Source organism: Oncorhynchus gorbuscha, linkage group LG20 (genome assembly GCF_021184085.1).
Source record: "Oncorhynchus gorbuscha isolate QuinsamMale2020 ecotype Even-year linkage group LG20, OgorEven_v1.0, whole genome shotgun sequence".
In the NCBI taxonomy this organism is placed as follows: Eukaryota; Metazoa; Chordata; class Actinopteri; order Salmoniformes; family Salmonidae; genus Oncorhynchus; species Oncorhynchus gorbuscha.
In genome coordinates, this window is record NC_060192.1 from 13,609,229 (window position 1) to 13,897,586 (window position 288,358).

General features: G+C 44.6%; 1 pseudogene; it reads right to left on the reverse strand.

The window, feature by feature from the left end:
* Positions 1-26,851: 26,851 nt before the first annotated feature.
* On the reverse strand, positions 26,852-176,045 carry LOC124006627 (annotated as a pseudogene).
* Positions 176,046-288,358: the final 112,313 nt, after the last annotated feature.

Genomic DNA, 288,358 nt, shown 5'->3' on the forward strand with positions numbered 1-288,358 from the left:
CACCTCTCCCGCACCTGTGCCTTCCTGAATAATGATATTAGGTTCTCTCCAGCATTTGAACCTGATGCTCGGTAGGGAAAAGGGAACAAATATAAAATCTAGGAGAAGGATCTATGGTAGCCAGCTGGGTCCATCTCTGCCACAATGCACCCCAGTGCCTATGAACCCTGACTCTTGTTGCCCCATGTGATACCTGTGCAGAGTTGGCCTCTGTAATAGCCCAATTCTATCCCCACATGCTATCTCCGCTCTCTCCACTTTCACTCTCAGACTGACTGACAGGCATTTGTTGCATTGTGAGACAGATGGTTTGAAGCAGATGTCTGTGGATAGAGGGAGAGAGGGAGGGATAGAGGAAGTGAGAATGAGTGAAAGGGGGAGAGAGAAGACGGATTTAGAGAGAGAGAGGGAGAGAGGGAGAGAGTGTGAGAGAGAGAGATTAAATCCCCAGATCTAGAGCTCAATTTTTAAATCCTCTGATTTAAAAACAACAGTTTGTTGTGGTGAGGGTAAGGCTGGTACTTTCACTGGGTGATGAGCTAGCAGGAATCCCAGCCTTTGTCTGTGAAAATTATGTCTGCACGGTATTTCTTTATGAAGGTACGATTGGTCTGGCCTTTACGATTTGACCTTATCTAGCGTTCATAAAATGAACTTTTTGGCCGACCTGTAAATGTAGTTTTAACTGAAAATTCTCTAATTGGAAATGGGGCAATAGCCGGGCATTAAGGTGAGGAATGGAGGCTCCTGATTGGCTGTAAAGAGCAGACTAGACTGTGCTGTGTTATAGGCTCCTGAGTCACCACAGCTCATTAGCCACATTAGGAAAATATATTGCTCCACTGTCTGCTTTCCCCCAGGCACCTCCGCAAATGGCATCAGAAATGATCTTCCCATTTTATGCTTTATGCTTTTATGCAAGACAGCACCAACAGATATGGCAGCTCTGCATCTAGCTCCTAAGCAACTATGCAGTAGTTTGTTTTTTTCCGGTGTTATTTCTTACATTATTAGACCAGAATTTTATTTTGTGTTATTACAATACAGCCGGAAATAACCTTTGGATATCAGAGACAGGGGCGGTAGGGTAGCCTAGTGGTTAGAGCATTGGACTAGTAACCGAAAGGTTGCAAGTTCAAATCCCCGAGCTGACAAGGTACAAAATCTGTCCTTCTGCTCTGAACAGGCAGTAAACCCACTGTTCCTAGGCCGTCATTGAAAATTAGAATTTGTTCTTAATTGACTTGCCTAGTAAAATAAAAAAATAAAAAGAGTGGCGGTAACTCACCAGGAATATGACTTTTCCGAATTGCAACCTCTGTCGGTACCCCCCAGGGCAATTTAACTTATTCCAGAGGCTGATCCAAAACACCGCCGGTGGAGAAGAGGTATTCGGAGTGGACTTTATGCATTTTGGTCCGCCTCTCCTTCAGATGAAGAAAACCGTTACAGTACACATCACTGACTATTTTAAATGGTCCACCCACACAAACAGACAGGCTGAAGAAATTTGTCTTGGCCCCTAAAACCCTCACAAACTTTTACTGATGCACAATTGAGAGCATCCTGTCGGACTGTATCACCACCTGGTATGGCAACTGCACCGCCCACAAGCAGAGGGCTCTCCAGAGGGTGGTGCAGTCTGCCCAACGGTCTGCAGTCTGCAGTCTGCCCATAGGTGCATCAAAGCTGGGACTGAGAGACTGAAAAACAGCTTCTATATCAAGGCAATCAGACAGTTAAATATCCGTCACTTGCTGCTTCCACCCGGTTACGCAACCCTGCACCTTAGAGGCGGCTGCCCTATATATATAGACTTGGAATCACTGGCCACTTTAATAATGGAGCACTAGTTACTTTAATCATGTTTAAATAATGTTTACATTCAGCTTTACTCATCTCAAATATATATACTGTATTCTATTCTACTGTATTTTAGTCAATGCCACACCGACATTGCTCAATCTAATATTTATATATTTCTTAATTCCATTATTTTACTTTTAGATTTGTGTATTGTTGTGAATCTTTTTTAGATACTACTGCACTGTTAGATACTACTGTGCTGTTGGAGCTAGGAACACAAGCATTTCGCTACACAAGCAATAACATATGTTTATGTAACCAATAAAATTTTATTTTATTTTTAAATTATCATCTGTTCTTACTGGTGGTCTAGATCCAGCATCCACCCAGCTGAGTGTGAATCTATCTGGGTTTGAATGGAAAGGGTAAGGTGGAGAGTCAGGACTCTTTGCTTCCCCAAAAAGCAGATTTTGCCCCCCCTTTTAGTGGTTTGGGGTTAATTAAATCAGCAAGCCATTTGCACACCAACTATTGACTCCATTGAGTGCTGAGTTATTGTGAGGCCCAGAGAGTCACTCTACCTCCTGTACAATTGCCACCCTTACCCAGCCAACAGGATGCTAATGCCAACACATGGGATGTGTCCCAAATGTCACCCCTATTCCCCATATAGTGCAATACCTTTGACCAGAGCACTACAGGCCCTGGTCAAAATAATGCACTATATAGGGCATACTGTACAGTAAGGCAACATTTGGGACTCAACCAGTAAGTAGGATACTGTGGAGCTAGCGGTGTTAGCATAACTGTATCTGTCAACTGACAGACAGAGAGGGGGTGTTTGACAGGCGACGTCAGGTCAGGGCAGCAAATAAATGTTTACATGTGAGAGAGAGCACACGTAAAGAGCAAAGACAGACAGGCAGACAGGCTGACACCACCAGGGTAATGGACCTGCCAGAGGCTCTCCTCTGTTCTTCTCTCACAACATGCCACATACACACACAGGCACGGCCAGACAGACAGACACACACACACATGGACAAACATGCATGAAAGAACACATGCACAAACACACACACACAGGCGCACAAACACACCTAGGCATTTACACAATTTGTATGTCGCTCTGGATAAGAGCGTCTGCTAAATGACTTAAATGTAAATGTAAATGTACACATTATTAGCGATTCGTAACGATCTGCAGTCATTTGAAAACAGATACCTGAGAGAGTGTGAGAGAGAGAGAAGAGTGAAAAAAGATAGCTGGAGAGAAGGAGACGGAAGCTGTGGCGAGGACTGAGTCTACTGGAACTCTGAGATGGTGCTCTGAGATGCACCTCTGCTTTTAGAGCGGGCTGGTAATCTCCCCTGTCAGCCCTCAGCTACAGGCTGTAATTTGACAAATCGCAGGTCTAAGATGAAGTGAAATTAGGCTTGGCAGCGCAGGGGCCTCCTGTCCTCTGACACAGATCATCTGATCCTTTTTTTTACAGCACATTAAATATTGAGAGACCTGTTCTGCTGCGGCGGCTCAAATTAGGAGATGCCTCACTAACGATTTGTGCTGCCACAAGAAAGAGTGCCCTGTTGTCAGCGAGCGACAGGGAACGTGTGGGACCTTAGGTGGAGAGGGTAATAAAATGCTTGTCATTTTGAACATAACATAACATATCTCCAGAGCACCAGACATATTCGTCACTCTGTATTGACGTCAGTGTCAATGCATTGGCAGACCAGGTAATGTACAGTTCGGACGCCAAATATATGGCGATTCGAAATGAATACAAATGAATAGCGGGTTGGCACGACTAGAGCTTTGCTTGACGTACAGATGTATAATCTTCATTTGAGCCAGTTTGCTACAGCAGGAAAATAATCTTGCAGTAACATAAAATTTGAATTATTATGTGGATTGTCAAAGACTTCAGTCAAGTCATAGACTGTTCTCTCTGCTACTCACGGCAGGCGAGTACCAAGTCTCTGGTCCAAAAGGCTCCTTAAAAGCTTCTACCCCCAAGCCATAAGACTGCTGACCAATTAATCAAATGGCCATCTGGACTTTTTACACTGCTGCTAGTCAATGTTTATTATCTATGCATAGTCGCTTTACCCCTACCTACATGTAAAAACCTGTACCCACACACATTAACTCGGGTACGGGTAGCCCTGTACAGTGCCTTGCGAAAGTATTCCGCCAATTGCACGCCCAATTTTTCAGTTTTTGATTTGTTAAAAAGGTTTGAAATATCCAATAAATGTTGTTCCACTTCATGATTGTGTCCCACTTGTTGTTGATTCTTCACAAAAAAATACAGTTTTATATCTTTATGTTTGAAGCCTGAAATGTGGCAAAAGGTCACAAAGTTCAAGGGGGCCGAATACTTTCGCAAGGCACTGTATATAGCCTTCTATTGTTATGTGATCAAATTGTGTTACTTGTTATTGTAGCTTTTACTGTAGTGCTTTTTAGCAAATATTTTATTAACTGTATTTCTTGAAATGCATTGTTGGTTAAGGGCTTGTAAGTAAGCATTTCATGGTAAGATTTACACCTGTTGTAGTCGGCGCATGTGACAAATAAAATTTGATTTGATTATAACTAATACCATTTTTATGTTGAGTTTGATACATTTTTCATTAGTGCAAAACCTTTTCAAGTGTAAATTCCAAACTTCAGAAGCCTTTTTAAACATTGAATCCACAACAACTTTGCATTTCCTGCTGTCCAGGAAAATACTCAGCATCAAATTAATATCCCACATCTGGCAAATTTGTTTCACACAACAGCTCACTGCAGCAGACTTCTTCGTTGGATTTGTATCAAATTCAGGCATAACAGCGACCTGTCACAGAAGTCCTCCACCTGGAAATCGATACCATGATTGTGCTTCCGTTGTGGTTGAGAGATAGACAACAAACTTTGGGAACTTGTACATATGTAAGATCTTAATTTACACCAGTTTGGTACAGCAGGAAAAGAATCCTACAGCAACAAGAAATGTGAATTATTGTGTGGATTATAATTAATGTAAAAAATGTTGTAGGGGTTGATACATTTTTTGTTACGCGAAATCAAGTCTGACCTTTTTAAGTGGAAATTGAAACTTTAGAAGCCTCACATATACTACAAGTTTACATTTCCTGCTGTACAGGAACATTCTCAGCAACAAAGAGTGATCAAATTAAGATCCTACATCTAACAAATCAGCCTTTATTTGGATGCAATTAACATATGTTAATATGCATGACCATTTCTCCTGACGGTGGAAGAACTGCTCTGGCGCAACGCATGAAACAGAGGCTTCACCCGCACCACCCACAAAGAGTAGTGGTTTCAGATGGTACTATCCCCTCTCTTCACGAGAGAAAGTGACATATTTTTTTTCCGGTGTGGCGATAAAGCAGTGATAGAACTAGAGCTAAGTATTGCAGCTGTGTGGTTTCTGTGGACATTCTTATAGCTTTGGAAGTATTAGACTCTCTCTCTCAATTCAATTTCAAGGGCTTTATGTGCATGGGAAACATATGTTTACATTGCCCAAGAAAGTGAAATAGATAATAAACAAAGTGAAATAAACAATACAAAATGCACAGTAAACATTACACGTTCCAAATGAATAATGACATTTCAATGTCATTTTATGTCTATATACAGTATTGTAATGGCGTGCAAATAGTTAACGTACAGAAGGGAAAATAAATACACAATAATATTGGTTGTATTTACAATGGTGTTTGTTCTTCACTGGTTGCCCTTTTCTTGTGGCAACAGGTCACAAATCTTGCTGATGTGATTGCACACTGTGGTATTTCACCCAATAGATAATGGAGTTCATCAAAATGTGATTTGTTTTCGAATTCTTTGTGGGTCTGTGTAATCTGAGGGAAATATATGTCTCTAATATGGTCAGACATTTGCCAGGAGGTTAGGAAATGCAACTAATTTTTCACCTCATTTTGTGGGCAATGTGCATGGTGGCCTTTCTCAATAGCAAGTCTATGCTCACCGAGTCTCTAGATTTCCTTAATTTTGGGTCAGTCAGTGTTCGGGTATTCTGTCACTGTGTATTCTCTGTTTAGTGCCAAATAGCATTCTAGTTTCACATTCTTTCCAATTATCTTTTTTTATTCTCATGATTTGGTTGGGTATAATTGTGTTGCTGACCTGGGGCTCTGTGGGGTTTGTTTGTGATTGTGAACAGAGCCCCAGGACCACCTTGCTTGGGGGCTCTTCTCCAGGTTAATTTCTCTGTAGGTGATGGCTTTGTTATGGAAGGTTTGGCAATTGTTTCCTTTTAGGTGGTTGAAGAATTGAACGGCTCTTTTCTGAATTTTGATAATTTGCGGGCTTCGGTCTAATTCTGCTCTGCTGTTTTACGTTGTACAAAGAGGATATTTTGGAAGAATTCTGAATGCAGAGTCTCAATTTGGTGTTTTCAGATTCTCTGAAATCTTGTTTGGTGACCGGATCCCTTACCTCACAACCATAAAGGGCCATGGGTTCTATAACTGATTCAAGTATTTTTGACCAGATCCTAATTTGTATGTCGAATTTTATGTTCCTTTTGATTACATAGAAGGCCCTTCTTGCCTTGTCTCTCAGATCGTTCACAACTTTGTGGAAGTTACCTGTGGCACTAATGTTTAGGCTGAGGTGTGTATAGTTTTTTGTGTGCTCTAGGGCAACGGTGTCTAGATGAAATGTGTATTTGTGGTCCTGGCAACTGGACGCGTTTTGGAACACCATTATTTTTGTCTTACTGAGATTTACCGACAGGATTGAATGCATATCACCCATTATCAGCAACCATCACTCCTGTGTTCCAATGGCACATTTTGTTAACTAATCCAAGTTTATCATTTTAAAAGGCTAATTGATCATTAGAAAACTATTTTGCAATTATGTTAATACAGCTGAAAACTGTTGTTTCTGATTAAAGAAGCAATTAAACTGGCCTTCTTTAGACTAGTTGAGTATCTGGAGCATCAGCATTTGTGGGTTTGATTACAGGCTCAGAATTTATTCTGAAACTCGTCAGTCTATTCTTGTTCTGGGAAATGAAGGCTATTCCTTGCGATAAATTGCCAAGAAACTGAAGATCTCGTACAACGCTCTGTACCACTCCCTTCACAGAACAGGGCCAACTGTCTCTAACCAGAATAGAAAGAGGAGTGGGAGGCCCCGGTGTTGCAAAGAAAAAGCCATATCTTTAGACTGGCCAATAAAAATAAAATATTAAGATGGGCAAAAGAACAAAGACACTGGACACAGGAAGATTGGAAAAAAGTGTTATGGACAGACGAACCTAAGTTTGAGGTGTTCGGATCACAAAGAATAACATTCGTGAGCCACAGAAAAAAATGAAAGTATGCTGGAGGATTGCTTGACGTCATCTGTCAAGCATGGTGGAGGCAATGTGATGGTCTGGGGGTTTGGTGGTTGTAAAGTGGGATATTTGTACATGGTAAAAGGTATCTTGAAGAAGGAAGGCTATCACTCCATTTTGCAACGCCATACATACCCTGTGGATGGTGCTTAATTGGAGCCAATTTCCTGACCCAAAGCACAGCTCCAAACTATGCAAACTATGTCTATAATAGAGTGGCCAGCACAGTCACCGACTGGCTGAGTCGGCCACCGAGTGGCAGATCTGGCAGATCTTGGCCGACTGGCAGATCCGGGCAGACTGGCGGCGCTGGGCAGAGGGGCTCTGGCGCTGGGCAGAGGGGCTCTGGCGCTGGGCAGAGGGGCTCTGGCGCCTCTGGGCTGAGGGGCTCTGGCGCCGGGCAGGCGGGAGACTCCGGCAGCGGCGCCGGGCAGGCGGGAGACTCCGGCAGCGGCGCCGGGCAGGCGGGAGACTCCGGCAGCGGCGCCGGGCAGGCGGGAGACTCCGGCAGCGGCGCCGGGCAGGCGGGAGACGCCGGCAGCGGCGCCGGGCAGGCGGGAGACGCCGGCAGCGGCGCCGGGCAGGCGGGAGACGCCGGCAGCGGCGCCGGGCAGGCGGGAGAGGAGAAAGGCGAGGCGCACTGTAGGCCTGATGCGTGGTGCTGGCACTGGTGGTACTGGGCCGAGGACACGCACAGGAAGCCTGGTGCGGGGAGCTGCTATACCAGAGGGCTGGGGTGTGGAGGTGGTACTGGATAGACCGGACCGTGCAGGCGCACTGGAGCTCTTGAGCACCGAGCCTGCCCAACGATACGCGGAGCAGGAATATACCGCACCGGGCTATGCACCCGCACTGGGGACACCGTGCGCACCACTGCATAACACGGTGCCTGCCCGGACTGTCTAGCCCCCCGGTAAGCACAGGGAGTTTGAGCAGGTCTCCTACCTGGCGTTGCCATACCCCCTGTAAGCCCCCCCCCCCAATAAATTTTTGGGGCTGATTCCCGGGCTTCCGTCCGCACCGTCGTGCTTGCTTCGCTAACCTCATTCTCCTGTAACCTTCCGCGCACTGCTCCATCGAATCCCAAGTGCGGGCTCCGGCACTCTCCCTAGATCGACCGCCCACCTGTCTATCTCCTACCAAGAAGTATAGTCCATACTGTACTCCTCTTTGGGCTGCTCCTGTTTCCTCTTCTCCTGCTGCACCTTTGGGTGGCTACACTCCCATGGTTTAGCCCAGGGTCCTCTCCCGTCAAGGATTTCCTCCCATGTCCAGAAAGCCTTAATACGCAGCTCCTCTTTGGGCTGCTCCTGCCTGTTGACACGCTGCTTGGTCCATTTACGGTGGGTGATTCTGTCACTGTTTTCATGTGGTGAAGGAGAGTCGGACCAAACTGCAGCGTGTATATTGCGATCCATGTTTAATCACACAGCGTAACACGAATCCAAAACACAAACTCTACAAAACAATAAACGTAATGAAAACCGAAACAGCCTAAACTGGTGCAAACTAACACAGATTAAGGACGTCAAAACACTCAGGACAATCACCCACGACAAACTCAAAGAATATGGCTGCCTAAATATGATTCCCAATCAGAGACAACAATAAGCACCTGCCTCTGATTGAGAACCACTCCAGACAGCCATAGACTTTGCTAGATAACCCCACTAGCTACAATCCCAAATACATACACACCAAAACCCCAAGACAAAACACACCACAATACAAAAACTCCATGCCACACCCTGGCCTGACCCAATACATGAAGAAAAACACAAAATACTTAGACCAGGGCGTGACAATAGCTCTGTTATTTCGCTGTGATCTGATAGGGGTGGCAGTGGACTGATTGTGAAAGCTCTAAGAGACTCTGGGTTGTGGTCAGTGATAAAGTAGTCTACATTACTACTGCCAAGAGATGAGCTATAGGCGTGCCTACCATTGACTATGTACATACCCAGTTTGCGACAGAGCTGCAGGTGTTGTGACCCATTTTTGTTGGTTATTTTGTTGTAGTTGTTTCTAGGGGGGCATATGAGGGAGATAATTCTGTCACCTCCTGTCATGTTTTGTCATTTATTATCTTGTCTTGTCCCTGTGCTTCCCATTCTATTCGTTTCCCTCTGCTGGTCTTATTAGGTTCTTTCCCTCTTTCTATCCCTCTCTCTCCCCCTCCCTCTCTCACTCTCTCGCTCTCTCTTCTCTCTATCGTTCCGTTCCTGCTCCCAGCTGTTCCTATTCCCCTAATCAATCATTTAGTCTTCCCACACCTGTTCCCGATCCTTTCCCCTGATTAGAGTCCCTATTTCTTCCTTTGTGTTCCGTTCCTGTCCTGTCGGTTCCTTGTCTAGAGTTCACCGTGCTGTGTTTGTGTATCGCCCTGTCGTGTCGTGTTTTCCTCAGATGCTGCGTGGTGAGCAGGTGTCTGAGTCTGTCTGGTTCAAGTGCCTTCCCGAGGCAACCTGCTGTTCACCTGCTGTTCAAGATCGAGTCTCCAGTTTGTCCTCGTCATTTCGAGTGAAAGTTGTGTTTTTTGTTTGTATTTACTTTACTGGATTAAAGACTCTGTTTTCGCCAAGTCGCTTTTGGGTCCTCTTTCACCTGCATGACAGAAGGAACCGACAAGGAATGGACCCAGCGACTTCAGACGCTCGTTACACTGCCGTCGAGATCCAAGGAGCCATGCTCGGCAGACACGAGCAGGAATTGTCTGCTGCTCGCCATGCCGTGGAGAACCTGGCCGCTCAGGTTTCCGACCTCTCTGGACAGTTCCAGAGTCTACGTCTCGTGCCACCTGTTACTTCCTGGCCTGCCGAGCCTCCAGAACCTAGGGTTAATAACCCACCTTGCTACTCCGGGCAGCCCACTGAGTGCCGCTCCTTTCTCACGCAGTGTGAGATTGTGTTCTCTCTCCAACCCAACACATACTCTAGAGAGAGAGCTCGGGTTGCTTACGTCATTTCACTCCTTACTGGCCGGGCTCGAGAATGGGGCACAGCTATCTGGGAGGCAAGGGCTGATTGCTCTAACAAGTTCCAGAACTTTAAAGAGGAGATGATTCGGGTTTTTGACCGTTCAGTTTTTGGTAGGGAGGCTTCTAGGGCCCTGGCTTCCTTATGCCAAGGTGAACGGTCCATAACGGATTATTCTATTGAGTTTCGCACTCTTGCTGCCTCTAGTGAGTGGAACGAGCCGGCGCTGCTCGCTCGTTTTCTGGAGGGACTCCACGCAGTGGTTAAGGATGAGATTCTCTCCCGGGAGGTTCCTTCAGATGTGGACTCTTTGATTGCTCTCGCCATCCGCATAGAACGACGGGTAGATCTTCGTCACCGGGCTCGTGGAAGAGAGCTCGCATCAACGGTGTTTCCCTGCTCCGCATCGCAACCATCTCACTCCTCTGGCTCAGAGTCTGAGCCCATGCAGCTGGGAGGGATTCGCATCTCGACTAAGGAGAGGGAACGGAGGATCACCAACCGCCTGTGCCTCTATTGCGGAGTTGCTGGACATTTTGTTAATTCATGTCCAGTAAAAGCCAGAGCTCATCTGTAAGCGGAGGGCTACAGGTGAGCGCAACTACTCAAGTCTCTCCATCAAGATCCTGTACTACTTTGTCGGTCCATCTACGCTGGACCGGTTCGGGTGCTACATGTAGTGCCTTGATAGACTCTGGGGCTGAGGGTTGTTTCATGGACGAAGCATGGGTTCGGAAACATGACATTCCTTTCAGAGAGTTAGAGAAGCCTACGCCCATGTTCGCCTTAGATGGTAGTCATCTTCCCAGTATCAGATTTGAGACACTACCTTTAACCCTCACAGTATCTGGTAACCACAGTGAGACTATTTCTTTTTTGATTTTTCGTTCACCGTTTACACCTGTTGTTTTGGGTCATCCCTGGCTAGTATGTCATAATCCTTCTATTAATTGGTCTAGTAATTCTATCCTATCCTGGAACGTTTCTTGTCATGTGAAGTGTTTAATGTCTGCCATCCCTCCCGTTTCTTCTGTCCCTACTTCTCAGTAGGAACCTGGCGATTTGACAGGAGTGCCGGAGGAATATCATGATCTGCGCACGGTCTTCAGTCGGTCCCGAGCCAACTCCCTTCCTCCTCACCGGTCGTATGATTGTAGTATTGATCTCCTTCCGGGGACCACTCCTCCTCGGGGTAGACTATACTCTCTGTCGGCTCCCGAACGTAAGGCTCTCGAGGATTATTTGTCTGTGTCTCTTGACGCCGGTACCATAGTGCCTTCTTCCTCTCCGGCCGGGGCGGGGTTCTTTTTGTTAAGAAGAAGGACGGTACTCTGCGCCCCTGCGTGGATTATCGAGGGCTGAATGACATAACGGTTAAGAATCGTTATCCGCTTCCCCTTATGTCATCAGCCTTCGAGATTCTGCAGGGAGCCAGGTGCTTTACTAAGTTGGACCTTCGTAACGCTTACCATCTCGTGCGCATCAGAGAGGGGGACGAGTGGAAAACGGCGTTTAACACTCCGTTAGGGCATTTTGAGTACCGGGTTCTGCCGTTTGGTCTCGCCAATGCGCCAGCTGTTTTTCAGGCATTAGTTAATGATGTTCTGAGAGACATGCTGAACATCTTTGTTTTTGTCTATCTTGACGATATCCTGATTTTTTCTCCGTCACTCGAGATTCATGTTCAGCACGTTCGACGTGTTCTACAGCGCCTTTTAGAGAATTGTCTCTACGTAAAGTCTGAGAAGTGCTCTTTTCATGTCTCCTCCGTTACTTTTCTCGGTTCCGTTATTTCCGCTGAAGGCATTCAGATGGATTCCGCTAAGGTCCAAGCTGTCAGTGATTGGCCCGTTCCAAGGTCACGTGTCGAGTTGCAGCGCTTTTTAGGTTTCGCTAATTTCTATCGGCGTTTCATTCGTAATTTCGGTCAAGTTGCTGCCCCTCTCACAGCTCTTACTTCTGTCAAGACGTGTTTTAAGTGGTCCGGTTCCGCCCAGGGAGCTTTTGATCTTCTAAAAGAACGTTTTACGTCCGCTCCTATCCTCGTTACTCCTGACGTCACTAGACAATTCATTGTCGAGGTTGACGCTTCAGAGGTAGGCGTGGGAGCCATTCTATCCCAGCGCTTCCAGTCTGACGATAAGGTTCATCCTTGCGCTTATTTTTCTCATCGCCTGTCGCCATCTGAGCGCAACTATGATGTGGGTAACCGTGAACTGCTCGCCATCCGCTTAGCCCTAGGCGAATGGCGACAGTGGTTGGAGGGGGCGACCGTTCCTTTTGTCGTTTGGACAGACCATAAGAACCTTGAGTACATCCGTTCTGCCAAACGACTTAATGCCCGTCAAGCTCGTTGGGCGTTGTTTTTCGCTCGTTTCGAGTTTGTGATTTCTTACCGTCCGGGTAGCAAGAACACCAAGCCTGATGCCTTATCCCGTCTGTTTAGTTCTTCTGTGGCTTCTACTGATCCCGAGGGGATTCTTCCTTATGGGCGTGTTGTCGGGTTAACAGTCTGGGGAATTGAAAGACAGGTTAAGCAAGCACTCACGCACACTGCGTCGCCGCGCGCTTGTCCTAGTAACCTCCTTTTCGTTCCTGTTTCCACTCGTCTGGCTGTTCTTCAGTGGGCTCACTCTGCCAAGTTAGCTGGTCATCCCGGTGTTCGAGGCACTCTTGCGTCTATTCGCCAGCGCTTTTGGTGGCCGACTCAGGAGCGTGACACGCGCCGTTTCGTGGCTGCTTGTTCGGACTGCGCGCAGACTAAGTCGGGTAACTCTCCTCCTGCCGGTCGTCTCAGACCGCTCCCCATTCCTTCTCGACCATGGTCTCACATCGCCCTAGACTTCATTACCGGTCTGCCTTTGTCTGCGGGGAAGACTGTGATTCTTACGGTTGTCGATAGGTTCTCTAAGGCGGCACATTTCATTCCCCTCGCTAAACTTCCTTCCGCTAAGGAGACGGCACAAATCATTATCGAGAATGTATTCAGAATTCATGGCCTCCCGTTAGACGCCGTTTCAGACAGAGGCCCGCAATTCACGTCACAGTTTTGGAGGGAGTTCTGTCGTTTGATTGGTGCGTCCGTCAGTCTCTCTTCCGGGTTTCATCCCCAGTCTAACGGGCAAGCAGAGAGGGCCAATCAGACGATTGGTCGCATACTACGCAGCCTTTCTTTCAGAAACCCTGCGTCTTGGGCAGAACAGCTCCCCTGGGCAGAATACGCTCACAATTCGCTTCCTTCGTCTGCTACCGGGTTATCTCCGTTTCAGAGTAGTCTGGGTTACCAGCCTCCTCTGTTCTCATCCCAGCTTGCCGAGTCCAGCGTTCCCTCCGCTCAAGCGTTTGTCCAACGTTGTGAGCGCACCTGGAGGAGGGTGAGGTCTGCACTTTGCCGTTACAGGGCACAGACTGTGAGAGCCGCCAATAAACGCAGGATTAAGAGTCCAAGGTATTGTTGCGGCCAGAGAGTGTGGCTTTCCACTCGCAACCTTCCTCTTACGACAGCTTCTCGTAAGTTGACTCCGCGGTTCATTGGTCCGTTCCGTGTCTCCCAGGTCGTCAATCCTGTCGCTGTGCGACTGCTTCTTCCGCGACATCTTCGTCGCGTCCATCCTGTCTTCCATGTCTCCTGTGTTAAGCCCTTTCTTCGCACCCCCGTTCGTCTTCCCTCCCCCTCCCGTCCTTGTCGAGAGCGCACCTATTTACAAGGTACATAAGATCATGGACATGCGTTCTCGGGGACGGGGTCACCAATACTTAGTGGATTGGGAGGGTTACGGTCCTGAGGAGAGGAGTTGGGTTCCGTCTCGGGACGTGCTGGACCGTTCACTCATTGATGATTTCCTCCGTTGCCGCCAGGATTCCTCCTCGAGTGCGCCAGGAGGCGCTCGGTGAGTGGGGGGTACTGTCATGTTTTGTCATTTATTATCTTGTCTTGTCCCTGTGCTTCCCATTCTATTCGTTTCCCTCTGCTGGTCTTATTAGGTTCTTTCCCTCTTTCTATCCCTCTCTCTCCCCCTCCCTCTCTCACTCTCTCGCTCTCTCTTCTCTCTATCGTTCCGTTCCTGCTCCCAGCTGTTCCTATTCCCCTAATCAATCATTTAGTCTTCCCACACCTGTTCCCGATCCTTTCCCCTGATTAGAGTCCCTATTTCTTCCTTTGTGTTCCGTTCCTGTCCTGTCGGTTCCTTGTCTAGAGTTCACCGTGCTGTGTTTGTGTATCGCCCTGTCGTGTCGTGTTTTCCTCAGATGCTGCGTGGTGAGCAGGTGTCTGAGTCTGTCTGGTTCAAGTGCCTTCCCGAGGCAACCTGCTGTTCACCTGCTGTTCAAGATCGAGTCTCCAGTTTGTCCTCGTCATTTCGAGTGAAAGTTGTGTTTTTTGTTTGTATTTACTTTACTGGATTAAAGACTCTGTTTTCGCCAAGTCGCTTTTGGGTCCTCTTTCACCTGCATGACACCTCCAGGCATGTGTTTGTCTCCATTTGTGCTGAGGGTGTCAGGTTCTTGTCCAGTTCTGGCATTTAGGTTGCCACACACTAGTATATGTCCTTTGGCCTGGAAATTGTTGATCTCCCCCTATAGGATGAAGAAGGTGTCATCGTATGGGGCTTCTACTGGGGGGGGATGCAGTTTGCACACACAAGGCCATTTTTGTCTGTTGAGATCATTTCCTTGTTCATTTCTAGCCAGGTGCACAATGTTCCTATTTTGACTAATTTAATAGAGTGGCTAAGGTCTGCTCTATATCAAATTATCATACCCCCCTGAGTCCCTTACCTGTTTCACACCTGGTAGTTTGGTGGATGGGACTACCAGCTCAGTGGGTCAATCTCCTTTATACCATGTTTCTTGTAGGATGTCAATGTCTGTACTTCCCATTTCTTTGAAGTCTGGGTTCCTTATCTTTAGGCCAAAGGCAGGTGACCTCAGACCTTGTATATTCCAGGATGAGATAGTAAAAGCTTTGTGTTTCATAGTGTCGAGAGTTGTTTTTGTGTGGCTTAGGCCTGGACCATCACAGTAGGTGTGAGCAGAGCATGTTGAGCATCTGATACATACCTCTCAGGTCGAAGGATGGGGCTTGGGCGGGTGAAAATGAGGGGTTTGGACCTGTTGCTCTGTTCACGGCCTGGGCATGTCCTGCTGTCATGTTAAGGTCCTTGCTGCAGGGGCGAGGGGCATGGGGTGGGAAGAAGGGGCATATGTTTGATATGGGGGGGCCTATATAGGGTGTGGCCGGTGTTTGCTTGGGGTGGTCTTAGCTGGTTGGGGTGTGGCTGGTGATGCTGTGGTCTGGGTGTAGGTCCACTTGGCGTGGGTTCTCTCGGGGCAGGTCATTCAGGAGGGGTTTTTGGAGGTCTGGGAGGGTGTCTCTCTGGTCTGTGCGGGGTGTCCGTTGCTCTGTTGTTCATGTGTGAGGTGCTGGGGCTACGTTTGAGGGTAACGTCCTTCAGGGTCCTGGCAAAAGTTGGGATTGCTGCTTTGTAGAGGTGGACCTGTTCGTAAAGACTGTTCAAGTAAAGGGTGGAGTGATGTGCTGAGTGCTGTGGCCACCCTTTCTTGCTGGGCCCTGAGGTCATTTGTGCCCGTGTGAATTATGATGTGGCTGGGGGACCCTAGGACATGCCTAGTGTTCGGGCACCAGAGTTTAGCCACTTTGTGGTTGGGAAAAAGTTTATCCTCTTGAATGTATTTGACATTTGAGTCAATGAGGATTACAATCTCTGGCTTTTGTGTCCTCAATGGATGTGCGGGGGTTGTCAAGAGAGCTGTCAGGGAAGCTGACAGGGAGGCTGTTAGAAGGGGGTGGGGTCTGTTGGGTTGGTGGGTCATGAGTTCTTTCCAATTGTGGTGTTTAGGTGTTGGTCCGGGTATGAGGTTGGCTGTTCTTCTGGCTTCGCTGGGGGACTGTCCTGCTCTCTGTCACACCTCAGCTTTGTCACCTCCTCTTTCAATGCCATTTGTGCCTCTTTAAATTCTCTCACCTCAGTCCGCAGAGCAGCCAGCCCTGTCAGACAGCCGTCCATTTCCACCTTCTGCCCTCCGGGTGTCGTTGTGCTGGTCTGTTTTGTGGGTTTGTTCTGTCTGGATTGTGTGGACTAGTGAATTTATCCCTCTCAATGATGGACGAGCAGTCAGTTGTGGGACCTGGGTGTGTTCAGTCCTGGGCGGGGACGGGGGACTATCCTTGTTTGCAGGACAGTTTGAAGAGGTGTGGTAAGACTCACTCGGGATGGGGAAGTCATCACAGAGAGAGAGCTGCGTCTGCTGTGCTCTCTCTTTGATCATGTACAAGTCCTGCTGGAACTGCTTGAGGATGCCCTGCACCATTACTGTCCCAGACTTGTACACGTTGACAGAGGTTGTTTCCATTTCCTCAATGTCTAGTATTCTGAGTTTCCACCCTGGGCCAATACCATCTGCCCTCATATAGGGGTAGTGTGCTCTTATAGCACTGTGCCATGCCAGGAGATGGTCTGTATTACTTACGTTCCCCCCTTTGTAGCAATCAGCAAATTGTGTCTCTGGATTGTCCTCGATGAGCTTTTTTTTTTTTTACGTATTCCGTGCAGTGATATTTTTAATATCCATGGGGTACTGGGGGGGGGGGGGTGAAACTCTCCTGCCATTGTTAGGCTCAAGAATATTCACACCTTTAACTTCATACTTCAGTGCTAATTACAGTTGCAGCCAGGTCTGTCCTGTCCTAGCAGCTTGGTAGCTTAGTAGCCTTATTTATTCAGCTTTATTCAACAAAATTACCTAGAGATTGTCTTTTACTTTTTCAGAAGTAGTTTCAGACAGAACACTACTCACTCAGTTTTTTTGTTGGATGGTTTTTCCAGGTTCCACTGTGTTTCTTCTGCAGGTTTTGGGTTGTTAGAAGTTTTTTCTTGATAGTACTACTTTTTCGTACCTTTTTATGTACCTACAGAGTAGTACACGATCAATGCACTGTCCACGGTCCTGAACTGAAAGTGCATTACCCTTAATACTGCCTGTCTCTCTCTCTCTCTCTCTCTCATCCTCCTCCTCTCTCTCGCACATCCTCCTTCCTTCCTTCCCCCTCTCTCTCTCTCATCCTTTTTCCCGCTCTCTCATCCTCCTACCCTCTCTCTCTCTCACATCCTCCTTCCCTCTCTCTCTCTCATTCTCCTTTCCTCTCTCTCTCACCCTCTCTCTCTCTCTCTCTCTCACCAGGGTAGAGAGACTAAGTTCTGTCACCTCTTAGAACAAGAGATGAAAGCTTCTCAAGGCCCTGTTCTTCTTACATAGAAAAACTGTCCGACACCCGGAGATATCCTATTCTCTCTCTCGCCCTCTTTCTCTCTCACACACACACATGCACGCACGCATACACATGTTGCGTATCACTTATCAGTGTAACAAAAACCATGTCACACCACTGTAGATACACACCGCTCACTTTGCTTTTCTTTCATCTCAACTTTTTCTTCAATTATGCAATTACAATACAAATCCCACGCCTCCCACACACGCCTCCCACACAGCACAACTGTTTGAAAGACTGCCTTATCCATGTCATCACTGTCTGATTTGTCCATATGTGTTATTGCTTGTGTACAGCACAGAAGTAACCTCGTAATCCCTTTTCACATCCATATGTTATGTTCTACAGTATATGTCTGTCTCTGATGTGTCTCTCCAACATACTGGCTTTGAACGATGAAAAGGACACAGTATCATCTGACATACAGATTATCAGTAGAGCACTGAGGTACCAGCAAACAGGAACACCAACATTTCATCAGAAGGACAGGTCTATATCATTTTTGTGGAGCTGCAAAACAGCATGATTATTTTGTATCAGTTGCTGTGATTTTATACCACCCCCAAAAGTGTGTACACAAAACTGTACACCTGAGTGTTGGTGTTTCTCACGGTATAGCAATGAAATAATCTGTTCAGAGACACTAATCACGCCTGCCAAGGCATTCTACAGAACCAGCCAAAGAGAGATGCTGTTCCAATAACAAGCATTGACAAGACTTTTGGCACTGTCTCAGTAGTCAACAAACAACGGCACAGAGGGATAGAGAGAAAAACACATTTCCTCACACACCTGTTAGGTCAAACTGCATGAGAAGATGTCTCTACCATGTCCGAGATCTGAGCTAGACTTTGTATTATGATCATACAGTAAGTACTCACTTAGCACATAACGCTCTGAGAGCAACATGTCTCTTAGAGCTGTTGGTTGTGTTGGTTGTCCTATGATTATTTTGCATTCAATCTTCCCACATAGTTCTGGGAATGGTCCAAGATACCCAGCTAGTCCATAACGTTCTTAGAACCATATGTTTCTTAGGTGGGAATTTCAGTACTTCAGCATAACATTTCCTACTGGGATCCTCATGGTTCTATTAAAGTAATGTTTCGAGAATGTTAATAAGGAACAAAATTCGTCTGGGAATTTCAGTATTCAGTATAAAGTTTTCTGTATGGTTCTATTTAAAGTAATGTTAATTAGGAACATTCAAAGAATATTCTAAGAATATTTTTAAAAAACATACATTCTGTGTGTTCAGGTGTGTTTGCTGTGCCCACTAATTGTCCATTCCGGATCTTAATGTGCTTGTTTCCTATGGTATTTACTTGTTGTTTCCCAAATTCTGTTTGAATAGACACAAATTAGCAGCTTTGTATGAATTTAAAAAACGTGGCCTGCTAGTTCAAACCTGGTGGTGCAGTGGATTGATTCCATTGCTAGAGAACAAAAGATCATAGGTTTGAATGTCCCTGAAACCATGCCAAAATAAAAAATACTTGTTCGTATGATTAATAATTAATAATTAATGCCTTAGCATCTTAAGTTCCATGCGTCCTATCTGAGTTCAGTTAACAGTTAACCTAAGCCAGCAGAGTTATTAAATGTCTTATTGAGACATGTTCTCAGAACATTATTTAGTTACCTTAAAATAACCTATAATTTATATTCTCAGAACATTAATTAAACCTACCAGGAAAACGTTCAGGGAACCATATTAAAGTGTTTGTTTCACCTCCCCATGCAACCTAAAAATGTATGTCCGGTCAGGAAACCACATGGCTTCGTTCCCAGAACCACTTCCAAGGAACAAATGTGCTATCTGGATATCATCTCTCCAGACAGAGACTAATGAAAGACATGATACAGAACTTTGGCGAATAGTAACTTAAGTATTACTTTACTCTTTCACTTTTGGCTGGATGTGCATAATCTATGAGCAGAATTACCTCAATAAGCCTCAAAATTGCTAGTTTGAAAGTGACTGTTTACTAGAAGCTGTGTGCCACCATTTTCCCTACATTTATTTACCCACGCGTGGACCCGCCCCCTAGCAATTCGAGTTCCAGCCAATGAGCTTCAGCCCCTCGGCATTTGAGTGACAGCTAGCAAGATGCACACACAGGAGAGCAAGAGAGAGAGTGCAATGATATGGTGCATATATCTGCACATATGTGACCGACAAGCTCGATTCAGTCTTACGTAGCATCATTTGAATATATATATTTTTTTTACAGTGGATAAAGTAGAGACTCAGAGCTAGAACATTGAATATCATTCACTACAGTTGAGGAACAATGGGAAAGTAATTACGCTTTGAAAGTTGATAAACTTATATCCTCACTTTTGAGAAAATGGCTTTTAGTGTTTTGCAAAACCTACTGGAGAGCTCTTCTTTGTCTATACCCATTCAGCATTGTTCACACCCTCTAAAGCTTTAGCTCCACCCATCTCTTTAAAGGTTGATACGAGAATTCAGTCCTAACAACAGCAGTCAAGCACCCAAGCTAACTGGCTAATGTTGGCTAGCTTTCTAGATACTTCCAGACACAAATGAGGGAACAACTCACTTTGACAATTTTACTTGCCCTTGCAGAGCTGCTTAGGCTGTTTTATGTTATCCAGAGCGTTGAAGACTGCAACTGTTGGCAAAAATGTAATTACGTTTTTTTGCCACCTTTACTGACACCGGCCATATTCAATGGGTGTTGAGCGTTCATAAATTTGTCAGTTATTCTGTGCTCTGGCCCACTCAGACGAGAGTGCACTGAAATCTTAGTAGATAGCCAGAGCGAATTTACCAGCTACGTCTATCAACATTTGTCGCAGTGACGTCATTAACATTCTATTGAAATGGTTACTTGCACAGTGGAGTATTTTGTTCAGACATGTATCTAGCTAGCTAGCTAGCTAAACAATGAACCATAATCCCAACTCATTACTTTACAACCCTGAATGAATCTGCAGGTAGCTAACCAACCAGGTTCAATGTTAGCTAGCTAACATTAGGCTATAACTAGCAAAGCAAATGTCTCTAAGATATGGATAATATCACTACACAGATCATACACGTAAGGTTAGCTAGCTGACCTAACAACAGCAGTCAAGGACCCAAGATAACTGGCTAACGTTGGCTAGCATGCTAGCTACTTCCAGACACAAATGAGAGAACAGCTCACTCTGACCATTTGACTTGCCCTAGCAGAGCTGGTTAGGCTGTTTTTATGTTATCCAGACCAATGGTCACCGCAACTGTGCTGCTGGCAACAATTTAATTATGCTTTTATGCCAACGTTTACTGACAGCAGCCATAATCTGGCCATAACCTGGCCATAACCGACCATAATCCGGCCATAATGTACAGGTAGCTAACCAAACAGGTTCAATGTTTGCTAGCAAACATTAGGCTATAACTAGCAAAGCAAATGGCTCATAGATACAAATAATATATTACACAGATCATACACATAATGTTAGCTAGCGAGCCAGCCAGCTAACTTTAGCTAGCTAGCTAACAGTACACTTTATCTTGAAATGAAAACTGCTTTCTGATTAATTAGAAATGTGTAATATCTGAAAATGTAGCTAGCTAGACGATGGATGGACGCTTCTCCCTCTCTTTCACGGATGCCATGGTTGCCCTTAGTTTGAAGATGTAATCCACAGAGGTGTTTTTTCCATCTCCTTAGCTAGCATACTCTATCTCCAATTATTTAAAAACTCGGTCCTTCAGAAAGTGCAGAGCAGTTCTACTATGCAATATATTTTTTATAAAGCAGCGTTAGACAGGATTACCTATATATACTGACCAGCTCAAATATACAGAAGTGTGCTACATGGCAGACCAATCCGAACTCATTTCTAGGCATGTCCAGCCCACTCATTATCTCTGCCAATCATGGCTAGTGGGAAGGTTGTTGTTTTTTCTGTGGCTAAACTAACTAGGCTCGTAATTTAACACATATTCATATGTACAGATGTTATACAAGTTTGTAACTAAGGCACATGAAAGTTAACACGTTTCAGAAGGCATTTCTGCCAAAAAAGCATTTTGATAAATAAATAAATATGTACATTCAAATGACTCTCCTGTTAAGTAATGAAGGCGCGACATATGCCTAGTTTCCTGAAACGAGTCATATGTGACTTAGTTGCAATTTTCGGTGGAACACTTTTTGCTCGTGTGGGCTACTTTCAGAACTACTGTCTAAAAATGTACAAATGTACCGGAGAATCACTTTAATAGTGTTGGTCTGGGCCTAATTCGATCCTATATCCAGGCAGTATGTACTGCCCTCTTGTCACATGCTCAAGCTTGGACGGGTCTATCACTTCACTGTGAACTACTGTTCTACAGTTCTACAGCTGCACCATCGAGAGCATCACCACCTGGTATGGCAATTGAGCGGCATCAGACCGTAAGGCGCTACAGAGGGTAGTGCATACGGCCCAGGACATCACTGGGGCCAAGCTTCCTGCCATCCTGGACCTAAATAATAGGTGGTGTCAGAGGCAAGCCCATAAAATTGTCAGAGACTCCAGTCACCCAAGTCATAGACTGTTTTCTCTGCTACCACACAGCAAGTGGTACCGGAGCGCCAAGTCTAGGACAAAAAGCTCCTTAACAGCTTCTACCCCCAAGCCATAAGACTGCTGAACAATTAATCAAATGGCCATTGGACAATTTACATTGACCCCCTCCTCCATTGGTTTTGTACACTGCTGCTACTCGCTGTTGCATTGTCACTTCACCCCCACCTACATGTACAAATGACCTCAACTAGCCTGTGACCCCACACACTAAATCGGTACCGGTACCTCCTGTATATAGCCTCGTTATTGTTATTTTATTGTGTTACTTTAGTTTATTTGATAAATACTTCCTTAACTCTTCTTGAACTGGTTAAGGGCTTGTAAAGTAAGCATTTCACTATAAGGTCTACACTTGATGTATTCGGGGCATGTGACAAGTAAAGCTTGATTTACCTCCAGACACTGACAAAGTAGACCTAAGTACAGAAATACCATCTTAGATAAAATGAGAAACAGAAAATAAAACAGACCAACTTCTTCCACAGAGGGGTCCCTCGGAGGGAGGGAAGGGGGGGACTGGTGTTAGCGGCAATACCTCAATTAGGATCTCAATAAAGACGGGACCACAGGGAGTAGAAGTGAACCACAAGCATCTAAAAACGCAGCGATTAATAATTTTCCTTCATGAACTCTACATTGTTTCTACATCTCCCTTGACACTGCAGGGACTTCCTCAGAGGGCTGCTTCATTGTGGTGCATTGTACACAGGACTAGGATAAGGCAGCCTCTTATAGGACACTCCAGTGACTGTCTGCTTAGCTATGCCATGTTGACCCTGGGTAGAGATGCAAAGTTGAGGGAGGAAAGAACAATAGCGCAGTCACAGCTGCATTGATTGCACTCGTCTAACTCATAAACCACCTCTCATACAAACACACACATACACATAGAAATGTCCATTTGTACACACACGTTTGTACACGCATTCTCATCCACACTCTCTCTCAAACACACACCAGCAGACAATGGAAATCCTGAAAGGGCCTGCCAACTTCGATAGCTTTCACATAGTGCCTGTAGGATCCAACATCAATCCTGCCACTGATAGGAATGCAATATAATCAGATTCGAAAGGGGGGACGAAACATTTGTGAAATAACCACTTATCATGATGTATCACACAAGCAAAGCAAGTATAGGGTGGGAAAGTGGGGTGAGTTTAATCTGTTTTGGTGTTTTCATTAAACATAGAGGCCAGGATCAATAGAGAAAGAGCAGTGAGTAGCAGAATGAGAACTTGACTAACAACAGCAAGGTAGGCCTTACTTACACTCACTTCACAAACATGTGCCCTCTGCCACTTACTCGCCCAGGATTTCAAAATGGTCTACAGACTCATTAATCCCCACTCATCTTTCACTCGTCTCTTTCAACTCACTAAGAAACACTATGTTCCAGAAACACTTTACTGCTCTTCAAATGAAACTCAAATATTTTAGTAGAATATCCTCTAGCTTATTGTATCGGTGCAGTCTGTGGCCTCAAACCCTCACAGAATACACACAGTCCAGTGAGTTGGATGGGGACCCCTCCCTCTTCTTCACAGGTGCTGCAAGGGGCTAGTGCTTCATTAGAACATCATTGACATCTGGGTTGTTGATAGAAAATGGCACATTAACATGTAGTAAAACTCGTCCCAGTAATCATTAATTAGCTTGCCCTTTCACAAAGGGGAGCCAGGCCTGTGTTCTAGGGGAGATATACTAATTGTCTAAGAGCGGTAAAAGGGCTTTTTAATATACTAGAGCTGTAGATGGAGCTCTCCTGTCGTAGTGGAATCATAACATACAATATGAGAAGCATAAAAGTACATTATGGAAATAGTTGTGATACTCATCATTAGGGCCAGGAGCTTTTCCTGATTACATGACCTGACCAGAAAAAACTCAAGCTATAACATGTCTCTAGGAAAAAGTGAAAAAATATGGTAATAGATGTCGTAATTGTAATGTTGTAAAACAACTCTAATGATTCAGCCAAGTTTGAAAGTAGTACTTTGGGAAGGCAGGCATCAGAATTACTTATTTTCCCAGCTTACTGTCTGGCAGATGCACTGACAGGAGGCCCATTTGGTATTTGATAGAGGGGCTGTCTGTTTGCACAAACGTGAATGGTCGGATGGGTACCTCATTCTGGCCAGATAGATAGAGGGATGAATTTAACGTCTAGACAAATTAATCACACAGAAACAGGAGAGAGAGGTATCACCTTTAGTTTTAATCAATCCAGAGGCCATTCTGAAAACAGTAAGGGATGGACATCTATGGATCTGACTGATGGGAAAGGAGGGCATGGGGATATGGAGGGGAATATGGATAGGGAGAGGATTGGGATGTTGGAGTCAGGTGTTATGCCATGTAGCCAATTAGTATTCCATCTAGAACTCAGCAGCTCATGTCATTGAAGGGAAGTTTAGTGTATCCGTATACTACTATCCCTATACTACTATTCAAATGGTTTAAATGATGTCATAACAATGTTATTTCAAACAGTTTGTGGTTGTAATGATGTCATTTCAACCTATTTTCTCCACTGGGATACTATACTTATCTACTCCAACCATTAGTTCTGATAATAGACCTGAACTATATTGTGTGTTAAAGTTTTATGGCTCAGTGTTAGTGTAATAATCTGTAGTTATTATGGTCCTTCTGAAAGAGAAATAAATAGATCCAACATGGGGATTAGAACAAGATATCAGAAATTATGCTCACCAACAATTACATGTAATGTAGGTTCAGAATTCAATTAATGACATAAGGAGTGTGAAAACCTGCATGTAGGCTACAGGTTTAAACTAAATATTCAAATCAGTTGAGTGAATCAACAAAATAACAAAATAATGTGACAAACATTAAGGAGGAGACATTGGTGTTGCTTTATATTAATAAAGAGATAACGAAAGAAAATACAAGTAAAAAAGTAAAGGAGAAATACAAATAAAAAGGAAAAAGGAAAGAAAATTATGAAAAAAATAATAATAATACCTGGAGCTCAGCTATAAAATGAATGTCATGTCTTTGACAGGGAGGTGTGTGAGAGATGCTTGTGTCTCATAGGGAAGACTGTGCAGTATGTACACATTTAATTCTGATGGATCAACAGGAACTAAGCCAGGCTTGGGCTTTGTTTTCACTAACATGCATGTTGGTCTCTGGAGAAAAAAATGTAACTCAAAAAGAAGGACAGACTAAAGAAATATGTACAAAAATACAGAATACTTTACAAAATGTTGTCTCACGTACTCCAAACCAGTATTTCTGCTTGACTTATTTACAACTTTGATAGCTTTGAACACTATTCTCATAGAATCTATAATTGCTTAACATCAGAAAATCTGAGAGCTTCATGTGTACGCAAAAGAAATTGAATTTTTTAATGACTATTTTACAGATTTGAAGTATTTTCAGGGCATGACTAGAAAAAAAGCAACCACATCATATACAATAGTATAAGGAAATCATGATTTAAAAAGTTAACAAAGAGACCTGTGCATGATAACAAAATGAAACACAGTGCATTCGGAAAGTATTCAGACCCCTTCACTTTTTCAACATTTTGTTACATTACAGCCTTATTCCAAAATTGATTAAATTGTTTTTTCCATCATAAGTCTACCCACAATACCCCATAATGACAAAGCAAAAACAGGTTTGGCAGCAATTACAGCCTTGAGTCTTCTTGGGCATGACGCTACAAGCTTGGCACACCTGTATTTCGGGTGTTTCTCCCATTTTTCTCTGCAGATCCTCTCAAGTTCTGTCAGGTTGGATGGGGAGCGTTGCTGCACAGCTATTTTCAGGTCTCTACAGAGATGTTAGATCGGGTTCAAGTCCGGACTCTGACTGGGCCACTCAAGGACATTCAGGAACTTGTCCCGAAGCCACTCCTGCTTTGTCTTGGCTGTGTGCTTAGAGTTGTTGTCTTGTTAAAATGTGAACCTTCGCCCCAGTCTGAGGTCCAGGTCCTGGTCTCTGTACTTTGCTCCATTCATCTTTCCCTCAATTCTGACTAGTCTCCCAGACCCTGCTGCTGAAAAACATCTCCACAGCATGACGCTGCCACCAGCATACTTCACCGTAGGGATGGTAATTTGCCAGGTGATGGGTGGTGCTGTCAGGCTTTCAGGTGCCTTTTACTGAGGAGTGGCTTCCGTCTGGCCACTCTAGCATTAAGGCCTGATTGCTGGAGTGCTGCAGAGATGGTTGTCCTTCTGGAAGGTTCTCCCATCTCCACAGAGATATAGCTCTGTCAGAGTGACCATCGGGTATTGGTCACTTCCCCGACCAAGGCCCTTCTCCCCCGATTGCTCATTTTGGCCGGGCAGCCGGCTCTAGGAAGAGTCTTGGTGGTTCCAAACTTCTTCCATTTAAGAATCATTGAAGCCACTGTGTTCTTGGGGACCTTCAATGCTGCAGACATTTTTTGGTACCTTTCCCCAGATCTGTGGCACGACACAATCCTGTCTTGGGGGTCTACGGACAATTCCTTCGACCTCATTGTTTTTTTTTTTCTCTGACATGCAATGTCAACTGTGGGACCTTATATAGACAATTGTGTGCTTTTCCAAATCATGTCCAATCAATTGAATTTACCACAGGTGGACACCATTCAAGTTGTAGAAACATCTCAGTAATGATCAATGGAAACAGGATGTACCTGAGCTCAATTTCGAGTATCAAAGCAAAGGGTCTGAATGCTTATGTAAATAAGGTATTTGTTTTTTATTTGTAATACATTTGCAAAAATGTCTAAAAACCTGTTTTTGCTTTGTCGTTATGGGATATTGTGTTTAGATTGATGAGGAGAAAAATATATATATAAGGATGTAACGTAAAAAATGTGGAAAAAGTGAAGGGGTCTGGATACTTTCTGAATGCACTGTAAGCTTTTCTTTAATTAAAGACAAGGGAACAGACATCTAAACTAATTAAAGTGACATTCAAGTTCACAAATTCCCACATATCCAATGTGGTGTCATGGCAATTCCCACCCCCCACCTCACTTATGATCATCAACTATTACAACAGTTACCATGGAAACAACACTTGCTGGAATGTTCCATCTTGTTGTCATGGCGTGGTACAGTGCCAACCAGTTTCAGTAAAAAGCACCCCTTACTCCCTTCTTACTCTGAAGGCATTCGGGTGAGTTAGAGTTACTCATTTGTCCACAAAAAAATCAAGCCCTCTATACAATGTTTTTTTGTAGCATTCTCGTTCAACCTCTCCATGTAATTCCGGAGCTCTTGCGAGTCCCCCAGCTCGATGTCCGGACATACCCACTTAATGTCGGTGGTCTGTCCGAGTGCCAGCGGGCTTAAAACTGGGCATCCATTACTGGGCTTGATGTTGGCGAAGGTAGTAAATTTGACCCTCTTCCTCTTGGTGGTAGGTGAGTTGAGTGACTCGTTCCTGCCTCCCGGGCAGCCTCCCTGGGCACTGCCCTTCAGAACACCTCCGTTCAGCAACTGGCTGCCCTCTTCCAGGGTGCTGCCCAGCTCGTCCTGCTGCTGCTGCAGACACAGGCCCTCCTCCTGGCCAAGCCACACCCAGTCGTGGGCATGGGGCATGGCCTCGGGGGCCTCCAAGGGCAGCTCTTTATGGCGGTACTTGAGGGTGTAGGAGATGCAGTTGATGAGGAAGACCAGAATGGCCAGGCAGAAGACCCCCAGCAGTGCGTACATACCGATCTCCAGGTCAGTGAGGCTGCGGCGTGATGACAACAGATCCTCGTCCGTGCTGCGGCCCCTTGGCAGCTCCTCCTGGGCAGGGAACTCAGAGAACCCCCCAGGGACTCTTCCGTCGGCCGACAGCCTGTCCCCATTGGGCCTCACCGGAATAGGGGTCTTGACTGTCGTGGCCCCCCGGTTCATGATCCCAGCCTCAATGTCAGAAATGGAGCCTCCGTAGTAGGGCGGGTCTGGTCGTGTTTTGCCTCCAGGGTGGCTGTATGGCTCCTCAGAGCGGCCAAACCTAACGCAGACATTTCCCACCCCGGCTGCCAGAATGGTGCGTCGCTTTGTCTTCTGGCAGATCTCTGATGATGTCATCTCTACACGCACCAGTAACCCCTGACCTTCGCCGTTTGCCACGATGACTGGCCACTTCCACTCCGCGCTGTGCCGTACCGATACCACCTGCTCGTCCAATGAGGTGGCTGTGAGCACAAAGTGGGCAGGGTCGTAGTGGTCCAGAGGAGTCATGGAGCCGTCGCTGAACTGGAGCCAGGCACTGATGAGGGATTCCTGAGGACACACACACACAAACACACATGAATACACATGCACACACAAAGACATTGGAGTTCTTCTATCATAAGGGTAAACTCCAAATAAACCTGTCTTAGTAGTGCTTCAACAAAACCAATCCCCACCCACATGTCTACTCTAAAACACCAACTCCCCATGGGACACATAACTACTGCAGGTATTAAAGGAAAGCATGCTTCCCTGTCATAATATAGAGTGCTACTATGTTACTACACAGTAGAAAATGGTATCAGCAGGAGTCTAATCTTTTCATCTTCATCAAGAGAGAAAAAGAAAGAAAGAGTGAGTGTAGAAGTAAAGAGGGAGAGAGAGAGAGAGAACCCCTGCAGATGTAAAGATATGTTTAAATAGCCCATTTAAAAGCAGAGGAAGAAGAAGGACTCTGCAGCTGTTCCTCTGAAAATATGTCATAGTTTCAGAAGCAGACATCTTCATTGAGATTAGATCAAAACTTTGATGTCATGTTTGTCATTTATTGTCATGTCTTGTCCCTGTGCTCCCCATGCTATTCGTTTCCCTCTGCTGGTCTTGTTTGGTTCTATCCCTCTCTCTCCCCCTCCCTCTCTCACTCTCTCGCTCTCTCTTCTCTCTGTCGTTCCGTTCCTGCTCCCAGCTGTTCCTATTCCCCTAATCATCATTTAGTCTTCCCACACCTGTTCCCGATCCTTTCCCCTGATTAGAGTCCCTATTTATTCCTTTGTGATCCGTTCCTGTTCCGTCGGTTCCTTGTATTGTATTCACCATGCTGTGATTGCGTTTCGCCCTGTCCTGTCGTGTTTTTGCCGTGATTGTGTATCACCCTGTCCTGTCGTGTTTTGTGCCTTCATCAGATGCTGCGTGTGAGCAGGTGTCTCAGTCGACTACGGCCTGCGCCTACCCGGCGACCTGCAGTCTGTGGCCGCTTCTCCAGTTGTTTTCCCTCTACAAATCTAGAGGATTTCTGTTATTCCGTTTTGGACTTTAATAAACTCTGTTTCTGTTAAGTCGCGTTTGGGTCCTCTTTCACCTGCATGACAGAAGGAACCGACCAAGGAATGGACCCAGCGACTTCAGACGCTCGTTACACTGCCGTCGAGATCCAAGGAGCCATGCTCGGCAGACACGAGCAGGAATTGTCTGCTGCTCGCCATGCCGTGGAGAACCTGGCCGCTCAGGTTTCCGACCTCTCTGGACAGTTCCAGAGTCTACGTCTCGTGCCACCTGTTACTCCCTGGCCTGCCGAGCCTCCAGAACCCAGGGTTAATAACCCACCTTGCTACTCCGGGCAGCCCACTGAGTGCCGCTCCTTTCTCACGCAGTGTGAGATTGTGTTCTCTCTCCAACCCCACACATACTCTAGAGAGAGAGCTCGGGTTGCTTACGTCATTTCACTCCTTACTGGCCGGGCTCGAGAATGGGGCACAGCTATCTGGGAGGCAAGGGCTGATTGCTCTAACAGATTCCAGAACTTTAAAGAGGAGATGATTCGGGTTTTTGACCGTTCAGTTTTTGGTGGGGAGGCTTCTAGGGCCCTGGCTTCCTTATGCCAAGGTGAACGGTCCATAACGGATTATTCCATTGAGTTTCGCACTCTTGCTGCCTCTAGTGAGTGGAACGAGCCGGCGCTGCTCGCTCGTTTTCTGGAGGGACTCCACGCAGTGGTTAAGGATGAGATTCTCTCCCGGGAGGTTCCATCAGATGTGGATTCTTTGATTGCTCTCGCCATCCGCATAGAACGACGGGTAGATCTTCGTCACCGGGCTCGTGGAAGAGAGCTCGCATCAACGGTGTTTCCCTGCTCCGCATCGCAACCATCTCCCTCCTCTGGCTTTGAGACTGAGCCCATGCAGCTGGGAGGGATTCGCATCTCGAATAAGGAGAGGGAACGGAGGATCACCAACCGCCTGTGCCTCTATTGCGGAGTTGCTGGACATTTTGTTAATTCATGTCCAGTAAGAGGCCAGAGTCCATCAGTAAGCGGAGGGCTACTGGTGAGCGCTACTACTCAGGTCCCTTCATCTAGATCTTGTACTACTATGTCGGTCCATCTACGCTGGACCGGTTCGGGTGCTACATGCAGTGCTTTGATTGACTCTGGGGCTGAGGGTTGTTTCATGGACGAAGCATGGGTTCGGAAACATAACATTCCTTTCAGACCGTTAGACAGGCCTACGCCCATGTTTGCCTTAGATGGTAGTCATCTTCCCAGTATCAAATTTGAGACACTACCTTTAACTCTCACAGTATCTGGTAACCACAGTGAGACTATTTCTTTTTTGATTTTCCGTTCACCGTTTACACCTGTTGTTTTGGGTCATCCCTGGCTAGTATGTCATAATCCTTCTATTAATTCTATCCTATCCTGGAACGTTTCTTGTCATGTGAAGTGTTTAATGTCTGCCATCCCTCCCGTTTCTTCTGTTCCTACTTCTCAGGAGGAACCTGGCGATTTGACAGGAGTGCCGGAGGAATATCATGATCTGCGCACGGTCTTCAGTCGGTCCCGAGCCAACTCCCTTCCTCCTCACCGGTCGTATGATTGTAGTATTGATCTCCTTCCGGGGACCACTCCTCCTCGAGGTAGACTATACTCTCTGTCGGCTCCCGAACGTAAGGCTCTCGAGGATTATTTGTCTGTGTCTCTTGACGCCGGTACCATAGTGCCTTCTTCTTCTCCGGCCGGGCGGGGTTCTTTTTGTTAAAAAGAAGGACGGTACTCTGCGCCCCTGCGTGGATTATCGAGGGCTGAATGACATAACGGTTAAGAATCGTTATCCGCTTCCCCTTATGTCATCAGCCTTCGAGATTCTGCAGGGAGCCAGGTGCTTTACTAAGTTGGACCTTCGTAACGCTTACCATCTCGTGCGCATCAGAGAGGGGGACGAGTGGAAAACGGCGTTTAACACTCCGTTAGGGCATTTTGAGTACCGGGTTCTGCCGTTCGGTCTCGCCAATGCGCCAGCTGTTTTTCAGGCATTAGTTAATGATGTTCTGAGAGACATGCTGAACATTTTTGTTTTTGTCTATCTTGACGATATCCTGATTTTTTCTCCGTCACTCGAGATTCATGTTCAGCACGTTCGACGTGTTCTACAGCGCCTTTTAGAGAATTGTCTCTACGTAAAGGCTGAGAAGTGCTCTTTTCATGTCTCCTCCGTTACTTTTCTCGGTTCCGTTATTTCCGCTGAAGGCATTCAGATGGATTCCGCTAAGGTCCAAGCTGTCAGTGATTGGCCCGTTCCAAGGTCACGTGTCGAGTTGCAGCGCTTTTTAGGTTTCGCTAATTTCTATCGGCGTTTCATTCGTAATTTCGGTCAAGTTGCTGCCCCTCTCACAGCTCTTACTTCTGTTAAGACGTGTTTTAAGTGGTCCGGTTCCGCCCAGGGAGCTTTTGATCTTCTAAAAGAACGCTTTACGTCCGCTCCTATCCTCGTTACTCCTGACGTCACTAGACAATTCATTGTCGAGGTTGACGCTTCAGAGGTAGGCGTGGGAGCCATCCTATCCCAGCGCTTCCAGTCTGACGATAAGGTTCATCCTTGCGCTTATTTTTCTCATCGCCTGTCGCCATCTGAGCGCAACTATGATGTGGGTAACCGTGAACTGCTCGCCATCCGCTTAGCCCTAGGCGAATGGCGACAGTGGTTGGAGGGGGCGACCGTTCCTTTTGTCGTTTGGACAGACCATAAGAACCTTGAGTACATCCGTTCTGCCAAACGACTTAATGCCCGTCAAGCTCGTTGGGCGTTGTTTTTCGCTCGTTTCGAGTTTGTGATTTCTTACCGTCCGGGTAGCAAGAACACCAAGCCTGATGCCTTATCCCGTCTGTTTAGTTCTTCTGTGGCTTCTACTGATCCCGAGGGGATTCTTCCTTATGGGCGTGTTGTCGGGTTAACAGTCTGGGGAATTGAAAGACAGGTTAAGCAAGCACTCACGCACACTGCGTCGCCGCGCGCTTGTCCTAGTAACCTCCTTTTCGTTCCTGTTTCCACTCGTCTGGCTGTTCTTCAGTGGGCTCACTCTGCCAAGTTAGCTGGTCATCCCGGTGTTCGAGGCACTCTTGCGTCTATTCGCCAGCGCTTTTGGTGGCCGACTCAGGAGCGTGACACGCGCCGTTTCGTGGCTGCTTGTTCGGACTGCGCGCAGACTAAGTCGGGTAACTCTCCTCCTGCCGGTCGTCTCAGACCGCTCCCCATTCCTTCTCGACCATGGTCTCACATTGCCTTAGACTTCATTACCGGTCTGCCTTTGTCTGCGGGGAAGACTGTGATTCTGACGGTTGTCGATAGGTTCTCTAAGGCGGCACATTTCATTCCCCTCGCTAAACTTCCTTCCGCTAAGGAGACGGCACAAATCATTATTGAGAATGTATTCAGAATTCATGGCCTCCCGTTAGACGCCGTTTCAGACAGAGGCCCGCAATTCACGTCACAGTTTTGGAGGGAGTTCTGTCGTTTGATTGGTGCGTCCGTCAGTCTCTCTTCCGGGTTTCATCCCCAGTCTAACGGTCAAGCAGAGAGGGCCAATCAGACGATTGGTCGCATACTACGCAGCCTTTCTTTCAGAAACCCTGCGTCTTGGGCAGAACAGCTCCCCTGGGCAGAATACGCTCACAATTCGCTTCCTTCGTCTGCTACCGGGTTATCTCCGTTTCAGAGTAGTCTGGGTTACCAGCCTCCTCTGTTCTCATCCCAGCTTGCCGAGTCCAGCGTTCCCTCCGCTCAAGCGTTTGTCCAACGTTGTGAGCGCACCTGGAGGAGGGTGAGGTCTGCACTTTGCCGTTACAGGGCACAGACGGTGAGAGCCGCCAATAAACGCAGGATTAAGAGTCCAAGGTATTGTTGCGGCCAGAGAGTGTGGCTTTCCACTCGCAACCTTCCTCTTACGACAGCTTCTCGTAAGTTGACTCCGCGGTTCATTGGTCCGTTCCGTGTCTCCCAGGTCGTCAATCCTGTCGCTGTGCGACTGCTTCTTCCGCGACATCTTCGTCGCGTCCATCCTGTCTTCCATGTCTCCTGTGTTAAGCCCTTTCTTCGCACCCCGTTCGTCTTCCCTCCCCCCTCCCGTCCTTGTCGAGAGCGCACCTATTTACAAGGTACATAAGATTATGGACATGCGTTCTCGGGGACGGGGTCACCAATACCTAGTGGATTGGGAGGGTTACGGTCCTGAGGAGAGGAGTTGGGTTCCGTCTCCTCGGGACGTGCTGGACCGTTCGCTCATCGATGATTTCCTCCGTTGCCGCCAGGATTCCTCCTCGAGTGCGCCAGGAGGCGCTCGGTGAGTGGGGGGTACTGTCATGTTTGTCATTTATTGTCATGTCTTGTCCCTGTGCTCCCCATGCTATTCGTTTCCCTCTGCTGGTCTTGTTTGGTTCTATCCCTCTCTCTCCCCCTCCCTCTCTCACTCTCTCGCTCTCTCTTCTCTCTGTCGTTCCGTTCCTGCTCCCAGCTGTTCCTATTCCCCTAATCATCATTTAGTCTTCCCACACCTGTTCCCGATCCTTTCCCCTGATTAGAGTCCCTATTTATTCCTTTGTGATCCGTTCCTGTTCCGTCGGTTCCTTGTATTGTATTCACCATGCTGTGATTGCGTTTCGCCCTGTCCTGTCGTGTTTTTGCCGTGATTGTGTATCACCCTGTCCTGTCGTGTTTTGTGCCTTCATCAGATGCTGCGTGTGAGCAGGTGTCTCAGTCGACTACGGCCTGCGCCTACCCGAAGCGACCTGCAGTCTGTGGCCGCTTCTCCAGTTGTTTTCCCCCTCTACAAATCTAGAGGATTTCTGTTATTCCGTTTTGGACTTTAATAAACTCTGTTTCTGTTAAGTCGCGTTTGGGTCCTCTTTCACCTGCATGACATTTGACATGAGAAACACATCATATTCACTATATATAGGATCAAATGGCACCAAATGGCAGCAAATGTGACTCCATCGTTTCCAGTTTAGCCTTACAGATGGCTCATATATCTCATATAATTTCCATATATCATTTCTATCTATGGGTGAACATATTATACATTTGGTGCATTAGGTTGCTGAGGCATGTGTGCGTGGTAACCTGTTTGAGTTTCTGCATGACTTCCTGTGTGGTAGCAGTGGCGACGATGGCCCTGTTACTCCCTGGGCTGAGCTGGAGGGACAGAGAGAGAGAGGCCAGACACCAGCTGCACTCCCAGCTCTGTCACGCTCACTTTGTCATCCAGAACCCTGACCATTCGCTCAGCCAGGATCGAGTCAGACAGAGGAGACATCACCTGCAACATCATACACACACATTAGTATACACACAGAGCCCCCTCCCTTTACACACACACGCTTGTATTGGTTCACATCACCTGCACAAGCATTTACATTCAACGCATCATGATCGAAGACGTCAACATGACAAGCTTATATTGGCACTCAAGAAAGAACATAATTGACCTCCTTAGAGGAAACACCATGACCCAAGCTCTTTATTACTGTTCAGTGATTATATGACCCAAAACAAGGTGATGCATGTACTTGTACCCTCAATTGCATCTGCGATCTGCCAGCCACACTCTCAAAGACGCACACATACAAACTCCGCCTGCGTCTGTCTGACTGGCAGTTCCCTGCCTCCCGGGGCTGCTTGAGATATAAGCATGTAAATGTGTGTGATGAGAAGGGAAGCACTCCCATCTGCTCCCATTAGGCATGAGTCTCCTCTCCACCCTTCTCTTCTCCACCACCAGCCCCCACCCAGGCCCACGTCTCCACCCTGCCATAATGAAATGTCAGCACTGATCAGTGCCTCATCTGTACAGCAGTGGTACCCAAACTGTGGAGTGCACCCCCCGGGGAACCCCTGCTGTACAGGACCACAGGCTAGGCCAACACACTTCCCATCCACGGCACCATATTGTTAGAGCTGCACGGTTGCATGCTCACCACATAGACAAACACACTGGGAACACACAGGGCTAGCCGTGTAGATCTGTGTACTGTGACACCTCTAGGGCTGGGTCCATAGGTCAACATATGCTGTCATGATCATATAGGTACAGTTACCTTGTTGTTATCTTGATGTTACCTTGGTGCGTTTAGGTCTATTTAGGACAATTTTATTATCTAAGTGGGTACATTGTGTCACTGGTCAGATTAAGCCAAAAGCTTTATCCTAAAATCCAACAGAACACATACCACCACATTCTCATCCAATGAAGGAATCCAACAGAACACATACCACCACATTCTCTTCCAATGAAGGAAGTTAGAGGTAGTTTCACGAGCCAATGGTAACTTGCGTTAGTGCAATGACTGGAAGTCTATGGGTACCTGCTGGCATGCTATGACTTCCAGTCATTGTGCGAATGTTAGTTAGCATTGTCTCGCAAAACTACCTGTATATCCTCAAGATTATCTCATTATCAAAGAATTTGTGGGTAACGATTAAATTATATACTGTGTGTGAAAAACTGGAAACTAGCTGTTATTGGCAGAGAGGTTTGAAACTCTCTTTCTTTTTGGTTTTACAACTAATTTACCACCTGGGGGTGTCACCAGGCAGGCCAAAACTCCATCCCACCAAAACAGGCTGAAATTTCAGGCGTTCTTTTCACCAGTGGAGGCTCCTCAGAGGAGGAAAGGGAGGACCATCCTCCCTCTTCCTAAATTTCATAAAAATACAAATTGTAAAACATTCTAAAAGTTATCATTTTTAGATAAAACTATACTAAATAAATACAGTACCAGTCAAAAGTTTGGACACATCTACTCACGCAAGGGTTTTTCCTTACTTTTACTATTCCCTACATTGTAGAATAATAGTGAAGACATCATAACAATGAAATAACACATATGGAATCATGTAGCAACCAAAAAATTGTATACCACCCCTACCTTGTCACAACACAACACAAACGCGTTAAGAAGAAAATACATTCTACAAATGAACTTTTAACAAGCCACACCTGTTAATTGAAATGCATTCCAGGTGACTACCTCAATGTAGAAAATAGTAAAAAAATAAAGAAAACCCCTTGAATGAGTAGCTGTGTCCAAACTTTTGACTGGAATTGTAAATGAATTTATTAATACACACTGTTTTGCGATGAAGGTCTACAGTAGCCTCAACAGCACTCTGTTGAGTAGCACCATGGTGTGGCTGGAGGACAGCTTGCTTCCATCCTCCTCTTGATACATTGACTTCAGTACAAAAACCTAGGAGGCTCTTGGTTCTCAACCCCTTCCGTAGACTTAAACAGTAACTATGACAACTTCTGGAAGATGTCCTCCAACCTACCAGAGCTCTTGCACCATGAACTGACATGTTGTCCACCCAGTCAAAGGACCAGAAAATGAATATAGTACTGAAAGCATAAGCTACAGCTAGCTATCACTGCAGTGCATAATATGTGGTGAAATAAAGAGAGATAGAGAGAGTGTATTTTTTTTCAGTTTCACTTACTTAGCTAGCAAATGCAGCTATCTAATTTAGCCTACTCAAGCACCTTGCTCAAACAGAGGGATGCTGTGTTAATTATGACTATCCAACACAATACTGAAACTCTTCCAAGTCAAGGTAAGCTTTTGGTTTTATTAATTTATTGCCACCGGGGCCCGCCAGTGTAACTGCTAAACTGCTAACTGAGTATACACTATAACTTTATTGCATGATTGTAGCAGGTTTACTAACACGCCAGTTCTATTAGCTATGTTGACTATGATGTTACTTTAGCTAATATGGTGACAATGATGTAGGTAGTGTGGAGCACTTGATATGATATGGTTTGGCTTGGAATGTTTTTTTTTGCCTGGTCATATACAGCTGATGAGTCGTATTGAAGTCCACAAACATTAGGGAAAAGGTGAGAGGAGGAGAGCGCATGGATGCGAGAAGGAATATAACGTGGCTGCTATGAATGTGAACTGTATTTAGCGTGACCCGAGGTGTATTCATTCTGCCGATTCTGTTGAAAAACGTTTCTTAAACGGTCTGTCAATGTCTGTCAATGTGTCTCTGTCTGTCACCTCAAAAAAAAATCTCGGCCTGTGTGCACCTGCGGTGTAATCTTTCATTCATAGGCTACGTTGTAGCAACCCCATGAGTGTCATGTAGTAGCCTAAACCTATCGATTGAACTGGGTGAATGGGATATGAATAACAGTCATCCAATTAACTGTAATAGAAATAAAATCATGCTCATTCAAAAAAAAAACAGCATTGACCACCACTGTCTTAAACTAAAAGGGCATTATCTTAATGTTCACAATTTCACAGTATTATTCCAACCTCATAGTGTGCAAATATACAGTATATTAAACACAGGTAAATTATGTTTTACTGCACTGGGCCTTTAATTGCATCTGTTGGTGACATTGTAAAAACATGAATAACAAAACATTGAACCAATCAATGCTGCATTTGAAGCTTTCAGTAAGCTTTTCCCTGCCATCGTTACTAATGGAAGTGTTAGGGCTTGGGAAAAGCAGTGATTGTGCCTTTTAAAGCTAATAACCGGTTTGTCTGAGGTAGAGTGATTTATCAACTTAGCGGCAGGGCGAACCGCACTGCAGGCAGAGATGTATCTGATACATGAAATGGGTTGGATTTTTGGTTACTGTGGAGACCCAGGGCAATCTGCTCCCCTTTCATCAGAATTCCCTTTGATAGTTCGATTCCAAGACCCTCCATGCCAATTGCAGTGATTGCTCTGCTTTTTATCTGAATTTAATTCCAGACAATTGAAGACCCTCTTGTTTGTAGATGGATCTAAAAGCACTCCAATGAACAAAGAGGCAATTTTGCTATCAAATAAAACTTCACAGCTTCTCTAACAGCATTGTCAATACTCCTTTGAGGCTGCTGCATGTGGGTTTCTCTAAGTGCCAGTGTGTGTGCTTCAGGGAGAGAGGAAAATATTGATGAAGAGAGATCGAAAAGCATAGTGTGTTCTGTTTTGTGTGTTTCTATGCATGTGAGTGATCAGCATAAGGAGGAGGAGTATAAAACATTACATTTTTTTACCTGTGTGTGTGTGTGTGTGTGTGTGTGTGTGTGTGTGTGTGTGTGTGTGTGTGTGTGTGTGTGTGTGTGTGTGTGTGTGTGTGTGTGTGTGTGTGTGTGTGTGTGTGTGTGTGTGTGTGTGTGTGTGTGTGTGTGTGTGTGTGTGTGTGTGTGTGGTAAGCCACCTATAATAGCAGGGCAGGACAGGGACAGGATGGCTTCGTAGCAGAGTGAATGATCACAGGGTAAACAACTTTGACATCATAAAGTGCCTCTCCACTGTTATTGAGTCATAGTTATTCTCAAACCATCCTACAGAGCACACACAAATAGAGGGACAATACAGTGCAACCATTGATATAATTTCCATCCATTTCCCAATAGATATCTTTGCTGCGTGTTTCTGTCTGTGGGCCAGGGTCTCCAATGGAAATGAGAAATGGTTCTCAACTGACCAACCTGGGTAATGTAAAGATAATAGGGTATTGTACACTAACAACGACAAGGGGAGGATATGAATGTCCATGGATCAGGCCTTGGAAGAGCTGTTGTGTTGTTGGGGAAAACCTTGATCGATTGTATTTTACACCATAAGTGGGCACCCCTCAACGCTCTCCAGAGGAGCCTGCTGTTAGTAATGATCTACATGGGATGGGGGGAGTGTCTGGTGGTGTGTGTGAGCCTACATGCCCTCTGAGACTTAGCAGCCTTTATTGGGCGTGCCGCAGGCTCACGTTGCTTTGTCAGTCCCTGATAGGCTAAGTGTTTGTGCTGTGCCGAGATCGATTCGGTAACCTTTTGTAAAAGCCCCACTCGCAAAGAGCCTCTGTTTTCTTTGTATTTTTACAAACGTTCCTTTTGCACTGCCCATCCTCTATTATTTTGTCCAAGCAGGCACTCTTTATCTCTCACTCTCGGTTCATCATAAGTTTTCTCTCTGTTCCTAGCTCTCTCACACACACTAATGCTCTCATTACCACTCTTTCACCCCACGATCTCTGTCTCTCCCACTTTCGATCACACTCTTGGCATTTCACTCACACTGCTTCAGACTGCTGTATCACTCTTTAATCACTTCTCTCTCTCTCCCTTCATCTCCCTCTCTCTCACACCTGTAGTTTGGCTGTGCCAGTGTTGAGGCCCATCAGGACCTGTCCCTCCAGCAGATAGGCCACACGTTGGTCCTCCACCCTCAGTAAATCCTGGACCAGGTCAGTCACGTCCACCTGCCAATCACTGCCCAGCAAGAAGTCCTGTTGGCCATTTCCATCAACTCCCAGGGCCACAAAGTGTGTGAGGACCCGCACCGTTGTGCTCTGGTACTGGGGGACACAGCCACTCTCTGTCCTCTCACTGTCACTTTCATCAACATCATCCGCACTCACCCTCTCATACCTGGAGAAAATAAGAAAGAAAAAAAGCTTGGAAAGAAGCAGAATAAATGCAGCATTTAAGATGGAAAATGTAGAGCAAATCAACAGTTTACTGCAGTTAACACAGACATATTTGGATGTGGGTATTCGTTAACTCCGAAGCACAGATAAAACCATCTAAATGCAACCTAATTTCTTGCAAAAAATATGTTCACATGCAAGGTGAAACTGTTTGATATTTGAGAAAGTCTGTATTTTACAGTATATATCAAATAGTTCTCTACTCTGTTCTATTCTATTCCTGTATGGATTGACGCTGGTAGAGACGAGAAGCAGGTGCAGGGAGTGAACATTCAATAGCAACGGACATAGAAAAGGACAGGACAGCGTCTGGACATGAACACATAACTACAATAATGCTGACACAGGGAACAAACGGGGGAGCAGACAGTTATAGATGGGGCAAACAACAAAGGGAAGGAGTCCAGGTGAGTCCAATGAGCGCTGATGCGCGTAATGATGGTGACAGGTGTGCGTAATGAAGGGCAGCCTGGCGCCTTCGAGCGCCAGAGAGGGAGAGCGGGAGCACGCGTGACATTTCCTCCATCACTCTAGCTTCACTGTCTCTATCTTCTCCTCCATTTTATTCCATTGTTTGAATTAAACAAGGGATTGAAACCCTGTTACTTTCCCTACTAGCACTGTCTTTGCTGATAACTACTTTATTGAGGGGAAATATACTAACTACAACTGTATACAGTATGTTGTCTCCCCTAGCTTTCTTAAGAGGAATGCACTAATTGTAATTCACTCATGATAAGAGTGTCTGCTAAATTACTAAAATATAAATGTAAAATCTATAGGGACATCTACTATGATTTAGACCCATTCAGCAGCAGTAGAATGAGGTAAAGTACAGATCAGGGAGAGGTAGCCCTGTTCAGCCCAGTGATAGAGAGCGTGGCCCAGGGAATCTAACCTCCTGTAAATGGCGGAGCACTGTGACAGACAGTCAACAAAGAGGCTATTACCCTGACTCTACTCAACTCTCCATTCTCTCGAAACACTTTATCTCCCATTCTCTCGCTCTACTCCTACATTATGTGTTTTCTCATTCAAGTCTCTCTCGCTTTTCACTGAATTCAGTCTCTTTCACTGAATTCAGTCTCTTTCACTGAATTCAAACACCTTTCTCTCTTTCTCTTTCTCTACTCCCACCCTCCCTTCCTTTATGTGCTCTGGGTTAGGTCAGGTGGCCGGGGGAAGTGTGATACTGACAGCTTCCATTAGGTTAATGAGGTGTGGCCATTCGGGCAGAAAAACAGGCTGACAGGTTAACATGCTGGACCTGCCCGGGCTCTCCATGCCGCCCCCCACCACCCCATTCACCAGCGTGACGACACTTACATGGCAGCCTAAAGCCTAACTCAGGTGACATTAGCGGCAAGCAGCAAAAAGAAGAAAGAAGAAGTGGGCGAGGCATGTTCTCACGGATGGCCGTCAGGTCAGATAAGGTCTGGCCGTGTAATAAGCTCGCTTCCAGAAGCACAATATAACTCGACTGACTCGCTCACCTCTCCTACTCACTGGACAAAATCGCTCAGGGGCAGATGTGTTAGAGTGCCACCTGGTGGCCTGGCTACCGAAAAGTCTATAGAACACATGCCTCAAGCTAAAAAAACATATGCGTCAAGCTAGGATGTCATATTTCCTAGAAAAACGGTTATTTCTATAACAACAAGCGAAAATGAAATGCAGACTCCAACTCTAGTATTTGCTCTCTTTCTTCCTTGATCAAACAGGAACAAGGTTGACTGCCTTTGTAAGGACTTTTACAGAATGTTGTGGAGGTGAGAACAAAATTGTCAGACGTGTTAGTCTTGCGACTGGCTGACAGAAAGTGAGTCACAGAGAATTGACTGAGAGTCACAACAGTAATTGAAAGTCATATTCTTAAACATCTCACAACCACTCGGAGATAGCATCTGAGTCACCGGAGTCACCTGGGTATCCAGAGAACAGCGGTGGCCATAGAGAGGGAGCGTAATACTGGACAGGTGTAGGCATCATGGTTAAGACATTAGCATTATCACAGTTATTCTAAACCTCCAGATGAGGATGGACTTATGTGTGGACAGACTGGTGCATTATAGGTTCCAAGGCTACTTAGAGAATAAGTGGTAAATATATGAGAGGTACAACCACTTTAATTAACATGATGTTTGAAGATGATCCTTGAATCTTAGTTTTTTACTATGCACTGCAATTATTATGAACATCTGTTTCCCAAGCAGCATGAACCAGGTAACCCATCTCACTGTCTGGTAAAACCACACACCTCTTGTTGCCGGTCGCCACCGGGACCCTCCAGCCCTTGATCTGGCTGAGCTCGGGGTCAGCCACGTCGATGACCAGGGGGAGGAGGGGCATCCACACACTCATCTCCAGCTGGGCGCTCAGGTAGCTGTAGGTGAAGTTGAGCACCGTCCTCATCCTCCCCCTCGTCTCCTTCCCGTTCACAAACACATAGTCACAACGATCCGACACCTGTGGGGAAGAAGGAGGAGAAATAGGAAAACACGTTATCAAGAGAAAGAGCAACTAAGAGCAACAAAAACAACTAAGTTTGACATTTAGGCTAATGCTTTATGAAAGAATACGATGCAACATTCCATATTATTTTAAGGGCCAAGAGTTCGAAATTATTTCTATGCAAATATTAGTCATGCAAGTTTATATGGCTAGAGGCAGAAATTGTTTTTATTTTTATATCCTTCAAAAGAAAATATGCCATTTCCAAAGATTTTAAATCTCTCCCTCTGCTCAGTAATGATTTTGATGACAGACTTTGCATTCTTTGACCGTTATGAATGCCTAAACTTTGTTTTAACCCTATCCAAACCGTAACCCTTAACTTGAAAACATTTTGAAGTTTGACGTTTGGATATATGGATCGATGCTGAGCAGGAGGATCAACCCAGGGTGTAAAAAAAATATACAAATGTTACGTGTGGAGAAACGCGGGTGGGAGTAAACATCAGAATCTGAAGTGAAATTGGTAAAAACGGGATATATTGTTGGTGTGTGTGTGTGTGCATACTGACAAGGCAATACTGACAAGGCCAGAGGAGAAACAGGCTTAAAATTATTAACAGATGGAGCAGAGAAAGACACAAATCGCAAGTGCCAATCAAAAAACAAAACCCTAGCCTCAAGCCACTTCACGATTGGCTGAATCGGCCCCGTCTCCTCCAATCAGCTCCAAAGCCACTCACATACAGTGCCTGCAGAAAGTATTCACAACCCTTTTTCCACATTTTGTTGTGTTACAGCCTGAATTTAAAATGTATTAAATTGACATTTTGTGTCACTAACCTACACACAATATCCCATTATGTCAAAGTGGAATTATGTTTTCAAAATGTTTACAAATTAATAAAAAATTAAAACTGAAAAGTCTGGAGCCAATAAGTATTCAACCACATTGTTATGGCACGGCTAAATAAGTTTAGGACAAAAAATGTGGTTAACAAGTCTCATAATAAGTTGCATGAACTCACTCTGTGTGCAATAATAATGTTTAACACCCTATATATCCGCATATAAATCTGTCAGTTTTTATTTTATTTGTATACTACTCAATCCACAGCATCCCCCTGTGTTGCACTTCCACATCTGCTGAAAGGTGACAGAGTAGTGCAGTGTTTGTCAGACCATGAGACATCTTCCCACAAAATCGTCTACAGCATCCAAATCGTTTGGCCTATAAACCTATAACCCCTTTATGGAAAGATCAGACTCTCACAAACACGATGGTGTCCTCCGTTTTGCTATATGACCCTACAAGCTTCTTTGGACTCGTCTGAAGTAGATACAGCCGATCTTCCAATTTCTTTCTGTAGTGTCCAAACGGTGTGGGCTATATACATATGACCCCTCTGTGTAAAGCTGAAACTCCCATGAACACATACATTTTGGTTGTTTAGGACGCCCTCAGGCCTCACAAGACTCACCTGAAGGTCCCCCATTACCAGTTGAAAAAATGGATGGAAGTACAGCGCATTTGGAAAGATTTCAGACCTCTTGACCTTTTCCACATTTTGTTATGTTACAGACTTATTCTAAAATTGATTCAATTGATTTTTTCCCTTATCAATCTACACACAGTACCCCATAATGACAAAGCAAAAACATTTTTTTTATGATTGCAAATTTATTAAAAATAAAAAGAATAAAGTATACATTTACATAAGTATCCAGACGCGACGCTTGGCATTTAGGCCAAAGAGTTCAATCTTGGTTCCATCAGACCAGATTCTTGTTTCACATCGTCTGAGAGGCCTTTAGGTGCCTTTTGGAAAACTTAAAATGGGCTGTCATGTGCCTTTTACTTCCGTCTGGCCACTCTACCTTAAAGGCCTGATTGGTGGAGTGCTGCATAGATGGTTGTCCTATTGTGTTATTCAATATGTTTATATGGGCTAATAGCAGTAAGGCCAAATATACAGTAGGGCAGAAAAAGTATTGAGTCTCCCACTTAAAAAGATGAGAGGCCTGTAATTTTCATCATAGGTACACTTCAACAATGACAGACAAAATGAGAAAAGAAAATCCAGAAAATCACATTGTAGGATTTTTAATGAATTTATTTGCAAATTATGGTGGAAAATATGTATTTGGTCACCTACAAACAAGCAAGATTTCTGGCTCTCACAGAGCCTCTTTAGGAGGCTCCTCTGTCCTCCTCTCGTTACCTGTATTAATGGCACCTGTTTGAACTTGTTATCAGTATAAAAGACACCTGTCCACAACCTCAAAAAGTCACGCTCCAAACTCCACTATGGCCAAGACCAAAGAGCTGTCAAAGGACACCAGAAACAAAATTGTAGACCTGCACCAGTCTGGGAAGACTGAATCTGCAATAGGTAAGCAGCTTGGTTTGAAGAAATAAACTGTGGGAGCAATTATTAGGATATGGAAGACATACAAGACCACTGATAATCTCCCTCAATCTGGGGCTCCATGCAAGATCTCACCCCATGGGGCCAAAATGATCATAACAACGGTGAGCAAAAATCCCAGAACCACACGGGTGGACCTAGTGAATGACCTGCAGAGAGCTCGGACCAAAGTAACAAAGCCTACCATCAGTAACACACTACGCTGCCAGGGACTCAAATCCTGCAGTGCCAGACTTGTCCCCCTGCTTAAGACAGTACATGTCCACGCCCGTCTGAAGTTTGCTAGAGAGCATTTAGATGATCCAGAAGAAGATTGGGAGAATGTCATATGTTCAGATTAAACCAAAATATAACTTTTTGGTAAAAACTCAACTTGTCGTGTTTGAAGGACAAAGAATGCTGAGTTGCATCCAAAGAACACCATACCTACCGTGAAGCATTGGGGTGGAAACATCATGCTTTGGGGCTGTTTTTCTGCAAAGGGACCAGGACAACTGATCCGTGTAAAGGAAAGAATGAATGGGGCCATGTATTGTGAGATTTTGAGTGAAAACCTCCTTCCATCAGCAAGAGCATTGAAGATGAAACGTGGCTGGGTCTTTCAGCATGACAATGATCCCAAACACACCGCCCGGGCAACGAAGGAGTGGCTTCGTAAGAAGCATTTCAAGGTCCTGGAGTGGCCTAGCAAGTCTCCAGATCTCAACCCCATAGAAAATCTTTTGGAGGGAGTTGAAAGTCCATGTTGCCCAGCAACAGCCCCAAAACATCACTGCTCTAGAGGAGATCTGCATGGAGGAATGGGCCAAAATACCAGCAACAGTGTGTGAAAACCTTGTGAAGACTTACAGAAAACGTTTGACCTCTGTCATTGCCAACAAAGGGTATATAACAAAGTATTGAGATAAACTTTTGTTATTGACCAAATACTTATTTTCATAGCTCCTCAATGAAATAGGGTACAGGAAAATAACAACAATCCAAAATTCCTTTTTGATACTTTCACAAAGCTAACTAAAAAGCTGCATTCCCCAAGAGAGGATGGCATTCAATTTGGCAGTGATAAATTCATGAACTTCTTTAAATCTGCGTATTCCTTCAAAGCCCAGTTGTCCTAAATCTGCACAACTCTGCCAGGACCTAGGATCAAGAGAGACACTCAAGTGTTTTAGTACTATATCTCTTGACACAATGATGAAAATAATCATGGCCTCTAAACCTTCAAGCTGCATACTGGACCCTATTCCAACTAAACTACTGAAAGAGCTGCTTCCTGTGCTTGGCCCTCCTATGTTGAACATAATAAACTGCTCTCTATCCACCGGATGTGTACCAAACTCACTAAAAGTGGCAGTAATAAAGCCTCTCTTGAAAAAGCCAAACCTTGACCCAGAAAATATAAAAAACTATCGGCCTACATCGAATCTTCCATTCCTCTCAACATTTTTCAGAAAAGTCTGTTGCGCAGCAACTCACTGCCTTCCTGAAGACAAACAATGTATACGAAATGCTTCAGTCTGGTTTTAGACCCCATCATAGCACTGAGACTGCACTTGTGAAGGTGGTAAATTACCTTTTAATGGCATCAGACCGAGGCTCTGCATCTGTCCTCGTGCTCATAGACCTTAGTGCTGCTTTTGATATCATCGATCACCACATTCTTTTGGAGAGATTGGAAACCCAAATTGGTCTACACGGACAAGTTCTGGCCTGGTTTAGATCTTATCTGTCGGAACGATATCAGTTTGTCTCTGTGAATGGTTTGTCCTCTGACAAATCAACTGTAAATTTCGGTGTTCCTCAAGGTTCCGTTTTAGGACCACTATTGTTTTCACTATATATTTTACCTCTTGGGGATGTCATTCGAAAGCATAATGTTAACTTTCACTGCTATGCGGATGACACACAGCTGTACATTTCAATGAAAGATGGTGAAGCCCCAAAATTGCCTCAAAATTGCCCTCGCTAGAAGCATGTGTTTCAGGCATAAGGAAGTGGATGGCTGCAAACGTTCTACTTTTAAACTTGGACAAAACAGAGATGCTTGTTCTAGGTCCCAAGAAACAAAGAGATCTTCTGTTGAATCTGACAATTAATCTTAATGGTTCTACAGTTACAGCGTTACAGCTGGAGGCAGGGCTTTCTCCTATAGAGCTCCATTTTAATGGAATGGTCTGCCTACCCATGTGAGAGACGCAAACTCGGTCTCAACCTTTAAGTCTTTACTAGAGACTCATCTCTTCAGTGGGTCATATGATTGAGTGTAGTCTGGCCCAGGAGTGTGAAGGTGAACAGAAAGGCTCTGGAGCAACGAACCGCCCTTGCTGTCTCTGCCTGGCCTGTTCCCCTCTTTCCACTGGGATTCTCTGCCTCTAACCCTATTACAGGGCTGAGTCACTGGCTTTACTAGGGCTCTTTCATACCGTCCCTAGGAGGGGTGCGTCACTTGAGTGGGTTGAGTCACTGATGTGATCTTCCTGTCTGGGTTGGCGCCCCTCCGTGGGTTGTGCCGTGGCGGAGATCTTTGTGGGCTATACTCGGCCTTGTCTCAGGATGGTAAGTTTGTGGTTGAAAATATCCCTCTAGTGGTGTGGGGGCTGTGCTTTGGCAAAGTGGGTGGGGTTATATTCTTCCTGTTTGACCCTGTCCGGGGGTGTCATCGGATGGGGCCACAGTGTCTCCTGTCTCAGCCTCCAGTATTTATGCTGCAGTAGTTTATGTGTCGGGGGGCTAGGGTCAGTTTGTTATATCTGGAGTACTTCTCCTGTCCTATCCGGTGTCCTGTGTGAATTTAAGTATGCTCTCTCTCATTCTCTCTTTCTCTCTTTCTCAGGACTACCTGACATGATGACTCCTTGCTGTCCTCAGTCCACCTCCAGTTTCAACTGTTCTGCCTGTGATTATTATTGTTTGACCATGCTGGTCATTTATGACCATTTGAACATCTTGGCCATGTTCTGTTATAATCTCCACCCGGCACAGCCAGAAGAGGACTGGCCACTCCACATAGCCTGGTTCCTCTAGGTTTTGGCCTTTCTAGGGTGTTTTTCCTAGCCACCGTGCTTCTACACCTGCATTGCTTGCTGTTTGGGGTTTTAGGCTGGGTTTCTGTATAGCACTTTGAGATATCAGCTGATGTACGAAGGGCTATATAATTAAATTTGATTTGATATTTTCCACCATAATTTGCAAATAAATTCATTAAAAAATCCTACAATGTGATTTTCCGGATTTTTGTTTCTAATTTTGTTTGTCATAGTTGAAGTGTACCTATGATGAAAATTACAGGCCTCTCTAATCTTTTTAAGTGGGAGAACTTGCACAATTGGTAGCTGACTAAATACTTTTTTTGCCCCACTGTAATTGTTCATCAAATAATTATTTTATACTTCAAAGGGTCTTAAAATTCCAAATCAAATTGCAAAAATGTTCCTTGGTATGACAGCCTTAAAACAACTCCATATGGTTTAGTAGAAGCGCATTCCATACATTCCATAAAGCTTTGTAGACAGTGCTTTGACTGTAACGGGTTAAGAACATTTTTGAATGACAATAAGGACAATAACCTAAAACACAATGCCAAATCTTCACTGGAGTTGCTTACCAAGAAGACGGTGAATGTTCCAGAGTGGCCTTGAAGCATTTTGAAAATAACAATGGGCACAATCCAGGTATGGAAAGCTCTTAGAGACTTACCCAGAAAGACAGCCGTAATCACTGTCAAAGGGGCTTCTACAAAGTACTGACTCATGTGGTGTGAATGGTATTTCATTTTCAATAAATTTGCTAACATTTCAAAAAATATGTTTTCACATTGTCATTGTGGGGGATTGTGTGTAGATGGGTGAGAGAGAAAAAAACAATGAATAAATGTTTAATTTAGGCTGTAACACAAAAACATTTGGAATAAGTCAAGGTGTATGAATTCTTCCTGAAGGCACTGTATGTGGCCACTGAACCACAGATGGACCAATGACATCGTAGGGTTAAATCACTTGATCAGGCATGTCTTCTTTCACAGAATCCTTGGAGGACAGATTTTGTTTTAGTGTCTCCATATTCAACAGCTTGTCAAAGCCTTTCATTTATAATAACAACCATTTTCCATTCATCTGAAGCTTTGTATGGAGTGATAATGAACATGGGCATCACTGTTTATCTCAGCATATGCCCACAGTTTGGATGTGCAATTAGTCTTTTATAAAACTAGTCAAAAGCAGACTATCATCACTCTTCGCTGGACGTGTCTTGGCAGTTTTGTATACAAATTATTTCAGACCACCCACTCCTCATAGCACCAATCTGACAGTTTTAGGCTTCTCTGTCAGCTCAACCTCTCTCTCTTCTCTTGCTCTCCTTTACTCTCTCCTTCTTACTCTGGCTCTCTCTTCTCTATGCTTCTCTTCTCAGTCTGGTATCTTCATTTAACTGTCATAAAAGCAGGCTGTGCCTTAGAACCTACATTAACCTGGGTGAAGCTCGGTCGTCAGGTGAACAGGGTTTCCTCAGACACATTGGTGCAGGTAAGTTAAGCGGACTGGTGTGAAGAAGCGCAGTTTGGAGCGTCATGTTTTGGAGGATGCATGACTCAACCTTTGCCAATCGAGCCTGTTGGGGAGTTGCAGCAATGAGACAATATTGAAATTGGGGAGAAAAAGAGGGTAAAATACAACAACAACGAAAAATTGACGGAACTGCTCTTCCTCCACAGTGTCGCCCTCCCAGAGTGCAAAGAACCTTGGCGTGATCCTGGACAGCACCCCTGCCGTTCTCTGCAAACATCAAAGCAGTGACCCGCTCACGCAGGTTCATGCTCTACAACATCTGTAAAGTACGTCCCTACCTCACACAGAACTGCTCTTCCTCCACAGTGTCGCCCTCCAGAGTGCAAAGAACCTTGGCGTGGTCCTGGACAGCACCCTGCCGTTCTCTGCAAACATCAAAGCAGTGACCCGCTCACGAAGGTTCATGCTCTACAACATCTGTAAAGTACGTCCCTACCTCACACAGGAAGCGCTGCAGATCCTAATCCAGGCACGTGTCCTCTCCCGTCTGGACTACTACAACTCGCTGTTGGCTGGGCTTGTGCCATCAAACCCCTGCAACTTATCCAGAACATGACAGCCTACCTGGTTTTCAGCCTTCCCAAGTTCTCCCATGTCACCCCGTTCCTCCGCACATTCGACTGGCTTCCCCCGAAGCTAGGACAGCAGAGTCCCTGCTGGAAATCATCTGAAACCCTACCTCTTCAAATAGTATCTTAAATAATCCTACCCCCCAAAACAATAAAAAATAACACTTAACCAGAACTTGCACTTGCCACCCCCCCCCCTTCAAACTATTGAAATAACTGATTACTTTTATGACCCACAATCAAATAGTGGATCAAACCTAATCCCTATTGTTGCTCTGTTTACTAATCTGAGACTATTTAATTTTGACTTGCACAGTGTAACTTTCCATTCCATTCACATGAAAGTACGGTACATGAAGTTTGTATAATACAAACAGAAACTACCTTGACACCAGATACGTTTCCCAATGAGAGGAAAGGGGCTCCTTAACACACTGGCATGCCCTTTGACCTTTCTGAGCTGTGAGACAGTCAATAGGGAAGTCACAGTCCTCAGTAACGACACTGGGTGCAATTACGGTTGGCCATGGCTGCTTTCACAATGCTCATCAGGAAAGAATGCCAAAAGTCAGGCAAAAATAGACCGGAGAGAGGGAACAGCCACTCCCCAATCAATTCTGCTGGAGAGCTAATATGAGAAATGCTTAATATATCTTAACTATAATTTGGGTGGGAGGTGAGGAGAGGGGGTACAACGGACTGTTCCTAAAGCCTCTCTAATGGGGGTGCTGTGGGGAGGGCTTCTCTCCATTGATCAACATATCTCAGTGGATATTTAAACCTACTGAGAGCTCTCACTCTCTAATGTTCTATCACACACACAAATAAAAATCTACACACACAAAATACACACATACTGTGCATAATCATACATATACACAAATGCATACCCCCCCCCCCCCCACACACACACACACATGTACAGACATCCCCCTCTCACATTATCATAACCTAAGCAATTATCAGTGTGTGCTGTTTGAGACAAAAACTGGGAGGGAAGTGGAGAGCAGAGTGCTGTCTGTCTATCTGTGTTGAATAGAATCCGCACTATAGATATAACATTATTATTATCAGCATTATCACAATTTTAATTAGCACTGGCACTGGGTCTATATCTAATTAGGGTACCTTAACCAATCTACTTGGAAAAGAGAATTAAGTAAATTACCAAAAACCGTCAGCATATGGTAATTCTGCCTAACAAGGTTAGAGTATGGTGTTCCTCAATATACAGTACATACATACACACCAGATTTGGGTTTAAACAGTATTTACAGGTAGGCCGGGTTGCACTTTTTCCATTTATTATAACAAGCAAGCTTAATCAAGCACAGAAGGTTCAAATACTATATTAAATTATTTCAAATACTCTATGTCGGGTACACACAATCACATGTTGTTTATTCTGTGTTGTACTAAAGGGCACAGCTTTCACTCATCAAAGCCACTCTACAGGTGTCAGATCTTAATATGACCCATTTCATCGCAGGAGGAGAATAATCCTGCAGTGGGAGGATTTGAATAAATATTTCAAATGTATAATTGCCGCCAGGGGGCAGCTGGAAGCGGTGTTTGTAGATTATACAATGCAGTACCTACTTTAGGGGGCTATGGTGTGAGGAAGGCTCTGCAAACCAACCGACCTCATACATCATGTATTCTCATGGCTTGTCAAAGCCTTGTGACCTGCTGTAGGGCAGTGGTCTGAGCAGCACACTTCATCTCTGAGCATGAGTTTGCGCCCAGCGCTATTGTTTTGACACTTTGGATGAATGGAAACTTATGTCGGTGTAGCATACCTTTATTATTTAACCAATGCAAAGGCTGCTCCCTGCCTGCCTCCAAAAAGCACTTACCCTAGTAGGTAGCACCTTTTCCAGTAGGTTACTGCCATTTGAGATGGAATTTGTAGGCAGCATCACATGATAACGCGTTCACATTCCGCCAAAAGCGAGACAATTGTAGCCACATTGTGGCCCCTGTAGTAGAATGAGCAACTATTTCAGTAGACAGCTATCCCCAATATCCCAAATCCACGTGATCGAAGCAATATTGAAGTGTGGAATCAGATTGTTCGGACCAGCGTTGAACAGACCTGAAAGCGGGAGCTTCCTGTTTCATTTCTGTCTATAGGCTGGATGCAACAAAATGGAGTCGTGGTCAGCTTTTCCGAAAGGAGGGTGGGGGAGGTCCTTATATGCGTCGCGGAAGTTTACATAGAGTCAAATAAAGTTTGTTCAGGGCCATCAATGTTTCTGCTTGGGCGGGAATATATGCGGCTGTGATTATAATCGAAGAGAATTCTCTTGGTAGATAATGCGGTTCGACATTTGATTGTGAGGAATTCTAAGTCAGGTGAACAGAGAGACTTGAGTTCCTGTATGTTGTTATGATCACACCACGTCTCGTTAATCATAAGGCATACCCCCTTGCCCTTCTTCTTACCAGAAAGATGATTGTTTGTCGGCGCGATGCGTGAAGAAACCAGCTGGCTGTACCAGCTCCGATAGCGTGTCTCGAGTGAGCCATGTTTCCGTGAAGCAAAGATTGTTACAGTCTCTGATGTCTCTCTGGAATGCTACCTTTGCTCGGATTTCATTTCATTAACCTTGTTGTCAAGAGACTGGACATTGGCGAGTAGTATGCTTGGGAGTTGTGCGCAATGTGCCCGTGCCCGGAGCCTGACCAGAAAAACGCTTCATCTGCCCCTTTTACAGCGTCGTTGTATTGGTTCGCCGGCTGGGATCCGATCCATTGTCCCAGGTGGTGGACAAAACATAGGATCCGCTTCGGGAAAGTCGTATTCCTGGTCGTAATGATAGTGAGTTAACGTTGCTCTTATATCCAGTAGTTCCTCCCGACTGTATGTAATAAAACCTAAGATTACATGGGGTATCAATGTAATAAATAACACGTAAAAAAACAAAATACTGCATAGTTTCCTAGGAACGCGAAGCGAGGCGGCCATCTCTGCCAGAAGTCGTCATCTCTCAAGGTGTTCAAGGTTTCCTCTCAAGGTGTTCAATGTTTCCTCTCAAGGTTACAGCCTGTATAGTGTACACTCACCTTGACCACCTCTTCATCGGTCGACCGACACTCTACCGACTCTGTTACATCCGTAACTGTGCCGTCTGTTCCTACGGTGACCACCTTTACTGGCACGGCAACTGTCCTCCCGGTGAGCACAGCTGTATTCAGAATCTCAGTGTCCTGAGAAGAAGAAGAAAAGAGGAGTTCAGAGTTAGGTTCTACTGAGGAGAGCAACCACGCTGACATGCAGATGCGTTGTTTACTGTGCCTATTGCAATATTAGTTGCTCACATTGTCATCTAATTGGAATTAGCCTACAACTGTCATAAAGTTCGATAAATGAGTCAGTATGTACAGTAAATGCTTACACATCTGCTGTACATCCTCATTTCTCTGTGAATAAAGCACCAACAATCCAGTCAAATCCCTATACAGTAGTTAAGGTTTCATTAACACGCTAGATTGCCAGTCTCTAATGATACAATATATCATGAACATTGTAATCATAGATACTGCAAATTGCTGCTTTCATTAAATGATGTGAACAGTGATGATAAGATAGTGTAATCTTGACGCTGTTACTCAGACGAAGCAGAAGAAAGATAATTAGATGAATGAATCTACTCTTAATCCCCCTGGCTCTGTGTTTGCAACCATCATGTAAAGGCACACACACAGACACACACACACACACCTACAAGCAGGCACACACACACACACACACACACACACACACACACACACACACACACACACACACACACACACACACACACACACACACACACACACACACACACACACACACACACACACACACACACACACACACACACACACACACACCTACATTCAGGAACCCACACAGACACACGTACACACACAGACACACGTACACACACAGACAGACAGGCACACATTGTCACTTTGTTACTTCCATTGGCCCTCTCCTTTTGTGCAAACAGATATTATTTTATGCTCTGCTGTGGATAATGGAATATCAGCCCTCTCTCTTTCTCTCTTTCCCAGTGTCTCAAGATCTCCCTGCTGATTCCTCTTACCAGGATCCAGTCTTTTTCCCCTCTCTATCATTTCACCTCTAACGTTCTTTAATGGGAAGTAAATATATTGGCTCACCTCTCTAAATTCAAACCAATGATTATTAAGATAAAATGTTGTTAGCCTCCAGAGCTCTTCCCATGAAATAACTAAAAAGTGTAGTTTTTCTTTGATTGCATAACTATGCTGAGGTGAGTCAGATGAGCAGCCAGGGCCGGGTGTGCAAACACAGTGATGAGAACTAGTCTGAATTGATCATGTTTTAATTGCACGAAGAGCCATTGACACCTGCAAAATCAGCATGAATTGTGGTAATAATTTGTTATTGGTTAGGATATTGAAGGTTGTGTGTATTATTGCAGTGAAAAGGGGAAGTATAGAAAGTGTCTGTCCAGACATGTACTTGCTTTTCTGGTTATTAATATTTCTAAGGAAGTAGGCAAAGGACAACAGTTGATTCTCAGTTCCTGACAAGCTAGGCTAGTCTCTGTGGAACTAGGGTAAGGAGAGATGTGGAACTCAACATCGAGGTCAAGGTGAGGACAACAGCTGAAGAAGGACGAAACCAACCTAAGAACACTGAAGTCTAATCAGACACACACACACACACACCTCTCTGCCCATGAAAGTTCTGGGCTCAGGCCGGGCCAAGAAAATACCAATAAGAGGAACAGACTCAGTTCTTGCCGAGCAACAGAGAACAATTGTCTATCTTAGACATACAAGGAGATGACTGCTCCTAGTAGGACGCTATAAATATGTGTTTGTGTGACTTGTATGTTGTGTTATGCAGCGGCAACATCCTGTTGGGTGTAATAAATCTAGTTTGAGCTTTCCTTAGAGTCTGTCTGGATGTGTACCAGAACTTAAACCTAACAACAGTGCTGACAGTCTAACACAGAGTTATCCACACTGTTTCATTTACTGTCAAAAATATCAATTTAACAAGACCTGGAAAAAGGCTCTGATTACAGTAATATGGGTGGAGGAACCAATCTCCCTAGTAAATTAAAACCTGGGGAAGACATTTTCAAAAATGTTTAAGGGGTAGAACAGTTTAATATTGCAGATAGATTGTAGATGCAATCAATGTAATTGTCTGCATCATTTCCAATCCCCGAAATATAATTTTTGCAACTATATATATTTATATATACAGTACCGATACAGTACCGATCAAAAGTTTGGATTCACCTACTCATTCAAGGGGTTTTCCTATTTTTTTACTATGTTCTTAATTGTAGAATAATAATAATAATAATAACACATATGAAATCATGTAGTAACCAAAAAGTGTTAACCTCTAGGGGGCAGTATTTTCACCTCCAGATGAAAAGTGTGCCCAAAGTAAACTGCCTGTTACTCAGGCCCAGAAGCTAAAACACTAAGGTTTCCAAAACTGTTACAATAATGTCTTTGAGTATAACAGAAATCATATGGCAGTCGAAAAAAATATTTTCATGTGGTTTTTCAACTCAATGCCTATAGAGAATCCAATGGGTTAGGAATAAGATGGAAGTTCCTATGGCTTCTACGAAATGTCAACAGTCTATATATATGGTTTCAGGCTTTTATTATGAAAAACGACGAGTAAAAAGCCATTTTGGTCAGAGGACAGAGGAAGTATGCAGACCTGATTTGGGCACGCTCCCATGAGCGCACCGTTCATTTCTGTTGAAAACGGATGAATTATAAACATCGTTTGACATGTTTCGACAAACTTTACCGGTACTTTTAGTATGTATTCGTCTGCCTGTTGTGACCGACTTGGAGCCATTGGATTACTGAACAAAACGTGCCAACAAAATAGAGTTTTTGGGACATAAAGAGGGACTTTATCGAACAAAACAAACATTTACTGTGTAACTGGGAGTCTTGTGAGTGCAACCATATGCAGATCATCAAAGGTAAGTGATTAATTTTATCGCTAATTCTGACTTTAGTGACTCCAATACTTGGCTGGTAAATGTTTGTACGCTTTTTTACACGGGGCACTGTCCTCAGATAATCGCATGGTATTCTTTCGCCGTAAAGCCTTTTTGAAATCTTACACAGCGGCTGGATTAACAAGAAGTCCATCTTTAAGCCGATGCATAACACTTGTATATTTTATGAATGCTTATTATGTGTATTTCTGTCTTTTGAATTTAGCGCTCTGCAATTTCACCGGATGTTGGCCAGGTCGGACGCTAGAGAGGTTTTAAACAAATCTAAATATATTTGAGATTTTTCTAAGGTGCCACCCTTTGCCTTGATGACAGCTTTGCACACTCTAGGTAATTCTCTCAACCAGCTTCATGAGGTAGCCACCTTGAATGCTTTTCCAAAAGTCTTGAAGGAGTTCTAACATATGCTGAGCACTTGTTGGCTGCTTTTCCTTCACTCATCCCAAACCATCTCAATTGGGTTGAGGTCGGGTGATTGTGGAGGACAGGTCATATGATGCAGGACTCCATCACTCTCCTTCTTGGTCAAATAGCCCATACACAGCCTGGAGGTGTGTTTTGGGTCATTGTGTCATGTTTTGTCATTGATTATCATGTCTTGTCCCTGTGCTTCCCCTTCTATTCGTTTCCCTCTGCTGGTCTTATTAGGTTCTTTCCCTCTTTCTATCCCTCTCTCTCCCCCTCCCTCTCTCACTCTCTCGCTCTCTCTTCTCTCTATCGTTCCGTTCCTGCTCCCAGCTGTTCCTATTCCCCTAATCAATCATTTAGTCTTCCCACACCTGTTCCCGATCCTTTTCCCTGATTAGAGTCCCTATTTCTCTCCTTGTTTTCCGTTCCTGCCCTGTCGGATCCTTGTCTATAATTCACCGTGCTGTGTCTATGTATTGCCCTGTCGTGTCGTGTTTCCCTCAGATGCTGCGTGGTGAGCAGGTGTCTGAGTCTGCTAGGTTCAAGTGCCTTCCCGAGGCAACCTGCAGTTCTTGATCAAGTCTCCAGTCTGTTCTCGTCTTTACGAGTAGTATTATGCCTTTTGTTTTGTAAAGTATCTTTACTGGATTAAAAACTCTGTTTTCGCCAAGTCGCTTTTGGGTCCTCATTCACCTGCATAACAGAAGGATCCGACCAAGGAATGGACCCAGCGACTACAGATGCTCGTAACACTGCCGTCGAGATCCAAGGAGCCATGCTCGGCAGACACGAGCAGGAATTGTCTGCTGCTCGCCATGCCGTGGAGAACCTGGCCGCTCAGGTTTCCGACCTCTCTGGACAGTTCCAGAGTCTTTGTCTCGTGCCACCTGTTACTTCCTGGCCTGCCGAGCCTCCGGAACCTAGGGTTAATAACCCACCTTGCTACTCCGGGCAGCCCACGGAGTGCCGCTCCTTTCTCACCCAGTGTGATATTGTGTTCTCTCTCCAACCCAACACATACTCTAGCGAGAGAGCTCGGGTTGCTTACGTCATTTCACTCCTTACTGGCCGGGCTCGAGAGTGGGGCACAGCTATCTGGGAGGCAAGGGCTGATTGTTCTAACAATTACCAGAACTTTAAAGAGGAGATGATTCGGGTTTTTGACCGTTCAGTTTTTGGTGGGGAGGCTTCTAGGGCCCTGGCTTCCCTATGCCAAGGTGATCGATCCATAACGGATTACTCTATAGAGTTTCGCACTCTTGCTGCCTCTAGTGACTGGAACGAGCCGGCGCTGCTCGCTCGTTTTCTGGAGGGACTCCACGCAGTGGTCAAAGATGAGATTCTCTCTCGGGAGGTTCCTTCCAGTGTGGACTCTTTGATTGCTCTCGCCATCCGCATAGAACGACGGGTAGATCTTCGTCACCAAGCTCGTGGAGGAGAGCTCGCGTCAACGGTGTTTCCCTGCTCCGCATCGCAACCATCTCCCTCCTCTGGCTCAGAGACTGAGCCCATGCAGCTGGGAGGTATTCGCATCTCTACCAAGGAGAGGGAACGGAGGATCACCAACCGCCTGTGCCTCTATTGCGGATTTGATGGACATTTTGTCAATTCATGTCCAGTAAAGGCCAGAGCTCATCAGTAAGCGGAGGGCTACTGGTGAGCGCTACTACTCAGGTCTCTTCATCTAGATCCTGTACTACTATGTCGGTCCATCTACGCTGGACCGGTTCGGGTGCTACATGCAGTGCCTTGATTGACTCTGGGGCTGAGGGTTGTTTCATGGACGAAGCATGGGCTCGGAAACATGACATTCCTTTCAGACAGTTAGACAAGCCTACGCCCATGTTTGCCTTAGATGGTAGTCATCTTCCCAGTATCAGATTTGAGACACTACCTTTAACTCTCACAGTATCTGGTAACCACAGTGAGACTATTTCTTTTTTGATTTTTCGTTCACCTTTTACACCTGTTGTTTTGGGTCATCCCTGGCTAGTATGTCATAATCCTTCTATTAATTGGTCTAGTAATTCTATCCTATCCTGGAACGTTTCTTGTCATGTGAAGTGTTTAATGTCTGCCATCCCTCCCATTTCTTCTGTCCCCACTTCTCAGGAGGAACCTGGCGATTTGACAGGAGTGCCGGAGGAATATCATGATCTGCGCACGGTCTTCAGTCGGTCCCGAGCCAACTCCCTTCCTCCTCACCGGTCGTATGATTGTAGTATTGATCTCCTTCCGGGGACCACTCCTCCTCGGGGTAGACTATACTCTCTGTCGGCTCCCGAACGTAAGGCTCTCGAGGATTATTTATCTGTGTCTCTTGACGCCGGTACCATAGTGCCTTCTTCCTCTCCGGCCGGGGCGGGGTTCTTTTTGTTAAGAAGAAGGACGGTACTCTGCGCCCCTGCGTGGATTATCGAGGGCTGAATGACATAACGGTTAAGAATCGTTATCCGCTTCCCCTTATGTCATCAGCCTTCGAGATTCTGCAGGGAGCCAGGTGCTTTACTAAGTTGGACCTTCGTAACGCTTACCATCTCGTGCGCATCAGAGAGGGGGACGAGTGGAAAACGGCGTTTAACACTCCGTTAGGGCATTTTGAGTACCGGGTTCTGCCGTTTGGTCTCGCCAATGCGCCAGCTGTTTTTCAGGCATTAGTTAATGATGTTCTGAGAGACATGCTGAACATCTTTGTTTTTGTCTATCTTGACGATATCCTGATTTTTTCACCGTCACTCGAGATTCATGTTCAGCACGTTCGACGTGTTCTACAGCACCTTTTAGAGAATTGTCTCTACGTAAAGGCTGAGAAGTGCTCTTTTCATGTCTCCTCCGTTACTTTTCTCGGTTCCGTTATTTCCGCTGAAGGCATTCAGATGGATTCCGCTAAGGTCCAAGCTGTCAGTGATTGGCCCGTTCCAAGGTCACGTGTCGAGTTGCAGCGCTTTTTAGGTTTCGCTAATTTCTATCGGCGTTTCATTCGTAATTTCGGTCAAGTTGCTGCCCCTCTCACAGCTCTTACTTCTGTCAAGACGTGTTTTAAGTGGTCCGGTTCCGCCCAGGGAGCTTTTGATCTTCTAAAAGAACGTTTTACGTCCGCTCCTATCCTCGTTACTCCTGACGTCACTAGACAATTCATTGTCGAGGTTGACGCTTCAGAGGTAGGCGTGGGAGCCATTCTATCCCAGCGCTTCCAGTCTGACGATAAGGTTCATCCTTGCGCTTATTTTTCTCATCGCCTGTCGCCATCTGAGCGCAACTATGATGTGGGTAACCGTGAACTGCTCGCCATCCGCTTAGCCCTAGGCGAATGGCGACAGTGGTTGGAGGGGGCGACCGTTCCTTTTGTCGTTTGGACAGACCATAAGAACCTTGAGTACATCCGTTCTGCCAAATGACTTAATGCCCGTCAAGCTCGTTGGGCGTTGTTTTTCGCTCGTTTCGAGTTTGTGATTTCTTACCGTCCGGGTAGCAAAAACACCAAGCCTGATGCCTTATCCCGTCTGTTTAGTTCTTATGTGGCTTCTACTGATCCCGAGGGGATTCTTCCTTATGGGCGTGTTGTCGGGTTAACAGTCTGGGGAATTGAAAGACAGGTTAAGCAAGCACTCACGCACACTGCGTCGCCGCGCGCTTGTCCTAGTAACCTCCTTTTCGTTCCTGTTTCCACTCGTCTGGCTGTTCTTCAGTGGGCTCACTCTGCCAAGTTAGCTGGTCATCCCGGTGTTCGAGGCACTCTTGCGTCTATTCGCCAGCGCTTTTGGTGGCCGACTCAGGAGCGTGACACGCGCCGTTTCGTGGCTGCTTGTTCGGACTGCGCGCAGACTAAGTCGGGTAACTCTCCTCCTGCTCGGTCGTCTCAGACCGCTCCCCATTCCTTCTCGACCATGGTCTCACATCGCCCTAGACTTCATTACCGGTCTGCCTTTGTCTGCGGGGAAGACTGTGATTCTTACGGTTGTCGATAGGTTCTCTAAGGCGGCACATTTCATTCCCCTCGCTAAACTTCCTTCCGCTAAGGAGACGGCACAAATCATCATCGAGAATGTGTTCAGAATTCATGGCCTCCCGTTAGACGCCGTTTCAGACAGAGGCCCGCAATTCACGTCACAGTTTTGGAGGGAGTTCTGTCGTTTGATTGGTGCGTCCGTCAGTCTCTCTTCCGGGTTTCATCCCCAGTCTAACGGTCAAGCAGAGAGGGCCAATCAGATGATTGGTCGCATACTACGCAGCCTTTCTTTCAGAAACCCTGCGTCTTGGGCAGAACAGCTCCCCTGGGCAGAATACGCTCACAACTCGCTTCCTTCGTCTGCTACCGGGTTATCTCCGTTTCAGAGTAGTCTGGGTTACCAGCCTCCTCTGTTCTCATCCCAGCTTGCCGAGTCCAGCGTTCCCTCCACTCAAGCGTTTGTCCAACGTTGTGAGCGCACCTGGAGGAGGGTGAGGTCTGCACTTTGCCGTTACAGGGCACAGACTGTGAGAGCCGCCAATAAACGCAGGATTAAGAGTCCAAGGTATTGTTGCGGCCAGAGAGTGTGGCTTTCCACTCGCAACCTTCCTCTTACGACAGCTTCTCGTAAGTTGACTCCGCGGTTCATTGGTCCGTTCCGTGTCTCCCAGGTCGTCAATCCTGTCGCTGTGCGACTGCTTCTTCCGCGACATCTTCGTCGCGTCCATCCTGTCTTCCATGTCTCCTGTGTCAAGCCCTTTCTTCGCACCCCCGTTCGTCTTCCCTCCCCCTCCCGTCCTTGTCGAGAGCGCACCTATTTACAAGGTACGTAAGATCATGGACATGCGTTCTCGGGGACGGGGTCACCAATACTTAGTGGATTGGGAGGGTTACGGTCCTGAGGAGAGGAGTTGGGTTCCGTCTCGGGACGTGCTGGACCGTTCGCTTATTGATGATTTCCTCCGTTGCCGCCAGGGTTCCTCCTCGAGTGCGCCAGGAGGCGCTCGGTGAGTGGGGGGTACTGTCATGTTTTGTCATTGATTATCATGTCTTGTCCCTGTGCTTCCCCTTCTATTCGTTTCCCTCTGCTGGTCTTATTAGGTTCTTTCCCTCTTTCTATCCCTCTCTCTCCCCTCCCTCTCTCACTCTCTCGCTCTCTCTTCTCTCTATCGTTCCGTTCCTGCTCCCAGCTGTTCCTATTCCCCTAATCAATCATTTAGTCTTCCCACACCTGTTCCCGATCCTTTTCCCTGATTAGAGTCCCTATTTCTCTCCTTGTTTTCCGTTCCTGCCCTGTCGGATCCTTGTCTATAATTCACCGTGCTGTGTCTATGTATTGCCCTGTCGTGTCGTGTTTCCCTCAGATGCTGCGTGGTGAGCAGGTGTCTGAGTCTGCTAGGTTCAAGTGCCTTCCCGAGGCAACCTGCAGTTCTTGATCAAGTCTCCAGTCTGTTCTCGTCTTTACGAGTAGTATTATGCCTTTTGTTTTGTAAAGTATCTTTACTGGATTAAAAACTCTGTTTTCGCCAAGTCGCTTTTGGGTCCTCATTCACCTGCATAACACATTGTCTTGTTCAAGAACAAATAATAGTTCCACTAAGCACAAACCAGATGGGATGGCGTATCACTGCAGAATGCTGTTGTACCCATGCTGGTTAAGTGTGCCTTGAACTCTAAATATATCAAAGAGAGTGTCACCAACAAAGCACCCCCACACCATCACACCTCCTTCTCCATGCTTCACGCTGGGAAACACACATGCAGAGATAATCTGTTCACCTACTCTGCGTCTCGGCAGTTGGAACCAAAAATCTCAAGGTCGGGCTCATTTTACCAAAGGACAGATTTCCACCGGTTTACTGTCCATCGCTCGTGTTTCTTGGCCCAAGCAAGTCTCTTCTTATTGGTGTCCTTTAGTAGTGGTTTCTTTGCAGCAATTCGACCATGAAGGCCTGATTCCCGCAGTCTCCTAATTGCCCATTTCTGAGGCTGGTAACTCTAATAAACTTATCCTCTGCAGCAGAGGTAACTCTGGGTCTTCCTTTTCTGTGGCGGTCCACATGAGAGCCAGTTTCATCATAGCACTTGATGGTTTTTGTGACTGCACTGAAAGAAACTTTCAAAGTTCTTCAAATTTTCCGGATTGACTGACCTTCGTGTCTTAAAGTAATGATGGACTGTCGTTCTCTTTACTGATTTGAGCTTTTTTGCCATAATATGGACATGGCCATTTACCAAATAGGGCAATCGTCTGTATACCTCACCTACCTTTTCACAACACAACTGATTGGCTCAAATGCATTAAGAAGGAAAGAAATTCCACATGATAACTTTTAACAAGGCACACCGGTTAAATTAATTTAATTGCATTCCAGGTTACTACCTCATTAAAGCTGGTTGAGAGAATGCCAAGAGTGCACACAGCTGTCATCAAGGCAATGGCTACTTTGAAGAAACTCAAATATAAAATACATTTTTATTTGTTTAACAATTTGTTGGTTACTACATCCTTCCATATGTGTTATTTCATAGTTTTGATGTCTTCACTATTATTCTACAATGTAGAAAATGGTAAAAAATAAAGAAAAACCCCTGAATGAGTAGGTGTGTCCAAACTTTTGACTGGTACTGGTACTGTATACATTCATGCATATACATATATACGTATTATTTTCTGCTAACCCTACCACCCCTCCCCTAATTGGATTAAAATGGAAATTAAATTGGATTAAAAATGAACAACAACACTTAGGCTTCTACTTAAACTAGCTTCCAGCTTCCAGCTTATGCAAACTATATACACTACTATATTGAACATTTTGGAGTTACTTAGAAATGTCCTTGTTTTTGAAAGAAAATCATTTTTTTTGTCCATTAAAATAACATAAAATTGATCAGAAATACAGTGTAGACATTGTTAATGTTGTAAATGACTATTGTCGCTGGAAACAGCAGAAAGCTGTACAGAGGCACATTATCAGCAACCATCCCTCCTATGTTCCAACAGCACTTTTTTTTAGCTAATCCAAGTTTATAATTTTAAAAGACTAATTCATCATTAGAAAACCCTTTAGCAAATATGGTAGCACAGCTGAAAACTGTTGTTTTGATTAAAGAAGCAATAAAACTGGCCTTCTTTAGACTAGTTGAGTATCTGGAGAATCAGCATTTGTGGGTTCGATTACAGACTCAAAATGGCCAGAAACATAGACCTTTCTTCTGAAACTCATCAGTCTATTCTTTTTTCTGAGAAATGAAGGCTATTCTATGTGAGAAATTGCCAGGAAACTGAAGATCTCGAACAACACTGTGTACCACTCCCTTCACAGAACAGCGCAAACTGTCCCTAACCAGAATAGAAAGAGTAGTGGGAGGCCGCTGTGCACAACTGAGCAAGAGGACAAGTACATTAGAGTGTCTAGTTTGAGAAACAGACTCCTCACAAGTCCTCAACTGGCAGCTTCATTAAATAGTACCCACAAAACATCAGTCTTAATGTCAAAACATCAGTCTTAGAGTCAACTCTGGGATGCTGGCCTTTTAGGCAGAGTTCCTCTGTCCAGTGTCTGTGTTCTTTTGTCCTTCTTAATCTTTTATTTTTATTGGCACGTCAGAGATATGGCTTTTCTTTGCAACTCTGTCGAGAAGACCAGCATCCCGGATTCGCCTCTTCACTGTTGACGTTGAGACTGGTGTTTTGCGGGTACAATTTAATGAAGCTGCCAGTTGAGAGTCAATGAAGAAGCAGTTAAGTAAGAAGTAGTTAATCATAAAGCAATGCCCTTATTGACCGCTCCTACGTATACACTGAGTCATCAACATCAGAACAGATTTACTGTGTGACATGAAGGCTTTCTATACACTGACTAAACTATTCTGTTGCACTATTCCATTGCATCTATATCACCTAATCATGTTTTCATTCTCTTTGAACTGTGAAGATAACTGCAATAATGAATTAAGTCTTCAAAGCTCATCTGAGACCAGGTATAATTTACTTGATTGTAACAGCAATATTTCCAAATTAAATGTTATTTGTCACATGCTTGCTAAACAACAGGTGGAGACTAAGAATGGAATGCTTACTTACGGGCCCTTCTCAACAATGCAGAGATAAAAAAAGAAAGTAGAAAAATGTAAAAATAATTACACAAGTTTAGAGTCGATGTGCAGGGGTACAAGGCAATTGAAGTAGATATGTACATAAAGGTAAAGATAAAGTGACTAGGCAACAGGATGATGGTGTTGGAGTCGTGTTTGGCCACGTAGTCATGGGTGAACAGGGAATACAGGAAGAGACTAAGTACACACCCTGAGGGGCCCCAGTGTTAAGGATCAGCATGGCAGACATGTTGTTGCCTACTCTTACCACCTGGGGGCGGTCCGTCAGGAAGTCCAGGATCCAGTTGCAGAGGGAGGTGTTTAGTCCCAGAGTCCTTAGCTTTATAATGAGCTTCGTGGGCATTAGTTTTTGCTTGTAAGCAGGAATCAGGAGGATAGAATTATGGTCAGATAGGCCAAATGGAGGGCGGGGGAGAGCTTTGTATGCATCTCTGTGTACTCAATGCCATCCTGGATTAAATTGGCTGAATGATCAATGGGTGAGTGAATTAGCTTCGCCTTATGCCCTACAATTTGCAAACACCCCGACGAGAACATGTCAATACCACAAGAAACTTGGTCTCTCTCTGCAATTACATTTGTACCACTCTCAAATGCAACTAGGCCTACACTTGATGGCATACTTCCAAAATCTTATACTCTTGAATTACTTTTTTTCTGCTCGAAAGACTCAGCTCGTTTTATTGACAATGGTGCTTGCTGTGCCAAGTCCTCACGCATTGGGCAGATGATATGTATTGTTATGCTTTAATTGATGATCTCGGGAAATGTGAAACCAAACCCTGGTCCGGTAGATACCATGCATCTCTACCAACTCCCTATGATTTTAAAAACAGAGCAGGTTTTGGTCTCATGATTGTTAATCTCAGAAGTCTATTTCCAAAAATAGACATGATTAAAATGTGGGCCAATACAACAAATGCATACATAATGGTTTTATCAGAAACTTGACTAAAGAAATCTGTGTCAAATAACTCTTTCTATTGATGGGTAAACTGTTTTTAGAATGGATCGGATGAGTAAAGGAGGAGTTGCAATTTATGTGAAATCCAAAAGTTTAACACCTCTGAAATTCTCTCGATTACCAAAGCCAAACATTTTGAATTGCTTGCAGTTAAAGTGAATGTATATAAGGACTCCCACGTCACTGTAGTCGGCTACTGTAGACCACCCTCGGCTTCGGGAGACACACTTAACTCTCTTTCTGATGTACTGCACAAGCTAAATGACTCTGAATTCATTATTTTACAAGATTTTAACTGGGACATGCTTACATCTGTATCAGACCCTTCTAAAGAACTGTGTGACTCTGAATCTCTCGCAATTTAATTAACGCGCTTACAAGACCGAATCCCAGAGCACCTAACAAATCAATGCCATTGGACATTCTTCTATAAAAAATACACATCAACTGGGATATTCTGTAATGATGTTAGTGATCACTGTGCAATTGCTTGTGTTCGAAAATACACAAATTACCAAAGCCAAACCTGTTGTTTTAGACAGTTTGATGAGCAAGCGTTCTTAGACGATCTGTACTATAATATTGACAGAGAATATTGTCTGAATATTGTCTGATTCCCGATGTTGACACTGCCCGGGATGATTTTTATATGAAATGTGAAGTCCATTTGTGATAAGCATGCCCCTGTAAAGAAATTTAGAAACAGTGGAAGAAGGGACAATCCCTGGTTTTCAGATACCTTGGCAGAATGAATTAGAAAGAGAAATGTCTCCTGGCCTCAAGCTAGACATACAAATGCTCCTGTTGACTAGGCCTCCATCAGAGCGCTAAGAAACAAATGCACAGGACTGATCAGGAAGTCCAAATAAGATTTCTATCTAAATGTCACAGAGAACCTGAACAACCCTACCAAGTTCTGGAAGCTAATCAAATCAGTGTCAGGTTCTAATGTATCCTCTGGCCTTCCTGACCATTTAATGATGGATTCTAATGAAATGAAGGATAAAGCTGATATTTAGGGTTTTTTAATAAGCACTTCATATCTGCTGGCTTAGTTTTTTGTTAATGGTGGGGCCCAGGCCTCTAATTTAAGCTCTTTTACAGTAAACTATGACATAGCCACTCATGTGAACCATTTAAACTTTGAGCCTTTGTTTCTTATGCTGAGCTATATATGCACTAAAGGCAATAGACACTAAAACGTCTGACAACCCCTACCTCTTAAAGTTAGCAGCTGGTATTATTACTGAACCTGTGGCTCACATTTTCAACTTGAGTCTCTTGACCAATTCCATACCCAGTGTTACCTTTCCCAGTTAATGTGTTGTAGTTTGTGTATTTGCATGTGTTTATTTCAGGAAATGGCTTCCTGAAATCCCTCAAGCAGCTGATTGGTCGACTCCATGGTTAATTGGAGAGCTGACCCCGCCCCCTCGTCAAGACACAGCTGTCTCCAATTACCCATTCCTTCAGAAGCTATATAAAAGCCAGTGTTCTATTCAGGAGGAAGATATTTTTTGCTGGGAGGTCATTGCAGAAATTTTGCTAGAGAGATTTGCTGGGATGTCATTGTAGAGATTTTGCTAGAGATTTTGCTAGAGATTTTGCTAGAGATTTTGCTAGAGATTTTGCTAGAGATTTTGCTAGATTTTGCTAGAGATTGATTTTGCTGGGAGTTCATTGCTGAGTTGGTATGTTTTGTGAGTTTGTTGCTCAGATAGAGCTTATTTGATGTCGTTAGTTTGTTTGTGAAATTGTTTAATATTCTGTTTCATTTGTTCCCAGGGGGAGAAGGGGAAGGCACCTAGGGAGTGCTTAGGCAAGAGGCCCGCGGGCATACATATACCCGTAGCATATTCGCTATCTAGGCACACTAGGAAAGACCTGGGTGGACCACCCCCTGTATTTTGGTTAGGGCACCAGGTGGTGCTAAATTAGGTAAGTAGTGGGTAGGCAGGTAAGATAGGAGAGGGGGGCTTTGAGATTTACTTTCTTTGCTTTGGTTCCGTCCAGCCCCTTTTCCCCATATTACAGTGTAAAGGAATAAAGTCCTTGTAAGCGGTACCACATTCTGCCTGTTGTCGTTCTTTCTTGCACCTACAGTCCATACCTTTTTCACTTCACGGAGAGTTTAGTTGTAGCAGGGTGTTGCGTTCCCTCTTCATAGAGGCGTGCGTAACACCCAGCATTTGGAAATCAGCCTCCCACTGCTAAAGGGTAGAGATCCCTCAGATGCTAATAACTATGATCCTATGATCCTATCTCCAAACTCCCTATCCTGGCCAAAGTCTGTGAATCCCTAGTGAACTCACAGTTTAAGAAAACGTCTTAATTGAAAAGAACATACTGAGCGGGGTTCAGTCTGGCTTTAGATCGGGGCACAGCACCACAACTGCAGCTGTGGCAAATGACATCACTAATGCACTTGATAAAAAGCAACATTGTGCTACTCTGTTTATTTATCAAAGGCATTTGATTCAGTTGACCATGAATCGTTGCTCGCTAGACTCAGTAACATTGGCCTCAGTGAAAGGGCAGTAAATTGGTTTAGGGACTATTTTTCTGACGGAACACAATGTGTATTACCAGCCCTTTCAAGCTTAACATCCTTATCATTTATCGCCCTCCAGGTCCCCTCGGAGAGTTCATCAATGAGCTTGATGCATTGATAAGCTCCTTTCCTGAGGACGGCTCACCTCTCACAGTTCTGGGCGACTTTAACCTCCCCACGTCTACCTTTGACTCATTCCTCTCTGCCTCCTTCTTTCCACTCCTCTCCTCTTTTGACCTCACCCTCTCACCTTCCCCCCCTACTCACAAGGCAGGCAATACGCTCGACCTCATCTTTACTAGATGCTGTTCTTCCACTAACCTCATTGCAACTCCCCTCCAAGTCTCCGACCACTACCTTGTATCCTTTTCCCTCTCGCTCTCATCCAACACTTCCCACACTGCCCCTATTCAGGATGGTATCGCGCCGTCCCAACCTTCGCTCTCTCTCCCCCGCTACTCTCTCCTCTTCCATCCTATCATCTCTTCCCTCTGCTCAAACCTTCTCCAACCTATCTCCTGATTCTGCCTCCTCAACGCTCCTCTCCTCCCTTTCTGCATCCTTTGACTCTCTATGTCCCCTATCTTCCAGGCCGGCTCGGTCCTCCCCTCCCGCTCCGTGGCTTGACGACTCATTGCGAGCTCACAGAACAGGGCTCCGGGCAGCCGAGCGGAAATGGAGGAAAACTCGCCTCCCTGCGGACCTGGCATCCTTTCGCTCCCTCCTCTCTACATTTTCCTCCTCTGTCTCTGCTGCTAAAACCACTTTCTACCACTCTAAATTTCAAGCATCTGCCTCTAACCCTAGGAAGCTCTTTGCCACCTTCTCCTCCCTCCTGAATCCTCCTCCGCCTCCCCCCCCCTCCTCCCTCTCTGCAGATGACTTCGTCAACCATTTTGAAAAGAAGGTCGACGACATCCGATCCTCGTTTGCTAAGTCAAACGACACTGCTGGTTCTGCTCACACTGCCCTACCCTGTGCTCTGACCTCTTTCTCCCATCTCTCTCCAGATTAAATCTCGCGTCTTGTGACGGCCGGCCGCCCAACAACCTGCCCGCTCGACCCTATCCCCTCCTCTCTTCTCCAGACCATTTCCGGAGACCTTCTCCCTTACCTCACCTCGCTCATCAACTTATCCCTGACCGCTGGCTACGTCCCTTCCGTCTTCAAGAGAGCGAGAGTTGCACCCCTTCTGAAAAAACCTACACTCGATCCCTCCGATGTTAACAACTACAGACCAGTATCCCTTCTTTCTTTTCTCTCCAAAACTCTTGAACGTGCCGTCCTTGGTCAGCTCTCCCGCTATCTCTCTCAGAATGACCTTCTTGATCCAAATCAGTCAGGTTTCAAGACTAGTCATTCAACTGAGACTGCTCTTCTCTGTATCACGGAGGCGCTCCGCACCGCTAAAGCTAACTCTCTCTCCTCTGCTCTCATCCTTCTAGACCTATCGGCTGCCTTCGATACTGTGAACCATCAGATCCTCCTCTCCACCCTCTCCGAGTTGGGCATCTCTGGCGCGGCCCACGCTTGGATTGCGTCCTACCTGACAGGTCGCTCCTACCAGGTGGCGTGGCGAGAATCTGTCTCCTCACCACGCGCTCTCACCACTGGTGTCCCCCAGGGCTCTGTTCTAGGCCCTCTCCTATTCTCGCTATACACCAAGTCACTTGGCTCTGTCATAACCTCACATGGTCTCTCCTATCATTGCTATGCAGACGACACACAATTAATCTTCTCCTTTCCCCCTTCTGATGACCAGGTGGCAAATCGCATCTCTGCATGTCTGGCAGACATATCAGTGTGGATGACGGATCACCACCTCAAGCTGAACTTCGGCAAGACGGAGCTGCTCTTCCTCCCGGGGAAGGACTGCCCGTTCCATGATCTCGCCATCACGGTTGACAACTCCATTGTGTCCTCCTCCCAGAGCGCTAAGAACCTTGGCGTGATCCTGGACAACACCCTGTCGTTCTCAACTAACATCAAGGCGGTGGCCCGTTCCTGTAGGTTCATGCTCTACAACATCCGCAGAGTACGACCCTGCCTCACACAGGAAGCGGCGCAGGTCCTAATCCAGGCACTTGTCATCTCCCGTCTGGATTACTGCAACTCGCTGTTGGCTGGGCTCCCTGCCTGTGCCATTAAACCCCTACAACTCATCCAGAACGCCGCAGCCCGTCTAGTGTTCAACCTTCTCAAGTTCTCTCACGTCACCCCGCTCCTCCGCTCTCTCCACTGGCTTCCAGTTGAAGCTCGCATACGCTACAAGACCATGGTGCTTGCCTACGGAGCTGTGAGGGGAACGGCACCTCAGTACCTCCAGGCTCTGATCAGGCCCTACACCCAAATAAGGGCACTGCGTTCATCCACCTCTGGCCTGCTCGTCTCCCTACCACTGAGGAAGTACAGTTCCCGCTCAGCCCAGTCAAAACTGTTCGCTGCTCTGGCTCCCCAATGGTGGAACAAACTCCCTCACGACGCCAGGACAGCGGAGTCAATCACCACCTTCCGGAGACACCTGAAACCCCACCTCTTTAAGGAATACTTAGGATAGGATAAAGTAATCCTTCTCACCCCCCTTAAAATATTTAGATGCACTATTGTAAAGTGGCTGTTCCACTGGATGTCATAAGGTGAATGCACCAATTTGTAAGTCGCTCTGGATAAGAGCGTCTGCTAAATGACTTAAATGTAAATGTAAATGTATATACTGACAATCACAATTCTAGCTTTCTTGAGATGAATATAGGTGTGCCCCAGGGTTGTACTTTAGCTACTGTGTTCTCAATCTTTATTAATGATGTGGGAAATGGGATGCAACCATTAAAGTTGCTACTATATGCAGATAGTCATATATTGATGTGTTTCGTCTCTGGTTCAGGCTGTTGAAGAGATCCAGACTGCTTTTCAGTCACTGCAGGCCTCCCTTTATGTTTTTTTTCAGACTGGTCTTGAATGTACGAAAAACCAAATTCATGACCTTTACCAGAGCTCGCACTCAGCCAGAGAAGGATAGCAATTGTCACATCTGGTGGCTTATCCATTGAAAAGTGTCATCCTACAAATACATACTGTAGGTATATGGTTGGATGACAAGTTGTCCTTTAAAGTTCATATGGATAATCTTGTGGGGAAGCTTAAATTGAAATTGTGTTTTTATTCCGTGATAAGGCTTGCTTATTACAACAGAAGCTTGTTCAGGCCACTTCTCTCTGTAATGTTTTATGTGTTTTATTTTATTGCAACAAGTGACTTGTTGAATATGCATGCAGCCTCCATCTTACAAAGTCTGGACTCTTATCCTTGCACTTTATTACAAATGCCAAGTCACTCACCCACCATTGCACCTTGTACCAAATGGTAGGTTTGACCTCACTTCATATGTGCAGAAAGCTTACATTTGTGTGTGTTCTACAAAGCCCTTTTGGTTAAAATCCCTCTTTACCTCTGTAGCCTGGTCTTCTTCACCACCAGCAGTTACCATAACTGGTCTGCTAGGTGGTTGCTACTTAAAGTCCCGAGAATATTTACAGAATTAGGCAAGACTGCCTTGTCATCTTGTGCACCAGAGGCATGGAATGCAGTCTACAATCCATCTATATATGTTAGTGCCAATGAATGTTGTTGTATGGCATTGTCCTATGTTTTATTTCTGTAATGTATTGATTGTTGCTGCCTTCTTGGCCAGGTGAATTTGTCCCAATACTTTTGGTACCATAAAATGGGACAGTCTGATATGCAACCTCATTGTATCATTTCAAATCCAAAGTGTTGGTGTACAGGGCCAAAACAACAACACAATTGTCAAAGTCCCAATACTTTTGGAGCTCACTGTATTTAACAATCTGATGGCCTGGAGGTAGGAGCTGTTCAGCATTCTTACAAAGGTATTCCTCTTGTCCAGATGGGATAGGGCACTGTGCAGTGCGATGGCGATGGCATCGTCTATGGAACAATTGGGGCGGTAAGAAAATTGAAGTTGGTCTAGGGTGTCAGGTGAGGTAGAGGTGATATGATCCTTTACTAGCCTCTCAAGGCACTTCATGATGAGTGCTACAAGGCGATAGTCATTTAGTTCAGTTTCCTGTGCTTTCTTGGGTACAAGAACAATGGTGGACATCTTGAAGCAAGCGGAGACAGCAGACGTAGATAGGCAGAGATTGAATATGTCCATAAACACTCCAGCCAGCTGGTCTGTGCATGCCCTAAGGACGAGGCTAGGGATGCCGTCTGAGCCGGCAACCTTGAGAGGGTTAACATGTCATCCATGGAGAAGGAGAGCCCACAGTCATTGGTAGTGGGCCTTATTGGTAGCACTGTGTTATCCTCAAAGCGGGCGCAGAAAGTGTTTAGCTTGTCCGGAAGCAAGAAGTCAGTGTCCGTGACTTGGCTGGATTTCCCTTTGTAGTCCGTGATTGACTGTGGACCCTGCCAGATACGTCTCGTGTCTGAGCCGTTGAATTGTGACTCCACTTTGTCTCTGTACTGACATTTTGCCTGTTTGATTGCCTTACGGAGAGAATAACTACACTGTTTGTATTCAGCCATATTCTCAGTCACCTTGCCATGATTAAATGTGGTGGTTCGTGCTTTCAGTTTTGCCCGAATGCTACCATCTATCCACGGTTTCTGGTTTGGGTAGGTTTTAATAGACACAGTGGGTAAAACAACTCCTATACACTTCCTGATGAACTCAGTCACGGTATCTGTATATTCGTTGACTTGGGCTACGCGGAACATATCCCAGGCTGCGTGAATAAAACAATCTTTAAGCATGGATTCCGATTGGTCAGACCAGCGTTAAATAGACCTTAGCACAGGTACTTCCTGTTTGAGTTTCTGCCTATAGGAAGGGAGGAGCAAAATGGAGCAAAATTGAGATTTGCCTTGTAGGCATTAAGAAAAGTTGAGTAACAGTGGTCCAATGTTTTTCCAGCGCGAGTGCTACAGTCAACATGTTGGTAGAACTTCGGTAGCATTTTCCTCAAATTTGCTTGGTTAAAATCCCCAGCTACAATAAATGCGGCGTCAGGATATGTGGTTTCCAATTTGCATGAAGTCCAGTGTAGTTCTTTGTGGGCCATTGTGGTATCGGCTTGAGGGGGAATATACAGGGCTGTGACTATGACCAAAGATAATTCTCTGGGGAGGTAATATGGCTACATTTGATTGTGAGGTATTCTGGGGTGGGTGATCGAAAGGACTTGAGTGTCTGTACGTTATCACAATCCCATCATGAAACATACACCTCCGCCATTCTTCTTCCGGAGAGTTCTTTATTACTGCCTGCGCTGTGTACTGAGAACCCAGCTGGCTGTATGGACGGGACCCGTTTATCCCGAGAGAGCCATGTTACAATACCTGATGTCTCTGGAAGCCGATCCTCACCCAGAGCTCATCGACTATATTATCCACAGAATGAACACTAGCGAGTAATATACTCGGAAGTGGTAGATGGTGTACACGCTTCCTGAGTCAGACTAGAAGTCCATTCAGAATACCTCTTCTATGCCGACAGGTGTTTTGTAGCAGCATCTGGAATAAGTTAAATTGCCCTGGGGGGTACGAACAAAGGATCCAATTCAGAAAAGTCTAATTCCTGGTCGTAGTGAGTTACCGCCTCTCTGATAGCCAAAAGGCTAATAATGTAAGAAATAACACAAAAAAATGCAAAGTTGCTTAGGAGCTAGATGCAGAGCTGCCATATCTGTCGGCGCCATCTTCAAACCTTCCATGCTGTACAGTTGGCTCATGAACATTGTCTCCATGGTGATTTGATATACAGTTGAAGTCGGAAGTTTATATATACTTAAGTTGGAGTCATTAAAACTTGTTTTCAACCACTCCACAAATGTCTTGTTAACTTCTTGGATATAGGGGGCGCTGTTTTAATTTATGGGTTAAAAAAACGTTCCCGTTTTCAACAAGATATTTTGTAACGGAAAGATGCTCGACTATGCATATAATTGACAGCTTTGGAAAGAAAACACTCTGACATTTCCAAAACTGCAAATATATTGTCTGTGAGTGCCACAGAACTAATGCTACAGGCGAAACCAAGATGACATTTCATACAGGAAGTGCCCCAGATTTTGAATGTGCTGTGTTCCAATGTCTCCTTATATGGCTGTGTATGGGTCACGAATGAGCTTAGACTTTCTGTCGCTTCCCCAAGGTGTCGACAGCATTGTGACGTATTTGTAGGCAAATCATTGGAAGATTGACCTTAAAAGACTACATCTACCAGGTGGCCGCTTGGTGTCCTCCGTTGCAATTATTGCGTAATCTCCAGCTGCGTGTATTTTTCGTTTGCTTCGAGGAGAAACACAGATGCCACGAATGATTTATCATCGAATAGATGTGAAAAACACCTTGAGGATCGATTCTAAACAACGTTTGCCATGGAGTTAATTTGGTAAAAAGTTTGGCGTTATAGAGACTGCATTTTCTGATTTTTTTCTTAGCCAAACAAAACGGAGCGATTTCTCCTACACAAGTAATCTTTTTGGAAAACTGAACATTTGCTATCTAACTGAGAGTCTCCTCATTGAAAACATCCGAAGTTCTTCAAAGGTAAATTATTTTATTTGAATGCTTTTCTTGTTTTTGTGAAAATGTTGCCTGCTGAATGCTAGGCTTAATGCTATGCTAGGCTTAATGCTATGCTAGGCTATCAATACTCTTACACAAATGCTTGTGTAGCTATGGTTGAAAAGCATATTTTGAAAATCTGAGATGACAGTGTTGTTCACTGTATCACAATTCCAGTGGGTCAGAAGTTTACATACACTAAGTTGACTGTGCCTTTAAACAGCTGTGACAATTCCAGGAAAATATGTCATTTAGAAGCTTCTGATAGGCTAATTGACATAATTTAAGTCAATTGGAGGTGTACCTGTTATGCAGGTGAATGAGGACCCAAAAGCGACTTGGCGAAAACAGAGTCTTTATTCCAGTTAAAGGAAATAGCAATACTCCTAGACAAATCGGAGCGGTAAATAAAGCATAAAAAACAATTCCACTCGTAATCACGAGAACTGACTGGAGACTCGATAATAAACTGCAGGTTGCCTCGGGAAGGCACTTGACCGTAGCAGACTCAGACACCTGCTCACCACGCAGCATCTGAGGGAAACACGACACGACAGGGCGATACAAAGACACAGCACGGTGAACAATATACAAGGATCCGACAGGGCAGAAACGGAAAACAAGGGGAGAAATAGGGACTCTAATCAGGGGAAAAGATAGGGAACAGGTGTGGGAAGACTAAATGATTGATTAGGGGAATAGGAACAGCTGGGAGCAGGAACGGAACGATAGAGAGAAGAGAGAGAGGGAGGGAGAGAGAAAAAGGGGAACGAACCTAAAAAGACCAGCAGGGGGAAAACGAACAGAAGGAAAAGCAAAATGACAAGACAATATAAGACAAAACATGACAGTACCCCCCACTCACCGAGCGCCTCCTGGCGCACTCGAGGAGGAATCCTGGCGGCAACGGAGGAAATCATCAATCAGTGAACGGTCCAGCACGTCCCGAGACGGAACCCAACTCCTCACCTCAGGACCGTAACCCTCCCAATCCACTAAGTATTGGTGACCCCGTCCCCGAGAACGCATGTCCATGATCCTACGTACCTTGTAAATAGGTGCGCTCTCGACAAGGACGGGAGGGGGAGGGAAGACGAACGGGGGTGCGAAGAAAGGGCTTGACACAGGAGACATGGAAGACAGGATGGACGCGACGAAGATGTCGCGGAAGAAGCAGTCGCACAGCGACAGGATTGACGACCTGGGAGACACGGAACGGACCAATGAACCGCGGAGTCAAATTACGAGAAGCTGTCGTAAGAGGAAGGTTGCGAGTGGAAAGCCACACTCTCTGGCCGCAACAATACCTTGGACTCTTAATCCTACGTTTATTGGCGGCTCTCACAGTCTGTGCCCTGTAACGGCAAAGTGCAGACCTCACCCTCCTCCAGGTGCGCTCACAACGTTGGACAAACGCTTGAGCGGAGGGAACGCTGGACTCGGCAAGCTGGGATGAGAACAGAGGAGGCTGGTAACCCAGACTACTCTGAAACGGAGATAACCCGGTAGCAGACGAAGGAAGCGAGTTGTGAGCGTATTCTGCCCAGGGGAGCTGTTCTGCCCAAGACGCAGGGTTTCTGAAAGGCTGCGTAGTATGCGACCAATCGTCTGATTGGCCCTCTCTGCTTGACCGTTAGACTGGGAATGAAACCCGGAAGAGAGACTGACGGACGCACCAATCAAACGACAGAACTCCCTCCAAAACTGTGACGTGAATTGCGGACCTCTGTCTGAAACGGCGTCTAACGGGAGACCATGAATTCTGAACACATTCTCGATGATGATTTGTGCCGTCTCCTTAGCGGAAGGAAGTTTAGCGAGAGGAATGAAATGTGCCGCCTTAGAGAACCTATCGACAACCGTAAGAATCAGTCTTCCCCGCAGACAAAGGCAGACCGGTAATGAAGTCTAGGGCGATGTGAGACCATGGTCGAGAAGGAATGGGGAGCGGTCTGAGACGACCGGCAGGAGGAGAGTTACCTGACTTAGTCTGCGCGCAGTCCGAACAAGCAGCCACGAAACGGCGCGTGTCACGCTCCTGAGTCGGCCACCAAAAGCGCTGGCGAATAGAAGCAAGAGTGCCTCGAACACCGGGATGACCAGCTAACTTGGCAGAGTGAGCCCACTGAAGAACAGCCAGACGAGTGGAAACAGGAACGAAAAGAAGGTTACTAGGACAAGCGCGCGGCGACGCAGTGTGCGTGAGTGCTTGCTTAACCTGTCTTTCAATTCCCCAGACTGTTAACCCGACAACACGCCCATAAGGATGTACTCAAGGTTCTTATGGTCTGTCCAAACGACAAAAGGAACGGTCGCCCCCTCCAACCACTGTCGCCATTCGCCTAGGGCTAAGCGGATGGCGAGCAGTTCGCGGTTACCCACATCATAGTTGCGTTCAGATGGCGACAGGCGATGAGAAAAATAAGCGCAAGGATGAACCTTATCGTCAGACTGGAAGTGCTGGGATAGAATGGCTCCCACGCCTACCTCTGAAGCGTCAACCTCGACAATGAATTGTCTAGTGACGTCAGGAGTAACGAGGATAGGAGCGGACGTAAAACGTTCTTTTAGAAGATCAAAAGCTCCCTGGGCGGAACCGGACCACTTAAAACACGTCTTGACAGAAGTAAGAGCTGTGAGAGGGGCAGCAACTTGACCGAAATTACGAATGAAACGCCGATAGAAATTAGCGAAACCTAGAAAGCGCTGCAACTCGACACGTGACCTTGGAACGGGCCACTCACTGACAGCTTGGACCTTAGCGGAATCCATCTGAATGCCTTCAGCGGAAATAACGGAACCGAGAAAAGTAACGGAGGAGACATGAAAAGAGCACTTCTCAGCCTTCACGTAGAGACAATTCTCTAAAAGGCGCTGGAGAACACGTCGAACGTGCTGAACATGAATCTCGAGTGACGGTGAAAAAATCAGGATATCGTCAAGGTAGACAAAAACAAAGATGTTCAGCATGTCTCTCAGAACATCATTAACTAATGCCTGAAAAACAGCTGGCGCATTGGCGAGACCAAACGGCAGAACCCGGTACTCAAAATGCCCTAACGGAGTGTTAAACGCCGTTTTCCACTCGTCCCCCTCTCTGATGCGCACGAGATGGTAAGCGTTACGAAGGTCCAACTTAGTAAAGCACCTGGCTCCCTGCAGAATCTCGAAGGCTGATGACATAAGGGGAAGCGGATAACGATTCTTAACCGTTATGTCATTCAGCCCTCGATAATCCACGCAGGGGCGCAGAGTACCGTCCTTTTTCTTAACAAAAAAAAACCCCGCCCCGGCCGGAGAGGAAGAAGGCACTATGGTACCGGCGTCAAGAGACACAGACAAATAATCCTCGAGAGCCTTACGTTCGGGAGCCGACAGAGAGTATAGTCTACCCCGAGGAGGAGTGGTCCCCGGAAGGAGATCAATACTACAACCATACGACCGGTGAGGAGGAAGGGAGTTGGCTCGGGACCGACTGAAGACCGTGCGCAGATCATGATATTCCTCCGGCACTCCTGTCAAATCGCCAGGTTCCTCCTGAGAAGTGGGGACAGAAGAAATGGGAGGGATGGCAGACATTAAACACTTCACATGACAAGAAACGTTCCAGGATAGGATAGAATTACTAGACCAATTAATAGAAGGATTATGACATACTAGCCAGGGATGACCCAAAACAACAGGTGTAAAAGGTGAACGAAAAATCAAAAAAGAAATAGTCTCACTGTGGTTACCAGATACTGTGAGGGTTAAAGGTAATGTCTCAAATCTGATACAGGGAAGATGACTACCATCTAAGGCGAACATGGGCGTAGGCTTGTCTAACTGTCTGAAAGGAATGTCATGTTTCCGAGCCCATGCTTCGTCCATGAAACAACCCTCAGCCCCAGAGTCTATCAAGGCACTGCATGTAGCACCCGAACCGGTCCAGCGTAGATGGACCGACATAGTAGTACAGGATCTAGATGGAGAGACCTGAGTAGTAGCGCTCACCAGTAGCCCTCCGCTTACTGATGAGCTCTGGCTTTTACTGGACATGAATTGACAAAATGTCCATCAAATCCGCAATAGAGGCACAGGCGGTTGGTGATCCTCCGTTCCCTCTCCTTAGTCGAGATGCGAATACCTCCCAGCTGCATGGGCTCAGTCTCTGAGCCAGAGGAGGGAGATGGTTGCGATGCGGAGCAGGGAAACACCGTTGACGCGAGCTCTCTTCCACGAGCTTGGTGACGAAGATCTACCCGTCGTTCTATGCGGATGGCGAGAGCAATCAAAGAGTCCACACTGGAAGGAACCTCCCGGGAGAGAATCTCATCTTTAACCACTGCGTGGAGTCCCTCCAGAAAACGAGCGAGCAGCGCCGGCTCGTTCCAGTCACTAGAGGCAGCAAGAGTGCGAAACTCTATAGAGCACATATGTCAGAGTCAAGGCCCGCGGGCCACATCCGGCCCGCGAGAAGGTTTTTTACGGCCCCTGGGATGATCTTGATTTGTTATTAGAACCGGCCCGCAGACCGCAGCAAGCCGGCAGCCCGCAGATCTTTTACACGCACCAATACTACATTTCCCACAATGCAACGGTGACGCACCGAGCAGTAGGCTGCTTCATTTCAATATTTATTGGCACAGCAGTTGTCAGCATCACAGTAAAATTAACTTTCAGATACCCATCAAAAATGGCAAAACGGAAGGTGGACACTGAGAACCGGGGTTTCAAACAAGGTGGGAGTCGGAGTATTTGTTCACGGAGGTAGCTGGAAAACCTGTGTGTCTTCTGTGTGGAGAAAGTGTGGCGGTACTGAAAGAGTATAATCTGAGACGACATTATGAAACGAAACACGCGGACAAAAACAAGAATATGGACATGGAACAAAGGCTACAAAAGGCAGAGGAATTAAAACGAGGCCTCAAATCTCGACAGGCTCTGTTCAAAAAAGCCAAATCACAAGGCCAGGCTGCTGTCAAGGCCAGTTTTATTTTGGCAGAAGAGATCGCTAAATCAGCCCGGCCATTTACGGAGGGGGATTTCATCAAAAACTGCATGATTAAAGTTTGTGACGAAGTTTGCCCAGAAAAAAGGCAACTCTTTTTAAATGTGAGTCTGAGCAGAAACACCATTGCCGAGAGAGTAGACCAGTTGTCCATCAATCTAAAAGAGCAGCTTGTGAAAAAGGGAAAAGATTTCATTGCATATTCCTTGGCTGTGGATGAGAGCACCGACATTTCTGACATTGCCCAGTTGTCAATTTTCATCCGCGGAGTGGACTCCAGCCTAAGCGTGACAGAGGAGTTTTTGGCTTTACGTCCTATGCATGGCACAACTACGGGGCATGATTTGTATGAAGAGGTGTCAAGATGTGTAAATGAGATGGAGCTGCCTTGGGAAAAACTCGTGGGTTTGACAACCGACGGAGCACCTGCGATGTGTGGACACAGGAGCGGACTGGTGGAGAAGATACGGGAAAAGATGCAAGAGGAAAACGCGACAGGTGAGCTGACAGCTTATCATTGTATCATACACCAGGAAGCGTTGTGCGGTAAAGCCTTGAAAATGGAGCATGTAATGAGCATCATCACGCGCACAGTTAACTTTATCAGAGCCAAAGGTTTGAATCACCGCCAGTTCAAGGCATTTCTGACGGAGTTAGAAACGGAGCATGGTGATTTGCCTTATCACACAGAGGTGCGATGGCTAAGCCAGGGAAAGGTGCTTCAAAGATGTTTCGAGCTTCGTGAGGAGATTTGTCTGTTCTTGGACAGCAAAGGGAAAGACACAACACAACTCCGAGACGAAATGTTTCTGTGTGAAATGGCTTTTCTGTGTGACATTACGAGTCATCTGAATGCAATGAACTTGCAGCTGCAGGGTCGGGATCGTGTCATCTCTGATATGTACAGTACAGTGAAGGCATTTAAAACCAAACTGACTCTGTGGGAGACGCAGATGCGGAAAGAAAATTTGAGCCACTTTCCCAGCTGCCAGACCATGAAAGAGAAGCTCTCTACCAGTGCGTTCCCGAGCGCACCGTTGGCTGATAAAATAGGTATGCTTGCCGCTGACTTTCGACGCCGATTTGCTGACTTTGAAGCACAAAAAAGCAGGTTGGAACTGCTCGGTAACCCATTTGCTGTTGACGTGGAAAGCTCACCACCAAACCTCCAAATGGAGTTGATTGACCTCCAATGCAATGATGCACTGAGGGCAAAATATGCGGCAGTGGGTGCTGCGGAATTCGCCCATTTCCTCCCCGACACAATGCCCCAGCTGCGCATCCAGGCTGCTCAAACGTTATCTATGTTTGGCAGCACATACCTGTGTGAACAACTGTTTTCTTTGATGAACTTGAACAAAACATCACACAGAAGTCGACTTACTGCTGAACACCTCCACTCAATTCTGAGGATTTCCTCAGAAAGATGGGACACCACCAAGTATCACCCTCAACCTCAAACAAGTGAACATTACTGTGCAATCACATATTTAGAGTTTTTACTCAGTTCAAGTTTAAAAGTTAAAGTTTAATATTTGTTTTCACTGCATGTTACTTCTCCTTAAACAAAGTGTTGTTTTTGATTAATAGATTTTTGCACTTTATTTTATTGTATTTCAATCCAATTATATTTTAAAAATATTTCAGTTGAGTGGATGATAGAAAATTGCTATTATTGTTTTTTTCTTTGAAGTAAATTTAGCCCACTTTTGCTAAAATAGAAAATATAGGCTACTGATGGTGCCTTGAATACCGGTTTCTTTCATTTAATGTTCATGTTATGGGGATTTTTATATAAAGGAAATTTGTCTTTTGTGTCTGTTGAAAATTAAAGATTACTGACAGAGCCATAAGAAAATATTGCTTTATTTATCTGATCATATTGGAATATATTTGTTAGGTTTTCAGTAGGTTCAATTAGGTTCACTAGACTATATGCGTCATTTAAAAAAATTTCAATGAACATTCGAACAGTCCGGCCCTCGGCTTGTAGCTAAATTTTTTATTTGGCCCTCCGTCCATTTGACTTTGACACCCCTGCTATAGAGTAATCCGTTATGGATCGATCACCTTGGCATAGGGAAGCCAGGGCCCTAGAAGCCTCCCTACCAAAAACTGAACGGTCAAAAATCCGAATCATCTCCTCTTTAAAGTTCTGGTAATTGTTTGAACAATCAGCCCTTGCCTCCCAGATAGCTGTGCCCCACTCTCGAAGCCCGGCCAGTAAGGAGTGAAATGACGTAAGCAACCCGAGCTCTCTCTCTAGAGTATGTGTTGGGTTGGAGAGAGAACACAATATCACACTGGGTGAGAAAGGAGCGGCACTCCTTGGGCTGCCCGGAGTAGCAAGGTGGGTTATTAACCCTAGGTTCCGGAGGCTCGGCAGACCAGGAAGTAACAGGTGGCACGAGACGAAGACTCTGGAACTGTCCAGAGAGGTCGGAAACCTGAGCGGCCAGGTTCTCCATGGCATGACGAGCAGCAGACAATTCCTGCTCGTGTCTGCCGAGCATGGCTCCTTGGATCTCGACGGCAGTGTTACGAGCGTCTGTAGTCGCTGGGTCCATTCTTTGGTCGGATCCTTCTGTTATGCAGGTGAATGAGGACCCAAAAGCGACTTGGCGAAAACAGAGTCTTTATTCTGGAATTAAAGGAAATAGCAATACTCCTAGACAAATCGGAGCGGTAAATAAAGCATAAAAAACAATTCCACTCGTAATCACGAGAACTGACTGGAGACTCGATAATAAACTGCAGGTTGCCTCGGGAAGGCACTTGACCGTAGCAGACTCAGACACCTGCTCACCACGCAGCATCTGAGGGAAACACGACACGACAGGGCGATACAAAGACACAGCACGGTGAACAATATACAAGGATCCGACAGGGCAGAAACGGAAAACAAGGGGAGAAATAGGGACTCTAATCAGGGGAAAAGATAGGGAACAGGTGTGGGAAGACTAAATGATTGATTAGGGGAATAGGAACAGCTGGGAGCAGGAACGGAACGATAGAGAGAAGAGAGAGAGGGAGGGAGAGAGAAAAAGGGGAACAAACCTAAAAAGACCAGCAGGGGGAAAACGAACAGAAGGAAAAGCAAAATGACAAGACAATATAAGACAAAACATGACAGTACCTGTGGATGTATTTCAAGGCCTACCTTCAAACTCAGTGCCTCTTTGCTTGACATCATGGGAAAATCAAAAGAAATCAGCCAAGACCTAAAAAAAAGCTGGAGCAAACAGGTACAAAAGTATCTATATCCACAGTTAAACAAGTTCTATATCGACATAACCTGAAAGGCCGCTCAGTAAGGAAGAAGCCACTGCCCCAAAACCGCCATCAAAAAGCCAGACTACGGTTTGCAACTGCACATGGGGAGAAAGTTGGTACTTTTTGGAGAAATGTCCTCTGGTCTGATGAAACAGAAATAGAACTGTGGGGCATAATGACCATTGTTATGTCTGGAGAAGAAAGGGGGATGCTTGCAAGCCAAAGAACAACATCCCAACCGTGAAGCACGGGGGTGGCAGCATCATGTTGTGGAGTTGCTTTGCTGCAGGAGGGTCTGGTGCACTTCACAAAATAAATGGCTTCATGAGAAAGGAAAATTACGTGGATAAATTGAAGCAACATCTCAAGACATCAATCAGGAAGTTAAAGCTTGGTTGTAAAATGGGTCTTCCAAATGGACAATGACCCCAAGAAGACTTCCAAAATTGTGGCAAAATGGCATAAGGATAACAAAGTCGATGTATTGGAGTGGCCATCACAAAGCCCTGACCTCAATCCTATAGAAAATTTGTGGGCAGAACTGAAAAAGCATGTGCGAGCAAGGAGGCCTACAAACCTGACTCAGTTACATCAAATCTGTCAGGAGGAATGGGCCACAATTCACCCAACGTATTGTGTGAAGCTTGTGGAAGGCTACCCGAAACATTTGACCCAAGTTAAACAATTTAAAGGCAATGCTACCAAATACTAATTGAGTGTATGTAAACTTCTGACCCACTTCTGGGAATGTGATGAAATAAATAAAAGCTGAAATAAATCACTCTCTCCACTATAATTCTGACATTTCACATTCTTAAAATAAAGTGGTGATCCTAACTGCACTAAGACAGGGACTTTTTCACCAGGATTAAATGTCAGGAATTGTGAAAATCTGAGTTTAAATGTATTTGGATAAATCTTCTTTTGACTCCCAAACCCGTATGTGGGAGCGTAATCATCGCCTGAAACGAATTAGCATAACGCAACGGACATAAATATCCCTAGAAAATATTCCTATTCATAAAAATCACAAATGAAATATGTTGAGACACAGCTTAGCCTTTTGTTAATCACCCTGTCATCTCAGATTTTCAAAATATGCTTTACAGCCAAAGCTAGACAAGCATTTGTGTAAATTTATCGATAGCCTAGCATAGATTTATGCCCTGCTAGCAGCAGGCAACCTTGTCACGAAAATCAGAAAAGCAATCAAATTAAATAATTTGCCTTTGATGAACTTCGGATGTTTTCACTCACGAGACTCCCAGGTAGATAGCCAAAGCCATTTTTCCCAAAATATTATTTTTGTAGGCGAAATTAGCTCCGTTTGTTCTTCACGTTTGGCTGAGCAAACGCCCGGAAATTGCAGTCACGACAATGCCGAAATATATTCCAAATTAGCTCCATAATATCGACAGAAACATGGCAAACGTTGTTTAGAATCAAACCTCAAGGTGTTTTTCTAATATCTATTCCGTCGGGACCATTCGTTTTTCAGTAGGAGCGATTGGAGTAATGGCTACCTCTGTATTTTGGAGAGAGCCGCCCTGGGAGCCATCATGTGACCACTTACGCAATGTAGCCGCATACGGCTATTCTTCAACAAAAATGCGTAAAACATCGTCACAATGCTGTAGACACCTTGGGGAATACGTAGAAAGCGTAAGCTCGTTAATAGGACATTCACAGCTCAATAGGGACTCATTGGAACGAAGCACTTTCAAAATATGGGGCACTTCCGGATTGGATTTTTCTCACGCTTTCGCCTGCAACATCAGTTCTGTTAAACTCACAGACAATATCTTTACAGTTTTGGAAACGTTAGAGTGTTTTCTATCCAAAGCTGTCAATTACATGCATATTCTAGCATCTTGTCTTGACAAAATATCCCGTTTAAAAAATGAAAATACTGCCCCTAGAGTCGCAACAGGATAAGGTGTGTGTAAACTTCCGACTTCAACTGTATCTCTCTGTTATACATGGGAATACTTGGGAACAGATTTCCAAAATTAAAATAACTTGGAAATGATTTCCTGGTGTTTTTCCAGTCTTTTACATACAACAATGAAAAAAATATATAATAATTTCATGTATGTATTTTTACTTAGAGAACTGGGAGGAAGGAGGACGGCACACTGATACTATACCCTGATCCCCCCGGGCCGCCTGTTGTGGAACCCTGCCCTAGACGTAGTGTGTACTGGACGTATTCAAGAGTAGTATCAGTGTGTGTGTTTTTGAGAGAGCTTTAAGGTTGTGCTTATGTCTTCAGAAGATGTGTGTGTGTGTTTTTAAGAACGGCTGTGTGTTTCGACTGCCTTAGCATTCAGCTCTGCCTCCGTGAGGGCTCAATCTCCTTGCCTATCTGGTGGCCTTGGGGGTGTGAAATTAAGTGAGATTTGTTGTGACAGCGGGAGTTATGTGGGTGGCATGTGAACCATCCGGCTAATCCACAACTCTCCCTGTCTCCCCTCTCCTCCCTGGGGCCTGACCCTGCCGCCTGGGCGCTCCTGGGGCTGAGTGGCTGGTGGAAACATGCCTCATTTATGGCCCCTGGTACGACGCTCTGGCCCAGCAGTTGGTAAACACTGATCCCCAGGCTCCTGCCTGATTAGCCTAAGCGATCCACTGCATCCGACCTCCTACTAACCTACAAACAGACACACACTCACACACACACACACACACACACACACACACACACACACACACACACACACACACACACACACACACACACACACACACACACACGCATGGGCTCGCACGCCCTGCTCCTTCCTCCCACACACAAACCACACACAATCCCCAGCAGGGGAGGCTTGCCTCCTCACACACAAGTTTATCTTAACAGCCTGCACACTGAGAGGAGAGGGAGGAGGGAGGGAATCAATAAAAGGCCATTACACCTCTGAGCGGTTGGGGTGTGGGAGGGCTGATAGGGAGGTGGATGATTCGTTTGTAAAGACCAACCACAGCTCTGTTATATGTAGTAGGCCTCAAGGACAGACACAGATAGAAGGGCTTTAAAACACTCATACCCCGGGTGAACCATCCCAGGGTCAACACAGGACTTCTGCCTTGCTAGCACACGCGACCGCCCTCTTGAAGAATTTTACCAGTTGATGCCATGTGAAAAGCTAGCTATTCGCTGGCGCAAGTGGGGACACCTCAGGCTGAGAAGTATGTTTTACACATCCCCATGTGCTACACATGCACAAACATACACACACATCAGGATGAGTAAGAAGGGTATTGATCTGTGCTCATGGCTCCCTGTGTGGTAGCGTGCGTGAAGATGGCAGGCATGCTTTCAATTCACAGCCTCACTGGGTATCGATCTAAGGAGACTTAAGGACAGGGAAAAGACTGCCCAAAGGCTGTTGAACACATTAAGGGGGTCAAAGGTCAACAAAATATCTATCAGTGTCTGGAGGAGTCGGGTAATAACAGGCTTGCATTATTGCTTTGTTATTGTGTTATTGTTAGGCCTCCTATTGTGGAATGACTCTGACCTCCTTGTGGTTAATGTGACATTAGGGATCAGGAGAGCTGATCCTGGATCTGGGATAAGGAGCTAAAGGTATATCTCAGCCTGATACTATTCTCCAGGGCCAATCTCAATGTCTTCAGTTTGCTTTAGAGTCCCTAATGTTAGTCCACTGGGGCTGTCCATATCCAGGCTAACTTTAGAGTTAATCTATGGCCATGACTCATTGACTAGATATCATAATCCACGGAGACTCAAAGCTCTGCATTTCTTCTTGATGAGCCCATTGAGATGGATAGAATGCTAAGGAAAACTTTCCACCACCCAGAGGTCCCATGGTGGTCCACTTGTTCACCTGCATATAATTTTGAATCATTCCTCCAATTCATTTAAAATTGAAAATTATGGTTCATGGTCAGGTCATTGTAGAAAAAATGCAGGGCACTAAATTGACCAATTCAAAACCAAGTGCTTCAGTCAATTCAAATTCACAAAGTTCAAATAAAAAATATTATTCTATTCGGCATACATTCATTCACACTGACATTCTCACATAGCCTACATAATCACACACCTCTAACCTATGGAAATAACGGAAAGCTGAGGAGAGAGGGAAAAGCCTGTTTTCTGTATCTCCACACACACCACAGAAATAAACAGTGTTTCCAACCAGTAAATCCAATACATTCTGAGAATGTTATCTTTTTAATGGTTATGGCCAGGGATGGAGGCGGTGTGCTCTGTTCATTATGTATCAGACACAGCAATGTATGGAGTGGAGCAGGAAGCTGGAAATGACTTGGCTGATAAATGGAATGACAAGAACCATATGTCAGTCAGGGAAAAAGCAGGAAAATGGCATTTCATCAACGACATCACTCACAGAGAAATGTTAGTAATTTACAACCTTTCTAGGGAAGGAAATAGTAGGCTAGTTGAATCATTAGTTTTCATAAGTCTACATCAAATCAAATTTGGTTTGTAAACACCAGGTGTAGACTAACAGTGAAATGCTTACTTACGACACAGAGATAAAATAAAATGTTAATAACACGAGTAAACTAATGGACAACATTACTTCTACTGCTACTTACAGCTATTTCACTGACATCTACGGTTCCTGTAGTTAAATAATTGTACATTCCAAATTGAGAATTTTCCCCCACAGCAGCCAATCCACCATTCATTCTGATCTTAACTCCAACCCTCCAAAGTCCACAGATGAACTAATCTTTCCCAGTATAATGCCATGTTGCTATTCCCTTTTGCAATACATCCCTCCATTTTACTATGTCTTACGAGGGTACTGAACCTCCCTATTTGTAACATTTCTACCGATATTGCACTAAAAAGAAATACTTTACCCAAGAGTATAATGATATTTCCCATGGATTTTTTTTTTTTTTCAGATTCCCTAACAATACAATTTGCAGGTCCATCTGAACCCTGATATCATGACATAAGATCCATTCCTGGACCTGACTCCAAAAGCCAGCCACCGATGGACAGTATCAGAAAATATGTTCTATTGATTCTGTTTCCTCGTGGCAGAGTCTGCACAAGGCTGACTGTTCAATGCCCCATATATTGAACACAATTTTTGTAGCAAGTATTTTATGTAACAGCTTAAATTGAAACAAACGGATTAACATGTCTATTGATGTTTTAGATGTTAGTTCAATGCCAAGGTATTGGGACATAAAAACCTGTTCCCAACTGACTTGAATGTTTTTTTTTTAGGTATTAGGTCACTTTAGGTGAAACTGATACATTTTTCAATGTATACTAATCATTTTTCTATAAGTAATTGTCTCTTCCAATTTTTTGGCAGAGCCGCAATTAGTTATAATTTTGTAATGAACATGCACTTTTATACACTGTTGTTGTTTCCTTGTAAGTTGCTTGTGTGACATAACTTTTTTTTTCTCTATCAGTATTTTGGAGTTTAGCCATATTATTAGCTATTTCATTAGATCTGCCTTTCTGGAGGATGAAATTGAAATTGTAGCCAACTCTATATGACTTAAAAAGGAGGATACTTTAAACATTGTCAACCACCAAATATGTTTAATCTAGAAAAAGGCAAAGAGCCCACTCTTAAAAATTGGATGGGTTTCTTTTAGTAGCTTGCTAGAAAACCAATTTGTTTTTAAATGACATTTCGGTACAATGGAGGCTTTAACTCTTAGGGCTAGGGGCAGTATCTTGAATTTACGGATGACTGACATGCCCAAAGTAAACTACCTGTTACTCAGGTCCAGAAGCTAGGATATGCATATCATTGGTAGCATTGGATAGAGAACACTCTGAAGTTTCTAAAACTGTTCAAATGTCTGTGAGTATAACAGAACTGATCTGACAGGCAAAAACCAGAGGAAAATCTATCCGGAATTATTTTTTGGGGAGGTCACAGGCCTTTTCAATGCTAGCCTATATGGGATATACAATAAAATAGGCCCCAGATTGCAGTTCCTATGGCTTCCACTAGATGTCAACAGTCTTTAGAATGGGTTTCAGGCTTGTTTCTTGAAAAACTAACAAGTAATTGTGGTTTTATTCAAGCCGTGTTGCCAACTTAGCGACTTTGTCGCTATAGTTAGTAAGTATTCAGACCCCTCTAGCGACACATTTTCCAACAATTGACTAGCAACAAATGTATAATTTTTTTCTGGTGTTATTGGAGTTTTTGGAGACTCTGACATGAAAGCACGTATCGTTCTTACTCTTCTCAAAGAGCAGCGGGTGCTGCAGTGGGCCCCACCCCCAACCCAAAGCACTCACAGGTGGCCCAGTCCTCGCGCAGCAGTCCCTCCCAGCTGCAGTCAGAGCAGGAGATGTTCACCCCTCCACGTTCAGACTGCAAATGAATCGCGCATACGGGAAGCCGAAGATGGCTGATCCCGCCATGGCTTACATTCAAGGCGGGATGTAAATGTAAAATGTTCTTTGTCTAAAATAAATCACTGCACAAAAATAAATCACTGCATTTGACTCACGCAGCCTCAGTCACATACTCACCTTGTCCACTGTGTGTGTGCCTCTCTGTGACATAAGCTAAACATCTAGCTGGCTCAGTCTAAACTGTACACTCAAAAATACAGAAAGGAGTGGGAATCAAACCCTGAATTCAAAGGCTGGTTGAAGACGTTTATTGGAGATGATACACAGGCATACTGCCTGTATTGTAAGGCTGATTTCTACGCCAAACTTAGTGATGTAAAAAAATACGACAACTCAAAAACATACTCAAAAGGCAGCTCCACCCAAAACAAGCTGCCATTTATGGTTTAAAAAATTTACTCTGCAAAAAAGTCTGAAGCCACCATGGCATTAGCTAACGCTGAACACTGTTCCATGCTCGCATGTGATCACATTGGAGAAGCATGTAGAGCTGCTTTCTCAGACTCCACTGCTGCTACCCACTTCAAAATGCACAGGACAACGTGCACAGAAATGATTAATGGTGTTCTAGCACCATACTTTCTGAAAAAGTTGGTCGCAGATGTGGGTGACCAGCATTTCAGCCTCCTCCTCGATAAGTCCACGGATGTTAGTGTTTCTAAGTACCTGGGGGTTGTGATAAGGTACTTTAGTGACACCAAGCAGACAATTGAATCAACATTTCTGGGGCTTGTTGAGTTGAAGGGAGGAGATGCCAAATCTATAGCCCGTGCTATTGTGGCTTTCCTCGAGAAGTGTTGTCTTAAAAAAGAAAAACTCCTGGGGATAAGAACTGACAATTCCTCTGTTATGACGAGGATTAACAATGGGGTCCATAAAGTGCTGAAGGAGGAGTATGGCCTTAAATATCTGGTGCTTTTTCGCTGTGTGTGCCACTCTCTGCAGCTTGCTCATTTGTAGTTCTAAACATATTTAGGGTGTTTTTTACTCACGTTTTGTCTCTCCCATGATATTAGGTGACAATGTCATTTAGCGACTTCTAGCGACTTTTAGGACAGGCAATAGCTACTTTCCTTACTGAGGAGTTGGCAACACTGTATCCAAGGTGTTCTCATCAGGACACATAGACTTTTGGCGCGCGTGAACGAGGGGGTGCTCTACGTTATTTTACTTGTCTATTGAACACCTTTCTTTCCGTCTGAAATATTATCGTTTATTTACATATTAGGGTACCTGAGGATTGATTAGAAACATTGTTTGACGTGTTTGGACGAAGTTTACCCGTAGCCTTTTGGATTCCTTTATATGCATGTTGAAAGAGTGGATTACTGAAATCAATGGCGCCAACTAAACTGACGTTTTGGATATAAAGAAGTCCTTTATCTACCAAAATGAACATTTATTGTGTAGCTGGGACCCTTGGGATTGCAAACAGAGGAAGATCTTCAAAGGTAAGTCATTTATTTTATCGCCATTTTGTGATTTTTGTGAAGCCGGTGCTGGTTAAAAAATTATTTTTATGTGGGGCGCTGTCCTCAAATAATCAGATGATATGCTTTCGCTGTAAAGCCTTTTTCTGCCCTGGTACTCAGCACTACTGTTCCTCTAACCACTCTGCTTTCAATGCAAATGTAATCAAAAATCGAATCAAACACTTCATGAGAGCCCATGAACTCATGTTTGCTGCATTTCTAAGATTTGCGTGAGAAAACAGAGTGATGGCCTCTATTAAAAGAGGATCTCATTAGATTTCTATAGACTAGGCCTACTATATTTATTTCTCAACTTTCTTAGTATTAATAAGCACATTTCTTGTCTTTACAACAGCCTACCTGACTGGCATGAAAGTGAATCACGGGAAAAGTGTCCTCCTTTTGCTATTTTCCACCATGCCAGTTTCGAGACAAGTGCATGATAATGGTCCTGTCACGCCTTGGTCATTGTATTTTGTGTTTTTGTTATATGTTTGGGTAGGCCAGGGTGTGACATGGGTTTATATGTTGTGTTTCGTATTGGGGTTTGTATTATTTGGGATCGCGGCTTATTAGGGGTGTGGTATAGGCTTGGCAGCCTGAGGCGATTCTCAATTAGAGTCAGGTGCTTATCGTTGTCTCTGATTGGGAACCGTGTTTAGGTAGCCTGAGTTCGCTTTGTATTTCGTGGGTGTTTGTACCTCTCTCTGTGCTGTAGTCACCAGATAGGCTGTAATTAGTTTCACGTTCCGTTCTGTTGTTTTTGTATTTAGTTTCAGTTATTTCATGTACCGCGATTCTTTCATTAAAGTCATGAGTAACCTACACGCTGCATTTCGGTCCGACTCTCTTCTTTCAACAGACGATCGCCGTTACAGGTCCATTCTAAATCAAAACTAAATTCCCACATATGTTATTTAATATATGTTAACACAAAATTAAATCAAGAATAGTCTGATGGCTATAACTATGACCTTTCTTTTGCATTTCAATAATGATGGTAGAAAAGACTGGTTGTTTTTTTCTTTGTATTTTCTTCTACCAGATCTATTGTGTTATATTCCCCTACGTTTAATTCACATTTCCACAAACTGCAAAGTGTTTCCTTTCAAATGGTACCAATAATATGCATAGCCTTGCTTCAGGGCCTGAGCTACAAGAAGTTAGATTTGGGTATGTCATTTAGGCAAAAATTAAAATAAAGGGGGCTATCCCTAGATTTTAAGTTGTAGTCCTTCTTCTTGATTAAGCCATTAGCTAGCTAGCTAGCTAGCTATATCCTTAAATAATTAGCTAGCTGGAAAGTAGGGCATGTTTTTTTTTTTTTTGTCCCTTGCATCCAGGGGGAATGGTTTCACTAGATAGCACAGCCACAAAGTCTAAATTGGATTTAAAAAAATAATGAAAACAAAAAAATGCTTAATTTAAGATTAGGTTAGGCATAAGGTTATTAGTGAGGTTAGAGTTAGGTTTTAAATAACGTTTTAAGAACAGAAATTGTGGAAATGGGCAGGGTTTAGCCATAATTATTACTTTTTGTCTCTGTTAATTAGTGAAGAACAGGGGAAAGGTTTTTACTATTAAAGGACACTTAATTTATTTATTTATTTAACCTTTATTTAACTCGGCATTTCAGTTAAAAACAAATTCTTATTTGATTTTTCAGAGACCTCAAAAGTGGTCACCTGATGGAGTTTCAGCATTGTTGTGAACACAGAAATCAATTTTTGTTGTTTCTCTATTCACAAAAAAAAGTGAGAAATAAACTGGGAAACCAGAAGAAATTAGGGAAATCTGTAACCTGGAAAAACAAAACATAAAATTGAATTTGGGAGAAAAAACTGAATCAGGCAAAAAATATAATTGTATTTCAAAAGGCCCTACTCACATTTTTGTCTGTGCATGACTGCACTTTAGAGCGTGTGTCATCCTGCATTTTAGGGAATGTTGAGGTCAGGTCCAATATTAGCTATGCAACCAAGAGGGAAATATGTTAGGCCATCCTAGAAATGTTTTAGAGTAGTATAATATGTCATTTAGCTGAAGCTATTTTGCAAAGCGAATTACAGAATGAGTACATACATTTTTATGTATGGGTGGTCCCGGGAAATCGAATCCACTATCCTGGCATTGCAATGCTCTACCAAGATTCATGACAAGGTTATAAATGCTTTGTGAAGCCTCAATTGAATATGATTTATAAAGCATTTATTAAGCAATGCTTATGCCACCCTTATAAAGCACTACTTTATGTCATATTTGACCTAGTGGCATATGTCACATTTGACATTAGTGGTTAGGTCACACAGTTATGACAGATTTATGAACCCTTTATAGAGCATGAGACAAATGGTTATAGATGATTTGTAACACATTTATGTAGTGTTTATGAAGGGTTTATGAAGCTTTTATAAGCAGCATGTCATTTAAAGTGGGACCATAATGGGTTATAATAATATATGCCATTTAGCAGACACTTTTTTATCCAAAAAGACTTAGACATGCTTGTATACATTTTACTTATGGGTGGCCTCGGGAATAGAGCACACAACCCCTGACAATGCAAGCACTATACTCTACCAACTGAGCTACAGAGGAAGGGGTTGATACAGTTTTTATACGGGAAATTCAAGTCTGACATTTCAAATTGGAAATTAAAAACTTCATAAGCCTCAAATACACTACAAGTTCTCCTGCAACAGGGTGATCAAATTAAGATCCTACATCTGTATAATCTAGGGAGGATGGTTTAAAATACATGTACATTTGATTGGAAAAGAAAATTACATACTGTAATAGTAGGAAAGGAGAAACAGTAGAGATGGGTCTAAAAACATTTTGGTCATGACCAAATACCCATACTCATACTCACTTAAACTGCATCCTATGTAGGCCTACCCATTGTCGTATACTATTTGGCACGTGCCATTTAGTAAAAAGTATGCAGTATGCCACAGCCGCAACATAGTAGTGGCTCTTGACTGGCTGAGCAGGTGGGGAGGGGCCAAGTGCGAGTGGATTTTTCCAAATTCAACAGACACGCATCACATTAACCAGCCTGATAATAGCTCATTTCAAATTTCCAAAAGCACTGATCACTGGGAACGAGATCAGAATGACTAATGGGTAACCTATCCTACAAAACTAAAACAATCCATATGTTCAAATCAAAAGGCTTGATTAACATGACATGAATAACGCAGCCATATCCTGAGTCCCTTGTGCCGAAACATTCAGAAATCAAAGATGGTTTAGTATTTAGTTTAAATGCTCTGACGAAGGCCAGGAGAAAAATAAACATTTTCAATGAGATAACAGAAATCCACTGTGGGAAAAATGAAAGAAAGAAAGAAATACTTCTGTTTCAAAAGATGTAACCTACAATGCAGTACTCATGTTAATTTTAAAGAGAACAAAAACTACTTTTGAGCACCACTGCAGAAGCTTTGCTATTCTGCATCTCCTCGGATTATGTAGCCAAGTCTTGTCATTTGGCAGCTTGAAGAGAACACGTTTTCCAATGCGTTGTGGAAAGTGTGCATCAAATTCTGCTAGATGAAGAGCCGGAATGAGTATGACATCCTGGCATTTAAACCAACCTCCATTTTCAATAATTCACATAATAGAATACATTCCATTTTCGCATACTGAGAATGCATCATGTTTCCCACTATTCGTTGATTTCAGTAGCGCATCCCGACATCTACATTACATACTATAAAAAAAATGTGCATACTCAAATGGCCTACTAGTATTTAGGATGCAAGTATGGGTTTTCGGACACACCCCATTGAAGCTTGTCAAGTAGTAGAGGGAGGCAGGTGTGATTCTGTCTGTCTGTTTGTGCCAATGCCCACACACTGAGAGAGACATGGTCAGGCTGAGTTTTTTCTATTCTTATTAACACACTCACACACCATGCTGACAGCACTGGTTCCATTATTACTGTGACACTCATCCCTGGCTTACATCTTACAAGTAGACCCGGTGGATATTACACTCTGCGCAGTCATCAGCACGATTACACTCAGATACCAACAGGAGCTGTCTGCCTTGGCAGGGGAAACATCTAGGTGACAATCATCCCTGCTTCTCTGGATATACAGTGCCACCTGTCTTCCTTCACCCGTCAACCTGTTGGTCCTTTGACTGTGTGCCTCCCAACAATCACCCACTTCTCTCAGAGAGAGAGAGAGAGAGAGAGAGAGAGAGATGCATATTACATGTCTAGTGTTGTGTGTCTCTGTTCGCTCATTAGAAGATACAGCCAGTGTATTATTATTATTATATCAGAAACACTACCATTAGCATTTCACTCTCAAAGCTTGCTTTCTGTCGAACCCTAATATTAGCATTATGCTCACAGTTCCATAGCACTCTAATCACTACCATTTAGTATTGAACTAACATTAGCCTCATGGATGAGGGCTATCATCTGAAATAACTGGGGTTTGCCCAAATGTGAGTGTTCCATGCTGCACCTATATTGGTGACATGACAGGTTGTTACAAAATGATGAGGACAAACATATACTCATCCCAATGTCAAAGCCATGTGTAATGGCGAGGGGAGATGAGAGGAAAAAAGGCAAAAGGGAAAGCTGTCAACTATCAGTCATTTGTACACCCAACTAGCAATCACATCACACCAGCCAAAGATGGCAGCTTCCCATCATTCATGCTCTCTCTGTCAGGAACTGTGTTTAGGTGATGACATAAAAGTCTGTCACTGGTAATAGTAACCTAGCTAGCTAGCAGAGTGGGGCTGACATCCCGCTAGCATGCTAATTATCCTCTAAGAATAATTTAATGAGATGACATAGCAGTCAGTCAGTTGTAATAGTGGCCTAGCTAGCAGAGTGGGGCTGTCCACTAGCATGCAAACTAAGCTGTCCACTAGGAAGCATTAGCTGTCGTCATGTGAATTGAATAGCCCTCATAGCTTAATTAAGTCCTTTTGTGGATTTGTTGCATTTTAATTCACTGCTCTATCGTCCTGGTGTCAACAGCACTAGATCTATCTTTCTGGCTCATCCTCTCTCTCATATTAAAAAGCTCTCTGCCCTTGCTCGCCCTCTCACGACACTGCTAGTCGCTGTGAGAAAAGCAAAGTAGGGAGGGAAAAGTAATCTCCCCTCAAACGCTCTCCAGATTCTGGTGAGGGTTTGTTTTGTTTCTGCTGAGAGGGCTTTACTGCTGCCCTCTATCTCTCTGTGTTTTTCTCTCTCTCTGTCCCTCTCTCTATGTCCCTCTCCGTCTTTCTCGCTCTCTCTTTCTCTGTAAGGATTCTCTTTTAAAAAAGCAACATCTATGTGTGTCAAGATTCATTTCCAAGACTAGCTCTTTCGCTCTGCTTCTGTGTTTGTGTGTTTGTTTTCATGCAAGCTTTTGTTTGCTCTCCCTCTTACTGTCAGACCCCTGCCCTCAGAGCAGCTCAGACAACAGGGCCTGATTACATTACAAGAAAGGACCCAAGTTTATTATATTCAAAAGGCATGCAGAACCGCTAAGGGTCCTCTGCACATAAACAAGCTTGATCACAGATGCCCATTTTACCATATCAACTTTGGCATTTTTTCCAAACAGGAATACTTGGGAAAATACAGTGAAAAGAAAATAGCAGTGCTTTAATATTTAATCCCTAATTGGAATCAGAGACAAGTGGGTAACAAATATAAAATAACCAAAAGCCAACAGATTATCAAGCCAACAACTTGTGTAATAAATCAATATTTAATTAATGAGAAGGGAATAAATTAGTGGGTCCTGATGAAATAATCAATACTGGTATTTATTACTTCTACAAATGGCAGAATGCCCCCCAAATAAATCATTATATCCTGATAACCATGAATGATAAATTAGTAACTAAAATGTATATTTTCAAGCAGTGAACAGTAGAAGGAGTCAGGTACAGTACAGTATGTGAGTCATGTCATTTTTGAGAACCACAATCATTTTATAACAGATGTTTGCTAGAATCATTAAAACATATTTATGTATAGTTCAGTCTGTACTCCAGACTCTAGGCTGTCACCGTCTTCATTAGTAAGTGCATAGACGATGTCGTCTCCACCGGGACCGTACGTACGTATCCCAACCAGAAGCCATGGATTACAGGCAACATCCACATTGAGCTAAAGCTAGAGCTGCCGCTTTCAAGGAGTGGGACACTAATCTGGACGCTTATAAGAAATCCTGCCACGACCTCCGACGAGCCATTAAACATACAAAACATCAATATGGGACTAAGATCGGAAACTTACTACGCCAACTCTGACACTTGTCGGATGTGGCAGGGCTTGCAAACTATCATAGATTAAAAGGGAAACCCAGCCACAAGCTATCCAGTGACGCAAGCCTACCAGAGGAGCTAACTTTATTCTATGCTCACTTCAGAGCAAACAACACTGAACCATACATGAGAAAAACAACTGTTCTGGATAACTGTGTGAGCTCACTCTCCGCAGCCGATGTGAGTAAGACCTTTGAACAGGTTAACATTCACAAGGTCGTGGGGCCAGATGGATTACCATCATGCGTACTCAAAGCATGCGCTGACCAGCTGGCAAGTATCTTCACTGACATTTTCAACCTCTCCCAGACCAACATAGTCTCATAGCACTCACATCTGTAGCTATGAAATGGTTTGAAAGGCTGATCCTGGCTCACCTCAACAACATCATCCCAGACACCCTGGACCCACTCCAATTCTCAAACCACCCCAACAGATCCACAGACAATGCAATCTCAATTGCACTGCACACTGCCCTCTCCCACCTGGCAAGAGGAACACATATGTGAGAATGCTCTTCGTTGACTACAGATCAGCATTCAACACCATAGTGTCTCCCAAGCTCATCACTAAGGCCAGGACCCGGGGACTGAACACTGTCTTCTGCAACTGGATCCTGTACTTCCTGACTGGCTGCCCAGGTGGCCCTCAACACAAGGGCCCCTCAGGGGTGCGTGCTTAGTCTCCTCCTGTACTCCCTGTTCACCCACTACTGTGTGGCTGTGCATGACTCCAACAGCATCATTAAGTTTGCTGACAACACAACGGTGGTAGACCTGATGGTAGAGCTGATCATGGATTACTATAGGGAAGAGGTTAATGACCTGGGAGTGTGGTGCCAGGACAACAACCTCTCCCTCAAAATCAGCAAGACAAAGGAGCTAATCGTGGACAACACGACCACATCCACATCGATTGACTGTAGTGGAGCAGGTCGAGAGCTTCAAGTGTCTCGGTGTCCACATCACTAAGTAATTAACATGGCCCACACACACCAACACAGTCATGAAGAAGGCACGACAACGCCTCTTCCCCTTCACAAGGCTGAAAAGATTTGGCATGGGCCCTCAGATACTCAAAGTTATCCAGCTGCACCATTGAGAGCATCTTTACTTGCGGCATCACCACTTGATATGGCACGTGCTTAGCATCCGACTGCAAGGCGCTACAGAGGGTAGTGGGTACAGCCCAGTACATCACTGGGGCCAAGCAGCCTCCCATCCAGAACCTCTATACCAGGAGGATTCAGAGAAAGGTCCGAAAAAGACCACCACCACCAAGACATAGAATGTTCTCTCTGCTTCCGCATGGCAAGCAGTACCGATGCACCAAGTCTGGAACCAACAAGACCCTAAACAGTTTCTACCCCCAAGCCATAAGACTGCTAAATAATTAACCAGCTACCCAGACAAATACAACCTCTCAAGATGGCGACCATGAGGTAGTCAGGTGAAGGTGATCAATTTGTCATTCCCTCTCTTTACTAAAATATACCCCTAAAATAGGAAAGAACTTGACTCTAAAGTTAAGAATTAACTGAAATGTTATGTTGGCAACTGCATGTTATGACAATCTCAAGAAGACCTTTGCTTAACAAAAATACATAATTATGGGGCTTACTGAAAGATGGGATGGAAGACTAGGGACTAAGGTAAAGTTCTCTGACTGGCTATCAAAGCCAAAAAATCAGGATTCTGTATGAGTATGTCATTAGTATGTCATTTTAGGCAAAAATGGAAAAAAAGGGTCCGATCCTTAAGAGGTTTTAATAGACATTGAACGACTGATGGCGCGGCACACTGGACTATTGAACTGTTTTACTGAAATAAGGTGAAAGATGGACTATAACATCCCAACACATCAGAGATACAAAAGACAAAGGTATGTGTTGTTAATGCCTTCACTTACACACCTATTGAAAAGACAATCACAGTGCGACTCAGGCGATCTGTCTAAATGAATAACACTTGGCTATGCAGTCTGTCTAAATGAATATTGGCTATGCAGCCTAAATGACAACCCATTAATTGGTAGGCAATAGCCATTATCTATTTAAGTAACAAACTGACAAGGGAACAGGACAACATGATGATTGCTATGATCTGGCAAATATTTTTTTTAAATGCTCCCCAGCCGATAGTGTAAGGGTTTTTTCTCCTCTTCGTCTGAAGAGGTGTAAGTGTTCATGGTTCTTTTAATAAGAAATACTTAACATGAACACAATTGAAATACAAAAACAATAAACGTGAAAACGAACGAAAACCAAAACAGTACCGTGTGGTGAAAAACACAGACACGGAAACAAACACCCACAAACAAACAGTGAAACCCAGGCTACCTAAGTATGATTCTCAATCAGAGACAACTAATGACACCTGCCTCTGATTGAGAACCATACTAGGCCTAAACATTGAAATCCCAAAATCATAGAAAAACAAACATAGACTGCCCACCCCAACTCACGCCCTGACCATACTAAATAATGACAAAACAAAGGAAATAAAGGTCAGAACGTGAAAGATAGGCTACAAAAACCAGAGTAAGTGGGAACATCTTAAATGGCCCATATGTGAATAAAGATTGAGAGAGATCAGATGTTATTCAACCTAAGACTCTGAAATTGTAAGCAGACAGTTTTTTAAATGTACTTTTACCTGATTCTTAAGGTAAGACAATGGAGAAATTGATATACAGTACCGGTCAAAGGTTTGGACACACCTACTCATTCGAAGGGTTTTTCTTTATTTTTACTATTTTCCTCATTGTAGAATAATAGTGAAGACATGAAAACTATGAAATAACACATATGGAATCATGCAGTAACCAAAAAAGTGTTAAACAAATCAAAATATATTTTTGAATTGAGATTCTTCAAAGTAGCCACCCTTTGGCTTGATGACAGCTTTGAAAACTCTTGGAATTCTCTCAACCAGCTTCAAGAGAATTACTTCTCCAACAGTCTTGAAGCAGTTCTCACATATGCTGAGCACTTGGTGGCTGCTTTTCCTGCTTTTCCAACTCATCCCAATCCTTCTCAATTGGGTTGTGGTTAATGTGATTGTGGAAGCCAAGTCATCTGATGCAGCACTCATTGCTCTACTTCTTGGAAAAATAGTCCTTACACAGCATGGAGGTGTGTTTTGGGTCATTGTCCTGTTGAAAAACAAATGATAGTCCCACTAAGTGCAAACCAGATAAAATGCACGCAGTATCCTCTGAACAGTTGATGTTGAGATTTGTAAGTCGCTCTGGATAAGAGCGTCTGCTAAATGACTTAAATGTAAATGTAATGTGTCTGTTACTTGAACTCTGTGAAGCATTTATTTGGGCTGCAATCTGAGGCTGGTAACTCTAATGAACTTATCCTCTGCAGCAGAGAGGTCTTCCTTTCCTGTGGTGGTCCTCACGAGAGCGTGTTTCATCACAGTGCTTGATGGTTTTTGCGACTGCACTTGAAGAAATGTTCAAAGATTGTGACATTTTTCGGATTGACTGACGTTCTTGTCTTAAATTAATGGTGTACTGTTGTTTCTCTTTGCTTATTTGAGCTGTTCTTGCCATAATATGGATTTGGTCTTTTACCAAATACGGATATCTTCTTTATACCACCCTTACCTAGTCACAACACAACTGATGGGCTCAAACCCATTAAGAAAAGAAATTCCATAAATGAGCTTCTAACAAGGCACACCTGTTCATTGAAATGGATTCTAGGTGACTACCTTATGAAGCTGGTTGAGAGAATGCCAAGAGTGTGCAAAGCTGTCATCAAGGCATAGATTGCTACTTTAAAGAATCTCAAATATACATTTACATTTAAGTCATTTAGCAGACGCTCTTATCCAGAGCGACTTACAAATTGGTGCATTCACCTTATGACATCCAGTGGAACAACCACTTTACAATAGTGCATCTAAATATTTTAAGGGGGGTGAGAAGGATGACTTTATCCTATCCTAGGTATTCCTTAAAGAGGTGGGGTTTCAGGTGTCTCCGGAAGGTGGTGATTGACTCCGCTGTCCTGGCGTCGTGAGGGGGTTTGTTCCACCATTGGGGAGCCAGAGCAGCGAACAGTTTTGACTGGGCTGAGCGGGAACTGTACTTCCTCAGTGGTAGGGAGGCGAGCAGGCCAGAGGTGGATGAACGCAGTGCCCTTATTTGGGTGTAGGGCCTGATCAGAGCCTGGAGGTACTGAGGTGCCGTTCCCCTCACAGCTCCGTAGGCAAGCACCATGGTCTTGTAGCGGATGCGAGCTTCAACTGGAAGCCAGTGGAGAGAGCGGAGGAGCGGGTGACGTGAGAGAACTTGGGAAGGTTGAACACTAGACGGGCTGCGGCGTTCTGGATGAGTTGTAGGGGTTTAATGGCACAGGCAGGGAGCCCAGCCAACAGCGAGTTGCAGTAATCCAGACGGGAGATGACAAGTGCCTGGATTAGGACCTGCGCCGCTTCCTGTGTGAGGCAGGGTCGTACTCTGCGGATGTTGTAGAGCATGAACCTACAGGAACGGGCCACCGCCTTGATGTTAGTTGAGAACGACAGTTTGTTGTCCAGGATCACGCCAAGGTTCTTAGCGCTCTGGGAGGAGGACACAATGGAGTTGTCAACCGTGATGGCGAGATCATGGAACGGGCAGTCCTTCCCGGGAGGAAGAGCAGCTCCGTCTTGCCGAAGTTCAGCTTGAGGTGGTGATCCGTCATCCACACTGATATGTCTGCCAGACATGCAGAGATGCGATTCTCCACCTGGTCATCAGAAGGGGAAAGGAGAAGATTAATTGTGTGTCGTCTGCATAGCAATGATAGGAGAGACCATGTGAGGTTATGACAGAGCCAAGTGACTTGGTGTATAGCGAGAATAGGAGAGGGCCTAGAACAGAGCCCTGGGGGACACCAGTGGTGAGAGCGCGTGGTGAGGAGACAGATTCTCGCCACGCCACCTGGTAGGAGCGACCTGTCAGGTAGGACGCAATCCAAGCGTGGGCCGCGCCGGAGATGCCCAACTCGGAGAGGGTGGAGAGGAGGATCTGATGGTTCACAGTATCGAAGGCAGCCGATAGGTCTAGAAGGATGAGAGCAGAGGAGAGAGAGTTAGCTTTAGCGGTGCGGAGCGCCTCCGTGATACAGAGAAGAGCAGTCTCAGTTGAATGACTAGTCTTGAAACCTGACTGATTTGGATCAAGAAGGTCATTCTGAGAGAGATAGCGGGAGAGCTGACCAAGGACGGCACGTTCAAGAGTTTTGGAGAGAAAAGAAAGAAGGGATACTGGTCTGTAGTTGTTGACATCGGAGGGATCGAGTGTAGGTTTTTTCAGAAGGGGTGCAACTCTCACTCTCTTGAAGACGGAAGGGACGTAGCCAGCGGTCAGGGATAAGTTGATGAGCGAGGTGAGGTAAGGGAGAAGGTCTACGGAAATGGTCTGGAGAAGAGAGGAGGGGATAGGGTCGAGCGGGCAGGTTGTTGGGCGGCCGGCCGTCACAAGACGCGAGATTTCATCTGGAGAGAGAGGGGAGAAAGAGGTCAGAGCACAGGGTAGGGCAGTGTGAGCAGAACCAGCGGTGTCGTTAGACTTAGCAAACGAGGATCGGATGTCGTTGACCTTCTTTTCAAAATGGTTGACGAAGTCATCTGCAGAGAGGGAGGAGGTGGGGGAGGGGGAGGAGGATTCAGGAGGGAGGAGAAGGTGGCAAAGAGCTTCCTAGGGTTAGAGGCAGATGCTTGAAATTTAGAGTGGTAGAAAGTGGCTTTAGCAGCAGAGACAGAGGAGGAAAATGTAGAGAGGAGGGAGTGAAAGGATGCCAGGTCCGCAGGGAGGCGAGTTTTCCTCCATTTCCACTCGGCTGCCCGGAGCCCTGTTCTGTGAGCTCGCAATGAGTCGTCAAGCCACGGAGCGGGAGGGGAGGACCGAGCCGGCCTGGAAGATAGGGGACGTAGAGAGTCAAAGGATGCAGAAAGGGAGGAGAGGAGGGTTGAGGAGGCAGAATCAGGAGATAGGTTGGAGAAGGTTTGAGCAGAGGGAAGAGATGATAGGATGGAAGAGGAGAGAGTAGCGGGGGAGAGAGAGCAAAGGTTGGGACGGCGCGATACCATCCGAGTAGGGGCAGTGTGGGAAGTGTTGGATGAGAGCGAGAGGGAAAAGGATACAAGGTAGTGGTCGGAGACTTGGAGGGGAGTTGCAATGAGGTTAGTGGAAGAACAGCATCTAGTAAAGATGAGGTCGAGCGTATTGCCTGCCTTGTGAGTAGGGGGGGAAGGTGAGAGGGTGAGGTCAAAAGAGGAGAGGAGTGGAAAGAAGGAGGCAGAGAGGAATGAGTCAAATGTAGACGTGGGGAGGTTAAAGTCGCCCAGAACTCTGAGAGGTGAGCCGTCCTCAGGAAAGGAGCTTATCAAGGCATCAAGCTCATTGATGAACTCTCCGAGGGGACCTGGAGGGCGATAAATGATAAGGATGTTAAGCTTGAAAGGGCTGGTAACTGTGACAGCATGAAATTCAAAGGAGGCGATAGACAGATGGGTAAGGGGAGAAAGAGAGAATGACCACTTGGGAGAGATAAGGATCCCGATGCCACCACCCCGCTGACCAGAAGCTCTCGGGGTGTGCGAGAACACGTGGGCGGATGAAGAGAGAGCAGTAGGAGTAGCAGTGTTATCTGTGGTGATCCATGTTTCTGTCAGTGCCAAGAAGTTGAGGGACTGGAGGGAGGCATAGGCTGAGATGAACTCTGCCTTGTTGGCTGCAGATCGGCAGTTCCAGAGGCTACCGGAGACCTGGAACTCCACGTGGGTCGTGCGCGCTGGGACCACCAGATTAGGGTGTATATAAAATAGTTTTATTTGTTTAAAAATCTGTTGGTTACTGCATGATTCCATATGTGTTATTTCATAGTTTTGATGTCTTCACTATTATTCTACAATTAGTAGGTGTGTCCAAACTTTTCACTGGTACTGTATATATACATTATATTTGTTATTATTTCCAGCTCTTTGTTTGACAATTATATTAAAATGAATTCATTACCTGAATCCCAAGGTGGAATGTACAAAAAATGTAGCTAGGTCAACTGAACATAGTTGATCAATTCTGAAAAAACCTATTGAATAAATGGACACACTCGCTTTGACTCTATTTCTATTTGTTAATGGTGCCCATTAGCTGCTAGCAGCTACTCTTCCTGGGGTCCAGTAAACATTAAGACAGTTCAATACAATTTAAAATATTCCATGACTTCACTTTTCACAGCACAGTATGCCCTCAGGCCACTACTCTACTATCACATATCTACAATACAAAATGCATGTGTACGTGTGTGTAGAGGCATTTCTTATCTTGTATATTTGTGTCTGTTTCTCTTCACAGTCCCCACTGTTCTATAAGGTGTATTTACATCTCTTTTTAAAACCTCTACGGAATCGGTGTCCCCCCCCCCCCCACGGGACGGTTGAGCTAACGTGCACTAATGTAATTAGCATGACATTTTAAGTAACATGAACATTTCCCAGGACATGGACATATCTGATATGGATAGAAAGCTTAAATTATTGTTAATCTACAGTAACTGCACTGTCCAATTTACAGTAGCTATTACGGTGAAAGAATACCATGCTATTGTTTAAGGAAAGTTCACAGGTATGTACTTGAAAATGTATTAAACAGTAAACAGAAATGCTATGGTTCATTGGACCAGTCTAAAACATTGCAAATACACTGCTGCCATCTAGAGGCCAAAATCAAAATTGCGCCTAATCTGGAATAGTACATTGTGACCGTTATCTTGCATTTCAAAGCTGATGAAGAAGAAAAAACAATGCTTTTTTCTTCGTATTATCTTTTACCAGATCTAATGTGTTATATTCTCCTACATTAATTTCACATTTCCACAAACGTCAAAGTGTTTCCTTTCAAATGGTATCAAGAATATGCATATCCTTGATTCAGGTCCTGAGCTATAGGCAGTTAGATTTGGGTATGTCCTTTTAGGCAAAAATGTTTTAAAAAAGGGTCCGATCCTTAATAATTGGATTATACTGCTTGCATCAGTTACAGTACCTGATGTGGAATAGAGTTCCATGTAGCCATGGCTCTATGAAGTGCTGTGCGCCTCCCATAGTCTGTTCTTGACTTGGGGATTGTAAAGAAACCTTTGGTGGCATGTCTTGTGGGGTATGCTGTGTGCTAGTAGTTTAAACAGACACATCGGTGCATTCAGCGTTCAACACTTCTTACAAAAACAAGTAGTGATGAAGTCAATCTCTCCTCCACTTTGAGCCATGAGATATCTACATGCATAGCATGCATTTTAGCTCTCCGTGTACACCCAAGTGCCAGCCGTGCTGCCCTGTTCTGAGCCAATTGCTATTTTCCGAAGTCCCTTATTGTGGCTCCTGACCACACGACTGAACAGTAGTCCAGGTGTGACAAAACTAGCGCCTGTAGGATCTGCCTTGTTGACAGTGTTGTTAAAAAGGCAGAGTAGCGCTTTATTATGGACAGACTTCTCCCAATTTTAGCTACTGTTGTATCAACATGTTTTGACCATGACAGTTTACTATCCTCAACTCCAAGCAGTTCAGTCGCCTCAACTTGCACAAATTCCACATAAATTTTTTACAAGATTTAGTTGAGATTTACGATTGTTAAAAAAACAATGCTTTTTGTTTTAGAAATATTTAGGACCAACTTAGTCCTTGCCAACCAGTCTGAGACGAACTGCAGCTCTTTGGTAAGTGTTGCAGTGACTTCACTCGCTGTAGTAGCTGACAAGTGGTGTGTCATCTGTATGCATAGACACACTTTACTCAAAGCTAGTGGCATGTCATTAGTAAAGATTGAGAAAAGTAAGGGGCCTAGACATCTGATCTAGGGAATTCTCGATTATACTTGGATTATGTTGGAGAGGCTTCCATAGGTAACTCTGTATCCACAAAATAACCAGTGGCAATTTTAGCGTATAAATCTTGGTGGGGGAAAAAAAGAGGAAATGGGATACATGCCAGCAAAGCCATCACACAACATAACACTAAGCAATACATTAATTGCACTATAACGGTGACAAACGCTGCCCACAAACTGTTAGGGCCTAATGCTGTCCTAACAGCAGTCACAACATCTTACCACTGCTACACCTGGCTATCAGCTAAGCTTTGTCTGGCAGCGAAACAGTTAATTCAGCCTCATTTACTGCCTTTTATAAAAGGATAACTGAAACAGCTGACTTGCTTTAACTTCTTTGTGGTAGGGGGCAGTATTTTCACGTCCGGATGAAAAGCATGCCCAGAGTAAACGGCCTGCAACAAAGTCATAAAAGCTGGAATATGCATAGTATTAGTAGATGTGGATAGAAAACACTCTGAGTTTCTAAAACTGTTTGAATGATGTTTGTGAGTATAACAGAACTCATATGGCAGGCAAAAACCTGAGAAAATATCCAACCAGGAAGTAGGAAATCTGAGGTTGGTCGATTTTCAACTCAGCTCCTATTGAAGATACAGTGGGATATTGGTAATTTTGCACTTCCTAAGGCTTCCACTAGATGTCCAACAGTCTTTAGAACCTTGTTTGATGCTTCTACTGTGAAGTGGGGCCAAAGGAGAAGGGAATGAGTAAGGTCTGCCATAAGCTGACCATGCTCTGACCATGTGCATTCACATGAGACTTCTGAAGACAATGGAATTCTCCGGTTGGATCATTATTGAAGATTTATGTTAAAAACATCCTAAAGATTGATTCAATACATCGTTTGACATGTTTCTACTGACTGTTACGGAACTTTTTGACATTTCGTCTGCTTTTAGTGAACGCGCTTTGTGACTTTGGATTTGTTTACCAAACACGCTAACAAAAGTAACTATTTGGACATAAATGATGGACATTACCGAACATTTCTTGTGGAATTGGGAGTCCTGGGAGTGCATTCCAACGAAGATCAGCAAAGGTAAGTGAAGATTTATAATGTTATTTCTTACTTTTGTTGACTGCATAATATGGCGGATATATTTGTGTCTTGATTGGGCTCTGAGCGCCGACTCAGATTATTGCATGGTTTGCTTTTTCCAATAAGCTTTTTTAAAATCTGACACAGCGGTTGCATTAAGGAGAAGTGCATCTGGGATATTTGGGATGGTAGTGTCCCACCTCAACAACAGCCAGTGAAAGTGCAGGGCGCCATATTCAAAACAACAGAAATGCCATAATTAAAATTCCTCAAACATACAAGTATTTCACACCATTTTAAAGATAAATTGGTTGTAAATCCAGCCACTGTGTCCGATTTCAAAAAGGCTGTACGACGACAGCACACCAAACGATTATGTTAGGTCAGTACCTAGTCACAGAAAAACACAGGCATTTTTCCAGCCAAAGAGAGTAGTCACAAAAAGCAGAAATAGAGATACAATTCATCACTAACCTTTGATGATCTTCATCAGATGACACTCATAGGACTTCATGTTACATGTATGTTTTGTTCGATAAAGTTCATATTAATATCCAAAAATCTGATTTTGCAAGGAGCCACATTAATTTACAGAAATACTCATAATAAACAATGCTAAAAGATACAAGTGTTATGCATTGAATTTTAGATCCACTTCTCCATAATGCAACCACAGTGTCAGATTTCAAAAAAGCTTTACCAAAAAAGCACACCATGCAATAATCTGAGGAAGCGCTCAGACAACAAATCCAGCCATACAGATATCCGCCATGTTGTGGAGTCAACAAAGTCAGAAATAACATTATAAATACTCACTTACCTTTGATGATTTTCATCGGCATGCACTCCCAATGTTTTATTTTTCGATAAAGTCCACCATTTGTGTCCAAATACCTCCTTTTTGTTCGCGCGTTTAGCCCAGTAGTCCAAAATGCTCAATGCGCGATTGCTTAGTTCAGACGAAAAGTCTAAAAGTTATATTACAGTTCGTAGAAACATGTCAAACGATGTATAGAATCAATCTTTAGGATGGTTTTACCATAAATCTTCAATAATGTTCCAACCAGACAATTCCGTTGTCTTCAGAAATGCAATGGAACGCAAGCTAACTATCACGTGAATGCGCGTGACCAGCTCATGCCACTCATTCATTCTGACTCATTCAGCTCCCATTCCCCCCTCCTTCACAGTAGAAGCATCAAACAAGGTTCTAAAGAATGTTGACATCTAGTGGAAGCCGTAGGAAGTGCAATTTGACCCCATAGGCACTGTATATTAGATAGGCAATGAGTTGAAAAACTACAAACCTCAGATTTCCCACTTCCTGGTTGGATTTCTTCTCAGGTTTTTGCCTGCCATATGAGTTCTGTTATACTCACAGACTGTCACGAATATTACCGAAGGTGACTCCCCTTCTTGTTCGGGTGGCGCTCGGCGGTCGTCGTCGCCGGTCTACTAGCTATCGCCGATCCGTTGTTCTGTGTTCGTTTAGTTTTGTCTAATTGGTAGCACCTGTTTCTAGTTTGGTTGTTAGGATTGGGTATATATAGTCTGTTTAGCCCGCTTCTGTTTCATGCGGGCTTGTTCGTCTGTTTTGTTGGTTGAGTGTATTTTGTTGCATTTTGGGTTACACGCTGTCCGGTTATATTTCTGTTCATTTGTGTTTTCACTTTGTACATGTTGTGTTTCGGGACATTAAAGCGTGTTGTTTTTCCCACATCTTTTCTCTCTGCGCCTGACTCCACACCTCTTCACTCATAATTGTGACAGAAGCCCGCACCACGATATGGAGTCAGCAGGAGCAGCGACCACTCCTCTTCCCACTATGGAGGAGAGAGTCCAACATCACACATCCATCCTCCATCGCCTAGGATCAGCGATGGAACGGATGATGGAGAGGATGGATCGTTGGGAGAGGAATGGTTTCCCTACTACTCCACCGACCCTCCCACCAGCAACTCTACCATCTTCCCCATCTGGATCCGGTTCCAGCGCTCTGCTCATGACGCCTCCGAGGAAATACGATGGAACAGCGACAGGGTGCCAGGGATTCCTGCTGCAATTAGACCTCTACCTGTCCACCGTTCGACCGGCCCCCTCAGAGGAGGAGAGAGTAGGGGTCCTCATCACCTGCCTGTCTGGTAGAGCCCTGGAGTGGGCTAATGCGGTCTGGAACGGGCCCGACTCGGCAAGAGACAACTACTCAAGAGTTCATCCGCCGTTTCAGGGCCGTGTTCGATCACCCTCCAGAGGGTCGTGCGGCAGGTGAGAGATTGTTCCATCTGAGACAGGGGAAGAGGAGCGCGCAGGACTTCGCGCTGGAGTTCCGGACCTTGGCTGCGGGAGCAGGGTGGAACGACAGGGCCCTGATAGACCATTACAGGTGTAGCGTGAGAGAGGACGTCCGTAGGGAGCTGGCCTGTCGGGATACTACACTTGGCCTGGATGGACTGATAGACCTGTCAATCCGGTTGGACCATCTGCTAGCTGCTCGTGGACGTTCTGAAAGGGTCTTGTCAGTTCTACCTCCTGATCCTCCTGCCCCTATTCCGATGGAGTTAGGAGGTACCGCATCAAGGGAGATCGGAGGAGGAAGCTCCTCCTGTACCAGTTGTGGCCGGAGAGGGCAGACGTCTGGTCGGTGCTGGAGGAATTCATCTGGGAATCATGAGGGCAGGCAGAATACTCATCGGTCACCCCAGGTGAGTAAGCACCACACTCTCCCAGAGTTTCCTGTTGGTCACATGTTTCTATTAATTTGTTTCCTAAATTATTCTCCTTCTCTCCAGCATAAGGCACTGGTAGATTCAGGCGCAGCTGGAAACTTTATAGATCGCGGACTCGCTCAGAGGTTGAGGATTCCGTTAGTTAAAGTAAACCCCCCTTTTCCCATGCACTCTTTAGATAGTCGACCATTAGGGTCAGGGCTGGTGAAGAAAGCCACAATTTCGTTGGAGATGATTACGCAGGGGAATCACAAGGAGCGAATTAGTTTGTTCCTTATCGATTCACCTGCGTTTCCAGTTGTTCTGGGGATTCCCTGGTTGGCTATTCATAATCCTACGATTTCGTGGAAACAGGGAACTCTACAGGGGTGGTCTGATGAGTGTTCAGGCAGGTGTGTAGGGGTTTCCATCGGTGCTACAACGGTGGAGAGTTCAGACCAGGTTTCCACCGTGCGCATTCCAGCTGAGTATGATGATTTGGCTATCGTTTTCAGTAAAAAGAAAGCGACCCAATTACCACCCCATAGGCAGGGGGATTGCGTGATAAATCTCCAGGTTAACGCTGCACTTCCCAGGAGTCATGTGTATCCTTTGTCTCAGGAGGAGAAGGTGGCTATGGAAAATTATATCACAGAGGCTCTGGGACAGGGGTACATTCGGCCCTCCATGTCACCTGTCTCTTCGAGTTTCTTTTTGTGAAGAAAAAGATGGTGGTTTGCGTCCGTGTATTGATTATAGAGGTCTAAATTCCATCACAGTGGGTTTTAGTTACCCACTACCTCTCATTGCTACGGTAGTGGAATCATTTCACGGAGCGCAGTTCTTCACTAAACTGGATCTCAGGAGTGCTTATAATTTGGTGCGTATTCGGAAGGGAGATGAGTGGAAAACTGCATTTAGCACTACGTCGGGCCATTATGAGTATCGCGTCATGCCATACGGTTTAAAGAATGCTCCAGCTATATTTCAATCCTTCGTGGATGAAATACTCAGAGACCTGCACGGACAGGGTGTAGTGGTTTATATTGACGATATTTTGATCTACTCCGCTACACGCACTGCGCATGTATCTCTTGTGCGTAAAGTTCTTAGACGACTGCTGGAGCATGACCTGTATGTGAAGGCGGAGAAATGTGAGTTTTTCAAACAATCAGTTTCCTTCCTGGGTTATCGTATTTCCAGCTCTGGTTTGGTAATGGAGGGTGACCACGTTAAGGCCGTGCGTAATTGGCCGACTCCGACCACGGTAAAGGAGGTGCAGCGGTTCTTGGGATTTGCCAATTACTACCGGAGGTTTATCCGGGGTTTTGGTCAGATAGCTGCCCCTATTACCTCACTGCTGAAGGGGGGACCGGTGCGTTTACAGTGGTCAGCAGAGGCGAACGGAGCTTTTCATAAGTTGAAGGCGATGTTTACTAAGGCGCCGGGGTTGGCACATCCGGACCCTTCTTTGGCGTTTATAGTAGAGGTGGACGCATCCGAGGCTGGGGTTGGAGCTGTGCTCTCACAGCGTTCGGGTGTGCCACAAGCTCCGCCCCTGTGCCTTTTTTTTCTAAGAAACTCGGGCCAGCGGAGCGGAATTATGATGTGGGGGATAGGGAGTTGTTGGCTATGGTTAAGGCCCTGAAGGTGTGGAGACACTGGCTTGAGGGGGCTAAGCACCCTTTCCTTATCTGGACTGACCATCGTAACCTGGAGTATATCCGATCAGCTAGGAGACTGAATCCTCGTCAGGCAAGGTGGGCCATGTTTTTCACCAGATTTCGTTTCACTGTCTCATATAGACCAGGTTCCCTCAACACTAAGGCTGACGCGCTGTCAAGACTATGACACTGAGGACAGGTCCATCGATCCTACTCCCATCATTCCGGCAGCTAAGCTGGTGGCACCGGTAGTATGGGATGTGGACGCGGACATCGAGCGGGCACTAAGGGGGGAACCTACGCCTCCACAGTGTCCGGAGGGTCGTAGGTACGTTCCGCTGGCTGTTCGTGATCAATTGATTCGATGGGCTCATTGTCTACCCTCGTCGGGTCACCCAGGTGTTTATAGGACCGTGAGAGGTCTTGAGAGGAAGTACTGGTGGCCCACTTTGAGGAGGGATGTGCGATTCTATGTTTCCTCCTGTTCGGTGTGCGCCCAGAGTAAGGCTCCTAGACACCTGCCAAGAGGTAAATTACAACCTCTTCCCGTTCCACAACGGCCGTGGACCCATCTTTCGGTGGATTTTCTTACTGACCTTCCCCCCTCTCAGGGTAACACTACTATCCTGGTCGTTGTGGATCGGTTCTCTAAGTCCTGCCGTCTTATCCCATTGCCCGGTCTCCCTACAGCCCTACAGACTGCGGAAGCTCTTTTCACCCATGTCTTCCGGCACTACGGGGTGCCCGAGGATATAGTTTCTGATCGGGGCCCCCAATTTATCTCCCGTGTTTGGAGAGCATTTATGGAACGTCTGGGGGTCTCGGTCAGCCTTAACTCAGGGTATCACCCGGAGAGTAATGGTCAGGTGGAGAGTGTTAACCAGGAGGTGGGTAGGTTTCTGCGGTCATATTGCCAGGACCGGCCAGGCAAGTGGGCGAGATATATTCCCTGGGCAGAAATAGCCCAGAATTCACTAAGCCACTCTTCTACCAACATGTCACCATTTGAGTGCGTGTTGGGGTACCAGCCGGTCTTGGCACCGTGGCATCAGAGCCAGACTGAGGCTCCTGCGGTGGAGGAGTGGGTACAGCGCTCTAAGGAGACCTGGAGGGCAGTCCAGGAGTCATTACGCCAAGCTAGTATAAGGCAGAAGAAGAGCGCTGACCGTCACCGCAGTGAGGCCCCCGTGTTTGCACCTGGGGACAGGGTCTGGCTCTCGACCCGTAACCTGCCTCTCCACTTGCCCTGCCGGAAGCTGGGTCCGCAGTGTATAGGGCCATTTAAAGTCCTGAGGAGAATAAATGAGGTTTGTTATCGATTATCACTTCCTTCGTATTATCGTATTAACCCCTCATTTCATGTGTCTCTTCTCAGGCCGGTGGTAGCTGGTCCCATGCAGGAGAATGAGGTACCGGAGGTTCCTCCACCCCCTCTGGACATCGAGGGGTCCCCGGCGTACAAGATACGAGCTATTCTGGACTCGAGACGCCGGGTGAGAGACTTGCCGTACCTCGTCGACTGGGAGGGGTACGGTCCGGAGGAGAGGTGCTGGGTTCCGGCGAGGGATATTCTAGACCCATCCATGTTGAGTGAATTTCATCGCCTCCGCCCGGATCGCCCAGCGCCTCGGCCTCCGGGTCGTCCCCGAGGCCGACGTCGGCGCGCTGCGGGAGCTGCGCGTCAGGAGGGGGGTACTGTCACGAATATTACCGAAGGTGACTCCCCTTCTTGTTCGGGTGGCGCTCGGCGGTCGTCGTCGCCGGTCTACTAGCTATCGCCGATCCGTTGTTCTGTGTTCGTTTAGTTTTGTCTAATTGGTAGCACCTGTTTCTAGTTTGGTTGTTAGGATTGGGTATATATAGTCTGTTTAGCCCACTTCTGTTTTGTGCGGGCTTGTTCGTCTGTTTTGTTGGTTGAGTGTATTTTGTTGCATTTTGGGTTACACGCTGTCCGGTTATATTTCTGTTCATTTGTGTTTTCACTTTGTACATGTTGTGTTTCGGGACATTAAAGCGTGTTGTTTTTCCCACATCTTTGCTCTCTGCGCCTGACTCCACACCTCTTCACTCATAATTGTGACACAGACATCATTCAAACAGTTTTAGAAACTTAAGAGTGTTTTCTATCCAAACCTACTAAGTATATGCATATTCTAGCTTTTTGGACTGAGTAGCAGTCCAAAAAAAGGGCACCTTTTTATCCATGCTACTCAATACTGCCCCCCTGTCCCAAAGAAGTTTTAAAAGGGCTAAGATAATAAGCTGTTCCAAGGACGTGTGGACTTGAGGTCCCCACGTTTAACCTCTTGCTCCTACCTGACACACAGGCATCCCATCTAGACATCTGGAAATGCAAATGCGCTACGCTAAATGCTAATAGTACTAGTTAAAACTCAAACGTTCATTAAAATACACATGCAGGATATTGAATTAAAGCTACACTCGTTGTGAATCCAGGAAACAAGTCAGATTTTTAAAATGCTTTTCGGCGAAAGCATGAGAAGCTATTATCTGATAGCATGTAACACCCCAAAAGACCCGCAGGGACGTAAACAAAATAATTAGCATAGTCGGTGCTACACAAACCGCACAAATAAAATATAAAACATTCATTACCTTTGACCATCTTCTTTGTTGGCACTCCTAGATGTCCCATAATCACTATTGGGTCTTTTTTTTCCGATTAAATCAGTCCATATATAGCCTAGATATCGATCTATGAAGACTGTGTGATAAACGGAAAAAAATAGGGTCTTATAACGTAACGTCATTTTTTTTAATTAAAAAAGTTGACGATAAACTTTCACAAAACACTTCGAAATACTTTTGTAATGCAACTTTAGGTATTAGTAAATGTTAATAAGCGATCTAATTGATCACGAGGCGATGTGTATTCTATAGGGGTACGTCTGGAAATAATGTCCGGGTAGATCTCAACCAAAATATCCGGTCCGAGACCTGAAGAAATCGGCTGTCTCTTCTTTGTTTGACCAAGAAACAAAGCCTAGGCAAATGACAAGACTGTTGACATCATGTGGAAGCTGTAGGAATTGCAATCTCGGCTCCAGGTAATTTGCTTTCCCATAGACATGCAAGTGGCGCATTGATATATTTTCCCATTTTCAGTGATCAGATTTTCCTGCGCTTTTCGATGAAACGCACGTTCTGTTATAGTCACAGCCGTGATTTAACCAGTTTTATAAACGTCTGAGTGTTTTCAATCCACACATACTAGTCATATGCATATACTATATTCCTGGCATGAGCAGCAGGGCGCTGAAATGTTGCGCGATTTTTAACAGAATGTTCGAAAAAGTAGGGGGTAGGAGTAACAGGTTAAAAGACAAAAATCACCTATAGAACTAAGCCAACCTAAAAGAACCTAACAAAATTAACATTGAATTTCAATGTGAAGGTGACGATCAACACCCCGGAAGGATGAATTTCGATTATCCAGCCAGAATATAGCATGAGCTTAAAATATGGCAACCTGGTAGGAACTTTTAACTTTTATTTACTCCAGAAGTGATACCTCCTAGCCGTTGAGTTAGCAGCAGCCGTCGCTAAACGTGGGCTAGGAGCAAACGGACATAGTATCCATTCTACCATGCTCCAGTTCACCAGTAGACATTCTTCAGAGAACCAGAGATCCATAAAGGACAAACCGGCCTTCCATCGACGACCAATCTACCGAAGCTCAACTCAGAGTAAATATTTATTACATTCTCCTTTTTCAAATGGGCGGTTATTCTGTATTCACGATAACTCTTCTTGAGCTGCACTGTTGGTTAAGGGCTTGTAAGTAAGCATTTCATGGTAAGGTCTGCACTTGTTGTATTTGGCGCATGTGACAAGTAAAGTTTGGTTTGATATGATCATTTATGCAGCAGCATACAATACCTTGTTGTATGCTTGAACAGGAAGATGGCACAGCGGTCATTCGTGGGCAAATGTTGTCATCAAAATCTGGCATTCTCTGGATTTATGGTGCTTTCAAAACAACTGGGAAAAATAAAGGGTGAATCATGATGACACCCTTGATCTTCAGGTTGAAGTTTTAGAAAGAGGCCGGATTAACAATTCTTACTTGGATGACCACTCAAAACGTATTTGCCCGTTTAATCCTAACTTCCCAGTTGTCTTGAACCCACTGAAGTCAAGTTCTCGCAGTTCCGAGTTAACAGTTTTTTTGAGGACAGCACAAATCATACTTTATTGATTGACAGCATGGCCAATGTTGAATGTTCATCATTTTAAACTTAATCCCAGATTTTGGACTACATAGCCACTCCACTGAATAGCAGGCCAGTCATTGCTTTGCAATGCTCGCAGTTAGCCACTGTCATTGTTGAATTTGCGATTTCCAAATTGTTGTGTAATGTTTATGTCCAATGGCCGATGAGCACCGATACGTTTTATCTATTATTTATCTTCATATGACAAGGATTAAAAAGGATTTGCCAGTAGATTGTTGACTTGATTCATGATGATGACTGCTAGCTAAGATTTTGAAAGTACGATGTTGACATGATCAGTCCAATCAAAGCTACTGTACATATAATGTTATCTGACATCATTTTATCTGTGGGCAATGACCTTGAGCTTTCTTGGATGGGCACTTCTAGTGCAACTCTATGGCAGCACCCAAGGGGCTAGAATTTTCTAGCTCTACCCTTAGACTTGGCGATGACATAGTGTCCTGTCCCCATGAGTGAAAGAACACTGAGCCAATCAGAGTACAAAGCTCTGTATTTTCTGCTGGCTTGCCCCACCACAGAAAGCACTGAGCTAGGCTGAAACACCTGCATTTTGGAGATGCCTTACTCAAGAAAACAAATAAGAGACTATGTTTGTATGCAGCTTTATTATATATTAATTTTACATTGTTTGCAAACTGATATGTGACACATATTAATGCCAAAATTAACATGCAAACTGTCAAGCTAAATCGGAGTGAAAATATTGTTCGCTATCATCCTCAGTAACTTTCCATCCAAGTTGTCATACCACAGTGGCTTGTCATTGTTGATAGACAACAATAATTATTTCACCTCTTCCACTCTCACTTTACAGAAATCAAAATGACAATGCTTATCTTTCATAATTTGATCAGTTATACTTGGATGGGTGGTGTCAGCGTTTGTTGCTGGCCTTTCATGCCTAAGTTTGCTAAACTTGCAAATGGAAATATCATTAAAGTAATTGGAAAGATCAGTGGGTTTTGTGATGAATGAGCCATCTGATTCATTGAATTTGTCTTTTTTCATTTAAGGTTCTTCAAAGCTTTTTTTACTATTGTTCTTTATATCATTTATCTTTGTTTTATAGTATAGTTTCTTTTTATTCAGTTTTGTCACACAATTTCTCAATTTGTATTATATTTGCCAATCGTTTGAGCAGCCAGACTTATTTGCCATTCCTTTTGCCTCATTAATCTCAACCATACAATTTTTTACAGTTGTTCCAGTCATTTTCTTAATGGGTACATGCTTATTAGTAACTGGAAAAAGAAATGTCTTAAATGTGTCAAGTGCAGCATCTGGTTGCTCTTCATTACACACCACAGACCAGCAAATATTATTTACATAAACAACATAGGAATCACTACAAAACTTCCTGTATGACCTCTTATTCACCCAGCCTTATAACTTTGGTTTTCCTAGATATGGCTACAATATTGTCACCACTACATCCGATGGATTTGGATACTACTTTAAACACATTTCTGCAGTATTAGTAAAGATGTGATCAATACATGTTGATTATTTAATTCCTGTGCTGATTGTAACTATACCAGTAGGTTGACTGCTAACCTGAGCTAGGTTTTTCTTGAGCTGGCAGCTTGATGAAAGCTAGGAAATATTTAAATCACCCAGAAAATATACCTGTCTACCAGTGCCCAGAGCGAACAATTGTTGAATTGAGGTTAGAGGTCATTATAAACTGGGGTTAGAGGGTATACCACGGGTATGACAAAACATAAGTACATTGGTAGACAGTTTGTAATAGCAATAAGGTACCTCTGGTGCTAAGGGTTGTGTCCAAGCACTCCGCAATGCGTTGTGCATAAGAACAGCCCTTAGCCATTGTATATTGTCCATATACCACCCCCCCCCGTGCCTTATTGCTTAATTATATGGTGGCTCTTTTATTGATCCGCCCACTCTGTCCCCCGATGGGTCAAGACGACTGCACCCCACTCCAGTGGTTCAGGGCCTGCATTTGTTTGCATTTATTTAATTGGATAATTATATGGAGAGTTGAACAAATTATGTTTAATATACTATAATGATGCCTAAATAGACAAATTAATTTTACTTTCAATTAACACAGTGCTTTTATGTTTTTCTCTTGTTATTGACCATGAGCGGGCAAACTTATTCCTTTCCTTTGGCGAAAAAGAAAGAAAAGAAGAGATAAGCATATCACGCTGGCCATGACAAATGATCAATGTATACTTTAGAAGTGTCTCATCTGTCTCAAAAGGCAGAACCAGCCCTAGACAGGATTCTTTAATTATGACTATATTTACTTCCCAAACACTAATTATACTAGTTTACTGCACATAGCATGGACATATAGTATTAATATTCACTCTGCATCAATTGGGAATGGGTATGGCAGGTGAACCCAAACCCCTTTAATGTCGGACATTAAATATACTGACTCAAATACAAATAGATTTCTCACTTAGTCCGGTTGGGCAATATCTATTGGACATAGCAATGGAATCATAAGTAATATTATGATATATATATATATATATATATATATATATACACGGCGTGTACAAAACATTAGGAACACCTTCTGGAAGGTTCTCCCATCTCTATAGAGGAACTATGGAGCTCTGTCAGAGTGGCCATCGGGTTATTGGTCACCTCCCTGACCATTAGCCCTTCTCCCCCGATTGTTCAGTTTGGCCGGGCGGCCAGCTCTAGGAAGAGTCTTGGTGGTTCCAAACTTCTTCCATTTAGGAATGATGAAGGCCACTGTGTTCTTGGGGACCATCAATGCAGCAGACATTTTTTGGTACCCTTCCCCAGATCTGTGCCTCGACACAATCCTGTCTCGGAGCCCTACAGACAATTCCTTCAACCTCATGGCTTGCATTGACATTTATTGTCAACTCTGGGACCTTATACAGACAGGTGTGTTCCTTTCCAAATCATGTTCCAGTCAAGGTGTAAAAACATCTCAAGGATGACCAATGGAAACAGGATGCACCTCAGCTCAATTTCAAGTCTGTTAGCAAAGGGTCTGAATACTTATGTAAGTAAGATATATGTTTTTTTTACATATGATAAATTAGCAAAAACATTTTAAAATGTTGTGTATTGTGTTTAGATTGCGGATTTTTATTTATTTAATCAATTTTAGAGTAAGGCTGTAACAACAAAATGTGGAAAAAGTAAAGGGGTCTGAATACTTTTCGAATGCACTGTATATACATTAATATATAATTCCGGAGCTTTCTTATATATCCCAGATATAGCACAGACACTTCAAAACCTCATTCCTTAAGATACATTTTTTGACTGTATTTTTTGCCATTTATTAATGTGTTATTCAATGCACTTCTATGGGCTATAGTAGTAAAGGCAAATTGTCACGACTTCTACCGGAGTCGTTGCCTCTCCTTGTTCGGGCGGTGCTCGGCGTTCGACGTCACCGGTCTTCTAGCCATCATTTATCCTTTTTTCATTTTCCATTGGTTTTGTCTTGTCTTCCCACACACCTGTTTTCAATCCCATTCATTACCTGTTGTGTATTTAACACTCTGTTTCCCCTCATGTCTTTGTCAGAGATTGTTTTATTGTCAGTGTAGTGTGATTGTTGTATAGGTGCGCGTCGGGTCCTCGTACCCATGTTTGTTTGTTTATGTACATTTAGTGTTATGGAGCATACTCCGTGGACTTTATTAAAAGACTCCATTTTACACTCCATTTGACTCTCCTGCGCCTGACTTCCCTGCCACCTATTACACCTATGCATGACACAAATTCTATATTTTATCAAATCATTTTTACACACTTATTTTGGTATACCAAAAATAGAAATGATCTATGGTATGACAGTCTTAAAACAATTCTATATGTTGGCTTAGTAGAACCCCCCCCCACCCCCACCTACCCTTTAACCCTAATTGCTCCTATAAGTCTCTTTGGATAAGAGCGTCTGCAAAATTACAAAAATAATCTGTAAAAAAAGGTTAATAGTAGAAAAATCTGACCTGGATGTTAGTAGGGCCAGCCAAAGGTTAAAGACACAGTAGAAGTCTACATGTTGCTGTCGTGGCCTGAATGCATAATTGTTTGTGAGGGTGAAGTGCTTTCTCACCAATTACAATAATAAAAGCCAGAGCTTTGAACACAATATGCAATTTGGAAAATTAATCTGACTGCAGCGTACATACTTATTTTTATAGTGGAAAAAAAAAACTAAAATCCACAACCCAAAACAACACTGAAAGCCAAACAGTTGCAAAGATTTTATCATAAATAAATATTAATTATCGTAATACATTTGGCTGTCTAGAGTCCCTTGCCGATGCATCCATCTGTTTTTTAAAAGGATTATCCTAGGACCAAACTCAATTACCTTTCTTAATCATGGAAAGTACAGAAAAGCTCTATTAGCCAAATTACAGCCAATTAAAAAGTGCACGCTTAGTGTTTAACCCTAGCAGAGAGGTCTGGGCTTTCAACATGGGACTTCAGCTTGTTCACCTCACAACTCAAACACACTACTTTTAAAAAGGCATCCAAGCTTGACAACCAACACATAATGATTTTATCATTAAGTTCAAAATTCGTCTTATTCACAATAACAGCAATTTGACTTTCCTCTGCTTTTTCCAAACACAGGCAGTATAAAGAGACAAAGACATCAAAGTGGTAGTGCTGGGGAAAATCGATGATACAAGGGTTCAGAATGGCAAAGAGAGGTAAAACAGTGGGTGTCAGCTTTGGAGAGAAGAGAGACAAAGCCTCCTGCAGAGTGCAGTCAGCCATGGGAGGTAAAGCTGCACACACACACACACACACACACACACACACACACACACACACACACACACACACACACACACACACACACACACACACACACACACACACACACACACACACACACACACACACACACACACACACACACACACACACACACACACACAGAATTGCCCAACCCCCGAAGTGAGTCTTCTTATCAGCTAACTGTATGTAAGGATTTCTCTGTGTTGTCTTAGGGATTCTACATTTTCTCTGTTGATCTTGCCAACCCCCATTGTCACACCTCTGAGAGGCAGAGGTTCTGTTGTGATTACATCATGTACAGTTGAAGTTGGAAGTTTACATACACTAAGGTTGGAGTCATTAAAAATGTTTTTTTCAGCAATCAAATTTCTTGTTAACAAACTATAGTTTTGGCAAGTCGGTTTGGACATCTGCTTTGTGCATTACAATTCACTGTATCACAATTCCAGTGGGTCAGAAATGTACATACACTAAATTGACTGTGCCTTTAAACAGCTTGGAAAATTCCAGAAAATGTCATGGCTTTAGAAGCTTCTGATAGGCTAATTGACATATTAGCCTATCAGAGTCAATTAGAGGTGTACCTGTGGATGTGTTTCAAGGCCTACCTTCAAACTCAGTGCCTCTTTGCTTGACATCATGAGAAAATCAAAATAAATCAGCCAAGACCTCAGAAAAAAAATGGTATACCTCCACTGGTTAATCCTTGGGAGCAATTTCCAAATGCCTGAAGGTACCACGTTCATCTGTACAAATGATAGTATGCAAGTATAAACACCATGGGACCACGCAGCCATCATACCACTCAGGAAGGAGACGCGTTCTGTCTCCTAGAGATGAACGTACTTTGGTGCGAAAAGTGCAAATCAATCCCAGAACAACAGCAAAGGACCTTGTGAAGATGCTGGAGGAAACAGGTACAAAAGTATCTATATCCACAGTAAAACGAGTCCTATATTGACATAACCTGAAAGGCCGCTCAGCAAGGAAGAAGCCACTGCTCCAAAACTGCCATCAAAAAGCCATACTACGGTTTGCAACTGCACATGGGGACAAAGATCATACTTTTTAGAGAAATGTCCTCTGGTCTGATGAAACAAAAATAGAACTGTTTGGCCATAATGACCATCGTTATGTTTGGAGGAAGAAGGGGGATGCTTGCAATTCGAAGAACATCATCCCAACCGTGAAACAAGGGGGTTGCAGCATCATGTTGTGGGTGTGCTTTGCGGCAGGAGGGACTGGTGCACTTCACAAAATAGATGGCATCTTGAGGCAGGAAAACTTTGGATATATTGAAACAACATCTCAAGACATCAGTCAGGAAGTTAAAGCTTGGTCGCAAATGGGTCTTCCAAATGGACAATGACCCAAAGCATACGTCCAAAGTTGTGGCAAAATGGCTTCAGGACAACAAAGTCAAGGTATTGGGGTGGCCATCACAAAGCCCTGACCTCAATCCTATAGAATATTTGTGGGCAGAACTGAAAAGGCCTGTGTGAGCAAGGATGTCTACAAACCTGACTCAGTTACACCAGCTCTGTCTGGAGGAATGGGCCAAAATTCACCCAACTTATTGTGGGAAGCTTGTGGAAGGCTACCCGAAACATTTGACCCCAGTTGTAAAAAATTAAAGGCAATGCTACTAAATACTAATTGAGTGTATGTAAACTTCTGACCCACTGGGAATGTGATGAAATAAATATAAGCTGAAATAATTAATTCTCAACTATTATTCGCATTCTTAAAATAAAATTGTGATCCTCACTGACCTGAGACAGATCATTTTTACTAGGATTAATTGTCAGGCATTGTGAAAAACTGAGTTTCAATGTATTTGGCTCAGGTGTATGTAAACTTCTAACTTCAACTGTAGGTCTGATATCTGATGGGAGGTTAACTTTACAGTAACACTATCGGTCAACAAATTTTGAATCCAAACAACTCAGAAGCTTCTCTTATGTTCCTGACTTGCTGTGGTGAGATACCGAATCTCTTTCTTTCTCTCCACCTCTCCCATGAGCTTTACGTCATAGCACAAGCCTCTCTCTCTCTCTCTCTCTCTGATCATGCTTGGAATAATGCCTTGTAATGCATTTTCATGCTTTGTAACTTAATCTTTATGCCTTGTATGTGAATCCATTACTTTTGCAAAGTAATTAAATTACAGTCCATTCTCAGACATTTCTTCACTGCCTATTACTGTAACTCAACTATATTTTTCTTGCATATTGCTATTTCTCTTATGGATTCGATAATTCATTTAATGGGCTAAATGAATTGTCTTCTTATGAGTCGCATGTGAGGTATATTATATACATGATAAATATTACTACACACACACAGGCACTCTCTTTCTGGTTCCTCACCATTGCCAGTGGCACAATGCCACCCAAGTCCTGTGGTGCCAGGCGGATGACGGTCTGGACCTCATCAGTGATGGAGCGGGTAGGAGGGTACTCCACCTGCCACATCACCACCCGGCTGCCCAGCGGGTCCAGTAGCCCGTTCACCTCCAGATCCACCTGGAGGACCCTCTGGTAACCCGCCTCAAGCCTGGGGGAAGAGGGGAGGGGAGAGGAAAGGAGGGAAAGAAGTGTTTTTTATTTGTATGATCAAGTGACCTTGGGTGTTTAGAAAAGGCATTAAGGGTGTATTAACATTAGTATCATCAATAGCCACGTTTCCATCCACAGTTTTAATCCAAGTAAAGTCATGGCGTTTAAAAAAAATTGTGTGATGGAAACAAAGTGTCGGTAGAACTTTATGAATGTCAACAGACAATTTGATTGTTCGACATGGTGGGTTATTTTTGTGTCGGTAAAATGTATTATGCAACGTATTGCTCTGGAAATAATCTATTGAGCAGTTGTTGATAGAATAACCCTCATGTCGAGGTAAATTTGCAATCACAGGATGTTAGGTTGTGTGGTACTCCCACTGTGACTTGGAAAAGCATGCACAGTTTAGGCTACAAGGTGGTGTCTGCGTGGTGATGAGCTTGATGCTCCTTTCCAATACATTTTGAGCATCTTAACTTGTATGCTAGTGACATGATGATCGGTGTTTAGCTGCCAATAAAAAATGAAAATGATCTTGCTCTTATCCATCTCATCATGTAACGTAACCTTTCCAGTGTCCACTTGTCTAGAGCATGTGCGAAAACCAGATTGGGCAAATCTGTTTTGGTAACACTTTATTTGGATAGTCCATCTATAGATGCTCTACAGACTATATACAGAATATCAGTAACATCTCAACTGCATGTTTGTTGAAATGTTACTGACATGTATGTTGACGATCCAAATAAAGTGTTACCCATGCTACATCTGGTGGGGAAATACATATATACAGTGGGGCAAAAAAGTATTTAGTCAGCCACCAATTGTGCAAGTTCTCCCACTTAAAAAGATGAGAGAGGCCTGTAATTTTCATCATAGGTACACTTCAACTATGACAGACAAAATGAGGGGAAAAAAATCCAGAAAATTACATTGTAGGATTTTTTATGAATTTATTTTCAAATTATGGTGGAAAATAAGTATTTGGTCAATAACAAAAGTTTACCTCAATACTTTGTTATATACCCTTTGTTGGCAATGACAGAGGTCAAACGTTTTCTGTAAGTCTTCACAAGGTTTTCACACACTGTTGCTGGTATTTTGGCCCATTCCTCCATGCAGATCTCCTCTAGAGCAGTGATGTTTTGGGGCTGTTGCTGGGCAACACAGACTTTCAACTCCCTCCAAAGATTTTCTATGGGGTTGAGATCTGGAGACTGGCTAGGCCACTCCAGGACCTTGAAATGCTTCTTACGAAGCCACTCCTTCGTTGCCCGGGCGGTGTGTTTGGGATCATTGTCATGCTGAAAGACCCAGCCACGTTTCATCTTCAATGCCCTTGCTGATGGAAGGAGGTTTTCACTCAAAATCTCACGATACATACATACATACATACATACATACATACATACATACATACATACATACATACATACAAAATCCCCATTCATTCTTTCCTTTACACGGATCAGTCGTCCTTGTAACGGTTTTCTGTATGGGAAAGAGAGTCGGACCAAAATGCGGCGTGTAGATTGCGATCCATGTTTATTCAACTGAAGCAACACGAATCTAAATACAAACACTACAAAACAATAAACGTAACGAAAACCGAAACAGGTGGACATACACACAGAACAAGGACATCAAGACACTAAGGACAATCACCCACAAAACCCAACACCAAACAGGCTACCTAAATATGGTTCCCAATCAGAGACAATGACGAACACCTGCCTCTGATTGAGAACCATATCAGGCCAAACATAGAACTAGACAAACTAGTGGCAGCTCTGGTGCTGGACGTGGCCCCCACTTCACCGTAGTCTTAGTCCCCCACCTTGTCCTCCTCACCATGGCAACTCTTCTCAATGGACAGAGGGGCGGCAGCTCGGGACAGAGGGGTGGCAGCTCGGGACAGAGGGGTGGCAGCTCGGGACAGAGGGGTGGAAGCTCGGGACAGAGGGGCTCTGGCGGCTCCTGGCTGACTGGCGGCACTGGGCAGACGGGCGGCTCAGGGGCGCTGGAGAGGAGGAAGGCTCTGGTAGCGCCGGAGAGGCGGGAGACTACGGCAGCGCTGGAGCCATTTGAGTCCCTGGCGGTGTAGTTTTCTTTATTTTTTATTTATTTAACTATGCAAGTCAGTTAAGAATACATTCTTATTTTCTATGACGGCTTAGGAACAGTGGGCTGTTCAGGGGCAGAACGACAGATTTGTACCTTGTCAGCTCGGGGGTTTGAACTTGCAACCTTCCGGTTACTAGTCCAACGCTCTAACCACTAGGCTACCCTGCCCCCCTGTAGTGTGTTACTGATGGTAGGCTTTGTTACTTTGGTCCCAGCTCTCTGCAGGTCATTCACTAGGTCCCCCCGTGTGGTTCTGGGATTTTTGCTCACAGTTCTTGTGATCATTTTGACCCCACAGGGTGAGATCTTGCGTGGAGCCCCAGATCGAGGGAGATTATCAGTGGTCTTGTATGTCTTCCATTTCCTAATAATTGCTCCCACAGTTGATTTCTTCAAACCAAGCTGCTTACCTATTGCAGATTCAGTCTTCCCAGCCTGGTGCAGGTCTACAATTTTGTTTCTGGTGTTCTTTGACAGCTTTTTGGTCTTTGCCATAGTGGAGTTTAGAGTGTGACTGTTTGAGGTTGTGGACAGGTGTCTTTTATACTGATAACAAGTTCAAACAGGTGCCATTAATACAGGTAACGAGTGGAAGAGCCTTTTAAAGATGAAGTTACAGGTCTGTGAGAGCCAGAAATCTTGCTTGTTTGTAGGTGACCAAATACTTATTTTCCACCATAATTTGCAAATAAATTCATAAAAAATCCTACAATGTGATTTTCTGGATTTTTTTTCTCATTTTGTCTGTCATAGTTGAAGTGTACCTATGATGAAAATTTACAGGCCTCTCTCATCTTTTTAAGTGGGAGAACTTGCACAATTGGTGGCTGACTAAATACTTTTTTGCCCCACTGTATATATTTTTTAGATTTCATGAAATTCACATGAAAATCTGTCTCAGTTTGGATGGAAACCAAGTTAGACAAAAGGAGACGCAGACATAGGGAAAAGTGAGTGCCAAACAGACAAGTTTCCTAAAAAAGAGGAGAGCTGTTAAATAGTATAACATGTATCCACCGCAACCCAAACTCAGTTCAGTTCAGTTCTGTCTCACATTCCCCAGAAGCATGAGGGAGAAAAAAGCAATTTACTTTTGTTCCTCCTCCATGGCACATTTCACAGAGAAAGATCTTATCTGAAAAGAATAACATTGGCTCTCCACTGATTGCGATGCAAACAAAGCAGGAAAAACGATGAATACAAAAATCCTAAACTCTGATTTCCTGAGCCTTCAGTTTGATCAGCCTGCCTGACTGTCTGTCCCCATGGCATTCTTTATCTAACATAAAACTAGATACAAGAGTAAACATCCCGGGGAAACAAACAGTGTACAAGGCATTGTGAAACTATAACTTGCAACTGGGATCTGAAACTTACTGTCAATTCTGTGTAATACATACAAACAAACCCTCTCGTATCACTGTATTTATTGTGTGTATAATCACAATTTAAGTGCATGCTGAGATGCCACCAAGTTTTCAAAGTAAGTGCAAACTCAGACAGGCATTATACAATCCACAGGGGAATAAATTGGATTGTAAACTGATCTCTGTATTGTATTGCACCAACTTCCAAGTAAGGTCCTCATGAGTGTCATATTGTGCAACAGGATCAATAGCCAAAATCCACAAGGCGAGAACACTGATCCATGGTCTTGGAGCTGAACATTCTAGCTGAGCATATATTCCATTTTAGACTCCCAGAACTTTTTCTGGTTTACCTTTTCAGAAAATTACAACCACACTTCAAAGACTGGTGGTCGGTGAGATCAATGCGCAATGAGAGTTTTGGAGGACAGACTGCAATGTATGACGACACCGTACTGCAGAAATTACTCTGTTCAAATCAACTCTGACAAGCTAATCTCACAAACTATGAATAATCTGTATGTGGCCACATTGACAAGCTTATTTAGCCACATTGACAAGCTTATCCACTTCTGCCCCCCCCCACACACACAGTGTGTGTCCAGCAGAGGGCAGTGTGTTATCTGGTGGCTGGTACTGCCACAGCAAGTTTTTGGGATGATAAATGGCTGCAGCCTGCTGGCCAGAGAGGTCAGCCAGCTTTATTATGTGTCTCATTATAAACATAACCATACTGTGCCCTTTCAATGGAGCCAGAGAAAGGGAGCATTAGAAAACTATAGTCGAAGAGTCAGCTACCTGCTTCTTTTTCTGCTGCTTCTGCTGCTGCTTCGAGATGCATGCCTGAGGGACAAAGACTGAACTAAATAGGGTTCTAGCTAAGAATAAGTCCCACAATGCCAAGTGTACAGTAGTTACTGTGAGAGAGTGCTGCGTTAAGAGAGTGGATATTAAGGACTTCCCTGGATCGTCAGGCTGTTTACTGTAGACCTGGGTGTCACAGTAACTGATGTGCTGTTTTGTGCCGTTCCCTCTGACCTAACAGCAGTCAGGAATAAACAGAAGCATCCGTACACACATGTAGAGATACACACGAACTCACTGTTGGGCTTCGTGACATTCCTCTCCAGAGGAGAGCTGTTGTGACAAAGGGCTCCAGGAATGAAAGTATGACAGAAAAAGATAGAATACCAAGATGTCAGCTACCCAACACAGAGGGCCTGTGCAGCAGCTGTGTGCATTCCTTATACCTAACACCTTTATTAATGGGCCTATGCAACCACAGGAAGGAAGGCAACTTTGCTATGGTGACTCCTTTCAGGCGCAGCAACGATTTGGTTAGCAGTGACAACAATGATACATCAAAAGAACAGAATCAATTTCAACACAAAGCCTCCACGTGGAGTGGGCTGCGGTGCCGCAGTGGGCCTGTTTGTGTGTGTGTGTTGGGGAGAAATTAATCGTTTGGGACCATAGAAGTAGAAGCAGATGAAATGTAGCTAGGCAGGAACGCGTGCTAATCGGTGGAGGATTCTCAATTCCTATAGGTCAGAAGTAAGGGCTTGTACTCTGTGGTGGGCTGGAAGTTGCCTGAGGCCCAGATCCAGCGGGACAGTAACCCAGACAGAGTGCTTCCATCTGGGGCAGCTCTGGGAGGTACAGCCCCCCCACTGTGGAAGCGGGGAACACAATCAGGGAGCCAGCATGGGGGCCAAGACCTAGAGCTTTACAGGACGGAAGTGGGCAGTTGAAACACACACAGGCACACACACACACCACCGCAGGACACAGAGAGGGAGAAAAGGAGGAAATATTAGATTACGACGGATAAAAGACAGTGTGAAATATTACCAGATACTGATCACTCTTTAATGAAGAGGATGGGACTGGAACTCATAAATAGAAGCTTTTGAAGGCTAGATCCTCTATGCGATGTGCGCATGAATGAACATACATTGCATGTGTGTGTGTTTATATGCATGCAAGCGTATAGGGGTAGTTACTTTGTGCTCCCCAAAGAAGAGAGCGTAGCTGCGGGGTACAGGATTTGACACTGCGGGGCAAGGCTGTTATTTCCGGTTTTGACTAGAGGGAGTACGCCATTAATTTACAATTTACATTTTAGATATCAACCTGACACCTGGGAGGAAATAATGGTTGTGACTAGAGGGAGTACAACTACGACCGGAAGTGACTTTTCGTAGCTGGTTAGGAGAATTTAAGCAGCAAGTTAGGATCATTAACGTGACAGATTAGGAGACAAAGGTTAAGGTTAGGAAAAGTTAGGTTTAGCTAAAATGCTCTGTTAACCAGCTACGAAAAGTCACTTCGGGTCGTAGCTGTACTCTCTCTAGTCACAACCGTCATTTCCTCCCAGGAGTCAGGCTGATGCCTAAAATGTAAATTAAGGGCATTTTGGCATCATTCACGCTGCTGTCTTTCACACCCCAGCCAGGGGACGGGGACATTGAATTACATAGTGCTCTCCAAGCCAAGGTCACACATGCTGGGAACCATATTATGTGGTTCCCATATTATACTGTAAAGCTCTCTAAAGTACAAAAGGCGCCGGCCCAGAGGCATTTAAATTAGGGGGTATAACCCACCACGACCAAACAGCTTCGGGACAAAGAACATCCACATAGGCATCATTCATATACAATGGTGTAAAGAGGTCTGAATGAGAACGTCACCAAAGAAATAGATTCTGGATTCATCCACAGCACTGGATTCAAAGCGAGCAAGGAATACTGCAGATCGTGACTTCACTACATAAACATATAAACACACTTAAATGGATGGCTTGTGAGATTAATGGCAGTACAATTGTTGAATAGTATAGTTATAAGTTCATCGTTGAGTACAGAGGAGGCTGGTGGGGTAAGCTAAATGAGGACTGGCTCAATGTAATGGCTGGAATGGAATACATAGAAGGATATCAAATATATGGAAATCAAATGTGTAACTCCGTTCCATTGATTCCATTGAAGCCATTTACAATGAGCCCATCCTCCTATAGCTCCCCCCGCCAGCCGCCTCTGGTTGAGCAACACCCAATATCACTACATTTCCGCACTGTCAGAGTGTTTGCTGTGATCTCCCTCCACAAATACTGAGTCATAATAGCAATGCTGTTCAGTGAAAGGACTATGCTATACACTCCTTGTTGTTTTAAGCATGTCATCCAGTATATATACAGTACCAGTCAAAAGTTTGGACACATCTACTCATTCAAGGGTTTTTGTTTTTTGACTTTGTTCTACATTGTCGAATAATAGTGAAGACATCAAAACTATGAAATAACACATGTAGCAACCAAAAAAGTCTTAAACAAATCAAAATATGTTTTAAATTTGAGGTTCTTCAAAGTAGAAAACACAGATTAGGGGTGTGTCTAGTATAGGCTTGGCTGCCTGAGGCGGTTCTCAATCAGAGTCAGGTGATTCTTGTTGTCTCTGATGGGGAACCGTATTTAGGTAGCCTGGGTTTCACTGTGTATTTCGTGGGTGATTGTTCCTGTCTCTGTGTAGTTTCACCAGATAGGCTGTAATTAGATTTCACGTTCCGTTTGTTGTTTTGTATTTTGTATAGTTATTTCATGTGTCACTTTTTTCATTAAAGTCATGAGTAACCACCACACTGCATTTCGGTCCGACTCTCTTTCTACAAACGAAGAACGCCGTTACAGAATCACCCACCACATTCAGACCAAGCAGCGTGTTAAAACCTCTTCCTCCTACCCCCTAATTTTTCGAACATTCTGTTAAAAATCACGCAACATTTCAGCGCCCTGCTACTCATGCCAGGAATATAGTATATGCATATGATTAGTATGTGTGGATAGAAAACACTCAGACATTTATAAAACTGGTTAAATCACGGCTGTGACTATAACATAACGTGCGTTTCATCGAAAAGTGCAGGAAAATCTGATCACTGAAAAATATATCCATCCGCCGCTTCAACCCATTGTTATGGGCGAAAGACATTAAATAGGGCTGAGGTTGCAGTACCTACAGCTTCCACACGATGTCAACAGTCTTGTCATTTGCCAATTCTTTGTTTCTTGGTCAAACGAACAAGAGACAGGCTTTTTCTTCAGGTCTCCGACCGGATATTTTGGTTGAGAAATACACGGACAGTATTTCAAGACGGACCCCTATAGAAAACACTTAGTCTCGTGATTAATTTGATCGCTTATTAACGTTTACTAATACCTAAAGTTGCATTACAAAAGTATTTCGAAGTGTTTTGTGAAAGTTTATCGTCGACTTTTTGAATTTAAAAAAATGACGTTACGTTATGAAACGCTATTTTTTTCTGTTTATCACACAGTCTTCATAGATCGATATCTAGGCTATATATGGACCGATTTAATCGAAAAATAGACCCAATAGTGATTATGGGACATCTAGGAGTGCCAACAAAGAAGATGGTCAAAGGTAATGAATGTTTTATATTTTATTTGTGCGGTTTGTGTAGCGCCGACTATGCTAATTATTTTGTTTACGTCCCCTGCGGGTCTTTTGGGGTGTTACATGCTATCAGATAATAGCTTCTCATGCTTTCGCCGAAAAGCATTTTAAAAATCTGACTTATTGCCTGGATTCACAACGAGTGTAGCTTTAATGCAATACCCTGCATGTGTATTTTAATGAACGTTTTTAACTAATGAACGAGTTTTAACTAATACTATTAGCATTTAGCATAGCGCATTTGCATTTCCAGAGCTCTAGATGGGACACCTGCGTGCCAGGTAGGAGCAAGAGGTTAACAGGCAGCAGCGAAGGGAGGACGTTATGGACAGCAAAAGCTTGGAGTATACGACGTGGGAAGAAATAGACAGGTGGGCGGTCGACCCAGAGAGAGATCCGGAGCCCGCCTGGGATTCGCTGGAGCAGTGTGAAGAGGGCTATAGGAGAATGGAGTCGAAAAGAAAGACATGGCGGCGCAGAGCGAAACCCGAAAGTCACCCCCAAATATTTATTGGGGGAGGGCTCAGGGAGAGAGTAGCAGAGTCAGGAATCAGACCTGAGCCTACTCTCCCTGTTAATTGTGAGGTGCAGCGATATAAGGACTTCTGGACTTGGGAGATGATATTAGACGGAAAAGGACCCTGGGCTCAGCCTGGAGAATATCGCCGTCCCAAGGAAGAAATAGAGGCGGCTAAAGCGGAGAGGCGCTGGTATGAGGAGGCAGCACGGCGACGCGGTTGGAAGCCCGAAAAGCAGCCCCAAAAAAATATTGGGGGCTTAAAGGGAGTATGGCTATGCCAGGTAGGAGACCTGCGCAAACTCCCTGTGCTTACCGGGGGGCTAGAGAGACCGGGCAGACACTGTGTTATGCTATGGAGCGCACAGTGTTTCCAGTGCGGGTGCATAGCCCGGTGCTGTACCAGCCCTTCGTATTGGCCGGGCTAGAGTGGGCATCGAGCCAGGTAAAGTTGGGCAGGCTCAAGAGCTCCAGTGCGTCTGCACGGTCCGGTCTATCCAGAGCCACCTCCACACACCAGTCCTCCGGTAGCAGCTCCCCACACCAGGTTTCCTGTGCGTGTCCTCGCTCCAGTATCACCAGTGCCAGCACCACGCATCAGGCCTACAGTGCGCCTCGCCTCTCCTGTGCTGTCGGAGTCTCCCGCCTCTCCAGCACTATCGGAGCCTTTCTCCTCTCCTGCGCTACCGGAGTCTCCTGTCTGTTCAGCGCTATCAGAACCTTCCTTCCCTCCTGCGCTGTCGGAGTCTCCCGCCTGTTCAGCGCTATCAGAGCCTTCCTCCTCTACAGCGCTGCCGGAGCCTCATGCCTGTTCGCAGCAGCCTGAGCTGCCAGTCTGCAGGGAGCTGTCAGTCTGCAAGGTGCTGTCAGTCTGCATGAAGCAACCAGAGCTGTCAGTCTGCAAAGAGCTGCCATTCTGCAAGGAGCTGTCAGTCTGCAAGGAGCTGTCAGTCTGCAAGGAGCTGCCAGTCTGCAGGGTGCTGTCAGCCTGCATGGAGCAGTCAGAGCTGTCAGTCTGCATGAAGCAGCCAGAGCTGTAAGTCTGCAAAGAGCTGCCAGTCTGCAAGGAGCTGTCAGTCTGCAAGGAGCTGTCAGTCTGCAAGGAGCTGCCAGTCTGCAGGGTGCTGTCAGCCTGCATGGAGCAGTCAGAGCTGTCAGTCTGCAAGGAGCTGTCAGCCAGCATAGAGCAGCTAGATCCGCCAGTCAGCCATGATCTTCTAGATCTGCCAGTTAACCAGATTCTTCCAGATCTGCCAGTCAACCAGATTCTTCCAGATCTGCCAGTCAACCAGTCTCTTCCAGATCTGCCAGTCAACCAGTCTCTTCCAGATCTGCCAGTCAACCAGTCTCTTCCAGATCTGCCAGTCAACCAGGATCTACCGGAGCCTACTACCTGCCTGAGCTTCATCTCAGTACTGGGCTTCCTCTCAGTACTGGGCTTCCTCTCAGTACTGGGCTTCCTCTCAGTACTGGGCTTCCCCTCAGTTCCGGGCTGCCCCTCAGTCCCGGGCTGTCCCTCAGTTCCGGGCTGCCCCTCAGTCCCGAGCTGTCTCTCAGTCCCGAGCTGCCCCTCAGTCACGAGCTGCCCCTCAGTCACGAGCTGCTCCTCAGTTCAGTGGGGTTCTGGGTGAGGACTATTAGGCCATGGTCGGCGGCGAGGGTGGATTATCCCAGGACGCGAAGGGGAGTAACCACCACGCTGCATTTCGGTCTGACTCTCTTTCTACAAACGAAGAACGCCGTTACACAGACACATCTTAACATCAACTGTTCAGAGGAGACTGCGTGAATCAGGCCTTCATGTTCAAAGTGCTGCAAAGGAAACCACTACTAAAGGACACCAATAATAAGAGTCTTGCTTGGGCCAAGAAACATGAGCAATGAACATTAGACATGTGTCCTTTGGTCGGATGAGTCTAAATTTGAGATTTTTGGTTCCAATCGCCATGTCTTTGTGAGACGCAGAGTAGGTGAACGGATGATCTCCGCATGTGTGGTTCCCACCGTGAAGCATGGAGGAGGAGATGGGGTGATTTGCTGGTGGCACAATTCAAAGCACACTTATCCAGCATGGCTACTACAGCATTCTGCAGTGATACGCCATCCCATCTGGTTTGTACTTAGTGGGGCAATCGTTTGTTTTTCTTCAGGACAATGATCCAACACACCTCCAGGCTGTATAAGGGCTATTTAACTAAGAAGGAGAGTGATGGAGTACTGCATCAGATGACCTGGCCTCCACAATCACCCAACCTCAACCCTAAGTGAGATGGTTTGGGTTGAGTTGGACCACAGAGTGAAAGAAAAGCAGCCACCAAGTGCTCAGCATATGTGGGAACTCCTTCAAGACTGTTGGAAAAGCATTCCAGATGAAGCTGGTTGAGGGAATGCCAAGAGTGTGCAAAGCTGCCATAAAGGCAAAGGGTGGCTACTTTTGAAGAATCTAAAATCTAAAATATATAAAACACTTTTATGGTTACTACATGATTCCATATGTGTTATTTCATGGTTTGTGTCTTCACTATTATTCTACAATATAGAAAATAGTAAAAAATAATAAATATGTGCAATATTGACATATTGTAGTATGTACATGTAATATTGTATGGGTTTTCACCCTGGCTGAAGATGAAGCCTGACTATTTTTTATTTTTTATTTTTTTTATTTCACCTTTATTTAACCAGGTAGGCTAGTTGAGAACAAGTTCTCATTTGCAACTGCGACCTGGCCAAGATAAAGCATAGCAGTGTGAACAGACAACACAGAGTTACACATGGAATAAACAATTAACAAGTCAATAACACAGTAGAAAAAAATGGGCAGTCTATATACAATGTGTGCAAAAGGCATGAGGAGGTAGGCGAATAATACAGTTTTGCAGATTAACACTGGAGTGATAAATGATCAGATGGTCATGTACAGGTAGAGATATTGGTGTGCAAAAGAGCAGAAAAATAAATAAATAAAAACAGTATAAAAAACAGTATGGGAATGAGGTAGGTGAAAATGGGTGGGCTATTTTCCTATAGACTATGTACAGCTGCAGCGATCGGTTAGCTGCTCGGATAGCTGATGTTTGAAGTTGGTGAGGGAGATAAAAGTCTCCAACTTCAGCGATTTTTGCAATTCGTTCCAGTCACAGGCAGCAGAGTACTGGAACGAAAGGCGGCCAAATGATGTGTTGGCTTTAGGGATGATCAGTGAGATACACCTGCTGGAGCGCGTGCTACGGATGGGTGTTGCCATCGTGACCAGTGAACTGAGATAAGGCGGAGCTTTACCTAGCATGGACTTGTAGATGACCTGGAGCCAGTGGGTCTGGCGACGAATATGTAGTGAGGGCCAGCCGACTAGAGCATACAAGTCGCAGTGGTGGGTGGTATAAGGTGCTTTAGTGACAAAACGGATGGCACTGTGATAGACTGCATGTCATGCAGGTGAAAGAGGACCCAAAAGCGACTTGGCGAAAACAGAGTCTTTAATTCAGTAAAGTAAATACAATCAAAAAACACAACTTTCACTCGAAATGACGAGGACAAACTGGAGACTCGATCTTGAACAGCAGGTGAACAGCAGGTTGCCTCGGGAAGGCACTTGAACCAAACAGACTCAGACACCTGCTCACCACGCAGCATCTGAGGACAACACGACACGACAGGGCGATACACAAACACAGCACGATGAATTCTAGACAAGGAACCGACAGGGCAGAAACGAATAACAAGGAGAGAAATAGGGACTCTAATCAGGGAAAAGGATCGGGAACAGGTGTGGGAAGACTAAATGATTGATTAGGGGAATAGGAACAGCTGGGAGCAGGAACGGAACGATAGAGAGAAGAGAGAGCGGGAGAGTGAGAGAGGAAGGGGAGAGAGAGGGATAGAAAGAGGGAAAGAACCTAATAAGACCAGCAGAGGGAAACGAATAGAAGGAGAAGAACAGGGACAAGGCATGATAATCAATGACAAAACATGACAGTACCCCCCACTCACCGAGCGCCTCCTGGCGCACTCGAGGAGGAATCCTGGCGGCAACGGAGGAAATCATCAATGAGTGAACGGTCCAGCACGTCCCGAGACGGAACCCAACTCCTCTCCTCAGGACCGTAACCCTCCCAATCCACTAAGTATTGGTGACCCCGTCCCCGAGAACGCATGTCCATGATCTTATGTACCTTGTAAATAGGTGCGCTCTCGACAAGGACGGGAGGGGGAGGGAAGACGAACGGGAGTGCGAAGAAAGGGCTTGACACAGGAGACATGGAAGACAGGATGGACGCGACGAAGATGTCGTGGAAGAAGCAGTCGCACAGCGACAGGATTGACGACCTGGGAGACACGGAACGGACCAATGAACCGCGGAGTCAACTTACGAGAAGCTGTCGTAAGAGGAAGGTTGCGAGTGGAAAGCCACACTCTCTGGCCGCAACAATACCTTGGACTCTTAATCCTGCGTTTATTGGCGGCTCTCACAGTCTGTGCCCTGTAACGGCAAAGTGCAGACCTCACCCTCCTCCAGGTGCGCTCACAACGTTGGACAAACGCTTGAGCGGAGGGAACGCTGGACTCGGCAAGCTGGGATGAGAACAGAGGAGGCTGGTAACCCAGACTACTCTGAAACGGAGATAACCCGGTAGCAGACGAAGGAAGCGAATTGTGAGCGTATTCTGCCCAGGGGAGCTGTTCTGCCCAAGACGCAGGGTTTCTGAAAGAAAGGCTGCGTAGTATGCGACCAATCGTCTGATTGGCCCTCTCTGCTTGACCGTTAGACTGGGGATGAAACCCGGAAGAGAGACTGACGGACGCACCAATCAAACGACAGAACTCCCTCCAAAACTGTGACGTGAATTGCGGGCCTCTGTCTGAAACGGCGTCTAACGGGAGGCCATGAATTCTGAATACATTCTCGATAATGATTTGTGCCGTCTCCTTAGCGGAAGGAAGTTTAGCGAGGGGAATGAAATGTGCCGCCTTAGAGAACCTATCGACAACCGTAAGAATCACAGTCTTCCCCGCAGACAAAGGCAGACCGGTAATGAAGTCTAGGGCGATGTGAGACCATGGTCGAGAAGGAATGGGGAGCGGTCTGAGACGACCGGCAGGAGGAGAGTTACCCGACTTAGTCTGCGCGCAGTCCGAACAAGCAGCCACGAAACGGCGCGTGTCACGCTCCTGAGTCGGCCACCAAAAGCGCTGGCGAATAGACGCAAGAGTGCCTCGAACACCGGGATGACCAGCTAACTTGGCAGAGTGAGCCCACTGAAGAACAGCCAGACGAGTGGAAACAGGAACGAAAAGGAGGTTACTAGGACAAGCGCGCGGCGACGCAGTGTGCGTGAGTGCTTGCTTAACCTGTCTTTCAATTCCCCAGACTGTTAACCCGACAACACGCCCATAAGGAAGAATCCCCTCGGGATCAGTAGAAGCCACAGAAGAACTAAACAGACGGGATAAGGCATCAGGCTTGGTGTTCTTGCTACCCGGACGGTAAGAAATCACAAACTCGAAACGAGCGAAAAACAACGCCCAACGAGCTTGACGGGCATTAAGTCGTTTGGCAGAACGGATGTACTCAAGGTTCTTATGGTCTGTCCAAACGACAAAAGGAACGGTCGCCCCCTCCAACCACTGTCGCCATTCGCCTAGGGCTAAGCGGATGGCGAGCAGTTCACGGTTACCCACATCATAGTTGCGCTCAGATGGCGACAGGCGATGAGAAAAATAAGCGCAAGGATGAACCTTATCGTCAGACTGGAAGCGCTGGGATAGAATGGCTCCCACGCCTACCTCTGAAGCGTCAACCTCGACAATGAATTGTCTAGTGACGTCAGGAGTAACGAGGATAGGAGCGGACGTAAAACGTTCTTTTAGAAGATCAAAAGCTCCTGGGCGGAACCGGACCACTTAAAACACGTCTTGACAGAAGTAAGAGCTGTGAGAGGGGCAGCAACTTGACCGAAATTACGAATGAAATGCCGATAGAAATTAGCGAAACCTAAAAAGCGCTGCAACTCGACACGTGACCTTGGAACGGGCCAATCACTGACAGCTTGGACCTTAGCGGAATCCATCTGAATGCCTTCAGCGGAAATAACGGAACCGAGAAAAGTAACGGAGGAGACATGAAAAGAGCACTTCTCAGCCTTTACGTAGAGACAATTCTCTAAAAGGCGCTGTAGAACACGTCGAACGTGCTGAACATGAATCTCGAGTGACGGAGAAAAAATCAGGATATCGTCAAGATAGACAAAAACAAAGATGTTCAGCATGTCTCTCAGAACATCATTAACTAATGCCTGAAAAACAGCTGGCGCATTGGCGAGACCAAACGGCAGAACCCGGTACTCAAAATGCCCTAACGGAGTGTTAAACGCCGTTTTCCACTCGTCCCCCTCTCTGATGCGCACGAGATGGTAAGCGTTACGAAGGTCCAACTTAGTAAAGCACCTGGCTCCCTGCAGAATCTCGAAGGCTGATGACATAAGGGGAAGCGGATAACGATTCTTAACCGTTATGTCATTCAGCCCTCGATAATCCACGCAGGGGCGCAGAGTACCGTCCTTCTTCTTAACAAAAAAGAACCCCGCCCCGGCCAGAGAGGAAGAAGGCACTATGGTACCGGCGTCAAGAGACACAGACAAATAATCCTCGAGAGCCTTACGTTCGGGAGCCGACAGAGAGTATAGTCTACCCCGAGGAGGAGTGGTCCCCGGAAGGAGATCAATACTACAATCATACGACCGGTGAGGAGGAAGGGAGTTGGCTCGGGACCGACTGAAGACCGTGCGCAGATCATGATATTCCTCCGGCACTCCTGTCAAATCACCAGGTTCCTCCTGAGAAGTAGGGACAGAAGAAACGGGAGGGATGGCAGACATTAAACACTTCACATGACAAGAAACGTTCCAGGATAGGATAGAATTACTAGACCAATTAATAGAAGGATTATGACATACTAGCCAGGGATGACCCAAAACAACAGGTGTAAACGGTGAACGAAAAATCAAAAAGAAATAGTCTCACTGTGGTTACCAGATACTGTGAGGGTTAAAGGTAGTGTCTCAAATCTGATACTGGGAAGATGACTACCATCTAAGGCGAACATGGGCGTAGGCTTCTCTAACTCTCTGAAAGGAATGTCATGTTTCGAACCCATGCTTCGTCCATGAAACAACCCTCAGCCCCAGAGTCTATCAAGGCACTACATGTAGCACCGAACCGGTCCAGCGTAGATGGACCGACAAAGTAGTACAGGATTTTGATGGAGAGACTTGAGTAGTTGCGCTCACCTGTAGCCCTCCGCTTACTGATGAGCTCTGGCTTTTACTGGACATGAATTAACAAAATGTCCAGCAACTCCGCAATAGAGGCACAGGCGGTTGGTGATCCTCCGTTCCCTCTCCTTAGTCGAGATGCGAATCCCTCCCAGCTGCATGGGCTCAGTCTCTGAGCCAGAGGAGGGAGATGGTTGCGATGCGGAGCAGGGAAACACCGTTGATGCGAGCTCTCTTCCACGAGCCCGGTGACGAAGATCTACCCGTCGTTCTATGCGGATGGCGAGAGCAATCAAAGAGTCCACATCTGAAGGAACCTCCCGGGAGAGAATCTCATCCTTAACCACTGCGTGGAGTCCCTCCAGAAAACGAGCGAGCAGCGCCGGCTCGTTCCACTCACTAGAGGCAGCAAGAGTGCGAAACTCAATAGAATAATCCGTTATGGACCGTTCACCTTGGCATAGGGAAGCCAGGGCCCTAGAAGCCTCCCTACCAAAAACTGAACGGTCAAAAACCCGAATCATCTCCTCTTTAAAGTTCTGGTACTTGTTAGAGCAATCAGCCCTTGCCTCCCAGATAGCTGTGCCCCATTCTCGAGCCCGGCCAGTAAGGAGTGAAATGACGTAAGCAACCCGAGCTCTCTCTAGAGTATGTGTTGGGTTGGAGAGAGAACACAATCTCACACTGCGTGAGAAAGGAGCGGCACTCAGTGGGCTGCCCGGAGTAGCAAGGTGGGTTATTAACCCTAGGTTCTGGAGGCTCGGCAGGCCAGGAAGTAACAGGTGGCACGAGACGAAGACTCTGGAACTGTCCAGAGAGGTCGGAAACCTGAGCGGCCAGGTTCTCCACGGCATGGCGAGCAGCAGACAATTCCTGCTCGTGTCTGCCGAGCATGGCTCCTTGGATCTCGACGGCAGTGTAACGAGCGTCTGAAGTCGCTGGGTCCATTCCTTGGTCGGTTCCTTCTGTCATGCAGGTGAAAGAGGACCCAAAAGCGACTTGGCGAAAACAGAGTCTTTAATCCAGTAAAGTAAATACAATCAAAAAACACAACTTTCACTCGAAATGACGAGGACAAACTGGAGACTCGATCTTGAACAGCAGGTGAACAGCAGGTTGCCTCGGGAAGGCACTTGAACCAAACAGACTCAGACACCTGCTCACCACGCAGCATCTGAGGACAACACGACACGACAGGGCGATACACAAACACAGCACGATGAATTCTAGACAAGGAACCGACAGGGCAGAAACGAATAACAAGGAGAGAAATAGGGACTCTAATCAGGGAAAAGGATCGGGAACAGGTGTGGGAAGACTAAATGATTGATTAGGGGAATAGGAACAGCTGGGAGCAGGAACGGAACGATAGAGAGAAGAGAGAGCGGGAGAGTGAGAGAGGAAGGGGGAGAGAGAGGGATAGAAAGAGGGAAAGAACCTAATAAGACCAGCAGAGGGAAACGAATAGAAGGAGAAGAACAGGGACAAGGCATGATAATCAATGACAAAACATGACACTGCATCCAGTTTGCTGAGTAGAGTGTTGGAAGTCATTTTGTAGATGACATCGCCGAAGTCGAGGTATCGGTAGGATAGTCAGTTTTACTAGGGTAAGCTTGGCAGCGTGAGTGAAGGAGGCTTTGTTGCGGAATAGAAAGCCGACTCTTGATTTGATTTTCGATTGGAGATGTTTGATGTGGGTCTGGAAGGAGAGTTTGCAGTCTAGCCAGACACCTAGGTACTTATAGATGTCCACATATTCAAGGTCGGAACTATCCAAGGTGGTGATGCTAGTCGGGCATGCGGGTGCAGGCAGCGATCGGTTGAAAAGCATGCATTTGGTTTTACTCGCGTTTAAGAGCAGTTGGAGGCCACGGAAGGAGTGCTGTATGGCATTGAAGCTCGTTTGGAGGTTAGATAGCACAGTGTCCAATGACGGGCCGAAAGTATATAGAATGGTGTCGTCTGCGTAGAGGTGGATCAGGGAATCGCCCGCAGCAAGAGCAACATCATTGATATACACAGAGAAAAGAGTCGGCCCGAGAATTGAACCCTGTGGCACCCCCATAGAGACTGCCAGAGGACCGGACAGCATGCCCTCCGATTTGACACAATGAACTCTGTCTGCAAAGTAATTAATATAATAATAATAATATAATATATATGCCATTTAGCAGACGCTTTTATCCAAAGCGACTTACAGTCATGTGTGCATACATTCTACGTATGGGTGGTCCCGGGGATCGAACCCACTACCCTGGCGTTACAAGCGCCATGCTCTACCAACTGAGCTACAGAAGTGAACCAGGCAAGGCAGTCATCCGAAAAACCGAGGCTGTTGACTCTGCCGATAAGAATATGGTGATTGACAGAGTCAAAAGCCTTGGCGAGGTCGATGAAGACGGCTGCACAGTACTGTCTTTTATCGATGGCGGTTATGATATCGTTTAGTACCTTGAGTGTGGCTGAGGTGCACCCGTGACCGGCTCGGAAACCAGATTGCACAGCGGAGAAGGTACGGTGGGATTCGAGTTGGTCAGTGACCTGTTTGTTGACTTGGCTTTCGAAGACCTTAGATAGGCAGGGCAGGATGGATATAGGTCTGTAACAGTTTGGGTCCAGGGTGTCTCCCCCTTTGAAGAGGGGGATGACTGCGGCAGCTTTCCAATCCTTGGGGATCTCAGATGATATGAAAGAGAGATTGAACAGGCTGGTAATAGGGGTTGCGACAATGGCGGCAGATAGTTTCAGAAATAGCGTCAGTGTCAGTTAGAGTCAGTGTTTACCCAGAGCAAGATCCTAAAAAAGCTCACTCATTAATACTTCAACTCTAAATGTACTCTGACACTGAGCTTGAATTCTCTGTAGTTTCCAGCCACAGGACGACGCGATACATTAGTGATATTAGAACCAGTTAGTGTGCAAATGTTACCAGACATTACCAGAATATGGACACCAAAGCATGTAGGAAGCCAACCCACCTCAGGCTATTGGTTGAGAGTGTGATGGGAGTGCCAATGAGTTATTGACTATGGAGGGTCTGAAGAGGGTTCAAAATGGCATCAACCAACCCCAGAATAACAACGATCCAATCCGGTTCTGTCTCCGGTGCTTGATGGTGTCTCGGCTCTGAGCAACTGTGATATTCCAGTTAGACTCCTGCAATGTTCCCTTTAAGCTGCGTTCGTGCATGGGCATGCAGCTCCCTGGGACTGCCACACAGAAGAAATATCAGCACCCGCAGAGAAGCACAACTCAACTTTCTAGAGTTGTTTCCCTTAGTTAACACTATCAACGTTTCCCTTCGCTGTGGGAATTGTGATCGAATCAATGCAATATTAGCCACTTTCAATGCAACATAGCGAAACAAAACTAACTATGCAAGACTTATTAGTATGCAATACTAACTATGCAAGAGATTTTGTTGTAGGCAGAATGCATCGGAGTAGGATTCTAGTTCATTGACATGCACGACTCAGCCTGTACTCGGCACAGATCGGTGTGGCATAACCAATCAATGCTGCAGTTGGCCTATATGCAATTAGACCATTGCCATACTGTACTGTATATGGATCTATGCCATTCACTTTGAACTGGACTGTGTTTACAGCATGAGTGGTCATGAGTAGATCACTTGTTTTGAAATCAAAGCAGAGCTGCATGTAGCCACGTGTTCATATCCTTTGCTAGTTACTGAGTTCTTAGCCTACATTTACATTTAAGTCATTTAGCAGACGCTCTTATCCAGAGCGACTTACAAATTGGTGCATTCACCTTATGACATCCAGTGGAACAACCACTTTACAATAGTGCATCTAAATATTTTAAGGGGGGTGAGAAGGATTACTTTATCCTATCCTAGGTATTCCTTAAAGAGGTGGGGTTTCAGGTGTCTCCGGAAGGTGGTGATTGACTCCGCTGTCCTGGTGTCGTGAGGGAGTTTGTTCCACCATTGGGGAGCCAGAGCAGCGAACAGTTTTGACTGGGTTGAGCGGGTACTGTACTTCCTCAGTGGTAGGGAGGCGAGCAGGCCAGAGGTGGATGAACGCAGTGCCCTTATTTGGGTGTAGGGCCTAGTTATAGATCATTTGTAGTCAGCAATGGGGGAGTGATTGCTTCCTACAAGAGCACAACATGTGTACATTTCTAGACATCTTTGAAAAGTGACTCTGGTAAAGATATTTTTTTTTGTCTTAAAGGGGCAGTGTTTAATTTTGAGACCTGCTTGAATAAGCTAAGTAGCCAATAGGCGAAGGGTAGCATAATTTGTCTGATTCTCTGTAATAATGGTTTTGTGAACTGGTTTATTGGATCAAACAACACAACATTGTTAGTCACTTCCTTGTCTGAAGTACAAGTGGATAAACAGGTTAATGTTAAGCCCTGCATATTTTTTTCAAAAGTCTCATAAGCCTACATTGAACACCACACATTGGGTGCTACTGTAGGCTGAATGATAGAACATATATCGCATGTCTGCTGTAGTAATATGTGTATGCAGTAATAAAGTGTCTTAATATCAACACCATCATCCCAGAAACCCTAGACCCACTCTAAATTGCATACCGCCTCAACAGATCCACAGATGATACAATCTCTATTGCACTCCACACTGCCCTTTCCCACCTGAACAAAATGAATACCTATGTGAGAATGCAATTCAGTGACTACAGCTCAGCGTTCAACACCATAGTGCCCTCAAAGCTCATCAATAAGCTAAGGACCCTGGGACTAAACACCTCCCTCTACAACTGGATTCTGGACTTCCTGACAGGCCGCCCCCAGGTGGTAAGGGTAGGTAACAACACATCCGCCACGAAGATCTTCAACATAGGGGTGTGTGCTCAGTCCCCTCCTGTACTCCCTGTTCACGCATGACTGCTCGGTCAGGCACGACTCCAACACCATCATTCAATTTGCCGATGACACAACAGTGGTAGGCCTGATCACCGACAACAATGAGACAGCCTATAAGGAGGAGGACAGAGACCTGGCTGTGTGGTGCCAGGACTTCAACCTCTCCGTCAATGTGATCAAGACAAAGGAGATGATTGTTTACTACAGGAAAAAGAGGACTGAGCACGCCCCCATTCTCATCGACAGGGCTGCAGTGGAGCAGGTTGAGAGCTTCAAGTTCCTTGATGTCCACATCACCAACAAACTAACATGGTCCAAGCACACCAAGACAGTCGTCAAGCGGGCACGACAAAACCTATTCCCCCTCTGGAGACTGAAAAGATTTGGCATGGGTCCTCAGATCCTCAAAAGGTTCTACAGCTGCACCATCAAGAGCATCCTGACTGGTTGCATCACTGCTTGGTATGGCAACTGCTGGGCCTCTGACCGCAAGGCACTACAGAGGGTAGTACGAACGGCCCAGTACATCACTGGGGCCAAGCTTCCTGCCATCCAGGACCTCTATACCAGGCAGTGTCAGAGGAAGGCCCTAAAAATTGTCAAAGACTCCAGCCACCCTAGGCATAGACAGTTCTCTCTGCTACCGCACGGCAAGCGGTACCGGAGCGCCAAGTCTAGGTCCAAGAGGCTTCAAAAAGGCTTCTACCCCCAAGCAATAAGACTCCTGAACATCTAGTCAAATGGCTACCCAGACTATTTGCATTGCCCCCTCCACACCACTGCCACTCTCTGTTGTCATTTATGCATAGTCACTTTAATAACTCTACCTACTACCTCAACGAACCGGTGTCCCCGCACATTAACTCTGTACCGGCACCCCCCTGTATATATTGTTATTTTTTACTGCTGCTGTTTAATTACTTGTTACTTGTATCTCTTATTCTTAACCATACTTTTTTGAAACTGCACTGTTGGTTAGGGGCTCGTAAGTAAGCATTTCACTGTAAGGTTTACACCTGTCGTATTCGGCTCATGTGACTATTAACATTTGATTTGATTTTGATTTGATTTCGTAGGGACTTGGGCCGCCCCGACTCACCAGAGCCGCCAAAACAGCTTCAATGCGCATAGATTCTTCAAGTGTCTCGAACTCTACTGGAGGGATGCAACACCATTCTTCCACTAGGAATTTCATAATTTTGTGTTTTGTTGATGGTGGTGGAAAACGCTGGGTTGAGATCTGGTGCCTGAGACACACACACACACACTTTAAATCCCCTATGCTCCTTTGAGACGCTTCTTTCCAAGTCACTGAGCTCTAGGCTGACCACATTTAAAATACCCAAATGCGGGACAACATTATGATTTTGCAGGACAGTGTAGCCTACATGAATAAAAACACTTGGCAGCACCCCCCCCCAATCAGATTAATGGGAATATACATTTAGATCTTCTTAAATTACTGTTTTGTGAGCAAATTAGAGCAGATGGTGTTAACAAACTATATAGCCTTCCAGTACTGTTTTTTAAATCAAAGCACATTCTGCCTGGTGGCTCACGCTGTTAAGTTTTGGCCACATTATCATTTTTTGGGGACTATTCAGCTAACCATTCTAAAATGTGTTTTTGGTGGTAACAGTAACGTTAAACTATGCTATTATATTTAGTTATGTAGAATACAAATGAATTAATATGTGATCTTCTAAGATATTGATTCAGCTTTTATCTAACTTCACTAAGAAAGCACCATTCTGAGAAGTGGCGGAGCGACGACCAGTGTGCTCTGGCAGCACTACACCCCTGCAGGTCACTGCACCGACTGAGCAATTGAAGCATAGCCAACTTTTTCCCAAAATTTGGTGATACAGAGACCACATGTGGCTGTTTTATGGAAATCGTGGAATATTTGGCCATAGAAACATTTCTGGTTGGTCTCAGGGAATGTAAAACAGTTAGGAAGCAAGACTTTTAAAATGGTTTGGGAATACTATAGCAGAAAATATGTTAAATAGAGCAACTCATGAGCATTGAGTGCCTCAAAAGTTTGACGAAATTACCTTGTCTTTTCGTCTAATATGGCTATTTATTTACTTTTGTATCTTTTCATTAGAAGCACACTTTTTTTGTATGTAGTTATGAGTTTAGCAGGTTTAGCAGGAAATTAGTTTAGCAGGAAATTAGCCAGAAAGGATTTGAGAAATACAGTATGATTGGTTGACGATAGGCCTATGACATTCGCCTCCAATACCTCTCATCTTGCGCTGCACAGAATATCAGATCTCAACAGATCTCAATGTCCGATCTCAACTCAATTGGAGAAATGTTTAACATCACCATTAGGCTTAGGGTATCACATCCACATCCTTATGATATAGAGTACGAGGCAAAAGTTTGGACACACCAACTCATTCAAGGGTTTATTTTTATTTTTCTACTATTTTCTACAGACATCAAACCTATTAAATAACACATATGGAATCATGTAGTAACCAAAAATGTGTTTAACAAATCATTTTAGATTTTAGATTCTTCAAAAGTAGCCACCCTTTGCTTTGATGACAGCTTTGCACACTCTTGGCATTCTCTCAACTAGCTTCACCTGGAATACTTTTCCAACTGCCTTGAAAGAGTTCCCATATATGCTGAGCACTTGGTGGATGCTTTTCCTTCACTCTGCGGTCCAACTCATCCCAAACCTTCGCAATTGGGTTGAGGTCGGGTGATTGTGGAGGCCAGATCATCTGATGCAGTACTCCATCACTCTCCTTCTTGGTCAAATAACCCTGTGTTGGTTCATTGTTGAAAAACAAATTATAGTTCCACTAAGCGCAAATCAGATGGGATGGCATATCCCTGCAGAATGAAGTGGTAGCCATGCTTGTTAAAACTTCTTAAGGCTAGGGGGCACTATTTTCACGTCCGGATGAAAAGTGTGCCCAAAGTAAACTGCCTGCTACTCAGGCCCAGAGGCTAGGATATACATATTATTTGTTGATTTGAAAGATAGGAAAGACTCTGACGTTTCTAAAACTGTTTGAATGATGTCTGTGAGTATAACAGAACTTATTTGGCAGGCGAAACCCCGAGAACAAACCATCCAGGAAACCATCCAGGAAAAAAAAAACATTTTTTACACTCTCTTTTCAATGGGTTTCAATGGGAATCTAGATTTCTAAGGCACTTGCCTGCAGTTCCTATCGCTGCCACTGGATCTCAACAGTCTTTAGAAATTGGTTGATGTTTTTCCATTGAGAAATGAAGATGTAGGGCAGTTCAGAACGAGGCTCAAGTGAAGTGTACTGTTTGTTAGAGGCGAATGACCTGAAAGCTCGCTCCACTTTGTTTTTATCCTCTATTGAACGCAGTTTATTCCGTCTTAAATTTGATCGATTATTTACATTAAAAAATACCTAAAGTTGTATTAGGAAAGTTGTTTGAAATGTCTGAATCAAACGCACCAACTAAATTGACTTTTTGGGGATATAACGACAGAATTACTCAAACAAAAGGACCATTTGTGATGTTTAATGGACATACTGGAGTGCCAACAGAAGAAGATCTTCAAAGGTAACATATATGTTATTTCTGACTTTTGTGTTGTGCCTGGCGGGTTGAATTATGATTTTCATGAGTATGTTTGATGGGGTGCTGTCCTCAGATAATAGCATGGTTTGCTTTCACCGTAAAGCCTTTTTGAAATTGACACTGTGGCTGGATTAACAAGAAGTGAATCTTTAAACCGGTGTATAACACGTGTATGATTTATGAATTATTATTATGAGAATTTGGCGCGCTTCTAATTCACTGGGTGTTGTCAAATCAATCCCATTAACAGGATTGGCGCGCAAAGAGATCACTAAGAAGTTAAGTGTGCCTTAAATTCTAAATAAATCACAGACAGTGTCACCAGCAAAGCACACCAACACCAGCACACCTCCTCCGCGATGCTTCACGGTGGGAAACACACATGCGGATTTCATCTATTCACTTACTCTGTGTCTCATAAAGACACAGTAGTTGGAACCAAAAATCTCATATTTGGACTCATCAGACCAAAAGACAGATTTCCACAGGTCTAATGTCCATATGCTCGTGTTTCTTGGCCCAAGCATGTCTCTTCCTCTTTTTGGTGTCCTTTAGTAGTGTATTTTTTCAGCAATTCGACCATGAAGGCCTGATTCACGCAGTCTCCTCTGAACAGTTGATGTTGAGATGTGTGTGTAACTTGAACTCTGTGAAGCATTTATTTGGGCTGCAATTTATAAGGCTGGTAACTCTAATGAACTTGTCCTCTGTAGCAGAGGTAACTTTGGGTCTTCCTTAAATGTAGCTGTCCTCATGAGAGCCAGTTTCATCATAGCACTTGATGGTTTTTGCAACAACACTTGAAGAAATTTTCAAGGTTCTCGAAATTTTCCAGATTGACTGACCTCCATGTCTTAACATTTACATTTACATTTAAGTCATTTAGCAGACGCTCTTATCCAGAGCGACTTACAAATTGGTGCATTCACCTTATGACATCCAGTGGAACAACCACTTTACAATAGTGCATCTAAATATTTTAAGGGGGGTGAGAAGGATTACTTTATCCTATCCTAGGTATTCCTTAAAGAGGTGGGGTTTCAGGTGTCTCCGGAAGGTGGTGATTGACTCCGCTGTCCTGGCGTCGTGAGGGAGTTTGTTCCACCATTGGGGAGCCAGAGCAGCGAACAGTTTTGACTGAGCTGAGCGGGAACTGTACTTCCTCAGTGGTAGGGAGGCGAGCAGGCCAGAGGTGGATGAACGCAGTGCCCTTATTTGGGTGTAGGGCCTGATCAGAGCCTGGAGGTACTGAGGTGCCGTTCCCCTCACAGCTCCGTAGGCAAGCACCATGGTCTTGTAGCGGATGCGAGCTTCAACTGGAAGCCAGTGGAGAGAGCGGAGGAGCGGGGTGACGTGAGAGAACTTGGGAAGGTTGAACACTAGACGGGCTGCGGCGTTCTGGATGAGTTGTAGGGGTTTAATGGCACAGGCAGGGAGCCCAGCCAACAGCGAGTTGCAGTAATCCAGACGGGAGATGACAAGTGCCTGGATTAGGACCTGCGCCGCTTCCTGTGTGAGGCAGGGTCGTACTCTGCGGATGTTGTAGAGCATGAACCTACAGGAACGGGCCACCGCCTTAAGGTAATGATGGACTGTCATTTCTCTTTGCTTATTTGAGTGTTCTTGCCATAACATGGACATTTTTATTTTTATTTTATTATTTTACCTTTATTTAACCAGACAAGTCAGTTAAGAACATATTCTTATTTTCAACTGCCTGTTCAGAGGCAGAACGACAGAACAGTACCTTGTCAGCTCGGGGGTTTGAACTCGCAACCTTCCGGTTACTAGTCCAACGCTCTAACCACTAGGCTACGCTGCCGGACATGGACATGGTATTTTCCCAAGTAGTGCTATCTTCAGTATACTACCCCTACCTTGTCACAGCACAACTGATTGGCTCAGACGCATTAAGAAGGAAAGACATTTCAGAAATTAACTTTTAACAAGGCACACCTGTTAATTAAAATGGATTCCAGGTGACTAACTCATGAAGCTGGTTGAGAGAATGCCAAGAGTGTGCAAAGCTGTCATCAATGCAAAGGGTGGCTACTTTGAAGAATCTCAAAAATGAAATATGTTTTGATTTAATTAACACTTTCTTGGTTACTACATGATTCCATATGTGTTATTTCATAGTTGATGCCTTCGCTATATTATTCTACAATATTGAAAATGGTCAAATTAAAGAAAAACCATGAAATGAATAGGTGTGTCCAAACTTTTTACCGGTACTGTATGTCTCCATTAAATCTATGCAAACGGGTATTGCGAAAGTAATTGCTCTCTATAGACATGGGGATTTCAGATCTTTAACAAATTATCGGCCAATTTCTGTACAACCATGTTACTTAAAAATCCCAGAATAATTGGTGCGTAAGAGAATCTTCAAACATTTAAATCAACACTGTATTCTATATGAGCACCAATACGTTTTTTGTAAAAACTATTCCAGAGATATGGCTCTTTTGAAATTTTCGGATAAAATCTTAACAGCTCTTAAGAACAATGAATACACTCTTGGCATCTTTTTAGATTATTCCAAAGCATTTGACACGGTTAATCATGAAATATTACTTTCAAACGTGCGTTATTATGGTTTTCATATGTATACATGTAATTGGTTTTATAGTTATGTTTATGATAAAGAACAAATGGCTTACCAGTGTCATGCAGGTGAATGAGGACCCAAAAGCGACTTGGCGAAAACAGAGTATTTAATCCAGTAATAAACTTTACAAAACAAAAAGCATAATACTACTCGTAAAGACGAGAACAGACTGGAGACTTGATCGAGAACTGCAGGTTGCCTCGGGAAGGCACTTGAACCTAGCAGACTCAGACACCTGCTCACCACGCAGCATCTGAGGGAAACACGACACGACAGGGCAAAACATAGACACAGCACGGTGAATTATAGATGAGGATCCGACAGGGCAGGTACGGAAAACAAGAAGAGAAATAGGGACTCTAATCAGGGAAAAGGATCGGGAACAGGTGTGGGAAGACTAAATGATGATTAGGGGAATAGGAACAGCTGGGAGCAGGAACGGAACGATAGAGAGAAGAGAGAGCGAGAGAGTGAGAGAGGGAGGGGGAGAGAGAGGGATAGAAAGAGGGAAAGAACCTAATAAGACCAGCAGAGGGAAACGAATAGAATGGGAAGCACAGGGACAAGACATGATAATTAATGACAAAACATGACAGTACCCCCCCACTCACCGAGCGCCTCCTGGCGCACTCGAGGAGGAATCCTGGCGGCAACGGAGGAAATCATCAATGAGTGAACGGTCCAGCACGTCCCGAGACGGAACCCAACTCCTCTCCTCAGGACCGTAACCCTCCCAATCCACTAAGTATTGGTGACCCCGTCCCCGAGAACGCATGTCCATGATCTTATGTACCTTGTAAATAGGTGCGCTCTCGACAAGGACGGGAGGGGGAGGGAAGACGAACGGGGGTGCGAAGAAAGGGCTTAACACAGGAGACATGGAAGACAGGATGGACGCGACGAAGATGTCGCGGAAGAAGCAGTCGCACAGCGACAGGATTGACGACCTGGGAGACACGGAACGGACCAATGAACCGCGGAGTCAACTTACGAGAAGCTGTCGTAAGAGGAAGGTTGCGAGTGGAAAGCCACACTCTCTGGCCGCAACAATACCTAGGACTCTTAATCCTGCGTTTATTGGCGGCTCTCACAGTCTGTGCCCTGTAGCGGCAAAGTGCAGACCTCACCCTCCTCCAGGTGCGCTCACAACGTTGGACAAACGCTTGAGCGGAGGGAACGCTGGACTCGGCAAGCTGGGAAGAGAATAGAGGAGGCTGGTAACCCAGACTACTCTGAAACGGAGATAACCCGGTAGCAGACGAAGGAAGCGAGTTGTGAGCGTATTCTGCCCAGGGAGCTGTTCTGCCCAAGACGCAGGGTTTCTGAAAGAAAGGCTGCGTAGTATGCGACCAATCGTCTGATTGGCCCTCTCTGCTTGACCGTTAGACTGGGGATGAAACCCGGAAGAGAGACTGACGGACGCACCAATCAAACGACCGAACTCCCTCCAAAACTGTGACGTGAATTGCGGGCCTCTGTCTGAAACGGCGTCTAACGGGAGGCCATGAATTCTGAACACATTCTCGATAATGATTTGTGCCGTCTCCTTAGCGGAAGGAAGTTCAGCGAGGGGAATGAAATGTGCCGCCTTAGAGAACCTATCGACAACCGTAAGAATCACAGTCTTCCCCGCAGACAAAGGCAGACCGGTAATGAAGTCTAGGGCGATGTGAGACCATGGTCGAGAAGGAATGGGGAGCGGTCTGAGACGACCGGCAGGAGGAGAGTTACCCGACTTAGTCTGCGCGCAGTCCGAACAAGCAGCCACGAAACGGCGCGTGTCACGCTCCTGAGTCGGCCACCAAAAGCGCTGGCGAATAGACGCAAGAGTGCCTCGAACACCGGGATGACCAGCTAACTTGGCAGAGTGAGCCCACTGAAGAACAGCCAGACGAGTGGAAACAGGAACGAAAAGGAGGTTACTAGGACAAGCGCGCGGCGACGCAGTGTGCGTGAGTGCTTGCTTAACCTGTCTTTCAATTCCCCAGACTGTCAACCCGACAACACGCCCATAAGGAAGAATCCCCTCGGGATCAGTAGAAGCCACAGAAGAACTAAACAGACGGGATAAGGCATCAGGCTTGGTGTTCTTGCTACCCGGACGGTAAGAAATCACAAACTCGAAACGAGCGAAAAACAACGCCCAACGAGCTTGACGGGCATTAAGTCGTTTGGCAGAACGGATGTACTCAAGGTTCTTATGGTCTGTCCAAACGACAAAAGGAACGGTCGCCCCCTCCAACCACTGTCGCCATTCGCCTAGGGCTAAGCGGATGGCGAGCAGTTCACGGTTACCCACATCATAGTTGCGCTCAGATGGCGACAGGCGATGAGAAAAATAAGCGCAAGGATGAACCTTATCGTCAGACTGGAAGCGCTGGGATAGAATGGCTCCCACGCCTACCTCTGAAGCGTCAACCTCGACAATGAATTGTCTAGTGACGTCAGGAGTAACGAGGATAGGAGCGGACGTAAAACGTTCTTTTAGAAGATCAAAAGCTCCCTGGGCGGAACCGGACCACTTAAAACACGTCTTGACAGAAGTAAGAGCTGTGAGAGGGGCAGCAACTTGACCGAAATTACGAATGAAACGCCGATAGAAATTAGCGAAACCTAAAAAGCGCTGCAACTCGACACGTGACCTTGGAACGGGCCAATCACTGACAGCTTGGACCTTAGCGGAATCCATCTGAATGCCTTCAGCGGAAATAACGGAACCGAGAAAAGTAACGGAGGAGACATGAAAAGAGCACTTCTCAGCCTTTACGTAGAGACAATTCTCTAAAAGGCGCTGTAGAACACGTCGAACGTGCTGAACATGAATCTCGAGTGACGGTGAAAAAATCAGGATATCGTCAAGATAGACAAAAACAAAGATGTTCAGCATGTCTCTCAGAACATCATTAACTAATGCCTGAAAAACAGCTGGCGCATTGGCGAGACCAAACGGCAGAACCCGGTACTCAAAATGCCCTAACGGAGTGTTAAACGCCGTTTTCCACTCGTCCCCCTCTCTGATGCGCACGAGATGGTAAGCGTTACGAAGGTCCAACTTAGTAAAGCACCTGGCTCCCTGCAGAATCTCGAAGGCTGATGACATAAGGGGAAGCGGATAACGATTCTTAACCGTTATGTCATTCAGCCCTCGATAATCCACGCAGGGGCGCAGAGTACCGTCCTTCTTCTTAACAAAAAGAACCCCGCCCCGGCCGGAGAGGAAGAAGGCACTATGGTACCGGCGTCAAGAGACACAGATAAATAATCCTCGAGAGCCTTACGTTCGGGAGCCGACAGAGAGTATAGTCTACCCCGAGGAGGAGTGGTCCCCGGAAGGAGATCAATACTACAATCATACGACCGGTGAGGAGGAAGGGAGTTGGCTCGGGACCGACTGAAGACCGTGCGCAGATCATGATATTCCTCCGGCACTCCTGTCAAATCGCCAGGTTCCTCCTGAGAAGTGGGAACAGAAGAAATGGGAGGGATGGCAGACATTAAGCACTTCACATGACAAGATACGTTCCAGGATAGGATAGAATTACAAGACCAATTAATAGAAGGATTATGACATACTAGCCAGGGATGACCCAAAACAACAGGTGTGAAAGGTGAACGAAAAATCACAAAAGAAATAGTCTCACTGTGGTTACCAGATACTGTGAGAGTTAAAGGTAGTGTCTCAAATCTGATACTGGGAAGATGACTACCATCTAAGGCAAACATGGGCGTAGGCTTGTCTAACTGTCTGAAAGGAATGTTATGTTTCCGAACCCATGCTTCGTCCATGAAACAACCCTCAGCCCCAGAGTCAATCAAGGCACTGCATGTAGCACCCGAACCGGTCCAGCGTAGATGGACCGACATAGTAGTACAGGATCTAGATGAAGAGACCTGAGTAGTAGCGCTCACCAGTAGCCCTCCGCTTACTGATGGGCTCTGGCCTCTTACTGGACATGAATTAACAAAATGTCCATCAAATCCGCAATAGAGGCACAGGCGGTTGGTGATCCTCCGTTCCCTCTCCTTAGTCGAGATGCGAATCCCTCCCAGCTGCATGGGCTCAGTCTCAGAGCCAGAGGAGGGAGATGGTTGCGATGCGGAGCAGGGAAACACCGTTGATGCGAGCTCTCTTCCACGAGCCTGGTGACGAAGATCTACCCGTCGTTCTATGCGGATGGCGAGAGCAATCAAAGAGTCCACACTGGAAGGAACCTCCCGAGAGAGAATCTCATCTTTGACCACTGTGTGGAGTCCCTCCAGAAAACGAGCGAGCAGCGCCGGCTCGTTCCAGTCACTAGAGGCAGCAAGAGTACGAAACTCTATAGAGTAATCCGTTATGGATCGATCACCTTGGCATAGGGAAGCCAGGACCTAGAAGCCTCCCCACCAAAAACTGAACGGTCAAAAACCCGAATCATCTCCTCTTTAAAGTTCTGGTAATTGTTAGAACAATCAGCCCTTGCCTCCCAGATAGCTGTGCCCCACTCTCGGGCCCGGCCAGTAAGGAGTGAAATGACGTAAGCAACCCGAGCTCTCTCTAGAGTATGTGTTGGGTTGGAGAGAGAACACAATCTCACACTGGGTGAGAAAGGAGCGGCACTCAGTGGGCTGCCCGGAGTAGCAAGGTGGGTTATTAACCCTAGGTTCTGGAGGCTCGGCAGGCCAGGAAGTAACAGGTGGCACGAGACGAAGACTCTGGAACTGTCCAGAGAGGTCGGAAACCTGAGCGGCCAGGTTCTCCACGGCATGGCGAGCAGCAGACAATTCCTGCTCGTGTCTGCCGAGCATGGCTCCTTGGATCTCGACGGCAGTGTTACGAGCGTCTGTAGTCGCTGGGTCCATTCCTCGGTCGGATCCTTCTGTCATGCAGGTGAATGAGGACCCAAAAGCGACTTGGCGAAAACAGAGTATTTAATCCAGTAATAAACTTTACAAAACAAAAAGCATAATACTACTCGTAAAGACGAGAACAGACTGGAGACTTGATCGAGAACTGCAGGTTGCCTCGGGAAGGCACTTGAACCTAGCAGACTCAGACACCTGCTCACCACGCAGCATCTGAGGGAAACACGACACGACAGGGCAAAACATAGACACAGCACGGTGAATTATAGATGAGGATCCGACAGGGCAGGTACGGAAAACAAGAAGAGAAATAGGGACTCTAATCAGGGAAAAGGATCGGGAACAGGTGTGGGAAGACTAAATGATGATTAGGGGAATAGGAACAGCTGGGAGCAGGAACGGAACGATAGAGAGAAGAGAGAGCGAGAGAGTGAGAGAGGGAGGGGGAGAGAGAGGGATAGAAAGAGGGAAAGAACCTAATAAGACCAGCAGAGGGAAACGAATAGAATGGGAAGCACAGGGACAAGACATGATAATTAATGACAAAACATGACAACCAGAGCCAAGATATCCTGTGGCCACTTTGTTCTTCCTAATCTATATCAATGACCTTGCTGCTGCATCTTCTACATACTTCCCATTCTCTTTGCTGATGAAACCAATTTGATTTTATCACAAAAATGTTGATTCACTAATTAATGAAGTTAAATCAGGTATGGCCACATTTTCTGAAAGGTTCCAGATAAAAATATTTTTTTTAATGTTAAAAAATCCAAAATTATAATTGGGAATGAAATGGAACAAGTCAGATCCACAAAATCACTCCGAGTTCTAATTGATGAAAAGTTATCCTGGAAAGATCACATTACATTTGTCTGTAGCAAAGTGATGAAATCTGTTGGTGTCATCAGAAAGATTAGTGGTTTGGTTCATCAGGCTTGCTTCATAACCCTATACTATAGTTTAATTTACCCACATCTAATGTACTGTAATATTGTCTTGGCCAGTACATATGACTCCTACCTACACAAATTACTCATCATAAAAAATACATTTGCAAGTCTAGCCACCTCATCTAATTACCTAGCACCATCTGCACCTTTCTTAAAGAAACTCAGTATATTGTCTATTTACGACATTATTGTACGCCAATTATGCACTTTCACTTTCATATACTAATAACTCCCAAACAGTTTACCTTAATCCTTCAATGGATTCTTCCAGATTAATTCTGAAATCCATCTCTATAACACGAGACACTGCGATAACCATCACCCTCCCCACTGACGCAACTCACATAGTCAATTCTATTATCAGAGGTTATCTATTATCATACTCTGGAATTCTTGTCTTCACATTGCCAAAATCTCATCATCCCTCAATAACTTCAAGCGAAGACTAGGGGTCAGCCTGATGAATCAAACTACCCAGTAATCCCCTCCATGAACTCTCTCTCTCTCACACACACACACACACACACACACACACACACACACACACACACACACACACACACACACACACACACACACACACACACACACACACACACACACACACACACACACACACACACACACACACACACACAATCAAACATGTTTTTGTCTTGTATACTGAGTATATCATGTACAATTATAATGAATATGCTTTGTTTAACTGATCGAACAAAAAAACATTTTTTTTACTTTTCATTTCTCAGAACAAGAGTAGACTGAAAGGTTTCAGAAGAAAGGTCTTTCATTCTGGCCATTTTGAGCCTGTAATCGAACCCACAAATGCTGATGCTCCAGATCCTCAACTAGTCTAAAGATCGCTAGTTTTATTGCTTCTTTACAGGTAAGAGAGTCTAGCTAGCTATATTTTCAGATATTACATGTTTCTAATTTTGTCAGAAAGTTGTTTTCATCAAGTTAAAGCGTACTGTTAGCTAGCTAATGTTAGCTGGCTGGCTTGCTAGCTAACATTATGTGTATGATCCGTGTCGTAATATTATTTGTATCTCAGAGCCATTTGCATTGCTAGTTATAGCCTAATGTTAGCTAGCTAGCTAATATTGAATCTAGTTGGTTAGCTACCTGCAGATTCATGCAGGGTAGTAATGTTATTAGTTGGGAATATGGTTCATTGTTTAGCTAGCTAGCATGTCCAAACAAAAGACTCCACTATGCAAGGTACCATTTTACTGTACCGTTTTATACCTTCTTTATCCTGTGCATCTGACAAATAAACTTAGATTTTGTTTGATATATTGTATGTTTACCGGAGATGGTAATGTGGAGAACAACATGACCTGCACAAAAGTCAAATTAGGATATAACGTTAGGCCAATGAGACAGTGTCCAAGTAAAAACATTATCTGGTAGAATGCCCTTCTTTCATTCCATCACACTCACAACTGTAAGCTATTTTCTGTAATTAGCTTGTCATGAACTTGTAAATAATGATCATGTTGTGAGTTTATTTTCCTGTAATAATTAATTAAACATTTGCAAAAGTGAAGACGTTGTCAGCTATATGATGTGGATACAGTATTATTTGACCTGGCTATCCAGCTAACTTAATGTAAGCTAGCTAGCTAACATGCTTGAAACGAACCCAAACATTGTTTAGAAAATTATTTTTAGTTGCCTGGTTTGCTAAATTGACATATAGCTACAAAATTAATTTTCAAACAGATGGGTTTATTGGTGTTAAAATACACCAGTTATGCTATTTTTCACCACCAGGCTGCTGATGTCATGCATCTGAATGGTTGTAGACAAAGAGCTCTCCAGTACATGTACCAAAACATTCAAGGGACATTTTCTCTAAAGTGGGGTTACAAGTTTATCAACTTTCAAAGCATAATTACTTTCCCAACTGTTGTTTATGATATAGCATTTTCTAATTCTGAGTCTCTACTTTTATCTAATGTAAAAAACACCACTTAAAATTTTGCTACATAAGACCGAATCGAGCCGGTCGGTCACGTATGAGGATGCAAAAACGCTAATTGCAGTCCTTCACCAACACGTTCCCTCTCCCTCGCTCCGACAGAGCTGAGGATAAGAGACAGCGGTGGCCTCTCCCGACACTCTTGTTCATGTTTTCTGTGCCGTGAGCGACAATGAGGTCCAATCACCATCAGTGGCTCCAAGTAATTAATCAGGGAAATAGTGGATCACAATAGTGGATCATCTACCATGCATGTCAGGTACTCAGATGCTGCTGCCTGCTTTATTTATTTTTAATGGAACCTAATACAATTTGGAGTTCTCTTTGATTGAGGGAGGAATTGATAAAAAGGGAAGCGTGAGATGGAAGTTTGATTGGTAATTGTAGGAGTCGAATGTGACATCGGAGGACTAATTAAAGGAACTGAATCTAATGGCCAACACACATGGTGTTACACACAGCTCTCTCCCCTGGCCAACACACATGGTTTCACACGCAGCACACTCCCCCAGCAAACACACATTGTGTTACACACAACTCTGTCCCCCAGATAACACATATCCTGTTACACACAACTCTTTCCCCCAGACAACACACATCGTGTTACACACAACTCTGTCCCCAAGACAACGCACATGGTGTTACACAGAACTCCATCCCCCAGCCAAAAGACATGACAGGGTGTTAAACACAATTTAGCTCTCTCCCCCAACCAACAAAGGCACAGGGAGGTACTGGGATTTCACATTACTATATCCCTAATCTCGTCTCTCTCTCTGTAGCAAAATGAGCCAAAGGATAAGGTAGCTATATCCCTATTCGTATAAACAAATGTAACAGTATAATTTTAAACCGTCCCCTCGCCCATACCCGGGCGCGAACCAGGGACCTTCTGCACACATCAACAATAGTCACCCACGAAGCGTCGTTACCCATCGCTCCACAAAAGCCACGGCCCTTGCAGAGCAAGGGGAAACACTACTTCAAGGTCTCAGAGCAAGTGACGTAACCGATTGAAACGCTATTTAGCGCACACCGCTAACTAAGCTAGCCGTTTCACATCCGTTACACAAACACATGCAGTGCATTCGTAAACTATTCAGACCTCTTGATTTTTTCCACATTTTATTACATCACAGAATTATTCCAAAATGGATTCAATCGTTTTTTCCCCCATCATTAATCTACACAATACCCCATAATGACAAAGCAAAATACAGGTTTTTAGAAATGACTGCGAATTTATAAAAAACAACAACTGAAATATCACATTTACACAAGTATTCAAACCCTTGACTCAGTACTTTGTTGAAATACTTTTGGCAGTGATTACAGCCTTGAGTCTTGGGTATGACGCTACAAGCTTGGCACACCTGTATTTGGGGAGTTTCACCCATTCTTCTCTGCAGATCCTCATGCTCTGTCAGGTTGGATGGGGAGCATCGCTGCACAGCTATTTTCAGGTCTATCCAGAGATGTAAAGTCTGCGCTCTGGATGGGCCACTCATAAACATTCTGAGACCTGTCCCAAAGCCTCTCCTGTATTGTGATGTCTGTGTGCTTAGGGCCGTTGTCCTGTTGGAAGGTAAACCTTCGCCCCAGTCTGAGGTTCTGAGTGCTCTGGAGCAGGTTTTCATTAAGAATCTCTCTGTACTTTGCTCAATTTATCTTTCCCTCGATCTCGACTAGTCTCCCAGTCCCTGCCGATGAAAAACATCCCTATAGCATGATGCTGCCACAACCATGCATCGCCATAGGGATGGTGCCAGGTTTCCTCCAGGCGTGAAGCTTGGCATTCAGGCCAAAGAGTTCAATCTTGGTTTCATCAGACCAGAGAAGCTTGTTTCCCATGGTCTGAGAGTCTTTAGGTGCCTTTTGCCAAACTCCAAGCGGGCTGACAAGTGCCTATTACTGAGGAGCGGCTTCTGTCTGGCCACTCTACCATAAAGGCCTGATTGGTGGAGTGATGCAGAGATGGTTGTCCTTCTGGAAGGTTCTCCCATCTCCACAGAGGAACTCTGGAGCTCTGTCAGAGTGACCATCGGATTCTTTGTCACCTTCCTGACCAAGGCTCTTCTCCCCCAATTGATCAGTTTGGCCGGCCAGCTCTAGGAAGAGTCTTGGTGGTTCTAAACTTCTTCCGTTTAAGAATGATGGAGGCCACTGTGTTCTTGGGGTACTTCAATGCTGCAGAAATGTTTTTGGTACCCTTCACCAGATATGTTCCTCGACACAATCATGTCTCAGAGCTCTACAGACAATTCCTTTGACCTCATGGCTTGGTTTCTGCTCTGACATGCACTGTCAACTGTGGGACATTATATAGACAGGTGTGTGCCTTTCCAAATCATGTCCCATCAATTGAATTTACCACAGGTGGACTCAAATCAAGTTGTAAAAACCTCTCAAGGATGATCAATGGAAAGAGGATGCACATGAGCTCAATTTCAAGTCTCATAGCAAAGGGTCTGAATACTTATGTAAATAAGGTATTTCTGTTTTCGCTTTGTCATTATAGGGTATTGTGTGTAGATTGAAAAAAATATATATACTTTAATCCATTAGAATTAGCCTGTAATTTAACAAAATGTGGAAAAAGTCAAGGGGCCTGAATCTTTTCTGAATGCACTGTACACACAAGCACATGGACACACACACACACACATGCAAACACACACAAACACACAAACACAGAGACAGTAAGAGAGAGTGAGAGAGAGAAATATTGAGCGAGAGAGATCGAGAAGATGCCAACACATGTCACAAACGTACTTCCAAGGCTGTTTGTCAATCACAGTTTTTTTCACCAATTCAGAAACTAAATATGAATAAAAACGCTGCAATATAAATAAAAACACTGGAGAATTCATGCAGGGGCGTCTAACAGTGACGTTTGTACAGCACCATAACAATTAATTGACAGTAGTACATAGGCTACACAACAATTACAAGCCATCAACACAACAAGACTCCAGAGAGTGCATGATGTCCCAGACTTCGCCTGAACCTGCGTCATGTGGCGCGTGACATTACAGCACAATGTGAGTGAATACAGTTCTCTCAAAACCCACAGGTATTGTATCGTTATATAGTGTATGTCATTCTTATACAACATAGCAGCCATCTGTCTCCAGATGTAAGACTGCGAGACTTCTCTCTGTGGGCCTATTGTGGAGGGGTCGGATGAAAGTGCCATGAACACGAGCGTAAGAAAGCCTGAGCTTGTTTTAGACGAGACATTTACATACTCTCTCTTGTTGTACACGTCTAGCAAGAGACAGGGAGAACGGGTGGAAATGCCAGACGAGCGGTCTTTAATGTCAGATATTCTAGCGACATGCTGTTTCTTCCCACCAGCTAACGGCGGAGCGCATGAAAAAGTGAGCCGGTTAGGTGTACGACAGCGAGCTCTGGATGGATAAATGAACAAGTGGATGAGTATAGGGATGAGTCTGTTCTGCTCTGTGTACCATGCTACCACACAATCAAACCGTAATGTGGGCAAGCGCTGGTGGAGCACGAAGCGTCATCCCTCTCTGCATCGTATCCATGATCTCATTACCACTGTATACATAGCCCTGAAACGGCATGTACAATTTAACCCAATTTGATGGATAGTTCTCATGATATGGTAATACCGGCCCCAGGCCATGCTACGGAAAGCAATCCTCCTCCTGCACATTGTGATATCTCCCCTTCACTTTCTCCTCCTCTCCTCTTTATTCTGTTTTTTTTCTCCCTTTCCTCACATGAGCAGCTAGAGTAGTCAGGCCAGTGTGGTGTGCCCCCCCCCAGTGCATTAGATTAGAATGAGCAGAAATTCATCATTCCCAATGTGCCATGAGGAAGGGGCACATAATGCTGGATAGTAGTATGTTCTATATGAGGCCCCATGTGTATTTTTGTACCCGTGCTGTGTCAAATTAGCATATTGGCATTTATCGGGATGACTTGTGTACTGGAGGTAGCACTGCAGGGTAGTCACTAGCTGGGACAGCCACAAAGTCATAAAATCATTAAACCTAACCTTAACCACACTGCTAACCTTATCCCTAACCTTAAATGAAGACCAAAAAGCTTTTCTTATGATATATACCCAATCCCAATAAACATCAATATCTGGATATAGCATAGATCGCTGTGCTGGACAGTCATCCGAGGCAATATTCATTGACAGAAAAATTGGAGAGGGGTTTGATATCCAGCCCTTTCCAGTTTATAAGGAGTCAATCAGCCTTAAACTATTGAGGCCACTGCGCCAAAGCTCAACGCACCCTGCCAAAGAAAACAGACAATCAAGGATGAAGCGAGCCTTTAACCACAAGGACATTGGTACCACATTTACTGCTGTGAATTAGAGCTGAATCAAATATCCCTCAATGCAATCTGATTCCAATGACGACTGGAAGTGACGTGCGTCAACCGGGCATGTGGATGCAGAGATGTTAATGACCGGTAGCCAGTTAATCATAATGGCCCCATAACGCACATGGCCTAAGCTGATGGGATCAAAACAAAAACCACTGTCATCATTGATGGAAATTCTCAAAATGCATTATATCTCCCTCTGTGATACTGCCATGTCCCACTCAGAATATTCCCTTCCTCCTCACCCAACCTGCTCTGAGAGCATTTCGCATCATTCGTATTATATGTTACAAATTTGCAAAACGTATGATATGTTATGAATTCTAGCTAGGTGGCTAACGTTAGCTAGGCTATGGGTTAGGGTTAAGATTAGGGATAAATTCAGGAGTTAGGTTAAAGGGTTAGGGTTAGGGGAAGGGTTAGCTAACATGCTAAGTGGTTGCAGAGTAGCTAAAAAGTTGTAAGTACAGCTCTGACACACACAGACATGCCACCAGGGTTTCTTTCACAAGAAAGCGTAAAGTATTCTACAGAGCCATTATTACATGGAACTCCTTTCCTTCACATATTTCTCAAATGAACAGCAGACCTGGTTTCAAAAAAACAGACAAAGCAACACCTCACCGCACAATGGCTCTCCCCTATTTGACCTAGATATGTTGTGTTTATGTATAGATACAGTATGTAGGCTATGTGTGCCGTTTTTAAATTTACGTAGTTCTGTCCTTGAGCTGGTCTTGTATATTCATGTTCTGTAATATGTAATGTTTCATGTTTTGTGTGGACCCCAGGAAGAGAGGCTACTGCTTTCGCATCAATACCAAAAACTTGAGATGCAGACCGGGTCTTGGCTCAGCCGGCAGTAGGATTGTTGTTTAACTAGTTGGTGACAGCAGAAGCCCAGCGGGTCGCCACTTAAACCCTGGTAGACATTCATTTCTCTTGACTCACTCTGTCAGAGACCCTTGGCCAGTTTCAGTTCAGAAGCTTCACAATCTCTGTTTATCAGAAGGAGCACCACTAGCGCTGCTGGGGAGTTTCATCAACAGAAATGTTGGAGATGATGGTACAGGGGGCTGGTCCTGTGTGATTAGGAACTCCAGCTGGCCTTGGGAAACTTATACCATCCATACCCTCACCCAGCTCTGGATCTTCAACACTTCATTAAATACAGCAGCATGGTGCTGATTAACTCGGGAAGATAGACTCCATACTATCTCAGGGATAGTGTTTCCTCCTTGGAGGAAGGCCATGTAATCAGTCATTTAGCTCTCCTCAATGAAGATGACAGCAAGGGAGTCTTCTATCTGCAGAAATCTCAATTATGGATTTCTCTGTTTCTCTATGGCTCATAAATACGCCAGGGGCACTCTAGGAACATTTGCATATGAAGGTGAGAAGATGCTGAGAAAGAACCTTCTAAAACCAATGCCCATCCTGTCAAGCAACGCATGCTAAAAAGCAAAAGGAAGAAGAACTGAAAGTATCAACAAGTGAATTTTACTTCCTAAAATACTTCATTCACAGCATGCTAGTGATGGTGGCTGTGATGAGCTACACTATAAATACAAACGTATGTGGACACCCCTTCAAATAAATGGATTCAGCTATTTCAGCCACACCTGTTGCTGACAGGTCTATAAAATTGAGCACCAAGCCATGCAATCTCCATAGACAAACATTGGCAGTATAAAGGTCCCATGTGGCTGAGTTGGTAGAGCATGGAACTTACAATGTCAGGGTTGTAGGTTTGATTGTATGAATGTAGTGAATGTATGCATTCACTATAGCTTCCCCGGTTAACTGTAAGTGCTGTTATTGTGAAGTGGAAATATCTAGGTGCAACAAAGGCTCAGCCACGAAGGGTAGGCCACACAAGCTCATAGAACGGGACTGGCGAGTGCTGAAGTGCGTAGAGCTATAAAAATCTTCTGTCCTCGGGTGCAACACTCACTACCAAGTTTCAAACTGCATCTGGAAGCAATGTCAGCACAAGAACTGTTTGTCGGCGGCGTCATGAAATGGGTTTCCATGGCCGAGCAGACGCATACAAGTCTAAAATCACCATGCACAATGCCAAGCGTTGGTTGGAGTGGTGTAAGGCTGGTTTTCATGGTTCAGGCTTAATTCCAGTGAAGGGAAATCTTAAAGCTACAGCATACAATGACATTCTAGAAGATTCTGTGCTTCCAACTTTGTGGCAACAGTTTGGGGAAGGCCTGTTCCTGTTTCAGAATGACAATTCCCCAGTGCAAAAAGCGAGGTCCATACAGGAATGGTTTGTCAAGTTCAGTGTGGAAGAACTTAACTGGGCTGCACAAAACCCTGACCACAACCCCATCGAACACCTTTGGGATGAATTGGAATGCCGACTGCGAGCCAGGCCTAATTGCCCAACATCAGTGCCTGACCTCACTAATGCTCTTGTGGCTGAGTCCCCGAAGCAATGTTCCAACATCTAGTGAAAAGCCTTTACAGAAGAGTGGAGACAGTTATATCAGCATTTTAATGCCCATTATTTTGGAATGAGATGTTCAACAAGCAGGTGTCCACATACTTTTGGTCATATAGTGTATCTCTCCTTTTCTCTCACTCTCTCCTTCCTTCTCTCTCCCCCTCAACCTTCCATCCCCACTCTATCCTTCCCTTCCTCCCTCCACTACTTTCTCTCTCTTTCTCGCTCTGTTTTTCCTCCTCTCTCTCTCTCTGTCTCTCTCTAAATCGCTTTCTTCTCTCTCCCCCTCCCTCAATCTCTCTCTCTCCAGCAGGGGGATGTGGAGGTGGGTCCTGTGTCCTTGGCAGATTAATGAGGTGGAGAAGCAGACGTAAGAGTCTAGGTCAGCACGTGGTCACCCAGGGGTCAGCAGCCTCATTAACCCTGTCCAGACAGCCCTGTTTAATGGACTGCACCAACAAGGAGGGAGTGTGTGGGGGAGGGGTACTCAAAGTAACCAGGTGGACATATAAGTCATTGGAGTGCTGATGCTGTTTGTGACGGTGCATGTAAAAGCTGTAGTTAATATGAATGCTGAGGCTAGGACTTGACTGAGAATGACAAAGACTGAGAATTCTCTATTTCTCAGTTTCCTATAGACAGTATAGGATTCCCACAGGATGTAAGATGGAAACCTTCCATCTATCAAATACACTTCTGATGTGTGGGGTTGTGTGTGGGGGACACATTCTTCATTCACTAGGCTACAAACATCCTCAGGTATTCTACAGGTTTGTGTTGTGGCTATACCTGAAAGGGGTCCAGGCAAAAACCAGAGCAATATGATAATAAATGCAGACCATGGAAATGTGAGTTTGACGCTCAACAGATGTTGGGGGCCGATGGGGAATGAAGCATAGGAAGAAACAAAATCATGCTTTACAAATAGGATTAAAAGACTGCAGTGGTGTGCTCTGTTTCTTTAAGAGAGCATATAGGAAAGTCACCGAAAATATAATAAATGTACACATGGGGATAAAGGATTGATGAGATGTGCTCTGAGAGTGTAGGGCCTATGAGAAATAGAATAAATGGGGTAGGCACAGGTGATTACATGGCAAATTTTCTCTGGTCCCACAAGCAAATGAGACATTCAGAGATGGATCGACTACGGGCGAGAGAGAGACAGAAAGCAGGAAAATGGCAAGGGAGGGAAAAAAGTAGTGAAATCTAAAAAATGTTTAAATCTAAAAACAGTAGGAGGTCAACCCGGTCTTTAGGCAAAACTAAAACAAAGGTGACATCAAAGGTAGTCGTCATGCGAACAGATCAACGACAAATGAAAAGACAGCTCAATCGAATCCCCCTTGCTAATCGTCAATGAGGAGAAGAAAGAGAAAAAGAAAGTGAGAGTATCATACATGGTGATAAAATGAGACTCTGATGGGGCTTTGCGAGTCGTCAGAGCCAGCTGAGAGATTAGAAGGCCCATTGAGTCCAGGATTAGACACAGGCTACATAGCCCTGTGAGGATCTCACTTCAAGCCCTCTCACAGCATGAAGAATCAATAAAGAGAGAAAACACTGAATGTGTCTAGGCATATAATAGTATATTGACGGTGCTGTTCGATGTAATGCACATCACACTGTTGAATGGAGAGTCTGACTGTGGGGATGTGTGGGTTATGTGAGTAATATAACAAGAGAAAATAATGTGTTTTATATTAAATGATAAGGACATCTCTGAAGAAATAATGAATGCACTCCGTTTAACAAAACACAGATATACTAATCAATTGCACATCGTGGCAAAATCCGTTGGACATTCTTACACTTAAATGTACTTCACGTCTAAGAATCAATAAGGATAAGGATCAAATCATCTGAAAGTGATGTAATTTTAGTAGGAGAAGGGAGCTGTACATCTGTAGGCTTACACACTCTAACATTTATATATTCCTGAAATAACTGTATTTTCCTTCGCCGCTCTTTGTGGTTTGACTGGTTGTGTGACGAGGGTACAGGGTTGTCTGCAGGCGAAGGCCTGTGATTGGTGGAGGATTGTGTGAAGGCACAGCAGCTTCCACCTGGAGGAACTGATCCTTTCATTTCACACACCGTTCAAGAGGAATATGAAAAAACACCACAGAGAAGAATGAAATAGAATCGGAGAAAAAGAGAGAAAAACAAGAGAGAATAAGAGAAGGTGGATGAGAGAGAGATGAAAATATAGAAACAAAATGATAGGGGAAAGGAGCGTTTTAGGAACCACAGAGAGACTGAGCGAAAAAATACATTTACAGTAGAAAAAGACTGGAATGCTCTGGTGACTTTATAGTTCATGGGGGAAATCTCTACAGCACATGTACAAGTATGTGAACACCTGCTCATTGAGAATCCCATTCCAAAATCATGGGCATTAATATAGAGTTGGTCCCCCCGTTGAAGCTATGGCTTGTCCACTCTTCTGGAAGGCTTTCCACTCGATGTTGGAACATTGCTACGGGGACTTGCTTCCATTCAGCCACAAGAGCATTAGTGAGGTCAGACACTGATCATGGGCAATTAGCCCTGGCTCACAATTGGCATTCCAATTCATCCCAAAGGTGTTCGATGGGGTTGAGGTCAGGGCTCTGTGCAGACCAGTCAAGATCTTCCAAACCGATCCCAACAAACCATTTCTGTATGGACCTCGCTTTGTACACAGGGGCATTGTCATGCTCAAACAGGAGCGGACCTTCCCCAAACTGTTGCCACAAAGTTGGAAGCACAGAACCGTCTAGAATGTCATTGTGTGCTGTAGCATTACGATTTCCATTCACTGGAACTAAGGGGCCTAGCCCGAACCAGGAAAAACAGTGAGCTGCAATTGAGGACATACAATTTTTACACACTATGCTCTTCAGGACTCGGCGGTCCCGTTCTGTGAGTTTGTGTGGCCTACAACTTTGCGGCTGAGCAGTTGTTGCTCCTAGAGGTTTCCACTTCACAATAACATCACTTATAATTGACCGGGGCAGCTCTAGCAAGGCAGAAATTTGACAAACTGACTTGTTGGAAAGGTGATATATCCTATGACGGTGCCACATTGAAAATCATGGAGCTCTTCAGTAAGGCCATTCTACTGCCAATGTTTGTCTATTGAGATTGCATGGCTGTGTGCTAAATTTTAGACACCTGTCAGCAACAGGAGTGGCTGAAATTGCCGAATCCACTAATTTGAAGGGGTGTCCACATACGTTTGTATATATACAATATGTACATTGGTTGTTCCTCTTTTAATCTGCCTCCTGACATGGTTTCATTTTATGATGTCTTTCATTATCTGTCTGTCATATGTCTATGTTTATCGTTCCATAAACATGTCCATTTATGATAAAGCAGTAAACTTTTGGTACGCTGTCCATGGTTCTGAAAGATGCATTAGGCCTACTCTTTTTAATTTCTCATTCTCTCTCCTCATTTCCCGTTTTTTCTATTTCTGTCCTTTTTCACACACACACACACACACACACACACACACACACACACACACACACACACACACACACACACACACACACACACACACACACACACACACACACACACACACACACACACACACACACACACACACACACACACACACACACACACACACACACACACACACACACACACAAATTAGGGTTGGGAATTGCCAGGGACCTCAAAATAAATTATCACAACACGATATTTATTGCAATTCTCACAATGCTATCTACATTCTAACCCTAAACCTAACCCCTATGCCTAAAATAACATTTTACTTTTTTAGGACCGGCCAACTGTTCTCACGTGTCCCAATTCTCTTTGGTTAACTTTACTTGTGAGGACTTCTGGTCCTCACAAGTATAGTAAAACATAAACACACACACACACGTCAGCACAACCTTACTCCCACTGACCATAGAACCATACTGACTCTAACACCAACCATGGGAGTACGGTAGCAGAGAAATCTTGTCATCTACAGCACACGTAAGAAAAAGCGGTGATTTCTTAGGGATCTCATTAGTGTCAGCGTGGGAGAAAATACAGAAATTAGACCTGAAATACAGCAACTCGTTAGAGAGACTGTGTCCCCCCTGGGAACCTGCATCACATACAGTACAGTACTTCCTGTTACACCGTGGCTAATTTATAAATCATGGTATTTTAATGATCTCTGCTTTGCCTAGGTAAATGACCTGATTTTAGGGTTACATGTTACCTGATGAATCCTGGGGCCCTGGCTATATCCTGGCTGTACCAATTTGAATGTCACCGCTGATGATAGAGGGTTGTGGACGCAGAGGGACCTTTCTGTGTCCTCAAACACTCAAAGAGGAAGGGTCATGTGGATCAGGAACATATATGTTTATAACTAGCTACATTACTGTGTAGTGTGTATACACATTACTGTGTGTGGTTTCAGGCAGGCTGTTATGAACAACAACATTCTCTTGGGAGAACTATGGAAACCGTGACAGTTATACGAAGTCTAACAAAGATGTGCTTTAGGTCTAAACATTTCCTTACCCATTCGATGCAACTTAAGAGTAATTTGCAGCACCCAAACCGAATAACTTATGTCGCTCGACAGGATATTCAATTTCGAAGCACAGTAAAAACAACAAAATAATATATATCTTCTTTAGACATCTCCCTGCACAATGCGCTTTCAATGAGGAGAGTGAAAAAAACTATCTAATAATCTAATTGTATTTGAATATAACTTGTACAGGTCCACAGGCAAGGAGCCCAGCTTTGTTTATGTTCATGTGTTTCCTCTCCTCGAGAGCTTTGCTTTGAATTGTACACTCTTAGAAAAAAAAGATGCTATCTAGAACTGAAAAGGGTTCTTTAGCTGTCCCCATAGGATAACCCTTTGAAGAACGCTTTCTGGTTCCAAGTAGAACCTTTTTGGTTCCAATTAGAACATTTTTTGGATTGCATGTAGAAACCTTTCCACAGAGGGTTCTACATGGAACCCAAAAGAGTTCTACCTGGAACCAAAAATGGTTCTATCTGGAACCAAAAATGGTTCTTCTATGGGGACAGCCAAAGAAGCCTTTTGGAACCCTTTTTTCTAAGAGTGCAGGGGAGAGGGATGGGAATACGAGACACATAAGTGTGGAGGAGGTGTCAGAGAGATGGACATGATGGCCTGTGTGTGGAGTAACAGTTAGAGCATAAGACGTTGTTGGACTGGTGGATTAGAGTTTGGGTCTATTCAGGGTCTTAGAGGTAACACATCCCTGTTCATGGTTTAATTGAGATTAGGTCAAATGCCTTTAGAGTGCACCAAGCAGAAACTGCATAACAAATACATCTGATTGGCTAAGATCGACAGTTTCAACACTCACAGCCTGATTAAAAACAGCCTGTCGTAGTAGTATTCTTTGTTCTACCATCAAACAGTCCCATGCTTCTTCCAGTCCCACACGTTGGGCCCTTGAGTAAGACATTCAAGCTGAGTTGTTTCGGAAAGAACCCCACTGTATAAATGGAAATTGAGTCCAAAGGGAGCCAAGTGCACTAAAGTTTAGCTCTGAAGTTCAGTGGCTCAGTAGTGAAATTGTTATCATTAATGAGTGGTCCCTTTGGGGGGGAGGGGCTGTGGGGCTGTAATAACAGCATTGTTATTCATGAACATTGCTGCTGAGCCTGCTGAGTTAGCAGCATACCAGGACATTTGCTTAGCCCATAAGACATAATTAGGGCCCTGAGTTTTTCCAGACCACATGGTCTGACCAGGAAAAACTCCTGTTCCTACCAATAATCCATGCTATTTCAGAATGTCTAATCCCAATTAATAGGTGTTAATCTGACAAGAACCAGGCGCCACTGACCTCTGACCAAAGGTGTTCTCATTGCGGTGACAGTGGAGAGTGACGACCCTGTGCCCCTCGCTCCTCACGTCCTGACTCACCGTCCACAGGACTGGGTTACTGGCCCGCGCCCCCAGGAACGCCACGCCATCCTTCAACTTCACCCTGGAGGAGAGAGAGGTCAGAGGTCAGACAACAACATTAATAGGCCTGATTACTATGTGTGCATCCTAAATGGCCCTGGTCAAAATTAGTGCACTATATAGGAAATAGGGTGACATGTCTTTAATGTGATGTCACTGGTCTAGCATCCTTGGCTATGTGCATGTACTGCATTGTACCAGGTCTATTCTGATCCAGACACAGATTCCAAACCATGGGTATTGAACAAGAGTTCCAAAAGTCTTACATACAGAAAGAGTTCACAGTTCGCCATAGGAGAATTGGCTCTGAATAAAGCCAAGCCTCACAGCATACTGTTAGCTAGGCTACGAGAAAATGTGATTTGCAGCAAACAAATGTAACACAAACAGATGGCATGTCGGCTGTTTAAAACAATAAAGACGTTGGATGAACTTTGAATGAATCTTCAAGGAACACATTGCGGAACTATAATAAGCAGTTCAAAACAAGCCAGGAACACTACTTAAACCCAATACAACAGGAATTGAATAACCTGTGTCCATATTGACTTCCAAAGGTAGAACCAGGTTGTGCAGTCTATTATGTAAATTCCTCCACACCTGTGGTTTTAAAGGAGCAATCAGAAGTTGCTATATCAATTTTTGGACTCATAAATGAATGATATGTACCCATTGATTCTTGAAGAATATAACTCATCCATCAGAATCCAATGTTTGTAAACAAAGTAAATGTAAACAAACATTATAGAACCTCAAAACATGGTTAAAACTAGCATTTTGATGTCATGGACAGTCAGTCCTTGCATCCATAGCTCTGTCTATGAATTTGAGAGTGGTTACATTTCTCCAGCCCTGCCCTCAGCTTTTTACCGACACAGGGGTGGAGATTATGCTTTGTTATTGTTTCGACTGCTGATTGTCGCTTTAAAGAGTATTCAGACCAGAGCTGCCCACTCTCATTTTGATCTGTGCTGTTACTCATGGATAAGGCTGGGAGGCTGGATAGGAGCAGTTACTCTAACCTGCTCTTGTTCTCCATTCTAATGTATGTCCATTTCATTTTATTTTATTCTCTGCCTTGTCAAAGGAAATTGCTCTCTCTACGTTTTTCCATCATGACAAATTGCCCTGCTGTTACACAAATTAATCAGTGTTTTTAAATAAAAAATGAAAAAGAGTAAAGAAGAGATACAGTAGAACGACATTGAGGGAAATTGTTACATGGTAAAATGGAATAAATAAAAAAAATCACTGTACACTGGGAAGAAGCTGGTAGCAGGGAGAATTTCTCAGATAAAAAAAATACATATGACAAAAATCGAGAAGCAGATTGTCCTCGTTGCACCCCTGAAAACCGCGAAGGACTTCTAACGCACTGAGAAAGTTCAGACATTACGGTGGATAATGACGTGACAAACCGCGCTCGGACCAAAGGGAGAGAGGGCGGCACACATCTCCCGACTCGGACTGGCTTCTCCTTTGATCTTATCAGGCAGTTGCAGCTAGCAGTAATAATTTGGCTGTGTTCAGTGTGGAGCTCCTGACGAGCCCAGATAAAGGCCAGCTACAGCCGACGCCACTGCCGAGGTGGCTGAGGAGTTATTGATGGCCCCCAGCTCCCTGTATGGGCTTCCCAAATGGCACCCTATTACCTATTGAGTGTGCACTTTTTGACCAGGACCCATAAGGCTATGGTCAAAAGTCGTGCACTATGTAGGGAATAGGGTGCCATTTGAGACACACCTCTGTGTTCTTTCTCAACCTGTGTGGAGCTTCACTCTGTAATGACTCCACCCTGAAGACACACGGTAAGACAATTAGTTGATAAACAAATCGACAACGCACATCTATAGGGTTCAGATATTGAACATCAAACTTCAGTTTCAGATGAACGAGGCACAACAGATAATAAGCCCATATGACCGACTCTCTCTCTCTCTCTCTCTCTCTCTCTCTCTCTCTCTCTCTCTCTCTCTCTCTCTCTCTCTCTCTCTCTCTCTCTCTCTCTCTCTCTCTCTCTCTCTCTCTCTCTCTCTCTCTCTCTCTCTCTCTCTCTCTCTCTCTCTCTCTCTCTCTCTCTCTCTCTCTCTCTCTCTCTCTCTCTCTCTCTCTCTCTCTCTCTCTCTCTCTCTCTCTCTCTCTCTCTCTCTCTCTCTCTCTCTCTCTCTCTCTCTCTCTCCCTCAATTCAGTTTTCAATTTAAGGGGCTTTATTGGCATGGGAAACACATGTTTTTATTTCCAAAGCAATTGATATAAATAATAAACAAAAGAAAAAATGAACAACAGTAAACATTACAATCACAGAAGTTCCAAAAGAACAAAGACATTTCAAATGTCATATTATGTCTATATACAGTGTTTCAACGATGTGCAAATAGTTAAAGTACAAAAGGGAAAATAAATAAACATAAATATAGGTTTTATTTACAATGGTGTTTGTGGTCTCTCTCAGGCAGTGCACTTCTCTTGCTGCTTCTCTTTTCTCTCCTCTCCTTTTCTCTCCCTCATTTCCACCCGCTCTCTCTCTCTCATCTATCCATCCGACATGCAAACTCCAGCAGCACGGCCAGCAGAAAACAAGCATCAGGGGTAAATTAAGAAAGGGCATGTTTTAAATGAGATTGGTTTGGCTAATATGATTTCTGGGGAGAGGGAGAGAGGAGACGCAATAAAGGAAAGCAATTTAAAGAGTAGACCCACTTTCCCATGCATCAGCACATGAAGCAGCCTCATTAATTCCACAGCAACCTGTGCATCAGTTAGATGAGTATTTACAGATGTGATGAGGGTGTCAGCAGAGACTAGGAGAGAGGCTGATCTCTCTCTGATGGATGTTCACAACAGACACGCCAGGGCTATCAGTGGTCAAACAGCACGTCAACATGCCCGCTCCACGCCTAATGAAATACGGACATGCATTGATATTAATGACTTTCAGAAAGCAGGAAATTAAACATGAGAAATATGAATGGCCTGCCATTAGGACTAGTGAGATTAATGTACTGGGGTGTGTAAATCATTTGGGAAAGCTATGTATATCATTGATATACAGTAGCCTACATCTGACACATTGCATACACACACAGACAGAGCTGCGTGTACCATTATCAGCTCGGGGCACAGATTACCCCAGCTCCCACAAATGGCTTTTAATTGGTGGGAAAAAAACGGAGCCAGGGTATAACACAGAGTATGAGTTCACAATAATATACAAAAACAGGAAACATAAGAGCGGGAGGAAAGTGGCCTGAAATATCCATTGAAAGGTTGCTGGACCAAATTCCCAGAGCTGAAGGTAAACATCTGTTGTTCTGCCCCTGAAGGCAGTTAACCCACTGTTCCCCGGTAGGCCGTCATTGTAAATAAGAATTTGTTATTAACTGACTTGCCTAGTTAAACAAAGGTTTTAAAAAAAAGTCAAATCTGTCGCCCAGCAATTTCAGCTAATTTCATTATACTGAAATATGACATTACCATTATAAGATGTATAGGATACTGCAAATAATAATACATTTCTACCAAATGATTAGACACTGTCACATAAAAAGACAGCACACATTTGGTTCCCATGGTAATGACTGGAGAGAAGAGTTGGCTAAGACAAAGAATTGGCAGTAGAGAGGTGGGAGGGCCAGAGAGCAAAGTGGTGATGGACCCAGTTGAGAATTCAAATGGAAGCTTCTATAAAGATCTTGGTGGTGAGGTCTGGGCAGGGAGGACGGCTTGATGTAAAGGCAAGCTGAGTGGAATGGAAAGCTTGCTGGCTGACCAGCCTGATTGGATAAGACAGGACCTGTCTGAGGTTAGACAATGTGAGGGCCCGGGAGGACAGAGACGATTGGCTATATTTAAAGGAGGGTCCTTCTAACTGTACTCCATCTTTCACGGACTTCATCGTGGAAATGACCGGACCGAAGTGCAGGGTTGTGAGCGTACATTTTCCTTTATTTATGTAAATGTCACCAACAAAACAAGAAACGCCCGTGAAGCTTACTAGGGCTATACAGGCCACTAACAAAGACAGCTACCCACAAAATACAAAGGAAAAAAGGCTGCCTAAGTATGATTCCCAATCAGAGGCAACGATAGACAGCTGTCACTGATTGAGAACCATACCCAGCCAAAACATAGAAACAGAAAACATAGAAATAAAGAAACTCGAATGCCCACACTTGTCACACCCTGGCCTACCCAAAATAGAGAATAAAAGCCTCTCTATGGCCAGGGTGTGACTAGGGTGGGCATTCTAGTCTCTTTATTTCTAAAGAATGAGAGGCGCCACCAAAGTGGGGGGAACCAGAGGCGGATGGGGGTCTACGTCCCGCACTAGAGCCGCCGCCGTAAGGGATGCCCACCCGGGTGATTGATTTCTTCAAACCAAGCTGCTTACCTATTGCAGATTCAGTCTTCTCAGCCTGGTGCAGGCCTACAATTTGGTTTCTGGTGTCCTTTGACATCTCTTTGGTCTTGACCATAGTGGAGTTTGGAGTGTGACTGTTTGAGGTTGTGGACAGGTGTCTTTTATACTGATAACAAGTTCAAGCAGGTGCAATTAATACAGGTAACGAGTGGAGGACAGAAGAGCCTCTTATAGAAGAAGTTACAGGTCTGTGAGAGCCAGAAATCTTGCTTGTTTGTAGGTGACCAAATACTTATTTTCCACTATAATTTGCAAATAAATTCATAAAAAATCCCACAATGTGATTTTCTGGAATTTTTCCCCTCATTTTGTCCGTCATAGTTGAAGTGTACCTATGATGAAAATTACAGGCCTCTCTCATCTTTTTAAGTGGGAGAACTTGCACAATTGGTGGCTGACTAAATACTTTTTTGCCCCACTGTACATTACAAGTGGGTTGTTCCATATGAATTCAATCCCTTTCTGGTTGCACCCCATTTGTTTCAAACAAAACTTTCCATACTTATATGTCCATGGTAGAAGTTGTCAGAAAGTTACTTTTTGGACCTGAATGCCATTTAGGAGATCGAGGTGCATTTTGCATACCCCACCCTACCCTGAGTCATCCATGTCTTCATCACTGAAAAATATAAAAGTTTGAGTTTGATATCATTTGAAAGCTCACAAGCAGGGTTGTGCATTTTTTTTAGAATGTTATGAAAAAAATGTGTTTTAATTAAACCGATGTCATGTTTGAACCTTTAATGTAAATTATTTTAAAAAATGCGTAAACTCAGATTTTTTTCATGTTCATATACAGTATGTTGAAGCTTAGACCCTATTTTACATAATCTTAGCTGTTTGTGTTGAGACAACATGCTTTTAAATACAGGGTGGGTGTCATGTTTTGGCTGATAAATGCACACACACCAGAAGGGTAAAACTAACCTTGTCTCATGACGGTCTAATGTGTCTATATAATAGAGCTAACATACTGGGGGAGTGAGCCCTGGGACAAAGCTAACCTTTTGGGAAGATAAATGAAAGTTAGAACCCTCCTACTGATATCAGGCAGTACAAAGATGCTATGCACCTCCTTAAGCTTCATACGTTACACACTGGACCTATCAAAGACAAAGCAAACAAAACAAAAAAACGCACGTGACCCTGCCTCGGAGATTCATTAACATTAGCGTAAAAAGTCCAGAGATCAACTCCTGTGGAATTACCGTAATGATCAACACGTGAGATCTTAGCAATGGTGATTCTTCTGTCACGTCTGCTCCCGCTCTTCCCTTCCCCTGGTGCTCGGGGGGGTGCCAGGATGCCCTGCATCATGCACTCCTGCCATCCATCACGCACACCTGCCTTCCCTCGTCACGCGCATCAGAGATATTGCTCTCACCTGGACTCACTTATCACCTGTTTATTTCCTCCACTATATTTGTCAGATCCCTGCTCTGTTCCCCACTGCTGCATTGTATTGTTTTTGTCTTTAGTATTAGTTTGCTGACACTGTTCCTGTCTCGTCTATGTCAGTTGTTTATTAAATGTTTTACTCCCTGTACCTGCTTCGTCTCTCCAGCGTCATTCCATGTGAAAGAATGCAGCAGCCAACATATGAAGCATCAGGGAGTACTAGCGTTCCGGTTGGTATGGAGACATCGGCTCTGGGTCACCACCTATGGAACTGGGGGTGCCGAGCCAGCTCGTCGGGCTTCCACGCCCTAGCTGGCTCGAGAGGTTTCCTTGCCCCGGTTGGCTCAGCGGCTTCCCATCCCACTTCACTCTTCACCGGATCATCAGGCTACCATGCCTCAGCCGGCTCGCCAGGCTCTCACGCTCCTGCCGATTCGTCTGGTTTTCAAGCCGGCTTGCCCAGCGCCCATGTCTCGGCCGGTTCCCCAGGTAGGACAACGGGTGGCTCCCCAAGAGGGGGAGGGGGTACTGTCACATCTTCTCCCGCGCTTCCCCCCTCTGGCGCTTGAGGGTACCAGGTTGCTCTGCATCACGCACTCCTGCCATCCATCACGCACACCTGCCTTCACTCGTCACGCGCATCAGAGATATTGCTCTCACCTGGACTCACTTATCACCTGTTTATTTCCTCCACTATTTTTGTCAGATCCCTGCTCTGTTCCCCACTCCTGCATTGATGGTTTTTGTCTTTAGTATTAGTTTGCTGACACTGTTCCTGTCTCGTCTATGTCAGTTGTTTCTAAATATTTTACTTCCCGTACCTGCTTTGTTTCTCCAGCGTCATCCCATGTGAAATCTTCAGCCTAATTTGAACTACAACAGATACTACCTCAGCGGATTCAACTAAACTTACTCCACAATAATACATTAATTCAATATTTGATTAATGAAATACCATAACAAACAGCAAATCTCCAGGACCAACACATTTTCTTCATTTAAGAGATGGGCATTCTTGTCAAGTTGCTGCATACCCTCCATTCCTCCATCTAGTAATTGATACAGATTGGGATAACAGACTCTCAGGTGGAATCAGACCAATACAGCAGCACCTGTCTTATGCAGCTCATCAATACTTTAGTGATTTTGTCTCTGCGTGAACACTGCCTCTGTGAACCAGCGGGTAGCAGCAGGGCTGCTAAACATTGCCAAGACTTAGTGTTCTCAGCAGGTGAGGATGTACTTGCTCCCCACGTCCCAGATACTCAAAAAGCCACAACGATGCTGCAGTCAGTCAAGCCACTGAGTCAGACAGCCAATAAAGCTCAGTCAACCAAATTCATTCAGTCACTTATCATTTGTGCGGTATGTCAGGGTGACATCTGGGAAGCGTGTACTGTGCAGGGGCTATGTCAATTGTAAGATATGATGAGGATTAGGACTAACGATGGGGGGCTGCTAGTCTGCTGCTCCTCTGACTTCCTTCCCTTTATGTGTCAATAGTTAGGCTGGCCCACTATGGCTCAGTCACTGTGACATTGGAACATGGGAAGTGTGTGTTAACAGCTAGAGCCCTCTTGCACCAGGGTCCCAGACAGCCACTCAGCCCACTGACATTATCTGGTTCATGCTTAGTAAAACCACTTACACTCCATTTGCTGGAAGATACACTGTGATGTAGACCCTCTGCTAAACCACTGGATGGAATTGTCATGGGGGTTTGTCCATCAAATTGACCAGTCTATCTTTAAATGTTTACTCTTTAATGTGACTTACAATATGTCTTTGCTTTTTTATTCTTTCATTCCAGTCTCTATAGCGGTCATGCTTAAACTATGCTCTCTCTCTATCATATAATGTCACATAAGCTTTATTACATCAAAAAAAAGGCTTCTGTTTCAATTCATGTAAGACTAAGTTAAGAATAGACAGCTCACAGTGGTTGATGTCAGTAGCTCACAGTGGTTGATGTCAGTAGCTCAAAGTGGTTGATGTCAGTAGCTCACAGTGGTTGATGTCCGTAGTTCACAGTGGCTGGTGTCAGTAGCTCACAGTGGTTGATGTCAGTAGGTCACAGTGGTTGATGTCAGTAGCTCACAGTGGTTGATGTCAGTAGCTCACAGTGGTTGATGTCAGTAGCTCACAGCGGTTGATGTCAGTAGCTCACAGTGGTTGATGTCCGTAGCTCACAGTGGTTGATGTCCGTAGCTCACAGTGGTTGATGTCAGTAGCTCACAGTGGTTGATGTCAGTAGCTCACAGTGGTTGATGTCAGTAGCTCACAGTGGTTGATGTCAGTAGCTCACAATGGTTGATGTCAGTAGCTCACAATGGTTGATGTCAGTAGCTCACAGTGGTTGATGTCAGTAGCTCACAATGGTTGATGTCAGTAGCTCACAGTGGTTGATGTCAGTAGCTCACAGTGGTTGATGTCCTGTATGAGGATATATCCTATAGGAGGCACTGTTCATTCTTATGAAGGTTCCGTACTGTAAACTGTGGTCCGTAATTTCATAGGATCTTTATAACCTGTTTGACATTAACCTTTTATGCAAGTAAAGTACATGATAAAACATGTAATGACAGGCCTGATGGAAACATAAAACAAATTTGGTAAACATTCCAAATGTCGACAAAACCAAATATGCTAGACAATGAGGGATTATGCAAGAAATGTCGGTGGAAACGCTTTTATGTGCAAATATTGAAATAATAACCATTATATCAAAGTAAACTTGGCAGTCACGCGATGACGTATGTGTTCTTCCCACTACGACTCGTCGGGAAAGCATGCAGTTTATTAGGATACAGTTGAAATAAGTTACGGTGAACTTCACAGCTTGATGCTCCTTTTCAATAAGTATTGAGGGTCTTATTCTGATGACATGATGATCGATGCTTGACTGCCATTTGGCAAATTATTATAATTGTCATGCAGGTGAAAGAGGACCCAAAAGCGACTTGGCGAAAACAGAGTCTTTAATCCAGTAAAGTAATTACAAACAAAAAAACACAACTTTCACTCGAAATGACAAGGACAAACTGGAGACTCGAACTTGAACAGCAGGTGAACAGCAGGTTGCCTCGGGAAGGCACTTGAACCAGACAGACTCAGACACCTGCTCACCACGCAGCATCTGAGGAAAACACGACACGACAGGGCGATACACAAACACAGCACGGTGAATACTAAACAAGGAACCGACAGGACAGGAACGGAACACAAAGGAAGAAATAGGGACTCTAATCAGGGGAAAGGATCGGGAACAGGTGTGGGAAGACTAAATGATTGATTAGGGGAATAGGAACAGCTGGGAGCAGGAACGGAACGATAGAGAGAAGAGAGAGCGAGAGAGTGAGAGAGGGAGGGGAGAGAGAGGGATAGAAAGAGGGAAAGAACCTAATAAGACCAGCAGAGGGAAACGAATAGAATGGGAAGCACAGGGACAAGACAAGATAATAAATGACAAAACATGACAGTACCCCCCACTCACCGAGCGCCTCCTGGCGCACTCGAGGAGGAATCCTGGCGGCAACGGAGGAAATCATCAATGAGTGAACGGTCCAGCACGTCCCGAGACGGAACCCAACTCCTCTCCTCAGGACCGTAACCCTCCCAATCCACTAAGTATTGGTGACCCCGTCCCCGAGAACGCATGTCCATGATCTTATGTACCTTGTAAATAGGTGCGCTCTCGACAAGGACGGGAGGGGGAGGGAAGACGAACGGGGTGCGAAGAAAGGGCTTGACACAGGAGACATGGAAGACAGGATGGACGCGACGAAGATGTCGCGGAAGAAACAGTCGCACAGCGACAGGATTGACGACCTGGGAGACACGGAACGGACCAATGAACCGCGGAGTCAACTTACGAGAAGCTGTCGTAAGAGGAAGGTTGCGAGTGGAAAGCCACACTCTCTGGCCGCAACAATACCTTGGACTCTTAATCCTGCGTTTATTGGCGGCTCTCACAGTCTGTGCCCTGTAACGGCAAAGTGCAGACCTCACCCTCCTCCAGGTGCGCTCACAACGTTGGACAAACGCTTGAGCGGAGGGAACGCTGGACTCGGCAAGCTGGGATGAGAACAGAGGAGGCTGGTAACCCAGACTACTCTGAAACGGAGATAACCCGGTAGCAGACGAAGGAAGCGAATTGTGAGCGTATTCTGCCCAGGGAGCTGTTCTGCCCAAGACGCAGGGTTTCTGAAAGAAAGGCTGCGTAGTATGCGACCAATCGTCTGATTGGCCCTCTCTGCTTGACCGTTAGACTGGGGATGAAACCCGGAAGAGAGACTGACGGACGCACCAATCAAACGACAGAACTCCCTCCAAAACTGTGACGTGAATTGCGGGCCTCTGTCTGAAACGGCGTCTAACGGGAGGCCATGAATTCTGAATACATTCTCGATAATGATTTGTGCCGTCTCCTTAGCGGAAGGAAGTTTAGCGAGGGGAATGAAATGTGCCGCCTTAGAGAACCTATCGACAACCGTAAGAATCACAGTCTTCCCCGCAGACAAAGGCAGACCGGTAATGAAGTCTAGGGCGATTTGAGACCATGGTCGAGAAGGAATGGGGAGCGGTCTGAGACGACCGGCAGGAGGAGAGTTACCCGACTTAGTCTGCGCGCAGTCCGAACAAGCAGCCACGAAACGGCGCGTGTCACGCTCCTGAGTCGGCCACCAAAAGCGCTGGCGAATAGACGCAAGAGTGCCTCGAACACCGGGATGACCAGCTAACTTGGCAGAGTGAGCCCACTGAAGAACAGCCAGACGAGTGGAAACAGGAACGAAAAGGAGGTTACTAGGACAAGCGCGCGGCGACGCAGTGTGCGTGAGTGCTTGCTTAACCTGTCTTTCAATTCCCCAGACTGTTAACCCGACAACACGCCCATAAGGAAGAATCCCCTCGGGATCAGTAGAAGCCACAGAAGAACTAAACAGACGGGATAAGGCATCAGGCTTGGTGTTCTTGCTACCCGGACGGTAAGAAATCACAAACTCGAAACGAGCGAAAAACAACGCCCAACGAGCTTGACGGGCATTAAGTCGTTTGGCAGAACGGATGTACTCAAGGTTCTTATGGTCTGTCCAAACGACAAAAGGAACGGTCGCCCCCTCCAACCACTGTCGCCATTCGCCTAGGGCTAAGCGGATGGCGAGCAGTTCACGGTTACCCACATCATAGTTGCGCTCAGATGGCGACAGGCGATGAGAAAAATAAGCGCAAGGATGAACCTTATCGTCAGACTGGAAGCGCTGGGATAGAATGGCTCCCACGCCTACCTCTGAAGCGTCAACCTCGACAATGAATTGTCTAGTGACGTCAGGAGTAACGAGGATAGGAGCGGACGTAAAACGTTCTTTTAGAAGATCAAAAGCTCCCTGGGCGGAACCGGACCACTTAAAACACGTCTTGACAGAAGTAAGAGCTGTGAGAGGGGCAGCAACTTGACCGAAATTACGAATGAAACGCCGATAGAAATTAGCGAAACCTAAAAAGCGCTGCAACTCGACACGTGACCTTGGAACGGGCCAATCACTGACAGCTTGGACCTTAGCGGAATCCATCTGAATGCCTTCAGCGGAAATAACGGAACCGAGAAAAGTAACGGAGGAGACATGAAAAGAGCACTTCTCAGACTTTACGTAGAGACAATTCTCTAAAAGGCGCTGTAGAACACGTCGAACGTGCTGAACATGAATCTCGAGTGACGGAGAAAAAATCAGGATATCGTCAAGATAGACAAAAACAAAGATGTTCAGCATGTCTCTCAGAACATCATTAACTAATGCCTGAAAAACAGCTGGCGCATTGGCGAGACCAAACGGCAGAACCCGGTACTCAAAATGCCCTAACGGAGTGTTAAACGCCGTTTTCCACTCGTCCCCCTCTCTGATGCGCACGAGATGGTAAGCGTTACGAAGGTCCAACTTAGTAAAGCACCTGGCTCCCTGCAGAATCTCGAAGGCTGATGACATAAGGGGAAGCGGATAACGATTCTTAACCGTTATGTCATTCAGCCCTCGATAATCCACGCAGGGGCGCAGAGTACCGTCCTTCTTCTTAACAAAAAAGAACCCCGCCCCGGCCGGAGAGGAAGAAGGCACTATGGTACCGGCGTCAAGAGACACAGACAAATAATCCTCGAGAGCCTTACGTTCGGGAGCCGACAGAGAGTATAGTCTACCCCGAGGAGGAGTGGTCCCCGGAAGGAGATCAATACTACAATCATACGACCGGTGAGGAGGAAGGGAGTTGGCTCGGGACCGACTGAAGACCGTGCGCAGATCATGATATTCCTCCGGCACTCCTGTCAAATCGCCAGGTTCCTCCTGAGAAGTAGGGACAGAAGAAACGGGAGGGATGGCAGACATTAAACACTTCACATGACAAGAAACGTTCCAGGATAGGATAGAATTACTAGACCAATTAATAGAAGGATTATGACATACTAGCCAGGGATGACCCAAAACAACAGGTGTAAACGGTGAACGAAAAATCAAAAAAGAAATAGTCTCACTGTGGTTACCAGATACTGTGAGGGTTAAAGGTAGTGTCTCAAATCTGATACTGGGAAGATGACTACCATCTAAGGCGAACATGGGCGTAGGCTTATCTAACTCTCTGAAAGGAATGTCATGTTTCCGAACCCATGCTTCGTCCATGAAACAACCCTCAGCCCCAGAGTCTATCAAGGCACTACATGTAGCACCCGAACCGGTCCAGCGTAGATGGACCGACAAAGTAGTACAAGATTTTGATGGAGAGACTTGAGTAGTTGCGCTCACCTGTAGCCCTCCGCTTACAGATGAGCTCTGGCTTTTACTGGACATGAATTAACAAAATGTCCAGCAACTCCGCAATAGAGGCACAGGCGGTTGGTGATCCTCCGTTCCCTCTCCTTAGTCGAGATGCGAATCCCTCCCAGCTGCATGGGCTCAGACTCTGAGCCAGAGGAGGGAGATGGTTGCGATGCGGAGCAGGGAAACACCGTTGATGCGAGCTCTCTTCCACGAGCCCGGTGACGAAGATCTACCCGTCGTTCTATGCGGATGGCGAGAGCAATCAAAGAGTCCACATCTGAAGGAACCTCCCGGGAGAGAATCTCATCCTTAACCACTGCGTGGAGTCCCTCCAGAAAACGAGCGAGCAGCGCCGGCTCGTTCCACTCACTAGAGGCAGCAAGAGTGCGAAACTCAATAGAATAATCCGTTATGGACCGTTCACCTTGGCATAAGGAAGCCAGGGCCCTAGAAGCCTCCCTACCAAAAACTGAACGGTCAAAAACCCGAATCATCTCCTCTTTAAAGTTCTGGAACTTGTTAGAGCAATCAGCCCTTGCCTCCCAGATAGCTGTGCCCCATTCTCGAGCCCGGCCAGTAAGGAGTGAAATGACGTAAGCAACCCGAGCTCTCTCTCTAGAGTATGTGTTGGGTTGGAGAGAAAACACAATCTCACACTGCGTGAGAAAGGAGCGGCACTCAGTGGGCTGCCCGGAGTAGCAAGGTGGGTTATTAACCCTAGGTTCTGGAGGCTCGGCAGGCCAGGAAGTAACAGGTGGCACGAGACGTAGACTCTGGAACTGTCCAGAGAGGTCGGAAACCTGAGCGGCCAGGTTCTCCACGGCATGGCGAGCAGCAGACAATTCCTGCTCGTGTCTGCCGAGCATGGCTCCTTGGATCTCGACGGCAGTGTAACGAGCGTCTGAAGTCGCTGGGTCCATTCCTTGGTCGGTTCCTTCTGTCATGCAGGTGAAAGAGGACCCAAAAGCGACTTGGCGAAAACAGAGTCTTTAATCCAGTAAAGTAATTACAAACAAAAAAACACAACTTTCACTCGAAATGACAAGGACAAACTGGAGACTCGAACTTGAACAGCAGGTGAACAGCAGGTTGCCTCGGGAAGGCACTTGAACCAGACAGACTCAGACACCTGCTCACCACGCAGCATCTGAGGAAAACACGACACGACAGGGCGATACACAAACACAGCACGGTGAATACTAAACAAGGAACCGACAGGACAGGAACGGAACACAAAGGAAGAAATAGGGACTCTAATCAGGGGAAAGGATCGGGAACAGGTGTGGGAAGACTAAATGATTGATTAGGGGAATAGGAACAGCTGGGAGCAGGAACGGAACGATAGAGAGAAGAGAGAGCGAGAGAGTGAGAGAGGGAGGGGGAGAGAGAGGGATAGAAAGAGGGAAAGAACCTAATAAGACCAGCAGAGGGAAACGAATAGAATGGGAAGCACAGGGACAAGACAAGATAATAAATGACAAAACATGACAATAATCTTGCTCTTTTCTCATTAATAATCTCATCATGTAGACTAGCCCGGACTGTATCTGCTAGCTATTGGCTAAGGTGCACATGCAATAACAGAGTGGGAATATTCACTATATAACGCAACAAGGCACAGCCTTTTATCCACAACAAGTCAATTTTATGGAAACACATAGTTGGAAAATGTGCATATTGTTTTAATGCAGATTTTTAGAATAGTAGCATGAAAACCTGCCGCGAATTGAAAGGAAACCTAGCTTGTGACTGACAAGTGATTGCACCTGTCCCAGCGAGCGTGGGGTTACCCTGTGAAATATCAGGGACAGTGTTGTATTCACTAGATAACACAGAGGCAAAAGGCTGAAATTGGGGGAGATACTATTTATGCTATTTTTCTCCCCAATTTTGTGATATCCAAATGATAGTTGAGATCTTGTCTCATCGCCGCAACTCCTCACCGCACTCGGTAGTTACGGATTCCCGGTCACGGCTGAGACACAGCCTGGGATCGAACCCGAGGCTGTAGCGGCGCCTCAGCACTGCGATGTAGTGTCTTAGACCGCAAGTCAGTCAGGAGGCTTGCAGCTTTCTTTTCTGTTGCAAGATGTTTTTCTATGACATGAACTAATAAATGGTAAACGCGTTTGGTGCTGCTGCTTTAAAAGTGGTTGTAAAGATGTATGCTGAGAGTCGGGAAGCAAGTTCAGGGAATGAATACATTTAATTAATAAATGAACAAAACAAGAAACACACAGCGCACCGACATGAAACAGGAACAATGTCGACTGGGAAAGAAACCAAAGGGAGTGACATATAAAGGGCAGGTAATCAAGGAGGTGATGGAGTCCAGGTTAGTGTATTATGCGCTTAACAAGTGTGCGCCCAAAAGAGCAGCCTGGTGACCTAGAGGCCGGAGAGGGAGCCCATGTGACAGTGTTGCGGAGGCACCACACAAGATTGAAAAGTACTGGGGCAAATTCTGTCCCGCCACACGTTTTCCGGCAGCTCTGTCATTTATTCTAAAAAGCTAGATACACCCATTTTAAATTACCAGAAGGAAAATGTTTCAAATTACATTAAACTAGCAGCTGAATCCCATTACCGCACAGCAAAAAACATTGGGCTATTTTCACAACCCAATAGATTTACGGCTCTAGATTCATTTTGTTGGATTATTTTCCAAATGCTGGGTTGTTTTCGTAGTGACAACGGGTTGGGTACAAGGTACATTTGTAATAAAAACCCAACAAACGGATGCTGGTTGACATCAAATCTGTGCAAAACCCATTGGCACTTGTTGTGCCACTAAACAGCAAAAACAGGTCTGTTAACCTTTATTTATTGTAATTTAAATGAGCTAATTATTTCGTTAGATACCTCAATTGTTATTTCATATAATTATGGTGACTTCACAGCAATTGCTATACAGCTAGCCTAATCAATAAAACATTTAGCTAGATAGCAGGCTTAGCTAACATTAAAGAAAAAAATCTCCCTACTTTATATCTCATAGCTACACTCTTGTCACAAGATTTTTTTCAATGAAATTGGCCTATGTTGTCTCTATAACCTGTTATTGTTTTATTGTTATAGCCACCGACTGTGTGCAGGACAAGAGAGTGGAAATTCTGTTCCCAATTTAAAATAATTACTGCCGAGGTGAGTCTAGCTCAGAAACCAGCTAGCTATATTCTGCAAAAATATAAACACAACATGTAAAGTGTTGGTCCCATGTTTCTGGAGCTGAAATAAAAGATCCCAGAAATGTTCCATCCGAATGTTGAATGTTAATGTCTCTACCATAAGCTGCCTCCGACATCGTTTTAGAGCATTTAGCAGTACGTCCAACTGGCCTCACAACCGCACACCACGTGTAACCACGCCAGTCCAGGACCTCCACATCCGGCTTCTTCACCTGCGGGGTTGTCTGAGACCAGCCACCTGGACAGCTGATGAAACTGAGGAGTATTTCTGTCTGTAATAAAGCCCTTTTTATGGAGAAAACTCATTCTGATTGGCTGGGCCTGGCGCCCCTGCCCAGTCATGTGAAATCCATAGATTAGGGCCTAATTTATTTATTTCAATTGGCTGATTTCCTTATAGGAACAGGTACTCAGTAAAAAAAAAACATTTGCACGTTGCGTTTATATTTTTGTTCAGTATAGGTCTATAATAGGTTTTAAAATGTATTCATTGGATTTCATACGTTGTTATTGAATTGAAATGTATTAAATTAATTCCATTGTTTGTTATTGCATTAAATGTATTAATTGCTTTGGTTTTTATTGCATTGGTTCTTTTGTTCTTACATCTGATAAAGCTCTTCAGGTAGCCAAGGAGGGAAGGAGTGCTTGAGATTTCCTCCTCCTCCTATAACTCATCCCATTCCTCAACAACTTCATCACCATACTGCTGTACTGACTCCAGACTGCTATACTGCTCCTCCGTTCTCTCCACTGGCTTCCAGTTGAAGCTCGCATCCGCTACAAGACCATGGTGCTTGCCTACGGAGCTGTGAGGGGAACGGCACCTCAGTACCTCCAGGCTCTGATCAGGCCCTACACCCAAACAAGGGCACTGCGTTCATCCACCTCTGGCCTGCTCGCCTCCCTACCACTGAGGAAGTACAGCTCCCGCTCAGCCCAGTCAAAACTGTTCGCTGCTCTGGCCCCCCAATGGTGGAACAAACTCCCTCACGACGCCAGGACAGCGGAGTCAATCACCACCTTCCGGAGACACCTGAAACCCCACCTCTTTAAGGAATACCTAGGATAGGATAAGTATTCCCTCTCACCCCCCTTTAAGATTTAGATGCACTATTGTAAAGTGACTGTTCCACTGGATGTCATAAGGTGAATGCACCAATTTGTAAGTCGCTCTGGATAAGAGCGTCTGCTAAATGACTTAAAAGTAAATGTAATGATGTACTGACATTGCTGACAGGTTAGACCTTTCATCTCTTTCTCTTCACTCTTAGCTAATGTTTTAAAAAATACGTAACTTTGTGTCTTTTTCAAATATAGGGATGACATGTGACTATGGGTGATGGAGTGTCATCGGGCGTGAGTCGTTGTCTTCCATAGGGGTGTCACGCCCTGACCTTAGATATCCTTTTTATTCTCAATGTTTGGTTAGATCGGGGTGTGACGGGTGGGAAAGTCTATTTTTTCTATTTCTTTGTTTTTGGCCGTGTGTGGTTCCCAACCAGAGGCAGCTGTCGATCGTTGTCTCTGATTGGGGATCACATATAAGTTGTCATTTTCCTTTTAGGTTTTGTGGGATCTTGTTTTCTTTTCTTTTTTTTAGTGTCTGTACCTTACAGAACTGTGCGCGGTTATTTTCACACTGGTTATTTTGTTTGAGTGTTTTTGAAAATAAAATCATGAACACCTTTCACGCTGCACTTTGGTCCACTCCTTTGGACGAGCGCGGTAACAGAAGATCCCACCACCAACGGACCAAGCAGCGTGCCCCGGAGTGGAGGACATCATGGGCAGGGCATGAGAGCCTGTCGTGGAAACAGGCGGATGCAGCGAGGGAGGAACAGCGACTAGACCAGGAGTCACGGCAACGACGGAAGCCCGAGAGGCAGCTCCTAAAACAATTTTGGGGCCAACTCTCCGTGCTTACCGTGGAGAGCATGTGACCGGTCAAGCACCGTGTTATGCAAGGATGCACACTGTGTCTCCAGTGTGCATTCACAGCACGGTGCGCTCTGTTTCAGCTCCCCGCAGTTGTGGTGCTGATCTCCGGTGCGTCTCTTCAGCCCAGGATATCCTGCGCCAGCTCAACGCACTGTATCCCTAGTTCGCTAGCACAACCCAGTGCGGCCTGTTCCAGCTCCCTGCACTTGTCGTGCTACAGGGGGTATTCAGCAAGGACTAGGAAGTGCCAGCAAGTGCCAGCTCTACTGTACCCGAGAGAAGTGTGCGCTTTCGTTTTCACTTTGGTTATTTTGTTTGAGTGTTTTGAAAATAAAAATCATGAACACTTTCCATGCTGCGCTTTGGTCCACTCCTTTCGACGAGAGCTGTAAACAAGTGGGAGAAAAGGGCATGCTGAAACCCTTCTAATGGTAAGATACAGTGAAGAATATACTAGGCCTGTCATAGGGGCCCTGTAGCTCAGTTGGTAGAGCATGGTGCTTGTAACGCCAGGGTAGTGGGTTCGATCCCCGGGACCACCCATACGTAGAATGTATGCACACATGACTGTAAGTCGCTTTGGATAAAAGCGTCTGCTAAATGGCATATATTATTATTATTATTATTATTATATTATTATTATTATATTATTATTATTATTATTATATATTATATATATAATTATGCGTGTGACATACTTTATTCATTCCTTATGTACAAATGTCCTGATCCAATGTTTTCCTGATCACATGATTTGAGATTTGTTTGAAATGTTTTCCCCTATAGACCCATTTGATTCCAGGCACACTGCCGCCTCATACAGAATGGATGGGGGAAATAATCCGACCCTAATACAACCTGTAAGTATACAGACATTAATGTAATATGACCATTTATACAATGCAGTCCAACTGTACTGTCAGTGCAGCAGAGAAATGCCCTTATCCAGATGACAAAGACATTTCTAACAGACCTGCTAAACCTTTGTTTTGTACTTTTAAGGTTGGCAGTAGCCTACCTCCAGCAGGCAGAGCCAATAAACATTTGTCCACCAGCTCAGGGACACGCTACACTGCTCACAGCCCTGTGTAATGTTCAATGTAATTTCATTTACTGGACACTTGCTGGACCTTTTGAAACAGTGTCTTTGTCTAGTTTTTAATTTATTTTTATTTTTTTTACTTCCCATGCGTTAGGGATAGGGAGGGTGATGAGTGGGAGTGGGTTATCAATGGTAATTTGTTTAAAATGTAAACTTATTAAATACAACTCTTTAATATTAATAATCACATTGTAATTCTAGGACAAATCAGTTTTATTATCATTCCTAATCTCAATATATATTTAAATGAATGATAAATAACAAAATAAACTAGCATAGATTGGTTATTTAAAAAATCTATTGGGTTCTATTTAACCCAACTCAATCAAGTTTGCTGACAACACAACAGTGGTAGGCCTGATTACCAACAATGACGAGAAGAGGTTAGAGTCCTGGAGAAGTGGTGCCAAGGAAATAACCTCTCAACAAAACAAAGGCGCTGATCCTGGACTATAGGAGACAGAGGGAGCACGCTGACCATCCTCATTGACGAGGCCGCAGTGGATATGGTTGCTTAAGGCCTGATATGGGCTCTCAACACTGACACCGTGGAGAAGAAGGCGTGTCAGAAATTCAGCATCCTCCCCTAAGACCCTCCCAAACTTCTACAGATGCACCATTGAGAGCATTCTGTTGGGATACATAACCTCACCACCCTCAACCGCCTGACTCTCCAGAGGGTGGTGTGGTGGGACGCTGCCTGCCCTCCAGGACATTTACGCCACTCGATATCAAGGGAAGGCCAAAAAGGTCATTATAAGGACCTCCATTACTCGAGCCACGGACTGTTCACTTGGCTACCGTCTGAAAGACGGAGACAGTACAGATGCATCAGTCGGGACCAAGAGACTGAAAGACAGCATCTGTTGAACCGCAATCACTAGCAGTCTACCAGGTTATGCACACTCACTCACACAAAACACACACCTCATACTTACAAATACGTGCACACAGTCTTGTACACCACACAATTCAGTCCCAATTCAGTAGCCTTACCCTAACCAGAACCTAACCTGAACCCTAACCCTAAATCTAACCCTAGCACCCAAACCCTAAAACTAACCCTTGCTCCTAACCCTAATTCTAACCTTAACCCTAAACCCCCTAGAAATAGCATTTGACCTTGTGGGGACCAACAAAATGTTCCCAGTTGGTCAAATTTTTGTTTGTTTACTAATCTTGTGGGGACTTCTGGTTCCCACAAGTATAGTTAAGCAAGTCCACACACACACACATTTGAAATACTTTGGTTTATAAAATAATCAAATTTACATTACAAAAGGAATCAAACATTTCAAAGGTACCTGTATGCATGGCACTCAAGGATACCGAAAGCGTCTCCTTCTCCAAACAGCTAGGCTGCCCACGACAGCTGAAACAGAGCAGTACCTTGCCAACTGCTTTGCCCTAGTTTTTGTCAGGCTCGCAATCTGGAGGCCACGCACTGCAAGCCTGTGTACATGGCCAAGACTGCCAAATATCAGCGCCACCAGCTTGCACCTACACCCGAGGCTGTCCAAGCATGCCACGAGGGTCTGGCACTTAAGCGAACACACACACACAGCCAACTCTGCTGTCCCATGTATTAGAGTAAGTATTCCCAAACTGGGGTGTACGCGCAATGCCAAATAAAAATGTGATTCACATTGAAAAAAAAATTAAAAATAGAGACACATACCAGCTCTAATGGTACTGTAGTACTGCTAATTACCAGCAGTACTACACCTGCACCTGTCGATGACACAAGTTGTTCTGCTTTCACAAACACATCCAATGATAGCATCAGTAATTCTACATTTGTTGTTAGCCCAACTAGTATGGACACTGACAATTGTGAATCTGATGCAGCTGAAGAGCTACTGTCTTACCCAGGAAAGCACCGAACAACAGACAGGGACGTTGGACCATTGAAGAGGTGCAAATATTATGAGAACTACATTGATTTGGGGTTCACTTATATTTGGAGTAGTGTCTTTCCTCAGCCACAGTGTGTTATATGTGCAAAAGTACTATCTCACAACTCAATGAAACCTTCACTCTTGTGCAGACATTTAGAAACAAAACACGCAATTTGAAAAATAAGCCACATTAGTTTTTGAGCGAGAATAAAGACTTTCGAGTAGTAAAACATGTATAAAAGCAACAGATAACATTAATAAGAAGGGGCTAGAAGCGTCTTATATGGTGAGCTACCAACTGGCTAGGACAGGCAAGACCCATACTATTGTGAAGGACTTCATTACTCCTGTTGCCGCGGATATGGCTGGTACAATGCTGGGGGGAAAAGCCCAAAAAACTATACTGACAATGTCATCATAAAACCACACTGTTTCACAATGCATCAATAACATGGTAGGAGATGTTTTGAAACAATTACTGCTTCGCATACAGTACAAGCCAGTGAATTCTATGCATTACAGCTGGATGAGTCAACAGGTCCTGGCACAGCTCCTGGTATATGTCCATTGCGTTTATGGGGGGTCAATTAAGGAAGAAATCCTCTTCTGGAAACCAGTAGAACAAGAGAGGATATTTTTAAAGTAGTGGACAGCTTTGTGACATCAAATGGACTTTGGTGGTCAAGATGTGTTGGTATCTGTACTGATGGTGCAACAGCCATGACAGGGAGACATAGTGGAGTGGTAACGCGGGTGCAAGCAGTTGCTCCTGACACCACTTGGGTACACTGCAGCATCCACAAAGAGGCTCTTGCTGCCAAGGGAATGCCTGAAAGCTTGAAAGCTGTTTAGGACACTACGGTGTTAATGGTTAACTTTGTTAAAGCAAGCTCCCTGAACTCTCGTATATTTTCTGCACTGTGCAATGATATGGGCAGCGACCATGTAACGCTTTAACAACATACAGATGTGCGCTGGTTATCAAGGGGCGAAGTATTGACAAGTTCTTTTAAATTAAGAGATGAGCTTAAAGTTCTCTACTTACCAAAATGTTCACCTGTCTGACCGGTTGCATGATGATGAGTTTCTTTCACGACTGGCCTATCTGGGTGATGTTTTATTCTCCTGAATGATCTGAATCTAGGATTACAGGGACGGTCCGCAACTATATTCAATGTGCGGGACAAAATTGAGGCTAGGATTAAGAAGTTGGAGCTGTTCTCTGTCTGCATTAACAAGGTGTTACGGTTTTCTTCCGTCGAAAGAGAGTCGGACCAAAATGCAGCGTGGTTAGTTTGATACATCTTTAATGAAGAAAAAAACAACAAACGAAACGTGAAAACCTATACAGCCTATCTTTTTTTTAAATAAAAAATAATTTATTATCTTCAATACCATTCATTCTTTACAACACATCATTTTCATACATACTCAAATAATTGTATTTTAATTAAACTAATTCAACTAAACGTAAAGCCCAAACAAAACCTCAGGGGAGCATCTTCCCCTCCCCGTTACCCTACAAAATACCTTTCCCTATCTCCCCGTCCCTAATCTATCCCCTTACAAATCTAAATGACACCCAGCCCTAAAACCCCTTCCACCTCTCCCGAGCAGCATGCTGCCCCCACTTCCTCTCCTCCCTCTTCATCCTCCCCCTCAAATATCCTTCCACCCTCCTCACTATCCCTTCCACCCCCAATCTCTCCCTGTCTTCACCATGTTCTGCCTTGCTTCCAACAGCCCCCGTTTAAAAAGACTCATGAGAAGCCAGAGCAGAAACCTGTCCCTATCCGTCCCTCTCGCTCTCCCTACACCTCTCTCTAACCTGGCCCACGTCAATACAAAACCCCCTTTACCAAACCTAACAGCACCCGTGCCCTAGCCCATACTACTCCGGCAAAGGCACAGTCCCAAAAGACATGACGCACAGTCTCCTCCCTGCCAGATCTTGGACAGGTGGGGGATTGCACCAAACTATACCGGTACATGATGGAATGTACCGGCAAGCAATTATGGAGGCTCAACCAATTCAGGTCCTTGAGCCTGTTGTCCAGACCTCGCGTCTGCACTCCCTCCCAGACCACTTCCGAGATGCCCACTACAGGCGCCGGACTCCCTGCCTTTCTGACCTCCTCGTACAGGTGCCTGTGATCTAAACCTACTCGGGCAACTTCTACCTCAGGGTGCGCACGCAGCCACTTGGCCGCATGACCAGAGTGCCACGGCAGCTGTTCCGCCCGAGGACCCGTGTTAGACCACACCATTACGCTTCTCGCCTGATACGAGAAGAACACCCGCAGGAGGTAACCGGACGGGTGTATCACTGGCTGAGCAAGCTCTGTTAACAAGAAAGAAACAAAAATTGTGTCCAGCTTGAGGGGGAAATGTGGTACCCCCCTACCTCCCTCCCCGATGGGACAGATCATGCGTGCCCTGGCGACTCACTCGCACCTGCCACTCCACATAAAATGAAACACAAGCCTCACTAGAGGCCTCCTCAGACAAGCCGGCAATGGGTAGATGTATGCCAAATACAAAATAGACGGCAACACATCCACCTTTAGGACCAGGACTTTGCCCATAAAAGACAAATACCTAGCCTTCCACATTGCTAGCTTCCTCTGTACCACTGCGATACGCATGTTCCAGTTTAGCGTCGCTGAGCCGGAGGTCTCAAAATGGACCCCGAGAATCCTCAGGGCCCCCTCACAGAGAGATAACCCCCCAGGCACATCCGTTCTACCGCACCATCTTCCGAAAAACTTGACGGAAGACTTTGCATGGTTCAGAACTGCTCCCGACGCTCGGGTGAAATCCCCAAAGATGGCAAGGGACCTTGTCAGGCATGAGTCCTTGCACAGCAGCAAGGAAGTGTCGTCGGCGTACTGCGTCATCTTAACACACAGCCCACCACTTCCAGGGATCAGCAAGCCTTCCACCCCTGTGTCTTCCCTAATGGCAGCCCCCAGAGGCTCCATGTACAGAACGAAGAGGAGAGCCGAGAGTGGGCACCCCTGCCTGACCCCAGACGAGAGGTCAAAACCACACCCAAGTGACTATTTACACTAACTCGGCACCCCGCTCCGACATAAAATGTACGAATCCATCCTATGAACTTCTCCCCAAATCCTAATCAACCTAACACTCAAAGGCTTTCGCCTGATCTAGCGCTGCTACCATTAAAGGCAGTCCTCTATCTTCAACCCAAGCGATGGAGTCCGTGATTAACTGTAGGTTACATCTAATAGAGCGGCCCTCTACCCCGCACGTCTGATCCTCATGGACGACGTAGGGAAGGGCTGTGCGCAACCGGTCTGCTAAAACCTTTGCAAGTAGCTTGTAATCTACACACAGCATGGTCAACGGCCGCCAGTTGCCAAGGTCTGTTACTTCCCCCTTCTTATATAAAAGTGACAGCACACCAACAGCCATTGATCCCCCGGGACCCCGTCTCAAGGATGGCCTTCAAGACTTCGAGGACCACTGGTCCAAGTATACCCCAAAACTTGAGATAAAACTCAGCCGGCAGCCCATCCATCCCAGGCACCTTCCCTTTTCCCATCCTCCTAAGAGCGCTCTCAACCTCTTCTAGTGAGATCTGGGCCTCCATCACTTCTCTAATGTCCTCCGGCAACTGCCTGGACAAGTGTTCTAAAAACACATTTCCCTGCTCTACATCTATTTCCCTTTCCTTAAATAAACCTTGGAAATGATCAGTTGTCACCCTGACCATATCCTCTGGCTCTCTAACTATACTACCATTTTCTTCCCTAATGCCATGCATTACCTTCCTACTCTGTCTGGCCCTAACCGACTTAAAGAACATAGCAGAACAAGTCTCATTATGTTCTAGAAAGCCACTATGCGCACGCTCCAGGAAAGCTCGAGCCTTCCGCTCCTGCAACCCCTTTAGGGTTGCGGATCTCTCCCAGTCAAACGACCCGCCGAGGTTGCCTGCCTCGTATTCGAGTTCAATTAACCTTTGGATACGATCCACCTTCCTCCTCTCCTCCCTTTTTTTCCTCTTGCAATATCCTATTATAAAAGCCCTAATCCTCACCTTAACTAATTCCCACCACTTTAACACCCCCTCGCACATGGACCGGAGGCCTTCAAGCCTCCAAAAGAAACCATAAAACCCGTCAACAAAAGCCTGCTCCTCCAGCACATCCCGATCTAACTTCCAGTACCCCCTACCAAAGAGGCAGACTGGCGACCCCACCTACAGGAGCACCCCGTCGTGATCTGAAAAGAAAACAGGCAACAGCCGCCCAGACAACTTACCCAAAGACCTGGGTACAAAAATATAGTCGAGCCTCCGCTCAACCCCCCTGGAGTTGCGCCATGTAGGACCGGCCATTTTCGGAGTAGTGTGCAGACCACCATCTACCAGACCATGGCAAGCCATTAGCCCGGCAATGGCACCTGCACTGCTATCCCCCCCTATTCCTAAATCTGTATTAAAATCCCCTCTATCACTAATTTCCTATTTGTGACACACAGGGGCGTCAGACAGTCCACCATCTCCCTCCTGTCTGCCACCACCTGTGGCCCATACACCACCACTAATCTAAATTTACAATCCCTTATCGTGACATCCACCCCTATAACCCTCCCCTGCATTACCGCAAAAGAATCCTCCACTTTTAGCTCCCTGTGCCCACACAAAATCCCTACCCCCGATGAGTGCACCCCCCCAATACCCCAAACCGACTCCCCCTTGTCCCACTCCCTCTTAAACTTACTAACATCCCCTCCATCCCTCAGGTGAACCTCCTGTAAAAAAACAAAAATCAAACCCCACACCCTCCAAATAACTAAAAACCGCCCTCCTCTTAACAAAATCCCTTAAACCCCTTACATTTAAACTAACAAAAGTAAAATTAGACCCCATGAAAAAATAAAAACATGTAATACACTCAAATTCTAAACCCAGACAGAAAAAAACAGGAGACTCACCCGATGCTCCCCTGCTCCGTATCTACCGGTGAGAACACCATCCGTACTCCCGACATCCCCCCCTCTTCCTCCATCTCACCAACCCAGGATGCAGGAATAGTGTTTGGCTCTGGGGTGCCCTGCACCCTGGGTCTACCCCCACACTCCTCCCCCTCCCCAGTGCTGCAGCTGGTTTGGAAAAAAATCGGGGAGGCTGAGTCCCCAAACAAAAAACTCCCCACCTCCTCCTGTACCCAGTCCTGAGTCTTGTTAGGTGTGTCCCCACCCAACAGAAGTTGAGGGCCTGGGGAAACCAGCAGCATCCCCGGGGGGTTTCTCCCACCCCCATCACTCTCTTGGCCATCCCCTCCCTCTCACTGTCGGCCAATCGCACCCTCCTCTTCATTCTCTTCTTTGGTGATGGCGGCAGTGGAGAGATACCACCCCCCCCCCGCCAGCTCCTCCACCATACACCTCATCTCTTCCACCAGGGCACTTTCCCCCCAGTCCACTTGCTCTTCCACCATCTCCTTCTCCACCACTCCTCCCTCGCTTTCTTCTCTCTCATGCTCCTCCACTCAGTTGCCTTCTTCCGCCGCTTTTCCTGGTTCTCCTACTCCTGTGCTGTCCGTTTCCTTCTCTCTTCCATCCGCCGCTTCTTGCTCCTCCTCCTTCCTTGCGCCCTTCCCCTCTGGACCTGTACTCTGATCATGAGGTGTGCTTCCTTCCCCTCCTCTTCTTCCCCCATCCCCCACTCCTGCTCCCCCCCCAGCCGCAGACGCATATGAACTCTGACGAGCCGGGCACCCCCGCCACAGGTGTGCTGACGAGCCACACCCATGGCACGTCTTTGGCTTGTCACAATCCCTCGCCTCGTGTTCCTCAGATCCACAAAATCTGCATTTTCTTGTGCTGCACGAGGCGAATATGTGTCCGTAGGCCATACAGCGCCTGCAAAATGGGGGCTGACGTGCATAAAACAACGTCCCCCTGTCAGCCCCTAGGGAGAACATAGCAGGAGGATGGAGGTAGCCACCATGTCCCTTTGGGTCCTCTCTGAGGAGGGTCTGGAAGCCTCTCCTCCCATTCCAAAACCCAAGTGAGTCTTTGAGGTGCCTTGCTGAGGAGACGTTATCCATGTATCTCCCCAGAAAAGCCCTCACCTCTTCGTCCTTAACGTAAATTAAATGTTGACAGTTTACAACCCTAAAGTTATTCTTCGCCAGGCTTGTTATTTCATAGTGGCTCATCGGCCTCTCACCTCTCACTGCTCTTGCCCTTCTCAGGATATCATCGTGTTTCTCCTCTGTATATAGTGCCACGTCGTATGCTCCCTCCAACGAGTTGCCTTGGAAACAAAACACGTCCTTCACCGTCAGCTTTAGAATCCCCATCAATATTATCCTTCCAAAAGTTTCCCGTCCTAAAGGCTCCAACTCCTTTTCCTTCCAAGCAAACCGAATCGTGTTGGCCAGCCCAATCCCAGGGACCGACCGTGTTGATGTATTTTGCACCATCTCCGCAAGGAGAATGGCGCTCGTTCTCTTCTCTTCCAAAACAAGGAAAAAATAAAAACCAAAGTGACTGAGCCTATTCTGGTGCAAACAAACGCAGAGACAGGAACAATCACCCACAAAATACTCAAAGAATATGGCTGCCTAAATATGGTTCCCAATCAGAGACAACGAAAATCACCTGACTCTGATTGAGAACCGCCTCAGGCAGCCATAGACTATGCTAGACACCCCACAAAACCCCAAGACAAAAACGCACCACAAAAACCCATGTCGCACCCTGGCCTGAAAAATAAATGAAGACAAACATATTATACTTCGACCAGGGCGTGACACAAGGACAACACACAGGTCTTTTCATCATTGTATGATTTTTGTGTGCAAATGAACTCAAGCTTACGGACAATGTCAAATGTGATATAGCGAAGCACCTGAGTGAGTTGGGTGAGCAATTACGCAGGTACTTTCCCGAAACGGATGACACAAACAACTGTATTTGTTATCCCTTTCATTCCCTGCCTCCAGTACACATACCGATATCTGAACAAGAGAGGCTCATTGAAATTGAAACAAATGGTTCTGTGAAAAGTGAATTTAATCAGAAGCCACTGCCAGATTTCTGGATTGGGCTGCGCTAAGAGTATCCTGCCTTGGAAAATTGTGCTGTTAAGACACTGATGCCCTTTGCAATCACGGACCTATGTGAGAGTGGATTCTCGGCTCTCACTAGCATGGAAACTAAATACAGGCACAGACTGTATGTGGAAAATGATTTAAGACTAAGACTCTCTCCAATACAACCCAACATTGCAAAGTTATGTGCAACCTTTCAAGCACACCCCTCTCATTAACCTGTGTTGAGTTATTCACGATTTTTGATGAACAAATAAGGTTTCATTTGTCAGATGACAAAATAACGAGCAAAATTATTGATTATTATTATTTGTGCCCTGGTCCTGTAAGTGCTCTTTGTCACTTCCCACGAGCCGGGTTATGACAAAAACTCACACTCATTCTTATGTTTAATAAATGTATCGTATAGTGTGTGTGTGGCAGGCTTACAATGATGGCAAAAAACAGCGCTGAACCTGGTGATAGAGGGGGTACGCAACTGGAGGTTGAATGTTGTACGGAACTATAAAAAGTTTGGGAACCACTGCTCTAGTACATCTACTGATGTACATATCATTCTTAGTATATCTTGTGTAAATTCATCCGGTGTATATACATATAGATTGCATTATATACAGTGCTATTTGAGTTATTAATTTGATTCATTCTGACATTTCTTGATATCGTGTATTTTTTTATGTATTATTTGTGTACTTGTTTGACATTTTACTGCATCGTTAGGAGCTAATAACACAAGCAATTCGCTGCACACGCTATAACATCTGCTAAACTGAGTATGTGACCAGTAAACTGATTTGATATAATTCCATAACCCAATGCGGGGTTAAAAAAAAATCTACTCTATGCGTTTGGATAAAATAGGTTCTATAATGACCCATGGTTGGTTTACCGGTTGGGTTAGTGAGCGGTACCCATTTGTTTTTAGTGAGCAGCTAAACATCCTCTCCCGTTTGTGGCTCTAGCAAATTCCCTCCCTTCCTTCCCTCCTCCCTACCCCTCCCCTCTGCAGCTCTCCACAGTACTGAATAACCCCCATTACCTGTGGGCAAAACTGAATTAGAGAATAACCAATGACAGCCAAGCGCAGCCGCCTCTGTTCAGATAAATAAGGTGAAACCGTGTGTGTGCTGTCTTGTCCAGAGTCAATTAAATCCTAAGAGCTGTAGCCTAGCCGCCTACCTAGTTGAGGGAATGTGGAGGAGTAGACATGGCCAGATGTGAGGATAAGGGGAGCTAATTTAATTAATGAGTTGGATGCTGTTCTTTTCATTATCAAGCCTAGTTAAACATACTGGGGCATGACAACACGGAAAATGGGAAAGGAGATTAACACTGTCAGATTCACAGTCCTCACCAGACTAAGCTAATCTCCAGCAAAGCGTAATGCGTTCTACTGCCTCTCTCTTTTTCCTCTCTCTGACTCTCCATCTGTCTCTGTTTCTTTCTCTCTCTCCCCCACTCCCTTTCAGCTTCATATTTCCTTCATTCAAACCTATTTCTACTTCTTTTCTCTGTTTTCTGCCACTCTCTCCCTTGTCATTTTTTTCCTTTCTCATTTATCTCTCCATTCGATCTTCCTTAGTCCCTCTCCATCCCATTCACCTTCAACCAATCTCTCTCTCCTCCCTCTCTCCTGCCCATTTCTTCATTCCCCCTCTATATGCTGAAACAATGAGCCGTAAGCAACATTGATCTGAGAGAGAAAGTGATATGAGTTTGCTTCTGAACCCAAATCAACTGAGCCATTCCAAGCCAAAACTAGGCCAATCAAGATATACTAGTGATATTAAGCTTAACAGACCAGCTTTAGCTGGCTATGTCTATGTTCTAACTAGTGTGTAGTGCCATGGTGCCTGAATATACGACATTGAACAAATCCTCATTCCACTGATCACCTGGAGAAAATCAATATATGCTCTGCACTAAATATGGTTAGTATATCTAGGAGATGGAGGGTTGTGAGGGTCTACTGTTGAGGGGAGGATGATCAAGTTGAGTACTACTGTATTTTAACTTTGAGTGGATGGATGGTATTGACTGGTCCTTAATGGAGGAGATGCTGAGTGTCACCAATTTCCACCACCCCCCACCCCCCTACAATCACCTTGATTTACCCAAGGGACTGCATCATACTATTGCAACATACTCTGCTGTAAGCCTATAACACACATTGGCCTCCTATCCCCCATGCTAGTTATGGCTACACCACAGGAGGTTGGTGGCACCTTTGGCTCGTGGTAATGGTTGGAGTGGAATAGGTGGAATGGTGTCAAATGCATCAAATACATGGTTTTCATGTGTTTGATGCCATTCCATGCACTCCGCTCCAGCCACTATTATGAGTCGTCCTCCCCTGAGCAGCCTCCACTAGGCTACATGCCTTGCTCCTTTCTGCAGGTTTTCTTGAAAAGTATTGCACTGAAAGCAAGGGAAACATGTAGATGACTATAATGATTACATGCGTGTGTAGAAGGGCAGGGGGGGGTTGGTAAAAAGTGAACAAGGAGAGAGGAGAGGGGAGAAGTAAGAGGAGAGAGGGGTTTCTTTGATTGCCTGAAGCCCATCTCTCCCTCCCCCTTCATCCAGTCAGAGAAGACAGAGACACAGATGCCTCATCTCAATGTTCTCTTATCTAGCCCTCTCTCACGCCACTTCTTTCTTTTCATTTCTTCTCTTACCTGCCTTTATTAAACTCTAAAGCAGGCTGAAGACTGACAGAGAAAGACCACTTCAAATGAGAGGAGGCTCAAACTGGGAGCTGTCCACGGCTTCACAGCCTCTCTGCAGATCAAGAGTAGTCGTACAGGCTGGAGCTTGGAGCTTGAAGGCCTAGGCAGGAGACAACTCACTGCACAGCCAATGGCAGACAGACGGATGGACAAACAAGTTTACTGAGCTCTGCTGTCTCTTACTGGTAATCCTGAACTTTAACTTTGTATGGGGTCGACGAAATCAACTGTGACTTCGGAATGGCACATACTGTACATTAGCCTGTGTGGCTGCGGAAGACTTATGAAAACACAATCACTGACAAGAGGAAAAATACTGTACATGGAGAAAGGAATGTGCATTTAGTGGTCTAAAATGAAACAGTAATAGAAAAGGAAATCATAGTAGCTCACTAAAATGAATCACAGGCGCGGCAGGTAGCCCAGTGGTTAGAGCGTTGGACTTGTAACCCGAAAGGTTGCAACATCGAATCCCCGAGCTGACAAGGTACAAATCTGTCGTGCTGTCCTGTATGTTCTGTTCCTAGGCCGTCATTGAAAATAAGAATTTGTTCTTAACTGACTTGTCTTGTCAAATAAAAGTTATAATTAAATTTAAAAAATCACAGGAATAGAATATCAAATGCAACTGTGTCAAATGGCAGCAGGTTTAAAAAGCACAGTGGGATGGGTGCACATTGGAGCACGTGAAGGAACCCAGACATTTTGCATGCTTCAGAGAGAGCTGACAACAATGAAAATGATAGCATTGTTCTAGGAGCCCCTATTCCATCAGCTATTCAATAAAATGTATCATGTAAATGTTTCCCCCGTGTGAGGTTCTCAAAGTCAAGTGAATGGTTCTTGCTGCGTCCAACTTCAGTGTTGCATCTCACATGTCTTCCCATATTGCCAGATTTGGATGGGCACTTCAAATTAGCTCATAATACATCTATATATTTATACTGTAAACATGTGTTACGGATACAGTTATCCTGTGTGTGTGTGTATCCTGTGTGTGTGTTTCTTTTCTCTCCTTCTCCACTCACAGGTGAAAATCATCACTCCCCAATCAGTCAACAATCAATCATCAATCAGAAGACACACCTCCTACTATTTCCTGACCTATCACAATTCCTTCCCCATGGTTTAAAAACCCCATCATTTGTTTGTTCAAAAGCTCAGCTCAGCTCAGCTCAATCTCTCTGTAAATGCCATGTCTGTAGGTCTCTGTGTTTCACTCTCGCTTTATGTCTTAACCTCTCTTTTGTTTAAAGCACCTCCATAGCACTTTGTCATCACCTGTGAGTATTGTTTTTGGTTATGGTGTTTGTTTGTTTGCTGGTGGGAAAAGGGGGAAACCAAGACAAGTCGCCCATGGGCATACACTACCCGTAGGTGAACTTTGTTAAATACACTAGTTAGAACTGGGCGGACCACCCACTGTATTTTTGGTTAGTTAGTTAGTTGTTGTTAAAGTAAGCTAGTCTAGCTTAGGAGTGTGTTTTGTATATTTATTGTTTCTTTCCTTGGGTCCAGCTCAGCCCCTTTTCCTGCTCCCCCCATTACCGTGTGTTTATAAATAAACCTAGAGTTTGACGGTAGATTTCTGTTGTCGTGGTTATTTCGTGCACACTTTTACTTTGTCACAATAATAATTTGCATGAGTTATGTTACGGGTCTCATTACCATCCCCCCCTAGACTGTCGGGCCAAAAGGTAGTCGTAACAACATGTATATCCTATATAAATTCGCTTTTACTTCATGTGAACTTTGTGTAAATTCCTGTCTGTGTTCTGTCTCTAAATCAGCAAGTACAATTCTGAGGATGTGTGAACGCACTTGGCGAATAAAGGTGATTCTGATTCTGACAAGAAACTAAGATTAACAGTGAAAAAAATGGAACCTATGAGAAAATAGTCTCCATAGAAACAGAGAGAAAATAAATGAACGACAAGGAAGCATCTGCTCTTGTAAACATGTGTCACAAGTCCGACCGAGGGTGTTCTCCCTTCCCGGGCGGGAGGCGCTCGGCGGTCGTCGTCACCAGCCTATTAGCTGCCACTGATTGTCTTTCCTCCCCCTCCTTGTATGTTTATTGGTAGCACTTGTTTATGTATGATTAGTTTGTCTTTATTAGACAGCCGGCCCGCCTGGTTGTTGTGCGGGATTATTTCAGTGTAACCTTCGGCTCTGTTGTAGAGGTACGTGTTAGTGCCTGGTCGTGATTTTTCCGTTGTACATTTTCATTCCCTGTGTTTGGGGCCGTTACTATTGTGAGCACCCTGTGCTATTGGTGCTATTAAAGACGCACAGCATTGCACTCTCTGTCTCCTGCGTTTGACTCCACACCCACGACACCCGGAGCATTACAACATGAAAAGACGTTGTAGAAAAGAATATCCTGGAAAACTTCCAGATACATTTTTTTCCCCCAAATATACTCTTTCTGTCTGTAGTAATTAATGACTTTGCATAACAATCACTGAAATCGAGAGATTTTAATAAATGGTAACTCTAACAACAACAAAAATTAAAAATATTACAAAGAGGTGACTGAGAGAACATAGAATTTTGGTGAAAAACAGTCAAATAAATAGCTTGGGGGGGGGGATATGAAATGAGGTAAATAAGAGGATGACAGTAAGGTTCAGTTCAGCTCAGTGACACTCCACTACAGTGTAACCAAATCAACGCCTTAGCCATGGGATGAGTGATACTAGCTGAATCTTTACGTTAGAAAAACATCTTAAGTCTTGTAACCAACATGCAACATTCTGATCCCCATTGGAGTCAGACTTAGGATAATTGTACAAAACAACACACATTTTAAAATGTGTGTCAACGTGGTGTTTTTCTCTTAGAATCTACAAATCATATCAATGCAACTGTATGTCAAGGGACTCAAAACTTCCCCTTTTATCAGGCGCTTACTTGGTTTTAGAGACCATAGCCCAGCAAATTCCCCAAAGGAATGACGTAATATCATACGCTGACAGAGGCTGGAACCCTATGGACACCAGTCGCACGGTTCCCTAGTCTTTTAAAATCAGGAGATGGGGGGAAAACATACCATGCAGACGGCTCTGTTCCCATAAGTCCTCCCTGACCTGACGGTGGGTCCAGGGGGACCAGAGTTAGTCTTCAAATGAAATCTGCTGTGATATGATGGATCATCCCAGAGTGATCCGATATTTGGACGGGAGCTGGAGGGGGACTAGTGGGATTATCACAGGATGTGATGGGCCAGATTAGGGAGAGGACGTAAACCTGATGGAGAACGGGTTACAGATAAACACTGCTGGTCAGTCAGTCTAGACTACACTCCAATAGGCTACAGAAAATAATAACACCTCTACTGTATCCAAATTGATTACATCATACACACTCAGAATATACCCTTATTCAGCATTATAAAGGTTCTAATCTCATTCAATTGTATAGATGAATGAATTCCACTAACGTTAGGATAAAGTATGTTTCGGATAGAGCCACAGCGTCAGTCAACATACTGTGAAGGTGATGGATCACTTTGATCTGACTTTGACAAATTCAATATTTAAGTTAGAGGTAAAGCTTCTGTTGATAACGCCAGACATACATGTCACGTATACACACACACAAACACAAAGACATTTATGTACACAAGCACGCATGCGCATACACACACACACACGTTGCTTTATTCATTGTTTACCTAAACAGATGAGATTTCTCAGCCAGAACTTTAATTGAAAACTCGCTTCAAATGGAAAATGTACAATGCTGTCAAAAGCCAAACGAACAGCACACATGTCACAGGGAGGAAGAACAAAACAATCAGAATTACCATACATATGCAAATATCATTCATCGGAAGTCATTATTGCAACAATTTATCTTTGGCAATCATTGAACCATTTTAATCAGGATCGTTACAAATGGTTGATTATTCATTATGTCCTGTAATTAGATCGTAAATCGTATGGATATACTAGGTGAGGCTTTTGAAGGAGAGCAGTCGCTGGGGACAAATAGAAAACCAGCTAAGGACAAATATTAGGCATACAGGGACCAAGGCCAGATGGGGACATGCGTTCCTGTGCCAGGTCTCCTTAGAGAGAAATGTATCCGATTGATCCATTGTTGTTTAGACCTCACTGTTCAATAGGAGTGCAGAGGTGAAAGGTCAGTCATGCAGGTGTGGAAGCTCAAAGGTAATTTACACATGGATTGGCTGTCTGTTGTTCTGCCCCTGAGCAAGGCAGTTAAACCCACTGTTCCCCGGGCACTGAAGACGAGGATGTCAATTAAGGCAGCCCCCCGCAACTCTGATTCAGAGGGCTTGGGTTAAATGCGGAAGACACATTTCAGTGGAAGGCATTAAGTTTTACAACTGACTAGGTATCCCCCTTTCCCTTTCCTGTTGCCAAGACAACAACAGTGAGTGTTTGATGAGGTCTTTGTTTGTGGACTGTCAATAGCCGGGAGGTCATTAGTTAAATGGTGTGCGGTGCAGTTGTATTATGTGTAGTGTACACAGTTGGGACCAAGGGTGTGCGGGAGAGAATTCTAAGGACATAAATCCAAGTGCAGCTTTAAGATCTTTACCTTAGATCCCTTTTTACCATCTCTGATAGGGCTGAATATTTGACTGTAGGAACAAGCAGATGGAGATAACATTGTCAGAACCAGGGAAGTACAAGGACAATGCATGTCAAAGTTATTTGCTTCTGTCCATATCCATCCACCCCAACTCTGCTCTGTCTGCCTTAGGGGACAGAGTAATGACCAAGCTGACCTGCTTGTGCCTGAGGCTGGTCATGGAGCCTGCGTTCCATATTTCTGCTCTGTTCTCCTCTGTTCTGCTTTGTCTCTGTTAATGCCTCAGCTGGGCCTCCGGTAAATCAATTGAGGGCTGATCTTTAAAAGCTGGCGCGTCAGCGAGCACATTAGCCCCATTTGCACTTCATTACGTGCACCGCTGGGCAGTGCTGAACACTCACAATCAGCAGAAAGACCCGGACCCGGACAGGGGCCCAGTCATAACATACACAGGTACGGATGTACTGTAGGAGAGGGATAAGTGAAGGAGGAGAAGGGAAAGAGGGAGAGAGGAGGAAGACTATGATGATTCAGGGGTTGAATAATTTACTTTGACAAAGGCCCCAAGGGAAAACTATGGGTGAGCTCTGATGGGTATTCTGCTTGACTTTAAAAAATAAACGAGCACAAACAAACAGCCACACACAATTTCAAAAGTAGTATTTGTTTTGAAGCAGTCATACTTTTTGTTTCCTATCATTTTTTTCCTTCAAAATTGCTTCTGGGATTTGGCTTATGTTTGTTTCTTAGATTTCTCTGACAAGATTGCGAAGGGAACTTTTTTATATCAAGAAATATGAAATCAGATTGCATGCAACCTACAAAAAGCTACAGTTGCCCCCTCTTTCCTGCGGTCTATCTCTTCCCTTCATCTATACATCTGCTTGTTATTTTTACTCGCCCTCTCTCCATCTCTCTCTCTCTCCACTCTCCCTCCATCTCTCTCTCTCTCTCTCTCTCTGCTCTCCCTCCATTTCTCCTCATGAGAGGCCAGACTGTACCAAGCAAAACCATATTTAATGAAAACATCACTAACCGTGTGTAAACAGCATTAAACGGCTTTTGATAAACCCAACACCTGTTACTGTAGGTTGAGTTAATAAACTACTATCTAAATTTGACACATAGCCTACCGTATCAAAAGTGTGATATAGTTAAGGAGTTTAATCTGCTTTGAGGAATAAACATCAAAGATGACATTAAGAGGTATGTGTGAGTTCATAGGAATTGCTGGAGGTACATTGACAAGCACATGCACATTGCACACACATACTTAGGTTAATTCTGTTTACACACACACACACAAACACACACAAACAAACACACGACTTGAGATCCCAGCTCACCCCATCTCGCCTTAACTCGCCAAGGTGGACAGGCGGCAGTAATATGGCATCTGGGGGGCTACTGGGCTGGAGGTTTTAACAAAGCAGCAGCCAACGTCATAACAGTTATCTATCAGCTAAGACCACGCTCTGCCCAGAGCACAGCTTACACTTCATAGGTTATCCACCTCTGCCACTGGATATTTACACTGATCCCTACTTCTACATCCCAGGTGCCCTAGGGCCATAACACAGGAGCAGAGAGACGGGCTCTGCTAGGTTGAATCCCTATGGTACTTCTCACCATGTTTGAACTGAGGGAGTTGGGAATGAGAAAAGTGAGAATGCACACACGCAGATGAGTTCACATTACACCCACACTCACTGCTCATTGTCACACACACAAACAAACACACACACACACACACACACACACACACACACACACACACACACACACACACACACACACACACACACACACACACACACACACACACACACACACACACACACACACACACACACACACACACACACACACACACACACACACACACACACACACACACTGGTTTTTAAGAATTGATTGAAAGTTCATGGAATTTTGTAACCCTACACACACACAGCCTTTGTCAAAAGCCCTGCTTAGTTTGAGAAGCGTGTTCACAGGAGGCCTTAACAACTACAGAGCATGGTGTCTGACTAGAACCCAGGGGAGGGACTGTCAGAGAGACAGACAGAGGTTCCTAGACAGGAAACCCACTACAAAGGCTCAGTGTGAGACTACTCCCAGTGTGACCGCAGTGCGTTCCCGCTCTTACTCTACCTGTCGCTCCCTTCTCCCCTCCCTCTTTCATGGGGTGACATGACACAGCAGGAGGCCACTCAGAGCTGTGACGGTTCGCTGAGGTGCTTCCTGTATGTGTGAGAGAGGTAGCGGGGACACACTTCTCCCAGAGTCCCAGTGCTCCTGGTGTTCTGTTGGTTCTGTTGGTGTTCCTCTTAGGCTACAAAAAAGTGAGTTCCTCTCAGCCATGTGTGTGTTTTGTATACTAATATAATAATAATATAATATATATATAATAATATATGCCATTTAGCAGACGCTTTTATCCAAAGCGACTTACAGTCATGTGTGCATACATTCTACGTATGGGTGGTCCCGGGGATCGAACCCACTACCCTGGCATTACAAGCGCCATGCTCTACCAACTGAGCTACAGAAGGACCACAGTACATGCAGGGTCTTAGCAGGTTATTTTGGACACACACACACACAAACATGTATATGTACAGACGCACAAACACACACATGGCTAACATGTGTGCATGCACGTGAACACACACATGTACGCACACACACGTGCATGCACACAAATGCGCACATGCATATATACAGACCCAAAAACACACACACGCCTAACATGTGTACATGCACGTGAACACATATACACACACATGGACGCACACACACACACACAAACAAACCCCTGGGCAGATCAAGGCTTACAGGGGCAGCATCTCCAGAAGCTGACGATGGATTCTCTTCAAACCGCACACTAATGAGAGTAGATCAATGTCTGACCACCAATTAGGCCAGACCACACTAACCTCAGAGACACACAGGCCAAGGATGGAGAACAACCTGAATAAAACAGTGACTATTACAGTGCTTCTATTGCGCTTGTCAAAAGAGATGGTGAAAAGCATTGGTTTTAAAAAATATGTCCTTTGACATTGTAAAATACTCTTCAGTGTTCCTAAACACAACACACCAGAGAAAGACTGATCTATACTCTTAGAAAAAAAGAGTTCCAAAAGGGTTCTTTGGCTGTCCCCATAGGAGAATCCTTTTGGGTTCCATTGAGAACCATCTGTGGAAAGGGTCCTACATGGAACCCAAAATGAGTTCTACCTGGAACCAAGATGGTTCTACCTGGAACCAAAGAGGGTTATTCAAAGGGTTAACCTTTTTTTCCAATTGTATGATGCAGATTCCATTTTACCTAACATCAACTCTTCTCTACTATGACCAGAGGGCTTCTGGGGAAGGTCAAATGAGTTCTTCAACTCTGTCTCTGTTGCCTCCAAGCCAAGTCTGCAGGGTAATTCAAAAGTTCAAAGGAAGTGGAGAGAAGTCTAAATGAACTGTAGCCTTAGAGGCTCTGGTCTCTGCATGTGTCACCATCACACTTCACATATGGACCCTCAATGGAGTGTGAGCCCAACAGTGCCCTTAAACTACAACATGAACAGTGCCCTTAAACTCTTCACAGAAGAGGAGTGAGATTTTTTTATTTTACCTTTATTTAACTAAGCAAGTCAGTTAAGAACAAATTCTTATTTACAATGGCGGCCTACCCCGGCCAAACCCGGACGACGCTGGGCCAATTATGCGCCACCCTATGGGACTTCCAATCACATCCGATTGTGATGCAGCCTGGATTCAAACCAGGTACTGCAGGGACGCCTCTTACACTGAGATGCAGTGGCTGAGACCACCGCGCTACCCGGGAGCCCACAGGAAACAGGAAGTATTCAAAAAGAGCATAGGGGGAGACAGGAAGTTGCACAAAGTGGATAAAAGCTTTTTCAGGTCATTGAATCGTAAGCCCCAAGTATGCGTAATAGCCCTGGCTGCACGATCAAAGGAGGAGAAGTAAGAAATCAGTATAGGGGTGGCCTAGTGGTTAGAGCATTGGGGCAGTAACCGAAAGGTTGCTAGATTGAATCCCAGAGGTAAAAATCTATTGTTCTGCCCCTGAACAAATCAATTAACCCACTGTTCTTAGGCTGTCATTGTCAATAAGAATTTTTCTTAACTGACTTGCCTAGTTAAATAAAGGTTAAAAAATACAAATGTGAGTGGGAAGATTGCTTGCTGCAGGGACAACCCGTGATTGCTTTGTGGAGGCATCTACATAGTACTAGCGAGCGCACATGTTACCCCAGTGCACAAATCACTAATTACTTCTTAATGAGGAGAGTGTGCGCCTTCAAAGTTAACACTAGACAGCCTTCCCCTGTAGAACAGAGGAGGAGAGGGGGAGCAAGGGGAAGACAGCAAGGTGGGAGGGGAGGAAAAGTTTTGCTCAGTAAACTGAGACGGCAGCTAATCAGGTTTACGGGTCTATAATGCCTCCAGCACATGAGAAATAGAAATGTGGAAGATTCCTGCTCCAGCTTTATTTCAATACATGGAGGCAGACACGCACCACGGGAGAGAGAGAGAGAGAGAGAGAGAGGCAGAAATCCAGATAAGTATGAAAATGGAGGCAAATCCTATCTTGGTGACCTTTACAGAGTGCAGCAATGATAACGATAATACACGGAGTAGAAACATCTTCACTCCAACCTTTTCTCTCCACTGTGATCTCTCAGCCTTCTGATGGCATACATCCAACAGGACAGATACATTACCAGTAACTCTGAGAGTGTTAAAGATCAGCATATCCCCTGCTGTGATGTGGTTTCAAGGATAGCATAACATTTCTGCATTTCTGTATTAATGGAGGAATTCCCCGATAAAGTATGGAGTTTGTCAACAAAATCTACATATTTAACTTGAAACCATTACACTATCTTAAAACATTGCCCTGGTGTGTGAGAATTTCTCAATTACAGTAGTGTAAAGTACTTAAAAACCTCTATGGGATCGGTGTCCTGAGGAAGTTAGATTTTGGTATGTAATTTTAGACAAAAATGGGTCCGATGCTTAAGAGGGTAAAAATACTTTGAAGCACTTTTTGGGGGGTATCTGTACTTTACTATTTATATTTTTGACAACTTTGACATTTACTTCACTACGTTCCTAAAGAAAATAAAAATACTTTTACTCCATACATTATCCCTGACACCCAAAAGTATGCTTAGCAGGACAGGGAAATGGTCCAATTCACTCACTTATCAAAAGAACATAAATGGTCATCCCTATTGCCTCTGATCTGGCGGACTCACTAAACACAAATTCTTTGTTTATAAAGTATGTCTGGGTGTTGGAGTGTGCCCCTAGCGATCAATTTTTTTAAATCAACAAGAAAATTGTGCCGTCTGTTTTGCTTAGTATAAGCAATTTTAATTTATTTTTGTAATTCCATTTACTTGTGATACTGAGGTATATTTACAACCAAATACTTTTAGACTTTTCCTTGAGTAGTATTTTCCTGGGTGACTTTCACTTTTACTTGAGTCATTTTCTATTAAGGTATCTTTAATTTGACTCAAGTATGACAATTGGGTCCTTTTCCACCACTGCCCAGTTACCTTTGACAATGCATTAGCAAATGTCCCCCGGGGAACATGTTAGATTGTTGAGCAAAAATTACAATACAGCTGGGACTATTTATCTTTTGAAAAGGGTGTTAATTTGTTCACGAGGAAATTGTGTTTTCATTTGCATTATGAATGGAAAGTCAACCCTGTTTCAACCTGTTACAGCAGCCACTCTTGATTGCTAATGAGTCCATTCCACTGGGAAGCTTTAGCCTGAAAAACAGATCATGAATTTACAGTAGTCTTAAACGATGTGTGTGGTCTTAATGATTAGCATGAATGATTAACATAGGTGTGTGTGTGTGTGTGTGTGTGTGTGTGTGTGTGTGTGTGTGTGTGTGTGTGTGTGTGTGTGTGTGTGTGTGTGTGTGTGTGTGTGTGTGTGTGTGTGTGTGTGTGTGTGTGTGTGTGTGTGTGTGTGTGTGTGTGTGTGTGTGTGTGTGTGTGTGTGTGTGTGTGTGTGTGTGAAATTAAAGGGCTCTAATTCCATTCCAAGATTGCAGTAGACTAGATTCTGATGCTGGTACAGTAAATTAGATCTTCCAATACAAAGATAATTAGAATCCTCATAACAAGACAGGGCTAAAATTACACTTCATAAAAAAGCGCCACAAGGACAATGACTACATTATAAAGATAGAGAGGGTACAGTACAGTGTAGATACTGTAGGACCACATTTCATCCATTTAATCATATGAAAGTCTTTCAAGTCAAGTGCGAAATATATCATCTTGAAATATTGACTAGAACATGTATTACTATCTAGGATGCTGCCGCGTTACCATATGTCCATGAATCAAGTCCAGTCCCAGAGATGCATGTCGATGCATGTGGAGCATATGTAGTAAGAGCAGCTGCCCTGAGAGATCTACTGTAGGGAAGGAGAGGGTTGAGGGTTGCCACAGCATCCATGAATAATGATTAAGTGTTACCCACTAGACACAGGACCCTTAATAACACAGATCCTGCACATAAATATACAAACACATGCGGCCACACGCACGTGTGCACGCATGAGCACACACACATGCACACGCGGCCAGGAACTCCAGGAAGCGTCTCGATGGCCCTGTCAAACAACCTCTGGAGCACAATCCAATATCACACACACACCAGCCCCCCACTCCAGGGGGTAACAGCAGGAACTTGGCACGGCCACACACACACAGTCACCCGGTGGGTAAAAGTGAGGGAGAAAAATCAAGTGTTCTCTTTCTAGAGCCTTATCATCTGACAGAACTAACACAGAGTGGTTGCTAGAGTGGTTGCTTAGAACTGCACAGTGTACCCCAGGACTGGTTTACCACATGAGAGGTACACACACTACGAACAACACACACTACAAACTACGTACAGTACACACCAATCCGCAATCAAAGCGTCCATATTGGGCCTTTCTTTAAACAGCCTGATATCCAAGGGTTTCTCTGGAGTGGGTGCACTGGAAGGCAGCATGTGGTTTTATGAAACTCTTTGAGGTTTTATAATTGCTGATTAGTGAGTTTAGATTGGACTTAAGTTTACATATAGCAGACTCCCTGTGGAAACCAAATTCAAAACTTTTAACTTTGGAAAATGTGAGCCGCATGACTGTAGAAGAATTGAAGGAAAAATATGATACACTGTGCACTCAAGTAAAAGTAGTCAAAGATATAAATAGTAATGTAAAGTAAAGTACAGATACCCCATAAAACTTAAGTCGTACTTTACACCACTGTAACTGGGACATTCTCACACACCTGGGCAACATATTAAGAAAGTGTAATGGTTTAAAGTTAAATATTTCGATTTTGTTGACAAACTATATTTTATCGGGGAATTCCTCCAATAATACAGAAATGTTATGCTATCCTTAAAACCACATCACAGCAGGGGATATGCTGATCTTTAACACTCTCAGAGTTACTGGTAATGTATCTGTACTGTTGGATATATGCCATCAGATGGCTGAGAGATCACAGTGGAGAGAAAAGGTTGGAGTGAAGATGTTTCTACTCTGTGTATTATCGTTATCATTGCTGCACTCCTCCATGATTTGGTTCTCTGTAAAGGTCAGCAAGATAGGATTTGCCTCCATTTTTATACTTATCTGGATTTCTCTCTCTCTCTCTCTCTCTCTCACTCACTCACTCACTCACTCACTCACTCACTCACTCACTCACTCACTCACTCACTCACTCACTCACTCACTCACTCACTCACTCACTCACTCACTCACTCACTCACTCACTCACTCACACAAGTATATTATAATGCACACAGAGAAAATTCTCTGGGAGTTTATCATCAGTCGGGTGAGAAAAATCAACAAGGCTTCTTGGTAGATTACCTGCTCACCCAGATTGACTAATTGGTATGGGTCCTTTGTCAGAGCTCCACATTGAGCTCACTAGCGTTTTCCTCGGATGTGATTCTGATGTCAGGCAAATGCATATTTCGTTCATCTGCATGGCCCGTGAAACATCTTCAGTCGCTTTGTCACTTTCTAATTAACACTCAAAGACCAGTGAATCATAACGAGCTTCCCTCTAAGGCTGCACACTCAGTTCAAATGAACTACTCCTTAGTGTGGGACTGTTCTGATGTTAGGCACATTAAAAATGTCTTAATAAACACAGTAAATTGCTCAATATATTTCTTTGTAGAATGTAAATCATATATATTTTTGGTACAATTAAATAATTTTAATTCATGTTGTAATTATGAGAATGACTATTAGCTAGCTGTATGCATATAGTGCACACACGTTTTCAGAGGATAATATTTATTTCAAATACTTGGAAGGAGAAGGAGGAATGATTTCAGCAGCTGTGTAACGGTATGTTTGACTATTTCTTCTCACAAAGCAGATTAAATGGGAGTAAAATAACCTATATTATTATCAGCTCGTGAATATATTGCACAAGGATGACATTTAAAAACTAAACAGGGTAATCTGTGAACATATTTAATGTATCACCATGACTAAAAACTCCATGGAGACAACAGATGAGTCACAGCTCTCTGAGCAAACCCACAGTAAAAGAAAAGTACAGATATATACAATTTTCTTGTAAATGTAATGGAAAATAAAGCTTTTGGGATTGAATTGAATAGCACAGTTTGTGCTTTATGTGAGATCTCCCTTGTAAAAGAGGTCTTCTGACCTCAATGGGACTTCCTGGATGAATAATGGTTTTCATCAAAATGCTTTACTGTGCCTCAGGGAGGCCCACTCACCTCAGGGTGAAGATCTGTACAGGTGACAGCGTGGAGAGAGCCAGGAAGGTGGAGACCGTCTCCCTCTGTCTGATTGGTCTAGAGGGCACCATCACCACAAAGTTACTGTCTAGCCTTAGCTCTGACATGGGCTGGAACAGATGCACGCTCCCTATACGCTGCATGGGTGTGGGCCCTGAGAAGTACCCCATGGGCCCCTGGTGCTCTGTGCGCATGGAACTTCCCTTTCGTAAGTCCTCTGAGCTGCACTCCCCAGTCTCTGTGGACTGTACCATGTAGTAGAGCTCCACAGGGGTGCCCTGGGCCTGCTCCGGAGCTCTCTGCCTGCCGTGCCTCACGGTAGAGGGGTTAAACCAGCTAGCCAGGGGCTCCAGCTCGGCCACACACATCCCCAGCTCCCCCTTCAGACGACACATGCCCCGCACCTCTTGGGTCTCGTGGAAGGCAAACATCCGGACACAGGGAAGCCTATGGATGGTGGTGTAGTCATCCCAGTCCCTGCCCACCACATAGAACAACACCTGCACTTTAGGCCAACTGGGGTGGATCCTCTCACTGATGATGAAGGTCTGGACCTTCCAATTGTAGGTGAAAAGGGACGGAGAAGAAGAGGAGATGGACGATGACGGGGAGGTGAAAGAGGGTCCATTGAAGGGTCCGGGGCTCTGTAGGAGCTCCAGGGGGATGGTTTGCTGGACAGACATGGGTCCGTAGCTGGCGTTGATGGAGGGCATCCGGCGGGCCTGCTGGATGAAGAAGGGCTCGGTCCTGGCCTGCAGGCTGGAGTTCCTCATCAGGTCCTGGTTGGCCTCCTTCAGAAAGAAGGCAGCATCGGCGTTGAGGACCTGGTAGCTGACGGGCAAGTAGGTGGGCATTGGGCCATACCTCTGTAGACCCTCAAGAATCCCCCTGCTGTCTACCACTGGAACACAGAGGAGGGGAGAAGTTAGCTACATACCTGTTAACCTCTATAACAAAGGGCAGAGCAGAGAGAGGATGAGAAATTTAGTAAAAAATGGAAGAAAACACTGGACATTGTGAACATATAGTCTCTTTATCTCTATGCTCTCCTGGGCATGCACAGTTATATTACAATGTCCTAATAAGAAGTTATTTGCTACAAAGTGTGCATATGACATTCCCTTCATGCATTATTTCTCTCACTATATGAAGTAGCATGTGAAATTACATCCAGCAGTTAAACAGAGAGACTTGAAGACATGGAATAGGAATCGAATCTAGTCTACAGTAATAGACTGTTTCTACTAAATAGTCACAGTTCCTTGTTAGACCCTACTCACTCACTCAGTCAACTCAGTCACTCCTTTCCTCATATACCTCCTCTATCTTAACAATTTGGTTCACAACCTCCACACGCTCCTCTAGTCTGGACTCTGAACCCCTGTATATAGCCTCGTTACTGTATTGTTGCTCTTGAATTATTTGTTATTTTTCTCTTTTTAATTTTTTTTATTTGTATTTATTTATTGTTTACTTCAGTTTATTTAGTAAATACTTTCTTAACATGTATTTATTTCTTAAAACTGCATTGTTGGTTAAGTTCTTATAAGTAAGCATTAGTTAAGCATTAGATTTCGACTTGATTTGACCCTGTTATCGACCCCAACACCCAGCAGGGCCTCAACCCCCTCCCCCTCCCCCACCCCCTTCAAACTCATCTACACCTACCCCTTCTATCTCTCCCTCCTTACTCCTTCCCCCTGCCCGTCCTCTCTTCCCCCTCTCTCTCCCTCTGCCAGCAAGCTCTAAAATATTTGGTCTGATGGAGGATCCCGGGAGAGGCCATTGATTTCCCGTCGTGGCCAGGCCATGCGGCAGGGAGACACGGCAGTGATTTGTGACAGCCCATGGCAGCCTGACAAAGACCAGCCTGGAGGACCAGGCACAACAAGCTGTGGTCGGAATACCGAAGGCCATAAAGCGCAGTGTTTGTCTGTCTGTCTGTCTGTCTGTCTGTCTGTCTGTCTGTCTGTCTGTCTGTCTGTCTGTCTGTCTGTCTGTCTGTCTGTCTGTCTGTCTGTCTGTCTGTCTGTCTGTCTGTCTGTCTCTCTGTCTCTCTGTCTCTCTGTCTGTCTGAGAGTTGAATAGAGACACTTCGGAGATTTTAATGATGGTTGATACTCAAGTCGTACCTGAAAGTTGGCTAGGACTACTGTGTGATGTTACACAAAGGCTGAGTACAGAGGCAGAGCAGGCAGATGTTTAACTGTGCTGGGGTGTACCTCACAGAGAGAAAGATAGACACCTCTCTGTCTCTCTCAGTGAGAGTTTGCACACTGTCTTAGTTTTCACATACAGTAGTCCCATGGTAGAGACACAGAAACTACTTCATTATAATCAAAGTGCTGTAATCACGTCCTAAATGTGGATTTAGATATAGAATGCTTTTCTTCATCTTCCAACGCTCAAAATGCAGTAAGTAAAGGCTCCCGAATCCCCTTGGATCAGCAAATGTAAGATTTCATGTCTGATGTTCTTGTAAATCACATTAACTTCCAGATTTTGAAATACAGTTTCTAGCAATGAAAACATGATTTATGCAGATACTTGACTTGTTTGCCAAATCCTGCCTACTGTACACAGCCCTGAGATCAGTGAACACAACCTAACCCCAGAGGACATGGAATAAAGATCCTTGTAACATATTAAACAGGAAGCTCTGCTCCACCACCACTGGACATATGGGACATGTTATCCTTGCATAATTTGGGTGCCAAAAACCTACTAAACACATTGATCATTTTTATACTTTTTTTGAGGCCAAATTTGTATTTATTTTGTTATTTGTTCATTGGCTGGGGTTACAGGTACAATATATAAATTCATATCATTTAATATTCCCTTCATATCATATTTTCCATTCATTATTTTAAGTTAGTTATTTACCACATTAGTTATTTTCCTACTGTACCTGCAGGCTGCCACTCAAAAAAGGTACATAAATACAAAGTATTGATCATTTTGATCATATTACAGAGTTAAAAAATAATAATACATTTAGTATTTAAAGGGGGAAAAAACTAAAAGAAGTGAGCCTCCACCCCCAACTACCCATTCCCCCAACCCTGTTTTCCATTGCTTCCCACCTCCCTAAATACTAGGATTGCTTGTCAGTCATGCCATTTTGATTCCCAGCTACATTGTTTTTTAACATTGCGCCAAATTGAAATGGTGTGAGCAATAAATGGACAAAGCATAGTTTACATTGTTTAAAGGAAATACAGTGGATTCTGAAAGTATTCAGCATTTTTACACATTTTGTTACCTTACAGCCTTATTCTAAAATTGATTTTTTAAAAGAAAATCCTCTTCAGTCTACACACAATACCCCATAACGACAAAGTGAAACATTTTTAAAAAACATTTTCACAAATCTATGAACAATTTTAAACAGAAATAACTTATTTAAACATTTATTCAGACCCTTTGCTATGAGACTTGAAATTGAGCTCAGGTGCATCCTGTTTCTATATTGATCATCCTTGAGATGTTTCTACAACTTGATTGGAGTCCACCTGTGTTAAATTCAATTGATTGGACATGATTAGGAAAGGCACACACCTGTCTATATAAGGTCTCACAGTTAACAGTGGATGTCAGAGCAAAAACCAAGCCATGAGGTCAAAATAATTGTCCATAGAGCTCAGATCTGGGGAAGGGTACCAAAAAAGGTCTGCAGCATTGCATCCATCATTCATAAGTGAAAGAAGTTTGAAACCACCAAGACTCTTCCTAGAGATGGGCACCCTGCTAAACTGAAGACTCAAGGTTGTAATCGCTGCCAAAGGTGCTTCAACAAAGTACTGAGTAAAGGCTCTAAATACTTATTAGACCACATCTTCCAGGGCAATAGGAGACACCATGGGTGTTTCTCAATACGCATACTACCGTGCTCCGAGCACGTAATCTGGAGCACAGGAGGGTCGGAGCATGAGTCCAAATCAAGTATGCAAAACAGAGCACGGAGGGCACTTCTCGGATGCGTACCTGTAAACATTTAAAAGCATGTATCGATGCAAGCTTCAATGAAAACTATTGACGGAAATATGATGCAACCACATAAAACAACCCAATATTTATTGAAATCAATGCGGACATTATTTGTTCTGACGTGAGAGAAAATAAACTCAGGCTTCGGAATGAAATGTTGCCCATTCAAATCTCATATGTTGCCTGACTACAAAATTGTATATTGAAAACATTAAAAAAATATTTCTATGTTAATTTTGGCATGTTTACCTGCCTACAATACCCACTGTAGTTTCCGTAGATTGCAAGCCCATAGTAAGTCAACTGGCTACATACTACTTTTAGCTAGCTAGCCACAAAGACTTGGTAGCTAGCTACCCATGAAGAATTTACATCTACCTTGCATAACATTACGTTTAAGTCATTTTTACCTGTTAAATTATCTGGTTAGTTAGATAATTGCAATTCACAAATAGCTATCTGATAGTTATAAAGTAAAATGTTTGCTTTGTACATATCTTGTTTTGTCTCTATTGCCATTGTCCTGGCTGGAAGAAAGTTTAGTAAATGGGTAAGTCCATATTAAGTCAATAGGGCTAACTGGCTAGCTAGCCTCTAAGAATTAGAAGCTTGCTACCCATGAGGAAATGACATCTAGCTGACATGACATTAGTTTAAGATAATTTGGCTGTTTAACTAGCTAGACTACTAAGATTCACATATACAGTTGAAGTCGGAAAGTTTACATACACTTAGGTTGGATTCATTAAAACTCCTTTTTCAACCACTCCACACATTTCTTGCCAAAATTATAGTTTTGGGATGTCGGTTAGGACATCTACTTTGTGCATGACACAAGTAATTTTTCAAACAAATTTTTACAGACAGATTATTTCACTTATAATTCAATGGACCCGGTGAAGATGCTGGCCGAAACAGGTACAAAAGTATCTATATCCACAGTAAAACGAGTCCATCATGAGGTAGGAAAATTATGTGGGTATGTTGAAGCAACATCTCAAGACATCAGTCAGGAAGTTAAAGCTTTGTCGCAAATGGTTCTTCCAAATGGGCAATGACCCCAAGCATACTTCCAAAGTTGGTGCAAAATGGCTTAAGGACAACAAAGTCAAGGTATTGGAGTGGCCATCACAAAGCCTTGAGCGCAATCCTATTTGTGGGCAGAACTGAAAATGTGTGTGAGCAAGGAAGCCTACAAACCTGACTCAGTTACACCAGCTCTGTCAGGAGGAATGGGCCAAAATTCACCCAACTTATTGTATGAAGCTTGTGGAAGGCTACCCTGAACGTTTGACCCAAGTTGAGCAATTTAAAGGCAATGCTACCAAATACTAATTGAGTGTATGTAAACTTCTGACCCACTGGGAATGTGATGAAAGAAATGAAAGATTGAAATAAATCATGATCTATTATTATTCTGACATTTCACATTCTTAAAATAAAGTGGTGATCCTAACTGACCTAAGACAGGGAATTTTTACTCTGATTAAATGTCAGGAATTGTGAAAAACTGAGTTTAAATGAATTTGGCTAAGGTGCTACTTCAACTGTAGCTAGCTGACAATTATGAAGTAAAACGTCTGCCTTGTGTATGTATATCTTATTTAGTCTCTTTTGCCTTCGTCCTGGCTGTAAGAAGGTTCAATGAATCGGAAGGTGGAGCGTGTGTGACGTAATATAGTAGGGGGAGTGTGAGTGCTTCTCAAATGTAATGTTTTATGCGTTCTCCACACTCTAGTCTTCACAAGAACGGACTCAAAAAAACGTCCTCGGAGAATGCACTCAGAGCACGAGAGTGTGGAGTACAGTAGTATGCATATTGAGAAACGCCCCATATCTCTCTATACTCAGCCAAGGGGGAAAAATAATAATTTTTAAACCAATTTAGGATGGGGCGAAATGCTAGTGCCTACAAATACACTTAGAAGTTTGATACGGATCTTTCCCGCTTTGTAAGTTTGCTCATTTTATCCAGGATCGCTTACCTTGCCACGTACATTTTTCAACTGCATTATGAGACACAGGGATTCTTGGTTAGGCCATGGGATTCCCACTGGCTGTTGGTATACAGTAGGCTTGAACTTCTTATGGCTGGGGGGCAGTATTGAGTAGCTTGGATGAATAAGGTGCCCAGAGTAAACTGCCTGCTACTCAGGCCCAGAAGCTAAGATATGCATATTATTAGTAGATTTGGATAGAAACCACTCTGACGTTTCTAAAACTGTTTGAATGATGTCTGTGAGTATAACAGAACTCATATGGCAGGCAAAAACCTGAGAAAAAATCCAACCAGGAAGTGGGAAATCTGAGGTTTGTAGGTTTTCAAGTCTGAGCCTATCCAAGATAGGAAGTGCAAACGGACCAAATGTACATTAACCTCTTAAGTCGACCCCCTACTTTTTCGAACATTCTGTTAAAAATCGCGCAACATTTCAGCGCCCTGCTACTCATGCCAGGAATATAGTATATGCATATGATTAGTATGTGTGGATAGAAAACACTCAGACGTTTCTAAAAACGGGTTAAATCATGGCTGTGACTATAACAGAACGTGCGTTTCATCGAAAAGCGCAGGAAAATCTGATCACTGAAAATGGGAAAATATGTCAATGCGCCACTTGAACGTATTGTTGAATAGAAACCACAATACCTGGAGCCGAGGTTGCAATACCTACAGCTTCCACACGATGTCATCAGTCTTGTCATTTGCCTAGGATTTGTTTCTTGGTCAAATGGACCGGATATTTTGGTTGAGATTTACCCGGACATTATTTCAAGACGTACAGCTATAGAATATACATCGCCTCGTGATCAATTTGATCGATTATTAACGTTTACTAATACCTAAAGTTGCATTACAAAAGTATTTCGAAGTGTTTTGTGAAAGTTTATCATAGACTTTTTTAATTTTAAAAAAATGACGTTACGTGTTTTTTTCCTTGATCACACAGTCTTCATAGATCGATATCTATGCTATATATTCCACTAGATGTCAACAGTCTTTAGAACCTTGATTCAGGCTTCTACTGTGAAGGGGGAGCGAATAAGAGCTGTTTGACTAAGGGGTCTGGCAGAATGCCTTGAGCAATGTCACGCGTATGGCCGTGAGAGCGAGCTGAGTTCCCTTTCATTTCTAAAGACAAAGGATTTGTCCAGTTGGAATATTATTGAAGATTTATGATAAAAACATCCTAAAGATTGATTCTATACATCATTTGACATGTTTCTACGAACTGTAATGGAAATGTTTGACTTTGTCTGGACTAAGAGCCTGCGCCATGTGAATTTAGATTTGTGAACTAAACGCACAAACAAAAAGGAGGTATTTGGACATAAATGATGGACTTTATCGAACAAAACAAACATTTATTGTGGAACTGGGATTCCTGGGAGTTCATTCCGATGAAGATCAAAGGTAAATTAATATTTATGGTGCTATTTCTGACTTCTGTTGACTCCACAACATGTCGGGTATCTGTATGGCTTGTTTTGGTGTCTGAGCACTGTACTCAGATTTTCGGAGGGTATGCTTTCACTGTAAAGTATTTTTGAAATCTGAAACAGTGGTTGCATTAAGGAGAAGTATATCTTTAATTCCATGTATAACACTTGTATTTTCATCAACATTTATGAGTATTTCTGTAATTTGATGTGGCTCTCTGCACTTTCACCGGATGTTTGTTTGAGACAATGCATTTCTGAACATAACGCGGCAATGTAAACTGAGATTTTTGGATATAAATATGAACTTAATCGAACAAAACATAGATGTATTGTGTAACATGAAGTTCTATGAGTGCCATCTGATGAAGATCATCAAAGGTTAGTGATTTATTTTATTTTTATTTCTGCTTTTTGTGACTCCTCTCTTTGGCTGAAAAAATGGCTGTGTTTTTCTATGACTAGGCGCTGACCTAACATAATCTCATGGCATCGTAAAGCCTTTTTGAAATCTTTATCATTAAATTGGTGTATAATACTTGTATGTTTGAGGAATTTTAATTATGAGATTTCTGTTGTTTGAATTTGGCGCCCTGCACTTTCACTGGCTGTTGTCAAATCGATCCCGTTAACGGGATTTCAGACGTAAGAACAGCAATGTAAACAACCAATCTCACTCCTTTACAAAACATATTATACACGATTATCATGGTTGTTCGATCATCACACCATCACACCATTACGGGTAGTACCACAAAAAAGTAGAAACACAGTTCAACGTCTTCTTCCACGGCAAAATGCAGCCACAACTCAACGAAATGTGAGTGGATTAGGTTCAATTTGACTGAGTTACATTGGCTTATTCAGTCTTTGTCCTAGTATGCCCTAATATTGGAATATTCAACTTTTACCCTACGAGGTCCATTGCCTGCTGGTTTTCTGTTCTACCTTATAATTAATTGGACACGCCTGGTGTCCCAGGTCTAAATCAGGCCTTGATTAGAGGGTAACAATGAAAAAATGCGGTGGAACTGGCTTCTAGGTTCCGAGTTGACTTTGAAGGCCCTATTATGATTCATTGTCATTTGTTTGAGCCTTTTGACTGGCTGGGAGGCCTCCTACACTCTACGCTAGGTTACATATTACAGGAGTTAAGAAACATAAAGAATAGTCATCCTTGCTCCCTGTGTGACTAATCTAACTGTGTCTTTGCTGATGTCCACAGTCAAAGAGATATTCCACATCAGGATGGAAAGAGTAAGATGAAAGAGAGTGGGTAGAAAGGTGGAGAATGAAGGGAGAAAGACTGAGGGAGAAAGACCTTCATTCCCTGTGAACTGGAAAGAGCTAAATACTTTGAAAGAACATTCTCAGCTCCCTCAGCAGCAGTTAATGAAAGTGCATGGATCAGTTTATATAGTAACCAAATTCAATTCCCGAGGAATAGTCACCAAACCGATGGCCAACAACCACCTGAGCCACTACCTGTTCACCCCGCTATCATCCAGAAGGTGAGGTCAGTACAGGTGTATCAAAGCTGGGACCGAGAGACTGAAAAACAGCTTCTATGTCACACCCTGGCCATAGAGAGGCTTTAATTCTCTATCTTTGTTAGGCCAGGGTGTGACTAGGGTGGGCATTTTAGTTTCTTTATTTCTACGTTGGGGTGGTTCCCAATCAGAGGCAGCTGTCTATCGTTGTCTCTGATTGGGGATCATATATAAGTTGTTCCTTCTTAGTTTGGGTTTTGTGGATAGTTGTTTTCTGTTGGTGTCTGCACCTGACAGAACTGTTTTGTTTTTGGTCAACTTTGTTATTTTGTTGCGGTGTTTAGTTTTATAAAAGAATCATGAATGCCTACCACCCTGCACCTTGGTCTCCTTCTACATCAGACGACAGACATTACATTCTATGTCAAGGCCATCAGACTGTCAAGGCCATCAGACTGTGCAAAATTATTCAGCCCCTTTACTTTCAGTGCAGCAAACTCTCTCCAGAAGTTCAGTGAGGATCTCTGAATGATCCAATGTTGACCTAAATGACTAATGATGATAAATACAATCCACCTGTGTGTACTCAAGTCTCCGTATAAATGCACCTGCACTGTGATAGTCTCAGAGGTCCGTTAAAAGCGCAGAGAGCATCATGAAGAACAAGGAACACACCAGGCAGGTCCAAGATACTGTTGTGAAGAAGTTTAAAGCCGGATTTGGATACAAAAAGATTTCCCAAGCTTTAAACATCCCAAGGAGCACTGTGCAAGCGATAATATTGAAATGGAAGGAGTATCAGACCACTGCAAATCTACCAAGACCTGGCCGTCCCTCTAAACTTTCAGCTCATACAAGGAGAAGACTGATCAGAGATGCAGCCAAGAGGCCCATGATCACTCTGGATGAACTGCAGAGATCTACAGCTGAGGTGGGAGACTCTGTCCATAGGACAACAATCAGTCGTATATTGCACAAATCTGGCCATTATGGAAGAGTGGCAAGAAGAAAGCCATTTCTTAAAGATATCCATAAAAAGTGTTGTTTAAAGTTTGCCACAAGCCACCTGGGAGACACACCAAACATGTGGAAGAAGGTGCTCTGGTCAGATGAAACCAAAATTGAACTTTGCAACAATGCAAAATGTTATGTTTGGCGTAAAAGCAACACAGCTCATCACCCTGAACACACCATCCCCACTGTCAAACATGGTGGTGGCAGCATCATGGTTTCGGCCTGCTTTTCTTCAGCAGGGACAGGGAAGATGGTTAAAATTGATGGGAAGATGGATGGAGCCAAATACAGGACCATTCTGGAAGAAAATCTGATGGAGACTGCAAAAGACCTGAGACTGGGACGGAGATTTGTCTTCCAACAAGACAATGATCCAAAACATAAAGCAAAATCTACAATGGAATGGTTCAAAAATAAACATATCCAGGTGTTAGAATGGCCAAGTCAAAGTCCAGACCTGAATCCAATCGAGAATCTGTGGAAAGAACTGAAAACTGCTGTTCACAAATGCTTTCCATCCAACCTCACTGAGCTCGAGCTGTTTTGCAAGGAGGAATGTGGAAAAATATCAGTCTCTCGATGTGCAAAACAGATAGAGACATACCCCAAGCGACTTACAGCTGTAATCGCAGCAAAAGGTGGTGCTACAAAGTATTAACTTAAGGGGGCTGAATAATTTTGCACGCCCAATTTTTCAGTTTTTGATTTGTTAAAAAAGTTTGAAATATCCAATAAATGTCGTTCCACTTCATGATTGTGTCCCACTTGTTGTTGATTATTCACAAAAAAATGCAGTTTTATATCTTTATGTTTGAAGCCTGAAATGTGGCAAAAGGTCGCAAAGTTCAAGGGGCCCGAATACTTTCGCAAGGCACTGTATATACTGTATTCTATACTATTATTGCATCTTAGCATATGTCGTTCTGTCATTGCTCATCCATATATTTGTATATTCTTATTCCATTCCTTAGATTTGTGCTTTAGGTATTTGTTGTGGAATTGTTCAATTACTTGTTAGATATTGCTGCACTGTTGGAACTAGAAGCAAAAGCAAATAGGCTACACTCACAATAACGTCTACTAACCATGTGTAGGTGACCAATAAAATTGGATTTGATTTGAACATTAAGCCACCAAACAAATGGCTATTCTGCTCTACAAACAGAGAGACAGGTGGGTCTCAAATGTATATTTACCCAGAATGCTTGCTGACATTTGTCCCTCCATTTTCACATTGTAGTCTGAAGTCCTATTGATAACTCCTCGTAGTCCAAAATGACATTTTGCAAAGCATTAAACAAAAATGCTCCAAATGTATCAAAAAAATAAAAAGAGATGTGCTTTGATGTGTGCTTTTTTAAGACCAGGCTCTTCCACTTGCCTATGAAAAGCTTCGTTCTCTGTTGAGAAACTGCTTGGGGACCTTGATGTCACCATCAATACTGTCAGTCTGTATAAGTGGAAACTTTTCCCTTTTTAACCAACATTTTTGACTCTTCAAAGGTTCAGTATAAAATTCAGCAGCTTTTAGCAGAAGCACTGTCATTGGCAAACTGGAGAAGTTTAAAAATCTTATCAAAGACCGTTACTGATAATGCCTCCTCACACACAAAAACAACAAGATGGTAATTGAGGGTTTCTAAACCAATTGAGTACCAATAAGTTACTCAGCTTTGTGTAGGCTGAAGAGAACGCTTGTTGTTGCCAGACCACAGTGTTTCAGCAAACAACAGCAAGAGCTGATCGCAAACTTGGACTGCTTACAGAGTAACTTATTACATGTGTGACTCTTGCAACAGTGCGAAACACTACCAATGGTCATGTAGTCAGGACTAACAACCATGGTCAGTAAAGGCTGACACAGACAGACACATAGCATCAGTGAAGGTGGCAAAGTTCTTGATGACCTTAAGAGACGCGACTGGGGAGAGTAAGAGCCTGGAGCTGAGTCTCCGGCCCTCAGGGGTAGTCAGCCAGTCAGAATCCAGTTTGGGCTACAGTAATTGGAGTGCCTTTAGGCTAGCTCACACTCGACTACCCAGCGTGTCCAGCAATATAATCTCAGTATTAGAGAGGAATGTGTGTAGGCTGGGATAATAGCCGCGACCAGAGAGAACAGATGACCATACTAATCGCTAAGTGCCCAGCGTGTGTACCTTGACATAGAGAGCCAAGGTAAAGCCGGGTTGGAGCAGAGGGGCATTTAGAAGTCTGGGGGTTAATCAGATCACTTATAGAGCCGGTCTGCACTTCATCTTTCATCGCCGGGCAACACTGCAATACTGCAATCAATACTTTAAATTAAATTTCCCATTTGTGAAAAATTGAACAAAATAAGGCATTGTGACTGGGCTGAGATGGATGAGGTGAGTCTTAATATATTTTATGGACAACAACAATAAGTCTTCCCTTCAGTTGTTCTCTGGATGACAGGCTCAAGTTGTTTTCCTTCTGACAAGATCAGAGAAGGGCGGTCTATGGCTTTACCTGCTGGTGCTCTCAGTATACACATTGGGCCTTTACTTTGGTAAACACATCATGCTCTCTCTCTCTCCAACCAAACATCAACCCAGATAGGACCAGGGCCAGACAGTGTCTGTCTAAGCATTTGCACTCCGGTCCAGATGAGTATGTGAGGCGTGAGGGAAGGATGTGTGTGAGGAGTGAGGAATCATAAACCTCCAGTCAGAGGAAAAGCAAGCCACAGACAGTCATCTCTCTCAGATGAACGAGCCTCCATCACATCGTAGCACAACGCACTCCTTACTGCCATACTGATGGTCATTATCTAGGAAAAAAGGATGAGGCACATACAGAAGACACTTATCAAGGACATTGTTAAAAGTATTTATATGCAACAATTCTAGTTCTAGTCATCATGTTATTTTATTGTGTTACTTTATATTACAATTTTTACTTTATTTTATTTAGTAAATATTTTCTTAACTCTATTTCTGCAACTGCATTGTTGGTTAAGGGCTTGTACGTAAACATTACACGGTGTCATGACGTTGTCCTAGAGGTAGGTTTATGACAGTCATAAATACCTCTACCCCCCTTTTTCCTCTCTCTACCCTACTGATGTTACATTTGCAAAACCCTTGGTTAACATAGAGATTCTGGGAACATCAGAAGTTGGTGGTAAATTAACTATATTCTGGTAATCCGACCAAGTGTACATATGCGGTGGTACTTAATGAATATGAGGTCAGTTCGGTTGTCATCTGAGACATTCTCATCAATGATAAGATGACATAAACTCTCCAGTGGAAAGTCTACACATCAGAGTTATCGGATTAATATGGAATTGTTGTTTCATTTAAACGTTTGAATATAAAATGATTCGTGATTGGATGAAATGTGATTTTAGCTTCTAAAATGTGAGATTTGGGTTTTCATAAGGTAGGGCTCTGCTCAATCAGTGGCCCGCTCCTGTGAAGGGACATGGGCTATAAAACTTTTCAAACACGCCCTCCTCTCCCTTCCTACATAAAGCCTTGACGACAATATAACCTCCTGTTCCGAGGATGTGAGGTCGACGGTCCGATGTCAGAATGGTTCAGATAATAACTACAGAACAAAGCCAACATCAGTGTGAGCTTTGGTTGCGAATGGTATGAACTTTGAACTCTTGTTCACTACAGAAGTGATACCTCCTAGCTGTTGAGTTAACAACAGCAGATGCAAACGAGGGTTAGGAAGGAACAGACAGAGTATCCCGTCTATCACACAACGACGTTACTACAATGTATCCAATTGACCACCACAGACATTCTTCAAAGGACAAAGGACTCGGTTTGGCAACACAGCCTTCCATCTACCACCAACCTACCGAAGCGCAGCTCAGAGTAACTATTTATTGCATTTTTCTTTTCCAAATGGCCGGTAATTTAGAATGCATAAGATACTGTATTTACAATAGCACAGCTTCGCCCTTTGTTCCTCAGTCTTCCCGCTCTTTCACTCAAATCCAGCCCCTTTTCTTTTGTGTAACCAACTGTCATATCTGTTCCGCCCACAAGGGACGTTTTCCTTTATGACGTCATTTGTAATCAAGTTATGATTTAATTATGTGTATGTGTAATTCTGTCTGATTAGTTAGGTATTTCGTAAATAAATAATTAAACCCAATTTTGTATTGCTGATTGAACTTGTTAGCCAGGGTTTGTGCAGATAACCAAGAATTTACAACTTTCAAATGAGACTGAATTAAGATGACGATTAATATTGACTGCTATTGATGTAAAATATTACTAGGTCTTTAAAAGTTTATTCGGAAGATAACAGCTCTATAAATATTATTTTGTGGTGCCCCGACTCTCTAGTTAATTACATTTACATGATTAGCTCAATCAGGTAATACTAATTACAGAGAAGTTATTTTATAGAGTAGCATGTCATATCACTTAATCCGGCATAGCCAAAGACACGACAACGGTAAAGTCTACACCTGTTGTATTCGGCGCATGTGACAAATAACATTTGATTTGATTTGACATACAGTACCACTTAAACGTTTGGACATACCTACTCATTCAAGGGTTTTTCTTTATTTGTACTATTTTCTACATTGTAGAATAAGAGTGAAGACATCAAAACTATGAAATAACACATATGGAATCATGTAGTAACCAAAAAAAGTGTTAAACAAATATATTTTTATTTGAGATTCTTCAAAGTAGCCACCCTTTGCCTTGATGACAGCTTTGCACACTCTTGGCATTCTCTCAACCAACTTCACCTGTAATGTCTTGAAGGAATTCCCACATATGCAGAGCACTTTTTAGTTGTTTTTCCTATACTCTGCGGTCCAACTCATCCCAATTCCTCTCAATTGGGTTGAGGTCGGGTGATTATGGAGGCAAGTTCATTTGATGTAGCACTCCATCACTCTCCTTCTTGATCAAATAGCCCTTACACAGCCTAGGGGTGTGTAAACCAGATGGGATGGTGTATCGCTGCAGAATGCTGTGGTAGCTATTCTGGTTAAGTGTGCCTTGAATTCTAAATAAATCACAGACAGTGTCACCAGCTTTGCACCCCCACACCACCACACCTCCTCCTGTATGCTTCACGGTGGGAACTACACATGTAGAGATTATCCGTTCACCTACTCTGCATCTCATGAAGACACAGAGGTTGGAACCAAAAATCTCAAGGTTGGACTCATCAGACCAAAAGGACAGATTTCCATCAGTCTAATGTCCAAGGCTCAAGTTTCTTGTCCCAAGAAAGTCTCTTCTTAATATTGGTGTCCTTTAGTAGTGGTTTCTTTGCAGAAACTCGACCAAGAAGGCCTGATTCACGCAGTCTCCTCTGAACAGTTGATGTTGGATGTGTCTGTTACTTGAACTCTGTGAAGCATTTACTTGAGCTGCAATCTGAGGTGCAGTTAACTCTAATAAACTTATCCTCTGCAGCAGAGGTAACTCTGGGTCTTCCTTTCCCGTGGCAGTCCTCCATCATAGCACTTGATGGTTTTTGCGACTGCACTTGAAGAAACCTTCAAAGTTCTTGAAATCTTCCGGATCGACTGACCTTCATGTCTTAAGGTAATTTATGGACTGTCGTTTCTCTTTGCTTATTTGAGCTGTTCTTGCCATAATATGGATTTGGTATTTTACCAAATAGTGCTATCCTCTGTAAACCACCCCTATCTTGTCACAACACAACTGATTAGCTCAAACACATTAAGAAGGAAATATATTACACAAATTAACTTTTAACACCTGTTAATTGAAATGCATTCCAGTTCACTACCTCATGAAGCTGGTTGAGAGAATGCCAAGAGTGTGCAAAGCTGTCATCAAGGCAGTGGGTGGCTACTCTGAAGAATTTCAAATATATTTTTTGGTTACTACATGATTCCATATGTGTTATTTCATAGTTTTGATCTCTTCACAATTATTCTACAATGTAGGAAATAGTACAAATAAAGATAAACCCTTGAATGTGTAGGTATGCCCAAAATTTTGACTGGTACTGTATGTCTGTAGAATATTTATTAAAGACATTTCAGCTAATATACTGTATAATGTCCTGCAGGACGTTGGAAAAGCAAATAAACACGCAATTAGAAAATATATTTGGTATCAAGGACTATACTGAAGGACGAATTCTACTTCCATTATTCACCTTTATCAAATCTCTGTAGAATGGAGAAACATCTGGAAAAAAATATAATTAACCAATGTCTACATGAGATGGAGGTGAATCAAGTAGTTTGTTGTTGTTGTTTCCACGGTAAGTTCTTCACAGCACAAGCAGCCCCCAATTAGAACTTAAAGGTAAATGCTCTGAAGCAGGGGGCTTCAAATTCATTCTACTGCTTCCCCAGTTGGACATAATGTGTTTCAATCGTATAGGAATCTTTAAGAAACGCTAATGGAAAAAAACACCCCAGTCGGGCATTTGTCATGCTTGGCTGGGTAAAACTCTTTCAGCATCTTTCTAGCATCTCTTTATCTACGAGTAAGCGATTTTCAGCGTTAAAGCTTGCAGTGAGCTATCCCTCCCTAGTGGGGCTTACTGAGCAATGAACAGTGCTCCGGCAGGGTGGGGGCTTTCCGCTTTAAGACACATTGGGGACCTGAATGGGCTTTTTATGACATGTCAATCTTGTCCATTGCCTGTGAACCTGCTGCTGTGCATTGTATCGAGATATCCAGGGAGGAGAATTGCAGTAGTTGATGTTTATTGTCATGAGTCTTGTCCTGGAGGCAGAACTGAGCGATGTCCCCTTAGATAAGCTAACTCCAGTCAAAATTGGCTATATTGTAAAAATGCATAAAGAAATGTGTTCTTTGGTCTTCATTTAAGGCAAGGCATTAAGGTTAGCAGTGTGGTTAAGGTTAGAGTTAAGGTTCAAATCGGATTTTATGACTTTGTGGCTTTGTCAGCTAGTGACCACTAGCTAGTGACCACCAGCTGCCTCCAGAACAACATTCATAATGAAAAATGCTAACCTGCTTGCGGTGGAGGGATCGACGCTGCAGGCAGCAACCGTTTAGCCTGAGATGAACGAGGGAGGAATAACTCTCAAAGTGGATCGGGACAAATGTGCTAAGCTGAGCAATGCAGCAGTTACGCTTCCTATAGGGGCAGCGGAGCAGCCATCTAAAGAGTTCAACTTTTACTGGATGGCTCTGCTTGTGTTGTTCAGGGACACAGATTGGGGGGAGAGCCAGGGAGCCTGTCCTCTTCCTCTTTCCCATGTCAATGTCAAATGATCCTCAGATTTCACTGTTCTCTCATAGCTGCATGCGTTCAAAGTGAGTGAAATAAATGTGGTGACAATGACAGATTACATGGCGCTTTGCTCAGACACGAATCAGGCCCTGTGTCATATACAACAGTGTCTGCAGGCACATGGTAATCACATCCAAGTAAACCCATTTCAGGTACAGATTATAGCCCCCAGCATGATGTTTCTTGGCAAAAAAAAGAAGAAAATTAGATACAGTGAATAAGGTTGGAATAATGCAATGGGCTGCAGGTAAGTGAGGAGGGTGAATAATGTATCTGCATTTACTGCAAGGTTACTCTGAATGAGAGTCAATGGTCCTTGAGCACAAAGAAGAGATCCTATGATTTCGAAGGACGCAAGCTACAGTATACAGTATTGCCTGACCATGATTACAGTCCACCATGTCCAAGGGCCAGGCATAATCTACACAAGCAGAATATAAATGATACATACCTTAATAATTCATTTGAATCAAACTACAGACTGTTAGAGCCCTAAACGCATGGGCAAAACAATACTGCGGATTTCCCAAATCATAAAATCAAGAGGTCCTTCAGAAGATGGTAGCCCTATTATGAAATTCTTCAAGAGTTTATGGTAACAGGAGGCTATCACTGCTATCAACGTACAATGAAAGACAACTAATTGTCAGAACCAAGGCCTCTTGCTGGATTTTGTGGTTTTATAAATGGACTATTTCTCTGTATTCAGAAGGATACTGCACTTCTGAAAAATATTCTCTGTACTGCTCTGACTCTGGAAGAAGAATGAACGCTGAGGCGTTGAAAGCACACTCATGACGTTCAGAAAGATGTTGAGCTGCTGAGTGTAGGAACTGAATTTATTTCAACACCAATTAAACCATAGCCTCCCTCAATTCTCACTCAGCATAGAGGGAGCGGCTTTGTCCGACAGCAACCGTATGAGCCAAATTGCTCTGAAGATTTTAAATGTACCAATTCATAAACGGGGAGGAAATTAGATGAAAGGTTTTGCTGCTGAGTGATTTTGAGTACAATAAACATTTAGTTTGTTGTGGGGTTAGGCTATTGAATGGTTTATTATTCTAGTGACAAAAGAGGGGGAAGATGAGACGGAGGAGAAAGAGAAGGATGGTGGTGATGATAGTGCATAGCTGTGCGTGTGTATGCGAGTGTGTGGGCGTGTACATGCGTGAGCGTGTTCCCTTGCACACACCCCAGTTACCCCAGGCCACAGGCACTCTCTGTAAACAGAAATCTATATTTAGCCAGCCCGCTCCATCATAATATGGATCAAGGATGGGCAACTGACGGCCCATAAGACCGTGGATCAATTCCCCCCAGTTTTTAGGAATTCAGTCAACTTACTGTTGAGAGTTAGAATAGTAGAATACACAAGGTGCTATTTTGAAATTAGCCTATGTCAGCTAAAACATTTTTGATTGGTAAGTTAGCTTGTAGTAATCATGGTTGAATTATCGACCCGGGGGGGCCCCATTGATTTTGTTAGTCACTCTCACTCAGATATCATATTAAAAACTGCAAACATTTCTCTCCACCCACCCTATGGCAAAATTATTAAAATTGCATGAAATGAGTTGTAAAATTCTCTTCTACACATGGGAAAATGTGTAGAATTGCAGCAAACTTACTTTAGGAAAGCATCTTCTCTACGCACCATATCAAAATGTGTAGAATTGCAGGAAATAAAACTCTAAAACTTGAATTTTCTCTCTCCGCTGTCAATAGGGAGGCAAAATGTCCCTTGTGTGGGTATGGATGTGAGTACGCAGACCCACGAACCACTGCGAACCCTCCTGATGAGTTCAGTTTTTTTGTGTGACCCCCACCCCCATCAAAGTTGCTTGTCTCTGATATGGACGATCAAAAGTGTTGCCTCTAAAGCCTGAACCCTGATCTGTGAGAATAGCCCAGATCCATTTACCATTTGGGTGTAAGTAAGCAGCCTCTGGCAGAGACAGGATTCTGTTCTTCAGTAATATAGTGGAGGTGTGGAAATCTGCTTCCGACAGCGGCGTATAGTGATAAACAGCACAGGGGATAGGAGCCTGGGCTAGGATGGCCGTGAGGAATTCAACAGGCACAACCAAGAGGAAGGAAAAGCAGCATTTCAGTACAGCTCTAAAATGAAATGAACTGCACTCAAGGTCCCCTGCATACACAGCTCAGAGCGCACACGCTCAAGCGATATCCTCTCCCAAATTGCCACAGAGAATTTGAGTGTCGCTTTTTTTTTTTTTTTTTTTTTTTTTTTTGTCATTTTGGCATGGTGCTATCTATCAGGCCTTCCTCTCTCAGTCGCCTGATATTGTGACTAACAGCAGGGGAAAAGTTTAGTCAGATAATTACCTCTGGCTGCCTCGGGTTTTGCTGAGAAAAAGCTTTTCAAAGAGTTTTCCTCTTTTTTATGGCCAGTCATAAAATAAGGAGCCGCATCATAAAATATCTCTACTCTACCACCAAGGCACTGTTTAAAAAGTTGTCTCTCCATGGAACATCACTCTTGGGTGAAGTATAGAGGGGGAGTGCCCAAGGTCACATGGCCCATAGGCAGAGAGTAAATCCTGTAACTGGGAGATGAGGAATCAGAGCTTGACAACACAACCTGTCTTTGTTGTGAATTGAAGATCTCACTGAACTCAGATGTACCATAGAGGAGGACTACTGTCCATATCATCACAATGGCCTCTAAAGTGTGCTTTGATAAATTGAGGCCTTCAGAATATTTTCTTCATTGTGGCAACGTGATTCCCATCCAGCTCATCTGATGATTAGTGATATTAGTCCGTCTCTTTATGAATATACTGTACTTATTTAGTATTGTAGTTTAGAGACATGCACAGTGTGGTAGTAATAATTTTGAACACACCTACAATGATTACACTTCTTCATATGGTAGTTGTTCAGGGTCACTTCTCAGGAAGTTCATCCTACTGTATATGAAGACTGTGGAGTGCTGCTCCATAGTTGTGAAACTTGAAGTATATTGTGTTATCAAAAAGTATTGGAAAGTCTTACAGTATCTGCAGTGAATCTCATCAGGGCAACCGAATGATGCAATCTCAAGTGTTCTAATGAAAAGAGTGGACAATAACACGGGTTTATTCTAAGAAGGGCTTCTGGTTAGAGTATAAACCCTTCCCAAAGATGCAGATCTACCACACCGTGGCACAGTCGGCCACATTAAATATCATCTATTACTCTTAAAACCGTTATCCTTTGCCTCTTCAGCGCAGCCAGACAATCAACACAGTCGACTCATGTTGTCTTCAAGAGCCCACACACCGACCAGGGTCACCTGACTGTACAGATGCAGGATATGCTAGCATCAAACTTCTCCCGTACAGGGGTCTCATATAAGGGCCCTGGTATCATCTCTGAGAGAGAGACCCACAGCAAAGGCAATAAATAAAATAAAATAAAATAAAATTGTATTTGTCACATACACATGGTTAGCAGATGTTAATGCCAGTGTAGCGAAATGCTTGTGCTTCTAGTTCCGACAATGCAGTAATAACCAACAAGTAATCTAGCTAACAATTCCAAAACTACTACCTTATAGACACAAGTGTAAGGGGATAAAGAATATGTACATAAAGATATATGAATGAGTGATGGTACAGAGCAGCATAGACAAGATACAGTAGATGGTATTGAGTACAGTATATACATACGATATGAGTATGTAAACAAAGTGGCATATTTAAAGTGAATAGTGATACATGTATTACATAAAGATGCAGTAGATGATATAGAGTACAGTATATATGTATACATATGAGATGAATAATGTAGGGTATGTAAACATTATATTAGGTAGCATTGTTTAAAGTGGCTAGTGATATATTTTACATCATTTCCCATCAATTCGCATTATTAAAGTGGCTGGAGTTGAGTCAGTGTGTTGGCAGCAGCCACTCGATGTTAGTGGTGGGTAGCGGGGTGAACAGGCAGTGGCTTGGGTGGTTGTTGTCCTTGATGATCTTTATGGCCTTCCTGTGACATCGGGTGGTGTAGGTGTCCTGGAGGGCAGGTAGTTTGCCCCCGGTGATGCGTTGTGCAGACCTCACTACCCTCTGGAGAGCCTTACGGTTGTGGGCGGAGCAGTTGCCAAACCAGGCGGTAGAAGTTTGTGAGTGCTTTTGGTGACAGGCCAAATTTCTTCAGCCTCCTGAGGTTGAAGAGGCGCTGCTGCGCCTTCTTCACAATGTTGTCTGTGTGGGTGGACCAATTCAGTATGTCTGTGATGTGTATGCCGGGGAACTTAAAACTTACTACCCTCTCCCCTACTGTTCCATCGATGTGGATAGGGGGGTGTTCCCTCTGCTGTTTCCTGAAGTCCACAATCATCTCCTTAGTTTTGTTGACGTTGAGTGTGAGGTTATTTTCCTGACACTACACTCTGAGGGCCCTCACTTCCTCCCTGTAGGCCATCTCGTCGTTGTTGGTAATCAAGCCTACCACTGCTGTGTCGTCCGCAAACTTGATGATTGAGTTGGAGGCGTGCGTGGCCACGCAGTCGTGGGTGAACAGGGAGTACAGGAGAGGGCTCAGAACGCACCCTTGTGGGGCCCCAGTGTTAAGGATCAGCGGGGTGGAGATGTTGTTGCCTACCCTCACCACCTGGGGGCGGCCCGTCAGGAAGTCCAGTACCCAGTTGCACAGGGCGGGGTCGAGACCCAGGGTCTCGAGCTTGATGACGAGCTTGGAGGGCACTATGGTGTTAAATGCCGAGCTGTAGTCGATGAACAGCATTCTCACATAGGTATTCCTCTTGTCCAGATGGGTTAGGGCAGTGTGCAGTGTGGTTGAGATTGCATCGTCTGTGGACCTATTTGGGCGGTAAGCAAATTGGAGTGGGTCTAGTGTGTCAGGTAGGGTGGAGGTGATATGGTCCTTGACTAGTCTCTCAAAGCACTTCATGATGACGGAAATGAGTGCTACGTGGCGGTAGTCGTTTAGCTCAGTTACCTTAGCTTTCTTGGGAACAGGAACAATGGTGGCCCTCTTGAAGCATGTGGGAACAACAGAGTGGGATAGGGATGGATTGAATACGTCCGTAAACACACCAGCCAGCTGGTCTGCGCATGCTCTGAGGGCGCGGCTGGGGATGCCGTCTGGACCTGCAGCCTTGCAAGGGTTGACACGTTTAAATGTTTTCCTCACGTCGGCTGCAGTGAAGGAGAGTCCGCATGTTTTGGTTGCGGGCCATGTCCGTGGCACTGTATTGTCCTCAAAGCGGGCAAAAAGGTTATTTAGTCTGCCTGGGAGCAAGACATCCTGGTCCGTGACGGGGCTGGTTTTCTTTTTGTAATCCGTGATTGACTGTAGACCCTGCCACATACCTCTTGTGTCTTGAATTGAGATTCTACTTTGTCTCTATACTAACGCTTAGCTTGTTTGATTGCCTTGCTGACGGCAACACAACTGACACTTGTTAAATACATTCAGAAAATCAACTAACAAATAAACACATATTTAGAGAATGTAGAAACATACAAAATTTTGAAAATATCAGATACCTACATATGTATGGAGGTGCATAGGAAACTTTAACCTGCATATCATTAACCTTCAGGGAAACTTTGTCATTTACAAAAATATTTTTTATGATTATTCATGTTTTCTATCATTTTCATAGGAAGTAATAATAGGTTCCATCATGTGTGCATATAAAAAAATATTCCTATGACAGCCTCACTACACACAAAGACAGCTTTGTGACATGGGAGAGAAGATGGGAAAGAAAGAGTGGGTGTATAAGTGGCACTATAAAAGCCTCTTCAGAGCACTGTAAATTACTTCAAAATGGCTCCAAAATGACAGCTCCTTATCAAGTAATAACTCGGCCTACAATACGGTATGTTGCTTTTTTTCCCTTTCTCTCAGGGCAAGAGAAGGTTCACCACAGGGCCAGAACACCGTCTTCTTCTTACTGTCATAGCAACAGTGTAGCAACAGATGACAGATGTTTGTATATCAGTTTGTACAACAACATCTATGAATACAGAGAAATAGCTTGTGATATGTTCACTTTCAATTCATTTTGAAATAGAGTGACAATTTCCCTTTTGTTTACAGTAGTGGCTGGAGGACATTAGAAGGTGGTGTGGGGGGGGGACTTTACACATTGTGGCAGCAATAATAGCTATGGGCCTATAGACCTGTTGACATAGCACCTTGGCTGCAACTCATTCCCACTTCCCCTGTATCTGCCTTGCCTGTGCTTGCAGAGATCTATCAGAGGCAGTCCACTGATGAGACCAGATCAATAACTAAGCCCCCCTATTATAATTTCAAACCAAACACGGGCTCTAAAATGAATCTCTCCATTCCAAGTTAACGACTTCTCCAGAATAACCCCATGGGAAAGGCTCTTTGTTTTTGTTTCTTCATATCGACCTGACACCAAGTGGATGGCCCGGACAAATCCATCTGATTCCTGTTGGGTCTGTCAAAACAAACTATTTCCCAGACTTTGATTGTGTCTTTCTTTATGGGGAAAAGGGACATTAAGTATTCAACCGACCAAGCACAAGTTGGTGGTTGAAGATATCCCTCTAGCAAAATAAATAGAGATGTTTTTTTTTTCTCCAGTGAAACTTTACGGTTTGACTTGTAGACCCTGTGCTCATTGGTGCCAATGTAACAAGCACCCAGTTGAGTGCCCAGAAAAGGACAGTTAGCTCTGGCAGCCTCCCTAACCACAAACAGGCTCTGCTGTCATACCTTAACCTTTAGGTGAAAACACAAAATCAACCATAGATCACTACGGTAACGTCATCCTCCCTTTCCAAGACCACCAGTCCAGGGTTTTTCAGGATATTCCAGTTAAACCAACAACATTTGCACAATCTAGATGACTCCAAATCAAATAAAACCTTCCCAAATGACCTGAAACCACCCACAAGTCCATAGCACCACACCTCAGCATTCCAACACGGAGCTACACGGGCACTCCACCTATTGTTTTTCTTTCTCCCCAGGCTCTTGTTCCCAACTCAGCGTTTGTGCAAACCAATTTCTGTGTCTCCCAGGTCATCCCGCTCATTCAGCCAGAGATTAAATTGCTTTGGGGTCATGCTGTGCCCTCACCAGGGTAGCCTGTTGAGAAAACAGTGTGTGTCGCATGCCTCCAGATCTATAAACAGAATCCCACTGTGAGCTGTGGGGTTGTACAACAGACTCCCCATCTCCACTAGCGCCACTGTTAATGTTGTAGCTGTTATAGTGGCTTCCGCTGCTGCCAGAGAGCTGACAGCTCCCACTGTCCACTGGTCTGGATATGATATGAAAATTGGACATATTGTAGGTAGTTTCTCAACAGACTATTCCCTACACTGGCTTCCTGTCAAGGCAAGGGCTGATTTCAAGGTTTTACTGCTAACCTACAAAGCATTACATGGGCTTGCTCCTACCGATCTCTCTGATTTGGTCCTGCCGTACATACCTAAAGATACGCTACGGTCACAAGACGCAGGCCTCCTAATTGTCCCTAGAATTTCTAAGCAAACAGCTGGAGGCAGGGCTTTCTCCAATAGAGCTCCATTTTTATGGAATGGTCTGCCTACCATTGTGAGAGACGCAGACTCAGTTTCAACTTTTAAGTCTTTACTGAAGACTCATCTCTTCAGTGGGTCATATGACTGAGTGTAGTCTGGCCCAGGAGTGTGAAGGTGAACGCAAAGGCTCTTGTGGCAACAAACCGCCCTTGCTGTCTCTGCCTGGCCGGTTCCCCTCTTTCCACTGGGATTCTCTGCCTCTAACCCTATTACAGGGGCTGAGTCACTGGCTTACTGGTGCTCTTTCATGCCGTCCCTAGGAGGGGTGCGTCACTTGAGTGGGTTGAGTCACTGATGTGATCTTCCTGTCTGGGTTGGTACCCCACCTTGGGTTGTGCCGTGGCAGAGATCTTTGTGGGCTATACTAGGCCTTGTCTCAGGATGGTAAGTTGGTGGTTGAAGATATCCCTCTAATGGTGTGGGGGCTGTGCTTTGGCAAAGTGGGTGGGGTTATATCCTTCCTGTTTGGCCCTGTCCGGGGGTATCATCGGATGGGGCCACAGTGTCTCCTGACCCCTCCTGTCTCAGCCTCCAGTATTTATGCTGCAGTAGTTTGTGTGTCGGGGGGTTTAGGGTCAGTTTGTTATATCTGGAGTACTTCTCCTGTCTTATCCGGTGTCCTGTGTGAATTTAAGTATGCTCTCTCTAATTCTCTCTTTCTCTCTTTCTTTCTCTCTCTTGGAGGACCTGAGCCCTAGGACCATGCCTCAGGACCACCTGGCATGATGACTCCTTGCTGTCCCGAGTCCACCTGGCCGTGCTGTTGCTCCAGTTTCAACTGTTCTGCCTGCGGCTATGGAATCCTGACCTGTTCACCGGACGTGCTACCTGTCCCAGACCTGCTGTTTTCAACTCTCTAGAGACAGCAGGAGTGGTAGAGATACTCTTAATGAACAGCTATGAAAAGCCAACTGACATTTACTCCTGAGGTGCTGACTTGCTGCACCTTCGACATCTACTGTGATTATTATTATTTGACCATGCTGGTCATTTATTAACATTTGAACATCTTGGCCACGTTCTGTTATAATCTCCACCCGGCACTGCCAGAAGAGGACTGGCCACCTGGTTCCTCTCTAGGTTTCTTCCTAGGTTTTGGCCTTTCTAGGGAGTTTTTCCTAGCGTCACCTGCATTGCTTGCTGTTTGGGGTTTTAGGCTGGGTTTCTGTACAGCACTTTGAGATATCAGCTGATGTACGAAGGGCTATATAAATAATTGTGATTTGATTTGATTTGACTATTCTAACAATGTGTTCAAGATAAGTGAGTGGATCTGTTTGTGCACACAGACATACTACTGTGTGTATCTATGTATGATTGCCTGCACACCATTGTGCATCTATAGACAATTCTCGGTGGTTGTGAGCCCCACGCCTATTCAGTCCTGTCGTCTAATGCCGCTCTGTTCATTCCTTGTCATGTGTAGCACAGCACTTATTTCACATTCACTGAGGAGAGGGATATAAAGAGAGTGATAGAATAGGAGAGGGATTGTGAAAAACATTCTACTTTCAATGGGAAAGTGAGGGGGGAAGGTGCAGGGCTGACGGACAGGCATTAGGGGATCCTTTTTTACTTGCTGTTACTGACAGCATTGGTTGGCTTGACTATGGGCCTTATTCTCCAGAACTATGTACTTGGAACTTGCTCTCTCTTGTCCATCTCTCCTGCCCCCACCCTCCCCCAACCCCCGCGTTCTTCTTCTGCCTCTCTCTTCCTATTTTTCTCGCCCTCCTCTGCTCATTCTCACACACAAAATCCATCTTCTGTATAATGAGCACTGGGTCCCGGGGGGTGGGTGGGGGGGTGGGGGGTGGACCTTCCACCTGCTCAGTGAGGGAGTGACGCATGGCTCCTGCAGCAGCCAACCACAGACACATCTCTCCTCCTACCCCCTTCCCCTCCCTCCCTCTGCCCCTGGCTTTGCCCCAGGGAAATGGGCCCGCCTGTCCCCCAGCTCCCCATCATCGCTCCATCACAGACACACGTCTAAGACAGAGCTCCTATCACCTAATCTGAGAGTCTGTCATTCACAGTTCACACTCACTCTCACACATACAGACATGAATTGCGGAAACAGATGCAAGTGCATGAACGCACACACACGCTCTCACACACTCATGCCACTGCACACACCAACAGAACCAAGCCTCAAGGAAAGGCGAGGTAGTTTTTTAGTCTGTGTTCTCACTGTTTGGCGGCTGTCAGAGCTCCTGTTACACACACACACACACACACACACACACACACACACACACACACACACACACACACACACACACACACACACACACACACACACACACACACACACACACACACACACACACACACACACACACACACACACACACACACACACACACACACACACACACACACAAAACACACATGCACAGTCAATATTTACAGCATGGCAGAGGAGAGAGAGAACGAGAGAGAGAGTGAGCCCTGCAGCCAAAACCAACAATTTGCATGTGCCCGCTGCCTCCCTAATTGGACACATTCGTCTTTCATTTAGCATTGGATTGAAGTGCAGGAATAGCTCCAAAAGCACGCATCCTACTTCATCTTAGAACAAGTTTACTGAGTGCCGACCAAAAACAATTGAAAGCATTCTATGGCTGGCTCTGCCTGTGAAGATATGAGGCTAAAAGGGCTTTTCTTGTGTACTTTCTGTTGGTCGCTCTGAGACTGTTCGAGGAAAAGAGGCGGACCAAGAGGAAGTGAGATGTTTGATTGAAGAGTGAATCCAGGCATTGGGGGGAGAAAGATGGGCTGGATGATTGCTCTCCCTCAATATGGCCAAAATACCAGCAATTTACTGCGCTCGCCATGGGTACACCATTGCCAGCAGTGTTGGGTGGCTGATATCATAAAGTTGACAGGTCTGTTGAGTGGCCAGTAATGGTCTAATGGAGGTGCAAAACCAGGATAGAACCAAGATTCAGTTTGACTGAATGGGAGCTGAGTGCGCGTCAGATGAGTGGATGGAAGACATGATCAAGGTGCAATCAGTGGTTCCCAAATTGTAAGTTGAGTTTGCAATGCAATACAATGTAATATTATTCATCCACAATATACCCTTAGATGCACAACAGGGCCTAAAACTGCTAAATTGTCTCTCTGCCCCATGGGAAAATGTGGCCGGAAATTAGCTTTAAAACTTAAAGAAAAAAAATATCAGAAGCAAAGAGGGGGGCCTTTAAAATGTTCTTTCCCAGGGCCCGAGTCTTGGTTAGTCAGGCCATTCAATCATTTCATACTGACTATCACATGTATAGAATCTAACATTGAAGTATATGCATTAAAATCCATATTATTCACATAGCATGTAGCGGTAATGGAGCAAATAGGAGAGGCAGTAAATTGCTCTGAGCAATTAAAGCTGTGAAATTGCATGTCCAAATAGCAGCGGACGGCGAGATCACACTGGGAACATGATTTAAAATAATTGCTCCTTATTATCTGGGAAATAATTGAGAGAAGGAGAGGGGAGGTGCTGTGCAATAGGCAGTGAAATAGAAAAACGTTTTCTGGGCTGACTGTGGACATGTGACTCGCTAACACAGTGAGAGAGGCTGAAGTATGTGTTAATGAAAACATACAAATCAGATATACCATCCCAGTGATACACAAGGCAAGAAGACAGGTAGAAGAGGAAGGAGGATGAAGAGAGAGAGAGGATGTTAGATTGTGTCAGGTTGCTATATGGAACTGTCAACAACAACAAAAGCATAGGAACTCTTGTCAAATGATTACTCTATTCAGATGGCGCTGCATGAGACTTGATTTTACTGCCCTCGTCATTCTAACCACATCAGTCTTCTCATTTAATCTCTCTCTATGTGTGGCCATGTGGTGCTGTTATGGGGTACACCCGTGTTCTAGGGCCCCCGCGATCCAGTAACAGTATAACAATATTCCACCCCCTCCCCAAACCCCAGGGCTTTGACTGACAGCACAAGATAATCTGTTTCTGATATAATCTATCCAGTGGACCAGACATTCTATCAGTCGATCACTGCTCCTCGAGTCGACATCATGGGGAAGGCAGAAATATTTCTTAAAAGAAGGAGGAAGCAGTAGATTTTTCAGTGTGGGCATGCAGGAGGCTGAAATTGGCGCATTCGTAAACCTGGAAGGATTCTGCACAGTTCATTAAGATAAAACGATTACATTCTGGTGAGACTGAGCAGCAATTGGGCCCATGCTGTACACAGACCGCTCTGATTAGCAGCCGAGCCAACGCGCTCCACGACATTTTGATGCGAGACAATATTCCGCTTTTTCAATTACACACCCCAACAGCCCCCTAACTACCAAAACCAACTCATTTGCATGATTGAAATAAAATTATAGTGTGCTGAAAGCATAGTTCTGTTGTGTTTGCTATTACAATTGTTTTCATTTTGCAAAGAAAAAAAGTATATGGTTGAGTTGGGTTTTCTTTATTTTCTCCAGAAATGAATACACTGAAATCTATCTTAGACGAGGTACCTCAAGGTCAGGGAACATATCAAGAGAAAGCTTTCAGTCAGAAGAAAATAGTAATTCTGGTGAGAATAATGTCTTCCAAAGTAGTCAGGCTGAAACATTTACAATTACTGAGAGGGGGAGTCTTATTCACAGCGCTCTTACATTATTATCAAACATCGAAGAGCTCTGGGCACGTTTCAAACTTCGTTATAGGCTCGTCCCTCTACTCTGCTGCAAAGATTAGCCTAGAGACATAGCTTACTCCGGTATGATATACAATAAACCGAGCAAATGGTTATTACATTGTCTTACCTATACATGGCTCGTTCAACAGCTGTTTAGCATTTGCACTCAGGTCATTTCCATGCTAAACACTAGTTCACTCAAACCGGTGTGAAGGTGACCTGTGTTCACCTGGCTTCCAGATGGTGTTTACCCATTCTCTGGGTGTAACATTACCCACTGCTGGGTCTGCCGCCCGCCACTAAACTACACTCTGCAAGTCAAATGTGTCTGTTTGTGTTTGTGCGTGTGTCATTGCATTTGTATTTATATCTGCTTGTGATGAACAGGGACACACATCAATCGGTTCACATGCATGCACAAAGTCATACTAACACACCTTAAATCATTGCCTGCTTAGAGCGGCCAGCTTCTGCCCATGATCAACATACTTTCCATTGAATAGCCAACCCACCTGCCTCTAGCATTCCAATATCCCACATCAACAATATCAGACAGCTGGGATGCCAGGAGTGAGACTTGCACTCAAAGTGCTCCATTAATTGAATCAAAGCTATGAATACCATGCTGACAATCCTATTGCTGAGCTATGGAAGCAGTACAACAAGTTATTGCTGGCCTAAATTATCATATAAAGAAGAATAAAGAAGCAATGTTTATTTCTTTGATTGCATGCCGTTCTGACTTTTTCCTGCACAACACAGCTGCATCAAAGCCAAAATCAATGTATTTTTGACTGTGTGTTATTGAGTCACCACAGGCAGCCCCTAGTTTATGAAGACGCACATTATAATTAGTTTACAAAGACTCATTGAATATTCAGAATTCACATGATTCCTGGGACAATGCAGAATGAAAATAGATGAGAGAATAATTGAAGTGTGTGTTGCTGGATGATTAGCATAGGAGAGGGCCCTATTCCCATTCACATCTGACTGCAATTCATCTTGCTATATTAATGAAATGACTGTGCTAATGACAGATAATGCACTAATTTAATGCTAATACCACATTTATCAGGATCTAAGCTTCAGCCACAGTGGATGTCTGCATTTGAGTCTCCTCTCTTTTGTCCTGTTATCTATTATTTAGTGGAGTCTTACGAAAAGCAGGCTTTGTCTGGCTAAGTAAATGAGGCTTTCTTGCTGCTTAAACCCAGCTGTGTCAAACTCAGGCCCAGTCTCAGTGTTTGTCCTGTCAGTATCATGTGACTAGCCGTGCCCTTCTCCTTGTACCAGCCCCAAGCCCAAAGCCATGGGAAAGTGGTGCTTGGATTATCTCTAGAATCAGGGGTAGCAACTTTGGTTTTAGAAGTGGGGTCAGACAAACACAGACAAACACTCCAAACAGCCTAACCGACCACTTGGAGGTGTCTACAAGCACACCGTTGCCTAGTTTTGTATCACATTCCAATGATAAAACTGGGGGGGACAAAAATTCAATTTCAAAATGTGGGGGGGCATGCCCCCACCCCCTTTTCCTCAGTGAAAGGTGCGCCCCTGTCTAGAATATATTGAATCCCACTGTGTAACCTGTAATAGTAGACCTGGAGGGCTGGATAAGAAAGCCACTAGCCTTTTAGGACTGGATCTGTGCTTGCCAGACCTAGAGCAGTCTCAGTCCTGGAGTCAAACACAGCTGGAGAACGAGAATACCCTTTTACTAATAGATTCCCCAGCGAGTTCATCACAGCCCACTGGGGACACACTGGTTGAATCAACGTCGTTTCCACATCACTTTAATGAAATTACGCTGAACCAATGTGGAAAAGAAGTTGAATTGACATCTGTTCCCAGTGGGTGATTTCTTCAAATAGCACTGTTCTACCATAGTCACTCCCTCCCATACACGTATCCATAGTCCCTTAGCTAAACAACATGTTCCTTCCACATCCTACGCCAAACACATCCCACATCCATCCATCAACTGATCCTATCGATTCAGAATGAGTCTTTGATTCACCCATTCCAGTTCACAAAATTACACAGCACCCCTCCATCCCCCATCTGATGTTGAATAACTAAGTGAGACGGAATTTTAGTCGAGCCACGGGGAGCCATTTTCTAGCTTTGATTAGCAGCCATGTCAGTGAGCTGCATGGAGTGGTGGTGTGAGCTGGGGCCAGGAAATGTCAGGTCATCAGATTCCTCACTGCCTGTTCCGCACACTCACTGAAAGGTTCAAGGGAGGGAGAGCCAAAAAATCAGCTCTAAATGTAAATCCAATCTGATGAGCGCACCACAGGGTAAAATAATATTTTTTTACATATGAAAGATGTTCCGGTTGTACGATAACAGAATGAAAATAGCTCTAATTAGCCGTACAGAGGGGAGAGAGTTTCTCAGCGTGACATACTGCCTACCTGGGTGAAGGAAAGGTGTGGATTAAAGGAAAACAAAGCAGCACCATGTGAAACCTAATTACAAACAAATGGAAAGAGTGCGGGAGAGAGTGGATGTAATAACATTGGGAATAATCTCACATGGGGCTGAGAGTAAACATGTTGGAGGTAAGGTACAGCTTTAGAATTAGTTCTGTGGTGTATTTTATGGCAAGTCATCAATACGGTTGATCATGAAGCCTTTCACTAGCGTGTGTTCATCAAAAAAGTCGTTAAAATGTTTCCTCTGTGTAGTGTACTCCAAAGGACTTTCTCAGCGTGTGTTCTCTGTGTGAAGCAGTTTGTTTGATGCCTATATGTGCTTCTTTCTATAGCAGGCCACTGTGCTGTGTTCCTTCACATACAGCCTTCCTCTCACAGCCAGGTCATAGGTGTGAAGCTCTGTCTCTGGAGATGAACTATGATCGGAACGGACGGACGGACGGACGGACGGACGGACGGACGGACGGACGGACGGACAGACAGACAGACAGACAGACAGACAGACAGACAGACAGACAGACAGACAGACAGACAGACAGACAGACAGACAGACAGACAGACAGACAGACAGACAGACAGACAGACAAACAGACAGACAACGTCAACAGTAACCTTGGAAAAATCCTCTGCATTATCATTAACAGCAGACTCATACATTTCCTCAATGAAAACAATGTACTGAGCAAATGTTAAATTGGCTTTTTACCAAATTACCGTACAACAGACCATGTATTCACCCATCACACCCTAATTGACAACCAAACAAACCAAAACAAAGGCAAAGTCTTCTCATGCTTTGTTGATTTCAAAAAAGCCTTCGAGTCAATTTGGCATGAGGGTCTGCTATCCAAACTGATGGAAAGTGGTGTTGGGGGTAAAACATACGACATTATAAAATCCATGTACACAAACAACAAGTGTGCTGTTAAAATTGGCAAAAAACACACACATTTCTTCATACAGGGTCGTGGAGTGAGACAGGGATGCAGCTTAAGCCCCACCCTCTTCAAAGTATATTATCAACGAATTGACGCGGGCGCTAGAAAAGTCTGCAGCACCCGGCCTCACCCTACTAGAATCCAAAGTAAAATGTCTGCTGTTTGCTGATGATCTGGTGCTTCTGTCACCAACCAAGGAGGGCCTACAGCAGCACCTAGATCTTGTGCACAGATTCTGTCAGACCTGGGCCCTGACAGTAAATCTCAGTAAGACCAAGATAATGGTGTTCCAAAAAAGGTCCAGTCAAAAGGACCACAAATACAAATTCCATCTAGACACCGTTGCCCTACAGCACAGAAAAAAACTATACATACCTTGGCCTAAACATCAGTGCCACAGGTAACTTCCACAAAGCTATGAACGATCTGAGAGACAAGGCAAGAAGGGCATTCTATGCCATCAAAAGGAACATAAAATTCAACATACCAATTAGGATCTGGCTAAAAATACTTGAATCAGTCATAGAGCCCATTGCCCTTTATGGTTGTGGGGTCTGGGTTCCGCTCACCAACCAGGACTCACAAAATGGGACAAACACCAAATTGAGACTCTGCGTGCAGGATTCTGCAGAAATATCCTCCGTGTACAACGTGGAACACCAAATAAGGCATGCAGAGCAGAATTAGGCCGATACCCACTAATTATCCAAATCCAGAAAAGAGACGTTAAATTCTACAACCACCTAAAAGGAAGCGATTCCCAAACCTTCCATAACAAAGCCATCACCTACAGAGAGATGAACCTGGAGAAGAGTGCCCTAAGCAAGCTGGTCCTGGGGCTCTGTTCACAAACACCAACACACCCCACAGAGCCCCAGGATAGCAGCACAATTAGACCCAACCAAATCACGAGAATCACCAAAATCACCAAAAAATAATTACTTGACACATTGGAAAGAATTAACAAAAAAACAGAGCAAACTAGAATGCTATTTGGCCCTAAACAGAGAGTACACAGTGGCAGAATACCTGACCACTGTGACTGACCCAAACTTAAGGAAAGCTTTGACTATGTACAGACTCAGTGAGCATAGCCTTGCTATTGAGAAAGGCCGCCGTAGGCAGACATGACTCTCAAGAGAAGACAGGCTATGTGCTCACTGCCCACAAAATGAGGTGGAAACTGATTTGCACCTCCTAACCTCCTGCCCAATGTATGACCATATTAGAGTGACATATTTCCCTCAGATTACACAGATCCACAAAGAATTTGAAAACAAATCCAATTTTGATAAACTCCCATATCTACTGGGTGAATGTCCACCGTGTGCCATCACAGCAACAAGATTTGTGACCTGTTGCCACAAGAAAAGGGCAACCAGTGAAGAACAAACACCATTGTAAATACAACCCATATTTATGCTTATTTATTTTCCTTTGTGTACTTTAACCATTTGTACATTGTTACAACACTGTATATATACATAGGAATCCTAGGAATACCTAGGATAGGATGAGTAATCCCTCTCACCCCCCCCCCTTTAAGATTTAGATGCACTATTGTAAAGTGACTGTTCCACTGGATGTCATAAGGTGAATGCACCAATTTGTAAGTCGCTCTGGATAAGAGCGTCTGCTAAATGACTTAAATGTAAATGTAAATGTAAATACATAATATGACAGTTGCAAAGTCTTTATTGTTTTGAAACTTCTGTATGCGTAATGTTTACTAGATAGATAGATAGATAGATAGATAGATAGATAGATAGATAGATAGATAGATAGATAGATAGATAGATAGATAGATAGATAGATAGATAGATAGATAGATAGATAGATAGACTGGCAATACTGCGAGATTCTGGCAATTCGACTGACCCAGAGTCAGATGAACTCGTGGATACCATTTGTATGTCTGTGCGTGCAAATCCATGGGACGAAGGGGTGCTGAGGGTGCTGCAGCACCCCCTGATAACTTAAAAAAGAATAATAATAACATTAAATTAAAAACATTGTCTCACCAAATTAGTGCGCTAGGCCTTTACTACTCCTGTGTGAGTAGAGATAAATACTCGTCAGCAGAGCAGAGAAAAGTATCCATAAGTTCCATCTGTATCCATCTGACTGGGCGGGTAGAAAATGCTAGAATCTCAATCTTAACTGTAAGAATCTCACAGTATCTCTTCAATACCACAACTACAGATAAACGCTTAAGATTACAGCCAAAGGCTACAGGTGGGCAGACTCATCCGGCATGATGATCAGGAAGAAAGAACCCCCTCTCTATAACCCCCCACTTCGGGCTGAGAGAGTGAGACCAAAGAGGACCACATCAGCAGTGGTGTCCCTCTCATCAGTTACGTTAAACACATACGGCATCCCACCCACGACTGAAAACAGGTCATCTTCTCCCACCTAGCATAAATACTGCATTTATGGAGATTACATGCTCTGGTAAAGAGAGCCCAATTATGCAGCAGAAAGCAAAGCAGCCCTTGAAGCCCCCAGACCGCAGCCTATACAGCCCCAGACCCACACAGACCCACAGCGAAACAAAGGGGATTTCACAGCTCAGTTTAAATCCACGGGCTTTGGCTGCGTCTCAGCTCCCCCTAAGTGGGCCTTTTAAGTGCTGCCTTATCCTCCATTACTAAGCGCTGGGCCGGTCCAGGCAGGGCTGGCTCCGGGCAGATCTACAGCAGCACAGCTACTACGGTGCTAATTGGGAATCCAGCAGGAGATCGGCCAGTGAAAGAACAGCTCAGTGAGATACATAGGAAACCACTATGCTTGTCCTAGATGAAAGATAAGGGAGACACTAAGCAAGGATCAGATGACATTAAACACACAAAGATCAGGCGTGATCAGTTTGGGGTCAATCTCTGGTGACCTGCCTCACCAATGCCAGAAGCTCTTGTCACGTTGACAAAAAACTGTGTGGCCCTCTAACCTTTCCCGATTGTGGAAAAGGACTAAAAGATATAATACAAATCTCCTCATGTTGTCTGGTGGTGTACGGTGGTGTATCCACAGTGTGTGTGGACTGGCAACGGTGGGCTTGACGGCCACTAGGGAGGCAAGGGAGACAAGACGAGGGAGCAGCTGTAAGAGGAAATTGCCGGGTCGGTGCTCAGCGAGACGAGAGCTGCCCCCCTCGCTTTGTCTGTCGGCCGCGTCACCAGAGTCAGCCTGGGAAGGAGAGGATTGCCTATTCCTTTTCCATTTCCATTAATTCTGCTGGAGCTCCACGCTGCCCTGGTTACTTCTCGTAATTAAATTCTAGTGTGAGGTGAAGGGCAGGGGAGGGGAGAGGAGTGGGTGAGGGACTCAAGGAGTGGAGGGCAGGGGAGGAGGGGGGGGTGAGGGGGTTTCAATACGATCTTATCAGGGTTCACAGACCTCGTCTTCAGAAAATAATCATGTAAATGATGCATGGGTCAGCAGGATTTTCCAATGACTGCCGGATGCCACTCGCCACTCTCTGCCCACAGAGCAGCCAACTACAGCAACTACTTTAGAGGAGGAAGAGAATGGAAGAATGAGAGATGTGAGGAGAGGGAGGTTGAAAGTAAGCACTTTGAGGTGAAGCTCTTGATTCCAGTGTTAGATTATGTGCTGAAGTGAGGCCTGCTTTCGTTTTTTCACATTGAAGAGGGAAAAGTCTTGCCTGTACTTTTGACTTCTGTACCCCATTCAAATTAATGGGCACAAAGGCAAATATACACTCACATGCACACACACACAATAATATTCAACTATCGAGGCCTGAAAACAGCTTTTTCTCATTCCCTGATTAAATCTATTCCATGGCAGATTGCAATTTTCAGACAAAATAGGGACTAGTGACTGGTCTCCAACACAATGCTAAGTAGAAATAGACAAATATGAGTATATTTGTGACATGCGCCGAAAACAACAGGTGTAGACCTTACAGTGAAATGATTACTTACGGGCTCTAACCAATAGTGCGGAGAAAAACAAGTTTGTGTGTGTGTGTAGGTAAGTAAAAAAATAAAACAACAGTAAAAAGACATTTGGAAATAAGAGTAGCAAGGCTATATACCATAGTCAGGCTTATTGAGGTAGTATGTACAGTACATGTAGGCATAGTTCAACTGACTATGCATATATGATGAACAGAGTGTAGCAGTAGTGTAAAAAGAGGGGTTGGCAGGTGGTGAGACACAATGCAGATAGCCCGGCCAGCCAACCTGCTGAAGCACTGGTTGGTCGGGCCAATTGAGGTAGTATGTACATGAATGTATAGTTAAAGTGACTATGCATATAAGATAAACAGAGAGTAGCAGCAGCATAAAAGAGGGGTTGGGGAGGAGGCACACAATGCAAATAGTCTGGGTAACCATTTGGTTACCTGTTCAGGAGTCTTATGGCTTGGGGGTAAAAACTGTTGAGAAGCCTTTTTGTCCTAGACTTGGCACTCCGGTACCGCTTGCCTTGCAGTAGTAGTGGGAACAGTCTATGACTGAGAGAACAGTCTATTTTCGGGGCCTTCCTCTGACACTGCCTGGTGGAGAGGTCCTGGATGGCAGGCAGCTTACCCCCAGTGATGTACTGGGCCATACGCACTACACTCTGAAGTGGCTTGCGGTCGGAGGCCGAGCAATTGCCATTCAGGCAATGACGCAAGCGGTCAGGATGCTCTCGATGTTGCAGCTGTAGAACCTTTTGAGGATCTCAGGACCCATGTCAAATCTTTTTAGTTTCCTGAGGGGGAATAGGCTTTGTCGTGCCCTTTTCACGATTGTCTTAGTGTGTTTGGACCATTCTAGTTTGTTGTTGATGTGGACACCAAGGAATTTGAAGCTCTCAACCTGCTCCACTACAGCCCTGTCAATGAGAATGGGGACGTGCTCGGTGCTCCTTTTCCTGTAGTCCACAATCATCTCCTTGGTTTTGGTTACGTTGAGGGATAGGTTGTTATTCTGGCACCACCCGGCTAGGTCTCTGTCCTCCTCCCTATAGGGACCGTCATTGTTGGTGATCATGCCTACCACTGTTGTGTCATCAGCAAACTTAATGATGGTGTTGGAGTCGTGCCTGGCCATGCAGTCGTGGGTGAACAGGGAGTACAGGAGGGAACTGAGCACGCACCCTTGGGAAACTCCAGTGTTGAGGATCAGCGTGGCAGATGTGTTGCTACCTACCCTCACCACCTGGGGGCGGCCCGTCAGGAAGTCCAGGATCCAGTTGCAGAGGGAGGTGTTTATTCCCAGGGTCCTTAGCTAAATGATTGGCTTTGAGGGTACTATGGTGTTGAAAGCTGAGCTGTAGTCAATGAATAGCATTCTCACATAAGTGTTCCTTTTGTCCAGGTGGGAAAGGGCAGTGTGGAGTGCAATAAAGATTGCATCATCTGTGGATCTGTTTGGGCGGTATGTAAATTGTTGTGGGTCTAGGGTTTCTGGGATAATGGTGTTGATGTGAGCCATTCAGCCTTTCAAAGATCTTCATGGCTATGGACGTGAATGCCACTGGTCTGTCGTCATTTCGGCAGGTTGCCTTTGTCTTCTTGGGCACAGGGACTATGGTGGTCTGCTTGAAACATGCTGGTATTACAGACTCAATCATGGACATGTTGAAAATGTCAGTGAAGAGACCTGCCAGTTGGTCAGCACATGCCCAGAGCACACTTCCTGGTAATAAGTCTGGCCCCGCAGCCTTGTGTATGTTGACCTGTTTAAAGATCTTACTCACGTCGTCTACGGAGAGCGTGATCACACAGTCATCCAGAACAGCTGATGCTCTCATGCATGCCTCAGTGTTGCTTGCCTCGATGCTTTGCCTGTTTGATGGTTCATCGCAGGACATAGCGGGATTTCTTATAAGCTTCCGGGTTAGAGTCCCGCACCTTGAAAGCGGCAGCTCTACCCTTTAGCTCAGTGCGAATGTTGCCTGTAATCCATGGCTTCTGGTTGGGGTATGTACGTACAGTCACTGTGGGGACGATGCTTTTAATGCACTTATTGATAAAGCCAGTGACTGATGTGGTGTATTCCTCAATGTCATCGGAAGAATCCCGGAACATGTTCCAGTCTGTGATAGCAAAACAGTCCTGTAGTTTAGCATCTGCTTCATCTGACCTTTTTTTATAGACCGAGTCACTGGTGCTTCCTGCTTTAATTTTTGCTCGTAAGCAGGAATCAGGAGGATAGAGTTGTGGTTGGATTTACCAAATTGAGGGCGAGCTCTGTACACATCTCTGTGTGTGGAGTACAGGTGATCTACAATTTTTTTACCTCTGGTTGCACATTTAGCATGTTGATAGAGATTTGGTAGAACTGATTTAAGATTCCCTGCATTAAAGTCTCCGGCCACTAGGAGTGCTGCCTCTGGGTGAGTGGTTTCCTTTTTGCTTATTTCCTTATACAGCTGGCTGAGTGCGGTCTTAGTACCGGCATCTGTCTGTGGTGGTAAATAAACAGCAACGAAAAGTATAGCTGAGAACTCTCTAGGCAAGTAGTGTGGCCTGCAATTTATCACAATATACTCAAAATCAAAATCTAGAGACTTCCTTAGATTTCGTGCACCAGCTGTTGTTTACAAATATGCACAGACGGCCCCCACTCGTCTTACCAGAGTGTGCTGTTCTACCCTGCCGGTGCAGCGTGTATCCCGCCAGCTGAATATCCATATCGTCATTCAGCCACGATTCCCGGGAAACATAGGATAATACAGTTTTTGATGTCCCGTTGGTAGGATATTCGTGATCGTACCTCGTCTAGTTTATTGTCCAATGATTGCACATTGGCAAGTAATATTGACGGTAACGGCAGCTTTCCTAGTTGTCTTCTGCGGGTCCGGACGAGGCATCCGGCTCTTCATCCTCTGCATCGCTTACTTTGCAAATAATTGGGATGTCTGCCCTGTGGGGTGTTTGGAGAATACTGTGTGAGTCCTGCTTGCTGCTGCTGTTGTTGTTGTTGTTGTTGAAGAAATCTTTGTCTAACCCAAGGTGAGTGATCGCTGTCCTGATATCTAGAAGCTCTTTTCTGCCGTAAGATACGGTTGCAGAAACATTATGTACAAAATTATTTACAAATATCGCGAAAAAAACACGTAATAGCACAATTGGTTAGGAGACCGTAAAACGGTGGCCATCTCCTCTGGCGCCATTTTATAACCCAGACTGGCCGTGGGTGTGCACATCGATCAGTATATCTTATTCTTATATCTAATGTACTCTGCTGAGGAGTAAACAAACAGTATAGGCTACACCAAACTACAGGTAAAAAGGCCTAGCACAAAACTCTAACCTCCATGGGTATGGTCTCATTGACAGGAGTTATAGGGTTCAACATACACTGAGAGTACAAAACATTAGGAACACCTACTCTTTCCATGACAGACTGACCAGGTGAATCCAGGTGAAAACTATGATCTCTTATTGACATCACTTGGTAAATCCACTTCAATCAGTGTTGATGAAGGGGAGGAGACAGTTTAGAGGGTGAATGGGCAAGACAAAAGTCTAAGTACCTTTGAACAGGGTATGGTGATAGGTTCCAGGTGCACCGGTTTGAGTATGTCAAGAACTGCAAAAAACGCTGCTGGGTTTTTCCGCGCTAAACAGTTTCCCGTGTGTATAAAGAATGGTCCACAACCCAAAGGAAATCCAGCCAATCTGACACAACTGCGGGAAGCATTGGAGTCAACATGGGCCAGCATGCATGTGGAACGCTTTCGACACCTTGTAGAGTCCATGCCCCGACGAATTAAGGCTGTTCTGGGGGCAAAAGTGGGTGCAACTCAATATTAGGAAGGTGCTCCTAATGTTTTCTACACTCAGTGTAAGTATATTGAAGAAATAGCTGTTGAATCGTTCCAGATTTTAGAGTGCATTATCTATCACCCGCCAGCTGCCTGGCACACCCTATTATACAGGTTCCAATTTATGTATCCATGCTCCAAATGCATATATGTGGTTCAGTTGGTTAACACATACGAATGTAGGTTTATGGAGCAATAACCATTTCTAATATCATCTGTATTGGTGGATGTTTACTGAACCTCTCGAGGCAGTGTTGCTAAAAATTGGTAAGGGAATTGCGTCTTGGTTTGGGAATCACATTTTTTAAAGTGTGAAATATCCTCCCTCGGGTCCCCGGTTAATTTCCTGAGCTTCTATCAAGTTTGAAATTTAAATTCACCTGTACATTTTTCTTCTTGGTACAAAAATGTGTTGTGGAGTTTTGTTTTGTTAGGTTGAACTTTTGAAGGAGTTTAAATTTTTTCATTCTCTAACATTTGATGAACCTGGTGGAAAATCAATTGATAGAATTACCTAAGTCTAGGAACAAGACAATCAAGAAAAAAAGTGTATTTACAATGACACCCTACCCCCCCAGGCCAAACCAACTGTGCGCCACCTTCTGTGACTCGCCACCGCAGCCGGTTGTGACACCCTGGGAACGAACCAGGGTCTGTAGTGACACCTCTAACACTGCAATGCAGTGCCTTAGACCGCTGCACCACTTGGGACATGTAACAATAACCACTGGTGTTCCCACGGGAACAGACCATTATTTAATGCCAGCTTACAGAACCATTCAAAGCCATTATCAATCACAAGGTCATGTTGAACTTGATGCCTGAAGCCCAACAACATCCTGCTCTGTGGGGATAGATAACATTGATAACATCAAATCTAATTGTATTTGTCACATGCTTCATAGACAACAGGTGTAGACTAACAGTGAAATCCTTACGTATGGGTTCATTTCCAACATTACAGAGTTAAAGGTGAGATAAAACATCTAATTAATATATAAATGTGACGTGTAGTTGTTATGGGACTGCTGACATACAAGCACACCACAGGATCTATGTATTTCAAATCCTGGTTGGTTGAACTACTTCTACTTTGAGAAGAACAGAAATCTGTCTCCTTCAAAAGAAAACCGTTCTCTGACGTGTTCCTCTAAAACTCATGCAGTTCACTTACAGTCAAAGCGTGTGAGTCCAACTCAACAGGGAATTAAAACAACAAGGACAGACAGAAGAGGGAAAAGATCAGGTAGCTCCTCAGGGATTAGAGCTGCCAGCGGAGGAGAGGAGAATCAGTGATCCCTCCGTCATTCTTTCCAGGCAGTGTATGAGTTATCTAAGCCTTGATTGGCTAATGTCTCCCTGTCTATTAGTCCTGGTTGTGTAGATGTGTGGTATCATATTTTAGTCATTTAGCAGATGCTTTTATTCAAAACGACTTACAATAAGTGCATTCATCTTAAGATAGTAATTACATTTTTCCTCAATACAGAAGTTATCAGCACATTCAGTGCTTGTAGGAAAAGAAAAGTGCAATTTATTTATTTTATTTAGTAAAAAAAAAATTATGGGGGAGATAAGATAGATGTCTTATTTAAGATGCTCTATAAAGAGGTTTCAATTGTTTTCGTAAGATGGGCAGGGACTCTGATTTTCTATCTTCAGGTGGATGCTCGTTCCACCAATGGGGTGCCAGGAAGGAGAAGAGCTTTGACCGTGCTGAGCGGGAGCTGAGCCACCATAGGTGTGGAATGACCAAGATAACAGATAAGGCAGAACGGAGGTTTTGAGCATAGCCTGAAGGTATGTAGGGGCAGATCCCCATGCTGATCCGTAGGCAAGCACCATGGTCTTGTAGAGGATACGAGCTTTGACTAAATTAGAAGGGTTGCAGCTACGGGGTGGGGAACTTCTGTAAAACCTACAGGGAGAGGAGCGAACATGGATAGAAAACACACACATAGTTGACAAAACGACACAATTAGATCATCTGAAAATAGCAAGGCAAAATACTCAGGTGAGAGAGTGACGTCAAGCCGTCCTCTCTTTCCTTCCTCAAATAACTCCTCAGAACATCTTGGCAGAACTGTCTGTTTCGGCAAAGGTCTTAGTTTTGGCAATGAGACTGCTGCTGATACGACCGCTACTTACAGCTGGTCAGTCCTTTAACTAATGCTCCGTTACCTATGATAATGTCTCCAGACCTCCCGTGGTGTGTTCTCTCGCCTGGTGGGCTTTAATGTTGTTTTCCCACCGAGATGAGTGTGTGGGGAGCAGCATGGAGGTTCCAAGCCCCCAGACCCATCCAGGGGAGATGTCTACCATATTCACAATGTTCCTTCAGACTCCCAGAGTTCAGACAGCAAACAACCAAGCAGTGGTGTGCATTCATGTATGGAAAGAGAAGCCAGGCTTCCCCCCCAAATAAATGTATTTTAAATTTTAAAACATAAAATAATTTATCTTTTGTCTCACTGTGTTTCATAATTTTCCTTCAATTCACAAGAGGCTGGATGTACCTCACAGGAGATAGCAGCCGAGCGAGAACAACAGTGCCCCTCTGTCTCTCTACGTGTAGGCAGCCTCTACCTGATGCTGTCTGGTCCAAATGAGTATGACATTGGTGCCGCCAATGCAACATTGGTGCCGCCAATGCCCTCACGCCTACCAAATATCATTGAGAGCATGTAGGGAAGCCAAGTAAACTTAATTGACGGAAAAACTAGAATTGTGTTGTTGTTCTCCGGTGGCTAGCTAAAATTTGGCCTTTCCTAAATTAGTCATCCATTTTTTTTTATCCTCCCCAATCTTGTGGTATCCAATTGGTAGTAGTTACAGTCTTGTCTCATTGCTGCAACTCCCGTACGGACTCAGGAGAGGCGAAGGTCGAGAGCCATGCGTCCTCCAAAACACAACCCAACCAAGCCACACTGCCCAGCCAACCCAGAAGCCAACCCCACCAATGTGTCAGAGGAAACACCATACACCTGGCGACTGTGTCAGCATGCACTCCGCCCGGCCCACCACAGGAGTCACTAGTGCACGATGAGACAAGGATATCCCTGCTGGCCAAACCCTCCCTAACCCAAACAACACTGGGCCAATTGTGCACCGCCCCATGGGCCTCCTGGCTGCGGCCGGCTGCGACAGAGCCTGGACTCAAACCCAGACTTTCTAGTGGCACAGCTAGCACTGTGATGCAGAGCCTTAGACCACTGCGCCACTCGGGAGATCCATTCATTAATTATTTGTACTGGTGGCGATTCTGATCCACCCATTAATTCATACATTGTTGTGACCCTGGCCAGAGAGTATGGAAGTTCAATATGTAGTTAGATGTAGAAGACTAATGTTAACTAGCTAACATTGTCCATGAATGGAAGTTAGGCTAGTGAGCAAGCATGTTAGCCAGGTAGCCTAGGACAAGAGAAAAAAATATTAGTGCGTACTGTATGACAGCGTGACAGACCGTTTCGTCAACATGAAAGAGAGGAGGGTGGCATTTCCACCCGCATTATAAGTAGGGTGAGTCAACGTGTCCAGAGGGGGTGGAGGGACCTCCGGTACCTCACTGTCTTGTAGGGGACCAGCTACCACCGGCATGAGGAGAGACACATGAAACGAGGGGTTAATGCGATAGTAAGAGGGAAGTTGCAATCTATAACACACCTCATTTATCCTCCTCAGGACTTTAAATGGCCCCACACACTGCGGCTCCAGCTTCCGGCAGGGCAGGCGGAGGGGCAGGTTTCATGTCAAGAGCCAGACCCTGTCCCCTGGTGCGAACACCGGGGCCTCACTGCGGTGGCGGTCAGCGTCTCTCTTCTGCCGTTCACTGGCCTGCCTGAGAGAATCCTGGACTGCCCGCCAGGTCTCTCTAGAGCGCTGTACCCACTCCTCCACCGCAGGAGCTCCGGTCTGACTCTTATGCCACGGAGCCAGGACCGGCTGGTAGCCCAGTATGCATTCGAATGGCGACATATTCGTGGATGAATGCCGAAGTGAGTTCTGGGCCAACTCTGCCCACGGGACGTACCTCGCCCATTCTCCTGGCCGGTCCTGGCAATACGACCTCAGAAACCTACCCACTTCCTGGTTTACTCTCTCCACCTGCCCATTACTTTCGGGGTGATAACCAGAGGTAAGGCTGACCGAGATCCCCAGATGCTCCATAAACGCCTTCCAAACCCGGGACGTGAACTGGGGACCCCGATCGGATACGATATACTCTGGAACCCCATAGTGCCGGAAGACGTAGGTAAATAGAGCCTCTGCAGTCTGTAGGGCCGTAGGGAGACCAGGCAATGAGAGGAGACGGCAGGACTTAGAGAACCGATCCACAACGACCAGAACGGTAGTGTTCCCCTGAGATGGGGGAAGATCAGTAAGGAAATCTACCGAGAGATGGGACCATGGCTGTTGTGGAACCGGGAGGGGTTGTAACTTCCCTCTCGGAAGATGCCTAGGAGCCTTACTCTGGGCGCATACCGAACAGGAAGAGACATAGAGCTTCACATCCTTAGCTAAGGTGGGCCACCAGTATTTCCCCCTAAGACCCTGCACTGTCCTATCAATCCCCGGATGACCCGAAGACGGTAGTGTGTGAGCCCACCGAATCAATACCTACGACCGGTCGGACACTGTGTAGGCGCAGGTTCAACCCTCAACGCCCGCTCGATGTCCGCGTCCACCTCCCTTACCACCGGGGCCATCAGCCGAGAGGCTGGAAGGATGGGAGTGGGTTCCATGGACCGGTCCTCGGTGTCATAGAGACGGGACAGCGCGTCGGCCTTAGTGTTAAGGGAACCTGGTCTATAAGAGATCGTAAATCTAAAGCGTGTAAAGAACATGGCCCACCTAGACTGACGCGGATTCAGTCTCCTCGCTGCTCAAATATACTCCAGATTGCGGTGGTCAGTCCAGATGAGGAAAGGGTGTTTAGACCCCTCTAGCCAGTGTCTCCACACCTTCAGGGCCTTTACCATAGCTAGTAACTCCCGGTCCCCCACATCATAGTTCCGCTCCGCCGGACCCAGCTTCCCAGCTTCCCAGCTTAGAAAAGAAAGCGCAGGGACGGAGCATCGGTGGTGTGCCCAAGCGCTGAGACAGCACGGCTCCAACCCCAGCCTCGGACGCATCTACCTCCACTATGAATGCTAACGAAGGGTCCGGATGCGCCAACACGGGAGCCTCAGTGAACAGCGCCTTCAACTCTGCCGACCATCGCAGACGCACCGGCCCCCCCTTCAGCAGTGAGGTAATGGGCGCCGCTACTTGGCCAAAACCCCGAATGCGCACGGTGGAAACCTGGTCTGGACTCTCCACCGTCGTGGCACCGATGGAAACTCCTATACACCTACCCGAACACTACCTGACCACCCCTGAAGAGCCCCCTGTTTCCAGGAAATGAGGGGATTGTGAATAGCCAGCCAGGGAACCCCCAACACCACTGGAAACCCAGGTAAATCAATAAGGTAGGGTTAGAAACTGATCTTCTCCCAAAGATCCCCCTGCGTTACCATGTCCAGCGGAATTGTGGCCTCCCTGACCAACCCTGATCCTAACGGTCGGCTATCTAAGGAGTGCATGGGGACAGGTGGGTCTATCTGCACTAACGGAATACCCAATTTAAGGGCGAGTCCGCGATCCATAAAAATCCCAGCTGCGCCTGAATCGACTAGCGCCTTATGCTGATGAGAGGGAAAAAACGCAGGGAAAAAAAATAAACAAAAACATGTGACCAACATGTGACCAGCTCTGGGTGAGTTTGGTGCTTGCTCACCTGGGGTGGCCGAGAAGTGTTCCGCCGGCCAGCTCGACTACCAGAGGAACTCCTCCAGCACCGGTCCGAAGTGTGTCCTCTCCGTCCACAATAGACGCAGGAGGAGCCTGCTCCTCTGGTCTCCCTAGATGCAGCTCCTCCCAACTCCATCGGATTGGGAGCGGGAGGGCTGGAAGGTGGAATTGACAGGACCCCTTCTGAACGCCCGCAGGCAGCTAGCAGGTTGTCCAATCGAATCGACATGTCTATTAGTTCATCCAGGGAGAGAGTTGTGTCCCGACAAGCTAGCTCCCGGCGGACGTCCTCCTGGAGACTGCAACGGTAATGGTCCATCAGGGCCCTGTCATTCCACCCGGCACCAGCAGCTAGGGTCCTGAACTCCAATGTGAAGTTCTGCGTACTCCTTTCCTGTCTGAGGTGGAACAGTCGATCACCCGCCGCTTTGCGGTGGGTGGTCGAACACAGCTCGAAAACGGCAGGTGAACTCCAGGTAGTTGTCCCGAGCCGAGTCTGGGCTGTTCCAGACAGCGTTGGCCCAGTCAAGGGCCCTACCCGTTAAACAGGAGACGAGGAGGCTCACAATCTCCTCACCCGAGGGAGCCGGACGCACGGTAGCCAGGTAGAGCTCGAGCTGGAGCAAAACTCCCTGGCACCCAGCCGCCGCTCCATCGTACTCCCTCGGGGGGAGAGACGCAATGTGCTGGACCCAGAGGACGACGTAGGTGGAGTAGGTGGCATCGTCTGTGGGGGAGCTGGGGTAGACGACTGTAGACCACTCCTCTCCCATCCTTCCATCCTCTCCATCATCTGGTCCATCGCTGTACCGATCCGATGGAGGACAGCTGTATGGTGAGGAACGCACTCCTCCATAGTTGGGAGAGTGGTGCGGGCTTCTGTTACAACTTCTAACAATGGTGAGTGGAGGAGTCAAGCACAGAGAGCAGGTAATTCAGTTCGTGGATATTTTATTCCATAGACTGTGGAGCCACGACATGCAAAACACCAGGGCGCATGAAACAACCCGTCCCAAAATACAACGGACGAAACTGTCCGGTAAAAATACTTATTACACTCATACACCAGATAACAGAAAACAAGCCCGCACAAGTACCCAGCGGGCCGAGTGCCCTTAAATAGCCTACAAACAAACACTAACTCAAAACAGGTGTACCCAATTACCCAATAAACAGAAACAAACGGAAAGGGAATCGATGGCAGCTAATAGGCCAGCGACGACAACCGCCGAGCGCCATCTTCGGCGAGATTCGTGACAGGACTAAATTGTTTTTGGTATCTTTTAGACTAAACAGTGGTGATTTAGACTAATCACAGGTGATTTGATGATGTTGAAATGTTGAAGTTGAAATGGTGCTGGAATAGTGGAGGCAGCTCATGTTTTCTTTGGAACTTGTGGTAACTCTCTGTGGTTCTAAATCAATAGTTGTTTAGTGGTCCAAAAATGTCTGAAACATTAACTTGCTGTATGTAACTGTCTATTACATGCAATATGCGTCATGGACTTCACCGGACAGAGGTTGCAATCCCGTTTTGTGAAAAAACAAAACGTGTGGTTGAATTGATTCTGCCACTGTGTATTCTTATTGTCTCGGCCTTTAGGCCTATATATCACAGTCGCAAGGCATATGAACTAACAGATTATAGAGCACCAATGCAATTTTCACAACACATAGGTTGTAACATGGCTTTTTCGTGTGAAACGAATAATACAGTTTTTCCTATCCTCTATTGGTTTATTCAGTGGTGTCTCTAGGAAAATGAATGACAATGCTCTACAGTCAATCCCATTCTGTGTCTAGGCCCTTGGTCCTCTCATATTACTGTAGGGAAGCCAAGTAAACTGGATGTTGTCAGCAGACCCATATCACTCTAACCAGGCCATGCAGACAGCCCTAGAAATCACTTGTAATAGGTGTGTGTGTGTGTGTGTGTGTGTGTGTGTGTGTGTGTGTGTGTGTGTGTGTGTGTGTGTGTGTGTGTGTGTGTGTGTGTGTGTGTGTGTGTGTGTGTGTGTGTGTGTGTGTGTGTGTGTGTGTGTGTGTGTGTGTGTGTGTGTGTGTGTGTGTGAGCATGTACAGATATTGGCACTTGCAGCTGCCTGTCTCATTGTCTCACTTTCCATTATCTCTCTCGACTCCCTCTTTATCTCCACCTTCCCAACAGGTGGATGTTACTGTATATCTGAAAGATCACATTAAAGTAAAAATAGATTGTATTTTCAAATCTGATCTAATTTTCATGGTTTACAGCAATCAGGCTGTGGAATCAGCATTGGTTTGAGGAAGGGCAATCAGATTAATGTACTTAACCCTCCTCAATATCCAGGCTGCATCACATCCGGCCGGGATTGGGGGTCCCATAGAGTGGTGCACAATTGGCCCAGCTTCGCCTGGGTTTGGCCGGGGTAGTCATTGTAAATAATGACGTCATTGTAAATAAGAATTTGTTCTTAACTCCCTTGCCTAGTTTAAAATAAAATAAAAATTAAAGAATAAAGAATACATTTTAAAAAATGTAAAAGACATATGCCCTCCAGTTTATTACCAGTGTGTCCATGTCTGTCCATGTCTGTCCGTCTGTGTATCAAAGATAATTGTGTAGTCTAGAGCGATTTTCTAGGTTAGCTAGCCAGCTATTGTCGTTCTTTTAACGCAACGTAACGTAATCAACACTGCTAGCTAGCCAGCTAGCCCCCGAATAGCAGCACTGTAGAAACTACTACACTCAACGGAACGACTTGATTAGTGTAGTGTCAACAACGCAGCCACTGTCAGCTAGCCTACAAAGTCAACAACGCAGCCACTGCCAGCTAGCCTACTTCAGCAGTACTGTATCATTTTTAATAATTTTAGTCAATAAGATTCTTGCTACGTAAGCTTAACTTTCTGAACATTCGAGACGTGTAGTCCACTTGTCATTCCAATCTCCTTGCATTAGCGTAGCCTCTTCTGTAGCCTGTCAACTATGTGTCTGTCTATCCCTGTTCTCTCCTCTCTGCACAGACCATACAAACGCTCCACACCGCGTGGCCGCTGCCACCCTAATCTGGTGGTCCCAGCGCGCACGACCCACGTGGAGTTCCAGGTCTCCGGTAGCCTCTGGAACTGCCGATCTGCAGCCAACAAGGCAGAGTTCATCTCAGCCTATGCCTCCCTCCAGTCCCTCGACATCTTGGCACTGACAGAAACATGGATCACCACAGATAACACTGCTACTCCCACTGCTCTCTCTTCGTCCGCCCACGTGTTCTCGCACACCCCGAGAGCTTCTGGTCAGCGGGGTGGTGGCATAGGGATCCTTATCTCTCCCATGTGGTCATTCTCTCTTTCTCCCCTTACCCATCTGTCTATCACCTCCTTTGAATTTCATGCTGTCACAGTTACCAGCCCTTTCAAGCTTAACATCCTTATCATTTATCGCCCTCCAGGTCCCCTCGGAGAGTTCATCAATGAGCTTGATGCCTTGATAAGCTCCTTTCCTGAGGACGGCTCACCTCTCACAGTTCTGGGCGACTTTAACCTCCCCACGTCTACCTTTGACTCATTCCTCTCTGCCTCCTTCTTTCCACTCCTCTCCTCTTTTGACCTCACCCTCTCACCTTCCCCCCTACTCACAAGGCAGGCAATACGCTCGACCTCATCTTTACTAGATGCTGTTCTTCCACTAACCTCATTGCAACTCCCCTCCAAGTCTCCGACCACTACCTTGTATCCTTTTCCCTCTCGCTCTCATCCAACACTTCCCACACTGCCCCTACTCGGATGGTATCGCGCCGTCCCAACCTTCGCTCTCTCTCCCCCGCTACTCTCTCCTCTTCCATCCTATCATCTCTTCCCTCTGCTCAAACCTTCTCCAACCTATCTCCTGATTCTGCCTCCTCAACCCTCCTCTCCTCCCTTTCTGCATCCTTTGACTCTCTATGTCCCCTATCTTCCAGGCCGGCTCGGTCCTCCCCTCCCGCTCCGTGGCTTGACGACTCAATGCGAGCTCACAGAACAGGGCTCCGGAAGGCCGAGTGGAAATGGAGGAAAACTCGCCTCCCTGCGGACCTGGCATCCTTTCACTCCCTCCTCTCTACATTTTCCTCCTCTGTCTCTGCTGCTAAAGCCACTTTCTACCACTCTAAATTCCAAGCATCTGCCTCTAACCCTAGGAAGCTCTTTGCCACATTCTCCTCCCTCCTGAATCCTCCTCCCCCTCCCCCCTCCTCCCTCTCTGCAGATGACTTCGTCAACCATTTTGAAAAGAAGATCGGCAACATCCGATCCTCGTTTGCTAAGTCAAACAACACCGCTGGTTCTGCTCACACTGCCCTACCCTGTGCTCTGACCTCTTTCTCCCCTCTCTCTCCAGATGAAATCTCGCGTCTTGTGACGGCCGGCCGCCCAACAACCTGCCCGCTCGACCCTATCCCCTCCTCTCTTCTCCAGACCATTTCCGGAGACCTTCTCCCTTACCTCACCTCGCTCATCAACTTATCCCTGACCGCTGGCTACGTCCCTTCCGTCTTCAAGAGAGCGAGAGTTGCACCCCTTCTGAAAAAACCTACACTCGATCCCTCCGATGTCAACAACTACAGACCAGTATCCCTTCTTTCTTTTCTCTCCAAAACTCTTGAACGTGCCGTCCTTGGTCAGCTCTCCCGCTATCTCTCTCAGAATGACCTTCTTGATCCAAATCAGTCAGGTTTCAAGACTAGTCATTCAACTGAGACTGCTCTTCTCTGTATCACGGAGGCGCTCCGCACCGCTAAAGCTAACTCTCTCTCCTCTGCTCTCATCCTTCTAGACCTATCGGCTGCCTTCGATACTGTGAACCATCAGATCCTCCTCTCCACCCTCTCCGAGTTGGGCATCTCCGGCGCGGCCCACGCTTGGATTGCGTCCTACCTGACAGGTCGCTCCTACCAGGTGGCGTGGCGAGAATCTGTCTCCTCACCACGCGCTCTCACCACTGGTGTCCCCCAGGGCTCTGTTCTAGGCCCTCTCCTATTCTCGCGATACACCAAGTCACTTGGCTCTGTCATAACCTCACATGGTCTCTCCTATCATTGCTATGCAGACGACACACAATTAATCTTCTCCTTTCCCCCTTCTGATGACCGGGTGGCGAATCGCATCTCTGCATGTCTGGCAGACATATCAGTGTGGATGACGGATCACCACCTCAAGCTGAACTTCGGCAAGACGGAGCTGCTCTTCCTCCCGGGGAAGGACTGCCCGTTCCATGATCTCGCCATCACGGTTGACAACTCCATTGTGTCCTCCTCCCAGAGCGCTAAGAACCTTGGCGTGATCCTGGACAACAAACTGTCGTTCTCAACTAACATCAAGGCGGTGGCCCGTTCCTGTAGGTTCATGCTCTACAACATCCGCAGAGTACGACCCTGCCTCACACAGGAAGCGGCGCAGGTCCTAATCCAGGCACTTGTCATCTCCCGTCTGTATTACTGCAACTCGCTGTTGGCTGGGCTCCCTGCCTGTGCCATTAAACCCCTACAACTCATCCAGAACGCCGCAGCCCGTCTAGTGTTCAACCTTCCCAAGTTCTCTCACGTCACCCCGCTCCTCCGCTCTCTCCACTGGCTTCCAGTTGAAGCTCGCATCCGCTACAAGACCATGGTGCTTGCCTACGGAGCTGTGAGGGGAACGGCACCTCAGTACCTCCAGGCTCTGATCAGGCCCTACACCCAAATAAGGGCACTGCGTTCATCCACCTCTGGCCTGCTCGCCTCCCTACCACTGAGGAAGTACAGTTCCCGCTCAGCTCAGTCAAAACTGTTTGCTGCTCTGGCTCCCCAATGGTGGAACAAACTCCCTCACGACGCCAGGACAGCGGAGTCAATCACCACCTTCCGGAGACACCTGAAACCCCACCTCTTTAAGGAATACCTAGGATAGGATAAAGTAATCCTTCTCACCCCCCCCCCCCCTTAAAATATTTAGATGCACTATTGTAAAGTGGTTGTTCCACTGGATGTCATAAGGTGAATGCACCAATTTGTAAGTCGCTCTGGATAAGAGCGTCTGCTAAATGACTTAAATGTAAAATGTAAATGTAACGAACTTCATTTTCATCAGATGAGGAGTAGGAAGGATCGGACCAAAACGCAGCGTGGTAAGTGTCCATGATCATTTATTAACACCGAACACAAACATACAAAATAACAGCGTGACTGTAAGAAATTAAAAAACGGAACAGTCCTGAAAGGTGAAAACACAAAACAGGAAACAACTACCCACAAACACCAGGTGGGAAAAGGATACCTAAGTATGCTTCTCAATCAGAGACAACGATAGACAGCTGCCTCTGATTAGGAATCATAATAGGCCAAACGCATAGATAAATAAAACATAGAAAAACAACATAGAATGCCCACCCCAACTCATGCCCCGACCAAACCAAAATAGAGACATAAAAAAGGAACTAGGGTCAGGGCGTGACAGTTACGACGCTTATAAACTGCTCTGTAGAATACTGGTCCTATATGTGCTGGTCCACTGCGGCAGCCTTCATGGTGTTTTTACACACCATCTCTCCTTGCAGCTCTTTACAATGCTGCTCCCTAACCATGAAGTCCAATAAGAAGCATGGCTTGTTTTATTCTACTGTTCAGCCAGTCTTATAGGTCTGACCTCTGTTCTTCTGCAGTGAAAAAGTGTGTGTGTGTGTGTGCCACTTTGCACAGAACATTTTGTAGTGTTAAAGAAACACTTAAGAGTTGATTTTACACTATCTCAAAGTACATATGGACCCACTCTACAGAGTATAAAAAGCACTCTGATTATAGTGTTACATTTTGAATGTTCATGTAACACTCTGTAGTGCATAAAAAATGCATTACACTAGACAGTGTGAATCAAATTTGACACTGTAAGGTAATTAATACAGTGCTATTTCTATTCAACGATATTTTGATCTAGAGGTAACTCGTATTAGTGTTTAACAAAAACACTGTTACAGTAAGTCATTTTGGGTGTTGTTTTAACACTATGGTGTAAAGCTGCATTTGCATATTTCCCATGGTGCCCTTTCTTTTAGAGTGAATTATAGAGCTACTACCCATGACTGTATTTGTTAGTGACAGAGACATGGTTGTTAAATTCTTTCTTTTTAAATGCATGTGGCTTTCACCTAATGAGTACCTAGGTGAATAGCATAATTTAAATAACAATATATGAAAATACATTACATATATCATCAGGCCTTCCCACTGGGGACACACTGGTTAAATCAACATTGTTTCCGTGTCATTTCAATGAAATTACGTTGAACCAACTAGAAATAAACTTACCAAAAAAATAAATGTCCTCTCACTGTCAAATGTGTTAATTTTCAGCAAACTTAACATGTGTAAATAGTTGATTGACCATAACAAGATTCAACAACTGAGACACAAACTGAACAAGTTCCACAGACATGCGACTAACAGAAATGGAATAATGTGTCCTTGAACAAAGGGAGGTCAAAATAAATCAAAAGTAACAGTCAGTATCTGGTGTGGCCACCAGCTGCATTTAGTACTGCAGTGCACATCCTCCTCATGGACTGCACCAGATTTGCCAGTTATTGCTGTGAGATGTTATCCCACTCTTCCACCAAGGCACCTGCAAGTCCCGGGACATTTCTTGGGGGAATGGCCCTAGCCCTCACCCTCCAATCCAACATGTCCCAGACATGCTCAACGGGATTGAGATCTGGGCTCTTCATGGCAGAACACTGATATTCCTGTCTTGCAGGAAATCACGCACAGTACAAGCAGTATGTCTGGTGGCATTGTCATGCTGGAGGGTCATGTCAGGATGAGCCTACAGGAAGGGTACCACATGAGGGAGGTAACGCACAGCGGTGAGATTGCCTGCAATGACAACAAGCTCAGTCCGATGATGCTGTGATGCACTGCCCCAGACCATGACAGACCCTCCACCTCCTACTCCAGAGTACAGGCCTCTGTGTGACGCTCATTCCTTCGACGATAAACGCAAATCCGATCATCACCCCTGGTAAGACAAAACCGCGACTTGTCAGTGAAGAGCACTTTTTGCCAGTCCTGTCTGGTCCAGTGACGGTGAGTTTGTGCCCATAGCCGACATTGTTGCCGGTGATGTCTGCTGAGGACCTGCCTTTACAACAGGCCTACACGCCCTCAGTCCTGCTTCTCTTAGCCTAATCTGGACAGTCTGAGCATTGATGGAGGGATTGTGCATTCCTGGTGTAACTCGGGCAGTTGTTGTTGCCATCCTGTACCTGTCCCGCAGGTGTGATGTCCGTATATACCGATCCTGTGCAGGTGTTGATACACGTGGTCTGCCACTGTGAGGACGATCAGCTGTCCGTCCTGTCTCCCTGTAGCGCTGTCTTAGATATCTCACAGTACGGACATTGCAATGTATTGCCCTGGCCACATCTGCAGTACTCATGCCTCCTTGCAGCATGCCTAAGTTACGTTCAGAGCCAGTTTTTCAGAGTCAGTAGAAAGGCCTCTTTAGTGTCCTAAGTTTTGATAACTGTGACCTTAATTGCCTACCGTCTGTAAGCTGTTAGTGTCTTAACGACCGTTCCACAGGTGCATGTTCACTAAATGTTTATGGTGCACTGATCAAGCATGTGAAACAGTGTTTAAACACTTTATAATGAAGATCTGTGAAGTTATTTGGATTTGTATTAATTATCTTTGAATGACAGGGTCCTGAAAAAGGGACGTTTCTTTTTTTTGCTGAGTTTAGATGTGGAATTGACGTCTGTGCCCAGTGGATTAGTTTGATGGCCTAGTTTCATCCTAACGCAATAATGTTAGGAAACCCCTGGTTTACAGGCACATCAGGCCTGCAAGCCACATAATGCTGGCTTGCAAAGTGATGTGTAATTACTATTGGAATCCAGCCAGAGTTAGGATATCCAACAGTTATTGTTATTCACCTGCAACCTACATTCAGAAAGACTATCAAGGATTAGGAAACTTTAAAAAGACTTCCTTAACCATTTAACCTGTAATAACCACTTCAATAACGGTTGCAATATATCTAGCTAGCTGATTGGCTTAGTTTAGAAAACTGTATGTTATTTATCATTTGTAGCATAAGATTAATTAATCAATGTACATGCAAAAACACAGATATTAAAAACAATACTTGAAAAATCAACCTGCAGTAAAGCATGCTGGGAAATATGATAATGATGGGTGTAGGTTTTGATGGGACTGTTTTACTCTCCACAGTCTAAAACAATAACTCTGGTTATTAACACCAACACTGGGGTGTAATTTCACACCACTGAGTGTTCATTTCACTCTTATCGAGTGAATTTCACTCCTGAATCAACAGAATTGTTACACTGAAAAATCAACACTGACCAATTTGCTGTGTATGGATGATGAGCAGCAGGTAGCCTAGTAATTAGAGCATTGGGCCAGTACCCAAACGTTTGCTGGTTTGAATCCCTGAGCCTACAATATTTATTGTGCCCATAACCTTAATTTGCTAGAGTAAAACTACTGGGATTACCAGTAAAACAACACATTTCACTGCATGTAGCATTAAAAACAGTGATCCTAATCTTAAAAAGAGACCACCCAGCCCCCAGAGCTCCTCTACCCCTCCAGGGAGAGCTGTCTATGGGACTGAACAGGGACATCCCCTGAGGCTCCACACACCAGGAGGCAGACAGCCAACTAAGGACAGAATCAATTCAGCCCTTTTCTCATTTCCACTGCCACATCCCAGGAGACTGGCCAGATTTAAGGTATTGAAAACATTAAGAATTTCATTCCAAAATGCTATATATATATACACATTTTCAGAAATGTTGGTAAATTAGCTTTTTTGTTTAAAGAACTTATGAAAGAGATTGGTGTGTTTTTCCCAGATCTAATCATGGCATGCGTTTGTTAAATGACAGACATGTATTTCTTTCAAACCTATCACTAGGTGGTTTTGCTAAATCCCCAATTGTAATACATCTAAAATCTATTATTTCCAAATCTGAGGACAGCAATATTTTATACACACAAAGGTTAGTCTAAATATTAATTTCTGATGAAAAAACACAAATATGGAAAAAATTGGTGGATTAAACAGTAGCTTTCTACTATAGGAAAATAAAAATGTTGTGCTGGTAATATGGGTCAGATGTTGAGACCTGGTTGTGCAAACCGTTTTTGCTGTAGTACTGGTGCAACCATGACGCTAACGAATCTGCACTGACTTGATTCTTTAGGAAGCTTGGAAACAAAAGGTACAGATGTCTTATCATTACAGCAACTGACTGTGTCTGGGAGATTGTTTTCATAGTCGCACAGTGCTCCCAGAATAAAACTCCTGGTCACACAGCAAAATATTTAGTCACATATGCAGTTGGTCGCAATTTAGAGCCCTGCAGACACCCTCTTCCCAACTGCAGGCTTTGGACAAGCAGCCATTCTGAGTACAGAGACTCCCTCTCAGTCTCAGCCCAGCATTAGGTTTATAGAACATGACTGCGGTTCAAAACCATGGTGGGACACACCTGCAACAATTATAAAGCTATCTAGCTCCATTCACAATCCCCACAATACAGCCCTTGAAATATTGATATTCTTCTCTGTCTCAATTTAGAATATTACACATTTAGTAGAGTGCAGTCACTACCAATGTCTAACAAATTACTTATTCCCTCTCTTTCTCTATCTTGATTATAATACTTCCCATTTATCTTATAAGCACATCTAACCAGTCCTTCTTATTCCATATTTAACTTGGTCATCCACTTTCCAGGAAAAAGAGCTTGACATTTATGTTACCCATGCCTATTCTTAGCCTTGTTCATGATGACTCACATTGAGATCATATATTTTCATTAGAAAATTATGTCCAGAAGATAATTGAGAGAAAGTCAATATGATTGCTACTACATTAAGGGCAATTTAAATAGTGGATATAATGGACATGATGGATACTGATAACTGAAGACATACTTAAATAAGATGTAAATAGTTTTTACAGAATTGCATCGCTTCCCCCTGAAAGAAAACGTGTGTGACGCGCATGTGCTGAAAATGTAGTATAGCCTATTATTCTTATTCACGAATGTGGAATATGAGAATTTCTCACCTCCGAAAAGCACGACCGCTGCGAGCCCCAGTGTGCAGAGAAGAGTCATCTTTCCTTCCGATGAATCAGAAAGTTCCAGACGCACAGAAAGGGGGAAAAGCGAGACAGCTCCGGTCACTAGCGACGTTCCCGAGGGAAGGTGCCAAAAGTTTGCACAAAACTTTTCTCTCCTCTCTTTCAAATACTAACAGGATAAACGTTTTCCATTCATTAAACACTTGATGTATCTACTCAGTACAATTGCTGGAACCTGGCGAAAGTCCGACAGTCAACAGCCATCGCTGAAACGACAGGTACCCAAACAGTGCGACATGTCTTGCTCGAATGGTGCCGAGGAGGGAAATGAGCAACTCCTGGGGAATAACGGTCCGTCCCAGTATCCACCCCTGATGCAACAAAATATAATTTATCCTAAATGAATCTGTTTATTGTTTGTTCCCTGCAACGCGTTGCATTGGCTAAATGATTTAAGAGTTTAATTGGCCCGGTTTAGTGTTACCTTGTGTATGTTTTATTGACGTTTGATTACAGGTGTGTCCGTTGCGCAGATTATGATTCCTACATCACTGGTTGTGCCTCCCGACGCTGGTCTTTGACATAACACGCTGCAGTTATTTTTTGAATTGCAAAAACAACTCATGAAAACGATCTAATATTTAGCATTCATTAAATATAATGTTCATTTTTGTCAAATGCCCTTCAATCGTTTTCTGCTGGTCCATTTTTAGTTGTGCGTCGTAGCCTACAGTCTTTTACGCATAGGGTACGTCGAGTGTCTTTCCAAATCAATTCATATAATTTCTCTATAAGAATTCTGTATCTACGTTTTCAACACGGTATGTGGACAGATCTTCAGCGGTAAAATACTCTCTACCTGAGTAAACTAAGATTTAATGTGTCCAGCTCATTTGTAATTCATTAATTTCGCCCTCAGGGGTTAATCACTACGACAGTTATGCTATCATAAGATAACATCATGCTTTTAATAGTCCTACTTTTCGTCTGTTAAATAAGTGAATATTGTTGAATTCATTTCGTGTTCCTCTCACCACTCTGCAACGATGGCAGTTAGTGATTCATGATCTGCGGGCTCCGCAGAGAAACCAAATCCGCTCACACCGGATTGGTATATTCTGAGTACGAGGTGTGACGTGCACGCAAATTGACCATATGTAGCCTAATTTCCAACATACTTTAATTATTGTATTAATATGAATTAAGCATGTTGTAGGGTTGTAATTAACTAAGGCACTGAATAGGGGAGGGAAAAGCACGTGTTAAATTGACACCCAGAAATGATCACTTTGCAATGGTTCCCTTCACCTCAACTCTCCGGTCATTTTGAGTTTGGATCGCCATTACAATCCCTCTATTTTTCATCCTACATTATTAAAATGCCTTTCTCTCATCAGTTCAACACAGAGCAGCTATGATATATGCGACATAAATCCTTACAGTTGCGTATAACCTGTTGTGTCGGATCTCAGTACGGGACCTTCAGAAGATTCAACAGTGCCCCCTATAGGATAAAGGCTCATTGTACAAGCACTGACAACCACTGTGAGCTGTCTACATTTACATTTACATTTAAGTCATTTAGCAGACGCTCTTATCCAGAGCGACTTTGGGTGTTTTCACATATAGTCCTCTTTACAATAACCTGTTTTAGTACTCTTTAAAGTGAACTCTGGTGTAAAAAAATAATAAGATAAAGATCTAAGTTATCTTGCCCTCACATTTGAATGAGGACTCAACTCTTTTGCCAGTTCCCTTCATCTATTTTGTGCTCCGAGTTCTCTTTGAATTCACATTGCTATGTTTAGAAAGGAACCAATATGTTTTTCCAACATTCGTTCATTGCACTCTGGGTTTTTACAAAGTGCAGGACAAGCCATTCCATCAGATTGTGTAATCAGACATCTAGATATACCTACCGAAGCTAATAGATTGCATATAGTTAAAACACATAATAATTAGAATCAGAAGATAATATTAACAAATAAATATTATTTTTCACAGAATAAATAGCAGTAGAATACTGCAGATTAAATAATACTATAATGGCAAAGGTGCATAAAGATGGAGGAATTCAGATACTGTATGACATCTTTGTTTGAACACAATCCACAGACCTTTCAAACTAGGGTGCGCGACATGGTTAAATGGGCCTATAAATCAGCACAATCTACTTTTTCATTTTTTTCAAATTGTCACCGTCCTGGAGCTAAAATTGGGGTCTCCGCTGAGCTAACAGGCAATTGCTGGCCGTCACAGGAGGAATGACGTGTGTGAATTTGGAGGGGAAAGTGTTCTTTCCTCTGCTCTCCTTCCCATCTCCTATCACTTCCATCTGCCCAGGAGTATTTGCATAAGTAGACTTGAGGAAATGTTTAAAAAACATGGTCTTTCATTCATTGTTTGCCGAAACAACCGAGTGGTGATGTTGTTTAGTGTCCTCTTTCATAGAGCATTGAGAGATGCACTTTGTCCATTACTTTAATGGTAGCAGGGCTGCTAAACATTGCCTCACAAGAACCCTTGATCTAAAAAAAACATGAATGGCTTTGGAGTGGAAGGCTGATCGCTGTGAGATCACCTCCCAAAATAGGATGAAGGGAACAAATCCGCACACAGAGTCAGACAAACATAATTACCCATCATAAGTCCTAATCCTCATCATGTCTTAATTGACATACCCTGCTCAGTGCACACTTCTGGTATGTCACTCTGGCAAACTTCATGCAGGGTAAGTGACTGAATGAAGAGGACAGCCATCTTGATTCTGCAGACTGAACTTTATTGTCTGTCTGACTCAGAGGCTTGACTGACTGTAGCATCGGAGTGGCTCTTTGAGTATCTGGGACGTGGGGAGCAAGTACATCTCCTGACAGCACTTGGCTGTGTTTAGCAGCCCTTCTGCTACCCGCTGGTTCACAGAGGCCATGTTCACCCAGAAACTAAATCGTTAAAGTATTGATGAGCTGCATAAGACAGGTGCTGCTCTATTGGTCTGATTCCACCTGAGAGACTGTTATCCCAATCTGTATCAATTACTAGATGGATGGGGGGAATGGAGGGTATGCAGCAAGTATGCTGATGTCTTCGGATGTCTGGACAGGAAGACGTTTGATGTGAAAACTTCAGAGGCTTAAGGTCCTCATGTCATCTTACCACTGTACTTTCAATGTGGGTTAGAGCTCAATAGGCTAAGCTAGGCTAAGATAGGGGTTAGCCTAAAGTTAGCCTATTGAGCTAAAGCCTAGGTATTACCTCAGGGAGCTAACACAAGTATTCACGTATAAGGCAAGGTTACTCATCTTGCAAGCATAGTAAAAAAAAGATAAAATACACAGAGAGAGAAACACACACACACACAGAAATTCCCTTTCATACCAGGGCACTCTGCAGCCCGTGTGCCTGTACTCTGGCCTCTGTCTGCTAATGTCAGGTCCAGTAATTAACATTTATCAGTCTCTGACCAAGACCTTTCCCGACGAGTGGAGAGTGACGTCTAACCAGCCGTACTCTTTTCCCTCCCGCTCTACCACTCTCTCGCTCCCTCAGTCATTATAATGGCAGGCGGTCAGAGAGAGAGAGAGCTCAGATCAAGTCTAAACTGTCATCTGCAGTCATTACCTACTGTAAGACAGATAACCCTGAGTAAAGGATCAATTTGGCTGCTGGCGTTATAGCATGGTTCATAAGCAAGGGGCGTAAACAAGGTGGGTGTAAACCAGGTAGGCCAGGGGGTCTACTCCCTCCTCATCAATGTGATTTCATACCAGCATCTGGGTCAGGAAAATACTGAGTGGTGAGACCCTGTTGGCAATGGGTAAATAGGTTGAATTTAATTTGTGGATGGACATCATATTAAGTCGTTGATGTAACACCTTGAGACTCCCATACCAGCTCCAAATGAAGTGGATTAGCTTTGGCAGAGGGAAGCAGAGATCAAAGAACATTGATAGGCTACCTGTGGAGTGGACAACTGCTGTGGATAGAAATGCCATCAGAGTCTGAAAGAAGCAAACTCTGATATCACTGTCATGACAGTGATCCTACATTATGAATATGAATCACTGGCTCCCATAAGAGATTCTTTCATTTTGTTCCTTGCCAAAAAGCTATTTACTAGGAGCTAAGAAAGGAACAGTATCTTGATGCCCAGACATGAAGACAGCTTTTTAAAAAGGTAGTGTAACGAGTGTGCTGAGAGCCGGGAAGCAAGTTCTGGGAGTGAGTGTTTTAATAAATAAATGAAACAATAAACACGTACCACAAACAACACATCGACATGAAAACAGAGTCAATAACACCTGAGGAAAGAACCAAGGGGAGTAACAGATATAGGGAAGATAATCAAGTAAGTGATGGAGTTCAGGTGAGTGTCATGAGGTGCTGGCGCGCGAGACAATGGTGACAGGTGTGCTGGATAATCAGCAGCCTGATGACCTAGAGGCCGGAAAGGAAGTATACATGACAGGTAGATTATATCTAAATTGTAGGCGCGATCAAAGGTAAGCGGCAACTCTGGGGAGGAAACGTTCATTAGTTTGTTATTTTGACATTAATACCCAGAGACGCACCGTTACCATGGCACAAAATAATCATCTGAATGCAATCGGGAAGTATGGTGATAATTGCCACTTGTCGTTTTGGCCCCGTCACCATCATCCCCAGGCGTTTGCTCGCTCGCTTTGATAGACACGTACAGCACTAACTTAATTGAGGCCAGCAGGACTCAAAGCAAATGAATATGTTTATTTTATTAGCTGCCATGTAAAAATAACTAACCCTGGTTGCATAAGCTAATTAATTTGGCGACCCTGTATTCAGAGTTGAATGTATGTCTGGCCTCTGGCTTTGTCTCTCGACATGAAAGTGGGGCCATTAACAACACTTATAAAGGTGCGTTTTCAGTGGAGATAAAATACTCAACACCTATCATTTAAGCCTCAATATTAGCATTGATAAATCATGTGTCTAGACTTGTTCGATACAGCCTAAGACATTGGCAGACAGACGGCATCAATTGAACATGGAAGATAAATCATTGTCAAGAAGTCAAACTCAGAGTCAAAAATGAAAGCTCTGCCATTAAGTACTTTTATGACATTTGTATTTATTATGGATCCCTATTAGCTACTGCCAAGACAGCAACTATTCTTCCTGGGGTCCAGCAAAATTAAGGCAGTTTATACAATTTTAAAAACATTACAATACATTCACTGATTTCACAACACACTGTGTGCCCTCATTCCCCTGCTCAATCACTACCACATATATACAGTACAAAATCCATGTGTACTTGTGTGTATAGTGCGTATGTTATTGTGTGTATGCGTGTGTCTGTGCTTATGTTCGTGTTGCTTCAAAGTCTCTGCTGTTCCATAATGTTTATTTATTTAATCTGTTTTTAAATCCAATTTCACTACTTGCATCAGTTACTTGATGTGGAATAGAGTTCCATGTCAGTGCATGGGCTGCCTATTAAACCCTTCAACTCATCCAGAACGCCGCTGCCCGTCTGGTGCCTCCCATAGTCTGTTATGACTATGGAAGGCTCACAGTACCTCCAGGCTCTGATCATACACCCAAACAAGGGCAGTTCATACCTCTGGCCTGCTCGCCTCCCTACCATAGATCAGCCCATCATAATCTTGATGTGATTGGCCTGACTGAAACATTGCTTAAGGCTGATGAATTTACTGTGTTAAATGAGGCCTCACCTCCTAGTGTAATGATCTTCGTCTGCTGTTAGAAGAGAGGCAGACATAATCTTGATGTGATTGGCCTGACTGAAAATGCAGCTGATGAATTTACTGTGTTAAATGTAGGTTACTCATGACCTTTAATAAAGATAAAGCGGTACATGAAATAATAGAAAATACAAAACAACAAACGAGTGAAACAAATACAGCCTATCTGGTGACTAACACTAAGACAGGTACAATCACCCACCAAATACAATGCGCACTCAGGCTACCTAAATACGGTTCCCAATCCGAGACAACTAGAATCAGCTGACTCCAATTAGGAATCGCCTCAGGCAGCCAAGCCTAACTAGACACACCCCTAATAATACACACTCCCAATAAATACAAACCCTAATACGAAATACAACATATAAACCCATGTCACACCCTGGCCTACCCAAACAACTAACAAAACACAAGATACAATGACCAAGGCGTGACAGAACCCCCCCTAAGGTGCGGACTCCGGGACGCACCTCAAGAGCATAGGGAGGGTCCGGGTGGGCGTCTGTCCATGGTGGCGGTTCTTGCTCGGGACGTGGACCCCACTCCATTAATGTCCTAGTTCCTCCCCTTCGCGTCCTAGGATAATCCACCTTCTCCGCCGACCATGGCCTAATAGTCCTCACCCTGATCCCCACATAACTGAGGGGCAGCTCGGGACCGAGGGGCAGCTCGGGACAGAGGGGCAGCTCGGGACAGAGGGGCAGCTCGGGACAGAGGGGCAGCTCGGGACAGAGGGGCAACTCAGGACAGAGGGGCAACTCAGGACAGAGGGGCAACTCAGGACAGAGGGGCAACTCGGGATAGCGGGGCAGCCCGGGACAGAGGGGCAGCCCGGGACAGAGGGGCAGCCCGGGACAGAGGGGCAGCCCGGGACCGAAGCAGCCCGGTAATGAGGGGAAGCCCGGTACTGAGGGGAAGCCTGGTACTGAGGGGAAGCCCGGTACTGAGGGAAGCCCGGTACTGAGAGGAAGCTCGGTACTGAGAGGAAGCTCGGTACTGAAAGGGAGCCCAGTACAGAGAGGGAGCCCAGTACTGAGAGGAAGCTCAGTACTGAGAGGAAGCTCAGGCAGGTAGTAGGCTCCGGTAAATCCTGGCTGGCTGGTGGACCTGGATGATTAAGGTTGTCTGGCCGATCTAGAAGATCTTGGCAGACTGGCACTTCTGGTGGATCCTGGCAGACTGGTGACGCTGGGCCGACAGGAGACTCCGGCAGCACAGGAGAGGAGAAAGGCTCTGGCTGAGCTGAACAGGCGGGAGACTCCAACAGTGCAGGAGAGGAGAAAAGCTCTGGCTGCGCTGAACAGGCGAGGCGCACTGGACGCGCTGGGCCGACTGGTAGCACTGGTAGCGCTGGACAGACAGGAGACTCCGGCAGTGCCGGAGAGGAGACAGGCTCTGGCTCTGCTAAACAGGCTGGAGACTCCGATAGCACAGGAGGGGAGAAAAGCACTGGCTGTGCTGAACAGGCGATGCGCACTGGACGCGCTGGGCCGACTGGTAGCACTGGTGGCGCTGGACAGACAGGAGACTCCGGCAGCGCCGGAGAGGAGAAAAGCACTGGCTGCGCTGAACAGGCGAGGCGCACTGGAGGCCTGGTGCGTGGTGCTGGAACTGGTGGTACTGGCGCGAGGACACGCACAGGAAGCCTGGTGCGGGGAGCTGCTACCGGAGGACTGGTGTGTAGAGGTGGCTCTGGATAGACCGGACCGTGCAGGCTCACTGGAGCTCTTGAGCACCGAGCCTGCCCAAGCTTACCTGGCTCGATGCCCACTCTAGCCCGGCCAATAGGAAGGGCTGGTATGAGTCGCAGCTGGCTCTGCACCCGCACTGGAAACACCGTGCGCTCCATAGCATAACACGGTGCCTGCCCGGTCTCTCTAGCCCAACGGTGAGCACAGGGAGTATGCGCAGGTTTCCTACCTGGCATAACTATTCTCCCTTCTAGCTCCCCCCCCAATAATTTTTTGGGGCTGTTTTTCCAGTTTCCAACCGCGTCGTCGTGCTGCCTCCTCATACATACGCCTCTCCGCTTTAGCAGCCTCTATTTCCTCCTTGGGACGGCGATATTCTCCCGGCTGCTCCCAGGGTCCTTGACCGTCTAATTCCTCCTCCCATGTCCAAATCTCCAAATGATGCATTCTCTCCCATTGCAACTGCTCTTCACAATTAACAGGGAGAGTAGGCTCAGGTCTGTTTCCTGACTCAGCCACTCTCTCTCTGCGCTTTCCCCTGTTACCTTCAGTTTTCGCTCTGTATAGCAATGCTTTCCTTCTCGATTCCATACGTGTATAGCCCTCTTCACATTGCTGCAGGGAATCCCAGGCGGGCTCCTGCACTCGCCCTGGGTCGGCTGCCCACCTGTCGATTTCTTCCCACGTCGTATAATCCTTGCTTCTGTTGTCCATAACGTCCACCTTCAGATCCTGCCAGTTCACACGCTGCTCGGTCTGTGAATCGTGGTGGGTGATTCTGTAATGATCTTCGTCTGCTGTTAGAAGAGAGGCAGACCGAAATGCAGCGTGTAGGTTACTCATGACCTTTAATAAAGATAAAGCGGTACATTAAATAATAGAAAATACAAAACAACAAACGAGTGAAACAAATACAGCCTATCTGGTGACTAACACTAAGACAGGTACAATCACCCACCAAATACAACGTGCACTCAGGCTACCTAAATACGGTTCCCAATCCGAGACAACTAGAATCAGCTGACTCCAATTAGGAATCGCCTCAGGCAGCCAAGCCTAACTAGACACACCCCTAATAATACACACTCCCAATAAATACAAACCCTAATACGAAATACAACATATAAACCCATGTCACACCCTGGCCTACCCAAACAACTAACAAAACACAAGATACAATGACCAAGGCGTGACACCTAGTTACACCAGTGACCATATCCCCCATGCATCCCGCAAAGGAGGAGGTGTTGCTAACATTTATGATAGCAAATTTCAATCTACAAAAAACCTCAGACGTTTTCGTCTTTTGAGCTTCTAGTCATGAAATCTATGCAGCCTACTCAATCACTTTTTATAGCTTCTGTTTACAGGACTCCTGGGCCATATACAGCATTCCTCACTGAGTTCCCTGAATTCCTATCGGACCTTATTGTCATGGCAGATGATATTCTAATTTTAGGTGACTTTAATATTCACATGGAAAAGTCCACAGACCCACACTTAAAGGCTTTCGGAGCCATCATCGACTCAGTGGGTTTTGTCCAACATCTCTCCAGACCGACTCACTGCCACAGTCATACTCTGGACCTAGTTTTGTCCCGTGGAATAAATGTTGTGGATCTTAATGTTTTTCCTCATAATCCTGGACTATCGGACCACCATTTTATTACGTTTGCAATCGCAACAAGTAATCTGCTCAGACCCCAACCAAGGATCATAGAAGGTCATGCCATAAATTCTCGGACAACCCAAAGATTCCTAGATGCCCTTCCAGACTCCCTCCGCCTACCCAAGGACGTCAGAGGACAAAAATCCGTTAACCACCTAACTGAAGAAATCTATTTAACCTTGCGGAATACCCTAGATGCAGTCGCACCCCTAAAAACTAAAAATATTTGTCATAAGAAACTAGCTCCCTGGTATACAGAAAATACCCAAGCTCTGAAGCAAGCTTCCAGAAAATTGGAATGGAAATGGCGCCACATCAAACTGGAAGTCTTCCGACTAGCTTGGAAAGACAGTACCGTAAATTCATTAACTTCTTTGAGGAAAAGATCATGATCATTAGAAAGCAAATTACGGTCTCCACTTTAAATCTGCGTATTCCTCCAAAGCTCATTTGTCCCGAGTCTGCACAACTCTGCCAGGACCTAGGATCAAGGGAGACACTCAAGTTTTTAGTACTATATCTCTTAATCATTGCCTCTAAACCTTCAAGCTGCATTAACAAACTGCAAATTAACTCTTACATTATTGGGGTAATTGTGTGAATATTAAACATTGTACATAATATCGTCTTGATTTAAACTGGGGAATCTGGAGTATTCCAACAAAATACTGAAAGAGCTGCTTTCTATGCTTGGCCCTCCTATGTTGAACATAATAAACAGCTCTCCATGCACCGGATGTGTACCAAACTCACTAAAAGGGGCAGTGATAAAGCCTCTCTTGAAAAAGCCAAACCTTGATGCAGAAAATATTTTAAAAACTATCAGCCTATATCGAGTCTCCCATTCCTCTCAGAAAAAAAATGAAAAAGTTGTTTTGCAGCAACTCACTGCCTTCCTGAAGACAAACAATGTATACAAAACGCTTCCGTCTGGTTTTAGACCCCATCATTGCACTGAGACTGCACTTGGGAAGGTGGTAAATTACCTTTCAATGGCGTCAGAACGAGGCTCTGCATCTGTCCTCGTGCTCCTAGACCTTAGAGCTGCTTTTGATACCATCGATCACCACATTCTTTCTGAGAAATTGGAAACCCAAATTGGTCTACAAGGACAAGTTCTGGCTTGGGTTAGATCTTATCTGTAGGAAAGATATCAGTTTGTGGATAGTTTGTCCTCTGACAAATCAACTGTAAACTTCGGTGTTCCTCAAGGTTCTGTTTTAGGACCACTATTGTTTTCACTATATATTTTACCTCTTGGGGATGTCATTCGAAAGCATAATGTTAACTCTTACTGCTATGCGGATGATACAAAGCTGTACATTTCGATGAAACATGGTGAAGCCACAAAATTGCTCTTCTTGGAAGCCTGTGTTTCAGACATAAGGAAGTGGATGGCTGCAAACATTTTACTTTTAAACCCAGAGATGCTTGTACTAGGTCCCAAGAAACAAAGAGATCTTCTGTTGAATCTGACAATTAATCTTGATGGTTGTACAGTCATCTCAAAGGAAGTGAAGGAACTCGGCGTTACTCTGGACCCTGATCTCTCTTTTGACAAACATATCAAGACTGTTTCAAGGAGAGCTTTTTTTCTATCTACGTAACATTGCAAAAATCAGAAACTTTCTGTCAAAACATGATGCAGAAAAATGTATCCATGCTTTTGTTACTTCTAGGTTAGACTACTGCAATGCTCTACTTTCTGGCTCCCCAGATAAAGCACTAAATAAACTTCAGTTAGTGCTAAATACGGCTGCTAGAATCCTGACTAGAATTTTTTTAAATTATCATATTACTCCAGTGCTAGCCTCCCTACACTGGCTTCCTGTCAAGGCAAGGGTTGATTTCAAGGTTTTACTGCTAACCTACAAAGCATTACATGGGCTTGCTCCTACCTATCTTTCCGATTTGGTCCTGCCGTACATACCTACACGTATGCTACGGTCACATGACGCAGGCCTCCTAATTGTCCCTAGAATTTCTAAGCAAACAGCTGGAGGCAGAGCTTTCTCCAATAGAGCTCCATTTTTATGGAATGGCCTGCCTACCCATGTGAGAGACGCAGACTCGGTCTCAACCTTTAGGTCTTTACTAAAGACTCATCTCTTCAGTGGGTCATATGATTGAGTGTAGTCTGGCCCAGGAGTGTGAAGGTGAACGGAAAGACTCTGGAGTAACGAACCGCCCTTGCTGTCTCTGCCTGGCCGGTTCCCCTCTCTCCACTGGGATTCTCTGCCTCTAACCCTATTACAGGGGCTGAGTCACTGGCTTACTGGTGCTCTTTCATGCCGTCCCTAGGAGGGGTGCGTCACTTGAGTGGGTTGAGTCACTGACGTGATTTTCCTGTCTGGGTTGGTGCCCCACCTTGGGTTGTGCCGTGGTAGAGATCTTTGTGGGCTATACTCGGCCTTGTCTCAGGATGGTAAATTGGTGGTTGAAGATATCCCTCTAATGGTGTGGGGGCTGTGCTTTGGCAAAGTGGGTGGGGGTATATCCTTCTTGTTTGGCCCTGTCCGGGGGTGTCATCGGATGGGGCCACAGTGTCTCCCGACCCCTCCTGTCTCAGCCTCCAGTATTTATGCTGCAGTAGTTTATGTGTCTGGGTCTAGGGTCAGTTTGTTATATCTGGAGTACTTCTCCTGTCTTATCCGGTGTCCTGTGTGAATTTAAGTATGCTCTCTCTAATTCTCTCTTTCTCTCTTTGTTTCTCTCTCTCGGAGGACCTGAGCCCTAGGACCATGGCTCAGGACTACCTGGCATGATGACTCCTTGCTGTCCCCAGGCCACCTGGCCATGCTGCTGCTCCAGGTTCAACTGTTCTGCCTGCCTGATCTGTTCGCTGGATGTGCTACCTGTCCCAGACCTGCTGTTTTCAACTTTCTAGAGACAGCAGGAGCGGTAGAGATAATCTTAATGATCGGCTATGAAGAGCCAACTAACATTTACTCCTGAGGTGCTGACTTGCTGTACCTTCGACAACTACCGTGATTGTTATTATTTGACCATGCTGGTCATTTATGAACATTTTAACTTCTTGGCCATGTTCTGTTATAATCTCCACCCGGCACAGCCAGGAGAGGACTGGCCACCCCTCATAGCCTGGTTCCTCTCTAGGTTTCTTCCTTGGTTCTGGCCTTTTTAGAGAGTTTTCCCTAGCCACCGTGCTTCTACACCTGCATTGCTTGCTGTTTGAGGTTTTAGACTGGGTTTTTGTACAGCAGTTTGTGACATCAGCTGATGTAAGAAGGGTTTTATAAATAAATCTATAAAGAGACCTCTTGTGGCATGTCTTGTGGGGTATGCATGGGTGTCCGAGCTGTGCACCAGTAATTGCAACATACAGCTCGGTGCATTCAACATGTCAATGCCTCTCATAAATACAAGTAGGGATGAAGTCAATCTCTCCTCCACTTTGAGCCAGGAGAGATTGACATGCATATTATTAATATTAGCTCTCTGTGTACATCCAGGGGCCAGCTGTGCTGCCCTGTTCTGAGCCAATTGCAATATCCTTTTTTTGTGGCACCTGACCACACGACTAATAGTAGTCCAGGTGGGACAAAACTAGGTCCTGTAGGACCTGCCTTATTGACAGTGCTGTTAATAAGGTAGAGCAGCGCTTATTATGGACATACTTCTCCCCATCTTAGCTACTGTTGTATCAATATGTTTTGACCATGACACAGTGTACAATCCAGGGTTACTCCAAGCAGTTTAGTCACCTCAACTTGATCAATTTCTACATTATTTATTACAATGTTTAGTTGAGGTTTAGAGTTTAGTGAATGATTTTTCCCAAATACAGTGAATTTAGTTTTAGAAATATTTAGGACTAACTTTATTTGTTGGGGTATTCATCTCCAATAATGGCTTCACACTAATAATTCAACTAATAATGCTCTGGTTATTGTATACAAATAGGCTACTTGGCTCTAACACAGTCATTTCAGTCACTGTAGTAGCTCACATGTATAGTGTTGAGTCATCCTCATACATAGACACTCTGGCAATTATCAAAGCCAGTGGCATGTCATTAATAAAGATTGAAAAAAGTAATGGGCCTAGACAGCTGCCCTGGGGGATTCCTGATTCTACCTGGATTATGTTGGAGAGGCTTCCATTAAATAACACCCTCTGTGTTCTGTTAGACAGATAACTCCCTCCCACAATATAGCAGGGGGTGTAAAGCCGTAACACATAAGTTTTATCCAGCAGCAGACTATAATCGATAATGTCAAAGTCAAACAAAACAGCCCACACAAACGTTTTATCATCAATTTCTCTCAAACAATCATCGGTCATTTGTGTATGTGCTGTGTTTTTTGAATGTCCTTTCCTATAAGCATGCTGAAAGTTTGTTGTCAATTTGTTTACTGTAAAGTAGCATTGTATCTGGTCAAACAATTTTTTGGTCTGCTATTTGAGCCAGTAAAGGGGGCTTTAATATTCTTCGGTAGCGGAATGACTTTTGCTTCCCTCCAAGCCTGGGGGCACACACATTCTAGTAGGCTTAAATTGAAAATATGGCAAATAGGAGTGGCAATGTCATCCACTATAATCCTTAGTAATTTTCCATCCAAGTTGTTAGACCCCAGTGGCTTGTCATTGTTGATAGACAACAATAATTGTTTCACCTCTTCCACACTCATTTTACAGAATTTTAAATTGCAATGCTTCTCCTTCATAATTTGGTCAGATATATTCTTTGTTTCATAGTGTAGTTTCTTCTTTTTATTCAGTTTAGTCACATGATTTCTCAATTTGCAATACATTTGCCAATCAGTTGTGCATCCAGACTTATTTGCCATTTCTTTTGCCTCAACCCTCTCAACCATTAAATGTTTAAATTCCTCATTATTCCACGGGGATTTTACAGTCATTTTCTTAATGGGTGCATGCTTATTAGTAACTGGAATAACCTATTTCATGAATGTGTCAAGTGCAGTGTCTGTTTGCTCATCATTACACACCAGGACCAACAAATATAACCATTCAACAACATAGGAATCACTACAAAGCTTATTGTATGACCTCTTAAACACTATATTATGCCCTGCCGAAAACTTTGTTTTCCTAGATATGGCTACTATATTGTGATCACTACATCCGCTGGATCTGGATACTGCTTTCAAGCAAGTTTCTGCAGCATTTTGTATTTATTTATTTTATCTTTATTTAACCAGGCAAGTCAGTTAAGCACAAATTCTTATTTTCAATGACGGCCTAGGAACAGTGGGTTAACTGCCTGTTCAGGGGCAGATGACAGATTTGTACCTTGTCAGCTCGGGGGTTTGAACTCGCAACCTTCCGGTTACTAGTCACACGCTCTAACCACTAGGCTACCCTGCCGCCCCATTAGTGAAGATGTGATCAATACATGTTGATGATTTCATTCCTGTGCTGTTTGTAACTATCCTGGTAGGTTGACTGATAACCTGAACCAGGTTGCAGGCACTTGTTACAGTTTGAATCTTTTTCTTGAGTGGGCAGCTTTATGAAAGCCAGTCAATATTTAAATCACCCAGAAAATATACCTCTCTGTTGACATCACATACGTTATCAAGCATTTCACACATGTTATCCAGATACTGACTGTCAGCACTTGGTGGTCTATAGCAGCTTCCCACCAGAATGGGCTTTAGGTGAGGCAGATTAACCTGTAGCCATATTACTTCAACAGTATTTAACATGAGATCCCTATCCCAGTCTATTGTCCCCACTTGCTTGAAGATGGCTACTATTGTTCCTCTACCCAAGAATGCAAAGATAACTGAACTAAATGACTATCGCCCCGTAGCACTCACTTCTGTCATCATGAAGTGCTTTGAGAGGCTAGCCAAGGATCATATCACTTCCACCTTACCGGCCACCCTAGGCACACTTCCGTTTGCATACTGTCCCAACAGGTCCACAGAAGACACAATCGCCATCACACTGCACACTGCCTTATCCCATCTGGACAAAAATAATACCTATGTAAGAATGCTGTTCTAAAATGCTTTTTCTAAAATGCCACCGGAAGAACTGGCACCAGTTTTACTGGCGTCTAACCAATTGTGCTTTTTTCCCGCGTTATTTGTAACATATGTTGCACATAATGTTTCTGCCACCAGATCTTACAGCAAAAAAAAGAGCTTCTGGATATCAGGACAGCAATCACTCACCTCGGATTAGACAAAGATTTTTTCTTCAACTAGCAGGAAGCACAGGATATACTGCGAACACCCGACAAGGCCGACCTCCCTGTTATTGGCGAGAGAAAAAAACGCAGATACAGAGGGCACAGATCAGGGTGCCTCATAAGGATCCGGAGAAGGCGAGTGGGAAAGTTGCCATTACCGTCAATATTACTCGCCAACATACAATCATTGGACAATAAAATTGAAGAGGTACGATCACGAATATCCCACCATTGGGACATCAAAAACTGTACATCTTATGTTTCACGGAATCGTGGCTGAATGATGACAAGGATATTCAGCTAGCAGGATATACAATGCACCGGCTAGATAGAACAGCACACTACGGTAAGATGGGGGGGGGTCTGTGATTATTTGTAAATAACAGCTGGTGCACAAAATCTAAGGAAGTCTCTAGATTTCGCTCACCTGGAGCAGAGTATCTTATGATAAACTGTAGACCACACTATTTGCCAAGAGAGTTTTCATCTATACTTTTCATGGCTGTTTATTTACCACAGATTTACCACAGATGGACGCTGAACTAAGACCGCACTCAGTCAGCTGTATAAGGAAATAAGCAAACAGGAAACCGCTCACCCAGAGGCGGAACTCCTAGTGGAAGGGGACTTTAATGCAGGGAAACTTAAAGCAGTTTTACTTAATTTCTATCAACATGTTAAATGCGCAACCAGAGGGAAAAATTTGAGATCGCCTGTACTCCACACACAGAGACACGTACAAAGCTCTCCCTCGCCCTTCAATTGGTACATCAGACCACAATTCGTTCCTCCTGATTCCTGCTTACAAGAAAAAAAGTAAGCAGGAAGCACCAGTGACTCTGTCTATAAAAAACTAGTCAGATGAAGCAAATTCTAAACTGCAGGACTGTTTTGCTACCACATACTGGAACATGTTCCTGCATTCTTCCAATTGCATTGAGGAGTACACCACATCAGTCACTGGCTTTATCAATAAGTGCATCGAGGACGTCGTCCCCACAGTGACTGTACGTACATACCCCAACTAGAAGCCATGGATTACAGGCAACATTCGCACTGAGCTAAAGGGTAGAGCTGCCGCTTTCAAGGTGCGGGAAATCCTGCTATGCCCTCCGATGAACCATCAAAAAGGCAAAGCGCCAATACAAGGCTAAGATTGAATCGTACTACACTGGCTCCGACGCTCGTCTTATGTGGCAGGGCTTGCAAACTATTACAGACTACAAAGGGAAGCACAGCCACAAGCTGCCCAGTGACACGAGCCTACCAGACGAGCTAAATCACTTCCATGCTCACTTAAAGGCAAGCAACACTGAGGCATACATGAGAGCCTCAGCTGTTCCGGACGACTGTGTGATCACACTCTCCGTAGCCGACGTGAGTAAGACCTTTAAACTGGTCAACATTCACAAGGCTGCTGGGCCAGACGGATTACCAGGACGTGCGCTCCGGGCATGTGCTGACAAACTGGCAGGTGTCTTCACTGACATTTTCAACATGTCCCTGATTGAGTCTGTAATACCAACATGTTCCAAGCAGACCACCATAGTCCCTGTGCCCAAG